Source organism: Nelusetta ayraudi, unplaced genomic scaffold (assembly GCF_046127955.1).
Source record: "Nelusetta ayraudi isolate G7.1 ecotype Tasmania unplaced genomic scaffold, CSIRO-AGI_Nayr_v1 ptg000005l, whole genome shotgun sequence".
Lineage (NCBI taxonomy): Eukaryota > Metazoa > Chordata > Actinopteri > Tetraodontiformes > Monacanthidae > Nelusetta > Nelusetta ayraudi.
In genome coordinates this window covers 8,163,022-8,446,935 of record NW_027466055.1, presented here as the reverse complement: position 1 = coordinate 8,446,935, position 283,914 = coordinate 8,163,022, and the positions used below count along the sequence as shown (strand labels likewise).

At 45.2% G+C, this 283,914-nt stretch overlaps 12 protein-coding genes and 2 long non-coding RNA genes across 32 annotated transcripts; 11 read left to right on the top strand and 3 right to left on the bottom strand.

Annotated features, from left to right (window-relative positions):
• Positions 1-58,056: 58,056 nt before the first annotated feature.
• On the top strand, positions 58,057-60,784 carry hs3st1 (heparan sulfate (glucosamine) 3-O-sulfotransferase 1). Of its 2 annotated transcripts, none has more exons than XM_076012294.1 (2): positions 58,057-58,076; positions 59,032-60,784. In XM_076012294.1, exon 2 carries the CDS (start codon positions 59,180-59,182, stop codon positions 60,104-60,106), a length of 927 nt encoding a protein of 308 aa, XP_075868409.1. In that variant the 5' UTR covers positions 58,057-58,076; positions 59,032-59,179; the 3' UTR covers positions 60,107-60,784. The 2 variants fall into 2 exon arrangements, with proteins under 2 accessions (XP_075868409.1, XP_075868399.1); XM_076012284.1 differs by lacking the exon at positions 58,057-58,076 and adding an exon at positions 58,623-58,896.
• Positions 60,785-82,176: 21,392 nt separating this feature from the next.
• On the top strand, positions 82,177-91,873 carry clnk (cytokine dependent hematopoietic cell linker). Of its 7 annotated transcripts, none has more exons than XM_076012264.1 (17): positions 82,177-82,408; positions 84,289-84,329; positions 85,312-85,465; positions 86,523-86,575; positions 86,686-86,731; positions 89,134-89,184; positions 89,257-89,291; positions 89,417-89,430; positions 89,504-89,596; positions 89,743-89,776; positions 90,311-90,335; positions 90,411-90,495; positions 90,592-90,608; positions 90,977-91,047; positions 91,139-91,216; positions 91,295-91,450; positions 91,531-91,873. In XM_076012264.1, exons 2-17 carry the CDS (start codon positions 84,327-84,329, stop codon positions 91,681-91,683), a joined length of 1,068 nt encoding a protein of 355 aa, XP_075868379.1. In that variant the 5' UTR covers positions 82,177-82,408; positions 84,289-84,326; the 3' UTR covers positions 91,684-91,873. The 7 variants fall into 7 exon arrangements, with proteins under 7 accessions (XP_075868379.1, XP_075868387.1, XP_075868351.1 ...); XM_076012272.1 differs by adding an exon at positions 84,393-84,458 and having other exon boundaries at positions 86,683-86,731; positions 89,134-89,291; XM_076012255.1 differs by having other exon boundaries at positions 82,178-82,408; positions 86,683-86,731; positions 89,420-89,430.
• A 957-nt stretch (positions 91,874-92,830) lies between these two features.
• znf518b (zinc finger protein 518B) lies at positions 92,831-97,647 on the bottom strand. The gene is made up of 2 exons (XM_076012208.1): positions 97,425-97,647; positions 92,831-97,109 (listed from the first exon to the last, which is right to left on the bottom strand). The coding sequence occupies exon 2, from the start codon at positions 97,007-97,009 to the stop codon at positions 94,625-94,627; it is 2,385 nt and encodes a 794-aa protein (XP_075868323.1). The 5' UTR covers positions 97,010-97,109; positions 97,425-97,647; the 3' UTR covers positions 92,831-94,624.
• A 576-nt stretch (positions 97,648-98,223) lies between these two features.
• On the top strand, positions 98,224-105,005 carry gsr (glutathione reductase). Of its 3 annotated transcripts, XM_076012177.1 has the most exons (13): positions 98,224-98,450; positions 98,963-99,134; positions 99,735-99,761; positions 99,875-99,963; positions 100,681-100,750; positions 100,873-101,020; positions 101,135-101,189; positions 101,281-101,380; positions 101,484-101,738; positions 102,227-102,338; positions 102,509-102,640; positions 103,228-103,361; positions 103,507-105,005. In XM_076012177.1, exons 1-13 carry the CDS (start codon positions 98,389-98,391, stop codon positions 103,654-103,656), a joined length of 1,506 nt encoding a protein of 501 aa, XP_075868292.1. In that variant the 5' UTR covers positions 98,224-98,388; the 3' UTR covers positions 103,657-105,005. The 3 variants fall into 3 exon arrangements, with proteins under 3 accessions (XP_075868292.1, XP_075868309.1, XP_075868301.1); XM_076012194.1 differs by lacking the exon at positions 98,224-98,450 and having other exon boundaries at positions 98,850-99,134; XM_076012186.1 differs by lacking the exon at positions 98,224-98,450 and having other exon boundaries at positions 98,988-99,126.
• Positions 105,006-106,720: 1,715 nt separating this feature from the next.
• On the top strand, positions 106,721-114,413 carry slc30a9 (solute carrier family 30 member 9). 3 transcript variants are annotated; one of them, XM_076012149.1, is made up of 18 exons: positions 106,723-106,958; positions 107,396-107,545; positions 107,637-107,816; positions 108,029-108,076; positions 108,204-108,303; positions 108,588-108,680; positions 108,781-108,863; positions 109,025-109,083; positions 110,017-110,084; positions 110,706-110,864; positions 111,309-111,444; positions 111,530-111,569; positions 111,659-111,730; positions 112,003-112,110; positions 112,777-112,942; positions 113,169-113,298; positions 113,494-113,607; positions 113,723-114,413. In XM_076012149.1, the coding sequence occupies exons 2-18, from the start codon at positions 107,437-107,439 to the stop codon at positions 113,765-113,767; spliced, it is 1,710 nt and encodes a 569-aa protein (XP_075868264.1). In that variant the 5' UTR covers positions 106,723-106,958; positions 107,396-107,436; the 3' UTR covers positions 113,768-114,413. The 3 variants fall into 3 exon arrangements, with proteins under 3 accessions (XP_075868281.1, XP_075868264.1, XP_075868271.1); XM_076012166.1 differs by lacking the exon at positions 108,029-108,076 and having other exon boundaries at positions 106,721-106,958; XM_076012156.1 differs by having other exon boundaries at positions 106,723-107,545.
• Positions 114,414-115,481: 1,068 nt separating this feature from the next.
• Positions 115,482-117,439, top strand: LOC142902073 (uncharacterized). 2 transcript variants are annotated; one of them, XR_012929041.1, is made up of 3 exons: positions 115,482-115,598; positions 116,177-116,295; positions 116,412-117,439. It is a non-coding gene; the product is annotated as an uncharacterized LOC142902073 (long non-coding RNA). The 2 variants fall into 2 exon arrangements; XR_012929042.1 differs by having other exon boundaries at positions 116,407-117,439.
• Positions 117,440-118,269: 830 nt separating this feature from the next.
• Positions 118,270-121,433, bottom strand: grxcr1a (glutaredoxin and cysteine rich domain containing 1 a). The gene is made up of 4 exons (XM_076046875.1): positions 120,893-121,433; positions 119,219-119,458; positions 119,061-119,126; positions 118,270-118,512 (listed from the first exon to the last, which is right to left on the bottom strand). The coding sequence occupies exons 1-4, from the start codon at positions 121,286-121,288 to the stop codon at positions 118,333-118,335; spliced, it is 882 nt and encodes a 293-aa protein (XP_075902990.1). The 5' UTR covers positions 121,289-121,433; the 3' UTR covers positions 118,270-118,332.
• A 1,678-nt stretch (positions 121,434-123,111) lies between these two features.
• On the top strand, positions 123,112-124,790 carry LOC142877471 (uncharacterized). Its single transcript, XR_012923849.1, has 2 exons — positions 123,112-123,598; positions 123,797-124,790. It is a non-coding gene; the product is annotated as an uncharacterized LOC142877471 (long non-coding RNA).
• A 2,305-nt stretch (positions 124,791-127,095) lies between these two features.
• Positions 127,096-216,952, top strand: atp8a1 (ATPase phospholipid transporting 8A1). 5 transcript variants are annotated; one of them, XM_076012094.1, is made up of 37 exons: positions 127,096-127,697; positions 139,982-140,096; positions 143,985-144,084; positions 145,410-145,508; positions 149,950-149,995; positions 150,491-150,531; positions 152,051-152,124; positions 154,781-154,850; positions 154,933-155,060; positions 155,530-155,641; positions 155,794-155,959; positions 158,878-159,005; positions 159,579-159,656; positions 160,148-160,236; positions 163,194-163,238; positions 166,372-166,444; positions 169,569-169,674; positions 170,925-171,007; positions 171,791-171,840; positions 172,675-172,744; positions 173,319-173,403; positions 174,236-174,375; positions 176,336-176,474; positions 179,925-179,989; positions 184,237-184,409; positions 185,726-185,909; positions 188,091-188,201; positions 192,760-192,834; positions 194,413-194,535; positions 199,067-199,145; positions 200,853-200,914; positions 201,080-201,136; positions 201,697-201,804; positions 209,241-209,329; positions 209,731-209,823; positions 211,728-211,819; positions 214,166-216,952. In XM_076012094.1, exons 1-37 carry the CDS (start codon positions 127,649-127,651, stop codon positions 214,261-214,263), a joined length of 3,495 nt encoding a protein of 1,164 aa, XP_075868209.1. In that variant the 5' UTR covers positions 127,096-127,648; the 3' UTR covers positions 214,264-216,952. The 5 variants fall into 5 exon arrangements, with proteins under 5 accessions (XP_075868209.1, XP_075868204.1, XP_075868218.1 ...); XM_076012089.1 differs by lacking the exon at positions 152,051-152,124 and adding an exon at positions 152,911-152,984 and having other exon boundaries at positions 127,097-127,697; XM_076012103.1 differs by lacking the exons at positions 152,051-152,124; positions 163,194-163,238 and adding an exon at positions 152,911-152,984 and having other exon boundaries at positions 127,097-127,697.
• A 1,076-nt stretch (positions 216,953-218,028) lies between these two features.
• Positions 218,029-221,912, bottom strand: shisa3 (shisa family member 3). The gene is made up of 2 exons (XM_076012132.1): positions 221,269-221,912; positions 218,029-219,595 (listed from the first exon to the last, which is right to left on the bottom strand). The coding sequence occupies exons 1-2, from the start codon at positions 221,537-221,539 to the stop codon at positions 219,027-219,029; spliced, it is 840 nt and encodes a 279-aa protein (XP_075868247.1). The 5' UTR covers positions 221,540-221,912; the 3' UTR covers positions 218,029-219,026.
• A 1,595-nt stretch (positions 221,913-223,507) lies between these two features.
• bend4 (BEN domain containing 4) lies at positions 223,508-231,923 on the top strand. The gene is made up of 6 exons (XM_076012076.1): positions 223,508-224,349; positions 227,475-228,083; positions 228,193-228,284; positions 228,366-228,392; positions 228,494-228,734; positions 229,588-231,923. Exons 1-6 carry the CDS (start codon positions 223,827-223,829, stop codon positions 229,818-229,820), a joined length of 1,725 nt encoding a protein of 574 aa, XP_075868191.1. The 5' UTR covers positions 223,508-223,826; the 3' UTR covers positions 229,821-231,923.
• A 23-nt stretch (positions 231,924-231,946) lies between these two features.
• rab11fip5b (RAB11 family interacting protein 5b (class I)) lies at positions 231,947-243,202 on the top strand. Of its 2 annotated transcripts, XM_076012056.1 has the most exons (6): positions 231,947-232,893; positions 235,499-236,019; positions 236,365-236,974; positions 237,606-240,017; positions 241,060-241,195; positions 241,747-243,202. In XM_076012056.1, the coding sequence occupies exons 1-6, from the start codon at positions 232,514-232,516 to the stop codon at positions 242,005-242,007; spliced, it is 4,320 nt and encodes a 1,439-aa protein (XP_075868171.1). In that variant the 5' UTR covers positions 231,947-232,513; the 3' UTR covers positions 242,008-243,202. The 2 variants fall into 2 exon arrangements, with proteins under 2 accessions (XP_075868171.1, XP_075868180.1); XM_076012065.1 differs by lacking the exon at positions 237,606-240,017.
• A 744-nt stretch (positions 243,203-243,946) lies between these two features.
• On the top strand, positions 243,947-253,903 carry sfxn5b (sideroflexin 5b). The gene is made up of 14 exons (XM_076012043.1): positions 243,947-244,129; positions 247,764-247,832; positions 248,299-248,376; positions 248,453-248,479; positions 248,580-248,634; positions 248,760-248,785; positions 248,954-249,007; positions 249,212-249,268; positions 249,932-249,997; positions 250,178-250,268; positions 250,598-250,713; positions 250,915-251,000; positions 251,765-251,882; positions 252,616-253,903. Exons 1-14 carry the CDS (start codon positions 244,073-244,075, stop codon positions 252,691-252,693), a joined length of 978 nt encoding a protein of 325 aa, XP_075868158.1. The 5' UTR covers positions 243,947-244,072; the 3' UTR covers positions 252,694-253,903.
• Positions 253,904-254,670: 767 nt separating this feature from the next.
• smyd5 (SMYD family member 5) lies at positions 254,671-261,388 on the top strand. 2 transcript variants are annotated; one of them, XR_012923842.1, is made up of 13 exons: positions 254,671-254,817; positions 255,289-255,397; positions 255,635-255,774; positions 255,898-256,019; positions 256,125-256,194; positions 256,582-256,686; positions 256,853-256,915; positions 258,131-258,201; positions 258,310-258,416; positions 258,624-258,680; positions 258,766-258,881; positions 260,472-260,542; positions 260,811-260,850. XR_012923842.1 is itself a non-coding variant. In XM_076012025.1 (13 exons), the coding sequence occupies exons 1-13, from the start codon at positions 254,725-254,727 to the stop codon at positions 260,965-260,967; spliced, it is 1,260 nt and encodes a 419-aa protein (XP_075868140.1). In that variant the 5' UTR covers positions 254,671-254,724; the 3' UTR covers positions 260,968-261,388. The 2 variants fall into 2 exon arrangements, 1 of the variants encoding a protein (XP_075868140.1); XM_076012025.1 differs by having other exon boundaries at positions 258,766-258,860; positions 260,811-261,388.
• The last annotated feature ends 22,526 nt before the right edge of the window (positions 261,389-283,914 follow it).

Below are 283,914 nucleotides of genomic sequence, written 5' to 3'. Positions count from 1 at the left end.
CCCCCGGGCTACACTTTTATGATAAAGGATTAACGTTGAAAAATTAAAGACGTTGCAACTTTCTTTCTTCAAGCCATAATCCTAAGAGATTAACAAAACAAAACCTAAACACAGCCTTAAGGCATCCTTTTTTTTTTTTTACACTTACAATATAGTGTTGTTGCTGCCCTATACAATAGCTGCTCATTGTACTTACGTTCTTTTTCTTCTTCTTGACATCGCTGCAGTCACATCTTTAACTTTGGCCATGGTCTAAAACTGCAAGACAAAAGAAAACGAAACAGGATAACTGATGACGCATAAAATCTCAGTTTTTAACATAACATAAGACTACAACAGCGTCCACGTCCGCTGGTGGACATGTATGACCTTTGACTGTTCTATTAAAATGCTTTAAATTTCTTTACTTGGATACATTTGTGTGACAGTTAAATCATTCGTGGGTAAAAAAAATTGAAAAGGTTAATTTAGAATTACATTTTTTTTTTTTTAAATGTTATTGACCAAAGAATTACTGAATTCGATTATATGCATTGCTTGGTGAAAAGAAATCAAGGGTATAGTTGCTTGATGTGACTGTTGAGAGGGCTGATGGCTGAGTTCCTGCAAAATTAGAAGAAATGAGATGTGCCGGGATTGTGTGTCATGGCTGAATGTCTTATGAGGGGGAAACTTGAGCAAAAATGACAGAAGAAGCCCAACATTGCTCAGTGTTGCAGTTGCACTATAAGCTTGTGAGGAATAAAACAGCTTTTCACAGCGACTCTCAGAATAGATAATTAGACGGAGAGTTCACCGCCCTCCTCACAGTAACCAAATAGAATCATGTTTAGAATTCATAAAATTTTTATTTTAGCTCTTGCAAGCTACACAATTGCATCTGATTTACTGTCCATGCTACTGGTCATTATAAATATTTAAAGGCACATTAGGTCTTTCTCCCCCGAAAGCCCAACGAGATGAATCACTGTGAACACTCGTCCAACAACAACAACCATTCACGGGTTCAGCCTTCTCAGATCCACCAAAAACAAAACAAAATAAAAATGAAGTAAAATACTAAAAATGATAAAATATTTTCCCAAAACTAAAATTAGACCCTGGTTCCTATGGTGGAAATGCACAACGTTCCTGAACAGGTCCCTCGGTGACGTTAATGCAGTGGGAAAGCTCCTTAACATTCCCTGCATGGAAATAAAGAATTGGTGACCAGTACAAAGAGGAGACAAGCAGCGATACACGGCGCAGATGTCTGGAATCCTTAATTCTGTTGACTAGTTGGGCGGCAATGGGGTGGCGGGTGGGGGTAGGACATGGACTGTATGCAGAGCAGGTTCAGCATGAGAAATTGAGCACTTTGTAGCCACTACATTTGATTCCTGCGGGACACGTTGGCAATCAGCGGCTAACACCGCAAACCCCGTCGAAAAATCAATCTTGATTTGTCCAAGACGTGTCCTCTATGTTTTAAGTAGCGGCCTGACCCAAGCGGCTGCTGGGGGTCAAAATTGTGCAAGCAACATCCCAACAATTTGGTTTCTTTTCTCGTCTTTGCGAAATAAACCGATTCAGTTCCCAGGACTCAAGCCTAAGTGGCCATAGCGCACAAGGGTGGCGCGGCAAAGATTTATTCAAGGACAACAATGTACAACATTTCAATGAGAATCAGGGTATTTAATAACACAGGGCCCCGATGTGCCCTGTGATTTTATGTCACTTCTATTACTGGATAAGGGAGGCTATGCTTGGATCATACGTATGAGGAGCAGTAGGCTGGAATGAAATGAAAGCACGGCTGCTTCCGGTTCAACGAAAAAGACTGAACAGGTACAATGCAGTTGCATTTCTTTCCATTACTCAGACCAATTCTCAACACTGCCATTATGTTAATTCAAATGAGAACACATTTTGCACACCAAGTACCAAGAGAGAGTCCTGAATGATAACTTTATAGTTACCACGTCTGCATGGTGTTGTCTGTTTGTTCTGTTTGTTAGACTTTGAAACTAAGATCATTAGAAAATCTGAAGAAGAAATGATTTTGCCTTCATTGAGAACCACTTATCCATCATACAAACGATAATGCAAGAAGCACAGCTGCAGTTTCAAAAAGAAACCAACTTTGTCTACTTAATACAAGTTCACAGCGAGCTATTGTGGCACAGTTTAATCAGGCATCAAGGTTATGGTGTGCGTTTGGTCAATGTGTGATAAAATGCAGCCCATCCTGTCTTTACCGCACTGTGGAAATCAATCACCGACTAGTAAGTGCACAGCCGATAAGCACACTAACGCAGTAATAAGCTGTAGGCCAAAGCTACAAATTTAAAGAAGGCGTAGCTTTGCTGCTACTGACTTACTTAAGAGTCACTGAAGCAGCTAAATGTATAAATCAGTGGGAGTATTACTGACACTGGTGAGAGGTGGCAGGAGAAATACGTCTTTTCAGATCAGCAGAAGTTGGGTCTGCCATCTCCAATGAAAACGAGCAGCGACAACTTCAGTCGTAAATTAAAGCCGGTAAATAAATCAGCCCGTGTTTGCGTCGCGAGTCGCTTTCTGCCGGAACACGACACCTGATCTCGCATTTGCATAAATATGAGTCAACTTGTCACAGTTAGCGGTCATCAGATGACACACTGTTTAGCCGCCTTTAGAGCAGATTATGCATCAATTATGGTTGTCCAAAGCAAAAGGGCAGCCCCTGTGTTATCATTAAAAACGGCGAAAAGAGCAATCCACCTGTGAGGCAGCCGGCTGATAAATAATGGGGCCTGGAGAGGCATTTTAAAGTCGCTCGCAGCCTTCCCTCCATACAAATCAGGCGAGGCAGACAAACGACCGCAGCATCGCAGCCGCCGCTCGCCGGTGATTAACAGCCCTCGCGGTTCGGGGGCGAAGTCGACGCCGCCGTGTTGAACTCTCGCTTGCCACGTCTCATTATCTGCAGCCGGCTAATGGAAGGAGGAGACAAATAATTCATCTGCCCCGGTGGTGACATGGAGCATAACAGGTCTCCGCAGGAGGGTGGAGGGGTGGATGGGGTGGTGGTGCGGGGCTGAACAGCTTGTCAGTCAGAGGGCGGGGGAGCGAGGGGACACTCAGTAACAAGCGCTGCCAGGTCAAACCGACGCTGCTGATGAAGTGCGTCTCACCGGCCGGCTTGAGGCGAAGCGCAAACAGAGAAAGAAATACATGCAGAGAAAAACCTGATTAAAAGAAAAACATCTTGAGTCAAGATTCAAGATTACAGAACTTTATTCGTCACATGCTCATGCCGGATGTGCAGTGAAGGGTAAAAGAGGCAATGCTTACCACAGATCGTGCAAACAGAAAAAAACATTTACAGTTAAGAAAGATAGAGCAGTGCACTGCGTGCAACCAAATTTTTGGTTGTGATATGTCTTTTTGAAACCGTTTCCTTGAAAATCGTTCAAGACCTTAACGCACCAGAAGAGGTGAAGTGCATGTGATTTATTTCAGTTATCGTCATGGAAAATGCCCGTAGTGAACAATAAAAAAAAGTACAACGCCTCTCGAGGCAGAAAGAGAATTTTTGGAAACTGAAAGGGACTTGACCAGACCAATGTGGACCAGCTGAACCAGCAGTGATTTTTCTATTGATGCAACATTGCAGTGCAGGACCCAGAGAACCTGACAGTTATATTCATGACATTTTAAAAGCCCACCCCGCTCCACAACCAGCTACAAACACTTTTGATTGGAGCTTCTCAGAATGGATGCGCGAGACAGACTTCTCACCAATGTCGCTTCATTACAGGGACCTTATGACGACTGCAATCGCACTTACAAATGAAGGACGCAGATATGACTGAGTCAGACTGAGTCAATCCATTGCTCGTATAATGACGAGAAAAATAACGCTGATTCTCCCGTGTCCTTTCACGAGAGCAGACGTGTCAGTGCGGCGCAGAGCAACCACAGCCGAGTGTCTGTGCTGCGTGCGAGGAAAGACTGCGGACTCAAGAAAGCGGGATGCACATGCTGTCCCGATAAAGCGCTTGTTTGTTTGTTTTTTTGGTTTTCACCCACAGACAGTGAATCTCCCCACCTGTAAAATGAGCTTAAGTGAACAACATTTATTTTTTTCCCAGGGACAGAAAAACAATCGCTTCCTAAACCCGGCTGATTTTCTTTGAGTGTGTGTCTACGTCTGCGTGCCCTGTTGTCTGCAATTCACACTGGCTTTGCACGTCCACTCTTGAATATTTATGCTCATGCATCGGCTAAACCGGAGCTGCGCGGCAAACTCAATTTGCGAAATTGGTTCTACTTGAAGGTTGGTGATTTATGGGCAATCTTATGTTGTGTAAACCTACGGTTCCAACAATTCATTTGAAAAAAAAAAAGAAAAAAAAAGAAAGAGGAGCCGTTTCATTGTTTCCCTGCTGTCTTTAGGCCGTCTGCGGATAATGAAGCCTCGCCCGCTCTGCAGCAGATTGAGCCGCAAAAGCATAGAACTGGGAGGTAGAACACAGAAAACAGACGAGCATAAATAATCAGGCCTCGCCGCCGTCCAAATGGGTTTGGTGTTGGAAATTGCAGCAAATGAAACTGGTGGGGAGCGGTGAAATTAAGGCGCGGGAAGGTCCAGAATTCATCAGCCAACCTCGCAAAACTGAGGGGAATTAACAGAAAGTGCGGCTCTGCCCTGAAATAACCCAGTTTATGACAAATTCATGACCTCGGCTCCAGCAAGGGAACTCTGTCACACAAGATGGACCTGCAGCTCAACACACGCTTAAAGTTCTAGTCCATGCAAATATTATATGACAGGGAACCTGCGGTCCAGTAACTCAACCATTATTCCAGGACCTTTGCTTCAGGTCATTTGTGTTATGTTGGTAGTTCTGATTTAAGATTTATAAAGGTTTTTTTTTAACGTCTTGCAAACAGCATCTTCAAAAACTGGCACAAGCTCCTCAATGTTGCTGATCCTTGTGTTGACTTCTGCCTCGCTATCTTCAACTAAACGCATTCGGCCCACAAAAGGTGTCTATAACTGCGTTTCCATTACATTTCTTTTCGCAAAATAAAAGCTAAATACTTCTAAAATTTACAATTGCAATTTGCAGGGAGATTTTACGAGAATTACTGTTGCTCTTGTTTGTTTACATTTGTTTGCTGTAAAGAATGGTTGTTGTATTTTTCTCTTTGATTACTTGTAAAAAAAAAAATTCTATCTCCTCCTCCATCCAAACATTTTCACTTGAAGTGAACTAGTCACGTGACCCCGTACGTCACGTCCAGTGACGTGTAAATGCAAAAAAGTGTTTTTGTCTGAAAAATCACCTCATGAGAGAGTAAAAACCTTTTAGCCCTATTTGAGAGGTTTTTCAAAGTTTATGTGTCCCCATTACAGCACACACACAAACACACTCTTGTGTTTGTGTGTGTGTGTGTATGTGTGTATGTGTGCAAAATATGCGTAAATATTTACGCAGAAAACGATTTAAGAAGGGAAATAGCAAAACATTGCTAAAAACCAACATCTCTGGCTTTCACGCGACCCCAGATTAGATCAATAAGAATGAATTAAACCAACCATTGACATTACTGCTTACAAAGTGCATTTGCTCGCTGCCTATGTTTCCCAACTCGGCTACACACACTCCTCTGACCCACTTTTCCTCCTTTATTTTTGACGAGGTGGTGTGCGCCACGCTGGGAATTATGTGGGCTCTTGTCTCTCATTCAAAATATTTCTCAACTCCTTTTAGATTTGCGTGTTCCTTTTAAGGGAGAGCACATTCTGCTTCTACACGAGCAAACTCTAAAGGGCACAGTAGGAGGCCTGTTAAGTCTTACAAGTGGATAATCAGGGGAACCTCAGCACACGCACGTGCACGCACGTGCACGCACGCACGCACAGCTGCACAACTGAAAGATAAAAAATTAAAAGCAGAGCAACAAGCACAGTTATTTGGATTTGGGACAGAAGCTCTGAGACAGAGGGGTTTGAAAACCTGAGGGACGCAGACGCACGGGTTATCATGTCCTGCCTGTTGTGCCGCCGCCGCACGCTCCGTTAGCCGTCATGCTAATTAAATTGCGCGAAAGTCTCACCATCGCGCCAGATGAGAGGCATTCACACAATTCAGAATGCTTTATCGTCCCCCTGGGTCTGGATCAGATCTGAAAAAAAATTATTAATGACTGCGGAGGTCTGTCCTTATATAAAGACACATCTGCTGCTGCAGGGGATAAGAATAGACGTGGAGGGTGGCGGAGCGTGGGAGCCTGCACAGTGGAAGCACAGGGGAGACGCTGTGGGCGAAAACAAGGTAATTTCCACACGTAGCTCCGAGAGAAGAGAAACTAGTGGTGGTAAACTATTGCAGAAGCACTTTGTTGTCACTAAGTTGTGAATGTGCAGCTACGCAGCTCAATGTCCACAGATAATGTCAGGCTGACACCCTTCGATGCTAAAGACAAAATAAAATCCTAAATTATAATTCACAGCAAAACCAAACAGTACAGCGGAAATACCAACAGGCGCATCTGCTCAATTGTAAGATTATTATTACATCCATCACTTGAGGTTGTCCACAAAGCAGCGATGACTGATGGCTCATTTCCTCCTTTCCGTTTGTTCGGCAAACACGGTGGCAGCCAGTGATGAAACGATATCTCATGGAGCCACTTTAAAAGGCCACGTAAACACCTTCAGCAAATCATCTTCAGCGTTATTAAATCAATATCATTTCTGGACATGCTGGGAGTTTATCCTGCCCTGTGCTGCACTGCTGTCCAGCGGACAGCAAAATGATGCAATACCTATCAACAGGCAGTGTGAATCTACGGCCACCATAGTTCGGTTTAATTCCTCAGATTTGTTTGACTTACGCTCCGTTCATCCGCAATAATGATAAATACGTCCACGTGGCGAGCGCGCTCGTGTATTGTGAACCTGGTCACAATCAGCTTGCACGTCTGTGAAGTGGAAGTAGGGAGAACTCACGGTGGGTGGGGGGGAATGGGATTTGTTCCACATGACTGGAACAGTTCAGACGGTATCATCTGCATCACACATTTTTGCCCACAATCAGGGTGTGTCTGACCAGTTTGGGTCTGTCTTTGAGTGAACGAATGGAAATAATGAGCGAGGCTCACTGTTCACATTCACTCCTGTCCCTTGTTTTGGATGTCAATGGCTGGTAAGAATTCCTATAAACTGAAAATGTGTTACTGCATAAAAAAAAAACAAAACACTTTTATAACGACAAATGAAGAATGACAAACTGTTCATGTTGTCTGTCTCCAGAGTGAGCCAAACTCCACTTGGATGTGAAAAAGAAAACCATGGAGCACCGATAAAAGCATTTTTGTTCCACACTCAGTCACATTGCCATCCCAACTAATTGCATATTGCATGTTTTACTCATTTCGTGTGTCACCACTTTGTACCAGGAATTAAAAACTAATTTCTACCTCAAAATTGAAACGTAATTGAAAAGTTATGTCAAAAAAAAAAATCAGCTTGAGCATTGGGCAGCAGCAGCAGCAGCAGCAGCAGCAGCAGCAGCAGCAGCAGGACTCTGTTGTCATCTGCCAAATCAAATCAAAGTGCTGAGGAACAGTTGACGGCTCATGAGACCTGTTGGTGTTAATCTGGTTTCACAGCATCCCAGATCAAAATCAAAGGCTGCTTTCACGTCTGGATTGACTGGAAACACCCGTTGGCTCCTCTGGCTTTCGGCTCACAGGCAGCCAACAACAACAACAACAACTGCGCTCTGATGTAGCACAAAAGTACCGAACCAAAATTTGCAGACAGAAAATTTGTCTCATCTCGGTTCCATTCGACCCTCGGAGCTTTTTGTGTTTGCAGCAAAGAGCCCGACCAACCTGGCAACCACACCGGTAAGCATTGATACAAGGTGCCTGGCAAGATGTTCTCAAATTGCTTTGGCTCCCAGATAAATATTTGTCTACAATTCACTCTCCTCAGCTTATATTAATGACATCTTGTACTATTACGTTCAGCTTTTTTGTAGATCCCTTTCTTCTGTCACTATCCTAGCTCCGTTACTATGACAGCATCGATTGAGTGCTCGTTATGCTCCAGCGGCTAGTCATACGACAACGCTAGGGTCACGCCTGCCTTAAGAAGTGACAAAAACAAGCACCTCCCCAACTAACTTCAACCGAACAGATGTTTATTTGCCACGTCTATTTGTTTTCCTTGAGACAAAGGAGGAGTTCAGACAATCTGTCTTGGTTCGGTTAATGAACACACATAATTCAAAGTGACATGGGGAAAATTCAAATCACTTTTTAATTATTTCCTCACCCACTTTGTTAACACCTGCACTGATCCACCCTGGTAGCCACCCTTGGGCTACTTGGGATGAAGCATGGTTTGCTGTTGGCACCACGGGTGTCTTCACATTTTACAAATGATCTTCAGATGGTTTTGCCGGGGTTGAAACAAAGAACATTGAACAATAATGACCAAAGAACTCTGATCAATGTCAATCGTCCGTCTGTGGTTTGGACAACACGGATAACTGAAACGAACATCCATCGACAAGTCTTCACCAGACAAGTGAAGAAGACGCGAGTGTCTGACAGAAGCTTGATTCAAAGGCGTGCGTGTGACCTGATGGAGTGCTCGGTGACAGGAGGGCAACACTGCTCACAGCGCCAGCCTGTGAACTGTACTTATAGATTCTGAGACCGCCGCAGGGCCGAGGTGGGTAATTGGATGATTTTTTTTTTCTCCCCCCCCCCCAGATCTGTGTCCTGCAGGGCCAGACCAAGGCCACAGTAGAGAAACGATCACATTGTGGCCTTAATGAAGGATACGTCACAGCTTAAGGTGGCACGCGCCGGCGTCGCTGTCGACCCGTCAGCTCTCGCAAGGAAATTTAATCTGAGTCTATCCTGAATATTTATTGGTGCAAATAAAAGTGAGACATGGGTTTATCTGTCAGCATGCTGCCAGACTGTAAAAAAATTGGGTCGCACCCTCCTGGCAAAGAAATCAGATTTGATTTGTGATCAGTAGAGGATTTTGTTGCCTCGGGGCGGCATTAGACTGCAAACATAAGTGAATTTGGCAGTTTTTCAGAGGCTGTCAAGCCGCTGTCAAATAACTACCCTGAGAGCCTGTGAGAGAGGGAGGAAGGTTTTTTGTTTCTTTCTTTAAAAAAAACAAAAAAACACAGAGTTTGCTCAGCGGCATCTGGGCCCAAAATTGAGGATGCCAAAGAGAGGAGCAGCAATAAACAGACTTTGGAATTCAAGAGATGGGAAATGGAAATGATCCATTAATGCAGATCAGAAGGATTCTTTCAGATAGTAACGCAACAACAGTGCGCTGTTCATTACAGTCTCAGAGCACCGTCATAACTTCACATTGAAATTCTGACATCATTTGCAGCGGGTGAATGCATTTTCATACAAATACAAACGGGCCAACGCGTGGAACACCCAGTTGGACTATTGGATTATTAGAGGCACTTCAAAAAAACAACAACAGACAATGACGCTGATTGTTATGGTCGCTCATAAATGGTGCTAAATTGGGAGGGCGTGCACAATGGGTGGTTATGACTTAAGAATTCAGCAATGCAGCTCAAGTTGATTGCCTCAACTGGCCTCAGAGACGTTGTTTAATTGCTGCGCGGCACTAAGCTTTTAAACACGAATTACCGCCTGACGGTCGTCTGACGGCTGCGCGTTTTGTCCGTGCGGCGGCGGCGGCGAGATTACAGTTTTACGGCCGCGCAAATCTGATGTGTTCACGGACCTGCATTAGTCTTGGCGAAATAACGATTTAACAACCTCCTAAATCTCACCGTCGAGACATGTAGAGGAATAATAAGAGGCCTTAACGTGTATTGTGTAGATGGGCTGTGAGTTCAGGCTGTTAGATAAAATGAATGATCATGGAAAAAAGAGCGCAGGGCTGCCGCAGTGTCAACACGCTGAGGGTCTGATTTACTAAGAACACGGTAGCGCGTGCAAAATCGATTGCCCACGCAAACATATTGCTCGCGCTATTAGTTTGCATGACTCATCGAGTCAACGCTGGTCAGTGCTGTGTCTGGACTGACGATAGCTATCAATGACATGAGGGCCTTAAACTTAACTTAAAGAATGCACTTGGGCAATCCAACTACCAAAAGGCTCCTGACAAGTGGCTTTGAATCAGATCGCTCGTCTGCAACCAGGTCAGCATTTGTTGTCCTGTATGTGGTCGGTGTCTTTTGCGCAAAGTTAATACCAGTCTTTCAAAAGTGCTAAATAGTGATGCAAAAAAAACCAAACTAAAAACACTGCAATCAGTTTCTGCTTCGGTAAATCACATTTTGCGCTGCGCAATTTATTTGCATCATCTAAGGCCAATATTTTGCTCAAGTATCTGCAAATTTATCCAGCCAAATATAGTGAATGTAGTTTTTCCATGCGCCAACTGCAAATCAGGCAGTGAGACTGCAGCAAAGGAAATGTACATCCACTTCCAATTCAAACTGTCCGTTGAGAAGACACTTTTCGCATGGCTCAACATTTTCTCCATAACCTGCAGATTAGTTCTGTCCATGGGGCTTTTTTTTTCTTTCATGTAATCTGCTTTGAAGGAGAAAAGAGGTGAGACAAAGTGCCACCGCTGCATTGTCTCTGTAGAGACCAGGGGTCTTGTGGCCTTTTGTCTTGTGAAAATAAAAAACTGCTGAGGTGAGTTAATGAGAAGTGTCTTCCCGGAGGTCCAGGACCGTCCGGACTTTCAAGGACTGGACACTGCGTGAGGCCGTCATTTATATGGACCTCTAGCTTTCAGGTTTTTGGGACTAGCCATCATAAAGCATATCCAACAAGATGACATGAGACAAATGTGTGGCGATCCTTCTTTGACCTAGAACCTTCTGCATGGTCAATAATAGCATGTAGCTAGCACTCCGTCCTGCAACTATCATCTTGTGGAAGGGATTCTTGGGATGGACACTGACATACGATATGACATATGGATTGCAAAGGACTTTTTTTGCCTTTTTTAAGTGATCTCTATTATTGTAGTAGTATGTATTAGTTTGCAGAAGTGCTTGGTTTTAAATGGTTGGTGGACCCTGACTACCTCTTTCCTTCATTTAAAAGAAGCAGCTAGGTGGAGGTAAATAGACTGTAATTAAACACTGCAGCACTTTTTTGGATGGTTAGCAATGTGATGCTGATCCCCTGAGAGTTTTGCCAAGAGGCAGACTGGTTTGATTGTAACAAAGGTAGTGAGTAGGTAGAGTGTTTTCCGTCCTTCCTGGCAGAAGCAATTACATAAAGAGGTGATGTTCACATGGTCAGTCGTGTTTACATCTTAAAGGCCCAGCCATGCCTCAGACCATCAATTTACCACTGACCCTAACGGTGCACATGTGCTGGAGTCAGCAAGTGAGACAGATGGAAGAGAGAGAGAGTGTGTGTGTGTGTGTCGGAGGGGCGGAGGGGTGTCAACTAACCTGTGTTTTGGGATTTGATGGTTGAAAGGACCGCTGGCGTCAATCAGTCAGGAGGGAAGTTAACAGAGGCATGAACTGCGGGAGTAATAGACTGGAAGATTGCGAGCAGCTGAGAACGCATGTGTGTCCAGCAGAGACCTCCAGAATGAAACCCAAACGCAGGCAGACTGGGACTGCATGGCTTCACATTCGCATCGTCCAATTTTATGTCCATGTCTCTGACTGTAGAGACTTTTTTTTCAAAGCAATGGGACTTTGGGCTTCCTTCATTATAATGTGCTGTGCTTGTCTTGGCCCCAGCTCCCCTGTAAGAGCAGGACAAGCCATGATAGCATCTGTTTATTTGTGTATCTGCCGAATATGCATATCATTCTGTTTTTTGTCCCTGGGGCCAGATGGTGCTTCAGTTTAACTGTCCATGGTTCATCATATACAGTATCTGCCATATTTTCTGTTTTATTTATGTTTTTACAGTTGCTCTGCCACGAGATTGAAAACGGCACCGTGGCATCACTCTATATGTGGTGCGGTACTTTGTCTGTTGAGCTTTTTTGTTGTTGTTGTTCTTTCTTCACACTTTGTCTCAGAATTATTTTCTTGCAAAACAGCAAAAGGAGACAGCCGGTTAGTTTCACCTTTTGTTTTCCTTATTTGATTCAATCTTAGTATTTTATCAACCAAAAGATAAAAAACTAAAAACAAGAAGACAGAATGACATATCACAGCGCTGCTTGGCATTTTGAACTAACATGTTTCAAGTTTGGATTTTCGAGTCACAGGCCAGTGTTGGCAGTGGCAGCGTGTTTATCAGGGGGAGACAGCAGCACAAAAACCTTCAACTCGGGACTCCCAACAAAAGTCGGTCAAAATGACCTCGAAGACCCACTACAATCTCAAATAAAAAAAAATGGTGTGCGAATCACGAGTCTGGCTTTATCGGACGAAATTGTGTTGTCAAAAATTTTAAAAGAAAAAATCTTTGCGGGTAGTGAAGAGGAGAGGAAACGAGGCGGAGTAGCAGCCGTGTTAAGATGATCTTGAAGGGAGAGACACTATTAGCCGCGCTGAAATGCTTCTGATAGATTCCCTCACGAGCCGCCACTTCTCATCTCGGCAAGTGCAGGTGCAAGCGCGCATGAGTGGGAGCGCTCGCTCAGCTGGCGCGGCTGACCCTTACACACACAGACACACACACCTTGGCCGTGCAAGGTAGTTATTCACTGCTAATGGAAGTGGATAAAAACCACCACGCTGCTATATGCTACGCGGAGGTTGAACTACTTCAGTCCTTGGTTTGTAGTTGCATGTTTTTGCAATTTATGATGCCTCTAAAAAAAATAAAAAAAATAAAAAATAAAAAACACAGCTGTCCTACACTGTTGTTCAGGTCAGGAGGTCTGGATTAATGTGCGGGTCCAAGGCCGTCCTGATGGAATACAGGACTAAAGATCCGAGTCTCACTCGGCCGTCGGTCGGCTCCCACAGTGTCCTCCATCCTAGACACCTGATCTATGGATCCTCACTGATGGCACAGTCCACTGAAGGACTTCATAAATCACACAACATTTGGCTCAAAGGCAAAAAGTTTGTTTCTCTTATCTTATCTACCCTTGTTAACAAAAGAAAATACGAATATAACATTTCAATATATCCTCAGTTTGTCAGGCCTTTGAGCATCAAGTTATTTAAGGATTTGAAATGCTTTAAAGCTTGCAATCTTATTTTTATCTGTTTGGGGGGGGGGGATCATCCTGCAAGATTGCACACATTTATAACCAGTGGGCTCAAAGTCAATTATCACCACAAGAATGAAACATCTGAGCTCGCCGCACCACCAGCGTTCGCTGCATCCAAAGAGGTCTCCCTCCTTTGTCTGTGGGTTGGCTTTACAGGTCGAAGGAAGCATCGCATGGAAAAACACAGCGTCATCTTGCCTCAGGTTCATTTCTCTCTCCACTGTTTAAATTAGCTTCATTTTGCACTATTTACTGTTTATATTCTCTCCACTACACTATTTAGCTGTGACATTCTGTCCATTTGCACTATTTGATTACTTGTTTTATTTTAAGACTGATATATTTTAACTATTGTAAGTAGTAGGCCCCATTTTTATGGATGTGTCCAAATTTCATTGTGTACAACAATACCAATAAAGGTGTTTGTGAATGTGATTTGTAAACATCAAGCAGAGGGAGGTGGGTTATCGACAGAGCGGGATATAATTATTTTGCCTTTTATGAATAGTCGTATTCAAGGTCATGCGGACACAAGTTGCGAACCACCTGGTGCAGACTGAACTACCCTGCGCCGCCTTTTAACAATCTTCCCAACAGGTGGGGCGAGCTGTGGGTGTCGCCCGTTGGCCGTCATTCCTGATGGGACACGACAATCTTTGGCTGTCTCGTGCGAGAGAACCTGGAGGCGAAAACCCCGTCATTACGGACTGGCAGCATCTGCTCCGCTGGACGCCATTTGTCTCTCTCGCGCTAGCCCCGAACTGCCAGGGCGCGAGGAATGAAGTCCCCGCCCCCGCCCCCGCCCCGACGGGCCCTTTTGTCTCTGCTCGACTTCGTCTATTTCCTCGTCTATTCAAACTGCCATCTGCTAAATTGTTTACTCCGTGCTTGGCCGCCGCGCGGATCACGACCTCCGTTCCAGAATCCCACCTGAGTTCCATACACATCGTGTGAATTTTTTTTTTTTTTTTTTTTCTCGCTGTGTTGGATGGAGCGAAAAGAAGAGGCGCTCCTCGTTGCGTCACATGGTGCATTTAAAAAGCCTGCGAGCAGATGCTCTGGGCTGGCTGATTAAATAATGGCTGATATTCTGAGCCAGTGCTGCCGCTCTCCCATGAAAGAGGAAGCCCAGACAGTCACAAAAAAAAAAAAGTCTGTCTCTCTGAGTCTAGGCTTGGATATGATGTTGGATATGGAGAACAAATAAATCAAGTCAATAAAAAACAGTAAGGGTTTGATGTTCTGAATATATATAAGACTAACACATGTTTTATTGGCCAGTGTACACAGTCATGTTTGCTTTCATAACTTTTTTAACAAGTCGTTTCTATCCGCTTCTTTCTAATTATTCGAGCTGTGTCATTCATGCTGTTCTCGTTTCTCCAAAAGATACACGGAAAAATTGCGACTATTGGGATTAAAATGAAAATGGTTGGGGAAAAACAAAATATGGAGCGTTGATGCATTTAATAACATCGGTAGTTAATTTACACTCACACAATGGCCAGGGATACTCCTTATTATTTTCAGTCTACTGCTGAGGCTAATAGGGACACTGTACACATACACCATCTGTCGATCTAAAGTAGCACACAGTCAGATTGACGCATATTTCGTCAAGTCATCCGACATTTAGCGTTGCCTATGCCAAAAACATTGTGTCAAGTCAAGTTGAGAAAATCGTGCACTCACAAGAATGTGCAACGACGAGATTGCATGTGTTAACAATAAAAGCCCCGCTGGTGGCTGGTGGCTGGTGGCTGGTGGCGAGTGCGAGACATTGAAAGCTCGGCGGCACAAAGTGAAGCAGGAGTCACATCACAGGCGCTAACACTCAGCTTAAGCGATTTCAAAAGCCGCTCCGTCTGGGTCTCTCAGCAACGGAGCTTTCTGGCGAAGTAGAAGTCTCATTATTGGCACCATTATGTGGCATCAAAGCCAGGCGACATTTCTTGAGGAAATTATTACCATTTAGAAAACTGGCTCCGGTGACTAAGCCGCGGTCCGTCTCCGACTGAGGGGAGAACAAGGCGGAGTGACAAACTCAATTAATCGCAGCTGCGCTCGCTCCACTCCGGCTTTCTACCTGGATGCTCATTATCGCCGGCTCCTTGATGTATGAAATGGAAACGGCGCACTTAGTGTTTTGGCTTTCGACAAAGGCTTGTCGATTGTTTAGCCGTTCGTCATTGTCGACTGATTCGTTCCGCCGTGTTTGGCTCGTTGTTTCCTCTCTTTAACTTCCACTTTTCACGTCCAAGCTATGAGATGAGGAATGAAGTGAAAATTTTCAAGTTCAACTGCCTGTTTCAGAGCAAGACAATCAAAAAAGTAAAATCTTGCCGTGCAAGGCTTCTGGAAATGAAATTAAGCAAAAGTCGATTAAATTAAGGAAGGAAATTGAATGTTATTTTTTTGCAAGGGCCAGGCATGTATTATTTAAAACAGGAATGAGCTGAGAATGAAAATAATTAATGGCCAAAATGGAAAATAGAAAAAAAAAAAAGTCAAAACCTATGTTACCTTTTAAGTATATTTTTGGTTTATTATCTCATCATCGCGCTCTTCTTCTGTCTGCAGCGCAACTGTGAATCCCAGATGTTGTTCCACAGCTGCACATCTGCTGGTGTGCAGACGGAGAGGGCAACACACACACACACACACACACACACACACACACACACACACACACACACACACACACACACACACACACACACACACACACACACACACACACACACACACCAGGGGGAAAAATGCATTGCATTGCTGTCATCTGGCGCTCTATGAATAATCTACATGTGCTGCTGTTTTACGAAATGACAAACCCTGGAGATTCCCTGGCTGCACCTCAAAGTCCCCGGGCCCGGTTTTTAATATCTGCAATGTTCCTACAAGCAGCTTCAAACAGTGGAGGAACTTGTTCCGCTTCATCTGCAGCGACTGCATGAACAAGTCATCCTTTTAAGATCAGTGGAAATTAGTTCTATGTTGTGGCAACACAACTGAAAAGCTTTGAAAGTCAAATAACATAAATTAATAAAAATGTGCAAATTGAAAATTAGGAGAAAGGGTAATGAATGTAATGAAACAATTTTTTGAGTAGAAAAAGTTGTTTTCTTTTTCATTCAAAAACAAATCCCACGTGAGCCGTCCTGCACAGCTGAGTTTAGTTTTTATTTCCCGTTTGAGGTTTGAGGACAACCGCCGCACAGTTCAGCTGGTGCAGATGTGGACTGGAGGGAGGGGAAAATTTTCTTTTGTTTCTTTGCTCGTTTGTCTTCCCATTGCACTTTCCTAAAATGCATTCTGCAATCAGCAAAAACAGCGATGTTTGCACATCAGCCTTTGGGAAACTTCTGCCAGTCAACTGCTGACGCCTTCAAAGGTGTTTCTGCACATCAAAACCAAACGCCACTCCAAAACATACAATCTCAATCATATAGCACAGCGGATCCTTCCGCCTAATCCCCAGCCACCCCTGCCTCTAATCCTCCCCGCCGCCCTCCCTCCTCGGACGCCAGGTTGGCGTGTTGAGCGAGGCTGCAACACGAGAAGGTCGTCTTCGTCGTTTTTTTCACGTGCATTGCGCCCGCAGCAGCGGACGGCGCGGCACCTTGTCTGAGCCGTGTCGCCGGCTCGTATCTCTCAACTCTGGCCCTGAATAATTAAAAGCACTTAGCGCTCCTGTGTCAGCGGAGACTGTTCACACGTCCGACCTGCCTGATGAAGCCCAGAGATGACGCCACAAGAAAGCCCTCGCATTCATTGAGAAATCTCTCTTCATGCTGTAACATTTAACAGCCTGGTTAATTTTTTAAGTTTTTTGTGAACACTTTGGCAGAAGGAGACAGTGGGGAGTTCTGTGCCAGCAGATTTTTCTTTTTTTTTTTCTTTTTTTTCTTTTTGCACTCTCATCCTGTTCCAAACGGTTGTCTGCATGTTTGTCAGTAACGCTGGGCTAATCCCGACAGGCAGGCCGAGTCGGAATCGGTTCCTCTCATCTCCATCTGTGCGCAAAGGCCAAACGGTCAGCTGAGCAGCTTTGCAGAAGGGAGGAGTGAGAGGGGGCAGAGGAGGAGGAGGAGGAGCTGCGTCTCTCTCTCAGTCAACTCCCACATCGCGGCGGCGCTTCTGCTGCGCGACCATCATGTGATGGAGTGGAGAGCGTTTTGCGTGCCTCCAGCTGGGACACAAGATGCAAAGGAAGGAACCAAAGTGGGGCGAGACGAATACTGAAGCAGCATCTGAAATGAACTCTGTGACTCACGAGCCAAGTGGACTGCTAGATTAAATAAATAAATAAATCTACCAGCCAAGCATACTTTTATCAGGCCACAATAGTAAATTGCTTTTTTGTGTTACATAGATTTCATTGATATAAAGTATTGTGTTGAATACAAACTTAAAGAAGAGGAGCAAAGTTGAAGCAGCACCACCTCCCCCCAGTTCTATGTACCACTGGTAGAAATCTTTACCCAGCAGTGCCGCCGATCAGCTTTGCAATTCACCCGGACCTACCTGACCCTGCGCTGAAGTGCACAATCAGTGCACCAGACGGGCGAAAGACGCGTCAGTTCAAAACATTCGCTCACCGTCGTTCATCACAAACTGTTTTTGTTTGTGGGAGAAAGAGGAACGCTTATTTATGTCGGAGTGGAACATTCCTGCTGGGGTCGCTCACCCATGGCGTCATTTCACAAACACTCTCGTCTGCCTCCCAAACAACCAGCCGCGTCCAAGCAGCCAGCAAACAAACCCTAGAGCCATTAAAGTTGGTGGTGCAGGGTCGTCGTCTGTCTCCAAACACGGAGCCGAGCCGCTACTGACAAACCTCTGCCAATGCTCGGACGTGCAGAAGGCCACTTGGAGGGCGAGGAATTGCTGCACACAATCTCATGGAAAATACCTGAAACCGACCCTTTTTCTAAACCATTTCCAAACAAAGTCGTCACCAAAAATGTTACCGGAAAACGACTGGAAACACTGCAGTACATATGCCAGGCCTTGTGTGGCGCTGTGAGTTTAGTTCACGCTGTGCTTATGGGAGGAGTCGCTCACCAACATACAGTAGCACTACGAAGATGGCGGAGAACGCACAGGAAAAGACGGTGAGGACAAATGACATAAGAAAAACACAAAGAGGTTTGCAAATCACTTTTGTTGTGTTTACTTTCACTCGGCACACAATCCACCATCAATCCAAGAACACTGTATGTTACGATGCAACTATTGTTTGATGTTGGATGTATTGAAGGGAAAAGAGAAGTTTTTTGGGTGATCATCTTTTTTAGCGTCTTGTGGCATTTTTAAACTTTTTGACAAATGAACCATTTTCAAAAATATGCGGTTTTCGGGCTCTGAAAACGCCGGCTTCATCTAAACACAAAGCCAAAAGGTTAAAGAATTTTTATTCAGCCAGGACACACTTAGGTTCCCAATATAATCCAGAATCCACTCCTGCTTCAGTTGGCTGGTTTTAAGGTACTCTTAAAAACTCTTCACAGAAACTTCAACATGTTTCGTTTCTTGCTGCAGAAGAAATTTCTTTCTTTCTTTTCTTTTTTTCTATCACGTTGTGAAACACGCTGCACATCATAAATGGTTGTGTGTCATGAAACGTTCCTGCCGTCGGGAGTCAGAAGTCGGCAGTCAGGTCATTTAATCAGCGGCTGAAGTTTTGCTCATCACAGCCGCCAACGGCTTCAAATCAACCTTTGAGCCGCGTTTATTTAGAGTGGATGAGGACCGTGTTTGGTTTTTATTTTTCGGTCCGGTTTTGATTCATGACTGAGCCCGTCTCTGGATAAGCCCAACTGCGTTTTAATTAAGAACCGCCACTAAACGGAGTGAAACACGAGGCTCGGCATCCAGCGTGTGCTGCTCGCATCAAACTGGGTTCAAAGACTCAATTATGCCCACCCCCCCAAAAAACGAAATTAAACTTTTAGTGGACATGTACAGCATGTTTTTAAATGAGACTGTGCCGTATCGTACGAACAAGAAGTTCAAGACAAGGTAATCACAGTCAAACTCTTCCAAAAGCAGCATGGCCTATAACATAAGGCACCTTCCCTAAATAAAACTGTTGCAGTTGCAATATTTATGCTAACAAGCCCAGCAGCCCCTGTTATTCTGTGCTCAGACTTTCTCTTTGTTTCCTGAACAATTAAGTCCGTCCCCAGAGCTCTCACCGTTTTTCACCTAAAACCACTCTGATTGATTTTTTTTTCAGATTCCAGCCACCAGAAAAAGAATCACTCTGCAGGTTTTCAGACGGACGTATGAGACTTCAGCCCTGAGATCTCAGCAATCCAGCAGCCTCGCAAGGTTGAGTGAGAGAAGGGAAGCATCAGCAAAATCTGAGACGTACACGGCCAAACGACAGGCAACATTTATAAACCTCTGCTTGAAAGTTTAGCAGAACCCCCCTTTTCCCCTGCCCCCCTCTTCCTTCCTCTCAGATTTGCGACCTTGAGCGTGACTGAGAAAAGATGCAACTGTGAGCTCAGGGAACGTGAGGCGAAGTGAAGGAAATGTGCCACTGAAAGTGAAAGCTCCTTGAGACTAATTAAATTATTAGGAGCCAGAACTGCGACTTTAGGGTGGATTAGCTGTTGAATTACTGTACTTGGACGATTTTTAACATTTACTTTTGAAAAGTCAACGTCTGCCTAAACCCGGAAGAACAATTATCGCCCTGTTCAAAGCCTGCACTAGTTCCTGTGTTGTAGAGAGAGAGATTCTTGTGTGAAGGACACAGTGTCACCTGCAATTTCCTTGTCTGACTGTTACTGATTAAAACCATGAGTGCGCAAACCAGTCATGTCACTTTGAACGCAGCCTAATTCCTTTGGATCCATCTGTTGCATCCATCTGGTAAAAAGCTCACAGAACGTGTTGGTACAGCGGGAGGAAATGCCTAAAAGGTAATGGGGTAAACCTGTCTATCATACTCGGCAAGCAGACCAATCACATATGTCGCAGTTAGTTCGGCCGAGAGGTCGAGACCCACTACTGATTGGAGGGGCAACATCGGTGATGACCAAACCAAACAGCTCTCAGTTGTAATTTAGATGTGAAAAATGAAAAATGAGAATTCTGTTTAGGACTGGGGAAAAAACAGCAGCATCCACAGCATCTCCTCGATGGTCATGGATAGATCACAACCTAACCTCTCTTGTGCTTCCCACATCTGTGCTTGGGAAGGCACGAGGCTGACCAGTGACGGAACCAAGCGTTGCCTCCTGGATGTTGTGCGTCTGTACTTCTTGACAGACATGTACCGACATGCTGGGATTCCTGGCCAGACGTCTTTCACTGCCTGCATCAGTAATCGCAATGTGGGCCGTACATGGATTTTAATCCGCGATGCTAAACCCCAGAATGCCTGCATTGCCTGTAAACATCACTTCAAGGAGCCTCAAGTTTGACACTTTCAGGTTGTTGTTGTTGTTTTTTTTTTTAATTCAACCGCAGAAAGAGGGGGATTTTCCTCGCTCTCGCCACAAATCTAAATCCACAAAGCTGTTTGTGCACAGATTATGGGTAATTGGCACTTCAAACAAAATGCATTTCATGATCTTGCTTTTATTTCCATGATTGGTGGTTTCATTTTATCTCAAGCTGGTTGATGATTCTCTTCCCACAACACGAGCGACTTCTGTCGTCGTTCATCACGCGTGATGAAGTTTGCTGACCTTTTTCAACCTTTGTCTTATGAATATGTCAGACTTGTAGATGAGGAGTGAAAACAAACATACACAGGTGCTGCAGACTGGGAGGAGGTGACATTTCCCAGGGATGCATTAAGACGTAACATGACGATGATCCGTCACATCAGGGCGTCGCTGCAGCAGGGCAATTAAAAAAATCCCACTAACGAGGCAACACGTCCTTAGTGTCAACCTACCGAGCTGTGTATCTCCATGTGTCTAAACACATCACCACGAACCTGAAAGTTCCTGATTTGGAAATTAATTTGACGCTTTGTTCTCCGGGTTCAAAGTAATTCTGCACCCTCTGCGGCCGCGCACAGAATCCTGACAGCGGCGCTAAGCAGCTCATTATCTGGCGAGGAAGCTGACAAACACGAATTGAATCACTCACAAGTCATTTTGCGTCATTACACATTCAGATTGGACTCTGGCGGCCAGGCAGGAGTCAGGGTCCGCGCAGAGGCCATTTAATCAGCTTACAGAGTTTTTGCTCATCGCGTTCACCAAACTCAAATCAGCCTTGGAGGTTTTTGTATTCCAGGAGGTCAGAGGCTGTGTTGGTTTTTTGGTTTTTTGTTTGTTTTTTGGCTGAGTATTTTGTACTTTGAACAATGACAGAGGAGATTTTTCTATCCAGCAGTTTGTTTTGGTCTGATTCTGACCCGAGGTGATGCTACATAAACACAACACAGTGCGGACTCGCACAGCACTGGTTCTGCCTCAGGCTGAGTGAGAATGTTGCAGACCGAAAAAGTCCCGACATCGGACCCGTACCAGTGTTCACCTCCAGCGGGACATACTGTACAATCATGGCCAGTGGCAGCAGTAGCAAAGTGGCTGTGTCATCACAACAGGCAGGTCATGAAACCGTGGTGCGGCGGTTAGCACTCACAGCAAGAAGGTTGTGGGTTCTATTCCCAAGAGCCTGGGGTATACCCTGTGTGGGGTGAACATTCCTCGTCTTCACATTTTGAAGTGTTTTGCTTACATTGCTTTCAATTTTTACAAATAAAATACGCAAGATTGAGCTTAAAGCTGGTTGCCACACAGCAAGAAGGTCACGGGTTCGACTCCATCCCCGGGTCTTTCTGTGCCTCCCTGTGACTGCGCTGAACAACATCAAGAACGAATGGATTAACTGGAGGAATAGAAGAGCTAAGCAGCTCTCTGCAGCAAGGAAACAGCAACATAGTGAGCTGCGTCATTGTGGCTACCACAGATAATGACAGACTGTGTCGTCTCATAACACCACTGACAAGAGAGAAGGGTGTTAAGAGTCCCCGCCCCCAGAAAAAAAAAATCCATCTGAAATGGCAAGAGAGAGCCAAGAAATTGTTTAAAAATGTTGTAGACAGTTGTACTTTTAATGCAAAGATAATGAAAAGTAATGTAGCATTTCATAATTGTTGGACAGTGAAAAACTAACAACAAGAGGACCAAGATTGGTGGAATAACAATATGGCATTTTGTAATACTTTTAAAAGTTTGAGGGAACAATTGACAGTCAGTTTTTTTTAGTTACAGCCTCACTAACATCCCCCAAATCATTTTTCCCTATTTATCATTTTACCAATTACTGTCCATTGTGACAAAAAAATTTAAATTGAGGATTGTGGTTTGTTTTCCCCGATAACCAACAAAGAAAGGTTATTGACAGATTAAAGACAAACAAACAAACTTATAAAAAGACATTTTCATTTCACCAAAGGTGAGCGAACTGCATGTTTCCGGTACGTCTGGTTCCAAGAGGCAGCAGATAAACATCAAGTGTAGCGCAGTCAGGCGTCAGACTGTCTGTTGAGGTTCCCTGCAGCTAATCAGTTCAGCAAGTGTGTCTCGGAAGCCGGAAGAAAAGGCGGCTGCAAAGGAGCAGATTAAAGGCTGGGGAAGGCTTCACACGGAGACGTGAACCTTATCGCCAATCTGTCATTTTCACCAATATATCCTCTGTGGCCTCATTTGTGATATTCCTGGATTTGCTCGAGCCAGGCTTTAAAATCATTTCCAACCCCGGACTCAGGTCAGCATTCAGTGCAGGGTGCAGACGATTCAGGCCGTTTCAAAGAGCATGAGCCGTCATCCACAAGCGTCTGATTATTCCATTTTATATCGAGCTGCTGCAGGCACCACGGTGTAACCATCACATCATGGAACCATTGAATTGTTCACAGAGCCGTGTGTGAATTGGAGCGTTCAGACAAGCAACTCGTGGAGCCGGCCACCCACTGCGAGAGGGAACGACAGCAGGATGAGAACAACGGTTGGCCGCAAACAAACCCTCGTCCAAACACTCCTGAATTGTGTCACACCAGCCAGGAAATTCAACTCAATCTCTCTCAGCTCGCTTTTGCAACTTGACCGTCCCCATCCGCCCTCTGCACTCGCTGGAATGACCCGATGCCGTCGTCTTTCCCGTGGGCCCCAGAAACAGGGAGAGTCGATACATAATTGCATTGTGCAGTCGCAGAAATAACAGCTAATTGCATGTTGCACAAGTGTTTGATTCGGCAATTTTCCACCCGGGGAATGCATCATGTTCTGTGAGCCCAGAAACGGCATGAAAACAGAGACACGCGTTTCAATTTTAATTGGCCACAGCTGTGCATTAACCACTCGCTGCTCTGCCAACACCTACAGCGATGATAATAGACACGTGGCTAAAGTTAGCGCTGACATGACGTCCCCTGTTACATCCACTCTGTATTTTTTTCCCCCTCTTCTTTTGGATGCTTTAGTACAGTATAGCAGATGTGGAAGGTTAACAACAGGAGCAGCGGCTGATTACTGAGACTTGCAGAAGTCGGCTTTAACCAACAGCAAACTTTTCAACACAAAGTGCACAACAGAGATGGTGCTGACAAAACAGGAAGACAAAAAAGATAATGATAATCTTTTCTCAAGCGATAGAGATGGGAGTAATCCAAGTGAGATTAAAAGCTCTGACACTAACATTTTGAAGTTGATCCATCCAAGTAACACGATCACCAAGAAATTCAGTGAATTTAGTCAATTATTTGGCGCTCAATTTAAGACGGATTCCAGAAATTCGTGCTCAATGACTCGAAAGAGGGGAGGAAAACAAAATCACATCAGTTTCTTTCTGTGTGTACAGTTAAACGTGACAGCATAGGCCACGCAGGGGGCAAAAACAGCAGCGGCTTTGTGAGTCTCATTGGCCTGGTTGGGAACATGGGCGTCGCTGATAAGGACGGCGTTGAAAGGCCTCTCCCGCCAGGCTGCACGCAGCATTTTCTGAAGCTCGCATAGAAACACACACAAACGAAACACACACACTGGGCCAGACTGCCCACAGCTTCTGAGAATTCTCCTCAACATAAAAAAAACAAAAAAAAAACAACTGAAGTGCTTAATCGACCAGTGTCAAGATGATTACTGTCAACGGGGAAGGTTCTCTAATCCCTAAATCACACTTCTAAAAACTCTAAACAGGAATTTAAGGCGAAAACAGGAAAGCATGCTGCACACAGTTCAAGCACAAAACCCTGAACAAATAAAGCCAAAATGGCTGCCACAAACAAGTTTGTCCTTGGAAGAGTCCTTAAACAAATTGAAGATTCCACTTCCAGTAATGCTGTGAGTGCCCCCTGTTCCATTTCCTGAAAACAAAAATAAACCCCAAGGTCAACGTGAGCTTGAGAGCATTTTGAAAGCCTTAAAAAAAAAAGATGAAATATGAAAAAAAAAAAAGAAAAAAAAAAAAGAGTTACATCCTGTCTCAAAGAAAAAGTGTCAATTTGACATGTTCACCCAAAAACTTGGCTGAAGTGCTGCATTTAATTTTTTTCCCCTCAGGGGTGGGATTAGAACGTAACCGCATATCAGCTTTTAAACTTTTTTTAACGCAAGTTTAATCTCTGTGATTTACTGGAGACATTTTTTTGAAAGTACTGCTGTCACTGCAAAATGACATGAGTGTGACTTTTCATGTCCATCTCTTCTTAAAAGGGAAAAACATGTTTTGACAGATAAGTGCCCCAAAAGCACTGCTAGTGTGAAGTTTAAAATACCTGGGGAAAGCTTATCAAGGGCATTTTCTTTTCTTTTTTTTTTACAACTGGTTTTTCATATTCAGCGTCTTTTTTTTGAGTTGCAGCCTCTTACAAACTTATTATACTTTTTGAACATGGCAAATAACAGAGAGTTGTTCTTGATTCTAGCAGCACCTACAGGTGAACAATATACCTTTGGCTTTTGTGAAAAGCTGATTACGAGCTGCAATCAGAGTCGTGCTGCTGAATATTATTTTTGGTGGAAAAAATGACTGCCTCCTTGTGGCAAGTAGGCATTAATTGGCATTAGCACCCCCTATTGGCAAACACTATACCTGCAGCTGACTCAAGGACGTTCTACCATGTAACACCATTAATATCGATGGAGATGCGAAACTAAAAAAACAGACAGCTAACATTTGACTTCATTAACACTGGTTTTGCAATTACTTGCAAAACATCACCACGTTTCACTTCAGGACTCACCACACTAGATCAAAACAACAGAAGGAGCAAGGGTGCCAGAAAACGTGTCGCTTTCAGACATTAATTTACTGCTCATTTCTGAGGTCCAGAGAGACGCAGCTAATGTTTTCGCTGAGAAACGGGAGTAATGACTCTTCACAAGGCATGTAGAATTCTGCCAGCGTCCTGAGATCGATCGGAGAGTCTTCCCAAAACCACTTTGAGTAATACAATTTTTACACCCCGAAATAAATGATGTTTTCCTCAAGAGAAGCACGAACCAACACTGGGAATTATTGGAAAATACCATCTGACCCCCTGTCTGGTCAATAGCGGCTGAGGTAGATAAGACCAGACGGCGGCTGCTGAAACAACACTATAGGAAGCCGTTAACGAGGGAAAGCATCAACACTCTAGCAACGCCGATCGAATCCGCAGTCGTTATTTCCCTTTGTGTGTGAGGAATTACTTCCCATTGTCTGCTGCCCATTCGCGTCGCCGCTGCCTCGCATGAAAAACAAAGTTTGACTCGTGCTGGAGTTTCAAAGGAAAAACAGGGCAGAAATCTGCTGGTTTGACGGGGGAAACAAGTCTCGTCACCCAACACAACAGGACCCCTGACACAAGCCTTTGAATAGTTGCAGAATGATGTCTTTCAATTTGTTTTTTCTAACATTGCTTAAGCGCTCAGTCCATAAAGCACCGACTGTTCAGATATAGATTTTCAGCCAAAGGCAAGAAAATAGAAATGTAACCTTAGCTGTGTTGACTAGAAGGTGCCAACCAAGAAACAAGAGGGAAGTTCAAAGTGCGTCTGCTGAGCTTTATCTTTTTAAATTAATTAGATCATGCCAGGCATCTCCTGGAGAGGTGACAATGAACTTTTCAAAATTCAAGTAGCCAGCTTGGCTACGCCAAAGAGTTTCCGCTGGGCTCTCTCCGTCCTAGGTTTAGACGGACAGTTATTTACAGGTGATCAGACAGAAAGACATAACAACCAGTCCTGACAGCAAACAAATGTAAACATACAAAAGAAAATGTAATTCTCGAGAATTATGGCTTATGCGCTTCACACCATTCAATGGAAACAACTGCAAATCGCAATTGTATTTTGTGGAAAGTTTTAGAAATATTGCTTTTATTTTGTGAGAAACTGTAATGGAAACGCAGCTATTGATATGGGTGAAAATTACTGTACACTGACAGGAAATGTAAGCTATGAACTTTGTTAGCTTTTACCCAATTCTTTTTTTTTTTGACAGTTTCAAAGCCTTTAGTGCCAGAGTTTTGCACTTGCGCTAATGACAGAAGCAGAGTCGACTCTGGCAAAACCACATCAGGACTCCTGATAAAAGTCTTTAAAAAGTTGCAGGAAGATGATCTCTTTTGATTTACTTCTGTGCCCTCCCTGCAGCGTCTCCAGGTCATAGATTGACAGATTTTTAGCCAAAGGCACGAGGAGAGAAGTTCAATTAGCAAACTCGGCTCCAGTGGCTGCAAGGTGACTATTGAGCAACTATTGAAGCTGGGAAAGGTTTCAGGCTTAAAGCACACAAATTTCTCATCGTGAGCTTGCACCATGTCCCCCGATCTCCCCGAGAAGTTTTGAAAAAATAGAGTTTCTGAAATTCCTGACAACACTATTCTCCAAACGGCCCAAACTTTCAGGGAGAGAGAAAAAAAACAACCAAACAAACAAAGCGGGAGAGCAGCTTCAGACCTTTCCATCTCTGAACTTTTCCCTCTGTTTGGACTTGTCAAATTTACAACAGCAGCAGTCTCCTGGAGATTGTGGAACCTGTCCACAAGGACAAAGAAGCTACATCTTCTACCATCTTTCTTCTCGAAACACACTTTCAGAGGTTTTCACGCCTCCAGTGGCCGAGGGCAGAGCTCAAGCTGGAACTTCAAAAACGGAAGCGCAGCCACACTAATGAAACTGGCCAAGCAAACATGTCACGCTGGCAGGAGCGCATCGTGACTCCTCACATTAGTCTTCAAAAAGCTACAGAAAGATCTCTTTTGGTCGGTTTTCTGAAACATTGCTCCTGTTTCGCCACAGCACCCGCTGTTCAGGCACTGTCATGGATTTTTGAGCCAAAGGCAGTAGAAGAGAAATTCAATTAGAAAACTTGGCTCGGCTGTCTGGAAGGTGATTATTGAGCGAACACAAGCCGAGGTCTTCGAGGGCACCTTGAGAACCGTCTTGCCCACCTCGGCCTCAACTTCCTTGTGTTGGGAGCGTAATAGCACTGTGTCCGCGCTATTTAATGGTTTCCAGTCTGCCGCCACGATGATACAGGATACAAGGCAGTGCCAGAGGTGCTTCCATTAGTCGAAAACTGTGGTTAAAAGCTGCAGCCGGCGAGAATCACTTTAGTTGAAGAGGATAGACGCTCTCTTTTTATGCCGTGCCTTGACCCCCGCATTGAATGGGACAATGAATAGAAAGAAAGAAAAATTGTATATGTATATACACAGAGGTAAATTTTATAAATTGTTTACCATCAAATCATAGACAGATAAGAAAAAAGTGAGTAGCATACACAGTTAATTATTTTGGTCAGATCTCTGGAGAGGTTCTGTTTGGTAATGGACCCTTGGATCCATTAATTCTGATTTCATTTACAGACACGCCCGGTAAGCAATAGGGACACTCTGCAGAGATGGTACACTTTGGAAGCAGTGTGAGCCCAAAATGCACGTTTTATTGTGCTGCACATGCAGCAAATGAGAGGAAGCCAAGCGCTGCACAGGATAGGTGTTCACTTGTCCAACATCCTATGGTGGACGAAAGCCAGCAGGAAAAAAATAACACACTGAGAGGCCAATCGGCGGGTCGCCGGTCAGTGCGACGCTGAAATGTGGAATAATAAAGATATGAGCACAATAAAGTCAGAAAATTCTGACTACAGGACAGCAAAACATAATAAAGTGCGATTCTCAGAAGTGCAGTCTGTTTTTTTTTAATTACATTTTAATTTGTCTTTGTAATTGTTCTTCAGTGATGTGCTGCTTTTTTTTATTGATACATCTTATTTTTTCTGTTGGATTTCAGCAAAGAACTGTCCGCAGTAATCTGGCAACTACCCCGCTTGACAGTGTGACTCTCCCAAAAACACCATTTCAGAGGCTTTCAGCATCCATCTGCCTCACTGGTGAGAAAGCAACAAAAATCACATGCACAAACTGGACCCGACTCGGCACCAACGGCAACATTTTGGAAAGATGGTTCTTAATAAAACTGGATTAAAAAACCCAGTAATCTGTAAAAAGAAAGAAAAACAGCCAATTTAAGGTCATGTGACTGTAGAATCAGGGAATATGTTGCTAACCCTGCTTACTTATCTTTAATATCAATATATAATAAATATCAGTATTTGCACAACATGCAGCTGTGCAAATATGTGATGCACCGATTTCAAAAACTATCTCCCCCAAAAGCGACTAGCTATGTTGCAGCCAGTGTTGCCAGGTGTATGATAATTCCCATATCTGTACAATAGTTTGGCCCCTTGTGAACAATGTATGATCAACAATGCAGAGCATACGACAATTTGAACATTCGTGAATTTGGCCGTTTTTTTCTTAAATCTGAATGTGACAGGTTTCCCTGCTGTTCTGAACAACCATCGCGATTGGCTGAATATTTTGCAGCAGCCACTTAACGAGACGCTCACAGGTGTTTAAGGCCCGACGTTGATTTCCTTCAAAGTGCCATCATTTTGATCCCCTGGTGCGATAATCCTATTAATTTCCCCAGCTGGCAACCATGGTTGCAGCAGAAGTGACTTCTCCCAGGTAATCAGAGGACAAATGCAACAACCAATCACTAAAGCCGTGGCATGGGGCGGTTGCACGCGTGCCCCTTGCTCGCCGCATGGGAGGTCGCGACTCGGCACTCCATTACGACGCCAGTATTTTGAATTGCGAAGGGCGAAGGAATGGGCTGCCCACGCACGCAACAACGCACGGCCACAAAGCCCGGCCGCGTTCCTCTGAGCGAGAATCAGGAGGAGGACGCGGCTGATGGGGAAAAGCTCGCCGTCACCTCGGCCTAATGAATACTGCCAGACCCGCCGGCGGAACAAAACGCATCCGCCGCAGCTTTAATAGTCCCCGCTCTTTCTCCGCCAAAAAAGCGACTTAACGGCGCACATTCATTCTGCACTTCAAAAAATGAGGAGGAGGGGGTGGGGGGGCTGCTTTTCGGAGGGGAGGTGCCGCATTCCGGCATTATCGCGAGGATCAAACGAAACCTTTGAGTTACGACGAAATTATCAAGCGAGACGCTACGCCGCTTCGACCGCGAGGATCTCAGAGACGATGAAAAATGTCTGAGGAGAAATAAAGGGGGTGCCCCCCCCCCCCCCCGCCCCCCCCGTCCCCCCAACCCCCTCCGCCAGTGTGATCTTGTCTTCAAATCATTAGTGGGTGGAGGGCGGCGCTGATCACAGCCGTTCCTCCGAGCTGTGCAGCGTGCTCCCCTTTATCCCCTCTCCTCGCCCGCACATTGTTTTTCACCCGGCGACCATCTGCTAATGAGGAGAGGCGGCCGCCGCGCAGGGCGAGCGCCTTCTGACACCTTTTCATGTTAACAGGTCAACTCCGGGGAGACATGAAGATATCATTTATTCCTTGATTAATTAACCTCATAGCATCTACAGTAGGCAGTTGATTGTGCCTCATATTCAAATGGTGCTGATAGACCATTAAAAAGAAAGGGGGTGGGGGTGGAGGGTCTTTCAGGCTGAGGTCGAAGACCCGAGGCTTTGATGGTTTAGCTTGTTTAGCATTAAGTGATGGACATAAAATCACAAGAAAACAACATTCGGTCGGAAAAAAAAGTCAAGGCTGACCCGTCGGCCTTGGTTAAAAGTTTGTAGGGTGCATCAAACCGCCTTGTGGTCCATTTGATGGACGGCACTGCGTCTTGTATTTCAGCAATTTTACAGCAAAATATAAATAAAAATCACAGGTGCAGAAAATATGACTGCATAGATGCAGAAAGGTGTCTTTTGAGCAGAGCTCAAGTGTGCAAATTCCCAATGGGAAAAAATACCTGCAAATGAACTGTTAAGTCTGTCGAGTTATGCAGCGCAGCAGAAACATACCAGTTCCTGTTTAAATACATGACATTTAGTATGCGCTGTAATATTCAGTGCAAACAGTGAGCCTGAGGCCCAGAAAAGGGGTTAATATCGCCGTGGTTTGCTCTTGTTCTCTCATAATTTTATAAATCTGTAATAACTACCTTTAAAGGTCGCTGCTTCTTAAAAAGTCAGAACACGGGAAAGGTTTTTCCAGCACGAAAATGGGAACATGGAGGAGCTCTTGCTGCACGAGATGATGAAAATGACGGCAGGATTGTTTTTGTTTTTTTAACAGGACTGGCCATTTTCAAAAGAGTTGAAATGACAGTAATTACTGGAATTGTCCCTCTGCAATTTTTAAGGGGTAACAATAAAGCGACATCAATTGGCACAAAGAACAGGACTCGTAAAAACAGGAAAGAATGACTTTAATGGGGAGGATCCGCTTTGGAATAGAATGCTTGAGGCCTAAAAACCTAAAAAATAAAAAGATTTCAGCATTAAGTTTTTGGTTAATTTGACACCAAACACAACACATACATACAACACATCCTGAAATTGAATACAAGCAGAAATTGCACCGACATGCACAGATGCGCACTGGGTTTTCGGGGCATGAGTTTTGCGCGCATCCAAAAAGTTACTTGGTCTCCCTCCACTCGTTTAACGCAATGTCACCAGGCGGCAGCTCGTCTTTCACCGACGCGCAACGCCGCCGCGCACTCAGACAGATGGTGGCCTCCCCGAAGTCGCAGCGCAGAGAAACTGCAGCTTGTCCACAACCTGTTTAGCCGCGTCTCCATGGAGCGGCAAATGAGTATGCAAAAATTCCTCATGCGGAACTGTGACACATTTATTGTGTTTACTCTGCGCGGCCACCGCTCCCCCGTGACGCGCTGATGAACGACACACTGAGCCGACAGAATTGAAATGTGTTTATTTTTTTGCACCTGTGATTGTTTTGAGGTTTTAACTTACAGTTTTATTGCCCCGTTGTCAGAAGAAAAAGTACTGCGTTTTAATGAGCGCATTCTTTTCTGTTTATGTAAATGTTTGGGGGCAATCTCGCATTTAAATAATTTGCATGTAGCAGTGGGACACGCTAGGAGAGTTCTGCCACGCTATTAAAAATAAATTTGTCGGAGGACGGAGGAAAAAAAAAAAAGAAAAACAAGGCTCATCAAAAGGATCTTTTGAAACTTGTACCCACCTCGCTGCAATGCTTTGAATAATTAAATGCATATCAAGCACAAGCCACATCTCTATTGTGCTCCGGCTCGGAACAGATCACAAGGGTTTCTCTCGTTTGCGACATCTTTTTCTCGAGAAGGTCTTCACTTTCATCAGGAGCGTTCGCAAGTCCAGACATTCGTCACAGCAGAAAAAGGACAAAACTGTCCTCGGCCGCCAACAAATCTCCAAATAAAATGGTTTGAGTGAAGTAGCGCAAACAAAAAGGGAAACTCCCCACTAAATAGATTTGCAACAACTGAAGAAAGCAAGGCTACAGGGAAGCCACCTCAGGGTTGTCGTGGCCTTTGACCAACAGCGATCACAGGAAGGAGAATCAACCGATGAGGCAGTTCTGTTGATATGAGTCGAGGATTGATGCATGTTTTTTGTTTTTAAAGTCAAGTCAACAAAATGATTGATCAATATTCTGGAATATTGTTCTTGTAATCTTCATCACTGCACGCTTTCGCCAACACTGAACCCTGCCCAGATGTTCTGACCTGCTGGTTCAGCTGGAAGGTCTTTGCAAATATTCATTCCCCTGGCCACCTTGTTCAGTTCATAACACCGGCTCACAATTGTTTCATGCTGGCAGAAACGGCTTGGTGTATTATTGCCCAAACAATTGGTCTGTGAATGTCAATAAAGGTTTATTTTTTTGTTTGCTCAACGAGTCAAATTCTCATTCCAACATTTGTCACTGGGCAGAAGCAACGGACTGCCGATGAACAAATAAAAATCAAGTCCAACTCCTAAAAATTTCAGCTTCAGACGAGTCTAGTCAGTCAGCGTTCAGCCCTCGTGATCACTGAGGCTCTCGCTGCGCAGCTGCATTATTACCTTGAATACTTTTCCCTTCAAAGACGCACGCTTGGCTTTCACGTCTGTAAAGAGTCGAGCGTTCCTCTCTGCAGTACTAATATTTTTCAGCTTAGTGGAAAAAAAAATATGTGCGCTCGCTGCCGTTCGGTGGGACTCAAAGTGCAAATGTTTGGTTTTGAATTGACTGATGTCTCCGTCTTTGTGGCTGCTGAGAGATTGTTTTGTTGCTCCTGCGTGGAAACGGTCTAAACACAAAGCAAAGCCGCAACATTCTCTAAACAGTTTTACAGCACTATCATCTGCACGCACATGGACAGAAGTGGTGGATTTTTTTTTTTTTTTTTTTTTTTTTGCAAGGATGGCTCAACCAGCTTCTTTATTTCCATGGTGGGCCAAAAAAATGTCTTTGCATCATCTCACACAACATTTCTATGCATTAAAGCAACAAAAGATTGTCACAGTTTTACACAAACCTGTGAACACCAGGGCCAGTTTTCTATTTTTGTCTTGAGTCAAACAGTAGCTTTGTGAACAACAATCCAACATCGGGGACGTCAGTAGCGCGTCCACAATCCGCAATTAATGTGCGAGCGATAATAAACAGAGCGCCATAAACTCTCCGCATTGAAAAAAGCTTTTATGCGGCGTGTGATTAAAGACTGGGATTCCCCCCCCCCGCGCTAGAAACGACCACACAGCCAGAACGGTGAGCGCCGCAGCCTTTCCAGGTCCGCTCCGCTCCCCACATCGCTTTTTGAGAGGCGTCGCGTCCAGACAAACAGCCAGCAATTATTGCTGCGCTGTAAAAAGTTTATTGCCTTAACGTGTCCTTAAGCACAGAGAAATGCGGTGAGGCTCGTAAAAGATAAAATTAAATTAAATACGTATAAAAAAACACGCTCCTGCTCACAATAGAGGGACCATTCTGCGTCGACGCACTGTAAACAAAACTATTATGACGCCAATGCGGCATTTATAAAGCGACCCGATTTAAAAGGTGCACCACTTATCTGCCGCGAGCACCAATTCAGGTCTATCAAAGGTGCACGTCGCGTGATAATGACGCGGGGTGAACATGAGAGAGGGGCCAGTCCTTCCCATCCGTCACAATCTGGTCTTGACAGAATCTTGTTTGCTTGATATTGGGCAGACAACACCGATCGGCGGGAGTGTAAAGTGTGTTTAGTGAACAAACCTATTGCACTGGTCCCCGCACTGGAAACCTGGCGGTGAACCCCAGAGAGACGCTCACAAATCAGGAACCAATTAGACCGAAAAAGTTCATTTTGTTTCTTTGTTGACAGATTTACTCTTATTTTCTTTTGTTCAGAGAAGTAAAGACGTAAAGACGGACCTATCAGAGCCCGTCAAGTCGGCCGCACATCCGAGACCAACAAATTGAAACGGTGGATGAAAGCCGGGACCATCTAAGGCGGCCAGCTGTTAAATGACGCGTCAGCAGCCAACTGTCAAGCGGATAACATCTTTACGTCTTTACTTGTAAAGAGTAAATCATGACCCAATAAACTGCGCTGCTGGTACAAACCAGGGAAGTACGAGTACCGCACAGAATTTTATGTCATTTTTACGTTCACGACCCCGCATTAGAAATGGGAAGAAAGGGAAGAAACTGAGATGTGGCAAACTCATTATGTCGCTAGTGACGGGATACTTTACTCTTGAACAACGAAAAGCAAGACAGCAAACTGGGGCAAGTAAGTAAAGGTCAGGGTCGATCCGGCAACGCTTCATGTAAAAGATAAGCAGCAGCAGCCAAGACTCAAAATGACAACAAAAGACACCAGCTTCAGACAGGCAGACTTGACTTGTCCTCTTCAGGTGAAGTATTGCTGTTTTCAGTTATAAAGATAGTGTGAATATGCCCTTTGAAAATATATTCTCTTCCAATAGTAGGGTATCTGCACACTATCACATACGGACTGAAGGTGGTGGGGGCGGGGGAGGTTGTGGTGGTGGTGGCGGCGTACTGGTACAGCTCCAGTTCACGTGTGAGGCTGCGATCTCTCGGTTGCAGTCGCCGGGAACAGCAAAGGATAAAAACCACGACCGTCTCCCGCACGTGCGCCGTGATTCTGCGTGATCGTCGAACGCGCGTTCTATTTCAACCTGAATCGTCCCGACTCGGCTCAGCGCGCTCCGTCTTGCGTTTTCCGCGCATTTTAATTCGCTCTCGTCGTTCCTCCTCCCCTGCGCGACACCCATATAACGCCACCCGCTGCGCCATTATGCAGCCTCTCCTGCTTTTAGCCGACGACGCATCTTAAACGAGCGGCTAATGTCTCTCGCTGAAAGCTCGCTGGTAAATTGCAGCCGAGGCAACCTGAGGCAACGTTGGATGCGTAATTTGTTCCTCCTCTCCAAGTGCCCTCAGAATGGGTAGGGGGAAAACAACAGAACAAAAAGCACAGCTGCACGCACAATTTCACCCGGCTGGTCTAACGACTGTGGCCTCTGCGCGGAGGCCAGTTCCCATTCCACAGGTGCGACATCCTGCTTTGACTGCGGTGGAGTTGCAGCGTTGGCCTGGACGCACGAGCGACAGTGCAATTTGCAAGAACGGCCGCCCGCTTCGTTTTTTTTCGCCACCGATTTGCACAGCCGGAGCGGCAGAACTGCGGAAATGGCCGCTCTCGAGCGAGCGAGGGCAGCGAACGGGGCGGACGGTGGGAGTCGGCGGTAATGGTGTTGACGGCGACGGCGAGGAGGTGACGGCGAGGAGGTGACGGCGAGGGTAATTACAGGCTGCGCCGGCGAGCGGCGGCAGGCCCAGAGCGAGAGGCGAAGCTGTGTCCGCGCCCGCGGATCTGGTGGGAGTGACCGGGAAAAGTTTGGGGGGGGGAGGAGGGTAAAAAAAAAAATAAGAGGGATTTGGCACAAACGACCAAAAAAAAACAACAACTCCCTTCTGATGCCGTCCTACACGAGTCGTTCATCTAGGACAGTGGTCCCCAACCACCGGGCCGTGGGTCATTTGGTACCGGGCCGCACAGAAAGAGTAATTAACTTCTGTTAAATTAATCCCGTTTCATTCATTATCTGAGTGAACAATTTTATTTTGAAAAATTACCGGATTCTCTCCGCTACGTCCATCTATCGCTCAACTCTTGATGCATGTCAAGGCGCTTGTCTCGGTCATCTGATACGTTACCGCGAGATTAAACCCACAAGCTAGCAAGCTAGCGAGTGAGCAACATGAGAATCTCCTCCACCCCCCACCCCCGTCAACGCTCGCCCGTGGGGACCACTGATCTAGGAGACCTGCCGGGCATCCAGCCTCGACCCCCTGGTGCCCCGCTGGAGGCGACCGCTTCCCCAAAATCCCTGGATGGCGCCCTCCCTCCCCCATCCGAGCCGTGATTACTGGGCTGGGCCTCGGCCAGCACTCTCCCCCACCACACACACGCCTCCCCAGGAGAGACAGAATGAGAAATCTGCACCGCCACCCACCTGTGCAAGGCAGAGATAGAGGATGGGAGCAAACGAGCGCAGCACACTGGATGCTGCCATCTGCTTGGGAAAAAAAAAGGAAGAAAAAAAAAACATCACAGGGACTTTTTTTTTCTCTTCATAATCTGCTGCGACTCCCCCAACCCCCAACCTGAGAAAAGAGGGAGGCCTTCTTTTTTTCTCCACAACCCTCCTCCTGCGGTGCGCTCTAATCTCTCAGCCGGGGTGAACAGCCGCGCCTCGTAGGGGGACATACGGGCCGAGTGAAGAAGAGCAGTTGTCAAGCCCCATGAGCAGCGGCGGCGCCGATGAGGCCGCCGAAGTGTGAACTAGGGCTCGAGGATTGCAAAATCAGGGCTTTTCCACAGGCTTAGAAGCATGAAGGGCTTTTTCATAAGAAGTTTTACTCAGGTTGTCTTTCTTTGAAAAAAAAAAAAAAAAAAAAACTGACACATTTTTGACAGACTTTAAAGGTTAAGTGTGTAATATTTGGATATTTTTCAAAGAAACAGCAACATCAAGGGGCTACATATTAGGCTGCAGCGCTCACTTTCAGTCTCCCACTCCCTAGCTTGCCAGTGACTACGGTGGCTTGCTTACACAAACCTGGAAACCTCATCTTCTTCTTCGTTGGTTTATTTGAAGACGTGAACGTTCAACCTAAATACGAAAGGCACTGTAAGGCACGCTGGACTGTCCACACCGGGCTTCCGTGGAAATATGGCGGAGCAAGACCATTCCTCTATGTATATTCTCATATATAGATTAGAACTGAGCTGTTCTGTTCAGGGTAAAAATACAAACAAAAACAAATTGCTTTTATTGTACTGCAAGTACTTTTATTACTCTATTTATTGGCAGTATATTAAGTTTTTACCATCTAAAAATCATAAATCAGGCCAAATATTACACAGCGGACCTTTAAAACAAGTGTGACAGTATCGGAATAATTATCACTTCTTCCTTAAGGTTATTTAAATATTTATGCTCTCAGTCGTAGCGGCAGCCGTACAAAGCACAGACTGTAAATTATTAAGGCCGTTACACACTGGGGACAGGTTTTTCCTACGAATAATTGGCACAACACACATGTGTGTGTCCTTTTTACACGGAATGCAAATGTTTTACACAGAGAGAGGGGTAAGTAATATTCTTTTCCCCTCAGCTTTGGCCCAGCAACTGAATGCATCAACCAATCACGCCGACACAGCGCCCAAGAGGGACCTTCTCGCCACCACCTGCGCCTCAAGCCACCCTGTCCAAGTTTGATAAGGGACACGAACATTGCAAGGACAAACTGGCAAAGGACGATATGTGGTGAAGCATTGCCAAACAACGCCTCTTGTTAAGTCTTCGTTAGCCGGCCGCTGGACAATCAAATCAAATTTACAACCTCCTGCAAAAACACCTTTCTTTAGCTTCCTGCAAGAAGCTAAAGGAGTATCCAGGAGTATTCAAGTCCGTGTAACAACAGGGATACTCCTGGATACTCGTGGATACTCCTGAATATCTGGGCTGTATCCAGGAGTTTACAGGAATATTACGGCCCGGATACATGGCTTTTCATGCAGTGTTGCTCGCAGAGCATCGCTGCACTATGCACGTATTCAGAGGTGTGGCGTACGAATGCCCTTTGTGACGTCACAAAGAGCCACACGTCTGAGCACACAGTTGCTGAAATGTGCGAAGCAAAGCTTTGAATTTTGGCCCTGCTGGGGAGTGAACGAAACAAGCCGATGGTCAGGTTTGGATTTCGCATAACACAGGACGTTTAACGTAAGAAGAACGAGAAAAGTTGATCAAGCGGATTATGTATGTGCGGCTGCAGTGGGTGAACATTGATTCGGGGAGGAATCAATCCTGGGCAGTTACCTAATTCCCTGCATGTCACTGCTGTTTTCCGAGGCGATTCACTCTGTGGCTCCAGACTGTGTTTAACCGGAGCGGCCGATCGAACGCATCTCATTCAGCACACGTGAAGTGGCCTCCTGCCGCCGAGCAGGATCGATACGGAGAAGTGTTACATCCAATCAAGCGCTGATTACTTTCTCAATGGTGATTGTGGCAGGGGCCTTAAATGTCATGTAGCTTTTGCAAAGTGTGTTTGTTGGGATTTTGAAGGATCACTGGGCGCAAACTGACCTTTATTTCCCCCGAAAGCTCCGTCGCCATTACGGAGACGGATGAGGCCTGGTGTCACAGCCCGCAGCCGCTCGTTTTGTTCAGATTAGCGCAATTAGTGCGGCGTCGCTCCATTTAAATCTCGTTACGTCCGCGAGCGTGGCGGCGTCTTAATCTCGATTTTGCTTTCGCATCGCAAGCGGCGCCGGGTCCGCCCGGCCCGGCCCGCTCCGCGCGGCGCAGCTCGAGATGTGAAGGTCAACCGTGATTTGAGCTTTTCCTACACGTCGATAAAAGAAGGCCGACAACAATTACCGCCGCTGGCCTGTAACGGCGACACGCCCCCACCGCCTCCACTGTTGTTTTCCTTTAATTTACTGACGGCGGACAAGGGGAGGTTGAGGGCACGTCAGAACATTCCTCCCGAGGTGTCGTAATCAGAGAGCTGTAGCTCGCAGCTCTAAAAGTCCACCGACAGGAACAGTGATGTAATGCCGTTTTGCTGTTAAATTACGGGGCCCATTTCTCTACAGCGACATGCCGTGTGCACGTAGGAGTGCAGGGGATCAATTATTTTGGATTAGCTGATTAAAAAAAGCTGAATTGCTTTAAAAAAAAAAAAAAAAAACTAAAACAAAACCTGTCTAGAATACCAGATGGAATGTTTCTTAATATGCCCATATTTCATGTGTCCACCCGCAAAAACAAAGGCACTGAAAGCATTTGGAGTGGGGGAAGCCTGATTTAGAACGATTTATCACATTCACAACAGACCAATCACATTTATTGTTAGTGTACATATGTACCATTCTTAAGTTCTTGCCATTAGGGAGCAAAAGTGAAGCATGTTGTCCCCTGAGAGAAAGGTTTTTTGATGTTTTTCTTGGGAGATATTGCGGTCCACTCCACTCTTTGCAGCAGCAGCAAGGTCCGTTTACTTCACTAAATCCCCACTCTTTAATTTCACATTTTTTCGTATAACTGATAGTCTCCGTTTACTGTTCATCGTTGTGTTTGGTATTATCGAACACTGAACGAGCGCAAACTGCGAAATGAACAAGTCCCAGCCACCACCTTGAACATCCGTAATCCATCCGTTTCAAATCACGATTTTGATTTGAAAATGATTCATTGCTCAGCCTTTCAATGAAGCCAACCTGCAACCGTCAGCAGCAGGTTGGCAAGGTGGACAAACTAAGGTGGTTGAAATCTGAATCGATGCAGCAGATGCAAAAGATATCTCTTCCCCTCTCTCTCCTTGTATCTCTAAATGCCTAAACTGCAGTGGCCCGGGCACTCTGGACCTGGGCCGTGTCCAGTGGAAGGGCCGACAGTGAATCACTGCGCGGTTATTGGTGGCTGCGGCTCTAGAGGTATTGCGGGTCATCCACTAATCATGCAATTTAAACCCTGCCCCCAGGTCATAGTGGGGAGGTCGACAGCTTGCTTGGCAGCTCCGCCACCTTCAGTGTGTGTGTGTGCGTGTGCGTGTGCGTGTGCGTGTGTGTGTGTGTGTGTGTGTGTGTGTGTGTGCGTGTGCGTGTGTGTGTGCCAGCGGGGTCAGGAGTGTCCTCACCCTCTCAAACAGCCACTCTAGCACGAAATATGAGCAAATGGTTCCTGGCTGCAGGCGCTGCTCTGCTGGATGGGCTCTTTGAAAGCACCTTCAACACATCTTGTGTCAAACGGGCCGGAAACGATGCAGTGTCTCTTCTGCGTCGCGCACATTTACATTTAATGTAATTTTTCTCCCTTTGTTTTGGTTGGGGGTTTTGTTCGTACTCAATCAATCTACATCCAGTTCACAAGCAACCAGAACAGTGAAGGCAAATTAGGTTTCTTGAGCGCAGGAAGAAATAAAAACAAAAAAAAAAAGCTTTTTCATTGTGTTTTTTTTTTCCATCTCTGCAACCTGAATATTTCTATTTAATTTATTTTCTTCATTACTCCACCTAGCGCTTCAATAGTCAACAAATCTACAAAGACAAAGTACCTTTTCTCTCACAGGGGGATCTACGTGGCAGCGTTTTTTTTCATTGCTCCAAAACATCTTCCACGCTAACACAGAGAAACACAAAGTAAGTTCTTGATTTTTGTTTCATCTCGTGCTGCTGCGTTCTTGTCTGCGGAACAAATACAGAAAAAACAAAAGAGAAAAAAACAAAACAAAATGTTGCACGCCTACATACCGGTTTCCCTCCAAAATTGTTTGTTGAAAGAAAAATTATGTTGTGAAAGGGACAAAAAGAAACCCAAACACCTCAAACCAGAATATACATTTGTTTGAAAATTAGGGAATAGAGTTTATGAATTTTACATTTTACATATATTTTCTAACTCGATATTCTTCCAAATGTGCATAATGATGCTTCAGAGCAAACTCTACTTTTCCCTCAACCTACTACTTGCACCTGTCACCTTGAGCGCACTACATTTTATTCCCTTTCACGCGACACTGAGCTGTTTGTGCGTTTCAAACTGAACATTAATTGAAATGAGCCTGTCAAAGAGACCAGTTTGAATGCGGATGCCATCTCCCACAAATGACTTGACAAAGGTGTCAATTAAACGTATTTGAAAGATTTGCTATGTTTATGTAAACAGATTTATTTTTCTTTCTTTTTTTTAATTAACCTCGAGAAATTTCAATAAAGCGAAAAGCGCCATGAAGATTTGCAGTAATGAGCTACAAAATTGGCTTCCGAGCTCTTTACGGTTTGTCATTCAGCCTTTCACACTGACATTTTCTCTCCCGCAAATGTTTTTACTCCTAACAAGCTGTTGACACACATAAATTCCTGGTGCCATGCTCTGAGAGCATAGCTGCTGGCAGCAGATCGGGCTCCTTCTCTCTCCTTCGGACCGAGCAGAATTTAAGGAAACGGCTGCTTCCTGGCACGCTGGGACCCCTAACAGTTGGAAAGGTCCAGTGATTTATAGCCAGTGGCCAGTACACACACAGGGAATATGAGCTGCCTGGCTCGCTGCCTTAAGCCCCTGATAAGATTCAGCGTTTATCAAAGTGAGGTCATGTTGCTCCAACGTGCTTTGACTGCCATCGAGAAGCAGCCGAGATTTACAAAAAGCTCAAGGATGACTTTTTTCTTCAGACTGAACACTTTTGCTGAGCAACATGCACACGTACAGTTGTCCGTGTCACTTGGTTTTTGGTTGGGTTTTTTTCCCCACCAGACACCAGCACCAAGCTGGCAAGTGACTTCATGTTCTGCCCATCGCTCAGCATCTGGTGCTGTGCAAAAGCAAAGATGTGAGACTAAAACAAAACCACAGACGGCTTTGGTACAATCACCCAGCTTGTCGTTCAACAGAAAAAAGACAAATGTGTTTTTTGTATTCCAAAAAAAATAAAATTTTCCAAATTACAACTCTCAATGTGATTGCTTGTACCTGTAACTGAACCCACAAGTTCCAGTCATTCAGTTTAAGTCCTTGAAAAGGGAGACGGGTCAAAAAAAGAGAAATCACTCACAGCTGTTCCATGGATCATAGGACTGGCTGTGCCCAAACCCACTACCTAATACTGGGAAACAGTGTGAACTGGACCTTACAAACAGCTAGACGAGCCCTTTAGTTCCCCTCACCGATGTGTCTTTCCAAAACCTCTTCGTATTCCTGTAATTCTGCCACCAATTCTCAACACAGCTGGTGTAAGACTTCAACCCAACACTGCAGTGGTTTGCACTCAGAGCAAGAAGGTTTTGGGGTTTGATTCCCTCCCAGGGCCTTTTAATTTGTGGCAGAGGTTTCCTCCAGGTTCTCGGGTCCCTCAGTTCAAAGACACGAGGTGGCAACTCCGAACTGTCTGCAGGAGTTGGAGTGTGAACGGTTGTTTGTCGCTCTTAGTGGCCTTGCAGCGTACCGGCCACTGGTGCGGGGCTCAACCCAACTTCGCCCCAAGACAACCGGGAGAGACTCCCTGACAGCCCTGTGACCCTGAGAGCAGGAGAAGCTGCGATAGAAAATGTATGACCGGAAATAAATCAAACCAAGCTAAGCCCTCGCTCAAATCAAGCAGCCCTGTCACATACGCTGCTGCTGTTTAGAAGTCAGGTATGGACCTTGCGCTAGGAGAGTGATATCACCAGGCCCTGCAATCCTTAATTGAAACCACAAGCTTCCATCCCATTACACCCTACAGCTTGGGGTTGCCAGGTCAGGGTATAAGAAAAGCTCCCTTGCGTAATTTATGGTGCTTTTACCTCAGATAATCCATACATATAAGCTGCGGGGCTATGAAGCCTCAGACCTCCTACCCATCTGCAGCCAATTTGGCCCCTTTGCACAATGATCTCTAAATCATACATTGCGCCCAGACCTTGCTGACTGGACTATAGACGAGGCACAGGAGTCCGCTTTCATTTGGATTCCCTCGGCATAGCCCGGCCCGTAGATTTAAAGGGAATAAAAGAGGCCAGGGGCATTAACTACCTGAACCGCTGATCCTCCATAAAAGCCGACACCCTGTGCTTTTTCCTCCCACGGCGGTAAATTGCTGCAGTACGTGACCCGCACCAACAGATCAATGGAACTTCTTTGCGATTTAACAAGAACAGATGTTGGTGGGCCTGCGTGCCATTGCCCTGCCTGCATTTTTAAGACAACAACAATGTGAGCGTCTGTGTGTGTTGCCCGCAGCAACCACGGGGGCACCGGCGCTGCCTCCGGAACCTGCCACGTTGTCTGGCACGTCGGCCGCGTCGCCCTGGACATATCATCTACGGCGGCGTTTCAATTATCGAGAGAAGCACAGCGTTGGGGAAAGGCAGTTGGAATCGGGTGGTACTGAAGATCGGGAGAGATGATTGGTGCGAGAGTAAAGGGAGCCCTGTCGAATGTATTCCAGCTGTGTTTACACATTTATCTGGGAGTGATGTTTAAAGTAGAAAACCACAACCAACTGAGGAATTCTGCACAACATTTCTCAAGGTCTATATGGCTTGGCTGTGGCACGCTATATTTTTCAAGGGTGGGCACGGACTGCTCTGAATGCGAGGTTGACAGATATTGCCCTTCGATGAGAGCAGATGTTACGGTGCTGGTCCGTAAGCCTTGTAAATCGCAAAGACAGTTGATTTCTCTTAGCTCAACAGTTTTGATTTTGTTTTGATTAGTTATTTGTCAACAGCAGAGCTCGGCCTTCTATCAGGTTCCCGCTGTGTGTTGCGTTGAAACTGTGACACTAATGGCGACGATCTGTACAATGACAGAACTTGTATGAAAGATGCCCTGGCTCAATTCTAAATAATGGAAGTAGATGGTATATCATAAATTATCATAATAACAAGGTGGCCGTCCTCTTGAAATTGCACGTATACACTTACAGTTCTCAGACACTGAGATGAAACCAGTCATTTCAAGGTCTGAGATTTTAAAAAAAACAAAACTATTTGGACCAACCTTGTCATTAAAAATAGTTTTAAAACTCCTTTACCTCATTATAACGTCCTTCTCATCCTCTTCATGTTGGAACCTTGAATACACATCTCATCCACATGTTTCGCAGTCTTGTTTGCCGCTGTCTGTCAAAAGGAGTTCAGCGCACATTGGAAAGCAGTAACAGCAGCAACCAAAGCGGCAACCACATTGAGATGAGATGTTTCTGACAATTGTAAAACCTAAATATGCATTAAAATCCACAGCGCTGCGTTAAAAAAAATAAAAAACTTTTTTTTCACCAACTTCTACTGCATGGAGTCTTATATAAAACAGACCCCAGTTGCATTTTGTTTGTAAAATCCCTCACAAGGTTGAAATGTAATACCACAAAACCTAAAATTCAGCCACCACTCGGCCCAAGGATTTGGAAGAGGTTCCACAGGGGTAGATCAGTAATTCAATTAGACTCCAGGAAACGCACACTGCATCCTTCACATAGGGACTCCTGGATGTCTTCCATTTATTCTTCTCCACTTTATTAGATCCAGTTGTTGCAAATTAGATTTTTTTTTTTTTTTTTGCTGGACGGACGTCTGCGCTGGGAATGCTAAAAGCGCGTCCTCCTCGCACCAGTGACCCGACTGGAGGCAGCATTGGACCTTGGCCCCTGCGTCGTGGCTGGCAACGCAGCACAATCATTCTCTTTTTTTCACTAGAAGTTGGTGCGTAAACACCGGCGAGGGATGTGAGACAGAGGAATGGGTTCACTAAACCTCGTCTGACAGCGTTATTATTGCCAGTGCTAACGGTGGAGGGCCCTCTGTAAACAGCTTTCTACTCCCAGATGCCAATAAATCCCGAGCCATTACAGCGTTGCGTTTCTGCCGACGTTCACGTGCACACTGACGCTCCCGCGCACAGACGCCTGCACTTTGCATACGCGGCGTACACGAACGCGCGCAGACGCGCGCGCTCCCACTGTACAAACAAAGCAGGGGTATCTGCTTCTGTTGCTAGGATACCGGTTCTTCTGGCTCCCGAGTAAATCAGGGTGACTGGTGGCACAGACAGCTGTGAAAAATTAACACAAGCTGTGTGCAACAAAGTGAAATTGACTTCCAATGTGATGTACAAAGAGGCCGAATTCTTTCAGTTGGTTTCAATGCGGTGGCAGGGTTTCAGTATTAAGAAACATTGGAACAGGTTTTTCCTCTACATTTTCTGTCTCTTTACACAAAAAATGTGACCTCGTACTCGACTTCAAAAAACATCTTTCGTACGCAGGCTCGAAAACCGGATCTGGTAAAGAAGTCCACACAAATGACAGGCAACTACCGCAATATCAGCCTTCCCAACACCTCCCACCCGCTTCCACCAGCCACTGGCACAGCACCGGAGCACCAGATCGCTCAGGCTGATCCCACCCACAACCAAGACAGAATGCCACAGGAGGTTCTTACCTCAATCCCAACAGCGCATCACTTTAATCAGAGCTGACTTTTCATTCTTCTTGCACTCTGAATCACACACTTAATCGTATTGCACAGTCTAGTTTTGCTCGTGTGCGTACAAACTCTTTTATTTTATGACAAGCTGGTTTCGTTTTTGGCAAGATCGTTTTATGTTGTCGTTCAGTAAGATGGCACTGTGAATTTGTAAATACTGATGATCTCTCCACTCTTTACTGTTGCCTAGAGCCTTTAGTCGAGCTTCCTATCGGCAGTCTCAGTCCTCTACAGTTTACTTTTGCTTTTTACTTGAACAGAGTGCAGTCGTGCGAGCAATTTCCCCTGGGGATCAATAAAGTATTCTGATTCGCATTGTAATTTTCTGAATTAGCCATAAGGCAACGCCAGCCGTCATGGGACCAACACACGATGATTGTCTTGTGCCTCTTTTGTTTTGTCTGTCTTTGGTTCCAAAACTTTAGAACTGTTCTCACACTTATTTTGACACCAACAGCCATGTTTTTGACACGCCAACTGAAATTAAAGCAGCGCTCACAGGAATTTAGTCGCTGCCTTCTTGCACAACAGTCAAAACTGTACGATAACATACCTCTCCACTAGATCGACGTAAATAACAAAACAGCAATTTCAGGAGAAAAATAACTCAAAACGACCTGATTGGATGTCACAATTTGATCCCTTAAGTCCAATTTCATTTGGTCAAGAATTTATGGATAGGTCAGCAGAATGCTGAGACAAAAGACCCAAAGGTACAGAAGCTGCTGATATCTGATTTCCATTGTACTGTGTGTGCACAGTATATTATTGCAAACTATTCATGGCTTATGTTTGGGGGTCACAAACTATCACCTCGCGTGTATTTACTGTTGCTGTAACAGCGTCCGCCACCGCCTCAGACATAGACAGAACTTTAACCCTCATCACACACTGCGGCGCTTTAGATTGCAAATGTCCCCACGGGTCAGCGTGAACACAGGAAGTGATTAAACGGACTAATGATTACTGGTAGAAGCAGCCATTAACAAGTGTAAACTAATCTTCGGTCACCGAGGGGGGTCACCGGCGCGACGCACTGAGCAGATTCACGTCAGTGCGCCGCCGGTGACCTTTGGCCCCTCCCCACCCAACCCACAGCTTCATCACAGGGCCGCTATTGAGCAATTATGGCCATTGATTTCCTCTTTCTTCATGGCGCGCACACACTGTGTGACAGCTGGCTCAACCGCACGGCCTCCAAGGACATTCTAACTGCTGACCCTGGGAGCCGCCGTGCTATTTGCTTGAAGTTGTCGTCAATCTAACGCCAGTCCCACCCCCGACGTCGCCACCACCGCGGGGTTTAGCCCGAGACTTTTGTTTGATCCGAGATTTTTAATAGGAAATGTCGTCTCCTGGCCCACATGCCAATTTATCTTTGGTCTAGGAATAAAATTAATTTGCCGAGTTGGCAAGTGAGTCTGGCTCGCCTGACGTTGACTTCTCTGTCTTGCCACCGTTGTTTGCGGTAACATGGAGCAATTAAGTGATTTTCACTCCCGGTGCAGGCGTTTCTGAAAAGATAAAGCTCATTTCCAGTGTTGTGTAACATTTCATGACATTTAAAATAGCTTGTCAAACTCCCATTCTAATGTTGCATATTGCATATCCAATATAGTGTGCGGGCAAATTTATATATCTACAGTATATTTATTTTCTCTCTGTCCGTCTGTCATACATACATACATACATACATACGTACATACATATATAGATTATATTGATGTATATATACATCATTTATAAATAGCTGATGTCCCTTTTCCTCCACTTTCACCTGGTTTGTTTATTAAATAAAATATTAAAAACACATATTTATATGTGTTTACATATATACGCAAACACACATGTATTTACTTAACTTCAGAGTGCTTCAGGTTAACAAGCTATTTCGTGAATTGATGAAATAGATAAAACTGTGTTTCAAGACCTTCACATCACGATTGACTGACTGGTCGGAATTTTGAAATTTTAATGGAGTCGCGGTTTTCTCTGGTGACATGTTCCAAAATTTCAACACACCTCCATCGTATTACATCACACGACAAGACATAAAGACATAAATTATGCAGAGAGGCTTTGCTTCCAGCTGGACTCTTTGCTGACAGAGTGCTGACAGAGATGATTGGCAATTTTAGGCTCTAATTCATCTCTGCAGGGCCTGCAGGGGAGGCTTCTTGATCAGAAACAGCCTTTTGTTTCATTCAAGCAAAAAAAAAAAAGAAAGAAAAAGAGAAAAAAATGACAACAAGGTCCCGAGCAAAGCAGTTCACTGGCACGTCACACAAACAGGATTGATGCAATGTAGCTAGCAGCCACAAGGTTGCCAGGAGTGAAGGGGGAGGGGAAAAAAGTTACACACACAGTTACTTTAGCTTCATGTTCATACTGGTTCTGCTGATGAAACTACATTCGTTTTTCAGATGACTTCTGAAGCAGAGCCTAGTATCTAACCTAAGTTAATGGAAGAATTCCATCCGAGTTAAAAAGAAAACCACAAATACAAACATGCTATTAAGTGTGCACAGTTCTGATAGAGATATTGACTTTAGTTTCAGAGAGAATACAACTCCTCCTAGTTATTAATAAACTAAGGCCTGGCAATCAGTCAGTTCTATGTGAGTGACACGGAAGTGATTACACACTTGCAACAAGACACATTTTATTTTCCCCTCATTTCCAGGCATATTTGATGATGTTTGGACAGTCAGACTTAGACACTGCCACGCCTTCTCTTTTCATATGCGTGTCACAAACTTTGCTGTCGACATCATTACTGGGAGAAAACGTGGGGTCAGCCAGCTGCCTCAGAACCCAGAGCCATGGCTTCACACATATCGCAACTTATATATAGCAACTTACAGTCACACCATCTTGGTTTGGTTGAGGCTCCAAACAGACAATAATAGGCAGTCTGACACCAAGAGATGTGTGAAAACCATTCGCTATTACTGCAAAATGCAACACTTGCGCCAGGGCATGGTGACTGGCGCATTGCTTTGAAGAAGGTGATGGCTACAGCCTGATTTATTATACCTCTGCATCAGTTCAGCACAGACCATGGCCTTCTCCTTTATGAGCATTTGTACTAGTGCGATAGTTTGTGTCTGTGTTGCACGTGGGTGGATTTGCCAAACCTGCTCACACATGGGGAGATATAGACAAAACAAGAAGAACAACAATGTTGGGAAGTCAACGTGCTGCTCAATTAGCTGAATTAAGCCTTTGACTTGACACCAGCACATCAACTAAACTAGGACATTCCACGTTTCACACATCCTGCAGTACAGAGACCTGTTCAACAACCACACAAAGTCAAATATTTCACATTTAACACTCAACAAGACGATGGAATGGGAACCTATTGACCAGGACCCGGCTTTGGTGACAGAAAAAGGCACAACAGAAGTTGATGCACAATATATGCTTTGCACACAATTAGAATTTGTGTGTGCTAGCATGCAATCAAGGTATGCAAAGATTACACTGCATTATAGCCTTTTCTTTAGGTGAACTGCCGGTCATGCTCTGAATTCAAAAGCAGAAGCAATTTCATCTCCGCAAACACAAGCTAATCACAGATATAGCATTGACAATGATATGTTGGAAGCCCTTTTGGAGCAACAGCATGCAACTGGTGCGACACTACTCTCTATTGTGGTACAAAAGAATGCTAATAGGTTGTGGACCTGAGCTGGAGTGAACTTGGGCCTGTCTGAAGATATGGCTGAGGCCCAGACCCTTAGGAATCTGGGCGCAAAACTAAGTTCCTACTAGCACTAGGCGGTCTTCTGGAACCAACATAACGGGGCCAACCCGTGAGTGTGGAAGTTTGCCATGTTGTGCAAGTTGAGCCAGACTTGACTTCAGCCTGAGGTTGGATGGGAAATTCTGCTTTGATCTTGTGATCTGATAACATGTATGAACACCTGGTTAGATAATGAATGAAAAGTGTGTTGTGGCTTGATTAATAAATAATGACAAAAGTCAAAGAAGTCATCCATCGGCCCCAATCCAATAAACAGCAACAGGCAAATGCACGCTGGGCAAATGATCGCAAAAGAGCTAAACTTTTCTAGAATAGGAAGAATTTCACAACACCTTTTCCTTTGAAATTCAGACTGACTTTGAGTTTGCCAGTGGGCGTGCGTGCACACATCAGACGCCCGGCAATTTTGGATGCATTTGTGATAAGAATCAAGATAGCGCAACATGAACGCGCAGACTTGAATTGCATGGCAAAATGTGACAGTGAAATATGACAACCCACTGCGTCTGAACTGAGCTGCAATTTTACATTACTCTGGCTTATCTCCACTAATAAATAAATAAATGAAAATCTATAAAAAAATAATAATAATAAAAAAAAAAAAAACTCAATCCATGCATAATTTGTGTCCAATGTTGATCTCAAATAAAAAAAAATAATAATATTGTTCAACTTTCTGTTAACTGGAGCTGGATAGTAAAACCCACAACAACGGCAAAGTCAGTTTAAGGACGTTTTTTTTTTTTTTTTTTTGTTAAACCAAACAAGCAGTACCTGAGTGGACGTGCCAATTATTGAATAGCATTTCAACTTCAACAGTTACCAACCGGGGGGTTGGATAATCAATCAGTAAGCATTGTTAACATTTATCTCAAGAAACAGCGAAAACGTTACACAATGATCGAAACAACAATTTGCGTCAAAGCTGGCAAAGACAATAACCGAAGACTCAATCAACGCAATCAACAGCGCAAGCTAGCAGCAAGCGATTAGCATTTTAATAACTTTTAATAACCTTTTAATCTTTAGCCCACTTGTATGGAGCGTGTCGCGGCACCAACAGCTGCCTGGCAGCGCCAGCCTGCAGCTCGGTCACACACAAAAACACATTTACATTTTAAATGACGGTGAAAATCTGGCGGAAAGATTTCAAACAATACGACAGCAGCTAACAGCAAGGCGTTCAGCTACAACTAATCAGCCACAACAGATAACAAGAGAGATAAAGTGACAAAGAAATAGTGGGAGAAACAGTGATTTTATAAAACCAAAATATCTTACCGTGTTGATGAAGCTGTGACAGTTTGGAGAAGTTCAGTCGTCAAGAGGAAATAAATCAGTGACAGGTGACTTTGGGCGTCCCGAGGGGGGGATGTGTGCAGGAAAGTGACAACTGGCAACCTAAAGTGACTGAAGGGACAATTGATATCGTCCAGGACAAAGTTAATCGCCATTTGTTGGAACGTTAGATACATGGACCAATAAACGATCCCTCCCCTCCAGGCTAATCACTTTTTGCTTTGTAACTTGAGCTTCTTCATAGCCATTCAAAGGGAACAAAATGCGAAAACCTCATCTAACCCATCCTGATAATTAAAACGTAGTTATTTCTTTCTTAAACTCACTAAATATCCTTCCTAAAACATCAGGGGTGGGCTGATTCGGCAGGGACGGCTTTCAGTGCCCCAGCTACAGTTAGTGTTCAATTACACCAGTGAACAAATAAAGACAACGTGTTTTGTTTGGCATTTACGTGTGTTTTAAAACCACGGTTGCTTTATTCAGTCTGTGGGCTGGGACAACTTCAGTCAGCATTTTTCTCTCGGCTGCTTTTTGATTTGGCTGTTTTTCCAAGATTTCCAACCACAGTATCAAACATTAACACGCACATATCCGGAAGAGTCTTCCAAACTAAACTCAACTCTTTGAGGGGAATTCCTGGTTATTATGACAGGACCTACACATGAATATGGTTTCCAGGAAAGACAAAGGGAAGGAAGAGGTAAATTAACAAAGACGCAAGACAAAGATAATGGTGACAACTACAGTTGCAAAGGTCTGACCTAACTGATTAAAGAACAATAGTGTTAGAGAAAGAGAAAGATGCTTTTATATTTTTATCTCATGATATGCTTATAATTGCTGCAAATAAAATGTAATAACCACAGCCTTGAAGCCAACATTAACCACAGCTTTGAAGCCGACATTCCACAGGAGAAAAACAAAGCAGGCCGGATGGAAGACTTGGGTGCAAGGCTGCGAGGGAGTCAAGGAACAGCTTGGCCGCACTTGGCTTGGGAGGCCAATTGTACCAAGTCTTCATCGTGATGATGTAAAGAGAAACGTGGGAGAAGAAGACGGTGTAGCAAAACCGGATACAGCCGGTACTTGTTTCGGCCAAGCTCAGCTCTACAGCAGAAACCACATTTTTTGACACTAACGTGTGCCTCATCATCCAACCTAGACTAACCCAACCCATGTAACTAGGAACCGCCCTAATGGTAATAAAAAGAGGCTTGCAGCCGGAGGCACTTCAGAGTGGGGTAGATGGACTGTAACTGATGTTGCCCTCCGTCACTGCTCTCCTCGCGAGAAAGATATACTTGACTCCTGTGTGTTTCTTTTATACTTTGTAGGTTTGAACCTGACAAATGGCAACACCGATGTCACTCATAAGTGAGCCAGCATCAGAGAGGAAGAAAGCCAAAGGACAAAGGATGACGTCTTTGAAGGAAAACACAATTTAAATCGAGAAAGAGGAGCTTGAACATGTTTCAAGATTTGTAGTAGATTCGTGGTGAGCCCAGACCTGTTAGGTTTGTATTCACAAGGAACGGCATCAATAATTCACCATCCGATATAGCAAGAGAAACACATCTGAATAATGTTTTCCTTTTGCCAGGCTAATTTGCGCAAAACTGGCTTTTCCTACATAAAATTCAACAATTAAAGAAAGATCAACAGCGCAGTTGGGTTGACGTACCTGTATTTTAAACTCATGCACCACCTCTTGCACGCCGTTGTTTTCAGTGTTTAACACACTGTAACTGACGGCGGCTGTTACTGCTCCTGGCGGTGCCGTTGTTGTTGTTGTTGTCGTTGGAGCTAATTTATGCAAATTAAGCCTGAAAGAAAGAAAGCATTCATCACATGCTCCTACAATCTGTTTTTTTTTTCCCCTTTTCTTTTTTTTAAATGTTTTGTTTTATGAGACCATCTAAATGCGTTTAGTAGCCAATCATGTTTGCAGCCTAACGTCTGACTCTGGGGTCCAACATCTGCTCTGCATTTTCAGTTGACAGGCCGGCACATGCTGTCAAGTATTTACACTGAAATCCTAGACACCTGTAAAATACATTTCCCAGATGCCTAACATTATAGAGTGACCTATACTCAAAGGTCTGTTCAAATATGTTTTGCCAGTGTTTTGTCACTCTGCAGTCTCACGACACATGGCGCTTCAAAAAGCACATTTTTTTCCACCTGTGCCTTATACATCGTATGAATACAATCCCATGAACAGTCATTGACTAATCTTAATAGCTTTGTCCACATTCAAATTACATGCATGCTGTCAGGAAATGTCAAGTGCATAACAAGCTAAGAGCGGGCGATAATGTAACCGTTAAGCTAAATGTAATGGCACCTTATCCAATCAGGGGCCAGGAGCTGAAATGTCACCGCACACAACATGACCAATTAACAGCATCAGTCGTACAAGAAAGCCGAGTTGCTGAGATCACAATACAAAGTCATACAACGAAAAACAACAAATGATGTGATGTCATCTGATATCCGCTACTGTTTTGGAGATAAAGTTCTATGAACAACTGTATAGAAAGAGTTATATTTATATAATGTGGCCAGATATGTGTAGACTTCTAAATACATTCTGTGTATGGAAATAAAACATGTCTCAAAATGATTACGCTATTTTAGCAACTTTTTCTGAAAGACTACTCTAATTGAGTTACATCAGGCAAGATTCAAGTACGTATCTTTAGCTGTAATGTTCTCCCAGGCCACAGACTTTTGTGTTTTGTGTTTGAATGCAGCAGACTATTGCACAGCAAAAAATACATTCCCTGCCCTGAAAATAAACTGTTAAAAGAAATAAACTCTTTGAATTTCCTTCTCTCTGTGGCATGAATGGGGAGATTGCAAAATATGTTTCACACCAAATAAGCACTAATCCTGCTTATTCATATACTTGAAAAGTTGCTTTCAAATGGAAGAAAAGCTGCCTTAGTTCAGACTTTGAACATGGACCTTGGTCTGACGAGAAGAGGGAGGAAAGGGAGGGAGAGAAAAAAAAAACCCTGAGAGGTTTCATAAAGGACGTGAGCAATTCCATCTGAGCAATCCAGTGTCCACTTGGAAAAACAGAGATAATGGCTTCTTGCTGTGTTGGGGGATATTGTAAGTATGCCTTTTTCACAGGTTTCTCCCAGTAATTCGTCCGAGTTGTGGATCTTTGAGTGGGGGAACTAAGTATCTGTGTCTGGGACTTGTCAAACCAGCATCACATCATGGGATGATCAAAAAAAAAAACCCGTGGCATGGGGGGGAGAGAAAAGGAGGGAGAATGGTGGTAGGTGGGGGAGGGGGCTCTCCTCAGAAATGAGCGATGGGTAGAGATGAGGTTTGTCTGCCGGAGGCTGCAGAGAAAAGGCTGGGAGGGAGAGGAGTGAAGGGAGCTGGAAGCAGGGTTAATCCCACACTGTCATTATCCTCACTTCTTAGCCACAGTCTGCAAGCTCCCCCCCCCCCCCCCCAATAATGAAGGCCATTTTCAAGGATTTGCAGGTGGCACCGGCACCAAATTCTGCAGTAATTACTGATAGGGAGAGATTCCTCTTACCTTTTAGCCTTTATTGTTGGCTATATAAATAGCAACCCGTCCTCTCTTTTTGCGCCTGTGTCTCTGCAGAGAGCTCAGCCCTCTACAGCTCCTGAGTGATAATGATGTTTACTGTAACAGAACAACTGCCTCGTCCCCGTGTTGGCGAACCAACGTCGACAAACAAAAGAGGATTATTTGTTTTTTCGCCTCATTTCGCAAACGTGTTTGTTTAACTGCTCAATGTTTTGCCCGAGGAGCCACGAAAATGGGACAGGCACTTTTATCCGATAGATAAATCTCAGCGGCTCCGCAGAGATCTCCATACGAGCGCTTTTAATGTTTCAGCCTCATTGAAACAACGCAACACAGTGCCAGGTGCGGTGAAGGGAAAGAGGAGGGAGAAAGAAAACACTGGGAAAAGAGCTGACTGTGTTTGAAAGACAGCGTTAATGTTGAGCATTTCTGCAAAATGAAAGGCTGAAAGAGGGAAGAAAAAAAAGTGTGTTCAGTTGCAAGCCAATGTCCACCAGCAGGGGAGCCCGTATGAGTCATTTTAGACACGCTCCCATTTCCCGTACAGCAACGTTGATGCTCTGCCATGATCTTACGTCGACATGCATGTCCTGGCATGACCATCTACCCCATAACTCTCCCACCTCCAGAGGAGCAGATAGTGGCAAAACCTGTGGCTTGATGACGTAAAGTGACGAAAAAGAATGCATCAGTATGTAATCATCAAATATTTGCTGTTGTTTTGCTGATTCTGTCTGTTGATCAACGGGATTGGTTAACAAAAAAAAGGACAGTTTGTGCTTGTGTGCGACCGCTGTGGCAGCTCAAGGGGATTAACTCCTCTCAACACGTTCATTTCATTCATCTGTATTGTTTTGTTTAAACAATTTCTTTGCGATGCATCTGGAAACTTTGCCACAATAACAGCACTCCAATGATGGACGATCAAACTACCCTCATCAAACATCGGAGGACAAACTTCTGCAGTGTCGGGACTTGATAAATGACGACAATAATAAACAAACCTCATTCATTACCCTTTCTCTTTCATCTGCTTCTCAGTTTGGTACGAGAAGATTCCAGAGCAGGTCCAGATTGTTTCTTGCAAACCTGCTGTTGAGTCATCTGCGATACGTAACTCACATAAATCAAGTAAGAAATGACGTTTAACTTCTTCTGTGCAAAATATGCATTTTGTTTCAACGACAAAAATTGTGCGAGTCCAGTCAAAACTGAGATCAGCTCAAACGAACACAACAATTTTCCTCGATAAATGCACTGAAATTTAAATTTAAGCACAAGTGTCTGCAATTTAGCAATTACAATAATTTGTATGATATTTCACCAACACTGTGTGTTGAGTCAGCATGTTCAATATCCACAAAACAGAGGAATAAAAGTTGATCAAATCCATTGAATGCAAGAACCAACCAACTGCCTGGGGGTAATACTGAAGAGAAAGTGTGTTTTTCACAAGTGGCCAGTATCTAACAAGGATGACATGTATGTGCACGTGCGCACACACACACACACACACACACACACACACACACACACGGACTCACGCACGCGCGCACACAATTTACGTGCAGGTTTGGTACTGTGGCAGGAAACCAGAACAGCTGGAGGCCCATTCAGACGCTGTGTAAACATGTAAATCCCTGACAGAACGAACCTGGCTGGGACTCAAACCCAGAAACCTTACTGGTCTCACACTTTATCTAACCAAAGAACCATATGGTCCAGAATAGATTTCCTGGCAAATAAATTGGGCATTGCGGAAAGCAATCCTACAGAAGGTGGCTCTCCTGGTCACCTCCGAAAAACTGATGAGAAAATGGGTAAAAACAGGAGAAATAGATGAAAAACAGCCTCATTGACATGCAAAACAGCCCAACTTTATGCTGACAGTCTCAGAAGCTGCAGGAGGAGCTGAGCTCCACCTCAAGAAAAGACAGTCGGGGACAGCTGACAGTCTTGCGCAAGCGGCTTTGCTGCTGCAGAAACGGCTGCGTTGTTCAGAGGATGTCTTCGGGAGAACGTGTTGGAGTCGTGGCATGAAAGATTATATGAGGAAAATAAACAGGCCTGTGCAAAACACACATTTTTCCAGGATTTGTTTTATTTTCCCAAGACAGATTGCTGTCAGAGCAGTGACACACACATACACACACACTATATTTACCCAAAACAATCTGTTAGCACATTTGGGATGCCTTGAGCCTGCCAGCTCCGAATGAAACCTGTTTTTTTTTTGTTTTTTAAAGCCATGCACAGTGGCTATAAGCACAAAGGAAAATGTTTAGTTGTTACTATGAGATGTACTGACTTCAATTAAAGGTAAACATGACTTTCTGCTTCGAAAAAACAAAGAAAATAATTTAATATTCATTTTTTCCGTTGTATCGTAAAAAGTCTGTATTCTAATGAAGGAAGAGGCTGTTGTTTTCATCCTGTTTGAAGCTGTGCGTCTGGGGGGAAGTCACTGAGGTGACACCGAGGGGAATTTATGGTCTGTGAATATGTACCATTGTGATGTTAATTTGGTCGGACGCTTCTGATGATCCTCAAAGCGGGATTAAATTCTATGAGCCGGCTGCACAACTCCGCTGAATTCACACTTCTCCCGGTGACAAGTCGACAGAGTGAGTGCGGGGATTACCAAAAAACTGCATTCGAGAATCTTTGTTGGTGGAACTCTCGGCCCAATTGGCACGCACTCGCGGCGTGGCAAATAAGTGGACTAAAGTAGAGCACATGCATTTCTATTGCCCTGCAGGAAGAACAGATTGGGCCAATTGCTGCCGATGCTACCAAACGGTCGCTTCCAGCGAATGTGATGGCGTCCGCCGAAATCACCAACACAGCAGAAAATTCCCACCCCCATTACTCCCCCCCAACATGGATGAACCCGTTCCAGTCGCAAATCCTTTAAGCCTGCCGAGCTTTAAGCCGAACGTCAGTGCTGAAAACAGGTTCCCCCCACGCCGCCAAATCCAGCAGTGTTCGGTTGAACATTCATAGACTCCTGCCACAATTTTCCTGACATGGTGTGTCATCACCAAGAAGCAACAGAAGCTGCGGAGGTTGCGGGTCTGATAGTGAGTGGTGATGTGCCACTTACTCATCATCAGACACAAACTTTCGCACACTGACCAGGGTACAGTCGGGGGTGAGTCATGGGACATAGCGAGATGCACCGATTTGACCCGTACCGCCGTTCCTTTGTTTGGCTCGGAGGAATATTTTCAGATCCGGGAAGATTATCGGCGCGTACCGAGAAGGGAATGCTGCTCAACAGGTGGCGAGATTGCGCAATCCAGCCGGACTTGATAACTTCCCACAGTAGCCCCGTCCGTCCGCTGGCGGCGCGCAACAAAAGGGGGAGGGAAGAATGGCCGGCGATGAATGAGGGGTCTGTCTCTGTCAATGATTTCTCCTGAAAGAGAAACGTGAAGAGAGGACTCCTGGAGGCTTCGGTGAAAAGCCTTTTTCTGGCCGATCATGCAGAGACGCTGGCTCTCTGTGGGGCTACAAACAAGCCCGGACTGGCTAATCGGGAGCACCGGGAGAATTCCTGGTCACAGCGACAATGTGGATAATAGCAAGTGAAAAAAGGGGGGGGGGGGGTTTGAAACTGAAACATTGAGAATTTAAAATAAGCGAAAGTCAGACGACCTAAGAGGGTAAATGTGTTAAAGTGAGCAGCGTTTCCATTAAAACCATTTCGCGGTTTGAAATTGAGTGTCAAATGAAGACGATAAGATGACTAAGGCAAGATGTTAGCAGGTGGATGAAAGAAAATGCGAGCTTGCCTTCAAAATGTATCAAATCAACAAAGAATGACACATATTGCACATCATTTTCACTGACATTGAAGGACGTAAAACCAATATCTGCCGTTATTAGCTCTGTTAGCTCCATTAGCCACACAACACCTTTGTTTTTTGCGTAAAAGCACAAAGATACCAGCTACACATTATAAAATATTGTCAGTACAACATAAAGACTTTTTTTTTTTAATGGTGTAATTCAAGACTTCAATTCAACATCATTAAAGTTTAATCTTATTCAACAGTTTAATTCTGGACTTCCTTGATTGTCCTGACCTGACATCCCAACTTAACCTGGGGGTGAGTCAAGATTTCAGGACACTTTTAGGACCACTTTCAGGGACACCTCATCACTTTTGAGGTTTTTGAATTTCCACATGGCATTTTCAAACATTTTCAAACCGGCAGTCTGTTTCAGAGTTGCCTAAAAAAAAAACTAAAAAAAAAACGGGTGGGGTGGTGGTGGGGTGACAGCGCTCCGCATCGCTCCCTCTGCTAGTGTGAGAGTCGAACCCTCATCACTCGGCCGCTTCACTGCTCCCGATGCGACCGTGACAACACAGTCGACGAGGTGAGTCACGGGTGAGAGGGGCTGGTGGTGGGTGGGTAGGTTGCTCAAGGCGGAATGTGTGGGCGTGGCTCCCGCTCTGACCAGCTGACAGTCGAGAGAAGCGGGACTACAGTCAGTCAGCCAGTCCGCCTCCGGTAGCGCAGCGCGGAGCACGCACCGCGGAGACGCCGATTCCCGACCGGAGGCGCGTGCAAGCCCGTCGGCAGAGCCACGGAGAAGGAGACGAAAACCGTCCGGGGAGCAGCTCGGACGAAAGACATGCAACCTTTGTCGAGAGGGATATTATAATCTCTCTCTCTCTCTCTCTCTTTTTTTTTTTTTTTTTTTTTTTTTTCCAAACAAGAAAGGTAAGAGCACCACATCGCTGCGGGATGGGACAAGAGCAAGACACCCGAGACATTCCAAAGACTGGAGCTGGGAAGCTGCGCTCCTCCTGCGCACTCGCTCCGGTCTCACAGTTTATTTTTCACAGTGCCTTTTCTTTCATTATTATTATTATTATTATTATTATTATTATTATTATTAATAAAAAAAAATAAAATTAAAAAAAATTACGCATCTCCTGCATTGTGGCACGCGCGAAAGTGAGAATTTTCCGCGTTCCGGCGTTGCATCGCGTGTGTCGACCAGAGAGCAGTTGCAGTTGTGCAGATTCTAACGACTGAAAGTGTAATTAAATGCATGTCCGTAAGTTTTCTTTCAAGAAACTTTTTCTGCCATATACATTTGTTTTTGTTTTTTTTAATCCCTGCGTTGTGGAGCATGCAACTGTTAGGTTCAGCAAATAAAACGGAGAGCAGAACTTGATTGTTCATGACAGGTGATGACAAGTGATGACAGGTGATGACAGGTGACTCCCCAGCTAAAAACCTGCAATCACTAAAGATTACAAGAACGGATTGTGCCGGATCGTAGCAGGTGTCCTTCTAATTACCGCTGTTTTGTTCCTCCGCAGTCGCTGAGGAGCGTTGCCGAATAAAGAAGAGACGCCTCTTGTTTTTGCCTTTCCTGGACCGTCACCTTCCCGCCACTGCTCTTTCGATGTGGGATACAGCTCCTGCGACTCCGCCAGGCTGAAATCCTCCAGGGTCAGGACCTTCCTCATGGCGGCCTTGCTCCTCGGGCTGCTGCTCTTGGCCATGCAGTCTCCCCCCCTCCCCTCCAGGCCCACGGTGGAACGGGGATCTCCGCCGCCTCCTCCTCCCACCGCCGCCGCCGCCGCCGACAACAGCACCGCCGGCCACCCCAACGGGACCCTGCAGCAGCTCCCGCAGATCCTGATCATCGGCGTTCGCAAGGGAGGCACCCGGGCTCTGATCGAGATGCTCAGCCTGCACAGTTCGGTGGCCGCCGCCCAGAACGAGGTGCACTTCTTCGACTGGGAGAGCCACTTCCAGAGGGGGCTGCCCTGGTACCTCAGCCAGATGCCCTACGCCCTCCCCGGGCAGCTGACGGTGGAGAAGACGCCGGCCTACTTCACCTCCGGCAAGGTCCCCAAGCGCGTGCGCCAGATGAGCCCCGACGTCAAGCTGCTGCTCATCCTGCGAGACCCCACGGAGCGCGTGCTGTCGGACTACACGCAGGTCTTCTACAACCGGCTGCAGAAGCACAAACACTACCAGCCCATCGAGTCGGTGCTGGTGAAGGACGGCGAGGTCAACGTGGCGTACAAGGCCCTCAACCGCAGCCTCTACCACATGCACATGCAGAACTGGCTGAGGTACTTCCCGCTGGGCAGCATCCACATCGTGGACGGGGACGAGTTGATCCGGGACCCCTTCCCCGAGATGAAGAAGGTGGAGAAGTTCCTCAAGCTGGAGCCGCAGATCAACGCCTCCAATTTTTACTTCAACAAAACCAAGGGATTCTACTGCTTGAGGGACCACGGGCGGGAACGCTGTTTGCACGACTCCAAGGGCCGGGCCCACCCCCACGTGGCCCCGGCCATCCTGCAGAAGCTCTACCAGTACTTCCACGAGCCCAACAGGAAGTTCTTTGAGCTCGTGGGTCGAACGTTCAACTGGAAATGACTGCGGCCCACGGGAAGTCCTTCTTCTCTAACACTGTAGCTGAAGAGACAAAAAGCTCATGTAAGTTCAAACTAAATCTATTTTTGTACCAGTGCGTTTGTTACAGGGAGAGAGACGACGATGAGGATGTTGAGGATGTTGATGACGAGCCAAATATCAGTGCAGACTGCAGTTCATGACACGCTCTGTTGTTTATTTCTTTTTCACTCACTGCTGATCACCTCCCCTGAGTGGAGCCAGATTACTTTTTCTTTTTTCTTCTCTTTTTTACAACCTCAAGAGCGACATGCAGACAGTGTCAGCTAATGTGTCACATAAAGATAAGCACCAGGCTGTCAAATGTTGTCATGTTTTTCTTTTTTATGTTCCACTTCATGCATTATGAGATCAATATCTCACCCACATTTAAAGCTCTGAAGGACTTTTACCTGCTGCTATGATTTTTCTCAGTCACTTTCAGGCTTCAGCCGCACTGAATATCTACTTGTCCTCATTTTATTTGGTCACTCGAATGCTTTTGTTGTTGTTGTTGTTTTGTTTTGTTTTTTTATCATTTTGTAAGGCTCAGTTCTATAATGTTCTACTCGTTTCTTTATTTTTTTTTTGTGTATTGTAAATATTTTTTTGTTCCCACAAAGTTGAAGAATTAATACCATAATAAAGGTTTTATTTTTAGCATGTCTGATGTTTTCCTTTTGTTTTTTTTCTCTGCAATGTACCTGTGACTAAATTTGAACCGTGACGGTGTTGCTCAGCGCGGAGGTGCAAGACTTGCAAACGGTCATTGCTTTTGGTTTTTTTTTGCACTGCAAAGCAGACGTGTTTGAATATTTCCACCGAGTCACTGGTTCAGCCGTCACTGTCTTCAGTTTCCTGTGTGGTTTGTAGTCCAACTGCTGCAGCAAACGGTGCAAGACAGCCTTGCACAGGGTCGGAGGATTTCACAGCGACTCTATTTGCCAGGGTGAGAGACTGAGGTCTAGCTTTATTAGCTGCGATAAGAGGATTTGAGAGTGGCCAGATAGGTAAACGCAGATTGGAGCACTATCAGACACATGTGGAAGGAAAACACTCGTTATGCCCAAGGGTGCAATCTTCTCCCTGAGCTTTTCATAGAGCCAGGGGATTATTTGTTCAAATCTTATTGCTACTTTGCAAAGAAAAAAAAAAAAACAGCATAGCGTCTAAAAGACACTAAGCTCCAAAGAACCTACAGAGGCTGTTACACATTTGAATGTGGACCAGATTCACGCAGAGGGATGGCGGGGGGCCTTACATGGCCTCTGCAAGACAGGAGTTTTAACCTCGCTGCCGCAAAAGCAGCGCCGCATACCTGATTAATTTGTGTTTTCTTTGGAGAGATGCCGCCTCCTTATCTCTCTCTGGCCGTGTTTTCACAGATAGTGTTGAGTAAGACCGTCAACACCTATCAGCAGTGCAGGTTTGGCTGCAGACGTCAGGGAAAGATCAGCGTTGCAGGGCGAGGCGAAGCGTGGCACAAGTTTGTCCATCTCCACCGGGGGGGTAATCACACTTGCGTCACTTGCTTTGTGCAGCAGTAACGTTGGGGCCAGCCGTGTTTCAGGAATTTACTCTTGAAGGCTTTGGAGGCCCGAGTTCCCCAGATGGTCGTTGTGGGCAGTCACATCTGGAGGGGCTGAGGAGGAAACGCAGGTTTCGATGGGTCAGAGTGAGGCGTCGCAGCGAAACGTGTGACCTTTGAACCTGGACCAGAACAGGATTCACTCACCCGAATTTTCCTTTATCAATGTTTTCCATACACATGAGGAAATACCTTCTTTATTTTTATTTTTTTATCTTGGCTTGCACTGCTTTTCAGAAAGATTGTGCAACAAAAAAAATCAGCCCTTCCCGGTGTGACATCAGGCCACTGACATTGCCTCAAATTTAGTTGCGACACCAACTGCCAGGTGTTGGCTGCGACTTCTGAGACCACCTTTCTTATGTGTCCTTCAAACATTTAGAAGGGCCAACAAAGCATCAGTTGTAGCAGGAGGCTCCTTTAGGAGGCTAAATGTAGAGTTCTCCAAAGACCTATTGAGTTTTTAGAATAATTCGCAATGTCAGGCACCTCTGAAAATGGTGGAGTATAGGACCTTTAAGAGAGCAGCTGCGCTCCAAACTAGCATTAAAGTAACTTTCCTGGTCCAGTTCTCGGGAAATAGAGAAGCAGAGCTCGTGTTTATCTCCTAAACATCTTTGTTCAGTTTCTCCTAAGCCCTTCGCTCCGCTCTGCTCGCACCCTTCCCATCACTCGAGGAGCATCTATTAAGAGTTCATAAACGCCTCATTAGCCCAGTCAGCTGCGTGGCCCTCTAAAGTTTTACAGTCCCAGATTTCCCTCCGCATCAGCCAATTAATCTCAGCCACATAATTAATTTGCCTGCTCGCCCCACATGCAGCCGCAGCCACCACCTCTTCGCTGCTGCTGCTTCCTCCTCAGCTGCTCTCCTGCTTGTGTTTTTTTGTTTTAGTCATCCTGTCGCTTCTCTCCATTGCATCCCCAATTCTTCACACTATAGCAGACCTGCTACCCCCACCCCTCAAGACACAATCAGCCACTGTTTTTAAGGCTGATGTGATCCATTGGAGCACGGACGCCGGCTCTGCAGCTCGCTTTAATTGGAATAGATTGTTGGTCTGCTCAATATGTGAAGCCCAGCAGAAATAACACATGCACCCACTCAATGAATGACTCCTGTTTCCCATGCAAACAGAGGGGCAGCAGGGATGCATGCGCACACATCCCCAGTCTGCTCGTTAGCCAATGTCTGAGCCGCATCCAAATTTCCTCGAGTCATACATCACAGTTGCCCACTGCCATGTTTGATTGTTTGGTTGTTTTACAACAGTTACCACTGTTTTTGAATGTAAAAGTTTAGGAGGGTAAAGATTTTTTTTTTTAATCCTTCTGGAATTTTATTTTCATGTGAATCCTGCAGAGCGAATGACTAATCTCAGTGCTTAGATTAAAAGGGTTCTCATTTGCATGTAATCATTTTTCAAACCTTAAAAACGTTCTCATGTGCTAATAGGCTGTTATAAGTATTCGAATGCGTGCGCAGAGAGCACCAGAGGTGCGTAATCTTTTCTAAATCTTCCAATGAAGACACGCAGGAGAACTAAAGAATCTCTTCAATGGTGCAGCAAACAAAAGTTCACATTCAAAGAGGAGAATTTGTTTAACGATATCAACAAACGTCTACAGAAAGTTCATTCAGATTCAAAACAATTCAACAATGGTGTAGTCACCGGGCATGAACAGCATGAATTTTCATTTTCAAAAGCAGTAAAAAGAAAAAAAGGTGTGAGAATTCTGTTGGTTTTTTTTTCATCACAGGTTCACATGCCATTGGAAGCTGTTTGACACAAAAAAAACGAATAATTTACCAAATTAAATATTTGAAGAAAATGGAAGAAACTGAAAAAAGAAGATGTGGCGTCTGCATTTTTTTTTTTTAACTCTCTTTCAAGATGGCTCTACGCGCAATGTCGGGCAGATCACCGGCTGATCATTTCAGATGAGACTGACGCGCTCCAGCCTCTATTCAGCGCCGATAGCGGCGATGAACTCCACATCTCTAAGACGCGGCTGACCTTGGGAGCAGGTAAATGGGAATATTCTCAAACACTGGCAGCCGCCACTTATCTGCAGCCCTGACAAGCATCTGTGATTAAAACCAATCTGTGCAATCTGACGCTCCTTCGGAGCAATTGCTCCTGTCAATTTAAGTCAACGCCTTAAAGTCGATAGGTGGAATCGAAAGAGGCTTTCATGCATGTTTTTTTTTTTTTTTCTTAACTTCAAAGCTAATCTCAAAGACTTTCCACTCTGAATAAAAGTGGGCCGGATAATGAGCAATCGTCCTTTTTTTCCTTCCTAGTTTAGGTCGGAAAGAATAACAGTCTCGCCCAGGGAGGCATCATGCAGCACTGTGCAGCTGCAGCACAACCTTATCTGCACACTGAGTGCTCAGGTAATTGTCTCCCAGCAGTGTTTTGTGTCCATGCCCTGTTTATTGGACAGAGGAGTTCTTTCACCGTCTGCCACTTGCTGCGGCTGTCAAAGCTGTCCGTTCGCAGCTCGCCGAGATGACTGATTAACCTCGCAAGAAGAGGAAAATCAGGTTTTCATTCAAGACTCTCGACGAATTCAGTGATTTTATTAGGGGAAATAAAATGCATATGCTTAAAGCTGGGGACTGTTTTCTTTGATTTCATACTGAAGAGGTGAATGCTTCGGGAACTGTCCATTAGTGCGGCGTCCCATTAGTCTGGCAAATTGCCCATTGGTCCGACCTCCCATTACGGTTAGGGTTAGGGTTATGGGAGGTCGGACCAATGGGCAATTTGCCAGACTAATGGGAGGTCGGACCAATGTTCCCAATGCTTCCAGGGTCCTGTGTTCCCCCAAACTAGCATGATGGCATGACAGGGGTTCTATGTTGGTGGGTCCAGTGGTTCTACGGTTGGATTTTCCATCATTATGTAAATCTGTCCAACATTCACCTACACTTAGACATGGACCTAACTAATGATGCCAGCTGGAATCCAATATTCAGGAAAGCTAATGTGTTTTGAGATTAGCTCAATCTGAGTAAAAATTCAGACATAACATAAAATGGTAGACATACACAGAGATCCAGAAGGTGTTTCTGAGCCATGAAGGTTTCTGCGCGTCAGATTGGTTTCTTCAGACATCTCTCAATGCTCAAGGTTTTCCTTGAATTAAATTTAAGATCCGTTCGACCTTCCCTCCGCACCCCCCTCCCCCCCCACACCACCCCCCGCTTCATCCATCTGCGCTCGGACAGTCTCGGCCAAACACTTCTTTCGTCAAACCCCTTACGATAAGCTCGAGGAAAAGATAAAAAAAAAAGAAAAAAGCAAAACAAAACTAAAGGCCTGTCATCCGTCACCTGTCAGGAGCGGTGAGAGATTCCTGGACGCTGCTCGTTTCCCTCCCCCACATCTGCATAAGCAGAAAATGTCACAGCAAATAAATCGAATCACCCAGATTAAATACCTTCGGCACACGACTCAAAGTTATGATTCTCTCCCGAGCCATCACGCAAATCATCAATCCCCCTCCCGCTCCCCCCGGCTCTTATTGCGTCCACGAGCCTTCTCATTTTGCAGGTTGACAGCGGAGCAGATAACGCTTTGAGATATTGGGGCCTCGTCTCCAAATGAGCCGCCTCCCCAGCCCTGTTTGCCCTATGAGGGCGGCGTGAAATGTGAATGTGCATATTATTAGCGAAAAGTCTAAGCCGAGGGAGGGTGTCCGTGATGTATGTGCGCAAAAACCCATGTCGCTGTTGTGCAAGCCTTGTTATCACCGCTTCCCTGGTGCCGGGCTCCTCTGGCGGCGGGATAAACCTTCGTGGCCAGTGACGACTCCCACCGCTAGCAGACACCTCTGCATGTGTGAAGCATGACTGGTGTCCTCAGATAGCTCGCACTCCCTCGGCGAGCACGTGTGCCGAGCTTCGTGCATGACAGACACATGCTGGGTCCGTGAGCACTGGCGTGGGCAGAGATGATAATTTTTCCCAGAAAAAGAGGACATTAAAAAGAGTCGAGAAAAAACAACTTTAGGACAAGTGAAGCGAAGTGACCATTTTTATTTTACTTATAATACTTTGTGCTACAAAGACAAAAATAAAGGCAGATGTGTTCTACGGAATCAGGCAACAATGTGTCTTCCTCTTTGATTTGTGCTCTTGTGAAATAACACGTGAAGGAACTCTCAGGTGTCGGGTAAAAACTCACGAGCTAAAGTCCGCTAGCTATCGACCTCTCCCACATACTCATGGTTGCTAACACAGGGTTGGAAGTGGCTTAGCGAAAGGTCGGTTTCATTAATCAGATGACAAATTAAGCACTCGTGACAAGTCGCCAATAAATCTATTCCATCTTATCTAAACTGAGCTTAAGTTAATTTAAAAGCAATGACCTTATTTGCTGTAACTGCTGGCTGATGTCTGTGATGACTTGGCGCTTCCACACGTGAAACTCTGCACCTCTGCCATGCAGGCGCTCTTAAGCGTGCAAGCGTGTTTGCTTGTCCTTCCATAGGGAACACTGGACCGTATGGATTTCGATCCTCTTGCAGGGTCTTTGCTTATTAGGCTCCAGACTCAGATGCTTCCTCGGGTACTTGAACCTGCAGATTAACTCTAAATGAGTTCCGTTTGGAGGATTGTTTGTTTCATTTGCAAATGACGTCACCGCTGAGTTTACTCAACCGCCACTTGATGCGCAAGTTCTGCTGCACTATTTCCAAAGCTTTGGAGAATGCATCGGCGCTCGAGTCCGAAAGACATAACAAAACTCTTCAGGCGCCAAAAAAATATTTGCCTTTCTACTTGCTGCACATGGTTTGAATTAAAGCTACATAACATGGTTTCACGTTACGACAGATTTTTCTTTTTCTTTTGTTGTTGTTGTTGTTGTTGACCAGCTGCATATTGAAAACACATGTGGCCTTATAGTCAGCTAAATATACTCCAGTTCCAGGTCATTGGAAAACTAAATACACATTAATGATGTTCTGATGAAAGTGTTCTTGAGGGAGGTCGAAGGAGACGGAGCAGAGTGGCGGGGACGGCACAAGACAGACAGGCCAGGAATATCACACACACACACAAACACACACACACACACACACACACACACACACACACACACACTGCCAAAAATGTGTTCCCACCGAACCACAGAATCCAAGAAAAACAACTATAACAGACATAAAAATACCGCAGTGACTTGAAAATCACCTCTTGCCTGGGTGTTTTTCAGGCTTTCTATTGTGGCCTTTTTAAAATGGCTCAAAAAATCGCACTAAAAACTATTTGGTGTGCCAAAGTGTCTTTCTGAACCCTCAACTTTCCTGCTTTTAAATTTGAAGACGCTTTTGAGATGCCGGGGAAAGTGAAGTGAAATTCTTTGTAAACAAATGCTAATTTATCTTGACATCTGGCATAGTTTAAATTCTCTGGTAAGGGAAAAAAAAAGCCCCTTCTCCAAGTCAAACCACTATTTTAAATTTTTTTTTCCTCCCAAAAAAAGCTCCTCAAATCCCCAAATGTCAACCAGAGAAAATAGGAAACAGGTGGTATGTGTGCACACCGTGTTAAAAACAAAATTACATTCAATCAGCGTGCACAGAGGGGAGCATTTCCATTTGCCTTGTGCCAACTTCTGCAAATAAGGAGACCAAAATCAATTGGTTGTCTCGTGATTGACCAAATCCCTTTACCCGTGAGTCCTGGAAGCCAATGATCTACACGGCTGATGTATTGCACCGAACCTGCACAATGATAATGCAATCTTTCCTCTAATTGAAACACGCCCATTTGTCCCCTTTCATTTGGCCGAGTGCTTTTTGTTTTCCTTTTAAGGTGAACACCTGAAGACTCAATGATTCCCTTTCTTGCTGCATTTTGAATCTGTGTTGTTCATTTTTTTTTATGTTGGTAAAAATAATATCAGGTCCATTTTTAGCTCTAAAAATGTATTGGTACTGTCATACTCCAAGTAGTGATGTGTAACAATTAAATGGCGCAAAGTGCGAAATGTTCAGACAAGAGTTGCTCGAATCAACGCTCGTACCAAAACGTGGGCAAATCACGGAAAAGCACAGAGCAAAGCAAACATTGGCAAGATAATTGGAAGTACTGTTATCAAAGGTTTTGAAAACTTTCTTCTTTCTACTTTTGTTCTTTTTCTTCAGACTTGTTTGGGCAGCAACAAAGTGTTTTGTCCACCTTTGAGATAAACAAGAGAACATTCAAGTCTCCTGAGACTTTATTAGGTTTATTTTGGGCACTTTGCCGTCAGACTGCTTTTCCCCACGACCGTCTGAAGCCATTAAACCTGCCCTCTGTGTGTAAACACTGGCGGCCAAAGCTGCGTAGCTCACATTTACCCGGTATCCTTGCACATGTCCAGAGCAAGTGCACATATAAAGTAAATAATAAACGTGTGACATTGAGAACTCTGTGCTGCTCTTAGCTTGAGGCCCAACTCTCAGATTTTGAAGCTCCTTGATGGTGCCCGACATGCAGTTTGCCAGAGAAAAAAAAGAGAGAGAGAGAGAGAGAGAGAGAGAGAGAGAGAGAGAGAGAAAGAAACCTAACCAGAGGAGTTTAATCGGACGCTCTTGAGCAGATGACCTTCGTCACGGGACACAAAAGGCGGCGTGTCAACAAGCGCCGACGCAACCTCTCTTTTCTTTTCGGGCGAGTGGAAGCAAACGCGGCATCTGTGGATCTTCCACATCACAGGATCTCTTTATCTCATACATTCCCTGTGAAGTCGCAGGAGGAACACGCGGCAGCTGAAATCTCAACTCTCCGTCCTTCACTCTTCCAGATCAAAACACACTGAGGAAGCCGCAACGTCTCTCGCACATCTGTCGATGGTTTTTTGGGGTTTTTTTTTCAGTTTTTCTCTCCTTTTTCTTTTTCTCGGCCGCTCGCCTGCCTTCTGTCTCCCAAAACTGAGGAGCAAGCGTGAGTCTGCGAACGTCCCCGAGGGAAGGAGGGAGAGAAGGAGGGGCGGCTGAGAGAGACATTGATCCGCTTGTGTAACACGGTGCAGTTTGCCCCAGGTTAATGAAATTCCATCAGCTTTTCCACCCTTTGGGTCAATAGCTGCCTCAGGAGTCTCTAAAGACACTGTTGTCTCCCAACCTTTAGCCTTCGGTCAGAATTCATCTTCATGCCGGCAACTGTTAGAGGGACGGCAGAATCAGATTGTGACAGGGGCGAGTCGGGACACCTGAAGAGAGAGGACTGCCACAGAGAAATGACGCAGCAGGCAGAGTCCTTTGCCCTGCTGTGTGGCAGCCGCGAGAGTCCTGCACTTCACTGGCGGGGTCGACTTTTCAGATTGATTTGATGATCAGAACCGGTTAAATTTTATTTATCAGTGCTGACATCTATTCCTGTTTCTGCTCTGACACCTGGGTGGTGATAAATCAAAAGTAATAAAGGTTGCATATAGTGAAAATTTCAACTTTGCCAGTGTTTTTTTTCCTTCGCGATAATATCTGCTTCCAAAATCTAATTTTGCTTTACTTTTCAGTCACTTTGTGCTAAAACCATTGACCGTATGTAGAAATGTACAGTGATTCCACTTTCAAAAAGGAGGCCACCACAGAGGCACCAGAAATCAGCCTTCAATCATTTTTCCAGCAGGCAGCCCCAAAGTGGTTGCAAAATGACTAAAAATGACGGAATTACAGAGATTAGCACTGCATTTGCACACTGGTTCAAATTTGTGTCTGAATAGCTGGTAAAATAAATAAATAAATCAGTAAATAGGCCCTTGGTGGGGGGGGGGGAGTGCTTAAAGTTGCGGGCCGCGGCGACAGTTCACTGGCCAAGCATCACTGCCTTACCAGCAGGTTGGCTGGTGAAGGTTTAACAAAGCTTTTAAATCTGCTGTCATGGTCATAATGTCATGATCTAGAGAGTTGTTATAAATAATGAATAATACGAGGATGAAAAATAATGACCTGCCTCTCTCTTCTGGATCTAGATTTATTAATTAATTTATTCATTTTTTTAAATTCTGTTCACACTGACTTGAATTGTCTTTATATTAGTATATACATTAAAAAAAAAAAAAAACAACAACAACAACAACAACAGAAAAAACAGCCCCTGCTATAGAAACTCAGTGGCTGGATTTCACTGTTGTTGTGGAAATACAACAAGGCTTCCGGAAGCTGCTGACAGTGACATGAATCACCTCTCCGCTCTGCGAGTCTTTCATCACTGCTCCCTCTGCTGGCGCCTTAGGTCAGCTCGGTCAACACAACAAAGACGATGATAAAGTCTCTGCTCCCATAGTGCTGAATAAATATGTCCGAGGTATTTAACGCTTATGGGCCATATGCCTTCAATTGAATGACTGCTGGTAATGTTCCTTTGTAGAACCTTTCCTTAAAAAGCTTTCAAAGACACAAGCTGTGGAAAATATTGTCTTCAGCCATCTTTATTTTGACTTTGAAGAGCCTAAAAAAATAACAATGGAGTAAAGTTTTTGATGTTCTTAAGAAGCACTTTTCACCGGTTCGGGGAGGCAGAGGAAGATTTTTTTTGTGTCAGTCAGCAGGATTTAGTTCGACAGCCTCCGTTTTGAAGGTGGTTCCCAGAGTTCAACTCAGGCGTCAATAAGCCTCCTTTGCATATCACCCTGGCAACTGCCTTTTTATCATCGGGCCACTGTTCAGAATTTCCTTAATAGTAGTTTCATTCTGAAGCCAAACAGTTGGTATGGAAATGCGGCTCCTCCCTACTTTGACGAAACGAGGCTCTCGGCAGAAAGGGTTCTGTTTCTGAGTCAAAAACAAGGCTGGAATTAACATATCAAGGAGCCGAGGAGGGAAGACAAGATATTCTAAACATGTTCCCAGCGGACAGCTGACAGTACATGTTCCCCCTTAGCGCAGAGTGGACTCTCCCTTCAAAGGAAACCACGGATTTCTGCAATATTTATTGTATCAGTTTCAGCAAATTAAAACACTTCATTAATTGTCCCCTGGATCCACACACGTCCGTGTGATGTCTTCACCATGTACCACAGCGTTTCTCAAAACTCTATTAAAAAAACATAACCGCAGTCAAGCGGGGAAAAGATAATTCTCTCCACCGAGGAAATTCATCTTTTTTTCTTTTATTGTTGTAATAACAAATAGCTTAACGGAAACTGCAAGATTTTCAGCTCTGCTGGTTTCAGGAACGGAGGTATGGACGATTTGTTGAGGACTTTTTTTATCTGACTGAAAATGTTTTCAGCTTCTCGGAGTGGCTGAGTTGAGTGACCCGTCAGACCTCTCAGAAATCCAGTCCAATTTTTTTGAGTTTCTCCTCGGTTCAGTTTGAATTCACTCTTTTTCTTTCAATCGATACTTTATAAGAATCTGTCTTATAAAGTGAGACAGAACATTTAGAAAGTATATAAGACAGTGTATTTACCTATTTCAGAAGAAACAAACGCAGATGAGCTGCACTGCTGCTGCTGCTGCTGCTGTGTGATAGCACTGTGATGGGAATTGTTGGGGCCTGGGGGGCCCGGGGGGGGGGGGGGGGGGGGGGTACATTAGCAGCTGTCTGGCGTCTGGGAGGGTGACGGGGGGGGGGGGGGAGTGGTAGCGGGGAGGCTTAATGTCCGTCTACTTCTATTTCCCTCTTAATTTCACACACTGTTGAGTCAGCCTATTGACTGGCCGCTTACGTGGTGATACTGGCCGTCCACCAGCGCTGCAGAGGCGTCAGTGCATGTAACCGCCCCCCCCCCCCCTCTCACACGCACACCTTTCTCTGCTCCACTCCACCACGCCAAGCCTCCTCCACTTATTTAATAAGCTGATGCAGGTTCCCATTCTCACCCTTATTCGAGCCTGTGTCTAACCTGCTTCTTTCGACAGTGTGTGCGCTTGTGTGGGATGCACTTATCGGCTTGTGCGTTCCCGCAGGACTGGATGCACGCCACGGAGAGAGTAGTTGGACATGCACTTGGAAGGCTCTTAGCACCTTTGTACCCAGCGTGTGCTCGACCGGCCGCCTGCTATCCTCTTTTTTCTTCATCAAAGTGCCTTTAAAAAGAAAAGGGAAAAGTGTGCCCTCAGTGTTTGGCACTGTTGTCCTAGGGCAGCGAGAAGAAGACTTTATTAGAACCTTGACGTGGCATTGAAAGTGAAACGAGCCCAGTCTGAGCCAAGATCCACTGGAATGAACCGCAGGTCAAACTGGGCAGACAGAACAGGGGGATTGAGACTAAGCTGAGGCTGAACGACTGAAAGGAAGCCGAAGTGAGACAATCCAGCACAGACTGAACTGATCAGATGTGACAGACTGTGCAGCCGTGAGCTGATGACGAGCAGGTGGGCCTGATTGCAGAGGCCGGGCAGGTGTGGATCTTTGCAGAAGGCAGCGTACAGCGCGGTCCCACGGTGCAAGGGGCGGGGCCAGGAAACAGGTGAGTATAGACAGTCAGGGAACGAATGACTGGCTGGTGAACAAGTCATAAACTGAAGAATCACGGAAAGATGTCCATCAGTGCCCAGTGGTTTTAGAATGGATTTAGTCTAGAACACTGAAACAATTGATGACAATACAGCTATTTTATGACTTACTTACTATCAATATCATTTCTTCAAGTTTGGTGGGCCGGATTAAAAAGCCGCATATGGCCCCCGAGTCATAGTTTGCCCATCCTGGTCTAGACCCATCCAACATTGTTTGAATGAATCTTGGTTTAAATCTACCTGTCTGTCTAACAACACTCTCAATGAACTCTTCAATAACATTTTAAATGTCTCAGTACGAATCTATATTCACATATTCACCACTATATATATATATATATATATATACTTATATTTCCACTGAGCAACACGAGAGGAGTCCACAAAGAGCGATGCAGTAAGCTGTCAAAATTATTTCAGTCTTTCAATCTGCAAAACTACACACACACACACACACACACACACACGCAAAATGATCCACAGGTGCACAACAATTCTCAAGGAACTGCAGCTGCGATGAAACGGCGCGGGCGAGTCTGATCAGGTGTGCCCACAGTTGATCTGCGCCACTGAGACGGTTCTTTCCACGGTCACGGAGATAACAGAGAAGGTGCGTATCTCCCAGCCGTAATCTGGCTGCCGTCCCCTCCGTCCACACTCCTTATCAGCGGCGGCGGCCGGCGCCGCAGCCGTTTGGTTCGCAGGGGTGCAAATGACGCTACATCGGTCGGCAGGCGAGATAAGGCGCCCGCCGATGATGTGTGCGCCGCCTTAACTGATTCTGACAGGCGGCCTCTGGTCGGCGGAGTCGATTCGGTTCGGGTGTCAGGGGGAGGGGCGAGGAAAATGTTGTTGTTTTCTTTCCCGCAGACCCCCGCCAAGAGATGTCGTGTGAAAATCAGACGGAGACGCTGCATTTTTTTTCAAATTCTCTTTTCAGGCGGGTCTGTGTGGAATCTATTTACAATCTCGCCGAGATTGGAGACGTGAGCGTGCCCCGCGGCAGCGTAACACACCCCGCAGGCGCGACCTGCAGGGGCCGCACCGGCTCCTTCTTCTCCAGGAGCGAAAGGCCGCGTCTGCTCCGCTCGTTTGTTATTCAGCGAACCGCGTCTCCGGAGGAATGGATTTACTGGCGTGTCCTCTGCAGAAGGAATGAAGGTCGACCCCTGCTTTTGGAGACGCCACTTGCGAGGCAGCAAACGGCTGAGTCGAGACGACGACGACGTCGACGACGACAACAACAACAACAACAACAACAACAACAACAACAACAACAACAACAACAACAACCAAATAAAAACAGATAACAATAATAAGCGCACAAGCCGAGGAACACTGACTGGTACCCGTTTGGAATTCCAGTGATGAGGAGAGATGAAAAGACGAGCGGGGGGGGGGATTAGGGAGGCAGAGCCGTGCTCCTGTGGTTCTCACTCTCTGTGGAAACAAACACCCGTCGCTGCAACCTTCTGCCTTTTTTTTTTTTTTTTTTGGAAGGCAAATTTGACGCCTTTGACCCTCTTCCCCCCCCCCCCCTTGCAGAATATATGTGTGAGGTCTGGCTGTCGGAGCAGAGGCTCGGCATGTTTGGTTGGAAACACCTGGCTTCACCTGGCATCATCACGTACGCTACGCACGACACCGGCTGTGTGCTGTTAAAACGTGAGAGGGAGGCGATGGAGGGAGGGTTCAATCTTCAAGAAGAAGCTTATCGGAAGCTTGGCGGTCAGTGGGTTTCAATAGATAAACTGTTAAAAGGTCAGTAACTTAAGAGTCAAAATCTTGAGAATTATTATTGTTCCATATATCATTCAGTCCATTCATGCAACAAAAAGATTGATTCCATTCAGCAGGATTTCCAGGGTTTCCAAAAAGCCACCGTACTACTAGAAAGTTCACGCAAACATTTCTTTTCTTGTTCTTACTAAATAAATGTACACATGAATGCACAGCTGCATACTGTAGGGGTCCAAAAATCCAAATCAGTCCCCATCTGGTTGCCTCGTGCTCTGCTGCTTAATGGCGAAGGCGGCAAAAGTCACGCTTGCCTCGACACCAGTGCCTCTCGTCCTTCTAAAACGAGCACGACGACAACAGCTGCGCAATTAGCTTGTTGCGTGCGTTGAGGTGCGCGTCTTCAGCAAGTTGACTGGCTGAGCCACAGCACCAGGAACACCGCAACCAGTTAACAACATTAATTAACTCGTTCACACATGCAGCCAACATCAGGAAAGGGTGCGTGTATGCTACATGTTCAAGTGAGTCGAGAATAGCACAAGCAGTGAGTCCGAAGTGTCGGCGTTCGCATCCTGGCAAATTAACAATGTGTCTCTGGAAATTCAGCTGATAAGTTGAATAAGTGAAAACTTAACATGATGCTTTATTCGACAATGTTGTGTTTTTTTTCTCGCCCGACATTTTCCATTAATTAACTTACTATAAGTGTACTCAGTGCATTTCTGATGAAGGTCTTGTAAAAGATGAACTCGCCAATACTGACTCCTCTGTTATAGTTCTTGATTTTCACATCACATATTAATTTCCTGTATCATGTCAGTCAACAGATTCTCATTAAGGTGAATCCAGGCAGTCATCCTGTAGTTATGTTGCCATTTCACTCCGTGGTGCTTAATGCCGAAGCTGCACTCTCAGAAAATCTCACACCTTTTTTCTTCAACATAATTCTACACTTTTTTTTTTTCAGCAGCAATTTCCCCCAACAGGGTGGAGACAAGAATGAAAAACTACAGGTGCCCTCACAATCCCGGAGGAGACATAAACAAAACCGTTCTTCTAAAAAGGTGATTCTTTCATTGACTAGCCAAAATATTTCCCAGCAGAAATGAGCGAGCTCGTCGATTTCTCAGTTTGATGTAATAATTTCACCACCTTGCGCCGAGCGGTGCCTGGTGTGCAGGGCGAGGCTGCCAGGAAAACAGAACAGGCTGACTGGAAAAGCTCTTCAGGCTGTCTTGTAGATAGACCTTGATTTTGTAACCATTATTTTTATGATGATTGATGGACAGTTGCTGTACTTTTTTTCTCTCCGGTGTACAGCTTAATGGTTGAGGAATCGTCCAATGCGGAAAAACTCATGCAGTTTTTAGCATATACCAAGGTGACGGTCCAAAGGTTTAAATTCAAGTCTTGAAATTATTAACTTATTGCCATGATTTAAATATGGAATATTCACACATATTAGATGGTTCAACACAGGTAATGCATTGTTTCCAACATAAATAATTCTTTACTGTCTATCAATAGCATACAGAGTCCTAATAATATGTTGAAAATTTAAATTACATTGATTTTTTTAAGATATATTTGTAAATTCATTTGCGTTAAATGACTTCTGAAGGAAGGTCAGAGTTGACCAAGGAAAGTCCAACGATTGCATGGACAGTAAGTCAGAGCCTAAAGGTGGCTCAGCAGTTTTTGACCTCCAAATGTCAAAATTACAAGCAGCCGTGAGACGCTGCCGCCAACCCCAAACGTCGACCCTCCGTTGTAATAAAACCACGCGGAGAACATTCGTTCTGCCAGCGGCTCTGATGAATGCCTGCTCCTCACCGCGGCGCTGACTCTCGGCTCAGGAGAGGCTCTCGCGGCGACTGTCGCGCTCCAGCCGGGATCACACGCTCATAGTCATCACAAGGTCAATTAACCTCCATTCCACCGCGCCATCATCTCCCTTACACCAATTGAACACCCTGAGCCGGGGCATAAAACACTGGGAATTCAGCGGCTGATATGAATGGAGCAGCTGTCGAGCCTCAGGCACCCGCGGCAATGAGGATGAAATAGGCTCCGCCTGTCCGCAGTTAACGCCGGCGGGACGGCGGCATGATTTACAGCCGCGCCGGCAGCAGGCCGCAGCCGGGGCACCGACCTGAGCCTCCAGCCCGCTGAACCGTCTCTGTCTGCCGTCCCATCAGACTGGGACGCACCTGACCAGACTGGAGGATGCTGGGAAAATGCGGAGCCCCCCCCGCCCCCTCGTGGTTGCGGTAATTACACGGCAGCAACATCCATTATTGCTGCTTCCACTGGTGCTCTTCGTTTGTTTGGTTTGTTTCGATGCCTTGCTCACATCATGGCACTTGTTTGCGATGTGTTCATCTGTAAGAGTGCAGTAGTCAAGCACTGTTTTATCCCCCCCCAAAAAAAAAATCCAACAAAAAAAATACCTCAGTAGTCAATGACTGTCATTTCACTGGAGCGTGAAAGTAATAGGACCACTCTCGTTTGCGCAAAATGTCCCGAAGCTGTAACTCATCTCAGCTGTTTACACTGTTCGGTCCTAGAAAACAAACATATATGCGGGTTGCTGTTAATTGCCAGTGGGGAAAAAAAATTGATTGATGCGCTTGTTGTTTTTGCGGACTGCCGGGCTGACGATGGAGCATTTAAAGAGGAGGAGACTGTAAGTGAACCATCAACTGTATGATTACAGAGCAACACAAACTACCTAGGCAGCCTCAGTCGCATGTATGGAGCCACAATTCATTAATCTCAGGCTTGATTTTTGCTATTTTTTCACGTTAATGTTCACAGGTTAATGTGGTTGCATGTTTGTGTTCTCTTTTTAAACAAACTGCCTGAACTCAATATCTGTAGCTGAAAAAGGTCACAAGCTGCTTCTACTCTTAATCCACTTCCGAGTTAAATTACAGTTAAATGTTTAGCGTGATGGCAAAACAGTTATCATATATCATATATCATATGTCATACGCCACACATTGTATGTTTACCAAAGTTGAAAACATGAGTTGTTTAAAGTCAGTCAAGTTGTAAAATATGGAGTTCCGGATGTGTTTATACTCGGACCTCTCCCATTCTCCAACGTGTTTGTGTACGTGCATTTCATTTCACCGCTATGTTAGCCTAAAAAGGTCAGCAAGTTTCGATGACACCACCAAATAGAAATTCCAACGTGTTTACTGACCGGGGGTATTTATATCAGCCTCTTTTTAAAAAAAAAAAGAAAAAAAAAAAGATAAAGGTCAACGGAAATGAAATTTTTTTTCGTCCTGACTACGTGAGATGCTGCCGGCTTGCTGCTGATTTGAATGCGTCTCCTGGGTGTGGTGAAACGCCGCCCCCGAGCCTCGTAACGACCAACATGCTCATTAACCCCGGCTCCTCTCGCTCACGCAGGCGCGCATCTCTCTCAGAATCCACGCCGCAGCAGGGGCAAACGACTGGGATAAATAAGAAATAATCATGGAACCGCTCTGGCTGCGAGTTGACCTGAATCTGGCGCCGTTCGTCGGCCCCCTTTGCCGGCACCGTAATGAATGGAGCGGCGTCTACGGAGGGAAGAGCGAGTGAGTGAGAGGCCGGCGGTACAATGGCAACGTTGCTCAGAGAGGAGAGGCGAAGATGCAGCTCTTTCGTAGGCGGGTTCAAACGGACGCTCTGATGCATCCACCCACAGTCTATATTTGATGCGCCGTCGCAGCAAGGGATATTTGTAACTTTTTCATTTTTACAAACCTATGAATAAAACAGTGAGTAAGCGGGCCCCGCTTTTTTGACTGCGTTGCAAAAAAAAATAACACGCCCGCCTCATCCTCACACATTCGGCGCTGGCTTAGTTTCCATTCAGCGAACATGAAAGAGATGGGTGAAGGCGACCAGATGAAAGCAACAAAGAAAGTACAAATCGTTGAGGAAAAACACGACCAGGCAGGCCTGCACGCGACTCCCAGGGATCGCATATGGGATTGAGATTATAGGACCGAGTGTCTGCTCTGCACTGCTCTGCTCTGCTGATCATGGCCCTGTAAAAAAAAAAAAAAAAGGGGAGGGTGGGTGGAGTTTAAGTCTGACTGAACTCGATTCTTCAAATGCACCACTAACATTTGGAAGCTTTTAATCTAATGACATGGAACAAATCAGGCTTGGCATTGCCAATTAATTCACAAGAAATGTTTGCCAGTCACCCACAAATGGTACAAGAGGCGAAGCTAGATGGCAGAAAATATCACAGAGGCCTTTGGTTTGATGTGCTGAGGGCACCCTGAGCTTCGAGTGCTGGTTTTTGTTCTTCAGTTGAGGTGAAAAAGCCATCCAGTTTTCAAAAACCTGCCACTACTCCGGCTTTGAAACCGAGCTCATTAGGGGCCGCTTGGCTCGTAGTTTCAGTAATTCTTTTCTTTTTCTCTGTCTTCTGCTGTGGTTTAGATGGGCAGCTTGCAGCAGCCGCAACCAAAAATGATTGGTTGTAGATCACTTAGTTGAGAAGACTCCACATAGGAGCTTTTCAAGTACAAATCCCAGCTCTTCTGTATCTCAGCAAACACAAGTCGTATAAATCTGGCTAAATGGTTTGACTGATGATGTTGTGTGTTTTTGCAAACTTCTTGTTGTCAATCTTTTAATCCAAGATCATGATGCAGAGTGGCAGCATCAGATCAGGTAATGTTTCAGTCATCCGTTCACTGCCATCTTTACCTCTGGGCCACTGCTGCTCTCCATACATCCATCATCTCCTGACCTTCAGCACGTTTCCCCGACAGCTGCTCGGGCATGCATGGAGGGTGACGAACATCACCTAAGCCGCCCCGTCTAAACCGCGCATATTGGTCCAGTATTAAGCGTCCCTGGCGTCTGCAGATTTCCATCTCTGCTCCCCGGCTTTAATTATTCACGCTGCGGAATCACACTCTCACCGCAGGGATCGCCAGACTGGCCCGTCCGCTCTCGCTCCCCCTTTATAAGATGTTATCTGTCCGGCTGTATGACACTATCTCCTTCCCGAGCCATAGATTAGCACAGACGACTGCGGGGCTCACAAAGCAGTCATCTGAAAGTCTGCAACAGAAGCAACTAAGGTGTTACCTGCGTGAAATCTCAAAAGTTTAGTATGAGAAGTTTTTTTTTATTTCAAAAAAAGAAAGGTAGAACCGGAGAAAAATAAATAAATAAAGGTGTTAGCCATAGCCAGGAGTATGAGGCTGGGCTTGGCAGGACTTTTACTGGTCTCTCATTCCCTTTTTGCCATCAACCGTAGTGTGGTGCCAGTGCTCAGACTGGTGCTGGTGCCAGTTCACAGTTGGTTCAAATTGCAAATCAGCCAAGAACCGCTTTGCTTTTCCAAAGCCGGGGCTGTTTGGAGAGCCGTGTTATTATGTCTCCGTGCATGTCTCCGCTTTACCAGAACACACCAGTGCCATCTGTCCCAGAAACCACAACAACAACGACAGGTAGAGTTCAGGTGGTTTAACCTGTTGCTCCAGGCCGTGGGAGGCTTCACTTCACTTTCACTCAAAACACACTTTATCGAGTTTTTTAGGTTGTATCGTAGACTTCCTGTGAGGACGTCAAACAGTAGCCCAATTAATAAAGATTTTCCTCAACTTTCTCCTTATCCTCCAAATCACAAGTTCAGCATTGTTACTTCTCCAACAGTAGCATGTGGCTTCCTGTTTAAAATGACCAAGCATCACCGGGGGTGGTTGCTGTAGTAAGATAATGGAGCTGTTTCATTCAGAATAAAATTAGCAAAAAGTTTCTTTACGAAGCACAAATAATCAGAGTTGACCAAAGTGCTTTGCAAGAGAGTAAATAATACTGAATTAAATAAAAAAGTGACCGAATGACCTCTGCACTGCAAACACAATTCAAGAATAAATGAATGTTGCAGTCAAACAATTCTATCCCCCTGAACACTCAAAATAACATGTTCACCTTCGCTATACCCATAATCCACTTCTGTGCCCCTCACCTCCCCTGGCACGGACAGAAGATCTTATTTCTCGGTGACAGGTCCAGCTCAGAGGACGGCTGAATTTTTTTTGGAGGGGGGGCATTGGAAGGTTTGACTGAGGGTGGGTGGGGGCGACGACAGGATGAGCTGTCACGCTGACGGGCCTCGGTGGGCCCCTGTGGGTCCGTCATTGCGGGCCAAGGTGTGGAGATGATCGGGAGAGGAGGAGGATGGGCTCGGCATTCACCGCTCAGGAGATAAGCATCAGTGAGAATATGAGAGGCTAGATGCTAATCGCTCAGGAAGTCATGCTACACCGTGGCGGAAAGAAACCACAGGAGAGAGGCTGACCTTGTGCTCGGCATTTTTTTTTTTGTTTTCTTTTTCAGAGGAGGCCACCAAGACTGTCACTGGAACTATTGGCCCCATCAAACGTCAATTCACAATTTAAGCCATCGCCGTTTCAGAACCTAGCGCCCGAGTCGAGTAATTTGATTCCATGTTTTTTCGAAACTTTTAGATGGCCAAGATAACCTGAAACAAATTAGCAGAAATTAGGGTAAAAGTAGCTCATGGACACACACACACACACACACACACACACACACACACACACACACACACACACAAACAAACAAAACGATGTAGCGCAAAAGTATGTACAAGGACATCAGATTTATGGGTAGCCGCTGAAAATAAAAGTGTTTCAATATATTACGGCAGTATTACGTTAATGAGCCCAACGTGAGCACTAACAATCCCTGCAATTAAAAGAAGCAGCTCGCCAGAAGAGGACAAAAATACAGCAACCCAGATTAGACTGACCGCATCTTGGGAATACACTGTTAACATGCGAAACTTGTGCCATCACTGCTGTAACATTCAGCACTAGTGGGGGGATTTCAAGTATTAAACCATCAGTGCGCAATGATCTGATCTGCATGTCCAGCTCCTGTCACCGAGCTCCACTTTAAGGGTCATATTAGTGGAGTTGAGGCTGGAACCTCGGCATGATTTAAAAATATTTCTGCCTCATTAGAGCCGTTACGTAACCACTATTATTAGCCCTAGTCCATGCCTCCAGTTGTCTGAATTTGTATGCGGGGTGCAGCCGTGGCGCCGGATGCCCACCTCCATGCGGATGAGAGCACGCAATTAGCGGTTTTTGGATGCGATTTAATTGGCTTTAGAGTTGTCATTAAACATTCATGCGGTGGGATGAAAACATTTCGCCGACGCTCACTGTCACTTTGAAAGGTTAAGCTTTAGGTTGTCACGAATTAGAATCCGGGGTGCACCTTCGTGTTTGATAGAAACACCGGGCTGGATTATGATTTAATGAAAAGAGTAAATGTCAGCGCCGCTTCCTCTCGCACTTTGCCGAGCAGGTGTGGAAATGTCACAGGGTTCCCGCTTAAAATTAAGACGAAATAGCGTCGGCATGGGCAGAATAGTTTGAACTGAGTCCAACCTCTGAGAGGTGATCCCGGTCTGCTATCAAGTGAACTCTCTATATTTCTGAACTGAACCACAAGTCGGGGTTGAGGGCAGTAGACGGAATGCATGTACTAATAGATTATTTAACACAGTATTTGATAATACTTACTAGTCATTCATACGTGCCGTCCATGTCTGCTTAGCACCAACACCAAATAAAATAAGGGACGATGATTGATGAATGATGGTGATTTGGGGGGGGGGGACTTTATTGTCTGCTCACCCGAACTGTATAACCAATAACCACACAACATTAGTGGTCACAAGACTTTTCTTTACAATCTCTGGCTTGTTGGGTTTAGCCCTTGTAATTCGGACCAGAAACCAGTTGGCTCATCATAGAAGCAGCTTTTCTATAATGAATCACTGGATTTGCTTGAATAAATGAATTGTTGTGGATGGGGTTCACTTCTGTAATAAACTTGATAGCAGCCTGAGACCACCTCTCCGAGGCGGACCAGAGTGCAGATGTTTAGTCTCGGCCGGGTCAAACAAACCGCACCCAGAGAGTAAACGCTCCAAGGTTCGGTTTAACCGTATTGTTCAAGGTCCGAAGTTGTCGTCAGAACAGAACCTTGTTAGCACAAGGTTGTGTGATTGATGGCAGCTTTGGTTAGGCGGCAGCGAGGTTGAGTTTTAGATCATAAATAAAAACAGAAGCCACAGGATGGTGGAGGGAAGAAAAAAAAAAAAAAGACCTTTGCACCAAAACCACAAAACAATGCTTCTGCATGTCACACTCGGGCTGTTGCGTGTAGTCCTGTTAAGAGAAGCACCAAGATCAAACCCTCCCCAAAGAGAAGCTGCTGTCATTGTGTCTGAAGGCCTCCAGTTATAGGCCAGTTTTCACCACACAGGAAGTTGCTCAGGGCTCCTCGTCTCCATCGCTCAGCCTCGACACAGCACAGGGGGTCTTTGAACGCTGAGGAGGAAAGGAAAAACGCACACTATATATATCCCACGCTTGCAAAATTGTTCCGTTCGAAACTGCTGGATGGCCACAGATGCCTGTGTGCAAGTCTTCTGAAAAGTAAGTAGGCGATCCGGCGAACGGTTCTTGACAAAAACCTTTATTTTGAAAGACAAATATCAGATTTTTGACCAGCCGTTACAGAACACGGGACAATTAGTTCACTAGGTGAACAATATGGTGCTTCAGTTTTGTACCGAACAAAAACAAATTGATTTTGAGTGGAACTATGGAGGACATAACAATAAAAGAAAATACCTCTCAAGAATCAAAGCAACAAGTTTTTTTCTTGTATGACGTGGTAACACACATTTTACTTCACTCAACGACAAAAATGAAGAAATTGTAAAGGAATAGTCAAACAAAATAGGCATGAGCAGAGTCACTTTGACAATGTGTTTAAAAATAGCCCAATAAATGTCCTGACAGTCACCAGTGCATTCAACACCATATATTTTTTCAATGACACCAACATAAATATGTGTTGTATTTTTCGGTTTGGTGACTTGCGATGTGCTTTCCCCTTGAAAAGCAGAAAGCGGGGTCACAAAAAAATCCTCGGGTGGGCAGCCCGGCTCCACTCGCCACAAATCCTCTGCTCCCAATTTCTACGGGTCAGACGTTTATTTTCCAGACGAAGAGCTCAGCGGCGAGTTGCGAGCGCCACGGCTGTAATCTCCTCCCTCTCTTCCACACGTCTAGTCCGTGGCCGCTTCACGTGGCCCAGTAAGCTTTGAAAAGTAGACAGGCGGCCCCGCTGTGCGTTGGGCCACAGTGCCGAATCCAATTCTGACTTTGTGTCTCTAGTTTTTCTTTTTTCTTTTTTTTGGTTGGCCTGATGTCTGCTAAATTTCAGAGTTTATTGCGAATGTCTTCACTTCTCTTTCAGCTCGGTTTGCTGAGCGCTTCCTGTGTCTTTCACGGTGACAGATATGACAGGAGATAAAAAATTTAAAAAAAGGCTGTTGTTGCGCAGAAGGGAAGTTAAACCAGCAAGTGTTTACAATGCATCACTATCGGTCGAGTGCAAAACCAACAAGTGGGAGAATATTAAAAATAAGCAATCATGGTTAGAAAGGTAACTAGGTTGCACTGATGACCATATTGTGGACGACATCAGTATGCTGTTCAATCTGCATGTTTTCAAAGCCAAGGATTAAAATAGAAACAAACATTTTGGAGCATCTCAAATGTTTTCGCAAATATTTTTTAACATATGTCAAGGTCGCTGTGTCTTTGTGCATTTTTAAGTTTTATTTTAAGGGGTTAAATGTATTTTGCTGTGATGAATATGCAAAGGTTCTGAGGATTAAATTTGCTTGGTTGGTGGCAGCACATCAAATGACAATTAGTGCTAATGTCATCAGCCTAAAATTATGTGGGGAAAAAAACCTCACAAATCAGAAAGGGCTGATTTCTAGATTGTTATATTCCAAAAAGGCAAACAAGCAAATAAATCACCGCCATATTTCTCATTGTTGAGGTTTTTTTTACTGACACAGATAATCATTATGAAGATGAAGAAGAAGACCTTTATTGATCCCACGATGGGGAAATTTGCATAATTACAGCAACAATCAAAAAAGAAAAAAGAAATTGGCTACAGTGCAAAAGGTAAAGAATTATATTAACTGAAGATATAGACAAAAATAAAATATTTGTTAGTATGTACAGAAAAGAAGCGAGATAAAAAAGCAAGATATTTACATGTAATGAAACATTAAAAAAGTGATATTGGCAAAGTATGACAATCCTCAGCAACAACAAGGGCACACAGTCCGATCCGCCTCAGCCAAGGTGCATATAGAGCCTCCATCCCTTGCGTGTTCAGCAGTAAAGGAAGAAAACGCCCAAGGATAAAAGTGTGGCGCAAGGCCACGTTCTTCAGCCGAAACACCAACCTAATGATGTTTTTCATTTTTATTTCACTCCCTCGTTAGCTGCGGAGCGGGGCGACGGCCATGAGTCTGCGGTGATAATGGTGAGTTATTGCATTGCCTACCCACACTGTTGTCCCCTGATGGTTCCACATGAATGTTCCCAGGAGGAACTTTAGGAGTTGGCCGTCCCCTGTGTAATTGCCTTTCAGCAGTGCAGAAATGAGGAAAAAGTGAGTCTGCTTGTCTGCTTGCACGTTGTTACTGCCCAGTCGGGAGAAAAAAAAAACTGCACAACTGTCCGGCATCAAGCCCCACATTTGAACATGTGCTGTTTAAGGCTGAATTAGTTATTTTACGGGTAAAGTGGCGCTACATGTCTTTGTTTGTTAAAAATGTCTAAAAGCAAGGCAAGTCAAGAAAAATAAGACTGATAATATTCATTTTCGATCATAAATTTTGTTTTTGCTCAGTTTCATGTTGTCAACATAGCATTTGGTTGCACATTTTTTTTCATGTTGTGTTCTATTATTGGGCGTACGCACACTACACATCACATCTCGATGCACTGTTACATTATGAGGTTTCTTCTTTTCGTCTTCTTCTTTTCGTCTTCTTCTTTTCGTCTTCTTCTTTTTCTATTGTCATCGTGTCAAAATAGTGTGGCTTTACAGTAATGGTTTGAGCTTGAGATGTGGCTCACATTGCCCAGCAAACGGACTGCTGTCAGAGGGCCAGTTGACATGTTGATCGCAAGAAAAAGTTCCTTTTTCGAAAGTTTGACCCCCTGACAATACTTAACATGTTTGGCAAGATTAGGGCGCCACACAACAAATGCAATGCACTCAATCTAATAACAAAAAAAAGCATCCCAGAGGAGCATAGCACGTATGTGAGTGATTCATCTCAACCCTGGCATTTTGAAAAGTAAATCTCTCTCTGTGACAGACTCCGGCTTGTCACAGTAGCATCCTGTGCCTAGTGGTGTTCAACATTCACATGTAATAACAGAATGTCTTTTGGACACGTCATTCAGCTCGCAGTGCTGAGACACACACCGCGTTACAACTCAAGTCTGTACTGCAGGATCGCAGGTGGGTAACTAGAAACCAAGATCTAAAATGGGCTAACCACAGCGACGTCAGCGAGTCTGAGTACGACGTGGTGGACGACCAAGAAGAATTGCTTGACGTTCACATACTTCCTGCCAGACCCATGTACGATGACACGGAGTATGCAGGTAGGCCATTTACGATTTTTACTCGCTATGTTATTGACATTTTCCGTTTTGATTCAAACACAAGTCTGAATTTAGTTGTATTTTAGAACTGCACATGCTTCATTTTGTTTTTGTGGTTCAGTTTTCAGATTTGTGAAGATACTTGTAATCATTATGGATCATTATCAATCCAACACGAAACCTTTAGGAACCTGCATATTTTACACTCAGTTTACAGACTCGTGAGAAAGAGCTTCTCTCACTTCCTGCTAAAAGATACGCTTGGTTTTTAACCATTTACAAATTTAGAGGGCAGCCACAAAAGCTTGGTTGAAAAAACAGCAGGTGTGACATGCAAAGTTTCGCTGTGGCTTCGATTTATCTGATTACCCTCGGGTGACAAAAAAACTCAAAAAATAAGAGTTTGGCAAGTTGAGACAAAGACGGCTTTGCGTTCCAGCACAGGGAGAAAAAATAAAAACAGGGTCTGGTGAACATAATTAGAATGATGCTGGATGAAGTGCAGAAAGAAAAAAGAAAAAAAATGCAGCCCCATGGCAAGCTGTGGTGTGAGAATGAAAGCGGAGTCGATCTGAGCGAGAGTCAGGGGTGTGGGGGGACTCATGCTGAGTGAGCATGATCTGCCAGTGGGTCTCCAGGGCCATCTGTTGGCTGAGTCAGACTGCGGGAGATTACAATTATCCAGGAGCCGGCGGGGGAGACGGGCCAGCGTGTGGCGTGGGGCGGACTCCCTTTACTCCCCCCACGCTCGGACGTGGCCCGCAGCCAGCCGCCAGCCTCACAGCTGCACGTCTACGACTTTATTCCAGGCGAGGCCTTTAAATGTGTTCACACTCGGAGTGTTGCTCGCCTGTAATCAATACAGTCTGCCGCCGCCGCCGCCGCCACCACCGCCACCGCTACCACCGCCACCGCTGCTGACTTTATCAGAATGGCACAAACTCAAAGAGTGTTTTAAACTGACAACTCACTGCGGCCAAGCGAGCGGAGCAGAGCCCGCGCCATTAGCCGGCGCTGATCAGACGGCGGGGGGATAACGACTTCTGTCGCTTTCAAGACAGGGACATTTTGGAGTCGTCGCCGGTTCGGGGCCTTTCATCGCCGCCCATCGTAAGCCCTCTCTGCTCCTCTCGCGCGCTCTTCTCAAACGATTGTGGCCGAGCGTCGGCGTCGTGGTGAGCAGACCTGACGTGTTCTGTTTTGTTCTCCGCCTCCAGCAGGAACACTGCGCCACCGTCATGAGAAGACCAAGTCCAATGACTCAAGGTAAGAGAAGAAATTCTCCTTTGTTTGATCCTGTATTGGGAGGTACAGCTGTGTCCTAGTGGTGTTGACTCTTGTCAACGTGTAGGTACTTTCCAGGAAGTCTTTCCAGTTTGTGAAATTTGGCTTAATCTATAGATTTAGATTTATTTATAATTATCGTTACTATTATGATTTTTGTTTGTTTGTTTGTTTGTTTTTTGTTGTTTGTTTTTTGTTAAGCACTGTGGGTTGCATATCTTGTGTATGAACAGTGCTGTATAAATAAAGTTTATTATTATTATTATTATTATTATTATTATTATTATTATTATTATTATTAATATTATTAATTTATGATTTTTATATTGGTAAAAGCTAAACAGAGTGTCCATAATACATTAATAAATCTCTATAGTCACAGTGCAATAAAAGTAATTTGGTTTTCCTACCCATCTGGGGTGGATGGGTGACACGGTGGAAAAGCGCTGCCGCCTCACAGCAAGAAGGTTGTGGGTTCGATTCTGGGCCAGGAAGCTTTCTGTGTGGAGTTTGCATGTTCTTCCTGTGTCTGCGTGGGTTCTCTCCAGGTTCTCCAGCTTCCCCCCACAGTCCAAAAACATGCATGTGAGGTGAATTGGAAACTCTAAATGGGCCGTGTGTGTGTGTGTGTGTGTGTGTGTGTGTGTGTGTGTGTGCGTGAGACTGGTTGTTGGACTTTGTTTGTCTCTTTGTGGCCCTGCGATGAACTGGCGACTTGTCCAGGGTGTCACCCTGCGTTCGCCCTACGACAGGTGGGAGAGGCTCCAGCAGACCCCTGCAACCCTGAGTCACAGGGGTCTGAAGCGGGTATTAAAAATGGATGAAAAGATGGTTTTCCTACCCTTAGAACAGTTCTCAAATACAGTGGTCCCCTGTTTATCGCGGGGGATACATTCTAAAAATAACCCTCAATAGACGAAATCCGCAAAGTAATCAGCTTTATTTTTTACAATTATTATACATGTTTTAAGCCGTAAAACCCCTAACCACACACTTTTATCAGACAGGCATTAACATTTTCTCACACTTCTCTCTTATTTAAATGCTCTCGAAGTTCCAACTTTCGCGATTTAAAAAAATAAGTACAATATTAGTCAATGAAACCAAAGATCAAATCCTGTTTTCAAGCCCAGACATCTTTAACAAATTTAATTTCAATGATCAATCTACGAGGTTTGACACATAAGAAATTATTACCAGTAACTCGCGCGTATTTCACAGTTCCTGTGACGGTGAATACGCCAGGACAAACATGAACAATTATGTAAATCTGGCTAGCCGAACGCATTCTGTACTGCACAGGAGACACTGCACGGAGGAGATTGATTGACGATGGTGTAGTAAAGTACAGTCCCTCAGCCAATCAGGACGCCGAACACAATGCGCGTTCATACTGTACGCTGTAAAAAAAAAAAAGCATGCAAAATTACATCTAAAAGAAATCCGTGAAACAGCGAGACCGCAAAAGGTGAACCGCGTTATAGTGAGGGACCACTGTATATAAGAACAAGGGTCTTGCTCCTAGTTTTCTGTCATCTTGGCCACCACTTTTTAAGGAAGCCCGTCTGACAGTGTGTCCTTACATATCCAACTACCTTAACAATTTTACACACTGCACCTTCAATATCAAGAAGCTGACAAAAACACATTCACAGGAATGAAGAATGGTTGTTTAAATTGAGACATGCTGTAAATAACTGCAGCAATGAGCAGCCCTTGGAAACCACAGAAGATGAAGAAGCAGCAGAAGCGACTTTGAGCGTGCAAAACCATAATTAGGTTCACTTTGATACTGCGCCGGCAGCAGCTCTATGAGAGCTTGTTGACATTTTAGGATTAATAGGTCTAAATTCTTTTCTCAAAAAAAGATATCGTCATTTCTCTCCAAACTGGTGAACCTTTGCACCAATAGGGAGCTTTGAGCGGTAGATAAAAATAAGTGCGATTGGGGTTTTCCAGCATTAGTCCAGCCACCTTTTAAGGTCTGGCCTTAACTTGCTGGAGTCACCCACTGCATGTGCAACAAAGCCCTCTGTGACTCACAGTGGGCCCTCTGACATGAGTGGCAGATGCACTTCAACTTTGCTGCCGTCAAACAGCAAAATCTAATATACTTTGTGTTGGAGGTTGGTTTGAACTTTCAGGTTGACACAGAAATAAAGAAAAAGTCATTCCTTAATGCTTCCTGGTCTTAATCACAACTAAAAGAAAGGTGTTTGGACCCGTAGACCTACGGAAAACATCTTAGTGGAAGCGGGAACATTTCAGAGCTTAAATCTTGGTGATCCAGCTGCTGCACCAAAACACAACATCGGTGAATGTGTGATACAAATAACTTTCCTTTTTTTTGTTTACATTCTGCATCTTTCATCTTGTAAACACAGGCCCTGCCATTAACAGAGAGCTGAAACCAGGCAGAGGGAAGGCCAGATTCGGTAAGACAACCTCGATAAATGAAACCACCCATTCTGACCCACACAGTGACGCCTACATATCAACTCCCGCAGACAAAAGGTCTCTACCTCCGCTGCCTGGAGGACAGGTAAAACCATTCGGCACATTGTTATATCCTGGTGGCTCATACTACTGTTGTTGTTGTTGTTGTTGTTGTTGTTGTATATAGCTGACTTAAGAATGATCACTTTTCTCTCTTTCTCTCTGCTGTAGCAGCACGATCAAAGGTAACCACGTGAGCAAGTTATACAATGTTGTGTTCAAATTGTGTGTGACTGTACCTACAACAACGTGTCGCAGTTATGTTCCAACGAGGAGTTCTCCAAGAATCCCAAACTTCACTCAGGGACAAGCGGATCGGCGGCCTGCACCTGACGACAACTCAGGGAGAAGGTGAGTTTCTTCGACGTCACCAAGTGCTGGCCGATTTCCGGTGTTTTGGACGGTTCGTGTAGCGGCAGCTCCCTCTGCTGGTTCAATGTAATAGCGCCAGAAAGAGCGAGAGACACGGTCGTAAATAATGTCTTCTTCTATTGCAGAGAACAGCGTTTGAAGAACACAGGGGGTTTATCAGTAAGTCATGCAGGGAGTAAATTATCACACGTCCATTTGAGTAAAAGGCCTTTTGTCTTATTTGATCTCTATTGACTTTTTAAGACAAGCATAAAAACCTCAGCAGCACTCTCTGAATCATGAAAATGTATGGAAAACTTTATGAAATTTATGAAAAAATGATGAAATATTTCAGCTTTAGCGTCCCATATTAATATATTCTAACAAAAGTAGCACCCTATTTTTTTTATTTATTTATTTATTTTTTTTAATGTGAGCCAAAAACTCACAGTTCTGGCTCTTTGTGACGTCACAAAGTATTGATTCTCCACTCATGTTTATGTCAACAGTACACACAGCAGGAGCAGCCTTGTTTTTCCCCCACATTCCCCTACATTGAACACAGGGTTAAATATGTTGCTTCCTGGAGAGTTGTTTTTGAGATAATCAATAATGTGAGAAATAGTATGGGACCTTTAACATTCCCTTTTCCTACACATTGGCTGCTGTTCCTACTGTTTGCCATGCTGTTTATGACCATCATTTCTTTTCTAGGGTGATTTCAGCTCACACTTAAAAGGTATGACTTAAAACTAAATATAGACATCGCATGAAATTGTTTTAATTGCTCAAGTAACAAAGGTCTGTTTTAAAGGTCCCCACAGCACTGACAGGGCTTCAGCCTCACAATTCCGTCAGATGGAGCCTTTGGAGTGCGATACCAGCAATACAGAAAAAAGGTATGCTTTCCAACGACTCTATAAGATAATAATTACACCCAATCATTTTTGTGTGTAACAGTGTTACTAATGTGATGCCCTAATTTCTTTAACCAGGCCCAAACAATGGATGGGTAAGTAATGTGACAGTTAGATTCCTTCGGGGGCTTTTAACTTATTACAGACTGTCAGCTGAGATCTGTAAATGCCTTGCTTAATTCTACAAAGTCATTACTTTATTTGTATTGGTTTGAATGGTTTATATTTACTGTTTGTGTTGTATTATTAATTGTATGAATGTTGCAATGTTTTGCAATTCCTGTTACACTAGGCTCCCGTGTTCTATCCAGGTAGTGACTCACCTGGCTAAATACAGGAGATATAAATCAAACTGTCACGGGCCTTGGGGTTGTGTGGGTCATTTTAGTATCTGAGAGTTGAGTTGTAGGCAGCTGAACTTCGAGCATGGACTGAAGACACACTCATTGATTTCTACAAACAGAACCAACCTGGCCTTTGCCTCAAGCTTCAGAAAATCAGCGTGGCCATATTCCAGAACCAACTCCAGACCAGGTAGGCTTGATGCTCTCGATGCTCTTGCTGCTAAAAATAAGGCCTTGCAGTGTCTGTTTGACTGAGCTCTGACACACTCTGACACTCGCAGAGGCACTGTGAGGAAGAGTGGTACGTCGGGAGCTGTAACCGCACGGACGCAGAGCACGCCTTGCACCTGGTCAACAAGGTAAAACAAAGACTCTTTAACGGTAAGGGAAATAACTCCAGCGTGACTGATGCAGCCTTCGTGCACGGGCCACGACAGGACGGGGCCTTCCTGGTACGGGACTGCTCCATCGACAACGACAGCGAACCTCTGGTCTTGGTGGTGTACAACGAGAAGAAGGTTTACAACGTTAAGATTCGTTTTATCAAGGACACCGGCAAATACGCCCTGGGGATGCAACAGACCTCGAATAACGTAAGGGTCGTCGACTCAAGACGAGCACCCTGGTCGGTAAACGCTTCACACTGCCACTCACGACCTGTCCTGCTCCTCAGATGTTTGACACGGTGATAGACATCATCAAGTACCACTCCATCTTCCCCATCATACTGGTCAGTGGGAGAACAGTAACAGGGAGCAGAAACCCAGAAACCTGTCTGCTGACGTGCCCAGTGACCAGAATGGATGTCCAGCAACTGTTGCAGTGACACAGATGATCTGCTGAATCAACCATGATGCCTTTTGTCAATGTGAAACATACAACAAACAACATTGTTGAGAACTATAATTATGCTGTAACCTTTGGTTCTTCATGTTGCCATTGTTTAATGGCACGTAGACCGAAACGAATTCATTAAAAAAAATTTGGTTTAGTTATGATAACACTTAAAAAATAAATAAAGATTAAAAAAAAAATCATTGACTGCTTTTCTACTCTCTTCACCTTCACTCATTCCTCAAAAAATACACTACCAGTCAAAGTTTGGACACAACCTATGAATTTAATTTCTTTTCTTTCATTCGGATGACTATTGACATTGCAGTTTCTCACTGAAGGCATCAAAACTACATATGAACACACATGGAATTAGGTAGGAAACAATACAAGTGTAAAAAAAATAACTCAAACGCACAGCATGTCGGATGACGCTTCTGAGGAAGACTGGAGTCACAGTCGAAACTGTCAAAGCAGGTACCATCTCTATGTATTTAATTTGTCTGAACAAAAGAAATCAAGAGTAAATCAAACACGTTTTGTATTTAAATTCTTCAAACAAACAAAAAAAGCCAGCTTTCTTAAAAAGCATATTTGGAGTTATTTGACGTGTTTTTCTTTGCTGCACTGTTACATATATCTTGCTCATGTAGTTGATGTCTTCAGTATCTATCTGCAATGTAGAAAGTACTAAAGATAAAGAAAAATACATTGCATCAGATAGTGTGTCCAAACTTTTGACTGGTAGTGTGTATACAGTATGTGTGTGAAGGACCTCAGCCGTCCAGGCCATCGTACTGCATGAAGATTAAGTTCTTCTGTTCTCAAGTAGCCTTTTGGATGAGAGGTGACCAAGATGCCCAAACCAGTCCAGTGGCCTTGACTTCATCTTAGTACTACAGAATAGATACACATTTTTGAAAATGAAACAGTGGCTCCACAAAGGCCTCTGTTCAAAAATACAAAACAGAAAAATGTTGACAAATAAAGCTGCCGTGGGAACACACGGGATAAAATTGCAACGCACTGCAATACATTTATCAGCAGTTACCTGATCAACTGAGTCATGTTAGTCACATCTCTCACCAACAAAACGTTGCTGTTAGTTGTTTATGGCAATTCAAAAAAGTATCACGCAATACGAATATTTGCTTTCTTTTAATCTTTTCAGTAATACAAGTGTTGTTGTTTTTTTTTTTAAATAAAACAAAAAATGATCAAAGTACAAAAAAATGAGTACAAAGGGGAAAAAAAAAACAGGGTCACATCCATCCATCCATCCATGTTCTGTCACCACTGACCCTGCACTGCGGGTCGTGGTGGTGCTGGAGCTGAAGTCTCCTCCAGCTGTCTTGCAGTGAAGGCAGGTTACACCCTGGACAAGTCACTAGTTTATCGCAGGGCCACAAAGAGAAACAAACAACCGGGAGACAATTTAGACTGGAGGCAAACATACCTTGTTAAAACTAGCTGTACAAAACAAAGACAGCTCGCTGTATTTGGAGGGTAAAGCGCAACACTGACTTAAGGGGAGGCTGTGTGTAGCTGTCATCACGGTGCATATTTACATAAGTACATAACTATTTACACATAAAGTCTGCAGAAACCTTTCTTTTTGTAGGTCTGGCGACTCTCACATCAGAGCAAAGATAAAAAGTGATAATGATAATAATAATACACATTTAAAAATAATGTTTCAACAACTGTCGAAAGTATATAGGACGTTTGTGTGTGTTTTTTTTTTTTTTTTTAACAAACATCTACATCTGTACATTAAGACTCAAATAATGACCATGTATGTGCACGCTAATGAGCTAAAAAAAAAAAAAAAAAAAGAAAAAGAAAAAGAAAGAAAAGGAAAAGAACTACAGCACTGTCACCATTTTTTTAAGGGCTGTTCTGCGCAACACTATGGATTCAAACTTTTGTCAACACGAAAATGCAGAACATGAAATGCAGAGACCAAACGTCTGTAGATTGATTTTGTAAGGAATAATTCTTCTTAGCGATGCCAACATTTTAAATACATTAAATATCCAAATAAGGAGGAGAAACTCTCCACTAACGGACTTTTCATACTTATTTGCATGAAAGAGACGATGCATTTAGTAACCTTGGAATCTCTAGAAGAAGGAATTTAGGTATTCCCATCAAAGAGGGACTTTCCTCATTAAAAATGTCTAGAAGAAAAAAAACCCACAAACACAAGGACCTGTTAAATATCAACCACAGGTGTAAAAAAAAAAAAATACAATAAAAACACAATAAAATACCAAGATCCTTGAATTTTACCTGCAGCAGAACTATACTGTTTGGGTAAGTTGGGAACTAAGCCAATGACCACCATGTGAGTGCGACCATGCATGTGACCACACATGGCCGAGGATTTGTGACATCTGTATGAGTAAACAGTACGAGAACACAACATTCTGGTGAGAAGTCCTGGCTCCACGAAACACAGGGCATCCAACGCCGACACCTCCGGCATCCAACCGCACGCTCGTTGACAGTATGTGCCAAGGAGCAGACACTGTCCAGGAACAGCTGTTACACAAATGGTGTCTTTGTCTGAAGCTGTCAGTAATCTCGACCTTGAATGACATTTGCGAGAGGGTTCAGAACAGCTGAACCCAAATTCAAATAGAAAACGGCTACAGACGTAATCGAACATGAATCAGCTACTCTGACATTTCTAAGAAAACGGTTGCATGCACTTGTGCCTCAGCACTGAGCAGGGTACTAATCTCCCAACCAGAAACATTCATATACATTTGTGTATTCTCAACTGCAATCAGTTACAACAGGCGGTCCGTCTCCCAGGACTCGGAGCAGCCGACCTTGCATTGCACTTAGTGCTTCCCGCGTTTCTGTGAACGGCGTTTTTGCAAAAGAAAAGAAAGAAAGTAAAAAAAGACATTTTCTGTAAGTCAAAGTCATTGAGACACTCCGACCGTGCACCCCTTCACCTCGTACTTCTGTCCCATCACTTTGCTCAGCCTCATTTTTAATATTTGGCACTTGGGAACCGGTTCAGAGGTTCCCGTGTGAGCGGCGGCATCTGCTCCTGCTCCGTGAGCCGAGGCCCGTGGCTTTGGATGATTGAGCACCACCACAGGCTGGTTGGGGCCTGGTCGTTTCACCATTTGGCCTATACTTAGAGGCATAAGGTGGAGGACGGCGTATTTTGTGAGGCTGTCCATACAAACCTGTTGCTTAGGTTTGGATGCCTGGAGCGCCTGTCCCTTTTTGTATTTTTTCCACATCCCAACCTGAACCCTTTTTAGAGAGACAGTCAGGAACTTTGAGGAAATGTTGATATCATTTCTATCATTTTCTTCTACCTTCCAGATAGGCTCTGCTGTTGCAGAAGAAATGACATTTGAAGCAGTGCTGGAAATACACTTGGCATCTTTTAAAGGGTTTGAATCAGGAGTCGGAGCACACTTGTTATTGCCTGTTGCACCAAGGTCATCTTTTTCTGTCTTGACACAGCTGTGGTTGGGAGGAGGATCATACTGTGTGGCTTTATGAGAGTCCTCGATTTTTACAGATTCACAGGTCCCGTCTGTTGACAGAAGGCCCAGGTCTGCAGTTTCAGGTTTGGAGTCCACCTCAGCAGAGTCCTCTGGCAGTGGCATTTCTTTTCCCTGCCCTCCGCTGTCGCTCGACGCGACATGATCTTCTGTAGTAGACGCAGGGCTTTCACTTTTATCCATCACAATCCCGCGTAGAGCCATGACCAGCGGCTGGATAGGGCCTTGGACATCTCCCGGCTGCTGACTTAATGAAAACACTGAGGAGATGACTGGAAAACTCTTTATGTCTTTTGCGACCAGCTCTCTTGCTCTCTCATCAGATTTTACTTCTCGCTTCTGAGTCGACTTCTTGGGTATTGCGCAATTCGAAAGCACGGACATTTGAAAGGACGGAGGCCCCCTGGGTAATAAAAACCTTTGATTGAGAGTGTTGTCCCTGTGAAGCAAAACCGGTGAAGTTCTCCTTTGGCCAGGTGCAGGTGGGCGGATACTCGAAGACGTGCCGTTGCCCTTGAGGTGACTGTCGCGCGATTCCAATCGAACATGTATATCTCGTGGAACACTTTTGATGTCACTTGGCCTTCTCGGCAGCAGGGTCCTCGCCTGCTCTTGAAGCGAGTTCCTCCTCTCCTCTACTGCGCCCTGAGAAACACAGGTATCCAGGCTCTGCCGTGGTTGGCCATCAGTTGATACCACTACAACGCTGGATGTAGAAGTACCTTGGCTCGCAGTTTCTCTTTGTGAAACTTTGATCCCGCTGTTTCTTCGGAGTGGACTGAGGCTTCTGGGAAGCTTACTGGGTGGAACATTTGGACGGTCCAAGTTGATCGTACCTGGACTGCTTCTTTTTAGTCCAACCTTATTGTTGTTTGTTTGGTTCGGTTGGTGTCTGACTGGAAGAACAGCAGGAGGACGTTCCACACTCCGAGTGCTGGCCTCGTTCAGTGTCCTGTTAATTGCACGTGTTCCAAAACTCAAAGACATGTTTGCAGAAGGTAACGCGGATGGCGATTGCTTTTCTTGTGTAGTGTTATACGATGCGGTAGTCCTCGTGTCTTTTATGACACTCTCATTCTCCTCTTTGGAGATGAGCCTCAGCTTTAGCTCCTTCATCCCATTGACAGTTTTCACCTCGACAAGCTCGACCGAACAGCCGGCAGGAATTGAAACTTCATTTGGAAGAGAGACAGTCAAAGCCCTGTTGTGGTGAACATGTCCATTCAAAGGAGGAAAAAGCGCTGCATTGCTGTTTGCAACATGTGATGCATTTGCATCCAGCGTCTTATCCTTGTGGTTATCTTTACACAGCTGCAAACTTGAACTTGAGGTCGGCACAGTCACTCGAACAACCGGTCGGAGTGGTAATGGGTCAGCAGTAGATAAAGATGGAACGGCACTGGAGACGGGAACTTGTGGCATTTTCGCCATCAAACCAGGCTTCACATTTCCAGATTTGCCTCCATTTTCATGCAAGCGGTCGATGTGTTTCACCAAGCACAGCCTCCTCATGTAGCCCTGCCCACAGTAAGGACAACTGAATGGATACTTTCGAGCAGGTTGCTTCATGTGCATGTTCACCTCTGCCTCTCTGAGCGAGACGCGGTTGCGATAGAAACTCGTCCCCGTGTGCTCATCAAGGTGCTTTTTAAACCCGCCGGCGTTCAGGGGGTTGTAGCTAGGTTTCTCACAGTGCACCACATTGGGTATGGCCAGCACGCCATCAAAAGGCAAGCGCCCACCGTTCACAGCCGAGGGCATCCACTGATAGCTGACAGGTTTCATGTTGAGCAAGTAGGGCCCAAAAATTCCAAGATGTTATTTACGCAGTGGAGTTGTCATCCATTTCTCCCTGGAGCCCACCATTCAGTGGTCTGTCTTCCCCCTGTGATTAGTACATAAGAGAAGTCACTGTCAGTGTCTAAGTGCAATCAATAAACACAGAGCCCCCGCCCCCCACCCATTCATCAAACACTGAGCTCAAGAGTAATATCAGCGTTACGTTTCTCCGTTTAAAGGTTTACACGCAAAATTAAATGCACGACAACGGCAAACAACATCATGTATAGCAGCGCGAGTTAAAATGCTTTGGCGTTGTCCCGAAAGGTTTCCCTCTTGGCACAAGGAAAAAGGCCCCGCCGTACTACAGCACGTCGTTCACGAATACAACGGTCCGTTTTCACCACGGGCTCACAATTACCTCGTCGGGATTCCGGAGAATCAAATGACGGCCGTCGACGTAGTCCCAGAGGTTTATATCTTTATATGCAATTACAGCGATACTAGAGTATAATATCGCGACAAACACAGCGTCCGTGATTTAGCTCGGCGTTAGCCATTTGCAGCTAAGTTGAACAACACCGGAAACAGGAAGTAGTTTTATTCAAAATAAGAGCATGAGTAGGGGAAAAAAAAAAAAAAAACCTGCTAATGCTATTTTAACATTTACAAAATTGTATTACATTTTTGTTTCTAAGTGCCCAGCCGTAGCTTATCTTAATACTATATCTATAAACACATGTTCATTAAAAAAAAAAAAACATCAGCAAAGCACAGAAATGCTTTTGCTCGTTGATGGAAACTGGAAATTTGCTTGTTTTAAGTTCTTGCATTTTCAGTAACTCGGTTGTAAATATTGATTTATTAATGTCGGCCGTATAGTATATGTTATATGCTGTACAATAGACATCCTCAGAAGAAATTCAACAATATTTATTTTAAAGCTAAAGCAGGTGACAACTAGTTTTTGATCGGGAGTCTTCTTTTTGTTGTTGTTGTTTTAACTTGACAGCTACCTTAGTGCTAATGCTTTTTTTTTTTTTTTTTTCTAAGCAATGTTTACCTGGTTTTGTAGCTGAATCTACTTCATATTAGAAAAAATGTTCAGGGGGAAAAAAACAGGGGCGCTGTCAATCGGTGCTAAACCGAGTTGACTCACTGACACAGGAAGTGATTTAGCTCTCGCATTGTGTATTTTTGCTTGATCGCTGGTACACAGCCTGTGACACTGAAGAGACCTAGCGCACCGTAGGCTGTCAGTAGCCCAGGAATAAACATCCGCACGCTGTGGACGACTCCGGGGTAGAATGCACCCAAATCCATAAAAAAAAAGTATTTAAAAAAAAAAAAAAAAAAAAGTATTTAAAAAAAAAAAAAAAATCAACATGCCGTTTTTAAGGATCTGCAGGTTTTTCTCTAAAGGGTCGCAGTCTCTTGCTTTACATAGGTGAGTCCACGACCACCTGAGGTCGAGTTCAAAACTATTATAATCTGTTCGATTCTTTACGTCTCCAAGTCGATTCTAAATCCAAAAGCTTCGATTCTCTGGACTTGTGCGCCCTACAGTTACACATATTAAGAATATACATATGTATATATTTTCCGCAGAGTTAGCTCTGATCTATATCTGTTATTGTAGCTGTCACGCTGTAAGCCCACGCGGGGCTATGCTGCGACTATTGTGCAACCAGTTCCTGGGATTTGCACCATTGTTGAGATTCATAATGACACAGCAGCGGCGGCGATTCGCTCGGCCCTCCCATCCATCGTGTGTGTGTGTGTGTGTGTGTGTGTGTGTGTGTGTGTGTGTGTGTGTGTGTGTGTGTGTGTGTGTGTGTGTGTGTGTGTTGCGCGCCGCAGCGGCTTCCTGGTTATGGCACTCTGTATCCACTGGACCCGGACGCGAGCATTCTGTTGGGTTCACCGCTGCACACGACAACTTTCCGCTTCTTTTCCCAGACACACACTCATCCGCCGGACCATGGCTTCGGACCCGACGGCGTCGGACGCGACCCGGTTCGACTATCTGGTGATCGGCGGCGGCTCGGGTGGTTTGGCCAGCGCTCGGAGGGCGTCGGAGCTCGGCGCGTCGACCGCCGTGATCGAGAGTCACAAACTCGGAGGTACCTGCGTGAGTAAGAACCTCAAATGACACCGTTATCTCTGGCGGCCACGCTCTGTTTTTCAGTTCGTTCAGCTACTGGATCCAAACTTTGTGCAGAGCACTGACATGCTGGGGCTAAAAACCATAGTAAAACTGCCAGGCTTAATGTAAACAATCGTTTTGTGGACTGTGATATGTCTATATTATCCATTTTTAAAATTATAGTCCTTAATAATAAAGTTTTTATTTTATTTTATTAAGGACTATATATTTTTTTTATTATTAAGTCCTTAATAATTTTAAAATTATAATCCTTAATAATGAAGAATTTCCATACATTTCAGTTTTTTAGAAAAGAGAACTGCCTAATTTCAACGGCTGTCTCTATTGCAAAAATGGGATGACTGTTCCTCATTTGGTCGCAATCGCTGAAAAAAGCCATTTTCACACTTCTGTCAAGAAGCAGACCATCTGATCTGTGCGCAGAGCTAATAGGTCAAAGTATATATTTAAAACAATGGTCAAAGCTTTGCTTCATACTGTACTCCTACACAGTAGCAGTCCTACATTATGTTCTGACTTCTCCTCATAAAATGAAATCATTTACTTCTGAATGATGTCTTGCAGGTCAATGTTGGCTGTGTGCCAAAGAAGGTACACTTTTCTCTATTTCTAATGTCTTGGCTTGCCCTTGAACAATCTTCTACTTTGCATCAGTCATCCACTGGTCGTCAAATCCTGTTTTCACCTTGCTTTCTTTTGTGAAGGTTATGTGGAATGCCGCAGTGCACGCTGAGTATCTCCACGACCACAGCGACTACGGTTTTGACGTTGAAAATGTTCGTTTCAGCTGGGAGTAAGTTGCGCCACCACACCATTGTTCAGTCTGTCTTCACCTGTCTGTGCGCACGCAGTGACAAGTTTCTAAACCTGTCGTTCCTGGAACAGATTAGTATCCGTTTCGTCGTACAGTTTCTCTGTCTTTGTCTTTTGTTTGTTCATTTGGGGGTCATTTCCTTGTAATGGTTCATGGGATATTTCTAGAAGGATTATATTTTAAGAACCTCCCACCTCATTAGGGGAGTGGCCGTCAGCTGTCTGCAACCTGAGACAGAGGTGGGAGGAACACTTACACACCACAGGCCTGAGCCGTCACTGAGACTGCTTTAGTTGCTTTACATAAGCAGTCTGAATGAAGGCCCAGTGTATTTTTACAGTACAATTGCTCACTTTGTCCTCGGGATGAGCTCTTTGTGATGTCACAGAAGAGAAGGTACAATACCTCTCCCAGGTTTGTTGCCACAGCCCTAATCAGGTGTTGGCTTTGCCCTCTGAGTCTAACCTGTTGATATCCCCATTCAGATGTGGACGGTCTAGCAAAGTATCAGTTTCAAGCAGTTTTATTTGCAGGAAATTGTCAACAGAGGGCTAAATATGTTAAATCTGCATTTTTCTGGTGATTAATGAAGGCTCATGTAAAAAATAAAAAAAAAAGGGATTGTTTGAGTGATGTGTGTTCGTAAAGAAAGGAACACAGTTTCTACTTTGATTTGATCACGTTCTTTGTCTGCAGAACTCTCAAGTCCAAGAGAGACGCTTACGTGAGCCACCTCAACCGCATTTATCGCAACAATCTTGACAAAGTAAGTGTCCACAATTGTTTCAACACTTTCAGTTTTTATCCTAATTAGCGGCTGATTTCCATAATGTGTTTGTCATATTTTGTTGCGATAATTAATTGCACGTTATCCACTCCTCGTATCAGGCTAAAATCCAAAGCATTCAAGGTCATGCCAGGTTTACCAGCGACACTGAACCGACCGTGGAGGTCAACGGAAAAAAGTACACAGCGCCTCACATCCTCATTGCTACTGGAGGGCAGCCTTCAGTGATGAGTGACAATGAGGTTCCAGGTAAATCCAACTGACGCCAATCTCTGTCATGATCACCAGCTTTGTTTCGTAATGTGATGGCTTTTTTTTCTTAATCTGTAAAGTTATTATCATTATTTTTCTTTCTCATTTCAGGTGCTAGCCTGGGTATTACCAGTGATGGCTTTTTTGAGCTGGATTCTCTGCCTAAGTCAGTTGGTTTATGTAATCTGCCTTGTGTTTGAATAGTTTTTTCTTTAAGTTGCTGTGAACAATTAAAGGTTTGTTGGTTTTCCCTACAGACGCACTGTAGTGGTGGGTGCAGGTTACATTGCAGTAGAAATGGCAGGGATCCTGTCCACGCTGGGTTCCAAAACATCCCTCGTCATCCGCCAGACTGGAGTAAGAATCATATTGATCTTGTATGTGAAACACTTGTTTCAAGTGTTAAACCACAAACTGATGGTGAGGCCGTGGCGTGTCCCTTTCACACTGTCTCTTGCAGGTTCTTCGGAATTTCGACAGCTTCATCAGCGCAAACTGCACCAAAGAGCTGCTGAACTCTGGCATTGACATGTGGAAGAACTCTCAGGTCAAGTCCGTGTGTAAAACGGACAAGGGCCTGGAGGTGACTGTCGTCACCAGGGACCCAGAGAAGAAGAATGACGAGGAGAAGGTCAGGACCATCCAGGAAGTAGACTGCCTCCTATGGGCCATCGGCAGGAAGCCCAACACCTCTGGACTGAACATCGGCGAGCTGGTAACAGTCTGTTTTGTTTTTTACTCCTTCAGTTGGAGTAATCTAGTGCAAAGACTCGACAACAGTCTCTAAACAGTCAATGGGAAGTTTGGTGATACCCTGAACTGGTCAAGGTCTTGACATGTGAACTGTTTGGTCAGTGCAGAGAGGAAATAAAGCATTGAACTGGCCCTCAAAATAGATAAATGAGATTTAAAGGACAATGTCAAAATAATTAATTCAGGCTTTTATTTTTTTTAATCGTGTACCTTATGATGTTTTGCTCTAGTCATTTTTATCATCCTATTGAACATAATGACCAAATTTTCTTAGTGAATCCGTGGGTTTCCGGCCAAGGAATTTTTGTTTCTGAGACTTTGCTGTCACTTAAGTCATTGTTGTTTTTTGAAAGAAGCCCAGAGAATCCCTTTTTTCTTCTCCAGACTGCCCTGGCCTTTTCAAGAAGTCATTCATAAACATGCAGTAAGGGCTATCTCTGTGACCCACAGGCTGTTGACACAGATGAAAGAGGCCATATCGTAGTGGACGAGTTCCAGAACACCAACCAAGCGGGGATTTACGCTGTCGGAGATGTTTGTGGCAGGGCCCTTCTCACACCTGGTACAAACTCACTTACCGTTTTTGGAGTTCTGTCAAAAACAACAGAAAGTTAGTTAGTTAACATACAACCACAGCAGGAGTGTGAACAAAATGATAGAAGTTGTGTTTCTCTTTTTTGTCCTTTCTTGCTATTTGCACCAAGTAATTGCAATCTTTGTGTACTGTGGCAGTTGCCATCGCTGCAGGCAGGAAGTTGGCACACAGGCTGTTTGAGGGCAAGAAGGACTCCAAGTTGGACTATTCATCCATCCCCACAGTGGTGTTCAGCCATCCACCCATTGGGACGGTGGGCCTCACAGAGGGTGAGCCTTAGTTCACACAGTCTGAACTTTCATTTGATTAAATTTTCCACTGTCTCATTACTGCTGCATAGAAATGATGTGAGGATGTTGATTATACCGTGATTTGCTCTGGCTTAAAGAGTTAAATGGTAGTTGTGATCCAGTCTCCTTCATCCAAATCAAATGCACTTTCTTCTGACTTGTAAAAGGATGCAGCAGCTGCACTAATAAAGTGGACTGTTGTATGCAGCAGGCAAACAATTGGAACATATGACTATGTCACATTAATGTGCCTCGAGCCTGATGCTGCTATATCCATTAAAGCAGCAGGCAGCACAGAGTGACTCAGAATGAACACTTTGTTTATATGTGATCTAAACACATGGCCTGATGGCTGCCTGTGTGACGTACCTTCTGCTCCTCTCTCAGGGGATTGTGGGACAGGAAAAAAAATCCATAGTGTATAAGGATATCCTGGTACTTTAAAGAAACTACGTGCCATGTACTATTTCATTTGACATACATAGTTGCTGGCATAGTTGATGCTAAATACATTATAGCACAGTGCACAAGAATCCAAGTTACATAAACCTGTGCCTTCTTCACAGAGGAGGCCAACAAATCTTGGGGAAAGGAGAACGTGAAGATCTACAAGACTTCTTTCACTCCGATGTACCACTCCATCACCACCAGGAAGAGCCTGTGCATCATGAAGCTGGTGTGTGTCGGCAAGGAGGAGAAGGTAAGTCGGCTCTGCGTTCTCAAGACTGCGGCGATGGCCGTGATCGGATCGCAGCCCAACAAAACAAAAATTCTGCGTGCAGGTTTTGTTTTCTTGCCATTCCAGCAGCTGAATACTCAGCCCTGCGTCTGCGTCTGTCCTGCAGGTGGTGGGCCTGCACATGCAGGGCCTGGGCTCCGACGAAATGCTGCAGGGCTTTGCCGTCGCAGTCAAAATGGGCGCTACCAAAGCAGACTTTGACAGGACCATTGCCATTCATCCGACTTCATCTGAGGAGTTTGTCACAATGCGCTAATGCAAACGCAGCCGCCACCCCGACTCACCTCTTTATAACTATGCGCTTATTTCCATCTTTTTTTGATATCAGATATTGATATATTTTTTTGGTGCCCCTCCCCGTTTTGAGTGCAGCACTGCCAGTCCCGGTCTTATGTGTATAATGTCTGACATTCTGTAATGTATGTGTACACGTTTAAATATAAGCAAATTTAGCTGCATCAGAGCATTGTCACGTCTAGTGGAAGAGGAAGTGCAGTAAAAGCAATTTTTTGCTCCAAGGTAAAACATACTACCATGTCTGGCTTACACTGAACTACTGGCTAGCCCTGTGAACGCCTTCAATTTTGAAAAAACAAGGCAACTGTGCAAAATGGTGGTTGACTTTGTCAACCCCTTATTTAGTGACTCGAATTCATCACTGTGGCAAAAACTGCGACAGTTACCATTTGTTTTTTGTTTTTTTTGGTGGGTCTCCCTACATTTCCGCTGTGACATCCAAAAAAAACAAAAAAATGCAGCTTCCTGCAGCGATATAGGTTGAGAAGCCTGTACACAGCTGTACAGTTTTGTCGCAGTGCCACATTTACCGTGAATGAATTGTTTGTCCCTTCCGCTCATGACATCTGCCCTTGTTCACGTTGAGGCTGCAGGGCCTAGTTCAATACCTGTTCACCCTCACCACAGTTCAAATTCCTGCACCACTCCTTGCTACTATTGTTCCCTAAAGCCTTTTTTTTCTACACCAAATATTAAAATCTGTCAACACAGGCACTCCTAGCCGGTGCTTTTCACTCGTGGAAACACTCAGACAGGATTAACCAGGGAACGGTAGTTTTCTACAGAACATAATTCCGCTTGATAAAAATCAGTGACAGCTAACACATTGAGGAACACTATGCAGTTTGATCCACCTTGTAAACTTTTTTTTTTTATATCGTTCATAAATGAAAGGAACACACATATGTGACTGAGACAAAGAGATAATTCATCCTGTTCAGAATATTTTTGATATTTCCTTGAAGTTGAAAAGTGATGTGTTATTCTAAGTGGCCTTATGTGCACAGTGTTTCCATTTTCTTCTGACTTGTGGCCAGACCTTCTCAAACTGTGCTGCGGGGTCTTAACATTAAACAGATAAATTAGATTCTATTTCAGTGATTTAGGAAAGGAAGTGACTGATCTGCAGGTGCTATTGTGATTCCATTGATAGTCACAACATTCCTCTCCTGGAGTATTTTAATGTCTGTCATTTGTGAGAGAAGTAGCATAAATGCTGCTGTATGTAAAGGTACCTTTATACAGCCAATGCCAGACTGTACTATCTCAACCGTACTGTTCTAATAAAAATTGTTTTTCTTTTCTTAATGTTCGGGATTCCATGATTTCCTGTTTTTGTGTCACAGTGGTAACACCGAGCTATTGCTAATTTAGGGGTATTTACATTTTCTAAAGTCATGTCTACTGTAATGATGATATAGTATTAAGCAACAATGTCAAATTAAAGATCTCATTGTGCATTTCCCCGATCTGGGTGAAATAGGACATGCTGTATTTGCGTCAGAGGAGAAAAGAACTGCCTCACCCATTCTGTCTTTAAAAGAAAAGGACAAATAAACAAAGGGCAACGCCCTCCACAGGCAGCCACCTTAACTGCCATTATGCGTTGTTGGTTTGGTTCCTTTATCTAATCTCCTGCTACCAAACCGCGTGTTCGTTTAATGAAGAAAAGAGACAAGTAGAATATGAACAAGTTTTAGTAAAAAGAAGAACAAGACATTTGTTACAGAGATCTGATGAAGAGATCTCTGGAGTCGAGTCCTGGCCGTCGCCGGAGTCAGACTGACTTCTTTCTCCCAAGAAAGTCCTTAAATGCAAAGAAAAACAATCTGACTCCTGATTTGAATGTCTTCTCAAGTGTCGTCCTCTGATTGGCTGTCCATTCTTCCTCCTTCAGTTGCTGGGTGTTAATGTCATTGTTTGTGAATGTCCATCCTTCCTTCCAGTGTGACCTCTTGAAACCATTTTGCGACAAGACGAGCCCAGGCCACAAGTTCCCATCCTTGTGACTGGATGGGTCGCAAACTTTATGAGGGTCGCAAAGGCACTTCCTTCAGCTGACCCCTCTCTGGTCACCCCAGGAGACTTAATGAGTTACACAGTCTTTGCTCACAAGGTTTTCAACACCCCCAGGGCACTGATCATGATCATCAAATATACACCAAAGCACTACATAAGTAACATAGTAACATTCAACACATTTATACATTCAAGTCAATGTAATAATTCCAACATATAAATGTAATGCTACAAATATAATAGCACAATATACAATGATGCATGATGTTAAATGTCTGATTACAACAGCGTCTACTACAACTCTATCAGCTCCTCCTGGCAAGAATAAACTCTCATAGCCATTTAACTCTCTGATTTGTTTATTCTTGCTGTGACTTGTAAATTATTTTTAATACAAATTATTTGAGCAAAGAGATAACACATTAATTTTTATCCCATTTTACTATGTTTATTTTTACAATTTATAAATCGCTGCATTTCTTACAGTGTTGACTGATACATGCTGTTTAAAAAAAAAAAAAAAAAAAAGAGTAATACTTATGATTGCTAGGACTTTTACCAACAGAAATAGCAGTAGTTGTATCATTACTGGGGAATAAAGGAACGCAATAAATAAATACATACATACAGTATGTATGCAGTCAAGTGGCCTAGTTTTGGAATTTTGTCAGATCTGATTTGGGAAGACATCCTTGGTTTTCTGAAATTTGTTTTGTGCTTGAATTTAAGAATGTATCAACAAGTTCGGGTCATTGTGTTAGGTTTTTATTGAGTTTTATCTACTAGTAGCGTCAACCTAATTTATATTCTTTCCTGTACCGTTGGACCCACATTCTCGGCTGTGTAAATCCGATCTTTCACGTCATAAATACTGTAAAAATTGATGACTCATTAATGGGGGGCGGGGGGGTCCGGGGGAAGCACCGTCACATTTGTCATAGGTCACGTGTCAATGTGTATATACGCCATACAGTGAACATTTATTTATTAGGATGGCGAAGACACAACTCGCCCGAGTCTGTTGTTGATTGGTTAGCAGTAATATTTTTAGCCCGGCCTGACCAATCGAATTTCGTGTATGTAAAACAACCAACGACGGAAATTGCGCGAGGAAAGGCTTCCCCATCCTGCGAACAAAAAACACCACTGTCCACTGAAGGTCCACAGTGGTAGTTCATTTAATTTTGCTATAGGATCTTAAGATGGATACAGAAAATGCAGAGAGAAATTCACTGTGAAAAGGTATTGACCTTTTTGTATTATATTGAGTACACGTAATTGTCATTTGTGCTGACATACGAGTTTGTCGTCAAAGGGCAGAGAGCCACTTGTTACCGACAGTATCGACGTTAGCCTCCTGCTAGCTGGCTAAGTAGCTAAGGCGAGCTAAGTTTGTAGCTCCGCAGACACTGTGTTTGGAGGCGCTGTGGCAGCATTTTCACCACTTGCTAAGGAATAAACCGGCGAGCGAGGTGGTTCGAATGACGTGTGAGTGGGACGCGTTGCGCATTTACATCGTTTGCGGCAATGTCAGCGTTGCTCCTCTGTGATAGTGAAACTGTTGAGTGGGGAGGCGGCGTTTGTGGCGTTGATCCGTCGGGATTGAGTTAGCTCAGGACAAGCTGGGACGGCTAATGCACAAACAGTGACCGGCTCTGTCCGTGACTTCCGCCGCGCAGAAACTTCTTGTGATTGAGCGTCGAGCCCCGCTACAGCGAGGATGTTCCACTGTCTGGCCGGCAGACCGTGGCATGTCCTCTGCAGGGTCTCCTTGCCGCACAAGGCGCCCTTATCACAACGGTCCCCGAGGATCCCGCAGCTGTGTCACGGTGAGTCTCGAAATGTCATCAACAACGGTGGGCAAGAGCGGCGACACCTCCTCGTCCTAAGGGATCCATTGTCACCCGTTGTGTTTCACAGGATGGCAGAGTGGAAGCATACACAGCTGGTGGATCGGCCTACCAGAGTGTCGTGTCGCCTCTTCGGGGCTGGGTAAGGTGCAGTACTACTCTACCTCCGGAAACAATAAAGATGTTCCTCCGCAATCACCATCGGGTGGTCCTCCAACGGCTGAACAGGTCTTATCTGCCGCCACTAAAGGTACCGCACCTCCAGCAGGCAATGCAAGCTAAAGATCTGTTTTTTAAGATATATGTGAATGATGTCACTCATCGGAAGGATTGAGTCTCATTTGCCAAAACAAAAAAAACAAAAACGTTTGTCTTGTCCATCGAAGTGCTTGCAGTTGGTTCAGGGTTTGAAATCTCATGAGAATCATGGTATTTACTGATGAAATGTATTTACCACGGTAGGGTCAACACAGCAGGGTCTGACGAAGGCTGAGACCATTCAAGTTAAAGGTGATGAATGTTTGCACATACCTCACATCACAGTGATTGATTATTATGTGGCTGAGTCGGGATAGAGGGACTTCTTATTTTATTTATTTATTTATTTTTACAAAATTGTCCTGTATTTTCTTTTCAGTTAGAGCAGTGCTAAAGAAAAGGGAATATGGAGCCAAGTACACCCAGAACAACTTCATCACTGCAGTCAGAGCCATGAATGAGTTCTGCCTTAAACCAAGGTGACCTTTCCACTGTATTCTTCAATGTTATGCCTCATTTATTCACTTTTCGACCAGTTTAAATAACAAACTGTGGCATTAACAAATGTGTCTAAAAGTTAATCTGTTCAGTTTCACTGTGCTCAGTAGTAGTTGAGCTGCCTGCAAACAAACCAAACCACAAATTCCCCTGTTTTAATGAGTAACCGTGCATTTGTCATTAGCTGATGCCAGGCAGCCTGTCATCAGTTACCATGGGGTCACACTGACCTGTGTCCTTGCCCCTCTCCCAAATGTGTTTCTAGTGATCTGGAACAGCTTCGGAAGATCAGGAGACGGAGCCCCCACGATGACACGGAAGCCTTTACCGTCTTTCTGCGGTCAGACGTGGAAGCAAAGTTAGTTGTATTCCTTACAAATCAAGACTTAAAAGATAAACCAATGGCTGCTGGTGTTTTGATCTCTCCCCCAAATTTTCTCCCTGTGTGTGACTTTCAGAGCGCTTGATGTTTGGGGAAGTCAAGAAGCTCTGGCCCGTGAAAAGAACCTCCGGAGCGAGGTGGAGAGAGAGTACCAAGAGAGTAGGTCTATACTATGTAAACTGTGCAATACATTTTAAGGGAAAGTTCACTCAAAATTTGCACTTTTTATAAAACATGCAACTTGTCTCAAACTTTTGAACTTTGCTATTTGCGTGTATGCTGATTCTTTTGTATGTTTGCTCACATTTTCATCCCTGCAGATATTTTCCGAAATCAACAGTTATTGAAGGAATACAAAGATTTCTGGGGAAACACAAAGGTGAGGACAGATTGCATGTTTGTGCATATTGATGTCTCCTTTGCAGTTGTTGAACGGCATCACCTTTACCATTTGTGTGTCCACATGTGTCCAATTCTTAGGGAAACCATATCTCACAAAGTCCATGAAGGATAAGCCTAACAATTATCTCAAACAATAGCTGAAACTGATGGACGATATCTCTTTTATTACTGAATTTGGCTGTCAGTAGTATAGCACAATTACTACACTCACATTATCAGCTCGTGTCTGACTATCATTCAGGATTTTTTTTTTTTTGTCCAGAACTAAACTGAGACAACGCAGTTTTAAGTTGTCACAGAGTTGTCGTCACCATGGTTGCATCTTGTGTCCAAAAGTGGTTACCCATGTGTGCTGTACTGCTTTTTGTTAATGACCATCAGAAGTAATTGCTCTCTGGACTGGCTTTTGATCAGAAATATTTGCTTGAATCGGCAGACAGATTTTGAGTATCTGCTCTTTAGTATCAGTTCATGTCTTTAGAGAGGGTTTTTTCTCTCTTATATACATTCAATTGTAGATCACAACCCAAAAACTCCTCCTGTTGCCATGAACTGAACTGACTCAGGCTGCTCGTGGCTGTAACAGAGGTCACTGCTTCTATGCTTCTGTATGACCGTGTCATTATGTATTGTCATTCACTTCGCCCCCTCACACTGGAGGGTTTTTCAATGGCCCTACTGTTGTATACCTTTCTGGTATGTCATGGCATATTCAATACTTTGCTGAGCAACACGGCAGGAAATTTCTAACTGTATTCATAATTTGTCAAAGGCTTTTTCCTCCGTTGCTTTGATTTACCATAAAGACAACAACACAATTGTATTACTCTTTAAATGTTACTGCATACCTTCCAACCACTATATGACTTTTGAAATATGTTGTTTTGTTCTGTTTTTCTTTTCCCCAAAGCCTCGATCGGGCCAGAGAGCAACATTTCTGCAAGGCCCTGGCAAGGTGGTCATGGTCGCTATTTGCATGTAAGTTTTCCAACCCAAATTCAGAGTCTTCCTTCTGAATGCCATTAAGGCTTTGTGCACTCAGTGACTCCGCTGGGCTGCCAAACACTGTCACACAGTGGGAGATATCGGATTAAAGTCTGTTCTCAGCAGGGTTACTATGTACGGCGCCCAGGCGAGCGTTTGGAAAATGTGTCGGAAACGTCTGAAGCAGCTCGCTGTGGAGAAGCGATGCCTTCTGATGTGCTTCTAGAATAAATGATGTCTTTGCGAGAAGATTTGGATTGGGCCCTGTATGGCAGCCCGTCTCACATGAGACATTTCAGCCTATTGAATTAGTGTGACTCTGTTAGCGGACATGTGCTGGCGGTCACATGAGCAGCAAAACGTTTGTCTTAACTACTTATGCCACTTGGAATGCTCAGTTAGTCAGGGGTCCTCGACCAATTATCAGATCTTTGTGTTTTATTTAGCCTTCTGTTTACAGCCTTCTGCAGAAAATGCTTGCTTTCAACTGGCCTGATTACCAGAACTTTTTTTTTGTTACAACATAAACACGTCTGTATTAAATTTTAAACATTAAAACGGGTCAATCTCAGACTGCCTGCTCATGTACTTTCACTTTTTCATATTTGTCTGCAGCAATGGGCTGAACTTCTTCTTCAAACTCCTGGCATGGGTCTACACTGGATCAGCCAGCATGTTCTCCGAGGCCATCCACTCTCTGGCAGACACCTGCAACCAGGCCCTGCTCGCCCTGGGGATTAGCCAGTCGGTCCGCAACCCTGATGCTGGGCACCCGTAAGTAAACTTTACACATATTCTTTATGATGTCATAAAGGGCACTGATACCTTTCCAATTTTGGTGACATCTACAGTCAGTTGTTGGCTCTGCCTTCACAGACCTTTTTTTTTTGTCTCCTCGCAAACCTGCAGAAGCTCCAACAAAGCAGCAGAGATACAAAACTCAGTATTCTTGTAGACGGATGTAAACAGTGGCCTGTTTTGAGGAGTTCTGTAGTCTTGTCAAGTTTTCACCCAATGCTGCTTCACTGCAGTCTTGCAATAAAATGGATGGTTAATATGAGACCTTTAAAGTTAAATATTTGTCATTTTCACTTTTCCATTTAAGCAGAAGTGGGATCACAACCTACGTGTAGTTGAATTCTCGAAGTGTCTTATTTTATTTGTCAACTTAGGCTTCATATTGAATCGTGTTTTTTTTCCTCCTCCTCTCTCTCCAAGGTACGGCTTCTCCAACATGCGCTACATCGCCTCCCTCATCAGCGGAGTGGGCATTTTCATGATGGGAGCCGGCCTCTCCTGGTACCATGGCATCATGGGATTACTGCACCCACAACCCATTGAATCTTTGTTATGGGTGAGCGTTTGTTTTGACAGCTGCTTGTGAATGATACCAAATAAATGGCATCAATGACTAATTACATGATACTACCACATTACAGGCCTACTGTATCCTCGCAGGCTCTCTGGTTTCTGAAGGAGGTAGGTGATGGAAATAAAGTGAGGCTCTCGTTTGTAATGGTGATTGTTTGTCGAACAGTTTGGACTTTAACTGTGTCTTTCTCTCTTAGCTACATTACTCGTTGCCATCAATGAGATAAAGAAGAGCGCCCGCCAGAATGGACTTTCTTTTTATGAATACGGTCAGTTCAGTTCAACCTTTTGTGTTTCATAATTAAGAATTCTTATAAGCACCTATTACCTGAGGGTGAAATAAGTGATTGCATTTCTAAGACAACAAGAAAAGTCAAGTTTAATGCAGATGAACAAACTCAACTCGGGGTTATTCACCTGTTCTCTAATGCACTAATGCACCACTGAGGCCTCTTAATGTGCTGAGATTGTGAAAATTTAGGACAAATTTATTTTGCTCTCTGTCATAGTAAAGCAAATTGCTCCCCTGTGTCGTGTGCAGTTATGCAGAGTCGAGACCCGAGCACCAACGTGGTGCTGCTGGAGGACGCCGCCGCCGTGCTGGGAGTCATCATGGCTGCTAGCTGCATGGGCCTCACCTCACTCACCGGTAAGTCACCCTCGCTTCCTGCTTGACACAACTCAAGCAAACGTGATCTCAGAGTTGGGGCCCATAGCCTCTGCTACACCTGTCGTCATATCACCTGGAATAGTGTTAATGTGCTGCACAGTGTGCACCCTGCGACTCTATCATGGTTGAGACGTGAATGAATGAAAAGTTAATATAATATGTGAGAATGCAGATATGTTGACAGCAGCAGTTATTCGCCGCTGTAAATACGTCATGATATAAACGTTTGGATCTCCGCCTTTAAGAAATAAACCATAAAGGAGAAAAAAATATTGTTTAGAAAGCCTGAATTGAACCAATAAGGACATTTGCATTTCAACAAACCATATTATTACCATTTTCACAGCTTTATTTTCCTTCCAGGACTGTGGTGGAGCTGTTTGCTACTGTCAATTATTCAGAAACTGCTTATATATCCCTCTGTTTACAGTCTCCTGCAGGGTCGTAGGAGGCCATGCATTTATTATTGCTCTCCTGCTATCTGTTCTGTGATTTATTGCTCCCTTTTTGATATGCCAAATGACTCTCGGGTTGTTTTTACCTCTTGTTATTTGCACCTTGAACTCTAATAGCTGACATTTTCTACAATGATCTCCACTGTGCCGACACCCTTTAACCCCCTGCTCTGCGCCACCTGTGTTCCAGGTAACCCGTACTACGACAGCTTGGGTTCCCTGGGCGTTGGCACGTTGCTGGGCGCCGTCTCCGCCTTCCTCATCTACACCAACACAGAGGCCCTGCTGGGACGCTCCATCCAGGCCGAGAGGGTCCAGAAGCTGACGGAGTTCCTGGAGAACGACCCTGCCGTGAGGTCAGCGAACCAGCCGACGTTTCACAAATCAGACCTGGCTGTAGTCCCTCAGAGGCTGCTGATTGGTCCGGTAGTTTATCTGGTTGCGTTTCAAGTGAAGCTGCGTAATTTCCCAGTTGAAATCTCATGAATCCACCTGCCTCCTGAAGTTAAATGTGTCTTTCTTTATCTAAAATTCACTGTTATATTCAACTTTTTTTTTTTTATCTTGTGTGTTTCTTAACAGGGCCATCCATGACGTGAAGGCCACTGACATTGGACTAAGTAAAGTCCGCTTCAAAGCGGAAGTCGACTTTGACGGCCGAGTGGTGACACGGTCGTATCTGGAGAAACAAGACATTGACCAAATCCTAAATGTAAGTTGTCTTGTGCGACATTCTCTACTTTTCATTTCCTGCATCTGCAGAAAGACTGTGAGCATCTTTTGCAAGAGAATTTGGATGTAAACTCTTCTGTATTTTCCATGTTGGACCATAGATCTGTTGTACTTGCTGAAATTGTCTCTTTTCTAGCAGCTTTAAGGCTTCTGTCTTTTCCTTTTCTTCCTGCAGGACATTCAGCTGGTGAAGACCCCCGAGGAGCTGGAAAACTTCATGCTTAAACACGGAGAGAACATCATTGACACCTTGGGGGCCGAGGTGGACCGCCTGGAGAAAGAACTCAAGGTAATAAAACCATCACTCTCCATTTCCAGTTTAGGATATTTTTCTAAAATCAGTCTGAACAGCAAACTCATGTCTCAGATTTCCTTGTAACTGTGTCCTCCTCTTCTTCTTGCAGCAACGCAACCCGGAGGTTCGCCACGTAGACTTGGAAATACTATAGTCACAACCATGGCATTGCTGAGACAGAACCTGAGACTCTACCAGTAAAAAAAAAAAAAAAAGGATCAACGGGCCGAGCCTACCTCTGCAAGCTGCCCCCTCCTCCCCACCCAGACCACAACATAACCAGCCTCAGTCTGCTGTACGATAGTCCTCCACAGTGTAGAAGGACCACATCTGTGGAAATGACAGAACTTCATTTAACCTCACCTGTGCTGAACTGAGATCCACTTCCAAACTCCAAACCTTGTGTTGCTGGCATTATACTAAAGACTCTGTAGTGTCCTTGAACTTTCAGGGACAGTTTGTCCCCGTGCTGCAGTTCATTCACAGACCTGAGGCCCGAGAGTTTGGCTTCACGATTACCGGCTGAGTCATTATACAGTCACAAAAAACTCTGTGTCATTTTTGGTGTTTTTCCCGACCAAAGGTCTACATTACACCCGGACATCTATTTAAAATAAAAAATAAAAAACTAGAGAAAACTTATTTAACTGCTAGATAAAGTTTTTGTTTACTTTTTAATGCAAAAAAAAAAAATGCTGTAGGTGGGTGTTGCTATTATTATAAAGATAATTTATAGTGAGCTATAGAGATTTTATTGTAATTGCTAAAGAAAAAAAAGAAATGCAAATTGGCAGACAGAACACTTGAATATTTCAAAAAAGTAATCATGACCAGATAATGTTGATTTTAAAAAAACAAAATCAGTTCAGTTTATTGTTTTGTTTTGTTTTGTCCAAACTTCCAGGGTCCTTATTTGAGGTTTAGCAGACAGGTGATTGTACTGGACGGCGACAAAGTCATGACTCCCATTCACCCAGTGTAAACAGGTGAAGGCCCACCCAGGGGGAGGACATGACCTTGTTCAGTGTGTGTGTGTGTGTGTGTGTGTGTACCAACAACAACAACAACAAACTGCATCTATGCCCTCTATGATACAGACAATTTTTTCACCTTTCATCCGTTTCCTGTCACAGCTGCATCACGATGCATTTGCCCCGATAAAGAATCCTGCTTGTGGAGGTGGGCAAGAGACATTTCATTAAGTTGGGGGTGCGGTCTACAGGGGGAGCAGGATGTATTATTTGAAGGTGTTAATAGTGTAATATTTTCCCTTTGATTATAACCGTGTTGGCACTGCTGAAGGAGTTGGGATAAAAATGTAAGTAATTTATTAAATTATATTGCTTTCCTCCTCTCTCTCTTGTGTAATTCCACGTCAAAAAACTCTTTAAAGTAGCCACAACACATCTTCACTTTTCATACTACCTGCGTGACACCACAAAGGGCTGGTTTCCAGAATGCAATGTGTTAGCACTTTGAGCCCTGAAGCAAGAAAGATGAGTTTCTCCAGTTTTGGGGAATTGACAGGGAGAGAAAAATGTTGTGGGCACAGAACACTTTAGTAAAGGTGGGTTTTTTTTGTTTTTTTTTACTCTGGACCTTTGAAAGGCTGCATGAACTTGGCAGAATGTCTCGGGTGGTGAAGGAGCAGCAAGGACAACTGCACTGGTTCTCACTTCAGTGCATCCAAGCGCAAAACGTTCACCCGACCTTTTGGTGCCAGTGGTGTTTTTATGGAGACTGTTCGTTTGGTTCGGGTGGAATGTGAGCCGAGGTCCATTAGATGGTGCAGTTGTAGGCAAAAGAAGGAGGGGGGGGGGGGGGGGCGCTCGCCTGCACGCTGACGTCAATAAAAATAGTCATTTCAAACCCAGTCTGCGCACTCACCGACCATTCAAAACATTACGCACGGCACCGCGGCTGGAACTGAACCCCACAACCAGCTCGACCGAACCGGACCCGGAGCCGAGGCGGGACAGCCGCAGGTTTTTTTTTTAATTTTTTTTTAAATTATATATATGTATATATATAATTATTGTTATTATTTCACGCATCACCGTAAGAATGTCTTTACATTTGTGAGTGTTGCGCGCGTATCGCCGCACATTGTCATCGCGTCGCTTTACCGTACACAAACCAATCTGTCCTCAGAGAGGCGGCGAAACAACAACAACAAACCTTGCGCGTTTGGTTAGGTAAAAAAAAAACCCAATAACAACAACAACAACAACAACAACAAAACATCGTTTGGCTGGTGTGGATGTGCAGGGCGCGTGCGTCGAGACGCGTCTGGCGCCAAACGCCTGCGCTCGCACACTGCCGCCTCGACCACGCACCTCTCGCTGTTATTAGTTTTTTCCTATTCGGGGGGGGGGGGGAAAGCGCAAAAGGTTGCGCTTGTTTTGCGATCTGGATCTCGCTCGATTGATTTATTTATTTATCATTTATTTATTTATTTATTTATTTCCCACCTCCCCACCCCCCTGTCCCCGATATGTTCATTTCTGGTCGCTCTCGGATGGGGGCGCACTAATCCTACACATTTCGGGGGTCTCTCGTCCAGCCTCCCCTCCATCATCACCACCTCCACCACCAGCAGTAGCGGCAGCAGCAGCAGCAGCAGAATCCTGCAAAATCCCAGAGCCCATCACTCCTCGGCGCGGAAGTGGATGAAACACACGGGTAGGACTGCCTTCTTGCGCGCCGTCTCGCTTCGGGTTGCCTGTTTTCTCTTGTCTATCCCCCCCCCCCCCCCCCCCCCCCTTTGCCAAATAATCTGTCCGTCTTTTCCAGCGCAGGTGCAAGAGAGCAGCTTCTGGAAGTGTGAAGGAGGAGAAGGAGGAAGAGGAGGAGGAGCAGGAGCAGGAGGGGGGGGAAGAAAGTCGCCATGGCGGAACCATCGGCGCCCCCTGCTCTGCGCTTTTAGCCTCTTTACAGTGCTGCCTTGTCTAATCATGTTCAAGCAGCATTGTACAGGGCTATGACAGCGCAGAGAGCTGAGCTGCTCGGCCCGCTGCGTCTCTCTTGACCCCCTTGGACGGCGGCCAGTGCATGACATCATCCGTTCCCGAAAAAGGAGCACAGCGGCACCGAGGACCCACTGTGTGGTTGGTTTGTTGTTGTAGCCCAACCGCATAAATGGTCTCCTCGATTTTGGATATTTTGTTGTTGTTGTTGTTTTTTTTTTTGACCATCGAGCTTTAGAGGGCGTTCGCTTTTGTTTTGCCGCTCGAGGTGAAACGCGGAGTCTCTCTCTCTCTCTCTCTCTGTGTGTGTGTGTGTGTGTGTGTGTGTGTGTGTGTGTGTGTGTGTGTGTGTGTGTGTGTGTGTGTGTGTGTGTGTGTGTGTGCAGACCAGATACATTATTTAGGCAATTAAAAAGCATTGTGCTGTTTGCCGCTCTGTGTTATTCAGGTTCAGTCCAATCCAGCACCATGAGCTGATTCCTTGGTCTATAGGACATTTACAATAGTGAAAAAAAAAAAAAAAAGAAGAAGCCCGGCCATCTGATAAAGTTGCGTAAACTGGAACGTATACGGTTTGTTCTTATCCATGCAGCAGAGCTTCAAAAAACTGAGTTCAAACAGTTGTGTGGCATTTGAAACCTCATGGCCTACAAATACGTATGTGTATTTGAACGTCTCTTTAAGATGCATGATGATCTAACATCTTCATTTTCTCAATGTCATTTTACAAATCTCTTTTTTTTGTATGTCAAGCTGGGAAATTTGGTGACTGAAAATGATCTAAATTGCCAGTTGTTATCAAAAATATTCACATTCAACTGACTGTTCAGTATGTTCTGTCATTAAAGAGTTAAAATCTATTTGTCTCCTGACTTTTTAAAAAGAAAAATCTATTTCCAATAAACGCTGTTGTGTCATGGCTGCTCCGACAGTGCCTAAAATGAATTCAGAATTATTATTATATTATTATTATATTATGAATCCTGCTATAAATCATCCCTATACAGGTTATGGGATCATGCCTATTTGGTAAATCATTTGTTTAAAGGTCTGTGTTATGTAAAATTGTGTTGCTACAATAATGCGTCTATCGCGGCAGTGAACTCCCCAGAAAACTATGGGACTACAATCCATACTTGGTTATTACTTTGCTGCAAATCCATTTTTTCCTGATGTTTTAGCAGGAAACTTAACCACAGCATTTGCAGGAGGTTATTAAACAAAGGGCTAAATGTGCCGCTCTGTGGTTCAAATGTGGGAACTTTATGTGCGCTCGGTGTCTCGGACCAGTTTCATGGCCTCCGCTGGATGCAAATTGAACCCTTGACTTCCCCTGCTTGGGCCCGAGTCTTTGTTTATCCTTCACCCTGTCTGATATGGGATTAGCATTTGGAACATTGTTAATGGAAGAGCCTGCTCACTAATTAAATAACAAGCTTACATCTACAGGAGGTGAAACCCATTGACGTGATCGCAGACTCAGACAGGTCCACTGGGGAGAATTTTGCAATAAACTGAAAATAACCTATGCGTCTATTTGCATCTAAAGACAATTGACACTGTTGCCCAGACACCCCGACTTACTTCACGGTGACAGCACAAAAACACACAACGACAGATACCCAAATGTGCTATTTTATTAAAAATTCATTTTATCCCCTAAAACAATGGCCATGGAAGATGAGTGCTGCTGTGTTGAGGCTCCTATTGGTCCAGACTCGGCGAGAGAGGTAGGGCTAGGCACTTAACACCCTCACTTGGTGCAGCTCACACAAGGCTGCAGGCCGTTCTCGTTGCAGGAAGTGCACTTGAGGGCTTTGAAGGAATCCGTGAAGCAGTTGCGGAACACGGACATCTTGCTGCCATGGCACATCGGGCACGGAATGAAGGCGTAGCCTCCACAGGTCTGGCACAACTGAGGGTGCTGGACCCTCTGGAAAGATCGAAAGTTGGATTGTTGAACCCTTTCTCAAACTTGCATTGAAATGACTGCTGAGTTCAGACCTCTAAAATGTCACACGTCTTGCAAAGTTCCATTCTAAAGCATTTTCAGACAGTATTAGCATTCTTTAAGTTATTTCCACCTAGTTTCCCCTTCAAGAAATAAGGTTAGAGTCTATCCTCTACATTTACTTAAAATTTTAGGAACTCTGTTTACTCTGTAAATATGTATTTGGTAGGAGCCAGGTGTTGGCTCCTTGTTCTTTTGCCCTTCCAAACGTGTGGAAGGTCCAAATTTTGCTTATTTCATTTAATTGATCAAAATTACTCCAGCGGATTTGGGGCATGAAAATCATTAAGATTCCATATATTTTCTTGTGTTATATTTGTACTTTCATGATTGTTTTTTTTCTATTTTTTTTTTTTTTTTTTTTACTAAATCTTGATTTATTGAAACACCACTTCATTGTGATTAGTCCCTAAACATTGTTTGTTTACGTGCTATTCTTTTAAAGTATAGTTTCCAAGCTCAACACTGACCTCTATTTTTATCAGAAGATCTTGAAGCTCTCCGGACTCGTTCATGCATAGGATTTTCTCAGCACCCTTAGAAGGAGATTTGGTGCAACGTTTTAAACTTGAATGGTGTGGATTTGTGAAATGCAAACCACAGATGTAACTCTTGAGCAGTGACTTACCCCGAGGTAGTGTCCGTCAATGAACACCACTGGTAAACAGGGGGGCTCTCCAACACGTCTGCACCGCTCCTCCAGTTCCTTTCCGTACTCACAGTCCAGGGCAATGTTCTTTTCCAGGAACTTCACCCTGTGGTTCTGGAAGATTTTCCGGACCAGTTCGCAGCGCTCAAAGGTGGTTCTCACCACGCGGAAGCTGGTGGTGTAGATGACTATCCGGCCAAATTCAAGAGATAACTCCACCTGAGAGGAAGTAAACCGGTGATCAAGGTTTTCCTTTTATTTGTTTTATATGTTTCAGATATGCAGATAAACAGCATCAGTCCGTGCGTTTACATGGCACGAGAGAAATTGGAATTATTGCCTTAGTCCGATTATGATCGGAGAACTCACGTGCATGTAAACACCTTAGTCAGATTATGATTGGAGTTTGAGAACTCCGATTGGAATCAGAGAACTCCGATTGAGTAGTGAAATATCAGAGCGTTGGCTACTCATGTTGTAGCTAATGGCATGAATCCAGAACATGCTGAACTAAAGATGAATGACGTCCATTCAGAGGTTGTTCCCATGTGCTGAAACTGAACCCAATTTTAGTGACAAAGGCAGTGAATACAATTCTTTGTTCTTCTTAAAAGGAAATATTATCTACTTCTTGTCAAACGGCTCACATTGTTGCATCCATCATGTGGCCAATGCAATGTTCCCATTACCTAAGTGATTCAGTGCATTTTTATTTAATGTCTACACAAAAATTAGTTTCCACCATTTCGGATGTAATGGAATGACTTCTTCTGATGTGAGATATTTTGTGATGACACTTGGGAAAAGCCAGCATGTTTCTGCTCCTGTCAGAAAAAGGCCTGTCCTTGACAAGCACTGGAACTGCACTGTCAAAGAAAGATAATCTCTCTTAATCATGATGAGCTTTATCTGGCTGTCAGTGACCTGGTTTGTTCACCTCTTGTGACCCCACAGAAAAATAATGCTCTCAAATGTTGGACTTCGGGGACCACGGTTCACCTCAGAGCACGTCTCCTTCTTCCGCAAAGGGAACAGATACTCGAAAGCAAAGTGCAGAGAATTCATTAACCTGATTAGTCTCTGTCCAAACACTTAACGAAATGCATCATTAATCTTTAATTGCTGTGCGACCTTGTCCTCTATTGTGAGCTTCTGGCCCAGACGAGCTCCTACCTGTAACTAGACTTAAGGGGTGCATGGACGTCACCTGTACTGTGACTGTAACTGTGAATACACTCGGTTGATTGGTTTAAAGGTCCAATATTTTTCTTTCTAGACTCCAGTGCAGCAGCCCTGCACTAATTATGATCTGAAAAACCATATGGATTGAAAGGAAAATGTTAGACATTAAGCTCACTGGCTGTTGAAATCAATGTTTTCCTGGTAATATTGACACTGTGTCGGACCTTCCGCATGTTTGGAAGGAGACTGAAACAAGGTTGTTTGTCAGACGCTGGAGGCGACACCTGGCTGGGCTTACGAACCAGGTGGAGGTATCCATGTCCCTTGTGATGACACAAAGGGCTGATTTCACAATACCTAATTTACTAGCATGGGTTTTCTAAAGCAAGGGCGGGTAAAGAGGGTGAAAAAAATCTCAACAGGTTTAAAAAATTTCAACAATCACCATGTCACTGTGTCAGGTGTACTTACACTCTTCAAACCAGGCAGGCTTTCAAACAGGGTCTGTCCAGCGCTGACCTTGTGCTTGACCCCTCTGATGGTCCCGTTCTTGCTGAGTATGTTCACCCTTTTGGTGGTGAAGGTCCAGTCCTTGGTGGCCCCTGCGTACAGGAGCAGATCGTCAGGCTCGCCCTCGCTGTCATCCAGCTCAGAGCCCAGGGGACCGAGCCCATGTCCCTGAGGGTCTCCGCTGGTGGACGGGGTGCTGGCCCGCTCGGCGTCCGAGCTGCTGGTGCAGTCTGAATCCACGGAGTCCGAGGCCCCCTCATCTTTGAACATCTCCTTCAGCACCCGGCCGCTGCTGCCCGAGGCCACGCGGAAGCGGACGCGCTTCTGCGGCTTCTCTGTCGGCGCGGTCGCCTCCATCGCCAGCCACCCGCCGCCACGTTACATGGTCCGCAGCTCAGCACTGTGGCCTCTTTGCCTCTCATCCAGGAGGCAGACGTGCGGCGCAGGCAGACGTTTTGTCCTCCGTGGATTACGACCACGTCTAATCCTCGCAGTTTGAACACATCTAAAAACAACTGAGAGCCCGTAAGCTGCCTTACAGTCGGACTCACACCGAGGTAAATAATGCATGTCTTCCTGCCATGGCAACCTCGCGGAGCTGGTCTCAAGTAAAACGATAGCCGCACTTGAATTATGCATCGCACTTTACGCAGTTTTCACTAAAGCTTTGACAGAGGACTTTTAATGGTCTGAATTCATTTGCCTTTAATCGGACAAGCAAGATGACAGGGTGGAGAACAAACATCCCAGGATCAGTGGCAATATTCCCAGAGACTGTATCACTTCCACTTTCCCATTTTACCCATTAAAAGCAAATGATTTTAGTTCCAGTCGATGAAAAATACATGCATACTTTTTAATAGTTTAGACTTAGTGTCACTGCACAAAAGACTACAATACTACACCAAGATTCTTCTTCTTTCTGTTCCCTTTCAGTTCATTTTCGTTTTCGTTGAAATAAATAAATCGACTTTGTTTCTGGGCAAAATGCATGTCTAGCACCAAGTGGTTATGTGAGCACTCTTGAAGGTCCCAAGTTGAATAATATTCCTTATTGAAGACTGTAAACAGAGGGTTAAATACACTGAAATACACTGATCTACAGAGGGATTTGCTTTGTCCCATTGACCATGTTCCGCCCAAAGTGAGAGTGCAGGTGTTCCCTGGTGTGGTCCTCGCGCAGCAGAGGATAGCATTTGGCGTATCACGGTGACACACAACAGCAGCGGGTCCCTGCAGAGACGGCCGCTTTTTGTGTGTCACAGGTGATGAAGCGGCTCCCGGGAGACGAGACACGTCAGCTGATAGCAGTGACAGCACCACTCTGTTTGAGTGCTGCAACTTGGTCCCGGAGGGTGAAAACGGGAGGCTACACACACACACACACACACACACACACACACACACACGTCATCACCTGTTTGTGTCACACGGTGCTGATCGTTAGAGAACATTGGGGAGGAGTCAAACTATGTCTGACTAATACTCAGTGACACACACACACACACACACACACACACACACACACACACACACACACAGGGTCTTGTCTTTATTGATCCACAATGGCCCCAAACTGTCTCCTAATTACCTTTAACCATGTGTGTACAGCCAACACTGCTATATTTTTATTGTTTTCTGCTTCATTACAGCGACTCTAGCCCAGGTGAACCAGTGGTACAGAGACTAGTGGTCTCATCCCACAATGATAGGGTTGCTTTTTCAATTCCTGAAGCTGAATTAGTGCTCATGAATATTATGGGATGTTATTATTAGGCCACTAAATTCCTATCGTTAGCCTGTGTTCTGTGAAGTCATGATGTGTTACGAAAAATAATTGTATTTTATGCACATATCTGGTCAAAATGAATATTGTTTTCATCATAATGAAGAAGACTGGAAATATAATGTACTGTATAATTATTTAGTACTAGTATTTTATTGTTAACACTGGTTCTTCTATATTATTATGGTATCTGGGTGCTGGCTGGATTATGGGTCCCACATTTCGCAGTCATTGTCTGGATAAAGCTGCTTATGTTCCTCTGCCTGCCAACATACTGTCCTTATAATTGGAATAAATCTGTCACCAGGCTTTACATATCATTTTCATTTTAATTAGTTTTTTTTTTTTTTTCCATGCCCATGTGGAGCAGCAGCTTCTCCATCGCCATTTCCACCCCACAACAGAAGAATTTCTCTTTAAATGTCGTCACCCTACTGGAAAAAGAACATTTCTCGCAGATGCGCCGACAGAGAGTGAACAGTGAAAGATGAAAATGAAGATAAACAAAACACCTGCGAGGAAACACCAAATCGTGTTGTTCACACTTCTGAGAAGACACCACATGACAGGCTTATCAGAGCTTCATTGGAACCCACCCAGAGTCGCCCGCAGCCATTTTATCTTCCTTCAGCACATTTAGACATGAGATGAGTGAGAGGGTGACGTTGTGTTGAACCCTTGCTCAGTTCAGTTTAGCTTCCTTCATCAGCAGAGCTAATGCAGTCCCTCCACCACTTGCTATTGGAAAAAAAAAATCCATTTGAAAGATGAATACTTCAACTCTGTTTTAATTTCCCTGCTGTTTGTCGGCTTTGCTGCCAAATGGTGCCGGCGTTGATGGATGATTTTAATTTTTTTTTACTCCAGAGAGAGAGAAACAGGTAGATTCATAGATTTCCCGCTTTGATTTTTTATCATCATTACTTGACTGAGTCAATTTTTATTTTTTATTTATTTTTTTTTTAATCTAAAAAACAAACAGAGGGTAAAAATGACATCTTATGCTTAAAAACATGTTTTTTTTTTTTTTGTCATGTTGTGTTTTGGTACATGATCACTTTGTGACCTTTTGTGACCAGGGATGAAAGGAACCAGTGGCCTCGTCATTCAGTGGGGATTGTCTTACGTCACCCTCCTCGCTGCAGATCAATGTCCACAGGAGGGCAGAGCACAGTTCAATTACCGTCAAGCCTAAATGTCGCTGCATGAGATCAATGCATTGAACGGATGGTGCAGCTGCACGTTAGGTGGTGGCATCCACTACCTCGGCCTTTCCGACTGGCTGCTGATAAAAACCTGTGGCATCCGAAAGAAATTAGCCTGGTTATTGATCCTGACGCTCGCTGCTTTGGCGGGATGACACAAAAACTGTCACATTTGCCAAACTAATTCAGCCTCATTTTGGCTAATTACATGTTAATCTGTCAAGCCTGAGTGCACTCATGTGCTCACTGAACATGTCAGTCTTGTGTAAGTTTATGTTCACTGGCTTTAAGTGGCTCTTGTGCATGCAAAAACACTGTAAATGTTAACGCTACATATATTAGAGAACAGAGGGAAAATGACATTTACATTTACTGTGGATGATTGGACCATATCCAGGAAATTAATATTGTACTGAGCAGCCGCAGGAAATGTAACTTTAACCATTTCAGCCCATATGGAAATTCTTTGATATATATAAATATATAATGTATATAATCATTTTTTGTACTATTCAAATGTTTTTTTTTTACGAGGGCTGATTTGCTCGTGATTAAACATATAACAACTATATCATACAAATTATTTGATCAGGATTGAATCAAGTCTTTTTTTCCAATTTGTTTTTCACAGCGCAGTCACCAGCATGTCCTACATACACAAGCGTGAAAGGCAGCAAGTTGGAAAAGAAGAATATTTAATACATGCTAATTAAATCTTAGGACTAAAATAACAATCCAAACGTTCCCAATGCACAACTATTACGGAAGTTTTTGTTCTTGCTGGATCTTATTTGCATCTGAATGACAGGCTGCAATCTGCCGTTATTACATTACAACAGGACAATAAAGACCAAATGTGTCCAAGGAAGCTATTAACAAAATCTTTTAAGGTCACCATGACTAAAGACTAAAAACATCAATAAAAAATAATCAGGTCATTTGCCACAGATAGAGATTAAAAATATGGGTTGGAAATAAGAATGGTATATGTTTGTACTGGATGTTCAATAAAATGGAAACCTGGAGCGCACACACACACACACACACACACACACACACACACACACACACACACACACACACACACAAAACACTCAGGCGCACACACACCATCGAAAGAGGCAGGCTTCTTGTCGTTGTTGCCTAGCAACCGTAGGAGCTAGATCCAAATCCCCATAGTGGCAAGCTGATGTTAAATTAGGCGGAGTGGGGGAAAGAAAAGAAATCTTAAAGAGAGACGTGTCTCTTGCAGGCACAGGAGGAGGCGTTTGTGCTCAGGTGTCTTTTGTTTTTATTTTGGGATTTTGGTAGATTTTGCTGAACACATAGAATAATCTCTTCATCTTTCTTCTTGGGGACTGGCTATTGGCTTTTTGCTTTTGGCTATGTTTGTTCAGGACCTAAATGGCCAAAGCGATGCAAGCACAAGCTTGACAGCTGTGCATTTTTTATATGCTAGCATCCACGGCACTTCCTCTCTGTTCACTGTAGCTGAATCATATTTCATCTTAACAGCAAAAATATTTCTTTGTGGAATGTGGCAGCCGGCAGGAAAAGCCTTGCAGCTCTTCAAACTGAGAGCATAATAAAACATTTATGTATGGTGAAGACGCTGCTATCAGTAATTCTGGAACCTCTGTCAAAGACCCAGGCTTGTTTTCAGCAACACGGCTGTGCAAACACTCTTCCCATGCGGTAAACACAGCACTGGCTTGTGTTGCGTCTGTAACACTGCAGTTCTCCCAGGCAACTGCAGTGGTGCTGCTGCTGCACAAATGCCTGCTCCTGCATGTGTGATTTGCATTTCAACTGCAGTGGGAAACGGGAAGGCAAGATTGGCTTGCTGCATGTGCTGCAAAGATGCTCAGGGTGCCGCTTTCCCTCTCATGCTTGCATATTTAATGCTGTTTTCATTACCCTCAACTTGCCTAACTGATGGTTCCTGTTAGAGCGGACTAATGACGGGAGTGACTGACGGTAAGCAGGAGTAAGTCACCCTGGATTAGATCATCTGCTGAGCTTCTCTGCAGACATAATCACATAATAGCTCTCAAAGTGATTCATCGTGTTTTGTTACAACTCCTTAATTACGTTGTGATGGTTGCTGGTAGACATTCAGGTATGTGTGTAGGGGTTTGGTTTAAGTGGATTCAGCTGTAATGTGAAAACAGAAACATTTGTATAAACACTGGTTTCCCCCTTGGGTCAGATGCTATGCGATTTCCAGCAGAATAATCAAATAAAACATTTTCTTGCAGCAATTTTTGCTGCCAATATCTCTAAGCCATTGAACAGTATCTCATTGATCAGCAGTCTGCAATCAGCATATGATGGACAGACAACCAATAAATTCCAAAAGATTAAAGTGAAACTAGTTAATCCCCTCAATGCACATAAACTATGCAATTTTATCCAAGACATTCTTTTTTTCCTTCATGGCTGATGGAAAATGTCTGTTTCCTACAGATGAAATATTATCCCTCCTATTGATCTTCTCTTCCTGTTGCCCATAACTTGCAGGAGGGGTTTAAAAATACACATCTTGTTGACATTTTTGCAGTACACCGCAGTTCACAACTAGACACCACATAGAGAGTTAAACAACAGTGAGTACAATGCAAATATGATTAATCAAGAATTTTTGCATCCTTGCAAAGTCACTTTATTTTATATGTAATATGTATAATACATATGGTAACATATTGTTGTGCATTTGTGTAAACTGCAAAACATTGTAATATAAAAGACAGTGACATTAAGGATGAAAACATTCCTAATGAGTCATTCGTTCTTCACTGGTGTAAATCAGTGGTGTTTTGGGAGTTCTTTAGAGAATAAAGGCAGTATTTTGCTGACGCCACAATAGCCCTCGCTACATTTCTAACGTCATTTATGATTAAAATAAATAGATAAATAAAAATAAGGCAACTCCCACCCAGTGTAACATGTACTATGCGCCTTTAGTCTGGGATGGACAACTCCCGCAGTGGTGGCGGGGGGTTGCGGTGAGAACAACAGCCAGCATATTCGTCACCCACTTTTCAAAGCGTGTCGTTCTCGTGAAATAATCGACTTCAAAATACTTTAAAGTGAAACCTATTCAATTATTAATGATATCGAAAGTTACACTTTCCGATAAAAACAAAAATAAAAGTGAAATACGACGCTGTCGTGCAAGTTAATATAATTCACCACACCCCTCCCGCCGTACGTGACTTGGTTCGGTCCATACCGTGAAGCCGTTCCGTCCCCCTCGCGTCAGTTCATGGTGAGACTGTGCTCTCCCGTTAGACTGGGAGGGGGAGGCGGCTGCTGTCGGCTCTGTAATCCGCCGATGTGAAGCAGGATGCTGGGGGAGTCCATGGAGTCGTGAGCCGTGGCTTAAGGTTCACCCACCGCCAGGAAACGAATGTTAGCCGCACTACGTCGCCCGTGTCTTGCCGTTTAGTAATTACAAAAAAGAAAAAGAAAAAAAAAAGGGGGGGGGGGGGGGGGAAGACGTGTAGTGCTGGGCTCCGCACGAGAGGGATTCCCTCCCTGTTTTCCTTTCTTTTATATAAAAAATACAAACAATTATCAATTGCGGCCGAGGTTCGATTCAAAGCCGTTTTTATGACGTCTGAATATCCGTAACGGTTGACGAGACGCAGCCGCACAGGCACCGGGAGCACGAGTCGTAAGCTGCGGCCGCTTGACAGGTGCCGTGCCCCGCCGCAGCGTGGAGAGATGCCGCCCGTCCGGAGAACCATGTCCGATCTTCGTAGCCGCTCGGAGGGTACGTGAAGACGTTTTTCCAATTCATTGTGCGCTCCCTGTTTACCACCGCTCCCTTTTGTGTGAGAGAAATGTTGGTGAATTACGCCGCCCACGTCTGATATCGTTGATGTTGCTTTCAAGGCCAGGAGGTAGCTTTGGGAAATTAAGTAGACAGTACAGTGCCCCAACTTGCTAGCAAGAGATCGCTGTGATTTCCAGTGATCTAAACAAGGGTTAATGTAAAACAGAGACCTCGAGAGTCCTCCCCCCCCCAAAAAAAAGACATTCGTCTGCATTTGAAATTTAAACTTTCCCCGTTTCACGCTAATGCAATTAATGCAGCAAAAGTTATCCCACAGGAGAAAATGCACTGACTCATAGGGGCAGGATAGAGAATGGAGGGGTTTCCCACGGAAATGCTGAATGGAATGTTTCCACGAATCTTGCGAAAACGAAACTAGTGCTGTCCAGACAGCGATGTCCTGCACACTGTAGAGGTAAAACGTCATGCCAGTAGGGGAATAAAGTGAGTGGAGGGCTAATGCACAGTGACAAGTCACACCACAAGTCTCACGGTGTAGTGCAAATGGGACCTGCAGTCCCAGTATTGTGGTCCATGATAATGATGAGAATACAGCCATTGTAATTTGTGTGGGACCCCTCCTCACACTCCCCCCCCCCACCTCCCCTACTTCATCACTGCACCAGTAACTTTCCACTGCACCTCGGTCTAGCGCGTGCCAGGCTAAAGGGATGCACCTTACTTAAGTGATTTAAGATGCCCATCATGGGGATCTTTTCAGTCCCGGGTTCCCAAAGGCTACTTATCCGTACCTTGGGTGTGGAGCTAGTGCTTGTGTGGCGAGTGGAGGAGGACACATACGGGCATTACGGCTGTCCACTGATGGCCCAGAGGTCTGCAGGGTTTTCTTTATGAAGTCTTTAAATTCCTCCTGTCACTTATTCATCCCTGTCCCTGACCTATGATCTGCCCGCACTGGGGCATAATGTATCTGCGGGGATCAATTACAAAGAGTGTTGCTGTTATTTATGGCGCTTGCTGCAGTTTATGTTTCTCTTGTCATGACTTAATTTGATCCAAGTTATTTATTTATCTTTTTGTCAACTGAAGACAAGCTATCCCGCCTGTTTTATTGCCAAGGATCTTTACTTTCGGTTGGGGCTATTGATAAATTGCATATGAAGCATTGTTTTTACGAAAGGAATGCAGTTGATTTGTGTGAAATGCTGTGTGTTTGTTTATTGTTGAAGCTTTTCTTGATACGGGACCTCTGTCTGAGTAGCCGTGACAGTGGGAAATCCATTTTTAAAGAGACATGCGACTCGCTTTAAAAATTCAGTATTTTCTTGAACATGAAGGATGGGAGGGAAGATGCAGCAGAGGAGCAGAAATGTAAGATAACCAGGGGACTGAGTGATCTGGCAACAGAAGTTAAATAAACCGTTGCTGTCCCAGTGTCCCAGACCAAACCCAAACTGCATTACAGTCCTCAAAGATCTTTTGGGTTGCGCGTGTCTCATCCAGAATGACTCAGTTAATAATTCATAGTGAATTATTACCATCACCCTTGTCACACAGCACAGCCCAGCCCAGCCAGGGGTAAGCATTCAGCTGGTAGAATCCATTTGCTGGTTTGTGCACATTTAGCACAGATTCACAAATAATTCAGTTTTTTGCGTAATTTACCATGATGCTGAAGTCTGCTCATCCATCGCTACACTTATATGCTGTGGGGTGTGAACTGTAGGGCAAAAAAAAAAAAAACCTGATCCAAAGTATATTGAGGAAAACCCTCACAAGTGTGCTATTCAAAACGCTGCTGGAACTGTTGAATTTCCCCTGAAGCGTGGCCTTGTTATTGCAAGAATGGTAACAGCACGTATCTTCCCACACAATCATCTCACAGCGTCTCATTGTGCGAGGCCGTTTGTTTTTCCGGCTCTTGTGTTTAAATGCCACTTTTTTTTTCTTTTTTTTTTTTTTTACAAAACAATCTCTCGACATTGACGCGTGAGTCATTTAACTGCATCAAAAGATTCCACCCAAGACTGATACATCGTGCAGTCGCCGTAATCATAAAGGCAAACAGTGAATTATGCAGCAGCTATTGTTGTCATACTCCGCCCACTGCACACCACCTTCTCAAGAAACAAAGAGGAAAAGGTTGCACCAGGCACCCTCTGCTTCAGTGACAGATAAAACGGGACTATCGTGTATTTATTTACAAGTAGCTTACTGGTTGATTGGATTTGATCACCTCTGTTGTCGCTGTGCCAGGCAAGTCACCTGACGCTAATGCTTCAACGTCAACATTTGCGCCATTACCGTCTCCATTTCTACTTTGGTTTCTTTTTTGTTTCCGCTCACCTGGTCGTGCGTCTGTTCTGCGGCGTAGGCTTGCTTTTTACGAGAGCTTAAGCACCGTCCCCACCCTTCAGTTTTATTTTTTTTAATCACCACAGTGCATCAGGCAGGCTTCCATCTAGAAAGGGCAGCCCTCTGCTGCCAGACTTACAACCTAATCCATCAGCTGCCCGTCCGTCAGCTCCCCGTGCGGCACGCTTGCCAGGTCTCACCCACCCCGTGCCGCTCCGCTTCTTGTCACTCTCCTGGGCTGAGCTGTGGAAACATCGGTGCCAGTCAGTGTCTGCATGTGTGTTTCCAAAATAACCTTATCTAGGCCGCCCAGTGACGTCAGCAGGCCGCCACCCCGTCTCATGTGTGACACAAAGTTGACAGACGAGGCACCTTTATGGACATTGATTTCTCAAATGCACATTTCCATGGTCGCCAGGAAAGTGCTTAAACACCTAGATGGCAGGGCTGATTGACAAAAGCTTTGCCAGCTAAGTCGAGGCAGATGACGGCAAACATCCTGTTTGCGGTTTTAGCGCGCCTGCTCATCTCCATACTGACCAAAATCCCTTCTTACGAGGGAATTTGGAGGTGAAGAAGAGGCAGGTACGCTGCGCATGTGAATCTGTCACAGCAAAATCGCACGATAGCTTTAGGTTCCCGTTTCACTGCTCCCCTGATGTGTGAGAATGAGGAACTTGTGAATTTCTGTATCTAGTTCATATGCTTCCGCAGCTAACCGGATACCGGTGATGGGTTTTTCTTTGGGGCGATAGACATCGAAAAAGGGGCCGCATGCGTTGTGAAGTGATCGAGACTTGCCTGGTGGATGACAGGCTGATAATAATGTGGCACAAAAGCCCAGCACAACACTAAATCCCTAGTGCAGGGCTGCTGGAGTGTCACAAAAAGTCCCCCCGGGCCTCTCTCCTCTCTCTTGGCCTTTCTGCGTGCCGGCATGGGACATCTCCTTCGCTCTCTTTTCCACTTAATGTGCTGCCTCCGCCACTAACCTGCAGCTACTCTAATATGTGCTTCTTCTAATACCCGGTTCAGTACCTCAGCGATTCTCCACTGTCATTCAGGCCGAGTGGATGTGACTGGCCACTTTGGAGATGAAGGGAGATGTTAAAATGTTCACGTAACAAAGAGTCCACACAGAAATGAATGCGGAGACAAAGAACCAGTTTTTGATGTTTGCATGGTCTCATATTCACTTGAGACAAAGACCGACAGTCGGTGAGTGAGTGAAAAACAGAAACTGCACTCACTGTTAGGGGGGGTTGGTGGCAACGACAACATGTAAACTAACATGTGAAAGTGGACTTCAATCAATAAATGAATGTGTTTCGAGACAGTAAATGCAATTTGAGTAACTAAAAACTAATTGCATATCTCCGTCTCAGGAGTAGTTCAAGAGTCCTTGAACTGTCACTTTCCTAGAATTGATTAAGTCCTCCATAATTGCGTGTTGGCAGTTGAGCACGAGAGCATGCTCAAATCAAACTTTATTTACGAGCCCCAAAAGCTGTGTTGCAAATGAGCTCACAGGGACATAAATCTTCCACGGTCTCCGAACCAGTCTTACATGGTAAATTCCTTTTCTCAAAAGTCAAATAATTCATGAAAGCCACCGAACACTGACTCACGAGACACTGAAAAAGATTGTATTTTTTTCCCCCTTCAATCTTTTTCCTGTCAATCGACGTCTTAGTCAGGGTCTGGTGTGTCTGTGATGCAGATGCACACATGCATGAACAGCATGGTAATGCGGCATGCCTGCACGTGCCAGGAGAAGACAAGGTCAGATAGAAAGGTGTCAGCAGGCACTCCACAGGGAACCAGCCCTATCAATGGCTGGGAATATTAAACTCATGCTGTACACGACCCGAAAGATCTCACCGCATCGCATGACCTGTCGCAGCTTTAAACCCGTGTAGTCCCCACTGTTGCTCACGTAGAGGATTCCATCATTTATTGCCCTATTTCCTGCCCTAGGATTTTGCATTGCGCCTCTGTGAAACACTTTTTCTTTTGCCTATTTCCTGTGAGCAGGTGGGCCATGGTGATGTAGATGTTGTATAGAAAAGTCGTCAAATGCCATGAATGAAAGTCTTCATTCAGCCACATTTCAACTGCTCACAGTCCAGTAATATTTTACACGTTTACGGTGCTAACTTTATTGTTTGGTTGGGCCCTCCTTAATAAATACATTGTCCTTTTTAATGTCAATGATGTTGTGCTCTTTAACAGGGGTGGAATTGATCCTCCTTTGAAATATAGCCGAGATTCCTCCGTTGATAGCTGTGGACTAAATGATAACGTTGTACACGTAGTACTTTTGTGGCGACGTGTGATAAAGGTGCATGTTGTGTCTCTCTAGCAATGTTACCTCAGGTCAATGAGCACTGAAATAAATGGGATGGATTAATCGTCATTGCTCAGCCATTTGGAAATTGCAGCTATTTTTAGCGAGAACCTGACAAAAAAAAAAAATGGTACTGTCACCCATATCAGCTGTAAGTGCTGGACTTACTGACTTACTGATTACTGATGTTAGGGATCATTCATAATGTATTATGTAATGTATATATATGATCCCTGACATCGGTAAGTTCAGTAAGTTCAGACTGAAATGTTTTCTTGCTGATGCAAAATAGCCATATGCTTCTCAGTGGAGCAAATAAAAATTTCCAAATTGGTGACAGGAAAATACATTCCCCACGTGCCAAGCGTTGGGCTAGTTGTCGGTTGCAACCCTATTAACGATATGTTGAATAATTCTTTGACGATTCTAGCGTGAGTTCTTCTGACAGTTATCTTGGCCAACCTGTTAATGCACCACTTTTTGGCAATGCAACAGTGTAAAAAAAAAAGAAAGAACATGCGGTCGTGATTGTTGTCAAACTACTGTGAACACTGTAAGCGGCCTACGCCAAAACACATAGCCGCCAGCATGTTTTTAGAACCTTCAGCAGTCCAAACAGTTCATTGCAACGAATAAAAGGAATATCCTTTTGGATATCCTCGTTGTGGGATGGTCTCTCAAGAGAAAACAGTGAATCAGTGGCTTTGGAGTGTGTTTGTTTGGGAATCACAAAAGTTGATAAAAAAAAAAAAGACAGAAAATACTACCCATTTTTCAGATAAGATCAGTCAGAAATGACTCTTTCTTACTAGGTGTTATGGTCTGAAATTTAGAATTCCGGCCAGGACAAGGCCTGTACTTTCTTAGAAATGATCAGAAAACGTTCAAGTCCACCGCGCGCTGTTCGTGTTGTGTCTTACAGACCGGGAGCATCCTTGAAAAGACTTTAAGACCCGGTGATTTCCTGCTCGCAGACGTTTGAATTCCCACCATATGCTCCTCCCTTAAACCATTCATGAAGTCGCGGCGCACAGTGGCCAGGCTTCTGCTCCCGCACCGCCCTCGCTAAGCTCAGCCCAGCCCTGTGATGTCACAGCGAGCCCCAGCTGCCCGTGTTGTTCCAGGACTGTTTGTCCCACTGTAGCCCTCCTGAGCCTATGGGGAGCCAGACGGAGGAGGATTATTTCCGCAGCTGCCCTGCTGTGACTGTGACTGCTGGTTAGAGCATTGTGATCTGATAAGCAAAAACTTATGGACGTTGCTCTCACTGAGACAGGAGGGAGTATCCATATCCCCCCTACAGATGAACCTCCCAATACCCATTGACAATGGCTCGCGATAGCGTTGGCGCGGGTGGACTTCTATGAAAAGACTGCCGCTGCTCCGTCTGCTTAAATATTTATCCGTGGTAAATTAATCATGCTCAGATCTTCTTTGGTGGTGCTGAGCAGCTACAAAGCACATTAAGCTCACTGAGCTGTGAGAGTGAGGACTCCCGAGGGATTTGGAAGAAATGTGACCCTGATCAATATGTTGAATAGCCCCGGGGTCGGAATGGAAAGTGTGGCACGGCGACGCGTACCTGCTTGCGTGTCTGACTTTGTCTTTTGCTGCCGGAGCCGAGTGACTCCTTTGCTCAAAGCCCTCGACTGTGGTTTGGCTGCCGCTCGTTTGTTTGATTTGGCTCAGTGGCCCAAAGACACATCCCTGCCCTCACCGTGGTATTATTTGATTGATCGCGTGGAAACCCAGTTGTGGCCGGGTCACGTGCCTCCCTCATCACGCCATCGACCAGGGTGTAGGTCTCACCGCCTCATTACCACACCGCACAGCATTGTTTTTTTTTTTCCCGTATCCCCAGTGATCAGCTCGGCTTTCACAAATTCGCTCTCAGGTGTGCAACAGTGATAGCTGAGAGCATATTTTTTCAAATTTGATACGCTAATCGATATTTTTGGTGTTGACATTGCAATATCGATGTCAGTACACTATTTGGTTTGTAATTCTTTCAATTAAAAAAAAGTGGAAAATCACAAGACACAGGTTAATATATTTGTTACCAAAAATGACAAACGGTTAAAGAAATTGTTTGTGTGTCACTACTTTGAACAGGTAAAAGCCTGGCAAAATCCGCCAGCATAACGTTACAAACCTCACGTGCTGTTGGGTGCGTAGCCCTGAAGTGCGCAAAGAGGTTGCTGGCGATCTTCCTGTGCGACACTGTCTTGTCGCATAAATCATACCGTGCACTGTTTTTATCAATTGGCGAAAAATAGGACCACAACAACACTCCTGTTGCCTCCTACTGCTGTATGCTGCGTTCCTCGTGTGTGTGCGCGACTGCCAAGTGTGCGCACTGCGCAGCCGCAGTGGTCTTTGGTGCGTTCCAGCAGTCGGAAGTAAGTCGTCGCGGCTGTGGTAAAAAACAAACACAAATATAAATATTTCCTTAAAATTATCGCTACAAAATGATTAGCGATTGATACATCAATAAGAATATGGATATGCACATCACTAGTATTCAAGTGCAATTTGATTGTGGGCACACTGGTGCATGCTAGCTTTTGTCGCCTCTTTAGAACACAGTCAGTGCGTGACATAACGAGAATGGTGAGAATAAGACGTAGCGGCTAAAAATATCTTAACAACGGTTGATCCTCTTATTTTGAAAACAGGGATTAGCGCCCATGCTCTTGGTGACAATAAACCACGGCCACGTTTTAGGAATTTATCTGTAAGAGAAATAGGTCAGCTGAGGCATGTGACGGTATTTGTTTTGTTATTTCATATTTAGCCCTTGGGTGTCCTGATGTGTGGGCGGTGTATATATATTTTTTTGACTGTCAGCCTGTTATTGACCCTGTCGTGGCAGCCATCAGAGGTTTTTAATCTTCCTGGTGTTGACAGTCATGGCGGCAATAATTTCTACTCCCACTGCTTATGCCTGACCTGAGCTCATACTTAACCATCGAGGATATAAATCTGCAGGGGATGGTGTGGTCTTAACTCTTTTCATATATATCTATCATTCAATCTCCAAACACTTTAATATGTGAATACTCGATGAGAGAAACTCCCGTTTTAAAATCCAGGCTAAATTAGACCTTGCTTAAAATATCGCAGTGTTAGATTTAGTTGGCGAGTTTGGAATGGCTGTGATTCAAGTGACGACAGAAGTGGAAGTGAAGAGGCCACCAGACTGGACGCGACCAGACCAGTTTCGTTGTGTTCCTCTCACCCAGCAGACAGTAACAAGACAGAACAGGAAAGACCGGTAAGCCCTGGCCACTGCCGGGCCATGCCGGTCCAGCTTTCTTCTCACTGGGCACCCCCTTCAAAGTCCGTACTCCCTTGTGACTATTATTCCACCCCTCTGTCATTTGGCTGACATGGGCAACAATCCTGACACCTGGCCTGCCTCCAAACTCATTACGACACTTGATGGCATTGATCCTTCCTCCTGGGGCTTCCCCTCCAGAGTCGTGTGAGCTTTATTTGGCTTTTTGTTACCCTTCCCTATATTTTTTTTTCCCCCATCCCTGGCATCTTCAGTTTGTCCACCCAGGCGCTATTGTAGGAGTAAATACCGTCGTCCCCGCTTCCTTATTGTTATGTGTGTAACCCAGATTAAGAATCGTATTAACACTGGGAGTTTGCCCCGTTTTTTCCCCATTCTTGCTCCCTTTTATTCCAGTCCAGTGACACGCCTGCAGTTAATAAAATTAGTGCTGAGAAAATGCTCGGGGTCCACCTGGGAATAGTAACGGCAGCTTCAACTGGGACATCTGGGCTAATGGCTCAGCACAATGCACACACAGGGTGGTAATACAGCCCTTCTTTTCTTTTCTTTTCTTTTCTTTCTTTTTTTTTTTAAACTTGGACTTTTCAATGCGGGAACCCTCACCTCTCACCCACAGACACTTGGATAACCTCCCAGGATTAGCCTTGTTTGTTTCCTTTCATTCTTTCGGAGAAGATTCTTTTGGTTCTTTTGTTGTGTCAGCTGTAGCGATTTTCAAACTGCGCTAACAGGCGCCACTACTGTACTGGTGACTCTCAAGAAATGGCACCAACAATGAGCACTTTCTCCCCAGCTACCTTAGGTTAAGCTGACCACTCCCAGTTTTATTTTTGCTCCTCCAATCCAATTATAATATTCCACACGAGGCTTTTAATTGGATCGGGTGTGTGAGAATAGCAGCATCTTTGAAACGGACAGTGAGGAAACGGCTCTCTGAACTCTGTGATCGTCTTCTATTTTTCCTTAGTCTTCATCATGCAGCTAGTACTGATAAAAGGACAAGTTTGTATTACAGATACTGGAATTTATTGCTGCTCTTCAGGTATATAGAGTCATTTAATTTTTTTCTTCAGACTTTTACATGTAAAATCTCTCTTGGTTAGTAATAATGGCAAGAGAAAAAAAATGACAAATGGGAACTTAAGACACAGACTACAAATTATTGTCAAATACACTGGCATTATCAACGTACATATACACTACTAGTCAAACGTTTGGACACGCCCTATGAATTTAATGTCTTTTCTTTCATTCTCATCACTATTGACATTGCAGTTTCTCACTGAAGGCATCAAAACTACGTATGAGCAGACATGGAATTATGTAGCAAACGATAAAAGTGTAAAATACCGCAAACACGTTTCGTATTTAAATTCTTCAAAATAGCCACCTTTAATAAAAAGCATGTTAAGAGTTCTTTAACGTGTTTTTTCTTTGCTGCATGATTACATATATCTTGCTCATATGTTTGATGTCTTCATCTATCTGCAGTGTAGAAAAGTAAAGTAAAATAAAGTAAAAAAAAAAAAAAAAATGCATGAGAAGGTGCATCCAAACTTTTGAGTGGTCGTGTACACACATGACATGATTTTTTTCCTTATGTTGTCTGCAGCTTCTACCTAAACTTTGTCAACAAAGGTGGCAAGCAGAACAAACACAGCGCCGCCATCTGCAGCAGCACCAGCTGCAACTGGTGCATTGCAGCACCTGGCCAGCCCCAGCATGCAGCCTTCTCCTGCTGCGAGCACTCATCCACAGTACAGCGACACCACATCAGTCAGGGCTGTTGGACTCTGTGGCCGCCTGTTTCACACGCACCCCACCCTGCAGCCACTGTGGCCAGGAGTGTTTTTTCTTACTGATTGCAGACCGTAAATATTCGAGCACTTTGGACCTTAAGGGATTGGACCGGGTCATAACGAATAGATGGTAGCGTGCAATTTAACTGGAGGTTTGGTTTCATTTTGAAATGGTAATCTCTGTTTGAGTACAGAGATTAAGTGTGCCAGTTTAATGTGTTTGGTGCATTATGCTGCCAAAAGCACAAATACACAGAAAGCTGCTTCAGTAACTTGACAAAAACAATGAGAAGAATTGAAAATGATGTTGCTATGGTAACGTCATTTGTCTTTGTAAGAATTTTGAACTGCGCAGCCTCAACAGGTCCATCCACTGGAGGTTCAAGTTAATGGTAATAATTATTGATTCTAAGCAACACAATGATTTACACGGTTAAAAAAAAATATGTATTACACACAAGTTGCAAAACCACATTTGATACATTCATCTGAACTCAAAAACGTTTTTTTTTTAAGGAGTGAACTTTGAAATATAAACTGCATTGAACGTGTCAATTTAGAGTGTCCCAGAAATGTCACGAAAACACATTTTGATGGATAATATTTGGCCTATCGCGTGACAGTGTACTTGATAGATGACAGGAAACATAAAAAAGAAGGAATGGTAGTGACATGCAGCAAAGGCCCCTGACAGAAGTGAAACCCGTGGCGCTGCAATTCAAGGCAGCCATCTTGACCCCGAGGCCATTGGGCTTCCCCAGGAGAATGAAAAAAACTGACTTTAGTCTCAATCGCTGTTTTTTTTTTTTTTTTTGTATCCGTTCTGCTGTTTTTTTGGGGATTGTTGTTGATTCTTCCTGCTGTCGGGTGCTACGTGCGTGCTGTGAAAAAAGGCTCCACCCATCCCGGTTGCAAGACTGTGACTTTGGGCCGTGTGCTTTTAATACCCACAGCCGGGTGCCGTTACTTACTTCAGACCTCGATTCCTGGCAAGATCACACACGGCGAACTCTTGACTGCTAAGCCACTTTTAATTTAACATCAGAGGCTCTAATGGCATGCAAACATCTACTCAAGGCGGAGCTTTTGCTCGCCACCGAGCTGAAGTGGGATCAATGCATTATTTTTTTTTGACTTGCAAAGAGAATAATCTCTCGTTAAATCCTTTATCATTCACCGTTTAACACAAAATGCAACTGTCCAGCTCCAATGATCTCCATGGAATCATCCGTTGGCTGCACTGAATTTGGACACTGTGCATCCATCGGGTGCTGACAGTCACAGCCGTGCGGTTCAAAAGTTTCCCAGGTTGACGCGAGGCGCCTCTCTTCAACCTGCCGTTGCTCCCTTGATCCACACATCCCCTCGCCACCACGCTAATCCAATAAATCACCTATGGCGATCTGACGTCTTGCATAACGTAGTAGCGTAGCCGGGAGTGCCAACTCCATGTTTTCCCCCGGTGACTAAATGACTGCAGGGGGCATGGGTGGGGGGTGCGGGGGTGCGGGGGTGCAGTTATTTTTAGCCCAAAAGCACATGCTAGGGAAGGAAGCTACGCATCAGGAGATGATGTGGCGTAGCAGGAAGGTATCCCGGGTGCTTCCCAGTGTCGAGCCCGGTCGATCAGATTAGGAAAACATGTCATTTCGAGATTCATGTTTGAATGCAGCGTGAGGTTGAAGGAGGAGAAAACTGTGTCAGCTTTTCTCCTCCTTTGTTCTCGCTTCCCAACTTGGCCCAGGAGGAAATAGTGCGGGCAGATAAGGGAGGAGGGGGGAGGTAGGACGCAACTGTGGCGTATCTGGTTACACCACCGCATGACACAGTATTTTGTCGTCGGTTTTATTGTCCGCCTCCTTCGCTCGGGTCCCCCCCCCCCCTCCGTCTTTCCTTCTTTCCATTTTTAAACCCGGAGGTTAAGCTGCAGTTGTTGGAAGCTATGCCACGCATGCCCTCTGCAGCAGCGAGCCACTACGGCAGCACGCAGGCACCAGCGGATCACCCGCGCCGGATCACGTGCATGCAACTTGAGAGTATGGAAATAGTGTTGACTAAAGAGATTTACAGTAGTGCTGTCTTGGTAGTGCCGAGGGCACTTACCTAGACGTATCACTTAAAGCACGAGGATGGGGAAATGTGAACCTCTGGGAACCCTCGGGTCTCGCTTTACTCAAACATTTGATTTTGCACCCCGTCTGCCCTCACAGAGGCTGGAAAGTCTGCCCTTCAGTGTCTATGTGCTTTTATTACAAATTTCAGTTTGTCTCTTTGTGTTTTAAAAACCAACGCAGATGCTGAACTGAGTAGAAACTCTTACTTTGCGTCTCCTGTCGTTTATAATTTTGGCGTAATTCAATGGGCGTAAAAAGGAAAACGTATTACAAATATGTTACACGTGCTGCAGTGGGAATGTGGAAATAAAGGAAGCACTAAACCTTTGTCTCTTTCGATGCAGGATACGAGAAGACAGAGGACACTTCAGAAAAGACGTCCTTGGCTGATCAGGAAGATGCTCGACTGATTTACCTCAACCAGCCCCAGTTCACAAAGTTTTGCAGCAATCGAGTCAGGTAAGGACAATTTTTTTCAGCAACTGGCTGTTGTCGACCACCACACCGTTAATTGGTTCACATTTCGAAGGTTCATTTTTTGAGTTTTGAGACCTGAATATAAACATTTCAATCACAGATTTCTTTGCTTTGCCTTCAACACTATGTTTATCTCCCGATGATGGCGCTCTCACTTTTTTCTTCCGTCGCCGATGAACAGTGTTTCCTCTGTCTGGGTTGACGTGCAGCTGCTTAGCCTCTGCTATCTGTGAGAAGATGGCTTCACTCCAGTTTCCACTCCGTCGACCTCTTTTGCTATTTCGCCGGCTGACTGTTTCAAGTAAATCCTGACAGTCTTCAAAACTAATTTTAGCGACAAATAAAAAAAAAAAAAAAAAAAAAAAAAGAATCCTCCTGCATCCTCTCAGGGATGTTGCCGTTAATGTGAGTCGCTGTTATTTTGCGTTGATGGCGAGCCAGAGGCCGACGTCGCTGCTTCGCCTGTAACCTCGCATTAACCCTCCGCGTCTGAAAATGTGACTGCGTACAGCCAGAGGAGAATTTCCCTCGTTCTAAGAGGTTGCTGGGTGCAAACCGTTTCGCGAAGCTCTTGCCTGCGAGAGGAAAATTGAGGGACGCGTCGCAGTAAATAGGCGGTAAAACTGTGCACGCTGCGCCGGTTTTGATCCGAGGAATGAGTGGGGTCGTGCCTCAGCTGCGCGGCGTTCTGTCTGAAAGATTTGCATTAGCGCCGTTAGCCAGGTCCAGATATTTCATGCTGGCCTGTTTGAAGCCTTGGAAGAGTGCAGTGCGTTAAGCATTAAAGGTCAGGCTTGTTGGGTCAGGCCACCCTCTGTCAAGGAATATTACTGTTAGCATTCCTGCTGCATGAGCAATTTGAGATATGTATGTTCTTCCACCGACTGACACAGTCGCAGGCTGAACAGTTTCAATGAGACGAGAAGCGGCGGCGCGTGAGGTTCGGCTTTTTGTTCCGACTGCGTCATCGAGAGATCCCAAAATAATAGTAACAATAATAATAACAATAATAATCATAATGATAAAGATTATAATAATAAAAATAAATAAATACTACTGCTACTACTGCTACTACTACTACTACTACTACTACTACTACTACTAATAATCATCATCATTATCATCATCATCATAAATAAGTAAGGAAATAAATAAATAAATAATCAATGCTGGTATTTAGATGCTATTTCATTACACACATTTGAAATTCAGGCAGTTCATAATTTATTAGTCTGACAGATTGATTGTTTTTTTTATTTCAATTTGCCAAAATAAGTATTCATTATATTTTACAAACGGCTCGTTTTGCATCCAAAAAGCGCAGTATGACATTCAGGTCTCTTCCAGTGAAACCTGATGTGTATCGCATATAGATATTAAAATAGAACATATTGGAAGTATTATATATTTATATTACTCATTCAAGCCACAAATTGTGATAATGTGTCTTGTACTATACTATGCTGTACTTACGTGCACACAGTAGTCACCACTAAGACCATGAAGACTAAAAGGTTTTACATGATTATTGTTCCCAGCGTTTTCTTAGTTAACTAGCTGGGTTGCGTCAATATTTAATAATGGAGTGACATGAAATGGTGATGTGCCCTGAGGAAAATAGCAGTTGTAACCTTGTCACTTAACTGCGTCAACTTATATTCAGTATGTTGGATAGGGAGAGCAAACGGCTATAGAGATGAGACAACCGGTTAAATGCGCAGAGCACACCTTCAGTAAAGTGCGTAGTTGGTTGCGTGCTCAGCTAACTTGTCAACATCAAATAAAGTAGTTTGGACGTTGACGATGACGATGTTCAGTTTTTCTTTGTCTTGTAATGCTTTTCAGAAACACAATATGCAGATGAGTCACGATCATCGTCCGGTGTAGCAACAGAAGGCTTTGAACGGAGACAGTGTGTGTTTTGATCACTCCTCAAACCAGTTCTTCCACTGACACCGACTGCGTCCACGCTTTGAATGCAGCTGTGTTTGCAAGCAAACTGGCTTTGCAGGAAACCACCGGCGTGGTCATCCGTGACGCCAACTCGCAACCCTTGCAGAAATATCCTCGGACGGCCAAGAGTTTGCGGCTTGAAGTCGAGAGCGTGCCGCCTGAATTGGTTTGACCTCTCCTGTGGGTGAACGCTGGTAACACCTCATGGCTCAGCTGATCGCACCGTGGTGCAACGCGACCCCCGCGACTTTTGGCAAACGTCCCGCAACAACAGAAAGTGAGCGTACTGGCCCGAGAGGAAGATGCTTATCGTACGCACTCCCCGACTTACTACTCAGTCTTACCCTCCAGTTAACATAACATCACACAGCACACAGTCGTTTTGTCTGTTTGCTCAACGTTGCCAAACGCGCTGCACATCCTGGTATTTGTGTGTATCAGCTCGGTTGTTGACTCACTGTGCGAGAACAGGAGTCTCTTTTCAGCCCTCCTTCCCCAGCCACACTCTCCCTTCGGTTTCTGCCCCCCAGACCGAGTTTTGACGTAGACAGTCGCATTTTTACGCCGTCTGAATCAATATGATTAACTGGTGGATGCTGGTAAAACAAACAGGGCCTGTAAAATAAAGCCAGATTGCCTTTATTGGCCCTAATCAGCATCTTGACACTCCGGCAGAGGGTTTTCATCCCAGCAGTGTTTAACTTGATGGGTGCACTTATGGGATGGCAGTGTGTGGAATTAATGCTTGTTTAGCAGCGTTGTTTTTATTTACTGGGTCATAAAACACGTTGAATCACTGGAGACAGTGGACCTTGTTGATGGTCATCATCATTTTACCGACTCGGCGATTCATCAGCGCTCCGCTGTGTGCCTGCTATTCAGTCGTACTGCTGCTGGGATAATGGCTCACTCTTCTTCTTCGCTCGCCTTCACTTCTCCGCTCATTCTAACCGCGCTTTTGCCAGTTAAAGGTATAACGTCTTATTTTTTTTTTTTAGAATCATACGTCAGAACTACATTCATAACAATACGCATAAACATACAACATTCAATAGTGGTCTGAGCAAGAAGAGAAGATTCAAATAAAGAAAAAAAGTAAGGAGAGAAAAAGAAAAAAGTAAAAAAAAGAAAAAAATATCAATTATATAAAATGATAATGATAAAAATAATAATAATAAAAAAAAATCAAAAAAAATCAACAACTTATTGGCAAATGAAAATATGTGGGTCCTTGTATTTGTTCACAAGTATTTCTTATTGCCGGTTCGTTCACTTTGGAGCCTTCCAAGCCAGTATTTCTACTGTTTAATTTCACTTAGACCCTGAGGCAGGTAATTTGTTCGGGGTTGCCACGTGTCCATCAAAGTGTTGTCATTTCCTTTTAATTTGGCACTTGGTCTCTCCATAGGAAAAACTCTAGCGTCTTATTTTTAAAGGTACTCCAACGCTGGCCTATTCAGACAGAACCTCCGATTCCCATCAAGGGTGCACGGCGAGTGGAAAATACTTCACATCCGCTTGTCAAATGTGATTTGACAGAAGCGAAACAATGACGTGGCCATTGTCAGAGTTGTTTTCGTGTGAGTTAAAGAACTGGTCCAACGGTCTTAACCAACCACCGTCAGCACAGCAACCTCAATGTAGCCCCCCCTTCTAATTCTAAATGGACAGTAAACCTTGTGTCGGTCAGTCCTGCACAGAAACACTGATACCACACGAGGCTGTGACTGGAGCTGTGGGCCAGTGTGAGATTCTGACAGTTCGCTTAGCTCAAGCAGAAATTTCACAGACAGCTTCGTGGTGGAACGATTACAGCTCTGAAAATGTGCCATGTTGCGATGTCTTTTAGTTCCCCCATTGAACGCACTTGCAACGATCTAACCCTTTTGTTTTTCTCTGTGTCCCCTTTTTCTTCAGCACGGCCAAATATAATGTCCTCACATTCCTGCCCCGCTTCCTATACTCGCAGTTCAGGAGAGCAGCCAATGCTTTCTTCCTCTTCATTGCACTCCTGCAGGTAAGTTCCAGCGCGTTCTGCAGTATAAATAGACTCTTCCTCAAAATAAAAAGGGGAACCAGAGACACTGCTCATCCCAGTTTTAACCGTTACTCTGTCCCCCTCTGTTGTGTGTGAGTTTTTGTTTAGCTGGACTCAGATTGACATGGTCATCCTTGTAATTTGATCAATTTGCAAACCCAATTTCAAAAGATAGATCAGTGAATAAATTGTTTGATTCGTGTACTGATGTACTGTATGTATAAATTTAAAAAAAGTTCAAATATTTGCATCATTTTCAAACTCAGTGCTGCAGATTTCTGCACTGACAAGCTAACCATGTCCATCTCCAGCATTGGGATGTAATCAATAGACCTAAATAGCTCTACTGAAACGCGTCCAAGGTTGCAAAAAAAGAAGATGGATGAAATGGAAAACTGGCCCTTTATCTCTGCTGAATGTTCACTCGCCTGCAAATATCCTAACCCAGATCCCAGAACATTAGTGTTGTTGTGACTGGTTCGTACTTGCAAAACAAAGATTTCCCTGCAGCTCGGGAAGACTGTATGGATGTAGGTCATTTAAATCGGGTATTGACACTTGAAACATTAGCTAGCAACCGTCAGACAGTCCAGGTCTTTGTTTGTGATGTTCAAAGCCTCGCGGAAAAAGATGAAACGGGAGGAGAAGGACGGCCGCTGGGATCCATTCTTTACCCATATGTGCACCGGCAGACTCGCCTTCATTATTGAGCAGTTGTAGGATGGTAAAGGCCTCTACCCAGTGACCTTGTGGCCGCTACTTTGAAAACCAGCCAGTGTGAATCTTCATTACCTGCCCTGTCGATGCTGCGACCTTGAATAAAACATCTATGCAGATGAGGCAGGCGAGAGATCTTTTTCATCGCTCCCTCTTAGCTGTTGGCGCTCTCCTACAGCTGTTACTGTGGTGCTTGCTTATTAGTTTTAAATGAAAAATTAATTTATTCATTTTGAATTAATTTTAAAACGCAGAAATAATGTCATTCATTTGGTAATGACAGCATTGTGATGGAACTTCAAAAAAATATTTTGTGGCCCACGTGCTAAGATCCTGCTAAGATCATGTTAATTTTATACAAACAAAAACAATAGTAGTCAAATCAGTGTTTTGTGTCACAAGTCAATAGTGACATAATATTGACAGAACCTCTCACGCACAGTATTTTCTCTTGATGTTACTACTGTCTTATTTTCAGACTTTTTTTTTTTTTTCCTATGTTTTTTATGTTTTTTTTGTCCGGTAATAATTTACTTTGGAAGCCAAAACTTGACTGAGAAAATTTCCCATCTTTGTATCTTTCCTAGCAAATCCCTGATGTGTCTCCCACTGGTCGCTGGACCACTCTGGTGCCGCTTCTCTTCATCCTGGTGGTGGCCGCCGTCAAGGAGTTCATTGAAGATCTGGTAGGACAACGATTTCTCCATCGATTTCTCAACCTGTGATAAAGTTGACCGTCTTGTGATTTGTAAGCATACAGAGTATGCTTTTAAATGTAGTTTTTTTAGGGAGGATATTTTAGTTTAATAAAACGTTAATATGTTCAAGCAGCCTGACAAAGTTGGAAGAAAAAAACAAAACAAAATAGATTATGAAACTTTTCACTTACTGCAAAAAACACAGATCTGTCAAACATAATGTTGATGCATAGATAAGGACGGTCTTTCAGCCAAAACGAAAACATGAGGAAAAAAATCCATAAAAGTTAAAAAAAAAAATCATCAGAATTCCAATAAGTTAACAGTTTTTTGTGAAATAGATACAATACAATTTATTTCTTGAAAAAAAAGCAACTTCCATCACAGAGCCAACAGCCAATCAGACGGTGGTGTTCCGATAGTTCAGTCTGAGGCCACAGCTGCGTGTGCTGAGTCTATAGTGCGCGCTCAGTCAATTAACCCAGATACAAGATGCACAAAGGAGGTTGGATCCAGCAAAACAAAACAAACCGTCGGCCCTCAAGCAAGTGAAGCGCAGATGAGCAGATGTGCTAAAACACATGATTATTTATTTCCAACATTGAATTTCTGCAAACTTGAAGGCTCCAAATTGTTTGCTTTGCATATCCAGTAAGTATCCACCCCAGTCTGTCTGAGCAAACTGAGGGAATGTTGCATTCCACTGTATTGCAGTGACCCTGCAATGCGATCCTCCATTCAGGTCCCAGTGGACGGTCACTATGAGCTTCCATCTCGTGCCAAAGGGACCAGCGCAGCATTTTTTCTCTTGGCCTGTCATGTAGTGCAGGCGGTGGTGGTGGTGTGGGGCGGGGGGGACGCAAAACAAACCATGGGAACAGAGCGGCGATGGCTCCGTTCTTATTGCTGAAGGTCACCTGCACACACGTCTGTTCCGTGCACTGTTCTGTCCCTCACGAGTTGACCTGACAGGATGACATCGACCCCGAACTTCATGAATCATGCACTATAGAAAGCACAGCGTGCCGCACAGATTGTGCCTTGGTGCTCACTGTCTCTGCGGCAGTCGACTCAAGGTCTCTTTGTTCGGAGTTGGTGCAATGTGTTTGGCGGCTGGAGTTAAAACTTTAGTCCAGTAAATGACAAACTACAAAGTGTCTCAGCGTATAGCATGGTGCACCTCTTCACAGTAACTGAAGTGTTCGGAGTGAAAAGAGTCGTTGCTGATACAAATAATGATATAACCAAGAATAAAATAAAGTCAATAAAAACTGTTGACGATCTGTGCCGCTCAGCCTTGTCCACTGCTTATCAGTCTTACACCCACATTTTTATTTTATTTCATTCTTTTTTTACCCTCTACTCCAAGCCCTGGACACTGGAACCCAAGAAAGCCCCAGTACGTTTAGCCCTCTGTTGACAGCATCCAGCTAAAAGTGATGCCTTGTTGGACCTTTCACAAGTGAGACAAAAACAAGGCGGTCACTCAGGGCAAAGCCAGCACCTTACTGGCAGTGTTGTCGCTAAACTGGAGGGCATACCAGCGCCCCTTGTGACATCACAAGCGTCTGATATCCATGCCAATGTGTTTCAGCACACAACCTTCGTCCTCTACCTTCCATCCACTTTGTTCTCTCTGCTTTGAAAGCAATATTGTTTAAAGACAGCACTTCCACTTTTCTTAGCGTCCATCCAGTCAATGAAAGAAAAAGTATGGAAGGTTAAAAACAAAGCGGTGGAGAGCACAACCACCCCGACGGGGTCCGTGCTACGAAATAAGATTAGATGACAGCCCTCTCTCCAAGGATGATGAATGGGCTTCGGCGGAGGTCCCGACAGCCAAACTTTTCCCGGGCATAGGTGAGCTTTTAAAAGGCAGGAGCGGATGCGATGTGATGTAATGCGGCCGCGGCTGGTATTCATTAGACGCCACAGCATCTTGAAGGGACGTTGTGGCAAATTTGATTCTGTGTAGGCCTGAAATAGAAAATGGGACAGAAAAAGGAGGAAGGCGAGGTGTGCCACTCCCGCCAGACGGAAAGACAGACTTCAAAGAGGAGATGGGGACAGAAAGAGTCTTCAGAACAGATTTAGCGCGGCTTTAAAGTCATCGATTTTGAGGAATTTAAAGAAATGTTATTGCGTCTTGCACGGGGCCCCTGTGAAATCCTGCTTGCCCCCAAAAGTTTGCTCTAATCTAGTGCATCAGCCACTCCCCTGGAATACCATCCAAATGTTCCTCTTGGCCCTGAAAAAAGAATTTCAGTCAATTGTCAATTCCAAACGCAAGCATTACTGCAGATTCTGTTTTTACTGGTCAACCCCACAATTCCATCCACTATTCTGTCATTGGACCCCATTTGTATTGTGTACATACACGGCAGGGAGTCCAGATTTCTTTTTTGCACAATACACAAATATACAGCATGCAGATATTTTTATTTCACAACTTGGCAGCGTTTGAATTCGATCCCGCTGCCTCTCCCACCATGTTCTCCAAGCAGCAGGGACAATTGCACAACAACTTCTCCAACACGGAGGAGTTGCAGCGGTCAATCTCCACGCTGCAGAAGCTTTTTTTTTTTTTTTTTTTATCCCACCGGGCCGCTGGCCAACTATCGCCCCCCCGTTCCCCACCCACCACCACCCTGAGTGAAACCACCGCCGCCACTCTGTCCTCGGCCTAACCACACACTCACTGCGAGCCGCGCGCAGAGACGCAGACGGATTCATCAGCGCTAAAGGAGGAATTGATCGGGAACACTCGTCCGTATTAGAGAGAAGAAAACGCTCCTCCCTGCTGGTAAACAACACGCAGTCGTCACGCAGGCTGCTGACGCGACGCCTCGGCTCTGGTGTCGCGAGCTGGAGACTGTTTACTGGTCCAGAAATCTGGCCCACGCCTCTCCTACAGTCAGGCTTCTTGTTTACGCAATTTGCTCGACCCGCAGCCGCTGCATGGGCCACGTTTCCAACTCTGAAGCTCTGAAAATGTGCAGCCACGTTATATTCAAATTCATAATATTGTATAATGGTTTTTTTTTTAATATTATGTTAGAATACCAATTCTTGAAATTAAGCAAGGTCTCAGCAAGGAGTTGAGTGGATACAAATCCCTCTTGCTGATTCAGCACAGATACTTTTTTTTTTTTTTTTGAATGAAAAGAACTTGTCATCACAAAATAAACCAATGTGACACAATACAAGGAGCTGAGTTCACATTTGATGGGAAGTTTTGGGTTGAGGAGGAAGAACTACCGCTGCTGCAGCCGTTTGTGAGGACATTACTTTCTCCTCAGTCACAGTAAAGTTGGAGAGAATCACGTTGGGGTGCCATTGGTGATAAGGCGTATCTATGTTACTGTTTGTATTTATTCTTTTTTTCAAACTTTGTTTACTGGGTTTTTCCAGAAGAATACTTAGCATCAACTAAAATGTATAATATATATATATGTATGTATATATATATATATATATATATATATATATATATATATATATATATATTTGAATAGCTATATGAAAAACCTGAAAAAAGAACAGTAACACAGGAAACATAACCTGAAGCAACACACATAAGAGAAAAAAACACACAATGATAAAATAAATAAATAATAATAAAAAAAGAAAACAACCAAACATCAGTCAGCTAACTAGACTGTTAAAAAGAGAAAGAAAACCAATGAGAGTCAATAGGAAAGGAAACACCCAATGCCATGACCAGCTCAGGAGACCAACAGCTATTTCAGCCGGGAGCAAATTGGATGTTTGTATTTTTTAACAAATTGAAAAAATGGTCCCCATATTTTGCTAAATTTGTTAGAGGATCCTTGCAGCATAAGACTGAGCTTCTCCAGTTTGAGAAAGTGGAAAATATCCCTCTTCCAGCGGGCATGAGTAGGAGGCTCAGATGACTTCCAATTTAACAATATCAGTCTCCTAGCCCTGTTTTTATTTTTATATCTAGGGCAATATACAGATACAAAACACTCACAAAGAGTTGTGCAGGTTACCATTCCTTCCTAAATTATTTTGTATTATTTTGAACTCATTGATAGTATAATGCAAATGCACTAGCGGCTGAGATTCTGAAGCTGCTCCCGCATGGAATAAAATTAAATCACCTCTGTTGTCTGCTATGATTTTTCCTCTCATCAGGTATCCGCCAAAATTGGTGGAGATGGAATTGAAAAAAAAAAAAAAAAAAAAAAAACGAGACCACATGGTCAAGCAGCTGTTGTGAGGCTTTTGATATTATCGCGTGGTTGGCATTCAGCCTGCTGTCTCCTGATGTTTTACTTTCATTCACCGCTAATTCATCACCTGGTTAAAAAAAGAAAGATGCCTTTTTAGAGCCAGACCATTGTTTGTTTGATGTTAAAATGGAGATGGTAATAATGTTCTTAATGATTTTTTTTCGTCCTTACAGAAACGTCACAATGCCGACGGTGTTGTCAACAAGAAGGAATGTCAAGGTACATAAAGCCACGACTTCACTCGTGATAATGGCATGAAACAGTTCTTGTAATGTCCAGTAGGGATGTGACCAAGTCTCGTCAATACACGATATTGACTGCTTCGGCGTCACTGTGGACGTAAAAATTATGCAAATTCTAGAGATTGTTCTGATGTCGGGAAAATCAAGTCGTCTTCATCGTGATTACATTCCGAAATGCAGCAAGTTGCTGTTGTGTGATTGGCTGATTAGCGACTTTTGTTAACAAGCGATTGAACATTTTACCTAAAAAGTGGCTGTTCAGAATTTCACGCCTTATGCACATATTTGAAATTTTCAAAGTCTATTGTTATTATTATTATTATTATTCTTTAAGTAAATATTGTCACTGGTATGTATATATGTTCACTGTCACATGAGCCAAGACAAGTCGTCGAGCATGTTTGTCATGTTTTTTCCCCCTTCTCTTTGCTTCCTGTCTTTCACTTCCTGTTCCTCTCGTCACTCACCGCAGTGCTGAGGAACGGCGCCTGGGAAATCGTGCACTGGGAGAAGGTATGGACTCGCAGCAGGCCGCTAATGGGGAGAGTCTTTCAGGAGGCTAAGCCTCCTCCCTCCTTGATGACCGTCCACCATTCTGCATTTTTCTATTTACATCTCCCGTCTCTGCTGTTGTCAGCTGGAGGAAAGATCTCACACACAATCAGAGGCGTGCTGTGCGCCGTCTGTGACCTCTCCAAGTCTGCAGCCGCTAATTAACCCAGCGTTTCCATGTGGACGGTCATTAAGGAGGCGATGCTGGAGGAAAAAAAAGAAAGAGAGAGCTTCCTCTCTCGGCTCGTAATGAAACAATTTCATTAGCGTGGCAGCATCCAGCGCTTGCTTCATCAAGCAGAGGGGTGTGGGGAAATAAAACGCTCTGCAGTTTGGACACGACGCTGGCCAGAGGATGATGGCTCACACGGCCTCGTCCATTAGGGAGGACGTTTGGCAAAACAGGAGAGAACTTTCTCATCAAAATGCTGTTATTTCCCATCATCACAGCGCTAGTTGTGTAGTTCATAGGGGAAGGCTGGGTGGGTGTGGGCATCAGCAGATGTTATCAAAACAAGCCCATTTAGAATGTGATGGAAGATGAAGCAAAGCAGAATGTACAGTATGTTGTATGATTTCAAGACGGCCTAATGAGGTTTAGGGATTATGGACGGTTGGACGAAACCCTTATTTTTTCTTAACCGGACGTTTTGCATCATTGTGAGCTGACTCAGAGTTTCTGTAGCTGAGAGACTTCCCTGAAAACGTCTCTCATTAATGCACTCGTTCCCAGCACTGTGCTCCTTTTTGGGTTGGGGAGAGCTCTCCCATTCCAAACAATCAGAAATATTAAAACTCGACCCGTGAATAATTGATGGTTCTACATCGTCGTCCTGAAACGGGCTAAGCCGTTGCTTCTTTTAACTGGCTGTATAATAAGAGCTTGTATCACACTGCAGTGTGTTATTGTCTTTCCTTTCAAGTCTTTAATAATATTTAACACGTACATTCCTCTCTTTGTGTTTAATCATGTTTTTTTTTTATGTTACAAAGGAAAATGTCTTTGGGCCCTTTAACCCCATGATTATTTGAACTTTGATTGTGATATTGATCATTATTATTATTGTTATAGGCTGCTTAAATTTTGACAGTTGCTTTGAGTTATAAAATAAGGGTTTAAAGCTAAAAGAAAATAAATAAATATGGGTCAGTAAATATATGAGCAAATGAGCCCAAAAGAAGCTTTAACCACTTTGGGCTTCAACATACACCAGGGCCAACGTTAAAGCAAATCAGTTTGCAATTTGGGGGAATCCATAAATATTACAGTATAGCCAGACCAGTGTTATTGGAAATGAGACATCAGCTGAGTGCCGTCTCATCAGGAAACTTCAGTATTCAGCTCACTGTCTCTCTGCTTTAATGTCCTCTCAACTTTCTTTCCCAGCAGCTGTTCCACCTCTAGAATGCAACTGTGCTTCTGCTCCCGCAGACGCTGTTTCACAGGCTGTGCACGACAGTAATGAGTTTATTTTCACAGGTTGAGGTGGGCGATATAATTAGAGTAAATGGCAGCGATTTCGTTCCCGCGGATGCTGTCATTTTATCGTCCAGGTACAGGAGTCACAACCTGCTGCCAGACTTGTGGGAGCTTCTCTCCCCTTTTTCCTCCCTGTAATTTGCTCCCAAATCGCTCCCCAAAGAAGTGATGGTCTGATTGATTGGGCTGCTAAAGACAAAGCTGACAAAATATCTGAAATTCAGAATCTTCTGACTTTGGCTGAATAATGGCAAAACTCCAGGTCGGGGAATTTAAAAGTTGAGGTGTTGAAAATGATCCGTCACTTCTTCGGGTGGGGCAGTGGAAATGTGATTTTTGGGCTAGAGCTGATGAGCCATTTCAACCTACCTACCTCCTTCACCTGTTCAGAAAGCCATTTAGAAGTGTTGCACATATGCAGCAGCTCGACGTTTTTTGAGTTTAAGCAACATTCTATGGAGATTTTTTTTAAAGAAATTAGCACTGAACCAAAAACAGGCCTTTTTTCTAAACAAATATTCTCTTTAGATATTTTTTAAAAAACAAAACATGACATTTTTTTGTCATCTCAACTGACTAGCTTTTGCTGAATGACTGTCTGAACAGTGGAACAGATGCCCTCTGATCACACGGGACCGATCATGTTGCTCTTCTCATCTCCCTAAGACTGAATCCGTTGTCTCTCTGCCCTTACCTCTTCTTTTTATCCTCTCATCCCTCCTTTTTTTTTTTTTTTAACCAAACCGAATCTCATTTTCTCCTCTCCTGCCCCTCTCCCAACCCAACCCTCCTTCCCTGTGTGACCAACTGCCACACGTTCTCTCTCTCGCCCCCTGCTGGTGTGTGGTTGGTAAAATCAGGTGGCTGTTGGCGAAGTAGTCAGAGCTGCAAATGGGGATCACCTCCCGGCTGACCTCGTCATACTGTCCTCCAGGTCAGGAAACCAGCAGTGTTGCCAACAAAACAGCGGTGGGAGAGACGGGAGGCTGTGTGTACTGACATAAATTAGATTTATTTTCTTTATTTTGTCCCCTCACTTGAGGAAAAGAACAGGCCTGTGATTGCTGTGAGATACATTCATGTTTTACATTGTACAGTCGATGTACAATTGACCCCTTTCATTGTTTGTAGTTCACATCAATAAGAGTCAATAGGAAAACAAAAACCAACATGCCTTCTTTAAGAGTCCTGAATATATTTCTGAATATATTTCTCATGATGTTGCCCTTGCATGGCTTGTAAGGCCACAGTGGCCAGTTGCATGCATGCAGACAGTCATTTCCAAGATGGAAAAGCATCTTGGAGTTCCACAGCGTGCTACAGCGATTACTCATAGTATATTTCTCAGTCTTTTTAAAGAAGCCAAAATGACATGCGTATATGTGCATCAAGTGTTTAATTGGTTGAACCGTGCATAAGTTTTTACATCCATGCTTAAGTAACCACGGACACTGCACTTTTCGTCCAACTTTTCTCCTCTTGAGTTATTGACTTATTTTAGTCATTATTTGTTGCTAGAATTTTTAATCCCAGCAACAAGTAAAGCAAGATTTTTTTTTTAATGTTTATATAGGACAGATACACAGAAAATAGTGCACTAAAGGAAGTTAGAATCCAACCAGAAAGACAGAGTGGGTACATGGACACAAACTGAGTTAATTAGCCACTTAATTTTTTTTGTGTGTGGAATTTTCCTCCTGTCGAAGTGTTAAAATTCCTCCCAGCAGACTCGTTAAAAGATTCCAAACTCCTCCTCGCTCTAGTGTCCGGTCCTTTCTTTGATTCAACTCTGCGCTCTGTGCACTTGGACCGGTGGTCGATGTGAATGAATCACTCTATTAGAAGACTATTGAATCGTGGAAGCAGCTCACCTTAAGGACCAGCATGCCTTAACTCTGTCCCTGTGCCCAGAGTCTGTCACAGACCCATTTGTCCGTGCTGATTGTTGTGCCCTGCATGCCTGCTCGTCCATGTCACCCCACTCTGTCTGTCTCCGCCCTCCTTCCTCAAGTATTTAGGGAACTAACAAAGACTTCATGTGTTCTTCAACATATTTTAGTGCAAATTGATTGCCTGACTGTGTTGATTCACACAGCTACAGCTAGAACCTTTTATTTGTATACATTTTTCTCTAAATATAATAGAAATAATTCCTCTTTTAATTAAATATTAAATGTAATCATTCATATATAAGGCACATTTTTAGGGTGGAGGGTTAGGGCCATAAGAGGAAAAGAAATTAAGATCGAATTTTTTTCAAGTTTCCAATTCGAGAATAAAGTTGAAATTTCAAGATTCAGGTCAACATTTCGAGAACAAAATCAAAATTTTGCAATTAATGTTAACATGAAGTAAGTCAAAATGTCAAGAATAAAGTCAAAAGGCTCTGCGTGCAAGTCTTGTGGAGTACTTGGGTGAACATAGTGAGATACACCAGTTTTTGGGAGTTTACTTTTAACTGTGGGTAACTGGGTTAATCCAGCATTTTTTACGTTGACTTTTTTCACGTAATTTTCACTTGTAAATTTCAACTTGAAACACGAAATGAAAACTTAAATAGAAATCTCCCTCCTGTAATATGTTTTTTCTCTTCTTATGGCCCTAATCCTCCTTTGCACATTTTAGACTTTTGTAGATCAACATTATGACTATATTTAACACTAGACAGCCAAGATGAGTTGTTCTTCCTGCATCTACTCCAAGAGTTTTTATCGTTTCCCTCCACAACAGTGAACCACAGGGAATGTGCTACATCGAAACATCAAACTTGGATGGCGAAACAAACCTAAAAATCAGACAGGTGATTATCACGCTTTTCGCACGAGTGCATGATTCAGTGTCCTTTGTAATATGAGGCGGTAACATTGCTCCGCACTGTACAGGGTCTGCAGGTGACTGCAGACTTGAAAGACATCGACAGCCTGATGCGTCTCTCCGGCAGGATGGAGTGCGAGAGTCCAAACCGCCACCTGTATGAGTTTGTGGGGAACATCCGCCTGGAACGACACAGGTGGGCGTGCTCACAGAAGGTGTCTCTGCTAATAAATGGATATTTTCATTTGTGTTTGTTTTTGACGTCTGAATTACATGTACGTTTCTTCCCCCTCAAAGTTTTAATAAGCCTTTTCAATTAGAAGAACTAGTGCCAGTGCCATATTAATCATATTCACACAACTGGATGGCAGAGCTACTTGCTAATTGTGGATGTGCTCTCTGGTGGGGAAAATGAAAACACAGCCGCAAGGAAGTTATCCAAAGCACAACCTCACAACAAAGCGGATGAAAAGTCACATGCAATTTTGGCTACTTTAGTCCCCCTGACTTTGGAACCTGGATATTCAAACTATCTTGCAAGAACGTGTCAGTCACTATTGACAGTAAAAAGGGGAACCACATTGACGGGGATCTTGTCAGACCTTGTCCTCTCTTTTTGGAGAGTTGTGAGGAGAACCCTAATTCAGTGATGGTTCCTACAACAGCACCATCCCACTGGGACCAGACCAGATCCTGCTGAGAGGAGCCCAACTGAGGAACACTCAGTGGGTGCACGGCGTGGTGGTCTACACCGGACACGACACCAAGCTCATGCAGGTACAACCTATTTGATTGTTCTTTGGGTCTGCTGCTCTACATGCTGAAGGTGGTGTAGTTGTGACAGCTTCTGACATGAGCTGGCAGTGAGTTCCAGGACCTTTATTTATTTTATTTATTTTTATACAACCTTGTCGTCACTTGTTGCCCAGAATTCCACTCGGCCTCCGCTTAAGCTGTCCAACGTGGAGCGCATCACCAACTTTCAGATCCTGGTGCTGTTTGGCTGCCTGCTGGCCATCTCGCTGGTCTGCTCCATCGGCCAAACCATCTGGAAGTACCAGTACGGCAATGACGCCTGGTACATGGACCTCAACTGTAAGAGCCCCAGCGGCGCTCGCTGAACCACTTATTCCACATATTTTGTCTCACTTGTTCATATCAGCTTACTCCTTTCGTCATTTTACTTTACGTCCCTAAAACTGCTGGTATGTGTTGTGCTGTTTTTTTTTTTATTTTTATACTTTTAATTTTTGTTTTTTTTTTGTTACGTTGCCTGAGTTAAACTATGTCGTGCACTACAAGTGAAATATGTGGCAATGCGGGAATTAGTCAATTCCCTGTTAACTAAGACGAGACAGCTGTGACATGCATATAGATGTGTTGTGAATAAGTTTGAATGAAGAGAAAAAAATGGTTGAATATCACTGCGCTGCTGTACTTTTTTGTTTCCTTTCTAACGTTCTGTTTGATTTTTTGTTGTTTTCTTTGTTTCTTTGTTGTCGTTTTTTTTCTTTTTTTTTTAACAGCTCCAGGTAACAACCATTTAAAAGCCTTGGCCATCCGTGAATGACTCTCCCTTACTAACCCCTTACTGAAGCTCTGCCTTTGCTAAGCAAATGAAGCCCCCTATCCTCGCCCCCTATTCGGTTGCCCTACTTTGTATGGGCCCATGCCACGGACAAGCACAAACCAGCGATTCCAACAATAGGTTTTTCCCCTCCAGCTCTCTTATACCTCCGTCTAGTTATTTTCAGTGCCTGATGCAAACAGTGTCTCACTTTCCTCCATTTTCTTTTTCTTTTTGCGTGCCTCGTTAAGCGCTTTGCATTTCCCGAGTTGTTGGATCCTCGTCGCATTGACTTTTAAATTCATTACAACATAACAAATGCCATCGCTTACGTGATGGCTTAATGGGGGGGGGGTAGTCGTCACTCAGGATGTTTTTGTAGTGGGAGGCTTTCTACGTGTTTATTGCCGGAGCCCAACATGTGGTTCAACCCACGGGGCACGGGTTGACATTTTCTAAATGTCTCTGCCGCCTTCTGTACTTGTCCGCATTCCTCGACGAGACATGGAGGGGAGGGGGCGGCGGCGGTGGAAACCTCTCTAAGCCTCCACACGTGTGCTCAAGCTATGCTGGAAACTGGCATAATTTGAGGTTGCTATCACAGACACTGACAACTTAAAAAAAAAAAATAGTGATCTTTCTTCAGTCAGCATGTGTCGTCTGTGCGATGAAGCTCCGACTCTGGAATGCAAAGTGCTCAACGCGACACAACGGCCATGAATCTGTACCTTGAAAGGCCAATAGGACAAGTTGTTGCCCTGGTCGACTCAATGCCTGCACTACGACTTACACTGTTCCTTCCTGCCGCCGAGCATTGACTTCTATTGGTTCGCAAGGCATCCAATATTGTCCTCGCCGCCACTAAGCCCATCCACTAGCCTAACCGACTGACGAGGGGAGTGTAAGTCATAAGGCAGGCTGTCCATCTTGAGACTGATTGTACTTTCCATGAGGAGCGGTTGAGACTCTGTCCAGTGCATATTGTCACACCTGTGAGAAAAGAGAGAGGTGAGGCGACTGTCAAATCCCAAGAAAACAACCCGCCGGTCACATCATTATATCGTCTTCAATATTTTGCTCCAAAATTCTTATTGGACCATAATGCGTTGCAGGCTGCTGATGCAAAGTGAATCCCGATTCCCGAATTAGGCTTAAATTGAGACAGTTCATGCATTCTGGCAACATCAAATCAAGTAAACGCTGATTTATTACGCGTTGGTGCTGCGGTTGACTAAGTTAGCGAGGCCTCGTCATTGAATTTATGCTGACGGTCTTGGTCGAGGAACTGCTGACGCACAAACTCGATGCACCACTGCATTTCGCATCACGTCAAGGAGGTCTGGTTCTCTCACTCCGCCAAGACAATCACAAATCCCTGTTCACGCCGCAATAGAAGCGCATTTACACTGTGACAAATGGCTGCATAACAAGTGCCGCTGCGCTTGTCATGTGACTTGTGAATGTCCTGGTTTGCTGTGGTCTGTTCTTTTTTTTTTATTATTGACTCTGTCCTGATGCATCACAAAACTCACGTGGAAGCAGAAATCTTGCATAACACCAATTAACCATCTGGCTTTTTAGAGATTTTAATTTGAAAAAAAAAAAAAAAAAAGACTTACTGCGACCATGATTAACATCCCAAACTTGCTGACATAATTCACCCCCTTTCTTTTCCACTCTTTGCTGGTTGAGAATGTGCTATGGACTGAATTCTCCCTCCTTTGTCTTGAGAGCATCCGGTGCGTTTGTCTTCCTCCCCACTTCTGAAAAACAAAGTGTTCCCTCCTCCTTGTGTCGTCGCACCTGTAGCAGTAGCTCCATCCATCCATTTCCATCCATTGGGTTTTTGCCAATCTTTTTTTTTTGTCACGGGGAGCTATCAGCCTCATTGCCGAGGTCACGGCTTTGGGTTGAGGAAGGTAACATTTGCACCTCCGGCGAGCTGAGGAAAGGTAAATCACATCCCTCCTGTCTTCATGTTTGGTGTCAGCTGGGGGTCACATTTTATCATTGCCGTTTGTCTGGGTGCCTTTTTTCTGTTTGTTTGTTTGTTTGGAGGGGGCGGGATCAGCATCATTTCGCATTAGTGCTTTGTGGAATCCATTGCCTGGATCATGCTGGATGCCAAGGCTGCTGCAGTGACATCAATAACATTTTTTGAGAGACTCTCGGTCCCCATTTTGTTCCTCTGAATCTTTTGGGACATTAAATTGGAGCTACTGTGGTGGAAGAGGATGAGGTTGGGTGGAAGAAATGGTTAATTCCAGCTAATGCACAACGTTATTCCAAGACTGTCTCTCGGATTGGAATAATGTCGGGCGTTAGCTGGGAGTAGCTTTGGGCTTTTTTTTTTCTTTTTTTTTTCTTGAATCAGCTGGCGAGTGTGAGGCAGCGCTGACAGCTCTCTCGTGTTGCTTTCCTTTACCTGAAACTCATCTTGTGATAGATGGTGGGGCGGCTAACTTTGGCCTCAACTTCCTCACCTTCATCATCCTGTTCAACAACCTGATCCCCATCAGCCTTCTGGTCACACTGGAGGTTATCAAGTTCATTCAGGCCTTCTTCATCAACTGGGTGAGTGGCAGCTAAAGTCTGCACTGTCGTGTGGCCCAAGTCCACTGTGCACTGTTCTGTTGCAAAATGTGTGTGGGGGGGGGAAATGCTTCAAAGCTAGATATTTTTGGAGCAATGCTTTGATTATTGCAGGCACAGTTCTACACATCCATAAGTTCCCTTTAGCTCTAGATTATTTGAGGTTTGTGGGGGTTTTTTTTCACTGTGCGAAGCAAACACATCTGAGTCCAGACTTGCATAAAACATTAAATGAACATGTAGAACATTGCACTCATATCTGCTGGAAACTAGGTCAACTTTGCTAAATACTTCAGCTGTGGATTCACTTTGTTTCTTTTGCCTGAAGTTATTCTTCATTAAATTTTAAAGAAGATTTTTTTTTTAGCATCACTGTGGGCTGCTCTGTGTTGCCTTCTTCTCCAACAGCCTGACTTGGTTCAGTCTTATATATTTATGTAAAGTTTAAGAAATACTTGCTTGTATTGTTACCAAGTAATGGTAACACTACAACACTACTATTTCTTGGTTTCTTGGTATTTCTTTGGTTAAGCTGTCTTTGTTTTTTGCCTTTAGGACACGGATATGCTCTACGAGCCCACAAACACACCTGCCATGGCTCGCACCTCCAATCTTAACGAAGAATTGGGCCAGGTAAGCTAATCGGATGAAACTTTATATTGCGATTTGCTTTACATATTCAGCTGGCAAATGATCCCCAAGAAAAATATTTATAAAAGAGGAGTCTGAGCTCTGAAGGTGTTTGGATGATGCTTATGTCAATCACATCCAAACCCACCCATTAGATATGTTTAGCAGTATAACAGTTTAGCCTGGTACCTTTAGCTCCTATTGAGGTGAAGGATGAAATTAGATTTTTTCCAAACAAGGGTATGCCAACTAAACAACCAAGAGCCACATCTGAATCTTTCTTGTACCTCCCTCCTCTTTTTCTCCGTATTGGTTTTCAAATCCAATCACGCTTAAGGCCGATTGAAAACGCTTCACTTTGGGAGAGCGAAAGAAAAATTTCAGAATTTAAACTAGAAAATGTAGCCGCTGCGCAAGGTTACAGTTCAAGATCCTTCCAGCGGAATTAAAAGCCACCCAGCAATTAAGTGAATCTCCTTGTTCTCCTCATACAGGTGAAATACATTTTCTCCGACAAGACGGGGACCCTGACCTGCAACGTGATGCAGTTTAAGAAGTGCACCATTGCTGGTGTCGCCTACGGGTACTTTACACTTTCCTTTTTTTTTATTTCTCCCCCTCCTCCTCCTCCTCTCTTCCCACCGCCTCCCCTGCATCCCTTCAGCCTCTCCCCTCCCTCGCACCCATCGTAAAGTGCCGAAAGTGCATCACGGTACATCTGGTGTTTCTCCTCCCTCGCCTTCTCATTAACAGCTGCGCCAGAGCTCCTCTCAACATACACTATAAATAAGATAAGGATAGAGGTTTGCAGGCAAAGGCACTTTATTTTCTCCTTTGCAACCTTGCCATCATCATTTTTCATGTCAGAGGAAAAATTTGGAAAACTGACTCCATAAATTTATTATTTCCTTCCTTCCAGTAGATTAAAAAATATTGCAGGCTTGTAAACAAGGTGATTTAGACTAAATCTACCCTCCTCATAAACCTTTCCCCCAGCAATGGGAAGGTCTTCGCTTTAAAAATGTTCATTTTCAGTATTCCATTAATTCAGTGTGATATTAATTCCCACCCCAGTTATGTTTCATTATATCGCACCGTGAGTGCAAAACTGAGTAGAACCAGAACCAAGGCAAATGAAGGTGTGACATTTCCTTTTGCTTTTTATCAGTGTGATTGATGAACCCGAAAATGAGCAACAAAACAGTATCAGCATCGTTTATCGTTAAGATAGCAATTTCTAATCGCCAATCCCTGTGTCACAAATGTGAACTCTGGTTTAATATTAATAGTTATGCTGATAATGTGACGATAAAAGAGTCATGTTTTTATGACACGGTGGGGGTAGTGGGTGGCGCAGTCAGGGACAGACACCCATCTTTCCTGCATGTTGCCTACAGACTCTTCCTCATCGGCCCATCTAGAGATGTGAACCATTGAGTCCATGAAACAAGAACTCCCTCTTACGCAGCCGATAAATATGGATGAGTTAAAAAAAAAAAAAAAAAGTTATATGAGGAAAAGCTTTTTTGGATGATGCTGAATAAACAGTGGTAATGGTAATAGTGGTCTGCACACCAGTGAAAGCACCTAAAATTGTGTTGCTGATTCACACCTCTTGATTTTTGATTTAATATTTCCTCTTCAGGTATGAAGGAGGAAGGAAGCGTCAGTGGTTCATTTCTTTGCTCTTTTCATTTAGACAAGAACAAAGGAAAGTCAAAAAGCAAAACAGCAGTTAGAAATGCAACTGCACAGTGCAATTATTAAACCTCATTAGTGGTTGTTTTACAGGACAAAAGATCAGCTGCATTAGGGGTTTGTGTCGTTTGTGGTCTTTGTAGATCTGACAGAATCCTTCATCACCAGAGCGTTGTTGGCCGCGCTGGGTTCATGACACATCGCACATCAACCCTAATCAGTATTCAAGGGCGGCTTAATAATTCAGAAGCTGCTGCTCCAGATAAACTATGTCATCAAGACGGTGATTGTGGGTTTCCTCCGCTGCTCTTTTACTTTGGCTGTATGTCCTGTAGACATACATACGGAGATACGAGAGTGAGAGGATATTTCTTTTTTTTTGTTGGCACTCCTCCTACACGCACATTACGGTCCGGCGACGCTGCTGCCCGCTTGTATCCGCAGCACAAATTAAGAGCTGCTGTAATTAATAAAGCCAAGCCCAGGGGTGTAGACATTAATTAATTCCACTGGGTGGGATTTAAATCTCAAGGAGAGATTCTGTTTAGGTTAGAGAGGCTCCCTCCGTCCTCCCACGCCTGATTCATTGGCTGCAGGACCAGATGATTTCTTACAAGCAGCTACTTTCAAGAAAAAATAGATGTTTCTCTCCTCCGATGTCGGATACACGCACATTTGAATTGAATTCTTCATTTTTGCATAAAAAAAGCACAGATACTGTAAATAAAATAAGAAAAATAATACAAGCCTAATACTCAAAGAAAACAAATATCCAGAAACTTGAATATGCTCAAAAAGAAGTACTAATACACATGTGTAAATACATAAAAAAAAAAGGCAGAACTGACCCAACAGGCACGTTGTTGACTTCTGCGCGTGCTCAACGTGTGAATGGTGCTGCATTACAATCAGAAGCGGTGGCGATCAGTGGAGCCTGTCGTGACCCCCCTGCCCCCCAACACTGCAGTCAGCCTGCCGGAACAGAGGCGTCAGCGTATTTCAGCCTAGTACGACCTCTCGGACCGCGCGTGCTGGTTTAACACTCTTCACGGCGGCGTCGATACGCTTCCCGGGGAAAGGTGTTTGCAGAGTAGTTTGTCCCGACACAAGCAGCGCGTATAGAAGGGCAAATTTGTAGTTGGAGAAAACCACAAATGCACAGAAGTGCCTTTTTAAAACGAATTTAATGATATCTGCTTTTATCTGCAGAGTGACAGAGTGACGGTGCAGCAATATAACGACGTCACTTAATGTTAGAACGCAATGGAGTCTGAAAACACTTGAGAGCTTTTACACATGTTAATTTGATTTAGTCTGAAGTGCACATTTGCATGAGGAATGTCTAAAGGCCCCAACACAGCCAGACACATGAAGAAAAAAATGCAATTATGTTCAAATGAGAAGGAATTGCAAGATGACTTTTCTCTGCTAGTGCAAATTCAAAATAGAAAAAAAAGAGTAGTAGCTGTCCAGCTGTTGGTTTATAATAGTACATATTTTATGTACTATTGTGGAGAGACAGACTTGACAGTTATTGTTGTTGTTGTTGTGGTAGATGGACATGATTTTGGTTATGATCAGCAAATTTTGTTGTTTGTAGAGTAGAATAAAACCCAACTAACCAACCGTCTGCTGTCAGATTTCACTGTAAGTCAGATTGATTAGCGACCTTGCGTCATGCTAACCACCCAGCACCCCGGCTGTCTTTCTACCCGGCTTCTAACCCGTGTCATTCTTAACAAACAGACAAACCAACAGTCCCATCCACTAACCACTCCAGCACCTTTGCACTCGATATGAACAGTAGAGCCAGAGTAAACCGGACAATCTCTTTCCCTGCAGCCACACCGCTGAGGCTGAGGAGGGTAGTTTTGCAGAGGACGACTGGTAAGACGACTGGTGTGAAGTAGCTACTTGCAGTCTTGGCTTCCTGTGATGTATCAGTGCTGCCTTGCCTTGTGGAAACTGTGTGACTCGAAACCTCGGTGTGTGTGTGTTTGTTGTTGTGTTTTCCTTCTTGCTTCCTTTCTTCCTACCTTTCTTTCTTTCTCTCTTTCTTTCTTTCTTTCTTTCTCACCCCTCTCTTTCTTCGAGACGTGTTGTACCTCTATGTGTACCTGTCAGTGTAAAGGAAACAGTGCTAACCAGTGTTTTTACCATCGATGTTGCCGATTGAATTCAAGCGGATTTCTTCCTACTGCTGGCGCTTGTCGTCGTTGCTGCTGCACCTGAAAGCGTTTGTGTTCTATTTGTGTGTTGAGGCTGAAGCTTTCGCGGCACATTCCACACATTGGACCGACTTTGGAGGTGTTTGCTACACTCCCACTGACTGTATCTCTTTCTCTTTCTCAAACACACACACACACACACACACACACACACACACACACACACACACACAAACGCACTCGCTAACACAGTCCTAGTTCTGCGATTCCCTGTGCCCCAGTGTTGAGTAACAGTCTGCAGCATGGGCGTGTCTCATCCCTTTTTGCATGGGGGATTAGAGCCTGTGTGTTAATATATAATGTGCTGAAATGTTGAGTCTTGCCGCTTTAGAAGAGGTTGTCGGCTCCTCTGAATGCATGTCTCCCTCACCGCTACACCCAAATTTACAGCTTTCTTCTTCATCTTTATTTATTTTATTTTTGGGGGGGAAAATAGGTCAGAGTTACAGTTTCATTCTCTGGTGAGACCCAGTAGAGGTTTGCTCCCATGTCGCTGTAGGTCAGTTGCAGATGCATCCGTCTCCATCCGCCTCATGGTCAGCGTGTTGCTTCAGATTTGATCAGCAACGAGTCCCGGCTTATTGACTGTGAACAGCCAGCAACCTTGTTCCCATAGTGACAGGACCCTGAGCGCTGGCAGATAATCGATAAGTGACCCACCCTGCCCCACCCAACCCTGCGCTGCAGAAATTTCATCAGCGACGTGATGCGTTGCAGAGACAGGAAGAAGCTTTGTGCAAGATGTCAGAAACAGAAATTTTATATTTGGTTAGATTTTGGCCAAATGATGATGAATGGCGCAACTGAAATATAATTAAAACATCTCAAATGCTTGTCAGTCCGTCAATCAATGCATATGGCCACTGCCAGATGTTAATGATAAACACACCATCTCTGCAGTATAATAATACTGAGGACTGAATGTGTTTTGCACCTTTTTAGAACTAAAGTTACCAAAGTCAGTTTTTTAAAAAAAGGGAGCAACATTGTGTTGCCAGGACAAAAAAAATAATTTGGAACGGTTTAAAAAAACTGAAGCTGGCCACTTAAAAAGCATCTGTTTTCCATATCCCCCTCTGACAAATTTGACAGCGGACTCTAAGTGTGATAAGTGCTGGCCCGCTCCTCTGCAGCTCCCAGTGTGAGCGTGGCGGAGCTATCGACTGCTCCGAGAAACTCCTCCATTCCCTCTGCACAGAGTGTCTTTAACTCCCTGAGCGCCGTTTACAGCAGACGGGGCTATTGCCGGTCGGGGGGGACTTGGCTTGGACGGCGAATCCTGCAGCAGCAGAGAGAGTTCCGGCCACTAATGGCGGCATCGGCTACGTTTCTGTTAAGGTCCAGCGGAGCAGACGGAGCTGCCGGTCACCTGATCCATGGACCTCCTTCTGTCTCAGGAGGGCGAACCGATGCCTGCTGACACGGCCCCACTGTGGCCCCAGAGCTGCATGTTGATCCACAACGTTGAGCTGAGGGCTAAAAAAAATTATATATATACATGTATTCTTTATCATCATTTATAAAATGGCCTCCTCCACAATCCAAAATCTAGTATTTCCAACTTTTTTTTGCCTCCCTAATGGACTGGCCAATATTAAATTATTGCGCTCCTTGCCAGCAACAGAGAGCACTGCCGGTCTGCATGAGAGTCTAATTAAATTTCCAGTAATTCATTAGGCCTTGGCTTTGATCGCTCTCTGAATAATACGGCCTGTTTCGGCTGCCAGAAGGAGTGGAGCCCCGTCTGCTGCCGCGGCTGTAGGCGCTTCCTCTTGCATTGTTTTTCTCCTGCAGCAAAGGGAAATGCCATTTATCACCTCAGCGGTGACTGATGAGGGTGAAAGATGCGGAGAAAGAAAGGATAAAGTAAATGAGTGTGTTTGTGCGCCGTGAAAAGACGGAGTCCCGTTGCAGGACGTTGTTGTTTTCTTTCCCATCCAAAGGATGCTGTGTTGTTGATGCTGCTGCTGCTACTGCTGCTGCTGCCGCTGCTGCTACTGCTGCTGCTGCTGCTACATGGTCAGAATACAAAACAGCGGCACTGTAAATGATATTCAGCCGCTCCGGTTGAGGCGCAGCTCGGGTTCCGTCTGCACTGCTGCTAATACTTTTCAGTGGGAATGTCAATAATGTTTGCGCTACCTGCGTCTGTGCCAGCGGCGAAGGGAGAAATTGGATTTTGGGTGGGCCGGTGCAAAATTGGATGGGCCGTCTCTCACTTGGAAAAGGGCTTTTCAATTTAATTTGTCTTGAATTTATGGAACAAAAGAAAATATTGTCTACATACGAGGCAGTTTTTTTTCCTTTGGGGATCAAACCCTTGCAACGTGTTACAAACTACTTGATAACAGTAGTCAGTGGCCTAACCTTTACAAATCAAAATATTAGATGTTGTCTTTGTTTGTTGTTGTTTTTATTGTGTGTTGACCGGTTTGTTCCTTTTCCTCATTGAGAAAACAAAAAACAAAGCCTGTCTGGCACGCAGTGCTGCTTATTTCCTCAGAGAGACAGAGGTGATAAAAAATGTGTTTTTTTTGCAGTTTGATCTGCTCAGTCACATTTGCATTTGTAGGACCGTTAAACATGGAACAGCAGTGATTTTTTTTTTTAAGAATCCACCTTGTGGATTGATGATGTTGAAATTAGCACTGATTGGCCCGGAGTGATTTGATGCTCTTCACTCGACATCTTCTGTCTGGCCACCCAGGCCTCGGGCGTCCCATTGTTTTTGACTTGTCTGTCTTCTTCTCCTTCTTTTTCTTTCTTTTCTCTCTTTCTTTCGTTCTTTCCAGGCACAGCACGCACTCCTCGGACGAGGCCGGCTTTAATGACCCGAGTTTACTGGAAAACCTCCAGAATAATCACGTAAGTAATGTCAGCTTTTCCCCCTGCTTGGCTGCTCTTAAGGACAAAATTAAGAGGGATTAAGAATCTACTCGCGTGAGATTGTGTAACGTCTTCCGTGCCACCCTCGGTGGAGCGTTGTCACGTGGGGCCACGTGCGCCGGCCCCTGCACTGTGTCTCATGAATTTTAGAAGAGGCACTAATGTTTGATGGCAGCCGTCATTATTGCGGCCATTAAATCTGGATTAGCACATCGTGTTGTGACAGACGAACCGACTGCTTAATATCAGTTTGATTAAAAATCCCACTGAAGGGTGGATTGCAGTTTTTTTTATACAACCTCATAAATGCAGAGAAGCAAACAATGTAATTAGCTCATTCAAATAAGACGAGGTCACACGGCTCTTACATCCACCGCCGTTTGCTCTGCTGCCGGCGCCATCAATTTGAATGTTGATATAGGTTAGATATATTCGGCAACATTAGCACCCCGACCACCTGTTCTAATGAAACGGGCCGAAAGTGGGATTGATCAACTGTTTGAGGAGCCCGGCTGCAGAGCAGCGTGGGAGAGGCGCAATGTCACATCTAATTACGCACAGCAGCACCACCGAGGAAGACTCGTAATCCCGCCGCCGCCGCCGCGCCTTCTCCGTTCTGACAGCAGAGTCTCTGCACGCTCGGAGTTTGTCTGAGGTCTGCTTCACTTTCACCACCGATCTCGTGTCTCGTGGCCTTCCCCTGGTCTGGGTGCTGTGACCTATGGACAATTTATAATTTCCAATTGGCATGTTTTCGGACTGCCCCACCAAACAATGCACGCAAGCAACTTTTTTTGGAATGCGGATGAAAGTTGTACTTAGAGTCGAGGCTTCTCGAGTTCATCATTCCAACTGCCAACACCTGCTGTTTAGCTGCTAAATCAATATTGGGGGACCATTTACTCATCTTATCAAAACCTCCAAGAGAAATGTGAAAGTGGTTACCACAAACAGCATCAGGCTTAGTTAATAAACTGGCCAACTTACATTTCATTCTTTTCTGGTCTGAGAGTAGAAACACTTAGTTTGTTTTTCTCACAGTGGTGCCCTTCTTGCCTTGTTCGGCACAAGGTTTTTCATTCTGAATCGATTTGCTAATTACCTTCCGTTTGTACTCTCAATTCATTATTGGAAAGCTCCCTTGACCTCCAGGCCTTCCTTAATGCTTTACATCACTGTCTGAAGCCCTCATGGGTCACTTTGCATTATTCGGACAGCATCATGACAATAACAAAAACAAAAAAATCAGTTGGGGGAGGGAGGGTTAGCGTCGCCAAGCGCAGCGATCGAAATTCCTGACCTTCGGACAGAAGGTACTGCAGGAAGAAAGATTTTTATTTTTTTTTAAACGGTGGAAGGATTAATGAAAGAGAACAGCGGTGAACGCTTTGCTGAACAGCAGAACATGAAGAAGGTGTGGGACCAAATCATCCACTTTGACAAGCAATCTTTACGGCGCCGGTTGCCAGGCAGCGGATCTCAAGGCTCTTCGTTCTGGCTGCTGGTTGTTCGCGTTCTGACTGCAGACGGAGCGCTGCAGGGTCTGAGTGGAATGGCGGTCTGGCCTTGGTCGTATTGTTCCACAGTGGGGGTGCCTTTGCCGGGTTTGCATGAGGGGATGACGTCTTTCGGAATGACGTCTCCAGTCTGAACCCCCCAGGGAACCAATAGGGCTCCATTCATGTCAATTTAGTTGATCACTCGATGAAAATTTCAATTTTATTTACGAAATTTCGTCCTTTGTACGTCAACTTTATTCTCCAAATTTTGGCTTCAATCTCGAAATTTTAACTTTATTCTTGAATTGGAAGCTTGAAAAAAAAAATTAATTCTATCTTAATTTTTTTCTCTTCTTGTGGCCCTAATCTTCTTCTGTTTGTATCCAGTTCTTATAATACATCCGTGCTCCAAGCCATCCATGTGTGAAAGCATCCATACACAGCCTTCCTCTTCTCCTCATTTGCTCCAGGCCCTCACTAGTCGCTACCGTGGCCCACTAGAGGAAAGAGAAGGAATTAATGCAATAACAACCAGGCTCGTTTGCCTGCTGTGGTGTCTTTTGGAGGTACCTGTCAGGCCACGGCAGATTAGCATTCTGCTGGGATGCAGCGCAGCCGTCTCGCAGCCACCTGGACTCTAGTAGACTCTCTTTTTGTTTTTTGTTTGTTTTTTTTCATGTGAGAGGACCTTTAATCTCCCTCTTCCTCCCCACCGTTCGTTTGCTCCTTTGTTCCTCGTTAGGAGACCTTTCATCAGAGAGGCCATAGCCTGGAATGAGAGCAAATTTAATAATAACGCTGTGTGTGTGTGTGTGTTTGAAGAGAAAGGAGAAGATCAAACGCCGGTGATTAATAGTCTGATGTAAGTGGAGTCACGTACTTGCTCTGCTGTAGGTTCTCCATTAAACCGTCCTTGAAAGTTTGTTATCATTTTTTTTCTTTTCTTGTAGCTGTTTGTAATGTTGCTGGAAAAAAATAGCTCGTCCCAGTGTGGATGTTAATGTTACGAGCCATTATTTTGCTGCGTGACTCAGGCCGGTGCAGCCCTGAGGCAGCCGATATCTCTGGCCGACTGATCTGAAGGCCGCCACTGCTGCTGCTGCCGCCACCGCTTCAGTCACGGACCCAAACAGACGCCCGTCCCGAGTTTACCTCTCGGCTAGTTAGTCATGCGTTTCCCCTCATTAACGTACGCTGCCCCCCTCTGCGATAGGGTTAGGCCTTTTTATTCATGAATTAAAGGCGGGTGTGGATTACACGCTGACGCGTGAGTAAACGTGTGTCAGCGGCTGCCCGGCTGGCTTTTCACCGGCAGTCATTCAGCCTGATGCAAACCGGCGCCGGCGAACTACACGTGCGCTGAAGTATTGAAAGGCGTTGAGATGCTTTTATTTTCCACCCGGTGATATTTCAGGGGGCGTTCTCCCTCCCCTGAGTCCTGGACTTGCTGTCCTCCCTCGGTGCCTCTGCCCACTTGTTTTTTTTGTTGGGGGGGGGCCTCGGTTATGTTGTGACATGTATTATGCACAAACGTTTCCAGTCAAAGTGCTCTCTCTCTCTCTCTCTCGCTCTCTCTCTCTCTCTCTGTCCACCGCTTCCTGCAGCCCACGGCTGCTGTCATCCAGGAGTTCATGACCATGATGGCTATCTGTCACACCGCGGTCCCTGAGTGCGCAGAAGGAAAAATCACCTACCAGGCCGCGTCCCCAGGTACATCACACACTCACTTGCCAGCAGAGACGGTCATACATAGTGTGCATGGTGTTTATTACAATATTTCAGGAAATTCCACAATGGCTTTAATTGAGTTTATCAGGATGAATAACGATAAACCCTCATATTTGCATTCAGCAGCTCAAAATTGTCACGTCAGAAGACCCGCCTGCTTCTAACTAATGGAGTCAGTGATGCAGTCAAAATTAGCTCTGGCTTTCTTTGGGACAGTTCGGTGCTCTTAAGCCCCATGATTTATATTTGAGGAGAAAAGTTAATTTTCCATGCAGGGTTCTCTCTCTTTCTCTCTCCCTTTTTCTCTCTCCCCTTTCCTCTCTCTCTCCTCGTCTCGGGCGACAGAGCCCATCACCGCCGCTTCCAGGTAGCAGTATTTCATAAAGACGTTTGCGTTAGCGCCAGACAGGGAAGGAGGTAGCGAGCAGGGGCATCGTATTAGAAACCAAAATATCCTGTTGAGAGGAAAATGCGCTCTTATCTTGACCCTTCATCCTGGGTCTGTTCCATTTGCGGCGGCAATGAGAAACCAGCTGAAACCGAAAAGGTGGGAGGGAGTTTGTGGGGGGCCAGAAATCCCTTTGCCCAGCCGTGATATCTTTGAAAATAATGACTCTCAAAGGAGCAGACAATTGCTGCCACGGGCCGCTCCCTTCATTTCCTGTTACTTCCATGGAGAACCAGCGACACTCTGATAATTGCAGCTCGGCGGCGAGGGCGCCGACTGCCGACTTTCTTCAATCCGAGAGGCGGAAAGAACCACGCTCTTGTGCAAATGTGCGCTGTTTAGCTTTTGTAATAATATTCTAACATTTAGTATGTATGTTGCGTGCTGCTGCGCCTTTCTGCATCGCTTCCAGTCAGTTAAAAGGTTAGTGAAGCTAGGAGGTTTTTCTCACCCTGCAGCATCCTGAAGTAACATTTAGCATCAAGCCCGGCTCCTACACACACACACACACACACACACACACACACACACACACACACACACACACACACACACACACGCTTTCACTTCTGGCACTGTGAAATGTATGAATGATCAGATGTAAAGTGGGGGAAATGTGAAAACACAGGCAATACAGGGTTGAATTTCAGTGTTAGGATAAACTAGAATAGAATAGAATAAAACTATTGATCCCCTGAGGGGGAAAATTACTGCAAAGATGTCCGTTTTCCCAGCATCTCTTTAATAATTGTCTTCCACGCTTGGGCCTCTGCTTGTCTTCCAGACGAAGGAGCTCTGGTGAGAGCGGCACGGAACCTTGGTTTCGTCTTCTCTGGACGAACCCCCGACAGCGTCATCGTGGAGGCGGTAAGCAATCCACAGTAGCGAGGAATCGATGCGATTAATGTTTCATTTAGGTGGTCCAGCATGACCTCCGGCAAACAAATAAACAAACTGTGATTTGTCAATACACGCTACAGATGTTGTGAATGATAGAGGAAGCATAAAAATTGGGATTTTTCTCTCATTTAATGAGAATGAAAAGTGCACTTAGACTCGACTAAGATTGATCGATGTACCCTGGCGATTATTCCGCTGATCTGCTCCACAACAGACCGTAAACCCCTGGAAGGGTGCACACTCATATAGAGCCATTACTGCCTTATTTAATCAGTATTAAAAGCTGCAGAACATCCTGATAATTGGCTGTGCTAATGTGCTGAGCACATGCAGCCTCTTCTCGCTCCTCCTGTTGTCCCCCTCTAATTGGCTAACCTCAACGTTGCGCTCAGAAAGGCCAAAACCATCGTCCTTATTATTTTTTCCTCTCCCTGCGCTAAGAAGACGTTGCCGGTCCCCCCCCCCCATTTCTTTATTACATCTGTAATCCTTTTAACCTTTGCGAGGCCTTCTCAAGCTCTCAGCGTCTCTTTAATCACGCCACCCTTCGCCGCTGCCTCCTCTACACTTAAGGAAGTTAATTGAATTCGGGCCTCGTTATTGTTCCTCCTGTCGGCCCGGCGCGGGAAACTGATAAACACGTTACGATCGCAATTAGCGGCTGATGGGCGTACAGCGGCGGCGTTGACATCTCCTGCTTAAGATAAGACGCTTGACGTGTGTTGACGTGTTGCGTCTCTTTCGATGCAGCTCGGCAAAGAGGAGAAGTACGAGCTGCTCCACGTGCTGGAGTTCACCAGGTAAACTTGCTTTCAGTCGTTCTCTGTTGTTTTTCACTCCAGTGTAGTGCACGCAAGTGGAGCGAACGGTCGCATGATGTTTTTGTTATCACAAATTAATAGTACAGTACAACATGCATCACATTACAACACACCCATACTGCATCTATTCACACCAGCACAAGTACACAACACAAATAATAAACAGACGCTCCTCTGTTTCTTTCCGTCCATAATCTGTTCATCCAAAATGTCACCACCTCAAGATTCTGAATCACTCCATCACTTTCCCAGCACCGAATGATCATTTTTCATAACAGATCACAGGTCTCTTGGTTGTGATGACATTTCTCATGAACACCATCAACAGATACTTTGATCTAATTATGACTTCTGAGTTAAAATTATGAATGTAATTAAGTAATATTGCAAATTCATTTTTACCTATCTGTGCTTTGAAACAGCGATATGTGGCTCCGTACCCAAACCCAAAACAGCAGGGGGCAACATATCCGACTCTCTGGAGAATTGTAGACTGTACGGTTAATTACGCAGATCTCGGATGAGTAATAAATATCAGATATGTTTACTATGAAATCTTGCATTTTTTTCGCCCGCCAAATTTGCCGTATTTAACAGTGTGTCCTGGGTGTGACATCTGCTCGCACCACTTTGTACTTCTCAGCCCCAGCAGGTGAACACTAGCTGTAAAAAAAAAAAAAGAAAAGAGGGGGGCTGTGGGGGTGATAATTTGCTGCAACACCTCGTTGTGTGTCATTTCCCTCTCTCTCTCTCTCTCTCTCACCCTCTCTCTGTCTCCTCACCCCACCCCCTGCGCCATCTCCCGCCACACAGCGCCAGGAAGAGGATGTCAGTCATCATGCGCACCCCATCTGGGAAGGTCCGCCTCTACTGCAAGGGAGCCGTGAGTGTCTGACTGTCTGTCCGTCTGTCTCCATGGCAACGCCCGTGACAGCCCGTCACCGCCGGTGGCAACGAAAACACGGGAGTGTTGAAAGCCGCTGCCTCTCGCCTCTTGTCAGGGAATCTTTATGGCGGCCAGCAGCACAAAGCCACGTTTCACACGCGGCTGTCAGAGGAGTGGGAGCCTCGGGAAAACACGTCTCCCAGCTACATTCACAGCTGAATGTGAATGTAGAAGTCCACATGATGGTGTTCATGATGGATTAGTTAAAAAAAAAAAAAAAAAAATAGAAAATACATCTTGGAATTTTAATGAAATTGTCACGTTGTTGTCCTGAGGTGATGATTGGGTTGGGTTTTTTTCTATTAGACAACACTGCCTGGAGAAATCATCAATAGACAATTGATATTGAGTTTGTCTCATTCTGAATAGAAATGCACCACAATGTCTTTCTTCTCTCCCCTAAAAGCCAGAATCTTTTTCTCTTTCTCTGTGCGCCATTAACCGCTGTGTGTGTGTGTGTGTGTGTGTGTGTGTGTGTGTGTGTGTGTGTGTGTGTGTGTGTGTGTGTCAGGACACGGTGATCTATGACCGTCTGGCCGACAGCTCCCGCTACAAAGAGATCACGTTGAAGCACCTGGAGCAGTTTGCCACCGAGGGTGAGTGGGCAAACAGCGCCATCCTCTGGACAATAGGGAAACTGTTTTTCCTTACACCTTCACGCCTGCTGTCGCTGCCTCATCGTCGACTGTCGACTGCAGGAGATAAATAATTTTTCTTTTTCCGTCATGACATTTGAAATTATTGAAACTTGATAATCCCGGTGTGAGGAAGCTGAAGGAGCAGCAGCAGTCTGGAGGAATGAAGCTAAGGGGTGGGGGGGGATCATCTTGGGCCGTTTTGCTCTGTGGTAACACTGCCCCCTTGTGACACCAAACAGAAATTATGATGTTGTTGATACTGCTGATTGCATTTTTATCATATCATTTGATTTGTGACATATTTATGCTAGTTGTGTCACACCTAGCAGCACAATTAGCGTTGCAGTTTGAAATGTAGGTTTATTAAATACATAATCTGAACATCTGGAAGGATTGGCAACAATGTGGTGTAAAATTTAGAAATCAGACCAATAATAAATAAAAGCTCCAATATGAAAACGCAGCCTACTTGCTGTCCTCTTAAAAAAAAAAAAAAGTATGAAAACACACACATTTGTAGAAATTAGCCAAATACCACAACACCACAAACACCTCTTCTACCACTGCCCAGCCAGGGGCTGGCACCGCCCTCTGAGACCACCTTGTTTCCGTCCCCTTCCAAACACGTGAAAGATCCAGCAAACTAGTGGTCTTAGCAGGCAGCTACAGCTTTTGCTGGAGGCTGTAAACAGAGGGTTACTGTAGTTATATATGTTAGTGATGGGTTTTTAGATAACTAGCCTATCTCTGTGTTAGGGTAACATTGACTCCTGGTGTTTTCCTCCCGCAGGCCTGCGCACCCTTTGCTTTGCAGTGGCCGATGTGAGCGAGTCGTCCTACCAGCAGTGGCTGGAGATCCAGCGCAGAGCCTCTACCTCACTGCAGAACAGAGCCCTGAAGCTGGAGGAGAGCTACGAACTCATAGAGAAGGTGACGTGTGTGTGCGTGCGTCTATATGTGTGTGTGTGTGGGTTGTCGCCACTTTTGAAAGCCATGAATACCTGCTATGTTCAGCGCAGTTTGAATTACAATGAGCTCTGGAAAGGAAAAGGAATGTTTTTTTTTCCCTGCCTAGGTGGTGGATTTACTTGAAGTCCAGTGGCTCAAACGTACACTGTATTTCTTGATGGACTTCTGTGTACTCCAGACTGGGCACAGGCTCAACTCTATAATTAATAGGGAAAGTGTAATCAGACCTTGAAATGGAAAGCAGAGAGAAATTTAGGTCCCTCTCCATTCCCCTCCCGCCCCCCCTCTAACCGGCAGGTAGAATTTGTTTCCTGTGAGTGGGTCCGCGTGGAAGTGCTAGTCAAACACAGGAAGCCACAGTCGTAAATCAAGCCCTTGGCACGCTCTTCACGGCAGCTCAAAACAAATGGAGGCAATCAATCTGGAAATAAACATAAAAGCTCTGCGAGAGGAGGATTTAATGGGCAGAGTGGGCCGCCGGCGCTGCCAGGGTGTGAGGGCTCATTGCTGCTGGGGCCCACCCGGGTTCAGATGCGGGTGCAGCAGCGCCACATGGGGGTGCTGCTGCAGCGGCGTCGCAGCAAGACACACAATAAAATTGCATGAAGTTGCTTGTTTTTTGAACGCTTACTGCTCATTGGTGTTATCTTTTTTTCATTGAGTCTATTTTAAAGGCGCAGTGTATTTAGCGTATGGATTTTTTTTGTTGTTGAAATTTTAAATTACGTAATGCTTTGGAAGAGCAGCAGTCCAAGTCATAATGATTCATTGATGTAATCCCTCCCAGAAGTGTTCTATTATAAAATGACTTTCACAGCTTCCTTACAGCAAAAAAAGAAAAAAACTACACACAGAATTCTGAAATTATTATTTCAAGACTTTTATGTTTTAGCTCAGCAAGTTGGGGTCTGAAATATTCAGCAACATCATCTGGAGAGCTTTCTGGAATCTGTCATGAATTAATGTTTCAGCTGTTCACTCAGTGACTGTGTTTTTATTAATTTAAATAATAATTTCACATATAACTTGCGTGCACATCATTTATTTCCTCGACAAACGTGCGATAAATGCCATTGCTACGGCAACATGAAGCTGCAAATGACATTTATGTCCACAAACGATGGCCAGTTGACTGGCAGCAGGCCGAATCCTGCGGCGTCCCTCGGTGGGCCGGTCCCACCCAGGCTTTGGCGTCTGAAATCCTGATCCAAGTGCTTCTCGTATCGTAATCCACAACGAGGGCCTTAAAAACCAACCGCTGGAACAATTGAACAATCCACATCAAATGAGGGCTTGTCCAATAAAGGCCCACTCGCGCCCCTCCAGGCTTGCTTTTCCACCCTGTGTGGTTCCGAGCCGAGCGCGCGGACCCTACAGATGCACAGGCAAAACCGGAGGGGGCTCGGGGTCACAATATCAAGAGTTTGTCCCTGCTTTTCCTCCACCGCTGGCTCCCGGCTCCCCTCCACCCCTGGGGCTTGTCAAATATTTGACCCTGTTTTGGCCCAGATTGAGGCGCAAAGAACCTCCCCGAGTTTTCCTGGAGGAAAAACACTGAGCGTATTGTGCGGCCTTGCTTGTGCAGGAGAGGTGGGTGTCTGCAGATGTGCATGCACATGCACGGGTGCATTAGCAAATCTGACCCCCCCCCCCCCCCCCCCCCCCCACACACACACACACACACACACACACACACACACACACCCTGATTCAAAGGAGAAAAAAAAAGCTCTTTGTGGTTTTTGTACGTGATAAACAAGAGCAGCTGATGAGGGGGAAATCACGGCCGGCCGAGTGACACAATCCCGGCGCACATGTTTTTCTGACACTTGACGTTCTAAAGGCCTCGCCGCCACAGCTCTGATCGCCGCTGACTGGCTCCTTTTTCCTCCCGTCTGCTTTTGCTCACGTCGGGCTGCAGAACCTGCAGCTGCTGGGCGCCACGGCCATCGAGGACAAGCTGCAGGACAAGGTGCCGGAGACCATCGAGACCCTGATGAAAGCCGACATCAAGATATGGATCCTGACGGGGGACAAACAGGAGACGGCTATTAATATCGGTAAGTGGGGCAAGCGTGGTGCAGGTTTATCACGGCAGGGACTCAGTCAACAGAAATCTTTTATTTATTATCTTTCCTTTCACAGTGGAGATTAAACGTTGCCGTGACCTGTTGCTTTAAATGTGCGTCTTTGAAAGTCCCATATAATGTAAAATTTAATGCAATTTTTTCCTAACAATAATTTGTCTCTACTTTGTCTCCTTGAGCTCCAAATTAGAGGTATCAATAATTTCCCTCGCTCCACTTCGCAGTATGTCCATGCTAAAAGACACAACTGCAACTGTGTGCCTATTGTGATTTTACTAAGGACACATCCAGAAGGGTTTTGCTTTCTACCTTTGAGACGGCCTTGTTCCGTATGCTCTAAAAGATATTTCTTGTTCCCTCTGCTTCCAGACATGGAAGGGAAGCATGTTTTTGCTGCAGGCTGTTAACAGAGCGCTAAAGATGAGTTATTTGAGATAATTAATCATGCATTTAAATCAAGCAGAGCCCCCAAACAAAGGTTTTGCCTCCCTGTCGTCACCCCGTTCTCCTGCCGCCATTAATATTCCTCATCACGACGTGGCGCAGTTTGTGCACACGGTCCCAAACCCGAGTGGAAAGTCACTGGGCGTGGCCTGGAGCAGGTAGTGCCGTCAGCAGCTCCGAGGCCATCCCTCACCCTGCAGAGAGACGGGCCACCCGGCCGCCTCAATGCTCCTCTGTCACACGTATCTCGCCCGCTCATCTGTCGCCGGGCACTACGTGATATACGAGCGCGCCGCCCGTACGTGAAATTAAAAAACATGCGTGTGTACACAAAGGAGGCAGCTCCCGTGTGTCTGGCTCCGGTTGCCGCTCCCGGAGGCGTTTTAGCTCTGCAGATGTTATCAGGAAGGTGAACTGCTCACGCCGGCCCGGCCCGCCACTTTTATTTCTGTCTCTCAGAATCCACCGTGAAACTACAGCTCTCGCATGTTACCGAATACTCGAACGGGATTGACTTTTAATACAGCACAGGGGTAGTTTTTAATATTTTTTTTTTTTTACAGCCGAGAAAATATATGAGGTGTGTACGATATAAAAGATTTTTAAAGGTGCCTTCAGTTGTGGCTGTACCTACCACTTGAGACTCAACTGAATCAGCCCTTTGTGCCCACCGGCATGCCCAGATGTGAGGCAACTCTGCAGAAATGCTCACTGGAAGTTTTTTTTTTTTTTTTTTCACGTCTCCTGCCTGTAAATACGACGGCTTACTGTCGAGCTTGTTTTATGCAGTTTGACTGCTCTGTGCACATTTTTACCTTTCTGCAAATCTCACAGTGTGGCCCGAAACAAATCACAGCCGCAGCCTTCTGGCTGTCAAGGTTGAGAAGTTTGGCTCTAATTAATACGGAACTGACCCTCAGTAATGAAATGTTGTTCTGGTGGTGATTCCATCGCTTTCAGCCTCCTGTTGACGGGAGCGTAGATACTCCAGGTGTTTGAGACGGATCAGAGCCAGAGTTTCAGTTCAGTTGAAGGGGAAGCTGTTCCTGCTTGTTGATTAGATAGAGCTGGAGTAGCTCAAAGAAGAAGGGGAGAATTAGAGACATCAGAGAATAAAACACAGCCATGCATCTGGAAACACGAGGAATGCAACAACATTTTTGCTGTTTTTCCGGTAGGATTATACCTTGATAACGCGTCCTGAGTGTGATATTCGAGTTTGAACTTGACTGTAAGAGAGGAAAAAGTGTGTGTTTTTTTTTTTAGTGCATTTCAACTTTCCTTTACACAAGGAAACTAAAATGCATCAACAAACTGGAGCATCCACAGTCCACAAGCTCAAATTCACTTACTCTCTATTCTCTTTAACCACAAGCTTCTCTCCAAAACGCCACACCTGTAGTTCTCTCTGCCGCAATATAATAATAACCAGCGCTCTTGCATTGAAGACCTGTAGTTTGAATCCATCATGTCTACAGCAACATATCAAAAAGTTGATGGAAATCTTACGCCTCACTTGATCCACGCCCAAACCCACATTGTTCCTGTCCAGATCCTCTCGATTCATTTTTTTTCTCAAGGTTTTTGAGGTGCAATCTGTGATATCTGCCCTTTTACAACTTCGCATTGCATTTGGGATCCCTGGGATTCGAGTCTCCTTCTTGACCCCCCCACCCCCTCCTCAACCCCCCCGCCCCCCATCACCGTGTCCTGTGGGAGCAGTGTTTAGTTCCGCCTGGGATGGAGAGAGGCCAGGAATTTCGCTCTCTCTGGTGAAATAGAAAAGGGCAGATTGACTGCAGTCAAATGAGCTGAAGGTAAACACATTAAGCGGAAGGCCTGTTGCAGGAACTGACACTGAGGGAGGTGGGGGGGGCGGCAAAGCTGTGTTGAAATGGAGGGCGGGGTGGGGGTGCTTTTTCTTCCCCCCACACATTGGCCAATTTTTTGACGTTTACACCTTTGCGCTTAAGAAAACAATCTGCCAGACCCCAGACCCTCGACCCTGTTTGGTTTTGACTCAGGAGGTGAAACCTTCTCATTTCCTCATGCAAAGCCCCCCCGCCTCCTTGTGTGTGTGCGTGTGCGTGCGGCGCACCCTCCTGTGTTTCAACATTGGACTGCGCGTCTTCGTGTGCGCGCGGACTCAGATTTTTTAATATCAAGCTTCAGAAAATACCACCCGCGCGCTCTGGAGACGCGGCCGCCGCGGTCGCAACTTTTGAAAGGGAGCCCGAATCTTTTTTCCAGACGGGAGCAAAGTGTCGAAGGCCACAAGTATTTGTGCGGTCGCGCCGCAGATGGCAAGCCTTTTTCATGCCGCCGTGGTTTCCCCGGGACGACGGCTTTCTCTCTCGATTCCTGAAACACTTCGCCCGTAGCCGGGAGGGCCCCCCCCCCCCCCCTCCTCCTCCACCACCACCACCACCACCTTGCCGGTGACCCTGAGCATCTGTCCTGGGCCAAGAGCTGACGAGGGGCGGCGGGGGAGGAGGGGTACTCTCCCCAGAGGGCCGTGTTGGGTAACTCGGGGTTGTAACTGCCTGTTAAAACAGGAAACTGACAAACCCTTGTAAACCAAACTCATTAGTCATGTCCCGAGACGGCGGCTCTGAGCTGTGGCGTTTTAATTTTGGTGTCCTTTGAAAAACGCCTTGGAACTTCATACTGTAAGGTCACTCAGTGCTCCCCCCCCCACCTCTAGACCCCTGCTGCCCCCCCCCACCCCCCCACACGTCTCTCTTTACATTCCTTCTGTTTGATCCGCGTCTGCAAATGCGTTTCGGCTGTAAAGTCAGGAGAGTTGTCAAAACTAAGCAACCGCTTGAAGTTCGTATGCGGAGGGAGTCTAATGCATGTCAAGTGTTTTCTGACCCGCTTTCACTCCTCATTTCCAGCCTTTTGACGCCCAGTGAGTTCAAACAAGAAGCGTATATGTATCGCCTTTTAATTTCCCCCTCTCGGTTTTCCTCCTCGCAGGACATTCCTGCAAACTGCTGACCAAGAACATGGGCATGCTTGTGATCAACGAGGACACACTTGACGTGAGTATTACAAAAAAAAAAAATAAATAATCCTCCTCGCCAGTTATCGGACGGTGTTGATCGAAACACTTGGCGCAACTTTTGCCGTTACTTCTCTCCAAATGTCAGAAAACAAGGGTACGTGCGTCGTCACTCTATTAAAGTTTGGCTCTCATTCTAATTCACGCTCTTTCTCGTCTTTCACGTCCGCGTCAGTAACCCTACCCCTGACTTGTGCACACATGCTTAAACAATTAAGGAATACTGTATTCCGCCTCTTGTGTGTTGCAAATGCTTCTTATAATCCTTTAAGAAAAACAAGCCCCAATCCTTGTGTACGATAATGCCCTAAACTGATTAGCAAATCCCCGCCTCCGCGCACAATGAGTCGGCCTTAAACATGTTTAAGGCACCCAGCAGAGAAGTCTGTTGACCCCCCCGGCAGGAGATCCTTGTCTGTTGTTCCGCGGATTGAAAAGGCCAAGTTGCCTGCACGTCTTGCGGGAGCAGAGAGGAGAGGAGAGGAGAGTCGGGCAACGTCCCCAAATGGAGACGCAGCCAGGCTCAGGTTTTGTTGGTCGGGACGAGGGGCGGGAGGGGCTGCTGAGAGGCATGCAAACAGGGGAAGCAGCAGGGGGGCCGGGTCGGGGGTGTCTGTGGGCGATGACGGACGGCCTTCAGTCTGTCAGCCGGTCATTGAGCGTGATATACGACGTCGAGGTAGGAATCGAGGCACTCGGCGTGTTCATAAAAGCGCTCGGACCGGCGCTTTGAAATGTCAGCTCCGATCCTCGTGTGCTTGAGCAGATGCTTACACAAGGCACTTTGTCAAAACACGAAGGCAGGAGCCTCCGCACCGTGCCTGCCGAGGAGACGCAGGGAGCGGAGCCCAGAGAGCAGCGCCGCTAATTCCCAGGGAGCCTTGTGCCGAGAAAAGAGAATAATTGAGGCGTGCTGTTCCTCCGCTGCTCGTGTTTAGAGACGCTTATCAAACGGGGTGGGGGGGGGGAGAGAACAAAGTTCTGGGACTTTGTCCGCACTGAACCGAGCCGTGAGCCGAGGTTCCCAACCGTGCTGCTCGGTGGTAGTTTGGCCATCTGAGCCGACCTGTCTCCAAGTCGGTGCGTTTAATCATGTAGACTGCCGACGGCGCTAATTAGGATTTAATTCCTTAATCTTTATTAAGATGGATGGGTTTGTTATTCTCACTTTTTGCAGAAGGGAGGTTAATTTGCTGTATGGTGATTAAAAAAAATAGATTAAAAGACCCCCGGTGGCAAATTGGATTAAAAATAAATATAATTGATGAACTCAATGCGTTAACTGATGCCTGTGGAATAAAAGACAGAAAAATGTAAAAGAAAAAAAAATTCAGATGTTAAACGTTTGGATTATTACTCTCATCAGCTGCCACTCATGTTTACGACAGAAACAGAGAAAAAGTTCTGTGAAACTGGACCACATACTGTCTGGACAGCCTGAGCAACAACTAGCCCAACACATAGGCTGCACATAGGTGTCACATGATGCACATGATGCAATCACTGTTTGTTGTAGAAGTGTTTAATTGCACTCGTAGTTGAACTAGATGATGACTTTGCACTTTGAGTATGAAAGCAAATTACGAGCACCCTTCTATCACTGTGGTATATTTGTATTCTTTGCAAATAATCATGTCCAATCAGCGCTGGGCCAATTACAAAGAAAAACAAAACAAAACAAAACAAAAAAGCCACATCCTGTCTTTGAAGTCCTTGAACCTGCAGCTCTTCCACAGTTAATCCTTCACCGTCCTTTGGTTTAGATGTATGTCACCGAATGATCAGCGCTGCACGTCTAATTAAGGGCCAGCGACCGCGGCCGTTTCCTTCTTTGGGCCTGAAACTAATGAAGAAATCACTTCAAACCCTCGTGTCCAGATTCCACAGTGCGAGTGTCACATCCTGCTGGCCGTGCCACTCTAGTGGATGTATATCAACAATGGAGCCCAGTCTCGCCACGGGAAGCTCTCCAGTGTTTCTGAATGGGACGCTGCACGCACATTCCCAGGACCAGAACACGAGCCAGTCGCATAAGCTAAACTGCTCACAACAGCCATAGCAAAGAGGCTTTAGGAGGAGCCATACAGCATTAGCGGCGAAATTCCTCCCGCTGGAGGTTGCGGAGGAAATGGCTGCCCCACTTGAGGAAATGGCAAACTTTGCCCATCGTGATGAATTGATGGCCCATGAGCACTTTTTTTTTTTCTACGCTCGACGGCTTGTGCGAAAGGCGCACGTGTGCTCACGCCGAGACGTCGTCCCAAATCACCCCGTTAAAATGAGATGGCGAGGCTTTTCTCCTGAGCCCTGTGGGTGCCACAAGGCCCGGACACACACACACACACACACACACACACACACACACACAGGCGCTCGATGCGCTCCTCACCATCTTGTGCTGTTTTACACAGCCCATCAGGGATGGTTAAATCCAGGCAGCTGCTCCCTGCCTGTATCCTCTGGCCTGGGTTCCCCTCCCGCGTTAATCCATCATCTCCTTCTGTGCGCGTCTCTCCCTCTCTCCCTCTCGCGCTGTGTGAAACGTAAAGCGCCTCTCTCCAAATATTTTCCCTCAAGCTGAGGTTTCAGAGTTTTGTTATGCCAAGCGAACGTTGCTCCGGTCCCAGCGGGACAATGCGACTCGCTCTGACACGTCTGACCTCGGGCCACCGGGCCTCGGACCCCCCCCCCTCGCCTCTGCAGCCGCCACCGCCGGCAGCCACGAGTAATGCTTGCAGCTGTTTGTGCATCTGCTTGTTGTATTAAATTTTCCAAATGCTCATTAAATGCTTTTTGTGTCGGTTGTTCGCTTTTCGTTTTTTTGCCATTGCATCCCTTGAATGCCGATGTTGCAGTTCAGCCTAAAATGCCTCGGTGATGAATAAATCACAGTCGGTCGACCGTTTAAAAGGCAAAGCAAACTCCTCTCTCTGTCTCTCTCTGCAAACTCTTCTCCAGCCCATGGGGCCGAGTTTTTTCATACAGCCATTTGTTTCACATTCTGGTGAACCTTGACAAGTCCCTTCATTTAATGTGTCTCAGATTCCATTTCATAACACGCCATGAAACTAAATAAACATTGATTATGTTGAGGTAAAACATTCTACAGACCTGTTTCTAAACAAACTGACAATGTTCTTAAATGATTACCTCTGACTGTTGTACACGTTTGATATGCTGCGCTAGCTGCTGCGTTTTGGTTTTCATAATTAAACTTGAACGTGAATGTTCCTTGTGTGCCATTTGAAAAAAAAATAAATAAAAAAAATAAATATATATATGTATATATATATATATATATATAAAAAACTCTAATAATTTAACACACCTCATCCATTCTGCAGAAAATGGCCACATACTGAAGCAGTTTTTATTTCCTGATGCGTTAAACATCTGCGGGGAAGACGGGTGAGGGGTGGAAGCGGACGGTGATCTCACCGCTGGGTTTCTCGCAGCCCACATGTCCGCGTACAAGGACAGTTAATCCCCTTGTCAGTCTCACATTGATGCTTTCTTTCTCATCGTCACTCGTCATTATTGCTGCATAAACTGTGCAAGCGAGGCCGAGTCCGCTCGTCGCCAAACCCGTCGTGTGTTATCGCCGCTTAGCCAGAGCCGGAGCGCGGTAAGCCTGGAAAACATAATAAATATCGAAAACACGGGCGGCAGCTGCGGCGCAGCAGTTTGGGATTACCAGGAAGAGCTGACAGATCCGTCTCATTTATTCCAGACTGATGTGGATTACGGACTAAGTGGGCATTTAGAGTGCAAGTCAGAAAACATGGTGTGGGCTCAAAATTGTTGTGTCTTCTGCAATGTGTCTTCTCGTTTTTTTTTTTTTTTCTACAATAAACTTGTGCATTGTCTTTGATTTTCATAGGAAAAAAAATTAGTCTATATTTCATAAGCACGATAGTCTGCATTCTGCTGCTTTTATTTCGTGTTCAGATTTGTGTAGTTCCGTCAATGCGGCCACAATGGTAAATCTGTTGATTAACTGGAGCTTAAACTAGAAAATAAATCACTAATGAGACTCAATATCTCGTCGTTTACATCAGTGGTCTCAACCAGCGAGGGTGAAAGAGCAGCGGGAATAAAAAGTTGACGTCACCTCGTAACGGCGCACATCTCCTTTATCAACTCTACCAACACGAGGCCTGAGGTCATCGTGACAAATGGCACCAATTAAAGTCATTAAACATGCACATTGTGTTTTCCATCACGCAGAGAACAAGGGAGACGCTCAGCCACCACTGCGGAATGCTGGGTGATGCCCTCTACAAGGAGAACGACTTTGCTCTCATCATCGACGGCAAGACTCTGAAGTACGCCCTCACGTTCGGAGTGCGACAGTACTTCCTGGACCTCGCCCTGTCCTGTAAAGCTGTCATATGCTGCAGGTGAGATTTATCTTTTGACGTGGAAAAGGTTAAATCTGAGATGAGATGGAAAAAAAAATAAGAATTGCGGCTATGGAAAAGAAAGATGTTTTGGATAAGACTTTGTCTGTGCACGTCAAAATAAGCACTGGTAAGCTTGAGGCCATGATACTATGATGTGTCTGTGAGGAGCAAATGTTACTGTAAGATAATAATCTTAATAATAATACTGTAGCCATTTGTGTTGGACAAAGCTACATAGTGCTTAAAAATCATAAAACCTTGGGTAAAACAGAAAACTTGGAATAATTATTGTAATAAAGAGTAAAGAGTAATAAACTTAAAATAATAAACAACAATTCAGAGCAATAAAGTCTACATCACTTTAAAATACAAAAGGATAAATTAGGGATGAAATAACAACAAAAATGAACAATCATCGTTTTTTTTGGATTAAAAATGTACAATGCATTTTATATATTATTTGATATTTTTCAGAACAGACTGAGCATGACAAGAGCAAACATTTTCTCCCCCAATTATTTTTTCTTTTAATTCTCTCAACGACTGCAGTCAGTCAAGTCGGGCTGCAGCAACCAACCAGTCATCTTCCTCCAGCTCGTTCACTAGCGAGACAATAAACATGACAAGGAATTATGCCTTTGCAAATGCCGTACAGTACTTTTATGGCAGTAGTTTAAAAGGTGTGTTTGTTGTAAATTTCAGTGGCAACTTTGAACCTCGCTGAAGTCCACTGTCGACCTTCCCAGACTGCATAAATAATAGGAAGTACTTAAGTACTCAAGAAGCCACGATGGGGTCTTGGCCCCCGAAGTCGGCACCGTGTTTTCAGAACAACAGCAAACCTTATGACTCAGTACATTACATCAAATTTTCTATTTATTTTTCCCCCCTTTGACCACAACCTGCCTTTGCTTCGTGCACACGTCGGGGGCACCGAGAGACACCGGGAGATGAATGAGGCCTCTTAAACCGTGGAGAACATAAACATTAACAGTTTCACAACCTAAAACAGACACACGTTTTATGACATCATCCCTGGAGAGTCGCTCCGCTCTGCACCGCCCGCCAAAGGCCTCAGCGGCGTGACGAGGAAGTGCGAGCTGCTGTCAGTAAAACATGTGGAGTTGGCCACAAGTCGCACGGAGAAAGAGACCTGAAAGTGTCTCAATCAGCGAGATGGGATCACGAGAAACACAAAAAAACACAGCCTTCACTGCAGGTCGAACTAGCCAAATATTATCGAGGCTAGGTAAAGCAAAATCCAATTTCAGTTCACTGAAATAGCTCCCCCTGTGGTGCTTGTTCCCCCTCAGAGTTTCTCCTCTCCAGAAGTCGGAGGTGGTGGAGATGGTGAAGAAACAGGTGAAGGTCATCACGCTGGCCATCGGTGATGGAGCCAATGACGTTGGGATGATCCAAACAGCCCACGTGGGTGTGGGGATCTCTGGCAACGAGGGCCTGCAGGCGGCAAATTCGTCCGACTACTCCATCGCCCAGGTGAGCAGGATGGCGAGGCAAAAAAACAAAACAAAAAAAAAAACATGTTTATTTAAGTACTTTGTTACCTCATCAGCAGGCATGAAACGGCGTCTTCGGTTTCACGGCGCTATGGTGACAAAAGCGTCTTTATCTTGTTGTGAACATACAATGGTTTCAAATGAGAGGCCCTCAGGGCAAAAGGCTGCTGATGCAGATCCAGCAGTCAAGTGGAAGTGGCAGGGCAGCGTTTTGTCAAAGCGGAGGAAGAAGCAGGTGAGAAAGTCTGTCAAAACTGCACAGTGTGAGTTTTAAATCTGACACGTGGAAGCGTTTTGGCCTCTGCGTGTTAAAAAAGAAAAATGTGCAAGAAGAAAATGGGCACGGACAGGCAATAAACTGCGTGAAGACGCTGCCAGACTCAAACTAATAGACACCTGCTGCACGCACTTTTCTTTTGCACATGTTGTAAAATTCATAGCTCAACCACTGTTTAATTTTTCATTTCGCTTCAATAACAATAATTATATTTTTTTATAATCTTATCGTAAATCTTAAATATTGTACCCTGAACATGTTATCCGGCTATACCAAGTTGTTTTATCGTGGTAATGTTCTCCCTCTTTATGAGCAGTCTAGTTCGTGCAACTCTTATGTTTTAAAGCCAAATGTATCCTTGCTTTAAACGCTAAAGCCCAGAGACAATAACTTACTGCATGTGAAGGTCCCTCCAATTAGAAATCAGTATTGTATCACAATCTAAAAAAAAAAACCCAAACACTTGAAAACATGCACCATACATTAAATTGAAATGACACATGTTTTAGAATTACTCATTCAAGTGCGCATTTACACTTTCAAAAAATTAGCAAAATATCTTCCCCGCTGTTGCGTCTTCAATTGTTTAGACTTTTGTCAGCGATATCCCGAGACATTGTTCTCAGCCACAATAGGTCACATGTCTGCCAGCGCATTAGTCCATACACAAGTGAAGTAGAACCACCTGTAAAAGGGCCACCTGTTGACACTCAACCCTTAACCAAATCATTCAGAAATGGATCCTGGAAAAATGGCACCTAAGTACATACTTCTCGCTGTTGCGCCGGTTTTTTGGTTTTCTTTTATGAAACACACATGGACATGTGATCGCCACGAGCAAGCCCAGTCCTTGAGTTCCCGCCGTGGCGGCTCCGTTTCTTCGCCACTCAGTACATCATGTTTCTATTACAGCCACAGGGCTCGTACAGTTGGTTTTGGGAAACCAATAGTGGGCGGAAAACACAGTGCGCTCTCTGTGCTCCAGTTTGCGTTTTGGCCTTCAAGAGACTCGGCCCGGCTTAAGTGCTCCTCCAATTGGCATCGCATGCAGAAGTGCATGTCTCCCTAAGACAGGTGGCCCCTTGTAATCCGTTTAGTTTGTGTCCTGCCATTACGTTAAATTGCGCCTCCAGACTTCAAGTGGTGTTTTGGATGTGTTGGCATCACAGTACATTAACTGTAATTTGGAGAGCCCAGTCTGAAATCAATACCTGGAAGTCGTGCCTCTTGTTTTTTCTTTTTTTTTTTTTTTTCTTTCTTCCTCCCTTGACTTGTATTAATGCCCTGGAATTTCAGAAGAGCTCCTGACTGCTGCTGTTGATTAGCAGCCTGTTTCCAAGATTGAAGTACTTGAAAGTCAGAATTATCTTTGTGCGGAGCGGAGGGGGAGTGAGGGGTGGGCGCGTAGGCTGAGCCACCTCTGCACTCCATCAGTCATCGGCTCGGGACTGTGTGAACTGATGTTGGATCCAACTATTCATGGGGTCAGACAAATAGAGGGGCCGCTACTGTGCTGTCACTTCACCAAAGAATACCATGGTGATGCTGAAAGACAAGGCGGCCTGGAGACCTGCAAATAAACAAAATTGTGTTAGCCCAGAGATATACGTGCGATTCTGCCTCTGCCAACCTCTAATGTTGTTTCTCGGACTCTTTGTCTGATGCCAGAATGGGGGGGTTGGGGGAGCGGGTCTCTTACTCAGTTTCGTGAGAGCCAACAGCCTGGAAAAATGTTGGAATGCGTTGTGAGAGTGCTACTCAAGGCTGCCGCCCCTCAATCTTCAAGAGCCTGCCGTAGCTGCAGGAGAAGTTTCACACATGTTCGTCAACTCATTTGCTAATGAGCCCCATTGTTTTCCCTCTATGTGCGTCCGTCCCACGCAGTTCAAATACCTGAAGAATCTGCTGCTGGTCCACGGAGCCTGGAACTACAACCGTGTGGCCAAGTGCATCCTCTACTGCTTCTACAAGAACATTGTCCTCTACATCATTGAAGTAAGTCTTCCACGGAGGCTCTAGCACTCAAAGTAGTGCATTGGTCAAGGTCTAAATGTAAAACCGAAGGAATCCTCAACATGTCATCCCATGAGGGTAAAAACATACTGTAGTTCCGTTACCAGTCATCAACTTACATATTCTGATAGTTATCTCCTTGTTATATTTTGTTTACGTACTTCTTGAGAATAATCTTCAAATATTATAATCTGTAACTGCATTTATAAGCACAAATTTAATACTTTGCGTTGCTGTAGTCTGTAACTGGAAGTTCTGCTACACTTTCAAAGTCATGTAAGATTTAGAAAACTGCCAACAGAAGGGAAATGACACAGGAAAATTGACATGTTATATGATATGTATGTAAGTCTATGGAGCTCTTGACTGGTTAAACACATGTCGAAAGTCACTCTTCGGCCGGCGGGAACTAAGAGCCTTAAAAACCATGTGATTTGAACGAGTCCTCGAGCTTTAATTTAGAGCATCAACCACCGCACGACCTCTTATGGAAATTCGACCACTTTTAAATTTCTCCCCTGCTCGTCCCCATGCTTGACCCCTGACACCCAATTTCACCCTAATTCCAGTTTATGTACCGTGGAAAATCAGTCGACTACCCATTACATTCCTACATGTCTCCGTCTGCCGTACTCTGACTGGAGGTGAGAGACAACTGTCAGCCTCCGTCCAGGCGCTCACTCCATCCATTTAAATCACAAATACACCAGAGAAGTTGCATATTCCATAACGTCATGAGGCAATCATTCCTGTATTTTTTCACTCTGCTCTACATTTGAACTTTTAAATGACACGTTAACGCCGCACTGCATCCAAACAAGGTCAGGATTCTTCTCAGCCTCTTTTTCTTCCAATTTGTGAAACTTCACCTCTTTGATATATACCGGGTCCCCTTTCAAGGCAGAGCCTGCAGCTGGGACACTACATCTGAGGCTCTGACTGCAGGCCAAGCGTCTTTCTAGCACATCTTTTGTTGCTCTTTGAAAAAAATATCTCCCCTCCCCCTCGCGCTGCACTCCTTCAAGGGATTTAAGCAGATAATGGCACATTTCTGCACCCTCGGCTTCGTCAATATTTCAAATGACCCTGTTTTGTTAGACGCTGACATCTAACACACAAGTAACCCCGGGTTATACATAAAAGCTGCATATGTCGTACTAATAGGTTTAGTTTTGTGTCCGCTTGTTTCCCTTTGACTTGCGGGCTCGGCCCAGCTTGAGAATCGTGGATGCTGACAGGAATTTGAACTTTTTTAGTGTGTGGCTCCATTGTGTGATACAGTGTGTGTCACAATCTGAATACCAGGACTTTGGTGGGGGGGTTGTGTCAAAGCCCCCTTTGGTCCACCTCTTTTTTTTTTCCACCGGGTCTCTGGCCTTTGAAGGAGATGTAGAGTTGGACGGTATTCGGACTGTCTATTGTTGCAGACGTGGATGTGATCTCAGCTTATTCTGGAGTAGCCAGAATAGATGCATTATGATCCAGAATTTTCTCCACATAAATATGACTGAGGACTTAAGAGTGCCTCTGCAGGGGAGGATTGACTGATAGCCTCAACTGTTGAAGTGTTCTTTTTGGTCTTCCCAAATCTGTACATAACAGTCAGAATGTTGTTTCCCAACATTCAGAAAACAGCCAAGCATTGTCAAGCATGTCTGTGTATGTCGTTAAAAGTCAGTAATAATTACTTCAGTATTATTCAAACATTGTTTCCCTGTTCCTAATAAAAGTCTAAATAACCTCTTAACTCCTTTATTGGTGCGATTATATTTTACAATATTCTGCTAAGATAAGTATTATGCCGAGCATGTTTAGCCACAGTTCAAGCTAAAACTCCTGTCCAAAGGAAGCCGTAGGAATGGAAGCTCCATTCAAATGGCCGATCCAGCTGGCCCTTCATGTTTGATTGACACCTTGCCAGGGTGCTACAGAGGAGGCTGACGGACAAGTGGCATTTATGAGGCAATTACATGAAAGCTCATTCAGGGCGGCTCAGTGTAGTGGCTTGGAGTAGAGCAAAGCTCGCCGACCGCCGACCGCCCGCTGAATGAAGCCACGGAGGCCGTGTCTGGCATTGTGAGACGGCCAGCGTTTGTAGGTCCACATATTTCCAGCATATTTATTAGCTCTGTCTTGACGAAAGCCCCCTTATTCCTCACTCGCTTTGTGCATGAATTCTATTCGCGATTCTTTAGCGCCTAGCTCAGGCGTTTTAGGATTTGCATCGTTTTGGGCAAATGTCATTTCGCCCCGCACCCTGGAATCAATGATTTTTGATTCGCTGATAAATATGCAAGAAGTCCTCTTTTCTTGCTGCCCAAGCCCCCTTTTCTCAGCCCTGGCTCCCCTCCATTACTGTTTTTCATGATGTGCAGCCGGGGACAGAGGCCAGCCACACCCCTTCACTGAGTGGCACTCAATGAGGAGAAGAAAAGGGGGAGAAAAAAATCCTGCCTGGTACTTCCCCTAATGAGCAAATCAATGCATCTGTCCCTCAAGGGATGCAAGAATGAGAGAGAATCTATTGGGACCCCGAGGACCAGGCCAAAGCCCTCACACAGAAGCAGTTACCACAATCTATGAATAGAAGCCTTTTTACCTTAGCACAACAATATATCAGCCGAGAGCCTGTCATTGGGCAGAACTGTAATTAATTCAGCAGTTTGACCTGCCCACTAGCCTCTCATTACCATGGCTTGGACCGGGGCTAATGGCTAAACCTGCACACAGCTCGAAGCAAACATGTCTTTTCCTCAGAACCGACGTCCAAAAACAGTCGAGACAGGCCTAGAACTTATAATTCCGTTGGATTCGGAGTAGCGTGGTTCACCGTGAGGCGAACACAAATGTGAGGCCTCCCCAACCCCACCCCCACCCCAACCACCAGCACCACCATCCCCCTTGTAAAAGAAACAACATCATGGTAGAGTGCACCTGATGGTGTGAAGGGCGGGCTCAGCGCTGGGAGGGTGTAGATTGGGCTGGTGAGAGGGAGAGAATGAGAATGGATGGGGTGGGGTTGGTGGGGGTGCACACATAAACACAGGCTTAAATCTATAGGCACATGGCCCCCAGCCCTGCCTACGCCCCAGCCGGAGAATGAAGAGGGTGAGTGGTGGAGCCACAGACATTTGTTTTCATGCATACCCTTGTGCGCTTAAATGGGAATGGGCCTAGTGGCAGATTGGAACTGGTCGTGTAGAGAGTGGCAGCCCTCAAATGGGCTTTTGTCCCAATCTGAGAATTTGTAGCAGTTCATGCCTTCATAATGAAGTTAAATGAAGCGGGGAAATTCTTGGTTGTCCGTGGCCGCAACACAGCACCTCTGATGTTCCCCTGACAGACTCACGCACATAAACTAAGACGTGTCAAAGTCGAAAAGCGTGAGAAACCATTTCCTCGGGTGCTGCTGTAGCCGGATTGGCAACATGTAAGAAAAAAAATCTTGATCTCCGAAGAACATGCGTTATAAAGTACCTGCATGTATAGCAATTTAAAATCCTTTGGTTGGGTGCTGATCTTGGCATTATTACTTTTCACAGATAAGTACGTCTAATCAAGATGTGCCGATAACCTTCATCTCCACTTAACATATGGTTTTAGTTACCTCTGTCTCCATTTCTTGAGTATATCAGAGTCTCCATCACTCAGTCTCCCAAAGCCCTGAATCTGCCCCCATCAACCTAACTACCCTCATCTGTCACCCACTTGTCCTCAGTTAGATCAAGGATGAAAACACCACTCTTGATGTATGTTTGCAGGTAATCCGGTAATAAATCTAGTCTGCAGTTCGCCTCAAGGAGGTGCTCTCTGGAGGACAAGACTTTCCCACTGTCACTCATTTGTTCCTGACGTGGTCTTTCGTGGCCTCTTTCCTTTCCTGAGTTTGAAACCCACCAAATTAAGACTTATGGCATGTTAATCACAGCGCAGGCACTTCAAACAAACCACTTCAGGGTCAATTCCGTCTCTTGTTTTGATTTTGTTTGTGATTCACTTAATGATTGTTTTGCAGTGTCAAAATGACTTTTATCATCCACTTTAATTTACAATTTCTAGAGTAGATGTGAACTGCCGATATCGTACCTTTTACAAACCACCATGTTCCCCCTCTCTCCCCAGTCTCATTAGATGTGTCATTAGATGATGAATAATGCAGTGTGACTTGGAAATGCTTTGTTAGTCCAGGGACCCAGTGAAACCATTTCAAATCTGATAATGGCAACCACTGACCCTGCCACTATCACTAATGGGAACCATACCCACTGAAACAGAAGAGCACCGACATTTAAAGTTTCCATCATCTACTTTGAGTGAAGCCTGCAGTATCGGATTCGCAATTAAATACCTTGCTGATTAAAATGTAAACGTTTGAAAACGCTAAACCAAAGTCATTTTTTTGTCTGCCCGTGATAAATAAAACCCCCTAAGTGTAAACTGTGTTATGAAACCGTGATTATAGCCAACTGTTGCTCATTGCACTGTGCGCTTGTGATTGCTAATCTCGCTCCCTCTCTGTGTGTTACCATATCTCTTCTAGATCTGGTTTGCATTTGTCAATGGCTTCTCAGGCCAGATCCTGTTTGAACGCTGGTGCATCGGCTTGTACAACGTGGTAAGTCTTAATAAAAATTGACTCTCAAGAGACTCAGCTTAACTTGTTTACCCTCTTGCTCTCTGACACGGGCCTGATTTGTGGGGTGCCCCAAAACTGATCCCTTTATTGGCCAACCATGTCAGCAACATCTTGAAAACTTCCTCCTTTATTTATGACCACTTGTCAACTCCATATTCCCTCTGTGCCTTAAACTATGTACGGAATACGAAAGAACAACACCGCTGCTTAGCCTATAGAGTGTTGTTGGAAGCAGTCAGATGCATTTGAATGATAAAAAGAACAGGAAGAATAGCACAGCAACGACGCTAGCCTAGCTGTTGATGTTTGGGATTCCCACCGGGCTGTATAATCGGACCACTCCTAATGAACTCATATTTCATAACTGTCAAGAATTAAGGAGAGGTAAAAAAAAAAAAAATCATCTGCACCTCTGATCTCAATTCCACGCCATTAGCCCCTCAAGGAAATTATGTGTAATTTAATACTGGACTTTAAAAGCTAAACTAAATTTGGCAAACAAAGGGAAAGTGAGATAAGCGCGAAGGGGAAGTTCATCACGGTCTTGATCTGTTTCAAATAGAAGCAACTCGTGAGTTAGTGCAATGTTGCCAAGTGAGAGTGCGCAAAAACTAAACATCGCAATAAAAAAAATGGTGTTGGAAACACCTAAACTTTGAAAAACCTCTCAAATACCGCTGAAAGGTTTTGACTCTCGCATGAGTTGGCTTTTCCGACGTATCGATATAGAGGTATAACACAAAAGTGTCATGGAAACACTTTTTTTTTTTCCGCATTTACGCATTTAGAAATATCGCTTTTATTTTGCGAAAAACCGTACTGGAAACGCAGCTACTGTCTCCAGCCTGCGTCCATTTGACAATAAACCACCGTCACCTGCCGTCAGTATTGTACTGGATGGCGGGAAGAGGGCTTAGTTTCTCACATAATCCAAAAAAACTGGGGGGAATTCCTGCCACTCAGTGGGAGTCTGTCTGAGGCAGTGGGGCAAATCCGCCCCTAAATGGAGATCTTCCTGGGCCTGGCTGTGAATAAGAAAGGAGCCCAGTGGAGCATGTCCTGTGGCCCACTGGTCCCACAAAGTGACGCCTGAAGACTCCCACTCCAGATGGGCCCAGAGGGAACTCACACCAGCTGACCTGTGGAGCCCCCGCAGCCACACAATGGCATCACCTCGCCTTCTCTCAGCAGCTGCAGCAGAAAACATTACAGCACCGCTTCGAAATGACTTAGCCGAGAAAGGCTCTAATACCTGCTTCTTAGTCGAGAGCGCCGCAGATGGTCGTGGCTGCTGAGTTTTGCATATGAACAGAGTGACAATTTAAACAAAAATAAAGGGGGAAAATACTTTCATGATAAGTGATCTTCAACGGCGAATAGAGTTGGGCAAAAAGCAAAACCAAACAAATGAAGATAATTATATTTTTTAATTTGCAAAGTGCTTTCAGTAACTTTTAATTAGGTTTGAAGGGCCGTCACATCAGTGCAGCATGAACAGTTCATTAGAAGTAGAATGTTTACATCAGTGCTGATGTGTCTCTGTGTTTCTTTCCTCAGATCTTTACGGCTCTGCCCCCCCTCACTCTGGGGATATTTGAGCGATCGTGTAGGAAAGAAAACATGCTGAAATATCCCGAACTCTACAAAACATCCCAGAACGCAATGGGTTTCAATACCAAGGTAACTGGTTTTCATTTTCAGTTTTTTCATTTTGCAAACATTTCATGTTTATCCAGTTCAACTTTTGATCATTTGTCGATTTAAAAAATAACATACATTACTTTTACTACTCTTCATTTTATTTGTAGTTGTCATCTTTTAACAGTTAACCACCCTTTATGTTACAAAACATTCTCTGTTAAAAAAAAGTTTACTTGTTTCCAGTCATATTCCTAACACTCTGTGGCGTACGGCCAGACTTGAATGCGTCTGAATGACTTCCAGACAACTGAACTGTCACCGGCAACCCTCGCATTTGTTAATTTTCCATTGAGTCATTTGTATTTTTTTTTTTTTTTTTGCTTTTTGCTCGATCGCACACATGCAGAGACCAGACGCAGCAGCTCTTACGTCCAATTAACGTCACATTCATGACACAAGTTGTTTCCGTCACTGTTGTCCCAGACCAGCCATCCCCGCCGCCAGTGACCCAGCAGCTTGCAGCCACCGGGTCTCCGGTCTGATCCCGCTTTGGCCCGGCTTGACCTGCCCTCTTTGCTTTACTGGGGGGCTGCCCATTAACTTCCCAACTTCCTCGCAATAAAGACGTCTCCCTCTTTCTCCGTGCCGGGGCCGCAGCTCCGGACCCTCCTCACAGGCGTGGTGACCCGGTTAGCATTGCATGGTGCCGGATTAAAGACTGATTGGCCATGGTGGTCGGGGGCAGCCGAGGTCAGACGGGTTTCTGGGGATGTGGCGGAAAGAAGCGCCGACGTCGTCTTAGTGCGTGACGGGTGTTTTTTTTTCCCTGCAATTTGTTGCGGAAAATTTGACAATTTGTTTAAGCGGGGATGTTGTTGTCAGAACAAGGCTGTCAACCAGTTGCAGGACCACACTGACTGTTGGACTCTGAACAGGTTTTGCGTCTTTGGATGCCTTTTGGATGAAACTATTGAGCTCAAAGTTCAAACATATATATCATATTTCTTTTATCTGTGCTAAACAATGTGAGAACATTGTAAAATCATATTATTATAATAACATAGAGATGGGAGGGGTGCGTTTGCTCCTCAATTATATACTATGACATGTGCCTTGGAATATTTTTATTTTTCCATTTTCTTTGGCCATTCTACAGATTCTAATAATGTCCCAATGACAAATGGAGAGAAAATCCAAACCATAGTTTGAACCCCACTGTCAAACCATTTTTTTGGTTTGTTTTTTACAGTGTGAAAGAATGTAATGGAAGCTTATTAGAGGTTCCCATTACAGCCTATTCCTGAGCCATTATCGCAAAATTACAAGAAAAGCATTTGACACTGTGAACACACATGTGATTAATGAACACACTGCGGGGTCATTAGGTGCGTTACTGTCAGGGATATCCATTACTTTCATGGCCGGGGCCTGTCAATTCCAGAGGAGCTGCAGAAATAGAGAGTGTTCGGTGGGCCAAACGGAGAAGCTACCGGCAAGAATGATTCCACCCCAGTCGTTGCCTGAAGATAGGCAACGCTAATGATGATGATGTGATTTGGTCTTAGCGCCGTTAATTGCACAGTGTATTGGAAGGAGGTTTTTATTTCCAACCGCCGACCTGATTGAGCTGCGTTTTACGTGTTTTTATTTTCTTTTTACTGGTTCTCTAACGTTCTAATTAACGAGCCAAGAAGAGTCTCACAAACATGCGTCTGATGCAAGTTAAACTCTTTTTTTTTAACGGTTATTTATTTATTTTTGGCCCCCTTGCTTCCAACACCCATAAACCATGACTCGGCCCCGGTCAGCGGCTTGTTTTTGCTGGCCTGTCCTCCTCCAACCGCCCGCCCACCCCCCCCGATATATTTTCCTTGTAGCTGGCCTGAGGCGAGGCAGGGCGAGAAAATCCAGCAGGAATTTGGCCTTTGGAAGCCTGTCTTTCTGCACGCCCGGCTCTCTCTTTTGTACACAACCGATACTGTCTTTGTGAATCAAAGCTGTTTGTGTTGAAGTGCGAGGAGGGGAGGGGCCGCGGCCGTTAGGAAGAGGAGGGGGGGCTAGTTTTACACAGGTCACTTTTTGACTCACTCTAGTTAACTAGGCGCCGCCACCTGTGGCACCTCGGTGGCTCTCCTCTTTTTAACTTGAGGGGGGGGGGGGGGGCGAATGAAAAGAAGGGGACGCTGGCACTGGAAATATTTGGCCCACTATTAATTGCTGGCATTAATACTCACCCCCCCACCATCCTACCCCCACACCCCTTTCCTGGCAATTAGCACTTTTGACAAAGATTGGAATCTTTACAGGACAGAGCGCGCTTTCATCAGGCCGAGACCCCTCGCAGTGCGGCTGGAGACCAGCGAGGGGAAGAGAAAGCGGGCGGGGGAGGGGGAAAGGAAGGACCCCCCGCTGTGACAAATGATTATGAACATTTATTGATTCCATTAGCATTCATCATTTGGCGTAAAGGGGAAAACCGGAGGCAGAGGGAGGGGCTTGTTTGCACCCAGCAGAAGCGTCCTGCGAGGAGCCGACGGAGAGCCGAGCCGGTCGGCGGGGAGCTGATTGGCGTAAACATGCTATTGTAGCGTCGCCGATGATTTGAGCCCACGTTTGGCCGCCGGGTGTAGAGGAGTTGGGGGAGGGGCGGCCATCGGTCACCCAGCGGAGAGGGCTGTGTGTACAGAGGGCAGGGTGATGTAATCCCGGGCTGGTTTGGGGGAGGGGTGGCGGCCAGGCGACTTTGTTTAGACGCTGGAGGAGGTGAGCAGGTCGTGGCACTGAGGTCAAGGTCTATTATGCAGACTGGAGGTGTTTCCCTTTCACTCTCCCCCCACACCGTCTCACTCTTTTCCCTCCTGGGTCTTCTCTTTGCACCTTTTCATTACAGAATATTTAGAGTAACTCTCCGACGTCCAGGAAGTGCCGATTTATCCCGAACCGGCTTAACTTTACCGTTCAGACTGACCGCTTTTCTTTTGACTCATCTGCGTTCCAAGGCCTCAGTGCAGCAGGCGTGCTGAGATGGCCCTCTTATGTTCTTGGAAAAATAGAATCTCCAAAGCATGAAGATTATATTGATTGAAAAGAAAAAAAGAAACAAGGACATAGAAGTATTTATAGGCTAACAGGGAACAAATGTTGATCAAAACAAGATCAATCAACAAACCTGTGTGTCATTCAGCACAAACAAGAATCAAATTAAAGTGCACTCTCTATTTTTTTGTTCTTTAGGAGGGCAACATCTAAATCTTACTGGTCATCGCGACTAGGACAAGAACTTGCTCAGTGCAGGAGGAGTCCCACGAAAACCTTTTCTACATTTGTTTCCATTTCAATTTCAAGCGGATGCGAACATGTCACGTTTTCCTGTCGTACATCCGGTGCGTGAAAGCTTTTATTTTGCACTGACAGCTTTACAACCCCGAGGTTTCCGTGCCCGGTTCCCGGATTTGCCAGTTTAGGAGGGAAAAAAAATACCAGGGATTAAAATGAAACCTTCGTGTGTTTTCTCTTCCAGCCATTTTATTGTCCTGGGTTTGTCAAATTTTCATCTCTTGGAATTAACGCTGCCCTCCGCGTTATTATAGGGATTTAAAAAAAAAAAAAAAGAGTTGGGCAACCGACTGCAAATATTTTTCTTCTTGGCAGAATGAATTTCACGGCTGTTTCGTGCTACATCCCTCCCGTCGGTGTTGTGCTTGGCGCCGGCGTGGCGTAGCGTAAATTTGCAGCGAGGTGGTTCCTGCAGTGGGAGTATTGATTTAAAAGGCTCATCCAAAGACACACACGCGCAGAGTTGCGGTCCGCGGCGCGATTTTCCGGGGCCCGGCCGTGAAAACACTTTTAAAACCTCCGTCGGGCCCATCAGTCGCTCCCCCGCCGTGTGTTTCTAGGCCGACTTCTGCTTGTTTAAATCCCCGTGCCATTTATTTTGTGCGCCGCTCAAAGCCCTCACTTGAAAGGGGCCAAAAAACCTAATGAAATATAATAAGAGGGAAGCCCTGGCAGCGCTGGCAGCTTGTATATTAGCGTGGCATGAATGTTCTTTTCAGCGAGGCGAAAAGAGTCGTAAGTTTTCGTCTTTATGTTTACTTTAATGGGGAGCGATTGGTTTTTTAGGAGAGGAGATAGAATTTAAGACTCGTCCTCTTGCCTTTCACCACTCACACGCTGGCACACACACACACACACACACACTCGGCAGCCTCTCTCTCCCTCTCTCTCTCTCTAGCATAACACACACACAGAGGATATACAGCGTGTCTGTCAGCGGGGTGGCCATTCAGCTGGGAGGCCCTGACAAAACCGCCACTTAGCCTAGCGCTGGGCGGGCACAAAAGGCCGGGGTCAAGGGTCACTTGGAAGGCTGGAGCGCCCCCACCCCAACCCCCCTCCTTGGAGCTCTTCCCCCTTCTTTTTCTCTCCCCCCTCACCTCTCCACACCGTCTTCAACTCTCTCATCTTGGAACCTCTTGCCGCCTCCGTCCTTCCCCCCTCCCCCTCTCCTCCTCCTACTCCTCCGTCTTCGCCTCGCCCCTATTTAATTTTTTTCTTTTTTTTTTTGCAGGTCTTCTGGGCCCATTGTCTGAACGGCCTCTTCCACTCCGTCATCCTCTTCTGGTTCCCCCTCAAAGCCTTCCAGCATGGTAAGTAGCTCCCAGAGACTCCGGCTGGCGACTCTCGGAGAGGCGGGGGGGGGGGGGGGGGGGAATGAAGAGGGACGATAGTCAAACGCACATACTTTGTCTTAATTAGTTCTCTTTCTCTTCAAAAAACCGTGCGCTCATGAATTGCAAACATGTGTGCTGCGCGGCCAGGAGCGGCGAGCGCAGCGCTAAGCAGCCCCCCGGTCTCATGCACGCGCAAGAAAAATCCCCCCAAAAAAACAATAAAATACCCAACCTGTCGAAATGTCTCTGCGCTCACTTATCAGCTGCTTTTTCTGCAAACGCGCAAATGTTGGAATTAAAGGCGGAACCTTTCATTCCAAAAGAAAACATTAGTGTTGCTGCGAGCCAAAGTAATTACCGTTCACAATGATTTCATTTATTTATTTGCAGGCCAGTTGTTCATGTTTGCGCGCACTAAGATGCAAAGGTTTCTGTCTTTGTGTGTGTGTGTGTGTGTGTGTGTGTGTGTGTGTGTGTGTGTGTGTGTGTGTGTGTGTGTGTGTGTGCGAGAGAGAGAATAGGGATCTTTGAGGCGGTAAGTCTCGGCTGGCCAGAGCCGAGGACCACACAGGCTCGGCCTCGCTCTCCAAACAAAGGCGCCGAGCCCCCTCAGTCTGACTGACAGGCTGTCAGCGGAGCCTCGGCAGCCCAGCGGAACACGTGATCAGCCGGAAGTGAAAGGGGGGAGAGGAAAAAAAAAACGGAGCTCCCCGGGCTTTATTTCTTCTATAGTCGATTACACGTCTCGGCCCCAGTCGCTGCCCAAACTCATGTCAGCGCCTCCGTCGGCCGCGTCCGTCACGACTGCGATCGGGACGTGATTTATTTACTTGGGAAGGGAAGACGGTCCGCGGAAAGCGATCTGAGATCAGCGCGTTCCGGGCCTCTTGCGGCTCCAAATAAACCAGGATTAATTGAGGAAATAAGCATTTTGCGCCAGTCATCAGAAAACGGCTCTGCTGTTCCTCGCGCTGAAGCCAGACGGTTAACCTGAGACGCCGGTCGGAACGCTTCCTAAAAATTTCATCTGCTCGCTCGGCCCGTCGGAGGCTTCCCATTGTTGTGAGGCTCACAGGATCCTGCTGCCGCATGCGGCAGTGCTGAGCTAAACTCCTGGCAAAACTAGCTGAGGGTCAAAACATAAAACATATTTTCCCACCGAGTGAAGCTGCCAGTGCGAAAATACCATCCGCTCATGATATAAGTGAATCTGTTTGGCAGCAGCCGCCTCCTGACTTCATCACAACAAAGAATCCAAATTGCTAGAATGAAGTCGGACTGAACGTTTCTTTCCGTTAGAAGGTCGGCGAGACGAACAAAAAATTTCAGCGCTGATGGAAACCAGCAGGACATCGGCAACATTTTCTGACTTTTGAGCCGCAGTCGGTACCTGTGCTGCTCAGACTCTGCTGACGCAACTTCATGTCGGAACATTTTTTTGTTGCCCGACAGCTGAAATGTGCCGTCCCGGCTCCCCCTTCAAAAGGAGCGACGGGGTCTCGCTCTTTATCTGATTCTCTGACACCAAAGTTCGCGGCCGGATGCGCCGGAGGTGATAACGAATGTGCTGTCCGCTTGTTTACCCCCTCGGAGCAGCTAATGGAATTTTGTCTGAAACCCAAGAGGTGAAAAAACGCCTCGGCGTCGGCGCTAAAAGCCTGTGATGTCGCTTACCCTTCGCAGATACGGTATTTGGGAACGGAAGGACTCCAGACTATCTGCTCCTGGGCAACATGGTTTACACAGTGAGTGACTCACCAGCTCGACACCTTCTGCCTTGTGTCTGCGCGAGGTGTCGTTGAATTATGAAGCCTGCCTTTTTGTCTCTTCGGATCTTGTTAGAATAATTTGACGGGATTCGAGTTGAGACAGACTCCTCGTTTCAGTGTTTTTCTTTCTCCTCTTGACAGTTTGTGGTCATCACAGTTTGCCTGAAAGCCGGCCTGGAGACGTCGTCCTGGACGATGGTGAGCTGACGCGTCTCTTTCCAACCTTCGATTATGGCTTTGACTTTAATTTCTTTCATTTTCGATTGTTATGAAATGCCCTATGGGTTTTTGTTACCGCTAACCTTGCCAACTAGGCCCAAAGGAAATAACCTAATAAGATCCCATGTTGCATAAGATTTCCTTTTCCAGTGTTTTCTTACAGCGATTTGCGCCTCTAGCCTGTTTGTGAACTCCTCTCTAGTGAGGAAACTTCCTCCGTTTTCTTGGCTTTTCAGAAACTCTGATAAACCACAGAGTTCTAGAAATCAACCCTTTGTTATGTCACAAAGAGAGCTGATATCTCCACTGTGTTGGCTAAATAATAAACTGCTACTGCTACTGACAAACATTGGGGAAGGTCCAACAAAGGATCAGCGTTCACAAGAGGCTTTAAACCGCAGGAGGGCGAAACATGTTGTTTTCTGGAGATATGGGAGCAAAAACAAAATCCATCCTGTATGAAGAGGAGCTAAACGAGGAGCAGACTTGTGTCCCTTTCGTTTCACTGATCACTGATCGCTGCCCTTCTGTCCGTACAGTTCAGCCACATCGCCATCTGGGGCAGCATCGGCCTCTGGGTGGTGTTTTTCATCATCTACTCCTCCCTATGGCCCCTCATTCCTCTGGCTCCCGACATGTCAGGAGAGGTAAACACATACACACACACACACACATGCCCTCCTAATGTCCCACAGCAACAACTTCCTCCACTACAAAAGAAACTTTTGCTTATAATTGCCGGGTACCTGACGGGAGCGCCGGTGCCCCGTGATCCGTCTTCCTGCTGCGGACGCCGGTGGGAACCCTCTCCCAGTCGGACTTGACACACGGGGGGCTTTGTAAGCGGAGCCAGAGGGATGTAAACTGTCAGACCTCTGGCTTGTGTTGTGTAACGACTTAATTGGGGGCAATTAGGCCGGTGTTTGCGTTACATCAGCTTCGCCGGGCTCTGAGCCTCTGCAGGTGAAGCCGTCAAAAAGTGAAACCGCCCTAAGCCTGATTTATGCTTCGCCGCCGAAGTCCCAGTTGCTGTTCTTGCGCTCCGGCCTCACCTGCCCCTCGTCACAAGTGTGATGACGCAGAGCCCAGCAACTGCAACCGCTCGGTGTGGACTGATATTTGGAGACTGTGTCGTCTTCAGAGCCTCTTGATGCTATCTGGCTCGTCCAGTGTGTAGCTGCGTTTCTATCACCCCTAGAATTGCGCGAAAACCTAAATATTGCAATGAAAAACTGGTAATGCAAACACCTAAACTTCCAAACACCTCTTAAATTTCGCTAAAAGGTTTTTGCGCTCTGATGAGGTGGTTTATCAGACGTATCGATATAGAGGTATATCGCAAAAGTGTCATGGAAACACTTTTTTTGCATTTCCACGTCACAGGACGTATTTGTGATTTAAAAAATTAATCGTTTGACAGCCCTAGTCATCAGTTTTATCTGATCACATGATATTTATATATATATTTACAGTGTATTACATATATTTTGACATATTAACATGAAACTGAACCTTATTGTATGGCCATTGGTTACACTTTTGGGGAGTTTTGGCACAAACAAAAGCGTCCTTAACAGACAAAAACAATGTTCAAACAGAAATCACAAAGGCTGTTTTGCTTCCTCGCTCTCTCTCTCTCTCTCTCTCTCTCTCACACACACACACACACACATGACCAGTGTGTCCGCCGCACGCTGCTTTCATCTGCGCCCTGCAGCACTGGGCCGCAGACAGTCGCCGTGTCCTGTGGGCAGCCGGTAACCCGATGCGACTCGGGGATGCCAGCGCACCATCAAACGGGGACTCAGCATCTCCCTGAAACCCGAGACGGCATCACAGACACGCGTTTCCCCTCCAAGACCCGCTGGCCTCTGAAAGGGCTTCTCTGAAAACCCTGCCGAGCCTCCGTGACGGATGCCTGAGTTGTCCCGCGGTCTCCTCGCGAGGTGCCGCGCTGCCACCATCTCTGCTAGTCCGTTTTTTTACGGAGAGAAAAAAGTGGGGGAAAAAAGAAGCCCAGGAACTTGCCCGAGGGCCAGAACGTAACAGAGTCCAGAGCTGCAGCCCACTCACCGCCTTTAACAAGATACGCTAAGCAGCGCTCGGCTTCCTGGGAAGGCATCTATCATTGTCAGGCTAAAGAAAAAAAATATGTATTTTTTTCTTTTGCTGGCACGATGGACGGGACAGGTGCGGGATCGAGGACGAGCTGAAAGAGGCTGAAAGAGGCGGTGTGCCTTTCAGAGTCAAACTAATCTTGTTCGCACCTCGTCCGTCTGACACAGATATCAAAAGACGTTTTCAGATTGTTCGTCCGCCCGCCCTCAACCCTCTCGGCCTCAACTGTCTCGGCCTCACCCCGGTAGACGCCCTGTGCTCGGAGCCCCATGGCTTCTCCCCCAGTACAGTTGATCCTCTCTCCCCCCTTTTAAGCTTTTCACACCCAGCATTGACATTTTTTCCCTCAGTTTCTCCAGGGGAGCTGAAGCAATCAGCATTGGAGTTTTGTGTTTTTTTTTCTCTCTTTTGCCCGTCTGCAAGGGTGCATCACATTCCTCTGCAGTTTCACCGGTGATAAACAAAGTTGCGGTGGCGCGTTTGACAGAAAACAGGCTCCCTGGACGAGTAGTCAAAGGCAAAGGAGCAGAAAGGGAAAGAATTTGTTCAATTCAAATCTTTTCTGTTTTCAGGTGTTTTTGTGGTTTGTGTTTTGCGGCAGCCAAAACAAACACTTTTCTGTTTGTGCTGTCAGAAATTATGAAAGTGAAACATTTGTTGCTCAGAAGCCACAAATTTATAACATCACACCAGTTAATCCTCACACCTAATTCATCTTTGTGGACATTCTGCACCACGTCAGTGGCTAGATTTGGACAAAACGGTTCCAAATTTATACATATACATAAAAAAAAAACTCTGCTTAACCACAAACTTATTCAAGGAAAGACGTAAAAGTAGACGGTAGAACCTTTTTTTTTTAACTTTTTTTTTTTTTTTTTGGTGGGAAGGATTTGGGAAGTGGAGGCTCATGTTTTAAACAAGCAGGATTTACAAGTTGGCTTCCGAAGTTTCTCCTTAAACCAATTACACTCCTCACGTGTGAGTTACTGTTGTTCAAGACCTGGCTCATTCTTTTACTATATCAAAGAGGTAGGGGGAAAAAAATCCCCAACTCTTCTAGCTCTTAAAAAGAAACCGGTGAAGGCCAATTATTGACTCATGTTTATCATCACTGCTGTTGACTTTCCTCCCCGCTGGGGAGCTCTGTGGAATCTTAATGCTGGTGTGCTGGGAGGTTCGGTTGAACTCCTGTGCCCAGTCCTGCTCGTCCTCCCCTCAGCTAATGATTGATAAGTGCTGCAAAAGTACAGATCAACGCCTTTAACTTTGCTGCACACACATTCTAAATCAGATGCCTTTATAAAGGCTTTCTTATAGTGTTTTTCACGTCTTGTTGTCTGGTCAAGATGGTTTGGCAGATTTAATACTGCACAGATTCATAGCTGAGCAAAGTCCGATTCTCCTGCTTTGCTACTCCATTTATATTGGTGCACAGAGCAGCCCTCTGACTTTCAGGAAGTGGCCGTTTGAGCATTAGCATCTCTGGGATGCCGTACAGCTGGCTGACGCTCATGAAGGTGGTGTCTTTTTTTCCTCTGTCTTGTTTGCTGAATTCGCGGCACACTTTAGGCCCGTGGGGTAAGTGGCGCAGTTGAGGATTACCTCAATTTACATTGGCCTTTACAAAGGCTGGTTTTATATCAGGTCGGGCGGCTCAGACTGTTTACACTCTCAGGCATAATTAGCCTGGTGCCAGAATCTCCTGAAAATGACGGTAGAATCACGCCATGGCTTTTTTTTTTTTTTTTTTTTTTTGGAATTATTATTTATTTATTTTCTGTCCCTGCATGTTTTACCAGGTAGCGAGACGAACACAACCGCAGTCTGGCCTTCTGAGCAGCGTCCTCTGCTGTCGTTGGCTGCCACGCTAATGGATGTTTCTCTCTCCCCCGAATCTGATTCTCTGTTCAGACGGCCAGCAGTCTGTGTTTGTTTTCGCCTTCGCTGTTATTGTCAGTTGGGAGGCTGTAAAAAGCCAGTGAGACGGTGATTACATAGGGGAGAACAACATTCAGCTGTCTAAACTTTTTTCCCCCCCGTTTAATGAATTTTTAAAGAGAGTGTGCAGCTTGGAGATAAAAATAACGCTGGAGATTTAAATGATAACATGCTTGTAGAGACACTAGCGGGATTATTTAGAAAACTGCAACACAGGTGAAATGGGTACGTGTGACCGCGCTTGGAGAAAATGGAGGTCAGTTTTCAGTCAGTAACTTGGGCACTTCATGGACAGGAAAATAGCCTTTCTGTTGGAGTTGTCGCACTTGGCTGAGTCGCCTTTCAGCATCAATTTTAAGACGACATCTCACGTCTGCGCCGCTATACTGCTCTCTACTGCAACAGCTGGAAAAAAAAAACCCTGCACCCTGACCTTAAACATATAGCACTGAGTAAGAATGAGCTGTGGAGACGAGTCGCTGCTCAGTAATTGTGTGTCTGCCTGCAGTTGTCTTCCTTGTGTGTGTGTGTGTGTGTGTGTGTGTGTGTGTGTGTGTGTGTGTGTGTGTGTGTGTGTGTGTGGCCAGCAATGGGGGTTGTTGCCTTGTGAAAACAGCCCCCCCCCCCCGCCAGCGGACACTACTGTCTGTCCAGCCAGACAAGTTTATTAGTTTGCCCTGGAAATACGGGCCGGCTCCCCGGACCTCTCTCACCCCGTCCGGCTCCCGTGGGTCCCCCCTGGAATGGCCACGTCCACTGGCACGCACCCGCCAAGCCGTCCCAGATGCCCGAAGACAAACATTTGTTGATTTTGAGCGTCTTGATTGCTTTTGGACTGCGGCACTCCGACAACAGATTGAACGCAGCCCGTTTTAGTTTCTTTCTCTCTGTCTCTCGCTTCCTATCTGTCGCTGCTGCGGCTACCGGTACGAGGCGCTTTGCCCCGGGGTCATTTCAAGTATTACCGAATTATGATAAACCCGAAACTCGAGCCCTTAAACAAACGCAATTTGCGGTACACGCAGATATGAAATACTGTTTATGCGTTGGGCTTTTTTAAAGGCCCAAACGGTTTATTTTTCAAGCGTTCTCAACTTTGATTGAATACGCTGCAAATTTGTCCCCGGTTTATTTTCCGAGGGCCGTCCAGACGGCTAAACTGCCCCATTAGAATGCGCCAAACACCGGATGCAAAGGAAAATAATTAAACCGACATGCAACAACAAGTATGTGCGCACACACACACACACACACACACACACACACACACACACACACACACACACACACACACACAAGAAAAGAAAAAAACACTAAACGTTTCCACCAGGGCTGCATGAATTCCAAAAAATTGTCGTGGAGAAAGAAAGAAAAAAATCTTTCGCTTTGCAGCAATTTTCCCTCTTCTCCTGCATTTTCAGCCCTCGGGCGACACAGAGGGCCTCTATTCACCCGTGTCCCTTCAAAAACTGTAAGAAAAATACGTTTTCTTTTTTTATTTTCATTAGGAATTTCCTCGCTCCCGCTCAATGTTTTGTCAGACATCAAAAACAATTTGCAGGTAATGGCGAACAGATTAGCTCATTTGAGCAAACCTGGACACGTTGAGAGTTTCCACGCTGGTGCGCGTGCGTGTCTTAAAGGCCCCGGCCGTGTCGCGTTACAGGAAGAGCACTGTGGAAGGGGCCCGGGCAGTTTAGACAAGTGGCACATTACAATGCAAGGAGTGCGAGTTTTGCACTTTGACACGCAATGACAGATGGCTTCAGTGCAGCGAGCCAAAACAAACAATGTCCGCACACGCAGGAAAAACACGAGAGGTCTCGGCCCCGCCGAGGTGAGCCGCTGATGATACACTCCAAAAACAACCACCCCTCTCAGCCACCGTTTTGTCATTTTTCAAAAAGCCAAGAAGAAAAAAAAATGAAATTGTCCCAGCAGCGTCTGCCGGAAGCGGTCGTGTTAAGTCGATTTAAATTTTGCCTCTGAACTTGAAAAACCATCGAAGACTGCTTCTTTCAGCACGGTGAACCAGGCGAGGCCAGTCCGGGGTCACGTCCGTCTCAATTGCAAATTTACTTGGCTCTTAAACTCGGCACATACTGCACTGAAAAAACAAACAAAAAAAAAAAACATTGGGAATCCAGAGGCTGCCAGCTGTAAGTCAGAAAATATACATATGCTTGATTGTGAACTCTTAATAATCCAACCTTGGAATAATGCCAGAAACACTTAGAGCAAAAATGTCATAAGTGCTTCCGTCCGCGATGACAGACACAGCGGTGACATTTGTCGGTCGGTGTCACTGCGGTCAAGCCAACCAACCAGCAGTTCGACAAAAGCGGTCGAGCCAGAAAGCATTCGATTTCCGCTCTCCCTGTTTACGCCAGGTATTACGGTAATCGTTGAGGTCTTAGAGTCAATACATACAGTCATGGCTTGACCGCAGTTTGGTTTCGGCGTTTATACGGCTATGGCGGTTTCAAACCTATCCACCCTGAGGAGCGTTTTCGAAAATGTGCGGTTTCTGTTTGTGCGGTTTCAGTAAAAAAAAAAAAAAAAAAAAAAAAACACGGACACAAAAAAACAAAAACAAAAACAAAACAAACGCCGGCTTCGTTTGTTTTGGCCGAACCGACAAAGTATTTCTGCGTTTTCCAAGAAACCCGGCTTCGTGTAAACTGGGTCTAAGCGTTGCCTTCGTCCCTGCTAACTGCTCATTTGCATTTGAAAAGTCCGACCCATCAATGCAAAAGCTGCAGCTAACGCCTCCTGTCTGCACTCATTTATCTGCTAATCATCCCTGCGCGAGAAATAAAGCTCCACAGTCATGCGAGTGAGTCTACTCGCCCGAGCTAACACTCTTACAATGACAATGCTGCCGCCGGCATGCTAATGGTAACTAGTCAAATGTTTATTTGCGACGGTGAGGTTTGCTCTGGTTGTTGGCATGCTAATTTAGCATTACATAGTTGACAATTAAATTCTAATTGAGTGAGATTTAATGGGACGACTCAGGCTAATGTGAGCATTAAATTAGCATACATGGAAAAGTGGAGGCTTTGATTGAAGTAAGGCATTGGTCACATGCACAGGAACTAACATCCATAAGTCTGTCAACTGATTGTTATTTTTCAACCAATATTTTATATTTGACTCAGTAACCACGAAGCAGACAAAAAAAAAAAAAACATGTCGATTTTTTTTTTCTTAATTGTGAATTAAGAGGAAAAATACCAGAAGCCCAAGAGAAGATGGAACAATTCAAATGTAATTGATGGAATTTTGTTTATTGTTTTTTTTGGGGGGGGCGGGGGGGCTGGAAATCTTTCTTGCAGTCACTGACAAACGCACTCAAACTCATTTGCATTTTCTCTCATTGGAATCTAACAGACGTGTAATTTCAAAGCCTATCAAACATTCGGCAGCCTTCAGTGGGAAGCAGCTGTAAAGCTTTTGCTCCCGATTGACGTTCGACAAGAGCTCTTGTAAAGTGCCAGACTCTGATCACCTCTCAGGCCCCCCTTCATCGACGCCCCGACCGTCGCATTGTGCCCTTTTAAAAGCCCCTTGGATCGTGTTGCCAGCGTCGGCTGCCGTGCACTGACAGGAGCTCTCGGCGCGGCAAACACTTTGCGTGGCGTCGCCCTGCGTGTGAAACGGACACCGCCGTCCGGGCCGCCTCCTCAACGCCCAGCAGGTAGGAAGAGGCGGAGGAGGACCAAACAAAAACGGCGGTGTCGCTTTAGTCGCGGAGGATTAACCTCCCGTGTTTTTTGAGGAAGTCATCCGGTCTCATCTTCCCCGTTTCATTCCCACAATCCCCCTGTTTGTTTTGGGTGGCCTTTGTCATTCGTGTGTTTCTCAGTAATGAGAGAGCGACGGCAGCTATTTATCAGCCGTTTCTCCTTTTGAAGAAGACGCTGTTCTCTTTTTTCCCCCCATCTGAGCTGTTTTGTGAAACTCTATTGTCTATACTAAGTGTATGTCTGTGTGTGTGTGTGTGTGTGTGTGTGTGTGACAGGCGGAAATGATGTTCAGCTCGGGCGTCTTCTGGATGGGCCTGGTCTTCATCCCGATCACCTCGCTGGTGTTTGACGTGGCCTACAAAGTGTGAGTCTCCGCTGTGCTCTCCCCCGCCCATCATCACTCCCCAGCGCACGTCTGATACAGGAAATGCCTCCAGGATCTCTCGTATCTTCTCGCGGAATTCCTGCCTGAGCCTCCGTATGGAGCGTTCAAAGGGAAGACCAAAAGCTTATAGATTCCCCCACCACCACCACCCCAAATGCTCCATCGGGAGTATTCTTTGCTCCAGGGGTGGGGTGGTGATGGTGGTGGTTTAGGGGGCGGGGGGCTCTGGCTGACATCAGCCAGCGCCGAGATCCGGGGCGTCAGGGCCAATTTCCGAAGCTCCAAGTTGAGGGTCACGTTTTTTTGGGGGAGGTTGTGTTTTTCGACGTTAACCCTTCTCAAAGGTTCCTGCCACGTTGACGCAAGTGTTGTTTTTGCAGGGTGAAGAGGGTGTGCTTCAAGACTCTGGTGGACGAGGTGCAGGAGCTGGAGGCTTTGTCCAAAGACCCGGGAGCGGTGGTGCACGGAAAGAGGTACAGAGGCCCACTCATCCATCCACCAGCTAGTTTGGATTAAAGGAATCCAATAACCTCATTAAAATTACAGCTGCACGGTGGAAACCTTGACATGGTTGAGCGGCAAGAACAAAAAGTTTTGCCCAAGAATTGAGCAAAAGAAAACTGTGTGACGTCACGTCCTCCTTATCTTGTTTGTCTGTTACGAGCACACAGAAGGTTTAACTTTATTGTTTTTTTTTTTAAGATGCAACTGTCAGTTACGGTTCAGCAGGAGTTTACATGACTTCACTCTAAGCAGTTGCCTTGTTTATCGTTCCCGCAGTCGTCATGGTGGCATGTGGGCTCCGCCGTCTCACACAGATAAAAGAGCGAACGCTGCGTTGTTTTTACATCGAGTTGTTCTCGACGTTTCCAGTGATGGGCGCGTGCGAAGGTGGAGCGGCGTCTTTCTCCCGGACGTTAAAGCGCCTCGCTGCATCTAATTATTATCACATGGCTGTAAACACCCAGGACTATTTTGTCCTGATCTTGGCTGTAGTTGAATACTACACCAATTAGAAAAGAAAAAAAAAACTCCTTAAAATGCCTCCAGACCACCTCACAGAGAGAATCATCTGGGGAGAACGAGTAAAAAGACTCCCAAATCCCCCACAATTTCACGGATGATTCCGCTGCCAAGCGCGTTCCTGCGTGGAATCGACGAAAGCTTAAAATTGCCGCGCAATTGCAGAGGTCCCACTGTAATGTAAAGCAATCACGTCGAAAAGGCTACATGTCCGCCCCCCGCCCTTTCCTACATGTGTGTGTGCTTCCCCCTCCTGCAAAACAGTGAAAGTCTCGCTCTGGACCAACAGGGCTCCGATATTAAAGCCATTTATAACCGAGCCGAGGGTGTATTAGTCCAAGCAGGTCAGCCGGACTCTGCGGGCTCTGAGGCCTGCAGCAGTCATCAGCAGCCAGGGAGGAGATCAGTGTGAGATCTCCTGCTGACTGAAAGTGATCCCTCCACCGCTGCACACACACACACACACACACACACACACACACACACACACCTGGACAGAAACAAACATCACGTAGCCCCCACCCCCCGACCCCCTCCTCCCTCCATTCCTCCACCCCTTCCCTTTGCCGTGCACATAAAGACATTCTTGTGTGTCCAGATACGTTTGAACAGAAATGGCATGCGGCCAACATACCGTCTCGTATACTTCGCCCGCGCACACGCAAGAGTTTAAAGGCCCGGCCGCGTAACATGGCCGAGGGTCTGCTGGCGTGCAACACGAGAGGAAGAACACGTGTGTTTTCGGCAAAATAAAGACGCTGAGAGTAAATCACTCGCAGTTTAGAGGCCTTTTACATTCAGATACTTTTCAATCTTTTGCTTGTATGGACGCGGCCCTTAACGTATCACATGTGCAGCGGCTCAGAACGTGGATGTTGTAGTCGGTGTTTATCGCAGCTGGTGAAAGGAAGATGTAAGATCAAGTAGAACATCAGAAAAGAAAGATTAATATTGTTTGCAGCGTGTTTTATGACCATTAGAACCCATTAGATGTTCGACAAACTTGGTAGGTATTGGTTGAATTTCAAAACTGAAATTCCACCTTTAAATGGAGGAATTTACTGATGATGCACTCGGCTCCGAGCTTCCGACACAGTGCGGTTGTCAGCCGGCTTTCGCTCAGTACCTTGCAGCAGCGGTTTGCAGGGGTTTGCAGGTCCGTACTCTCTGTCGGCGCCCCTGACCTGGACTTGATGCTCGACTCATTAAACCTTCCTGCTGCGCCCAGCGAGCCGCTAACTGCCATCTTTTCTCTTCTCTTCTCTTCTCTTCTCTTCTCTTCTCTTCTCTTCTCTTCTCTTCTCTTCTCTTCTCTTCTCTTCTCTTCTCTCTCTCTCCCTGCCTGTGTGCTCAGCTTGACAGAGAGAGCCCAGCTCCTGAAGAACGTCTTCAAGAAGAGCACCGTCAACCTCTACCGCTCCGAGTCCATGCAGCAGAACCTGCTCCGTAAGAGACGCCCCTTTGTCTTCTGTGTGTCCGTCTGTCTCGCGTGTCCTCCTCTCCCCTCCACTGGCCGGTGGACTTCCACTTAATCCGCAGTGGATTTATCTTCTCCCAAATGTTCTCCCCGCTCCGGTGGAGGGGGGAGGGTGGGAAGTACGGGGCGCCATGATTCCTCCGTCCTGACACATGCGCATCTGTTAAACACCTCCAGGGGATCCCGTCCTCCGTCACCAGGGGAGTTCACCAACATTTAGCTCGTCCTGCGCCTCGTCATAAATAACCCGCGGCGGCCGCATTCAGGAAACGCCGCGCACCGCTTAACCGAGACCCCGGGAGTCTCCGCCGGCACAGCGCGCTCCGTAAATCACGCCCCGAAAGACGTGCGGCTACGAGCTGCGAGATGAGGGATTTTCAGTGTGACGCGAGTCCCGAGACGTGATTGCAGTCCGTCCGTAGCGCAGCGTATCGGATCGCACTCCTGTTTTTTTTCCATGGAGGGAATTTGGAACGAGGCAAGAATGTTTTGCGGCCAATTTTCTTGATTCTTTTGCGCGTGATTTAAGGAAAATTACATCAAAGAGTTGTTATTTGAACAGCACAGTTCTTGGCAGTGTTGCAGTTTGAGATATTTTTCTTGTTTGAGCAACAGTCGGGTGACAAATACTGGTGCTTTTTTAAAATAAAAAACAACTAATTATTAATGCTTAATGTGTTTACTGCGATAAAAGAAAATCAGCCACTGTTTAACATACACATTTATAAAAACATTTATAAAAAAATCTCTCTGAAAACAGCAAATGTCGTCTTGAAACGTCCTGAAAGTGTTTTTGTGACCAACATAAAATACTGGCAAAATAATTGCACAAAGTCCTGAAACATATGTATATGTATGTGTGTGTGTTTACTCTTGGCCAGCTGATGGCTTATCAAACGATTCTTGTTGCTGCAGCTGCTGGCGCTCGCAGCCATGCTGTGAAGCCCAGTTACCTGAGAAACACACGGCGATGAAAAAGATTAAAAATAACAATAAAAAAAAACAAAAAGCCCAAGGGCCTTCAGCACCGACGCGAAGGCACGAAGCCGCAGAAAAATTGAAATACTTTAAGCGAAGCGTCTCGGAATTGTTCATAACTTGATTACCCGTGCGTGCGCGTTCCAACTTTCCATCAGCACCTGAAGGTTGTGGGACGAGCCGGCGTTCCAGCAAAGCGTCTGGCAGCCGCAGCCGTAATTCTTCCTGCGGTGTGGCCTGAAATATCACGTGCAGGCCGGATTAGAACAAGCAGGCGGCGAAGGCCGTTAAACGAGGGGGAAGGGAGACAAAAACAAGAGTTGCTTTCATGTGAACAGCAGAATGCAGGTGTTCCAAAAACTCCCTCTCCCTCTTTGTTTTTTTTTGTTTTGGTTTGGTTTGATTTTCATTCTGCTCTCTTTTCATTTTCTCTCTTGTGTTTCTGTGTTTTCTGTCTGATCAGTTTGTTTTTTTTGTTTGTCTCATAGGTGGGGATGAGACCGTTGTTCTGTGATACCTTTTCTTTTTTTCCTCCTTCTCCATCATCTTCTTTTTTTTTTTTTTTAAATATCATGACTCAAACCTCGACCCTGCCCGACCTGTAGCCCCGCCCACCCCACCCGGTTAAAGCGCCGCCCCTCTCCTCCGTCCTGCTGCGCCGACTTCCTCGCCCTCCCTCCCTCTCACGTGTTGCTGAACTTGAAGCTTCAGGTCGAGCGATGAAACGATGAAAATGATGAAAATGTTTCACTGTTATCCCCCCCTTCCCGCTCCCCCCGCCCTCCTCACAATGCGCTCATCTCAGGGGGGTCCTTTGAACTTCCCCGCTGGCCTCCGGGTACTGAGCGGGTCATTTAACGCCGGAAGGTGAGTCAGGGGTCAAAGGTCAGAACGAGACACCCCGTAGGCAGGTTTTAGGAGGTAGATCACAGAGCTGCTGTCAGACTGCTGGCTAGAAGTTGTTGAACCAGCTGGGATCGTTGTTGGTGGTATTTTTTTAAAACATCATTATTAGTGCGTGATTGTTTTTCGAGGCAGTGGTGCCGCCACTTGGGAAACGTGCTCGTTAGCTGTTAGCTAATCGACTGAGAGGGTCACCTGCAAAGCAGCACGGCAAAATGCACCACTCGTGTTGGGTCGTCAGGGCTCCTGAATCTCAGTCAGACCATATTTCCCAAGGTGTCGACCACATTGCTTTAGATTCCCATGAATAGTTAATATCGTGATTCAGTTCCTTCGGTTAGTCACTTTTTGTCCCCCCCCCCCCTTTGCGATCGCTACATGTTACTCCCCGAATCTCTGTGAATTTGACTTTGACTCCTCCCATCTCCACCCAGACGGCTACGCCTTTTCCCAAGACGAGAACGGGGTGGTGTCCCAGTCCGAGGTCATCCGAGCTTACGACACCACCAAGCAGAGGACCCACGAGTGGTGAGCCGCCGGCCAATCAGGAGCTCCCGCAGCCGCCGCCAACCTCTGCCCGGCGACATTTTAGGAGCTTAACGGGACGGAAGATGAGGAGTTTGAACGAGTGCCTCCAGCATCGGCTGGAACTCTGGACCCTGGGTGGGAAGGTGTGGGAGTGGGGGGGGTGGGTTGACGAAAAAAGAATAAAATAAAAGGGACAGACGGAGAGCGACGGCGAGTTTTCAAAGGGAGCAAAAACAAAGCAAGGTGTCGGCTGTCGGCCGCGGTTGTGTCTCCAACAGATACGACGAGCGGTCGGCGTTCCTCAAGCCCCCCCTTTGTTCCCGCTCAGCTTGTCGGGGTTCCCCCATCCTCCCCCCCCCTCTCCCCCCATCCACTTCCCCCTCCCCCCCCCACCGACACCGACTCATTTAGAATCGAAGCCGACCGCCGTAGAGGTTCAAAACACTTGACGATGACAACGATTCCCTCCTTTTCTCTCTCTCCCAAGAGAGGACGTGATTGCCAAAGAGCAGTCGTGTATACAATCTACCACGTTACTAGTGAATTGGGATGGTGTGAAAACCAAATGCGACTGCACTCCAGCACTAAACGGACCACCTCCGAGCAGACGTTTGTAATATTTATTTATTTTTCGCCCCCTTCTTTTGCACTGGACGACGCATCTGTTGTGCGACACTTGCCTCTGCCCCGGTTTGTTTTGGTGTACACGTTTTTTTTTTTTCTTCCTGTTTTTGTAGATATCTTCTTTGCTTTCCTTTCTTCAGCTGCAAGTGGTCACCTCCTGTCTAGCGCCCCGACCCCAACAGGAAGTGTCGCCCCTGTCCGACCGCTGCGCTCCTTCTCCTCACTCCCGTCTCGACGAATCACAAAGGTGCCTACGTTAAAACCTTTCCCACGCAGAAAAAAAAAGACAAAAAGTAGTTCAGCGCGCCAGCTTAGACCCTCTGCACCGCAAACACACCTGCTAAAGATACAAAAACACGGACTCTCCCACCCCCAACTCCCTGCCCCGGTACCGTGTCGACCCTGCCGAGTGCCTTGCGGCACTCAGATCAGTTCCCGCGGACGCCTGCGGGAGGCGCTCCGGCGGTCTTCTTGAAGGTTGCAGCGACGATGGTGTTTCCCTAACGACGGAGCTGCGTCTCCGTCTGACATAAGTGCCATTAGCTGAAGGGGGAGAGCGAAACGTTAGCCAGGAAGGCTCCTCGACAAAAATCCAAGCTCCCCTTGTCCCGATAGTTATTTTGTGGATTTGTATTTTTATATTGAAGACGTTTGACTTTTGCATCGACCGGCTTTGTAACGAACTGTCTGTAAACCATTCTGTTCCTTCTTCTTCTTCTTCGTCTTCTTCTTCTTCTTCTTCTTCTTCTTCCTCTTCTACTACTGATGAAACTGGCGAGGCAGGATAGGGTCCGACGAGGAGAAGTCAGCTTTTCTTAAGTGTCTTGTTCTTATTAATATTAATGTTGTTACGGCTTGATTTTATTTATATTTGACTAGTTCACGTATGTGTGTGTGTGTGTGTGTGTGTGTGTGTGTGTGTGTGTGTGTGTGTGTGTGTGTGTGTGTGTGTGTGTGTGTGTTTGCTTTCTTCTCCCCATGGGAGATCAGATTTCTGATGTGTGTGTGTGAGAGAGTGAGAGAGATTGTCAGTTTATTGCCTGCATGTGCATGTGAGTGTATGAGTGTGAGTCACGTCTACTGTGGAAAAGTCTGTACTGTACGCACTGCATGTCTGTGTCCCCCGTGTGAGATGCTGTGTGTGTGTGTGTGTGTGTGTGTGTGTGTGTGTGTGTGTGTGTGTGTGTGTGTGTGTGTGTGTGTGTGTGTGTGTGTGTGTGTGTGTGTGTGTGAATGAAGCGAAGCTTGCTCCAGTTGTCCGTATGCACGACTCCAGGTATATCTACAGTGAACTACTGTGTGCTGATGCATGGCCCTTGTAGGAGAGTGTGTGCGGGTGTGTATGTGTGAGTCTGTATGTGTGTGTGTGTGTGCCGGCCAGACTCTGCCGGCCGCGTGCGAGTGTGTGATGCTCGGCTCGCTTCGACAGGAGATGTTGCACTAAGCACTCGATGTACCTTTTTTCTGGTGGTTTCACACTCTGATTTATCTTCAGTGTAAAACGATTGTTTCCTCATGCGACGCACCTCTCGGCTTTGCGACAGGGAAAAAAAAAAAACATATACCCTTTCCCGTCTCCCTCGGGTTGGTTTAGATTTTTTTTTTTTTTTTTTTTTTTTTCCTTCTCGCTTCAAGCCGGTTCACATCTCGTCGGGAGTTTCTTTCTCAAAGCGCTGAATGTGGATGTCGTTGTCGTTGTCGTCGCCGTCGTGGAAAAAGGCTCCGAACTGTTGCTTTTCTTTTCTCCGGGAAAAACATTAATCACACGTCGCCGTCTGTGAACGTCGTGGGCTGCATGAATGGATAAACACAACGCTAAAATGTAAAACTGTGCTACTTTGATTCAAGTGTTGACCACTTTGGCAAGACCAGTAACAACAACAACAACAACAACAACAACAAAAAAAGGAATATTTGCACCTTTTAACTTTTACTTTTTCGATACTCGTTTCTTCTTCTGCGTCATTTTGTTCGATGATTGTTCTGCATGTTGGGACTGCAAAACTTCTAAGTGTTGTCTTTTACTGCCATGAAGGACTACAGAAATAAACTTCACAGTCATGGAGGAACATTTGTCCTGTGCTCTTTGTGTCTTTGCAACGCCGCCGCAGGACGGCGAACCGGGCCTAACGCAGCCTAAACAGGAAGAGGCGGTGGCGGTGCGAGGCGGATGCCGGACAAACAAGACGATGATGAGGAGGTCTGGAAATGTTATGATTGGAGGGGTTTGTTTTCCAGCTCCTGGACATAATTTGCGATATCAACAAGAGTTCAAACGCTGTAAATCCAACGTCCGGCCTCCTCGAGTCCGGCTGAGAAACTCGCACGCCAAGGACGCCTTCAAGGCCCTGCAGTTTAGCTGGGAAAAGAAAGCGCTCTTTACGTTGGCCTCAATGTTTCTCGAGAACAACTGAGACAGGTGTGAATTTAGTGCTTTTAATTTGTCTTTCGTCCTCTGGTTTTCTCACCCAGAAGACCCAGATGAGAGATATTTAATACGGCCTGGATCCATGTGCGGAGAGGCTCTTTAAATTTTTATGACAAGCGTGAGCCGTCCGGATGAGAAATAATCAGGATTCCTGCCTTTGCCAAGTTCTGGGAAGAAACAAAAAAGTGGATCTCCCCCCCTCCTCCTCCTCCCAAAACCTGGCAAAGACATTGAAGATAAAAGCAAGACTTAGGACATGTCATAAAATCTGTGTTCACAACTCGTATTTTTCTTTTATTAGCAGAGCGCTGCATGTGAACACGAAATACTGCAAACTCAATAAGAAAGAAAACCTGACCTGGAAAAAAAAGACCTGAGTGGAACCAGCGGGATCCCGGGATCTATCAGCTGGACGCAGCAGCATGCGGGCTGCGTTCCGCCCGGCAACAGCACGTCTCTTTGTGCAGCTCCGCTGCCGTACCTGCCGCTGCAACCGAAAACCTCTGCTGCTTCGCTGAGTTGTTTTTAACACTGTGACCATGGCACGCTCGTTGAACACTGACAATGACGGATCTCAACGCTGAATTCCTGCTGTGAAGTCTGGCGCAGGAGTGAGCGACAGGTAGGCCGGCCGCAGCGCCGGCGAGGCCGCTCCGGTTTCCTCTTCCTCTTACTGATGGCGACGCTCCTTTCACAGATCCTGCCCTTTTTTCCTTCCCCCTTTTTGTTTTATATTCACACTCAAATGTCGGAAGAATGTAATATCAAAGGCCCCTTATGGCTCCAGGCTGGCGTAGTCTCGCTTGATTTATTATCTCAATGGCTTCTAATCTCCAGGAAACTGCATATTTAGCCCTCTGTTTGCAGCCTCCTGCTAAAACCATGTAATCTTTTTTTCCCCCTTATGGCTAAAACAGATGCTTTGTCAGAACTTCCACGTTTTGGTATCTGTATGGGAACTGAGCCCTTTGTGACATCACAGGGGGGCCACTTTACAGAATGACATCCATGGTGAGTTCACTGACGGTCCAGAGACACATTATTGTTAGAAAACGCGATTTTGCACGATATGGTAATTTTTTCAAGATGACTGTAGCTATTTTTAAAGACAGTTTTAAGGCAGTAGAACCTTGGCGGACTGAAATACTAGCAGCATTAAGTTTGCATGTTTTGGGGCCTTTAAAGCGCTTTAACGTCACGAGCCAGAAGTCTGAAGGGTGAAAGCTGCTGAACTGCCATATAGATATAGAAAAAAAAAACCCAACTCTCAGTTACACAGATGACTGTCAGAAAAGTTTGATTTTCACCAGTTTCATTTTTCACATGCATCAGTGCGACAAACATTATCGAGACAACATTTTATTCGCTGGTAAAATAAAGGAATCCAGACGACAGCTTGGAAAAGTTCACACCGTTCCCCCTCCGCCCCCCTCTCTCCTTCATCTCGGCCGCGAGGTCTCAGAGGATTGTCACATACACAACCCCCCCGCCCCCGCCGGTCCTGCGTGAGGTCCGTTCCCGCTCAAAGTGCACAGTATTCCGAGCTGTTCTGCCTCCGCCGAGTCCCGAGATGCGTGAGGGGGGGGAAATAAGACGCCTGGAGGCCCCGAGGACCCTCGGCCAGCTGTGCTGCAGTCCGTCCGTCCTTCCACATCATCCACCGTGTCAAAATGGTGTAATCCCTCTATTCCCACCCCGCCCTCCCCTCCACTGTGTCAGCTCTGTCCGAAGTCGGCGAAGCCCTTGGCGGCCGTGAAGGCGTCGGGCTGCAGGGGGAAGAAGTACTGCTGGGGCAGCAGGAAGCCGCCGCCGCCGTTGCTCTGGGGCGGCTGGTGGAGCTGCAGCTGGGCGTGGTGGGAGGGGTGCTGCAAGCCCCCGGACATGGGCGCCGCCGGGGGGGACGTGTAGGGGGGCGGAGGAAGAGTCTGAGGGGCCTGGGTGGGAGTGGAGGCCGAGGAGGAGATGGCGGCCGACACCAGGTGCTGCTGCGGCTGCTGCTGACCCCCCAGCGAGAACCTCCGCATGGAGCTGCCTCCGCCGGCCGAGCTGGAGCTGGTGGTGGCCGTGCTGGACTGGCGCGACGGGGCCCGCAGGCTGGGCGGGGCGGCGGTGAGGATCATGGGGATGGTCTCACCCTGGCAGCTGCGCAGGGAGAAGCGGATGGGCTGCTGGGTGGGCTGCTTGGGCCGCAGGCAGGTGCAGCAGTAGACGGCCACCAGGGAGCCCACCACCACGAAGGCCACGAAGATGCTGCCCACCATCAGGAAGGGCACGTAGACCGGCTCTGGAGCGCAAGGAGGAGGAGGAGACGGGGTGAGGATGAGTCGGCAGCTTGTTCACTGGGTCTCAATCTAAGAATTCTCATTCACTGTTTTTGTTTCTTTAACAGAAAACAGAAAAATCAAATTTTTCTCAAAAGAAGGTTGTCGACTTAGAAAGTTTTGGAATGAGGCTAAAACAAGGTGGTTGCAGAGGGCAGGAGGGGTGTGTGGTGCCTATACTAGGTATCAGTGCACTTTGTGACATCCCCCCTCAAAACATTGTGTTTTGCACTTCCTGACAAGTGGTGGAAGAAGTAAAAGTTGGAATTTTCTCGCTTCTGGTGACGTTAGTAAAAAAAACAAAACTCTGAACCCCTTTACTAGTATCACAAGAACTTTTTTCTTTTAAACTTCCATAGAAACAATTAAATTCTGCAAAAAAAAAAAAGTCAAAACCCCACAGTGAGTTTCAGGTTCAGCAAAACACTTTTACTATTTATTGAGCTACAATAAAGAATCCATTATGAAGCTTTTCCAATGAACACGTCATTATGTTTGAATGTGCGTGCGGCTGGCGTGTTTTTTTTTTGTTTTGTTTTTTTTGTTACACCGTTGTGTTGTTATTAACAAATCTTAATCAACGCATTCCTGCTTGGAAACACAACCAGTTCAGGTTACTGATAAAGGCCCTGCACTCACCGGGAGAAAGGAGAAGAGAAAAAAAATCAGCCAGTGTTTATTTATTTTGAGGGGGAGGAGGAGGGGAGGAGGAAATTGCAAGCTTACAGTCGATTCAATGGAGGTTTCACGGCTGATATGTTGGGGAAATTTAAAGAAAACTGATTTAGGGAAGACTTAAAGCGAACTATTGTGACAGCTCTCACTGCTCACTGTTACTGCACGGAGCACTTTGAGTCTGTTAAATGTTTATGGAAGCCAACGGGAGGAGGAGGCGTGGGGCTGGGGGGTGAACGGTCCTGGGCCCCATAATGTTGCGATTACTTTGGTTGGCAGCTGGGAGCTTTAGCTTTGGCACCACAAGCTAGCGTGTTTGTGTGTGAAAGCTTTTGGTTTATGCTTTTTAAGAAGCTGCAGGTTTTAGAATAAACAATCAAAAGGGGAGCTGTAAAAAAATAAAAAGAGAGAGAGAGAGAGAGAGAGAGAGAGAGAGAGAGAGAAGTGACGTTTTCCTTCAGGCTTTAGATGCTGTTGGCAGTGTGCAGCGCAGACCAGGTGCAAGCTGGACGCAAACACATGAGGAAAATTATCCAGAACGAATTCCAGATTAAAGGCATTTACGGGAAAATAGCATGAAAAGACATCTTAAAAAAAAAAAAAATGATAAAAGGCCCTTTGCATTTAAATGCAGGCCTAACATTCAGATCAGGCTTTGAGTGTTTGCACCAGTGATTCCACAAGCAGGAGTTTAGACAGCAGCTTGTTTGCTCGTAAATCAACTAAAACAACTGCAGCTTTAAAATCTGTCCTGCCCTGGTGTAGCAGGTTAAGAGGTCACTATAGTAACCAAACTGAATAAACCAGGAATTTGTGAAGATTGTGTAATTCATCTCGTATTCCGCCTTTTTTTTTTTTTAAATGCCTTATTTCTCGGTCTTGGTCCAACTTTAATTGGCGGATGTCCCGAGCATTCTAGATCTCCTCCAAGTCCTGCTGTGACGCGGACACACAAACTTACGCGCTGCGAACTCGGTGTTTTCCACCTCCCGGTCGTTGGTGCAGCTGCCCTGGTCGAGGCGCGCGTCCACGGCGGCGCAGCAGTAGCGCAGCGCGCACGAGCCGCAGCACACGGTGGCCTCCGTGGTGTCAAAATCCTCGGGACACTGGAAGCCATCGTGGTAGTTCCCGTTGGAGTCGAGCCAGCCGTGGCAGTACTCGCCCTGCGCGTCCGAGATGCGCAGGTTCCAGGTGAGGTATCCGAGCAGCAGGCAGCTCAGCAGACGCACCATCCCGGCGAGCCGCAGCGCTCCACGCCGGACGGCGTCCCCGGAGTGCGTGCGTCACTCACTCACTGCTGCTCGCTCTTCATGTGGGACGGCTCAGACGCGCACATTCGCGGGCTTCATTGATTAAAAAAAAAAAAAAACAACAACAACAACAACCTGCAAAGTAAAGTTGCGCGCCGTCCAAACCCAGTCTAGGTGTGCCAAGCGCGTGAAAGAATCCCAGTACAAATTATTATTCTGAAAGTTATTTTTGACGTATCTCTTCCCCAACACGTCTCATCCATCCAGCTGCGGTGAAGCGATCCTCCACCGGCTCCTCTGCTCATCCCTGGCCGGCTGGTGCGAGTTAGTGCAGCCTCCTCGGCGCAGCCTCGCCGCTTTTTGTGGCTGAGGGTTCCCTCCGCGCTGACGTACGTGCGCGCTCACGAGGGGGAGGCGTCGATGCCACCCTAAACAACGCGCACAGCTGATCTTAATCTGTGGGGTGACTGTGAGACCGCAGGACTTGATTTGTACGGGGATTTATTTTCCTGACGAACTAAATCCAAATATTTTTTAAGGACATGTTAGATTTTCCAGCGCCAGTTGGTACTTCTAGTCAATGGATTTTATTTTAATCAAATTCAGAAGCTTTGCTTCCACTGGCAACTTTAATACAGTGTAAAACTCTTCTCTCAATAATATCAGTCTTTCTATGACATCTAAATGATGTATTTGAAACCCAGGAATGGACAGAAATGGGGATGATTTCGATGATTTTTCCTCATTTTGGCAAATACAATTAAATACACTGGTGTGATGCATCAATTATTTAATACTTCTTTTGCATCAACTTGCAGACTCTTTCCCAGTAAGTATCAGTGTATAAACTGCAAATCAGATTTGAAATCTATAGAAGTAAATACTGCTGTGACGTAAACACCCAGTATGCAAGATTTGGTCCAGCGTCTATATCCAGAAAGCTCACTGCAAAACAATTTGACTATCGATCTTGTTTCCTAAAGTCCCATCAGATGTCACGTCTTCCTTACACCAGCCGTGATGTCATGGTAAAACCCCGAGAAAGAGCAGAGCCAAGTTCTGCTGGTGCTGGCGATACATGCACAGGCCTTGATGTAAGTAGACCTGGTCTTCATTTACATATAAATGCTTGTTTGCAGTTGGAAGGCATCCGTCTCAGGCCCCGACTCTGCAAAATCTCAAACATACAACATGTATTTTCTATTCCACTTTCTGCCAAGATGTGCCGCAACATTTGATCTTCTAATATTACAGCTGCAGGATTTAACTGTCCACACACAGTGACCGAGTTCAAGTCCCTCACCAGTAAGGGTTTCCTTTACTTATTCGTATATTAAGCAGCTGATGATACTGATTTGATGGGCATAACTGCAGTTTAGATGCCATTTATGCATCTAAATGCAGAATCAAAAACATCAACAACACCGCCTCTACATATTCCTCACATATCACTAAGAAAGAAAAAACCAACAAACAAACAAACAAACAAACAAACAAAAACCACATCTGATGGGCCTTCAATTATGAAACAATTTGTTATTTTCCATCTGCCCCTAAAATGTCCTTACTTTGGTGATGTGGCGCCCCCATGTGGTGATACAAACTTGCACAGGCAGTCGCAACAACAAACTGCAGGACGTCAAACAGGGAATCCGGACCAAGGACAGAGTGCAAAGTTGGGGGGGGGAATCATAAAAAGATCATATAAATAAAAAAACAAACTGTTGTTCTAGTGCTAGACTTGAAACACACTGTTTTGTATTTCATAATAAAAAATAAACTTGGTATGCCTGGCATACTAATCATTGCTAGGATTGGTTCTCTGAGACGTCATTAAATGTGCTTTTTAAGATGGTTCCTAGTCACATTTAAAAAAACAAAAAAAAAAACAAAAAACAAAAAACATTGACTGACTTCCTCTGACTCCCAATTAAGGCGGTTCCACTGGAGGCTGCCAACAAGTCCCGCCTCAGTCTCCCCCCACCGCCACCCCCCCAACCGGAAGAGTGTCAGTGTCTGGCCCCCCCGACTGGGGATTGGAAAGGCAGCGTGTCAGTAAATATGAGCCCAGCCTTCATCACACAGTGCACGGGGGGCAGCCGAGCCAGACAGTGGCGACAGTGACGAATCGGACCCCCCCGCCCCCCTCTCCACTACCACCCCACCATCCACCCATCCATCCATCTAACCCCAGTCATCGCAACAGCGTCCCCACAATACCGAGCCGGAACCGTCGGCGACACCTGCTAGCGCAGCACAGCCAGCGGGGATGGAGGGAGAGCCGCAGCCCGCCGACGAGGGGCCCTGCGCCCCGAAGATGTGCCGCCAGCAGCGGGCTCCGTGCGCCTCCATCAAGACCTTCCCGTCCAAACGCTTCGAGGGCAGGTCGCGCTTCGACCGGTCCGCCGTGGTGGAGGTGCCGGTGCTCGGCGACGGGCATCACTTCACCTTCCATCCCGAGCAGCCGCATCACTTCCAGCCGCATCATCCTCAGCAACAGCAGCAGCGTCTGCAGCAGCAGCAGCAGCAGCAGCAGCAGCAGCAGCAGCTTCACCAAAGCAGCGTCACCATCAGCAGCAGCAGCAGCAGCCAGCAGCAGCAACAGCATCGTTTCCCAGCATGTGAAGCCAGGCCCAGCAGCAGGATCCCGACATCCACCTCGGCGGCGGCTTCGGCGGTGGCGTCAGCAGCGTCTTCCCGCTTGCAGCAGCAGCAGCAGCAGCAGCGACGCACAGGCAGCGGCAGAGTGGAGCCCCGCTTCTCCCCAGACTGCACCTACGGGATCAGCTCAGGTGGGCGACTCAAACTTGTGCAGAGTGAGTGATGGAAGTGTCAGGGTGGCATGCACGTCTTTGGAAGAGGAAGTATTTATCCTGCCTTTGTAGATTTTTTTTTGATTTTTTTTTCAAATTTATTTTTATTCTCGTGGATTCTGCCTCAAAAAGAGGTAAGTAACACACAAAAAGCATGTGTCAGAAAAACAGAGCATCGCTTTTTGTCTGCTGTGCATCACTTGCACTCTGTCATTTTCCAGTTCCTCCCCTAATGGTTCCTCTTTTTGTCGTCCCCTCTTATTGATTTGCTGCTGTAATATGAGAAGGCATGATTGAATCAACTGTGTGCACGTCCTTAAAAAAAAAAATCACCAGGTAATTGTGTGTGTGTGTGTGTGTGTGTGTGTGTGTGTGTGTGTGTGTGTGTGTGTGTGTGTGTGTGTGTGTGTGTGTGTGTGTGTGTGTGATTTCAGCATCTGCTGGCCGCTCTCACAACCTTCCAGCTGTAACACATTGTTCCCCCCCCCCCCCCCCCCCCCCCTCAGCTGTTGTTCATTACTTGGCCTGCAGGATGAGGGAGAACTGTGTTGCCCCTGTCGAGGGAGGGCGGCGGCTCCCTGGGAACCGACTGCATGCGAGATGAAAGCTGTGATCTCGCCCGTTGACAAAATTGAAGATCATCCATCTCCTCCTCTAATCAGATATTAATCTCTCCATCGCGGCTTGCCATCAGAGGCTCCATTCGCTGCTGGTTATTGCTGCCTGGCGGCGGCGCAACCGTGTGTTTAATGGGCGCTCGGGTTGCACAGTGGTCCCGTATAGAAACGCTCACATGAGGATTTATGTCATGTGCGTGCGGTGTTTCATGTTCAGCCTGGGAAAACAGACGTGTCGTGTGGTTACGTCTTGGACTTGGAGGACACCTGGATGGTTCGCCTCCGCCCTGCTCTTATCGCCTCCTTGTGAATTGACTTCTGACACTTTGCTGCTATATTTGCAGCTGCTTGCGTTTAACCCTTCGGTCTGTCCGGCCTACTCTCAGGTTTGAGGCCCACGTCTCAAAAAATGACGTTTCATCGATTGCATCCCACTCTGCTGTGCACACAGCCCGGGATTAAAAGTCCCTCATCTGATATATTTTCACATCTTTGCCCTCTGTTTATAGCCTCCCCATAGGGAGTTCAGCCTCTTGCTGAAGCTGATGCTTTGTTGGAACTTCCACATGTATGGAAGGGGACGGAATCAAGAGTTGTCTGAGCGGGAAGAATCAACACCTGGCTGGGACAGGTATCTGTGTCAGGTGTCAGAACCCTGTGTGACATCACAAAGGGAGATTTTTGTTGATGATTTTTTTTTTTTTTTGATGTGACACATACTTTCTTAAAAGGGGAGGAAGCAAAAATGGGAAAAGAATGGACTTCTGTCATTCCTGCGAGTTCCCTGACAGCGGGGAAACACAGCTTATTGTCTGAAAGGAAAGTGCATTATATGGGAGCTTTAACAGCTGAAACACCAACAAACATAAAGAAATGAACAAATCTCACAAGACAGATGCATTTTCAGACACAGTGAATTTTTGATAGTTGTGGGACACAAACCAGTTCAGGACAAACTGTATCATCCATCCCCAGATGCTGCACATTCTCGAAGACATATTAACTGTTTTTCCTCTGCATGACCTGACATCCCTCCCAGGGTGAAAACATGAAATAGTGAAATAATTAAAAAAATAATAATAATATTTGTGTTGTTTTTCTCATCAGAGAAGCCGGAACTGCAATCACTTCGGCTCACACTAACACAGATTGCACTGTGAAAACCGTTTCCCCCGAAGAGTTGTGATTAAAACAAATGGGTCTCATAAATTTGCCTCTGCAGAGCGTGTTGTTTGTAATGAAATTTTACGGGGCCTCTCAGCTCTCGTTGCCACGGGGCTGCGGGGTGTGCAGGGCTGGCAGCGAAGGGTTGTTGGGCGAGGGCGGGGGGGGGACGATATCAGACACATCTCGATGGGTAAACACAGGCAGCGCAAATATGAATCTGTGCAACAAACGTGTGGCAGACTGACTGACGGATGCGTGTGAGCAAATGGCATCGCGGCGACGGCTCGGTGCTACTCACTCTGCCCGTCTTGTGCGTTTCTGTGCACGTGGACAGTGCACGGAGAGGAGCGTGTGCGATCACCTTACGGAGACGTGCCCAGACTGCCAGAGAAGCGGCCCAGCGGGCCCCTGTTTCCGGGCAAAAGATCGGCGCTGATTTCCTCTGCAAGTTTGAAATCCTTTGGCTTTGCCATTTATTGACGTCTGAATAAATCTGCATAATTAAGCTGATCATTCCAGAAAGGGGCCCCGGCCACGAAGGAAAGATAACTGCAACAAAAGGGCACGTTTAAAAAGAGCCATCGGCTAAGGCTGGCCATGGCATTGAAGGTGCAGTGTATGATAATTATACACTTACACAAACATATTTATGAGTAGCATGTTAAGCTTTTCCCAATAAGTCATCCTCAATCCCAAACTATCTCTATTTTACAGTAATTACACTGTAATTACTGTGTAATAGAGGTAGTTTGGTTTTTTTTCCTGTTTTGTTTTTTTTATTAGTTTGTGAGTGTCCTCTTTTCAAAATGTTTCAAATACATTAGTCATCCGTTAGTTTTAGAGGGAGGCAGGCAGGGATCAAAAGAAGAGGGGGGCGGTGGGCGATACTGAATAAGTGCAGTCGCTACAGTGTTCTTTTGTCGGGTCAGGGTCACCACAAAATAAATGTCCCGCTGAACTTTCCTTCGGTGGATGGTTGTACTCTGACACACTTGCCTTGTGCACTGTGCAAGTATCCTTCACTGGATCAGTTGGTTCCTGTTCTGCTACTGCGGCCGCAACACTCTTTCTGTTCTCCCCTCCTCACCCCAGCACGTTATCAGCTTTCAGCTCTCAGCTCAGCTTAGTCTCCACCTGAAAATGTGCCAGGCAGGGAGCCGTGCACGGCTCTTGTCCTCTCCATTCTCTGTTTCTCTCACTAGACAGTTAAAATTCTTATTTAAATGTGCTGAGATTATTTTTCTGCCTCTCGTTTCTCTTTTTTGACTTGGTAAGTAACAACAAAGCCTCTCACTTTTACAATATTTCTTCTGTCTGCAGAGAACCGTCTCATCCTCGACGCCTTCGCCCAGCAGTGCAGCAGAGTCCTCAGCCTCCTGAACAACGGACGCCTCCTGGAGCCGTCCTCCTCCACTCCCTCCTTCACCTCCGGCATCAAGCTGGAGGACGGACCGGTGGAGGTCCAGGGTCTTCACTGCTCCTCCCTGGTCAAGTCCAGACCCGAGGAGAGTTCCTCCAGCACGGACCAGGACGACGAGGCCCAGCGGGGCACCTCCAACCACCACCAGACCTCCGCTGTCCTCCGCATCTTCACCGACTCCCTCCAGAACTACCTGCTCTCGGGGCCACAGCAGCAGCAGCAGCAGCAGCAGCAGCAGCAGCAGCAGCAGCGTCGCCACCCGGAGGATGAACACTGTTCTGCAGCAGAGCCGGGCTCTGGCGTTTCTCCATCCAGACACAACCTGGGCGGCTGGGGCTCGCCAACCCCGTCGGACTCGTACGGCCACCCCTCATCCACGCTGCCTGAGGAAGAGGAGGAGGAGGATGAGGAGGAGAACTGCTGCCCTCGCTGCCTGGAGCTGGAGCAGGAGGTGCTGTCCCTGCAGCAGGAGAACGAGGAGCTCCGTAGCAAGCTGGAGAACATCCCAGGTACCACATACCTCTCTAAGTCATGAATGATCTGATCGGTTTAGAAACTAATAATTTCTACCAGTATCTTGCTACTTGATTGGTCACATGACCATGTGTTACCGCGCAGTTCCCTGTCAAAACGTGCTCGACTACTTCAAGACTGTTCTCGACTTTCACAACCAGCTGGTCCAGCCGATGACGGAGGAGCAGTTCGTAGAGGTGAGGAAGCCTCATCACTTCTCACAGCTGTTTCAAACTGCCTGCTAAATGGCGATTAAAACCCAAACTCCTCTCCTGCAGGAAGAAGAGCGGCAAACCGTCTTCGAGGTCTGTCTTTTAACACTGAAACTCTGCTAATTCTAAAAGGACGTCACCTTAGACCACGTGCGGTGTTTGTGACTGGTGTTGCCGCCGTCTCCGCTCTGCAGGGCAGCAAGCAGCTCCTGGAGAACTATCCGCTCTTCATCTCCAACAAGCAGTGGGACGAGGCCGTCAACTCCTCCAAGAAGGACGGCCGGCGGCTGCTGCGCTACCTGATCCGCTACGTCTTCACCACGGACGAGCTCAAGTTCTCCTGCGGTTTGGGCAAGCGGAAGCGATCGGTCCACTCAGGAGACCCGGGGCTGGAGAGACGACCGCTCAACCCCATCAAAGTCACCTGCCTCAGAGGTAACGATTGGAGTGAAGGTGCTCATACTTGATAGGACAAAAAAAAAAAAGCTTGTTGAAATATGTTTTGACTTTCATTTTGTATTAAGACCTCATCGTTTCTAACATAAAAAACATAGTTTTTAAAGTTCCTATTTGGTGACAAAATTCACTTGATCAATGTTCTTTGACAGTGCCATGTGTATCCATCCTCTCAGTGAGCTCCTACGCATTAAGAAAATTCCCATCTCCTTTATTCTGAGTGTGCGGTAAAACACAGTCCTTCAAATTGGCCCTCGATGATGTCATAGAGGGCTATGATACCTCACTGATGCCTCTTCTAGGTTTGTGACCACGCCCTCTGACTGGCGTTTGTGCCAAACCTTGGTTTTATCCCCCTGCAAACATTTGAAAGGTCCAATCTAGGGGGATACTTGTGCCGTTTTTTTGCAGGAGGTTCTAAACACATGGTTAAATATACTGTATTCTGGAGAGTTTTTAGGATAGAGTCGAAGCAAATGATTTTAGAAATGCAACTGACTTCATTGTTTTTCATTTCATTGTATTTCTTGGCTGCGACCCCTTCAGGGGATACAAGAATACATTTAATTTCACTTATCACAATTTTATAAATTATTTTAGAAAGCATTTAGAAAACTTAAGCTCCATGTTGATAGCTTGCCCAGTCTGGAGTTCAACCTGCATTTGACAAGGTAAAATACATAAGAGTGTTTTGGCTTTAGTTTGCATACATAAGGTAAACTGATAGCATCACTGTCCAAACTCATCCTGACCTCAACGCAATTGAAGTTATTTCTTTAAAACAAACAATCGGGCTTGTCTGGCTGATCCACTCACATGTTCCTCCTGCCAGAGTTCATCCGGATGCACTGTGCCTCAAACCCGGACTGGTGGATGCCGTCGGAGGAGCAGATCAACAAGGTGTTCAGCGACGCCGTGGGTCACGCCCGCCAGGGCCGAGCGGTCGGCACCTTCCTGGGCAGCAGCGGCAGCAGCACCAGCAGCCTCTACCTGGACGGCTTCGACGGCCAGCTGTCGCAGGACGAGCTCTATCTGAAAAGCTGCCAGAACGGCCACTCGGACTGAGTCTGACCGAGGGCAAAACGGACCAAATGCCAGAAATGTAGCCGATACAGCCACATATCAGAACCACGCTGGCCCGCTGAGGTCGCTCTAACATTCCAAAAGTTGATGAAACTGGCACTTTGAACCAGCTCCTTCCGTCGCTTCACCTCCCCCACGCCACTTTTCGGCTTCCAGCCTCGTTTATTCAAACATTTGGCCTTTAACAGAAATGATTTGACACACAGTTTAAGTCTTCCATGAATTACTTTCCCCAGATTTTGTTTCAGTTCTGTTCGGAATTGTTTGGCTCGAGTTCTGCTCCCCTTTTATCTCAACTGTAGCACTGTGTCGTATGATAACTATCCCGCTGATGTTTCCCAGAAGTCGGTGATGCACAGCGCCACCAGTGGAAGCAGAGCTTTAGTCTGTGTATTTCCTTGTGGTCGTTGGCTGAAGCGTCGTTCCTTTCTACAGGAGTGCCTCTAACAATATGCTGGTACTTGTCGTCGTGGAGCTGCATCCAATTTCATTTCTTCATTTGAACCACTTCTCAAGTTTAGTTTTGTTTTTTTTTTTGCCTTTTATGAAAACATGAAATTCATAAAATTATTTTCTTCCTCGTGCACTCAAATGCAACTTCTCTTTGCTTTATTGTTGTTTCCAAAAAAAATAAGGAATTAGCTATTAAAATGCAATCTCCTTTATATTAATTTATACAATCAGTTTTAATTTAGTGACAGAGGTGTTTTGTTTTTTAAACAAGATAATCTGATCTTTAGTTTAGTCTGCAACCCACAGCCGTCACTGTACTGTGGACACGCAATCTTGGAAATTATTGACAAGGTCCACCTATAAAAAAAACAGCAACATTTCTTAGCCTGAATTACTCTTCGAAGTTCAGCACTTTTGCACTTTGCTGTATCTCGCTGTGGCAAAAGCTGCGCGACACTCAAGAGCCTGTAACCTAAATGGAAACCTTCTTCACTCTTCATCCATGTCTCATCTTTCTGCATTCCTTGATTCGAGCTTCTCAACGGCCTCTGGTTGAATGTACCAGATTTTACCATCTCAGTTTGCCTTGTCGATGGCTTGCTGTGTAAATGTGTAATATACTGTATATAAAGTACAGTATTGTGTGAGGTGTTCCTAAGAAAAACGAAAATCTCTGTCTGTCAAAGCCAAGCGGAAAAGTGCCACAGAAGCCTGAAACACTTGGATTCTGTCGTCGTGTTGCCGTCCTGAGTGTGAGCATTTATCAGTATTTAATCCTTTATCCCAAAAGTGGCTGTTCTCAACACTGTGACGCATCTGTATGACTTTTTGTACCAAACAAAAATCTTTTGTTGTTTTTTATCTATAATAATAAATAAAGCACTATCTATCTATCTATCTATCTATCTATCTATCTATCTATCTATCTATCTATCGTCTTTAATCTTTTTCTGCAGCCTACATAGTCTCCACCGGGTGGGGATTTGTGCAGGAAAGCTTTTGCAGCAACTGCTCATCAGGGTCCAGCGGTCGTCTCTTCTATTTATTGATGCATATAGCGCAAAACGCACGACAAGAGACATGTCACAGTTGATCACTGTGGCAATTCAGTTTGACCTCCATGTGAGAAAGGGGTGTGACTCTAGTCTGGTAACCAAAGTTCAGCAGTGATCTTGCACGACTTAACTGGACCTCAAGTTTGCCATTGTCAAAATTGGCTGCAAGTAACTAAAAATGAATAAATGTTGTCTGCGCTGATAAGTATTTGTATTTACATAAAGAACAGGGAGTCTTGAAAGTAGCGTCGCCCAGAAGGTGGATCTGCTCATTGTTTGGTGTTTTTTTTTTTTTTTTTTACCCTGTCACAACAGCTGGGGTGAGAAACATGGAGATCAAAGGCGTGCAATATGCTTTCCTACCACTAGATGCTGAAAAATCTTTCACCCGAGTCCTTTAAGGCTGGGCTTAGGCAGATAGCAACTCCCTTCAAAAAAAAAAAAAAAAAATAAATAAAAAATCTCTCTCTCTCTTTGTTAGGAACATCGCAATCAAAGACCAATTGTGATTTCATTTTCTTTATTGTTGGTTTCCATCCGGATGAATTTTAAACCAACTTATAGCAGCGAGCCACGCCCCCCCCCCCCCCCCCCCCCCCCCCCCCCAGCCGAGCCTTCAGTGCCGCTCGTCTTCTTTTCTGCAGCGTCATGTGCGGAGAGACTCTGCTGCTGGAATCTGCTCACATGTCTGACCGCCCCTGAGCTGCTGCTGGTGCTGCAGCGTCTGCGCGTCTCAGTCGGACTTTTCGGTGGGGCACTTCCTCTTTAATTCTGCGGCACTGCACGGCTCACGCTGCTGCTGCTGCTGCTGGTGGTGCTGCTGCTGCACCGCACCGCACTGGTGCGTCCTGGAGGAGGAGGTGTTGGTGCGCCGCTGCGGTCACACGGTGAAGATGCAACCCGCACCGGTCATCGCGCAGTGGCAGCCTGGCACGCCGATCATCCGCCGTTGACTTGCTTTGATGAATCGATGCGGAGCTGCCCGCTGGTCCCGCAGTCCGAACGCTGACCTCGGGTAAACACCTCCCCACAGGCCGCCCTCCTTCATCCCGGCGGCTGGTTCCGGAGAGTCCGCAAGCAAGAGGCGTTTCCTGCTACTGTCTGCACCGTCGCACAAAGACGATGAGCGGAGTCCAGGAGTGAAAGCCTCACCTGCGGCGCTCCAAGATGATGTCCCTCATAGACCTGGACGACGAGCAGCGGTGGGTGCCCACGCACGTCAATGTCACCGTGCTACGCGCCAGAGGGCTGCGCACCAAGGGCAAGCACGGCAGCCGCTACCTGTACACCATCGTCCAGGTGGGCAAGGAGAAGTACACCACCGGGCTGGTGGAGAAGGCCGACGTGCCGGAGTGGAACGAGGAGTGCTGCTTCGAGCTGCTGCCGGGCATCCTGGAGGAAGGCGGCAGGGGCTCCTACCCGCCGGGCAGCGGGGACCTGGTGCTGACCGTCATGCACCGGGTGCTGATCGGACTGGACGTGTTCCTCGGGCAGGCCGTCATCCCGCTGGATAAGATATTCCAGGAGGGCATGTGTCCCCGAGATGAGTAGGTTCCATGTTTCTTTTGTCTACCATGGAGATTGCTTAAGTGTAACCAACAATGTGTCAGCAAGAATTTCTCCAAGAAACGTTTAAATAGAATATTCAATTCTGCTGCCACACTGCAGCTGGACTGCTAAGATTTGAGATCTTTTGCATCCTTCTTGCCAAGCTCCTCTCTAAAGAATATTCTGTAGTCTTGTGAGATCAGTCAGCTTTTGTTTTAGTAGTGACAGCTGAGAAGAACAGCAAGAAGTAACTGCTGCAAAGTGCTCTCGAAAGCCACTAAAGGAGATAGAGAGGACTTAGAGGCAGTGACACATAGTGCAGTAGTGGCAATTCTTTTTTGTTTTAGCAAAACTAGATGGCTTTTTCTGATTTTGACCATTGAAGTTTAGCACTAAAGACCTTTCCAAATGGAGATATTAGTCACTTTTTGTCCGGTGTCACACCCCACACCAACCACTGCTGCATAGCTGGGGTAGAAAAAAAAAAATCTGATACTAACTTTAAATGAGATAGAATTTTTGTGTGTGTGTTTTTTTTAAAAGAACTGATTGTCAACATTTTCCTGAGGTCTCTTTCCCAGATCTTTATCAAAATAAGTCCACTGGATTTATCTCCATCTCCCCACCAGGTCAATCTCAGCAGTCAGCAATAATGTACTGTATGTTGTTAGTAGAAAAAAGCCTATTTGAACAAAGTAAGTGTGGTGTGTATGCTGTCCCAGGAAGCCACTAAATCTTCAACTATGGGTGCAAAGAAGCTCATTAAATACATCCGATGATGTCTGCTACTTGTAGTCCGAGGGGAACTCCCACAATGCACTGCATATCGACAAGATGGAATCCATTGTGAGGAAGGTGATGGTTGTGTGATGGAGTCTGCTCTCTGAGGTCTTGAGCCCTGACTGAATTTATTATTTAATGGTTGCAAGAACAAATAAACCAAGCGTTAAAAGAGCCAACAGGGCACTTTGGTTGGTACACCAAAACTATTTTACAAGCAGAGAGCAGAAAGTTCCTTTCTATAGTTTGGAAAACATGGGTGCCAAACATACTGTGAATCCATATTTTATCATGTGCAGACCACCTCTTGGACTTTGTAGTCTCTCTGTTTTTGTGAGATTCCTTCATTTCTTCAAAAGCAATGTTTAAGGCATTACTTTAATATGACACGCTCCATATGCATCACTAAGTTTTTAGAGCAGGCATTGAGAGACAAGATGAGTTGGCATAAGTTGGTTGTTCTATGTAACTAGAAATTACATAGAGGCTGTTAGTACAAATGAATCTGTGTCTAATTTGCTGTTGAACTGTGAGTTTTTCTCATGACTGAGAAACTGCTTTTAAATTGTTGTTTTCTTTAGAGTTTGGATCTGAATCAAGTCTAATTTGCCACTGTTATGAACAGTTGAAGACCTCATCTGTGTTGCAGGTGATGCACCAGGGTCACATGCTCGACAGGTTCTAACATTAGCAGTGCAGAGCAGTGCAGAGCAAAGCAATATAACACGTGTCCTTTGCAGCTCCACAGATCCTCCAAATTTGTGGTTTTGGTTTTGGCTCGACCACACTTTCTCTTGTGCACTCAAATCCTGGGATGTAGGAGCAAAAAAGGGATTTCATTGGTTCATAAAGTAATACCCACATCTTTATACAGCTCAAGCACACGGCGGGATAGAGTTTAGGCTGTGATTTCCAGCTCTAAAGCTTATGAAACATTCGGTTTCTCAAAGTTTCTCTCCAGTCCCTCCTAGCGGATATTTTTTCAGATTATGTAACATATGGAGAGCACTGACTAGAGGAAACCATGCTCCTCTTGTCTGGGACGTAAACACACAGCTACAGACTTGTGTTTCGAACACCAGACGGTAATAATTTCATCTAAACTGCAGTACAAACAAGCATTTTGATTGGAAAAGAGTCTTTCCATTAGTAGTGGTAAGGGATTGTAACCACACTGAGACTTCTAACTTGACAAATCACTCTGCTTTGCAGGTGTTCAACTCACTAATTCACACCAAATGCCACTGGCACTGCCTGTGAAGCAGACTTGTTTGTGCATCTGGGGGTTTCAAGTAATTTGGAAAACACGAGTCAGTGTGCGGCGTCGAGTTGTGTTGCTCACTGTGTTTACAGCGTCTGGCATGTTGCTGGAAGACGTGATTGGCAGCTGTACAGCAGATCAAACAAATTTTAGATTGATTTCAACAAAACAGCGGGGAAAAGTCTACAGTTGTTAAGTTGTACTTTCTGGCTATGATAACAAGTGCTGTAGTGGGGCTACATTGGGTCACATTCAAATTAAATGGAAACACTACTTTTCGTTTCAGGACCAAGTTTAACCATCAGCTCCTAAAAAGTATGTTTTGTCCATTTCTGAGAAATATTTGTCTAATAAACAAATCATAATTTTTTTATTAATGTCAAACAGGCCAAAGTTTGTAGATTTTTCCTAAATAACATTATTAAACATTAGGTCATTCCGTCAAATCATTGGCTGCAGGCCAAATACCAAAGCACTTCTTCTGGTATTGCCTAATCGCACCAGTGACTTATGACTCAGACTTTGTCCATTTGTCGACCTTCACATTTGCTCTGTGTCTCCAGATGGTTCAAGCTGAACTCTAAGTTGGGGAGAAAAGAGAAGGAACGTGGTGGACTGCAAGTGACGGTGCAGTTCACTCGCAACAACATGACAGCCAGCATGTTCGACCTCACCATCAAGGACAAGCCTCGCTCAGTGTTTGGCAAGCTCAAGGATCGCGTGACGGGCCGGAAGAGGGGGGACATGGAGTCTTCCTCGGCTATCGTGCCGGGGCGCTATGCTGCCCTCTCAGGGTCCACGGGGCAGCCGTTCGGGGAGGAGGGTGGAGAGCCTTTGGAACCTCCCGACACTGAGACGATGGAGAAGAAGAGCAAGATGAAAGATTTCTTTAAAGGCAGGCTGCGCAAATCGTCTGATACCCAGTCGTGTTCTTCGCTGGGTTCAGACAGCAGCATGTTTTCCATCCCTGGGGATAAGCCACCACCCAGTCTGGATCTGCTCTCAGACCCTCCCAGCTCTCCCGTCTACAGTAGCAAAGTGAGGATGGACACTCACTATGGCGAGGCAGATTTAGCAAAGAAAGGTGAGGTTTGCACTCTTGTTGCTGTCAAAAGAGTCAGTCCTCTTTGTGGCACTAAAGACAGTCAAATCTAAAAATCGACCTAAATGTAAAGGGTATATTGAAGACAAGTGTTTGAGGATAAATAAGGGTTGGTTTACTCAGTTAAAGATCATCCATCATTCCAGTATTTTGCCACATAGTATACTTGAAATTAATTGGTTCTGAAAATGTGTCCATGATAAAATCACAATGATTTATTGTCTCCAAAATATATTAAATAGTATAAAGACTAGTCTGACCAACGGATCAGGATCTTGGTATTGCTGTATTTACAAAAATAGACTATTTTCATTTTTATCCCAACAGTGCTCACCAGCCAGCACACCACAAAGGTTCTCAAACACAAGCGGGCCTTCAGCGACGAGGCAAGTAAGATCACAACAGCCTACTCTCGCCCAAACCCAGCACTGGAGTCCCTGAAGGGTCAGAGCATGACCCAGTCCAAGTCTTCCCTGTGCATCAATGGTAGCCATGTGTACGACTCGGAGCCTTCTTCTCCAAAGAGCTCCGTGGCCCACCCATCCAAGATGGACCTGCTGGAGAAGTGCTCCCCACTCTCGCGCTCCTTGCAGAACCTCACGAGGAAAAGTGAGGACAAAGGTTCCTTCACCGAGGGACGACGCTGGTCCTTTGACAAGTCAAAGAAAGAGGACAAGGAGAAAGACAAGGAAGTCCAGGACTTGTCTTCGTCAGTTTCGCAAACCCAATCAGAGGGTCAGGCTGGGCAGGTGGCACCAGGGGTGTCCTCCTCCTCTGACTCGCCACCTGACAAAGGGAAGAAACTAAGAAAGACAATATTCTCTGGAGGGAGGAGTGATTCTCTCCCGGCTAAGTCAGATCTTAACCAGGCTTCTTCATCATCTGAGGGGAGGCTGAGAGGCTGGTTTGGTTCTGGTGATTCCCAGAACAAACCGAGGTGAGTTTTTCGGTAGGTTTGTCTTGGCTTCTCATTGTTGGGGATCCTTTTGTCTAAGCCAGACAGCAGGAGAAATTGGGAGGTCTGTATTCAGCTGGGCGTCCTGCAATCCTTGTTTGATATGCCGCTTGCTAATTTGCTAAAATATTGTGTTTCGTTTCACAACCACACTGCTTTGTTATCCCATGCTGCATTCACCATGAACAGCACGTTTCAATTTTCTTTCCAAGTTTGATTTTCTTTATTGGAAATGCAACATCACTGTGTGGTAGAAAAATGCCCTTGCAAGGAGGATGTGTTGAAAATCACTCGTTTGATTGTATGAGTTTCTTCAACGGAATTGCCGCTGGCACAGGTCTCAAATGGCTGCATATTTTTGCTGATTTTTTTTTTACTTGCTTCACTTTTGTTTTTGATTGAGTTTGCGTCTCCTTTTTCATATTTCTTTAATTTAAAGAGTCTGTTGTCCACAAATGTGAGTTCAGAATACCAGGTGACAGAAATGCCCCACTTTGTTGTTGAATATTAGCTTGTCTTCTTTCTGTTTTTACTAGAAAAAAAGATTCCCCATTTGGCAAACAGTGGCAAACGTTAACTAAGCTAAGCTGTTGTGCCCTATTTTCTTCTACAGGCTGGAAGTTTCTCCTAAGGTAGAAAGCAGCTCAGATGTATCCCATCCTGTCCCTCCTTGCTCTCCTGTTCCCCTTCCTAGCTCTTCTGCCTCACCATCAGCTCACGACACATCGGACAACTGCAATCACGCCAACCCCTTTATTTCCTCTCCCTCACCCTCCTCGACTCCCACTTCCTCTTTAAACCCTTTACCCCATCACATGCAATGCAATCCCTTTATTGAGGAGCTCATAGCTGAAGAGCTGCAGAGGTCTCCCATAGAACCCTGCCCTTCCTCAGGCTCCTCTCCCTTTAATTATACTCCCTTGCCCTCTAAGTCCTGCACACTCAGCCCTGTTTACCACACTGGTTCTTCAAATGTGGCTTCAATAGCACGGGAGCGACCTAGGCCAGTAGCTAGGCAGATATCTCTCCCGGCTTTGCTACCCAGGGCAGCAACTCATAGCTCCCCTAAAGACTCTGTGCCTCGCTCCATGTCAGAGACAGATGACTGGGAAGACTCGTTTGACGCCTTCGCCTCCATCAGATTCAACTCGCCGAAATGTCATCGTCCTCAGAGAGAACAGAAAATGAGTCTGAATTCATGTTATGGACAGAGATGCCCAACTGCACAAAAGCTTTGTAAAGAAGATCCTCCACCTTTGCCTCCGAGGAGAGTTGTAAGAACCCCGGGGAATGATGTTTTCTCAGATGGCTGGCTTCACAGAGGTCAAGAACTCGCTGTTCATAAAGAAGCCTACCTGCTCTCACAGACAGGTGTGGCTTCGCTGCAACATGGAAGAGAAGTAGAAAGGAACAACATAGCTTGGGGTCCTCACACAAGAAACAAGGCCTCTGACTCCCAGCTCTACGCAAACATGAATTCTTCTGGATTTCTGTCAGAGGAAACTTTAAAAAAGTTCAGATATGAACCTCTGGAAGATGTAGCAGACTGCTGGGGAGGAATGCTCTTTGAGCAAGACCTATACGGACGTGTGTGCAGAGGAAACTTTAAACAACCCACAGCAAACTTTAACTTTTCGCTAAATGCAGAAAACAGGCCCACAAGTAAGTTAACGCCTACAAACCCAGGACCTAAATTTTTACTTGACAACCATCTGTCTGTTGCAGATCTTTTGGATTTGCCAGTCAGTCCCTCAAAACCGAATGTTTCAACCACACAAACAGAAGATCATAAGTCTGCTTCACCTGAGCCCATGTGTGTTCAAAATGCCTCACTCCCACCAACCCCAGGAGATTTACGTTTAAACACAAGTACTTCAGACTTTAGTTTCATTGATTCGGATGGTTCCTCCCAGTCTGAAGCAGTCGATACCCTTCAAAGTATTGAAAGTTTGAGTGTGACTCTTCCGAAGTCATCAGAAGATTTACGCATGGGTTCTTACCACGCACAGACGCCTCAGGGTATCTTCACATTGAAGGACACCTACATACCAGAAACAAACTCTTCTTTTGAGATAACCGCCTCATCCAACAAACTCACCCCGGCTTTCCAGGACAACGGCCAAAACTGTCCACGTGAGCCAAACGATGGTATGTTGCACTTGAACCGTCGAGAAACAGACTGTTTGCCCACCCAAACTCCCAACCCAATGTGTCTCGAATCCAGTGGAATTGTGAAATGTCCTGTTGATTTTAACAACACTCAGAAAACCACTCAGAAGGAGTTTGATGACAATGGAAACCCACAAGGTAAAATATGCACCTATAATCAGACTGGGTCATTTTCTGGCGTGGTCAGTGCCCGTCTCAGACCGAAAGGAGTGCGAAGCAACACCGGCAGTCCGAACAACCAAAGCAAGAGTGGTGAGAGAGAGTTTGAACAGCTCTTGTCACTCGTCCAAAACATTTCAGGTGCTAGTGAAGGACCGCTGTCGTACCAACCTACCAAATCTGCTCTGTATACCCTGATGATTTCAAACCAACCGACAGATTTACACGAAAGCAGCCTCAACAAAAGTCAAACGCTTCGGGACGAGTCCAACGTGAAAGCAGATGTATGCTCACCTGACAATCCATTGCCTTTTATCTCAGAAAAAAGTAAGTTGGTACAAACATCGGTAATCACTTTTGAGGACCTTCATGCAAAAGTAGCTCCAAACTTTAAACCTGCTTCAAAGATGGAACCATCTTTTAGAGCGCCTGAACTGTCCTCGTGTTCCGTCAGTTGTGCACCCCCCGACTCCGCTAGTGCGCACGCTTCGCAACAGACTTCCCTTCCTTGTAACCCCTCCGTAAATCACTCAAGTGCGGGGCCCAGTGACGGGGCCAGCACTACTCTTGCAGTGGCCCCCTGCACCACCACCACCTCCATCATCTCCAACACTGACCTGCCCCTGGTCGATGCACAGCACTCACTTTTGCCAGAGAAGACACAGCCAGCTAGCAACCTGCCCCATCAGGAGAGCAGGTGAGAATGACGAGTAGGTTGATTTAAAAAAAAAAAGAGAGAGAGAGAAATTTGTGGTGGACTTAAATGACCTACTTACACACATTAAAAACGGCACCAATTATGTTCTTTTTTTCTTTGTTGTTTGCTTTGTCTGCTGCTGTTGGCCTGGCTTGGTTATTGATGAATGCACTGATGCTTGAGATTTTTGCTTTTGGGATGTTTCAAGTTCTGCACTGTTCTTGGCTTTGCCTCAATTTTACGTTACCCATCTCATTTTTTTTTTTTTTACTGCATTTTTAGTACTCTGATCTGCCTCTACATTAAGGTACTTTAGATTAGATCGATTCTGAAAACCAGGTGTTCTAAACAAAATCTATGTTAATTTTCTTAGAAGAACAAGACAATGGAACTAGAAGATAGAAAGAAAGTTTTTTTTCAAATACAAACTGACAATTCACAGTTATTATTCAAGGGTCCAATGATTGACAGTTTCCCGAAAAGACAAATCATTTATTTCCTGAGATAATTTTCTGAGATATTTTGTACATACTTCGACATGCCAGAGTAGAATTTTTCACCAAGCTGCTGTCTTTATTTCACATTTCAATGTGAACTTTTCATTTATTGTTTGTGCAGCAGGTAAACCCTGGTCATTGCTCCTGCCTCTTTCTACCTGCAAGAGCACTGATTGGTTCAGTTATATTATGACTGAAGATATTGGAGCATTTCAAGATGGATCTGAGAAAACTTGAGACTTGAAATTTCAGTGATTGATTTACCTTGCAAGGTTAAAGCCGTGTCCCCAGATGAAGCTGCTATTATTCAAATATTCTGTCAAAACATTCACTTTCCTTCCTTCTTAAGTTCAAGCCATCCCCTCTTGCCATTAAGATGACCTCAGTTTCTTGTACAAATCAATCTGCTCCAGGTTTGGATGTGTTTCAATGTGTTGAATGTGGACGAGTGTGTGAAAAGTTCTCTTTTAACTGCCGATGAACACTGCATAATGTGCATGACTGCTTTGAGTGAACATACTAGTGCTAAACTCTTGGCTCCGCAGACCTCATCCAGTGAAGCCTTTAACCTCTAGCCAGCCAGAGAAGAAAGAGGGTCGTTCGGTGCTGGAGAAGCTAAAGTCAACCATCAACCCTGGACGCATGGCAAGCCAGGCTGCAGCAGAAACTGAGAAGAATCAGGTCTCCCTCTCTTGAACCTCATAAAGTCTTGCCATCTCTGTATTGGTTGATAAGAATCATAGTTTTTAAACATTTAGTAGTCGTGTCTTTATTATTTTTCATTTGCAGATTTGGCTCGATTACATTATATAATAGGTCTCACTTAACTGCTTAACTGCTGCATCAAAACATGGAGTTGCTACATCTGCTAGCTCCCTGTTATTCTGAGGTTGCATTTAACACTGCAGAGACAAATGCTGATCCAGTGACTTTTCTTCAGTCTGACCTAATTTTCTGGCCTAGATCAGAGTTTTCATCTGCATGTTGCTCTGCTTCTATAACACTTTTGTCTCTAGGAGCCCCGAGGAGTGGAAGATAAGAGTGAATTATTTTTCTGTGAAAGAAATTATCTAATAAATGCAAGTCCATGTCTTCACAGTATGCGGTTATCACCTCAAAATGCACAATAGGTCCCTTTCTAAAAACAAAGTCTTCCCACTGAAGGACATATTGACATACAGTGTTTCACCTGGTATTTTTACATCCTCACTGTTCATTTCCCTCTGCCGCAGGAGGAGATTGCAAAACGCTCGGCACAGTACCAGCACCTGACAAACATGGAGCTGATCTCCCTGCTGCTGCAGCAGGAGATGGACACGCAGAAGCAGCAGGTGGCCTACGAGCAGCAGCAGACACAGCTGAGGAAGTGTGAGGCCGAGCTGAAAAAGGTCAAGCTGCAGGTTCGGGACCTGGAGGACTACATCGACAATCTTTTACTGCGGATCATGGAGCAGACGCCCACCTTGCTCCAAGTGCGCCAAAGGCACAAGTGATAACAGTCAACGGTGTGTTGCACATGGTTTGCATTAAAGCAACACTGTTGTTTTTCTTCCTAAAATTATAGTGTCAACATCATTCTTGTGATTCATTGACTTTTAATGGAGAGATACGGCACCCCCCTTGCTGGCCTTTATAGGACTGTATAAATTCAGCTGTCTGCCCAGGAGGAACAAGAACCAGCATGTTCTGTCCCTTGATTGGATAGTCTTTCTGGCCTTGTCTGGTTTTGTCCTCTTTGGTTTCTTTGGCACCTGCTGCCATTGTGTGTGTAACGGCCAGTGAGCAGGGAACGAAAGAGGAAGCAAGAAAGTAAAGGAGAGACACTAGCCAAGCTTGGCTGCTGGGCAGGCAACCAGAGTTATACAGACCAGTAGCACACTAGCTGAGGGCATTGTTTTTATGGTATATAGATTACCATTGTCCCAGTTATACCTATAAAAATAAGTTGTTTTTTACATTATTAGTTCAAAAAGAAAAAAAACAGAACAGTGTTGCTGTAATGCAGTATTTCTGTGCATAAGTAAAGGGATACAGACAGCTGAACAAATCTTCCAGGTCGTCTCACTGCTGATTACTGCCTTGTTGATGTAGACGCGATAGTTACCCAACATGCATGCAGGTTCCTGTTCCAGTATGGCACGAACAAAAAAGTACAGCACATCACTTTATGAAAAAGAGCTTCTATTAAAGTGAATGCAAAATGTTATTTTATGCACTATTAAGGGAGTCATCTAACGTTGCTGTTGCTTTAAATTTCAATTATAGGAGCCACTTTGCTCAGCTTCCACACTTGCATTGAGTAAAACATTGTGCAGGCATCAGGAAATCCCTGCTAGTAGATTTAATGTCACAATGCCAGGCATTACAACAGGATAATACAAATAAATAATGCGCTGTGAAGGTAATCATTTTTAGTCACGCAGAGTTTATGTTATGTAAGTCATTTATATTATATGATAAATAAATAATGTATTATTTAATTTTTTTATGTCTGTTTATGCAACTTTTGATGAAATGGCACCAATTAATTGTAGAAGTCACACCATATAAATGCAGTAATGAAGTCAATGCAGTAGTAACTTAGAATAATTACTTTACGATGACGCCATTCTCACATGTCACTGTAGCCACTTGCAATGCTTTCCAAGACCGCAGTACTGTACTGTTCTGAAATAAATTGCACATTAGTGTTAAGCTGTTTTTTTTTTTTCTTTTATGTATTCTTACTTGTAGAGCCTGGTTCTCCCCACAGGAGTGCGCTGTTTGTTGCATGTAGTCTAAGATGAGATCTGTTGGTTCAGCACAAAAACCATTCTGACCTTGCAATTACTATGAGATTTTAGGTTGTTTAATTTCTGTAGCTAATAACAGTCTAGTAATCTCTATTCTAAGGTGTTTTTGTATACAAATTACTCTTCCTCTTATTCTTCAAAACAGTTATGTGATGTGAAAAGCAAAGAAATCAAACCTGATGGGATGCACCTTGGAAGTATTCAGCAAAAGCGATTTCACAGTTGCCCAGTTTGAAATGTTCCCGTTTCCACTTAGGTTAGTGCAACAGTGACGTGTCCTTGCTATTAGATTCCCCATTGTTTCTGGGAACTTGTGGGTCCAAAACAAGAGGACTTTGAACTTGTAGAAATTTCTAATCATGGCGAGATCCAAACAAAGGAAAATGATCCAGTTGGGTGAGAAAAGATAAGACCACACCTCTGCACATGATGGTGATGGTGGTGGTGGTGGTGGTGGTGTTGAAGTGGACGGACCGGGACTCCCTATCGACCGCACCATCAACTGTTATCTCAGCCAAGATCAATGCGAACGCTTATGCAACATTCCCCCACCTGATCGATTAATCGGGATGTGTAGTCATGCGCGTCAACCTTGCCAGCGTCGAGTCAAGTGCTGGGACTCCACTTCCCGGCAGCCCCCGCAGCGGCTCTCCGCCTGCCTCCGCGATCACTCTCACTAGTTGGCCGCTCGGCGCTGCGTGTAGTTCAGTCCACTTGGAAATCTGCTCATGATTCACTTCATTAATAAATAAACAGTTGGGGTGTCATGGCGGAATCTGCAGCGTGTCCCGCTTTCCGGCTCGGGAGACCGCGTTACGACCAGGTAGGCTCGGATTTTTCATCATGCATCAGTGACACTTGGCGTGTTTTTCTCACGCACTCGGTGTGTGTGTGTGTGTGTGTGTGTGTGTGTGTGTGTGGGGGGGGGGGGGGCATCCTCCGCCCCGCTCCCCCTCCGTGCCGGATCGTCCGGATGCTGCCACTTTTAATGACGGACAAAGTTGCTTTGATGAGCGATGACGACCCGATTCTTTTGTTTCGGAACCGGTGCAACTTTCAGCGGTTGGAGAACTTCACAGTGGGATGCGTTAATTCGGCCAAGGGTTACCGCGGATCCTGTCACAGTGTCTGTGTCAGCTGTGAGAGGTCACATGGAGACCTAAACGGTGGCAGTACTGTTATTACAATGGTTTTAATTTGAACACTTTAATTAATTAATTCATTATCATGTCATTATTATTATTTTTAATATATATATATTTTTAAAAAAAAATATTTTTTCTGTAACTTTTTTTTTTTTTTTTTTTTTACTATTATAGCTGCTTGTGATTCTCCTTTGTTTTTCTGCTATGACACTATTATAAAGGCACCTTGTTTTGACAAATGCACCCCGCCCCGCCTCCGTTTCAAACCATTTAATGCATCTTCAGGATGTCAATGAACTCTCCAGAAATCAGACTTCTCTCCACCCTTGTTTTTGTCTCCTCCCAGACAGGTGCAAGGTCCAAAAAGCAAGCAGTTTCAGCTAAACATGCTGTTTTTTCCTCCTCTTGGAGATCTATACTGTAATTAATTGTGCGAGGCCGCATCACTGGAGCGTGAGATGAAAATTAAAAATCTCAAAATAGGTGTAATGTTGGATCATTAACCCAAAGGCGTAGGCACTTAATGGTGTCATCAGTTTTGCGGTATCGCTCTGACAAGAATATCTTCATGTTGTAGATCATCTTATGGGGGGAAGAACATTGGAAGGTGAAACTGCAGTAAACGTCAGTTCACATCAGCAAGTTTCTGTTCCTTCCTCTCAGACTGTCGTGTTCTTGTTGTCCCCTTCCAAATATGTGGAAGGGCCAACAAAGCATCATAAAGGAAGATGATAAAGCCGAGTGTTTTAGCTGAAGGCTATGAACGCAGGGGTAAATATGCTGCTTTTTGTTATTTGTAAATGAAAACATCTGTTCCTGTAGTTTCATATTTTTGGTGCCGTGTTTTCCCTAATTTTTGATTCAGGAACTAAACCTCTTTTCTGCAGACTGTTGTTAATGCGCCTGGAGTCCAATTTAATTAGATGTCACTCCTTATCTGCAGATCATTAGTCCATTTTCCATCCTCAGAAATGAATTTGCATGCAGCGCTGGGAGATTATGTGACCTTCACGCCGTGTGGCCATGTGGTCACATTGTAACTGAACCACTGGTTAAACTTCCAAGGCTTCGTTTTCAGAGAAGCTGCAGTGTGTGGTGCTCCGTAGTGGATCATTAACTTCAGAATGTTGCGTTGGTGTGAAGTCCGTGTGCAGGTAGTGAAATAAGTCAACTGCTGTGAGCAACCTCAAATATGTTATCTAAAAAAAGCAAAAAACAAAAACCCAAACGTGTGAATAAAATAGCTGAACCTAACATTCCCGCTGCAGCTCCAGGCTCAGCGGTGGTCAGAGGTCATCGTTGGGCCTCTCAGGCCATGTTTGCAGTCAATGTATCAGGTTGGGAATTCATTCACACTTAGAACGGGCCTCTAAGTGATACAAAGATCTGCTGCAGCACTCAATGGGGTATTACTTCATTTTCATCGTTGAGGTAAAATAATTGACAACTTGAACATTGCAATGTGAGGCCAGTCTGGGCTCCAGTGGAAAAACCTCAGGATGCAAAACATAAAAAATACATAAAAGGTCTGCAAAAAAAAAAAAAAAAGCGTATTTAGCCCTGTGTCTCAGAGGGTGGAGCTAACAGCTGGCTCGAAGTGGTGAGAGTTGTGAGTGCCCTTTGTGACATCAAAAGAGGCTGATTTTTTTTTTTTGAAAGCATACATGATTGAAGAAAATGGATGGATGGATCTTCGGGATTCGGAAAGTGAATTGAACCACCTGAATCTGCAAAAGGCCAAAAAATCTCCAGCAAAATATTCAGAGGATGTGAAACAAACATCAGGATGGTGCAAAAATAACGGCAGGGATATAAAACAGTCGCGGCAACAAAACGCTGAAGGCACAGAACAACCACAAACGCCACTGCTGAGCCCTGCGGAGATGCATCAACGTGCAGAAGCAAAAGGAGGAAGAAGAAGAAGAAGAGGAAAAGCCACACAGATTGACCCCGGCTCCGCATTTCTATTCCTGACGTGTCGCACTTCTCCCCCGCTCCGGCATCTTCCCCTACTGAACCCTTTTTTTTTTCCTTCCTTTTTCCATCCTGTCGTCCTCCAAACCTGAGCTCGGCGTCGGGGTCGGCGAAGGCGATGTAACACTTTCGCTTCCTTGCGTCAAAACGAGGCCAGTCCTTGAGTGAGCGCGCAGCCGTCTGCGCCTTGTTGCCGTCTCTCCAGGGAGCCCAGACTCATGCATAATTAAAGCTGCTCCTCACGTGCATCCCGTCTCCTCCTGCCCCGACGCTTACGAAACGGCGCTGCGGCACATACGGCCTGTCGGAGGAGGAAGAAGAGGAGGAGGAAGGGGTGGAGACGGGGAGCGAATCGCAGAAATGTCACAGATGTAGCAGGTTTTCACTTCAGGAGGAAGACACGTCGCCTCCTTGTCAGTTCTCTCCCGTCTGACTGCTAAGCAGATCATTAAAATGTGGACATGTTGGTTCCACTGTGTGTGTGTTTTCCCCCCCTCCAGGCATTCATAACTGATAAATGTCTCTGAAGGGGGAATGTGAGTGAAGTTGCCATGCTTGGTTTTTTTTTTCCCCCTCTATGCCCATCTGCTTTGCCAAAGAGTCTTTTGGCTCAAAGTGCTGCTGGGCCCTTTTCACATGGTTGGCACACAAACACGCACACAAAAACACACACACACAAACACACACACACACACGCACACACACATGCTCACACGTCTATTGGCATGCTGCTGGGGACGGTTAACACAATGGAAGGAGAGAGGGAGTGCTTGACCGGCAGCTCTACCAGGGGAGAGAGAGTGAGAGGGGGAGGGAGAGAGAGAGAGAGAGAGAGAGAGAGAGAGAGTGCGAGAGAGAGAGAGGGAGTGAGAGAGAGAGAGAGTGCGAGAGAGGGAGTGAGAGAGAGAGAGAGAGAGATGGAGAGAGAGAGGGAGAGAGAGATGGAGAGAGAGAGAGGGAGTGAGAGAGAGAGAGAGAGAGAGATGGAGAGAGAGAGAGAGGGAGAGATGGAGAGAGAGAGGGAGAGAGAGATGGAGAGAGAGAGAGGGAGTGAGTGAGAGAGAGAGAGGGAGAGAGAGATGGAGTGAGTGAGGGAGGGAGAGAGAGTGCAAGGGTATTTAAATGAAATCTTTTTTTATCATTATTAAAAAAAAAAAACTTTTTTTTGGAAAGTTTCAGTGAGTCATAAAATAAATGCTTTTACGAATTTATACACATTTGACATCAATGTTGTGCTGAATGATGAAATGCAATGTACATAATAGAAGATGCCACTGTGCTGAAGGCTGATGATTGAAAACACGTCGAGTGAGTTGTAAATACGTGGTCTTTTTGCAGGGTTGCTTCCTCGGCCGTCTGAGACACTTCGTTGACATCATCGACCCCAGCACCCTGTTTGTGTCCGAGGTAAACCCCTCCCACTGCGACACTGTGCGCGCGTGTCGCTCAGAGATGCGCGGACCCTGAAGGTTGTTTGTGTTGCTGCGCACGTGCGAGCGCATAACTTCACATGGTCGAATTCCAGTTTGGCAAATATCATTTGATCATATCTAGTCCTGCTTTCCTAAACATCTACCAATGGATGGATTATTTTCAGCCAACAGTGCAAAAGTCAGAATTTTAATTTTAATCATTTAAAATATTTGATCAGCAAAGATTTTAACGGTTCCTTGAAGAAATGCGCTTATACCATTCATTTATTCATTCATTCATTCATTCATTCATTCTTTGTAACAAGTTGTCACAAAGACTGTTTCTAATTAATTTGTGTTTCTTTTCTAAAGATCCACGTACATTTTTCTTAAGATAATTAGAATGATTGTTTTTTATTTCATAAAAGACAATTTCTCCTCTCCACTCCACTTTCTTACAGACAGAGTTGAAAGCGAGCATCAAGCTGCTGGATGATTACAAAGATGGGAAGCTCCCACCCGGAGTCTCAGACCATCAGGTGAGTCCCCCCTGGTGACGGAGAGAACTGAGGTCATTTGGAAAAAGTCGCTAAAAGCGTTTCTCTGCCCGTGCAGCTGTGGAAAGCCCAGAAGATCAAGCAGGTAAGTGGTTGGCCGCGGCATTTCTGCCGGGGTTCTAATTACACCTGCAGCCTGTGGCCTCCTGACATCATGGGGATGATGTCACGCTCTGTGCACACAGGCCATCATTCACCCCGACACAGGAGAGAAGATCTTCATGCCATTTCGAATGTCAGGTACGAGCTCAGATGAAGATCTTTGCGGCTGAAAATTCCGCTTTTCTCTCAGTTTGATTTTTTATCCCCCCCCATCAGTCGTTCTGTCCTTTCTGCATTTAACCACCATCTCTTGGCTCGTGCAGGTTATGTACCATTTGGAACTCCGATTGTAAGTTTCATATGGAGATCATGCATCGTTCTTGCCACACATTTCACTGGGCTTTAGCCGGATGTGTAGACGTCCCTTTTTTTTTACACATTGTATTTGGGGGCGGATGAAATGAGACTTTGACTTATTTTGAGCCAAAATAAGTTCCTATTCCCTGGTCTCATTTAGGTCATCGGCCTCCTCCTCCCAAATCAGACAGTGGTGTCTACCATTATATGGCAGGTACAGTATGGCCACTCATTGTTAAACCATTGCATTTTTCTGTACATTGTGGCCTTACAGAGAGCAGATCTTGACATGAACAGAAAACTGGTTTCTGCCTTGTTCACACTCCCCGCCTCTCTCACTCCTACCCCCTCACACATCCTCTCCTCTGTTGCTATTTCTTCAACAATTTATTCCTTCCCCATTTCTTCTTCTCGGCAGTGGCTGAACCAGAGTCATAATGCCTGTGTGAATTACGCAAACCGCAATGCCACAAAGGTAAATGAGCTTCACACTGGGAAGATTTTTGCAGGCTTTGTTCGAGCTTTATTCAATCCACATCCAGACTGTTGTTTTGTTTTTTTCAGTTTAGTTTTTTTGGTTGATTTTGCAGAAATTGTATTTTTGGTTGGCTGGTACAAAATTTGATGGGCCGTCTTTTCCCAGGAAACGGAATTAATAGTAGAATAACTTGAAGGAGAAACAAACTGACAGACTGTGGAAATCTGCCCTTTCACTATTAGATTCTGCATGACAAGGACACTAGCAGCAGAACACTGCCGGTACAACTTGTTCCATTGGCAGAGCTCAGTTCAGGCTGTGCTCAACAGTGAAAAAGCAAAGGTTTCTATTGGCTTCCAGTTCCAATCGTTTTAATTAGATTAAACTCTCATAACAGGCAAACAGTAGATGAGTTTAGTATTCATTTCTTCTTTAAAAAAAAAAAAAAAAAAGTGCTGATGAAAATATATATTTGCTGAAACATGAATGAGCGAGACAGTTACTAGTGTGGATGGCACTGATCAGTCCAGGTCCATCACTGGCTGCACGCCCAGGTCAGCATTTATTTGGAAAACTCTGATAATGTGAAGTAAAATCAGAATGTTTTGTATTTGGGCTGACATGTTGAGTTTTCCATTATGAACTTTTCTCCCGGCTCAGCCGACGCCAACGTCCAAGTTTCTGCAGGGCTACGTCGGAGCTGTGACCAGCGCCGTGTCACTTGCAGTGAGTATGTTTGTCATTCAGCAACATCAGCGCGTTTTATTTCAACTTCACTCAATTTTCATTGCAACGTTTTCAGAAAAGGGAGCAGAGCTAGTACATTTAAGATGCTGTGTTTCCTTTTTTGGCCTTCACGCAGAAAAACGGAGGCTTTCTCAATAATTGAATGTGCCTTGCTTCTAGGTTGGGCTGAATCTGCTCATTCAGAAGGCCAACAAGCTGAGTCCTGCCACCAGAATGATAATACAGAGATTCGTCCCCTTCCCAGCTGTAGGTAGGTTTTCAAAGGAGTCAGTGTGATGGTGCTGTCTTTGGTAAATATTTATGCACTCAGAAATAAGGGCCCGTTTACACGAAGATAGGTTTATCTGAAAACGCAGCAATATTGAGTCGGTACGGCCTTGCGTTTACACAAAGCCACCATTTTCACTGAAACTGCACTTCTTTTTTTTTTCCGAAAAACTCTCCTCAGTCGTCTGTTTCAAAAAAATCTGCCCCTAAGTTGCCTGGAAATACACTCTTGTCTTCCATGGCAGATTTTCTCCTCTTTTTTTCTGTGAAGATGTATCAAATTGTAGAAGCCGCTTGTTTTTATTCTTAAAGCCACAGCAAACATCTGTAACGTGGGCTTGATGAGACACACGGAGCTGTCCGAGGGCATCGACGTGTTGGACGACGACGGGAATGTGGTGGGATCCTCCAAAATCGCTGCAAGACACGTGAGTAGCCTCCCACGTGTGGTTGCTAAGTGCTCTCACACCCGCCGCTGAAGTTTTTCATTTATAACTGTTGTTTTGAAAACATATTTATTTCATGCTCGGCTCCTGTAAAACTGACATCCGTCTGACCTGGTGACAGAGAAAGTGAAGTGAGACTTACTGCTGTGCTGGAGGTGAAGTGTGTGCACAATGTTTCCCCAGGCCATCACGGAGACGGCCTTCACACGCGTCATTCTGCCCATGCCCATCTTTGTGCTGCCCCCCATCATCATGTCCTACCTGGAGAGGTCAGTACAGAAATACGCTGGTGCCTGCAAGTGACAATGACTTCTACCAGCTGCGTTTCCATGACAGTTTGTTTTTTCGCAAAATAAAAGCGACATTTCTAAAATTTCGACAAAGTGCAATTGCGATTTGCAGGCGTTTCCATTGAATGGTGTGAAGCGCATAAGCCGTCGTTTGTTTGCTGTCAAGAATGGTTGCCATGAGGGACATATTTTGAATGAAATGTAAATTAAAGTGACGCTAGCCGGTCAGTCTAACAATCATGCAACTAGCAGCTTTACTAGAGTCCACAATGAAAATACAAGTTCTAGGTATAAGTTGTATGCAAAAATAACATGAAAAAAGTAACTTGAAATAATGAATATTGAAAATGGAATATTGTAGATTTATCGACACCCTTACAAAATAATGGCATCCTTCATTTTTTTTTTTAAGTCTTCCTTATTAAACACAAAGAACAAAACTCAATTTGTCAAAAATGACTTGGACTATTAAGCCAGGAAGTTGATAATGTGTTTTTACAGACTAATCAGTATCATTGTGTTTGCTGCACGACAGCAGAAAGCATCAAACCCTGATCACAGATTCAGGATGATTCTCTGAACCTGCTAAAAAAAAACAAAAAAAAACCCCCAACTGCTACCTCTCCAAATCCAAACACGTTTCCTCTGCCTCCAGCTCCAAAAATAACTCGCACCAGTCACCGGGGACGCGTCCACACACAAAGCTGACGTCTCCCCTTTTATCCCTCTCTCGACTGGCGCAGGCTGCAGTTCCTGCGGAGCAACCGCAGACTGATGCTGCCCATCCACAGCACCGTGTGCCTGGCCACCTTCGCCCTCTCGCTGCCTGTGGCCATCAGCCTCTTCCCCCAGATGTCTCAGGTACAGTGCGGCTTCGCTCCGGCTGACCTCCCAACGCTGCCGATTTGCACAGCAGATGGCGCGGGGAGCAGCTGGGAAAGATGAATCGCATTACTTATACACCAGTTACACAGCCTTTCCGCGCATGTGCTCACGTTGTGCCTTTTCGAAATTAGTCTTCTCTCCCGTGCCATTCAAATTTGTTTCTAGCCTGACATGGCCCATGTTACACACATATGCACACATTTTCAGAGCTCTAGTTGCAAACACAGGCATCGAGGGAGGAGCCTCACCTGATCAGCTATTCTAAAAAAAAAAAAACAACTTTATGCATGTGTTGTAGGGACCTTTCTCTGTGTGGAAGGAGACTAAAACAAGGTTGTTTCAGAGGGTAGAGCCAACATCTGGCTGGGGGTGGTCACTACCATGGGAGGGTGTCAGTATGACATCACAAAGGCTGAGCACTGAAGTAAAAGATAGACTTCTATTGCACTGCTTACAGATGCATTATTTTGGGTAGTTTGTGCCCTTTATGACAAATGACAGATTTACAGTGCAGCATTTTCAGCACACAAGTGCAGACAATAAAATGTATTTTTCAACTCCTAAGGTGTTCACTTACAGGATGGGAGACACAGACAATGCACGGACGCAGTGAATTTTAATATCAGTTTTAATATGGCACCTCTAATGACCTCACAGACAAGTCGAGATAAAATTTTATTTTCACTCTTTTCTACTTTTTTCCCTCCAGATTGAGGTTTCTCTCTTGGAGCCGGAGATCGCCATGGCAACAGGATGCAAGGTGGTGACCTACAACAAGGGCTTATGATTAATGTTGGTGGCATGAAAAAAGGAGCCAAAAGGACAGAGAGGAGTGTCCTGGAAATAGACTTCAGGTAGAAACCACAGGGGGCATCACAGCACAGCCTGTAGGATGTCATCCACTAATGCAGGGTATCTAAACCTTTTTCTAGATTATATACATTGACAGACACAAGTATCTACCGCGGACTACTGAGTCTTCAACATTATTTTGTTCCTGCTTTTAAGGGAACTATAAGACGGTGTTGCCGAAAAACAGTAATTATTAAATAACTACGAAATGTGAATCTTTGAAACTACTCATTTTATTTTCCTGTTTAACATGTATTTAAACATGTAAGACATTACTGTGTGGCATTCTCTCACAACTGACATCTGCTGCACTTGACCAAATGCCAAAGGTGTAGAAACACATGTCACGTAAACAAGCAATACAACTGGGAATACATCACTATAATAATCCCTTTTAACGTCATGCACCTTTTTAGTACAGGTTACATGTGGCATTGTTTTTACTGTAGTTGCAAACTGTGACGCTGATATTCATACCTAACACATAAAAACACAAAAATATCAGGCAGAATGTCTCAAAATAAGCTATTGAGAGTTTTTGTTAATGTGATTACCATGTTAAAATGAACATCATGTCAACAGTGAAGGTTTTTTTTAATGCCCCCTTGTGCTCAAACAAAGTAATACACTCGTAGTAATGCTTCAGCCTCAGAAGTGTTCTCATCAAGCACAGGTGATGTTGGCGCCAATGCAACGTTTTGTGCAAAACCGTCCAGTTAATTGTAATGTTCAACTGCTGCAGTGAGCCTGTTAAATCCTATGGTGCTGGTTTTTCTTGAAGGAATATGACAACACTGGATTTTGCAGTTGTGTTTGTGCAGAGATCCGTAGGCCAGATCAGTTTTGCATGCCAAGACTTTCGCCATAATTATGTGAAGCCACATGGTTCGTAGCGTTTTACTGATCTACTGACAGTTTCTTAACCACTGTTTTATGTTTGGTGATTCTTTGTACTTTATAAAGTAAAAACCCTTAAATATGACTGTAACTGATATGCATTATAACTTGTAATACCAGTATTTCAAATGTATTTCTAATAATTTGTACAGTCTCCTTATATGAAATGATTCAATGTTTACCAGTACGTGATACATTGAACTGTATCATCTGAAGACATTAACATATAATAAATACATTTTCCGTGATCAATGTTGTGAGGCCTTGGTAGGTATGTGAGTTATTGGTGTCTGTGGTTCAAATTCCGCCTTTGACCAAGCGGCAAGAGCGCGTCAGCAGCTCCCACATTGTGCGAGGACTTTGCTGTGTATTTACTGTAAGCTTAAACAGCAAAAAATAAATAGATTATTCAATATTTCTATTCACGTTTTCATCACAAAAACAAATAATGAATGAATGATTTATTTTTTCTTATTTTTTCAGTATATGAAATTATTTCAAGGTTCTCTATAAACTAACTAACTAATGAGATGGCTTATTCGATGCTTGCAGAAAAGAAAAAAAAAACATTTTAATTTGATATTTAAAAAAAATAAAATAATAATAATCAAAAAGCTGAAACCTGTTGTGACCTTGTTCCAGTTCCTGAGTCGCTTCTTCCTCTTTTTTTTGAAACGGCCACTTCGCCTGAGCTTTTTCGGCTGTGTTTTTACAATAACGCCGGTTCATGCACCATCGCTGATTGGCTCTTTTCCATTGCCTCTCATCCCTCTCCATAACCTCTAAACCAATCAGAAGCAAGTAGAGGCGGGTCTTTCGTAAACTCTCAACTACAACCATAACCGTCCCCCAAAGGCGTTTTCTCGTCATCATAAGTATGACATAACTATATGATTACTTTCGGGTTCCAAGAGACTCTCCAAGAGATTCCCCCCGACTGTTGTCACCGTTTGCATCAGTGAATGGGCGATACACTTCACAACTCCTCCACTAGAGGCCACTGCAGGCTACACCTACAGATAAACTCCGTCAGGGTCCGAGTTGAAAGGGGAAAGGCCGTCTGGGAAACATGGCGGCCCACCTGGATGACATGTTTTCCTTCTGCGTGGAACCCGGCAAAGTTTCCGCCAGCGTCGAAGTCCGTTTCATAGACAACATCAAGGTATTTTTTTTTTTTACACTATCTAGTTCCGATAGAGCTGTGGTTTAAGAGCTTGGAAGAAGCGAAGAAGAGGCAAGGCGGCGAAGAAGCGACATGCCGGCGTGTAGGCTCCCACAGCAGGAGCTGTGGCGAGGAAAGTGGATGGGTTGCACCAGCATCGCCAAAGCGTTTAAATGACAAGGACCGAGATGCTTTTTTTTTTTTTTTTTTTAGACGAAACGGGAGCAGGCAAGGCTAAAACCTGCAGCAAACGTGGAGCCGGTGACCGGGTTTGACAGCTAGCTGTCGTCAGCAGTCTGCAGCTAATGCAGTCCAGCATCAATCAGTGCTTTTGCTTTGAACCACGGCTATGTGTTATTTATTTATTTTTGCTTCATCTGGAAGCTTCTGAAGAGATGTGTGCTGCTCTGCAGGGACAAGATGAGCATGGATAAGAGATTCTGACAGTGGTGCGTTTGCTGTTTCTCTCAGGGTAAAGGTCTGTTTGCCAGAAGGAGCATCAGGAAAGGAGAAACAGTTTTCTTCGAGCGTCCTGTGGTTTCGGCCCAGTTCCTGTGGAATTCACTGTATAAATACAAAGGTAGGAGGATATCTTAGGTTTGGGATGTGCATATTTTGCTTAAAGACTGCTGCTTCTTGGTGTTATTTCACGCTAGTACTAAACATGAAGTAGTTATGTGTCTCGTCTCCCTATTATAGTTTATATTCAATAAGTGTTTTGCCTTTGACAGAAGGCTGACTTCAAGCAATACTCAAAACGCAGAGGTCTCCGGTGGCTTTTCTCTTTACCGCTTCTCCTTTAATTCGACGCCTATAGCCTGTGAGTACTGTCTGCGCGCTCTGGAGACTGCGGAGGAGAATGCCAGGAGACTCAGCGGCATCCCCGCCCTCAGCCTCCCACACCAGGAGCTGTGCCGAGTCCGACCAGAGCTGCACCAGGCCTGCCCGCAGTGCCAGGTCGGGAAGACGGTTGATTGGGAGCGGAAGCGTTTGGAAAAGTGTTCAGATTGATGAATGAATGAATGAGTATATATACTGAGCTCTACTGAGCTCATGATCGTCTCTGTCTCTCCCCCGCAGGTGATGTACTGCAGCAGTGAGTGCCGGCAGGCTGCAGCCGACCAGTATCACCGGGTTCTGTGTTTAGGTCAGTCTCAGGAAGATCCAGACCATCCCATCAACAAACTCAAAGATGCCTGGAGGTAAGATGTCATTTCGGCTCGATTCGGCCAGCGCTGGTAAATGTGCACCATGCTTACTTCTCAAAATATTTCAACTTAAATGAAGATTACATGTCTTCTCTGCAGAAGTATGCATTACCCCCCCGAGACCTCCAGTATTATGCTAATGGCCAAAATGGTGGCTTTAGTCAAGCAGGTGAGTTCAGCTTGGTAGTGACAGCCCAAGGCTCTGACGATGGGCAACATTGAACCTGGTGGCAAGTCGCAGTGCTTTGGTGCTGGCCTGAACCAAAGAAAATGAAGCTGAAAAAGTGAAACTCTGAAAATGCCACTTAGTTCTGAGAAAACCTCCACTTCTCCAACATCCACAGTATTTTCTTTAGCAGCAGCTTGGCTCACTTTTGCTGGCTTTTTGAGCGTTTGAAGGCACCGTGCAGCTGCCACGTCCTCGTTTTGCAGTAACTGAAAGGGAGCTCATTGGTTATAGAATGCTAAAAGTGAAAAAAACCTAAAAAAGTAGCACGTTGGCAAAGTAGTTTTGTGATGTTGTGTACATGAACTGTGTTTTCATCGTGTACTCCAGTCCAAAGACAAAGCACGCTGGCAGAAGCTGTTCTCGCACTTCTGCAGCCGGGCAGCCAATGAGGAGGAGGAGATCGCCCATAAGCTCCTGGGAGAACAGTTCAGAGTGAGTCTCCACCGTGTAGTTCAAGTGTGAAATGGAGCTGATGCAAACTAGTGCTCGCCACAGCTGTTCCAGTAGAACTCGCCAGCGTGACGATGTTGTTCCTCTTGGACTCAGGTTCTAATTCCTGCTGCGCTGTTTGTATCTGTCCACTGTCGTTTCCCTGCAGGGACAGTTGGCCCTGTTACACAACCTTTTCAAAGCAGCACTTTACGACGAGGATCTCAGTCGGGTAAGAGACACCCGCCTGCATCCCCCTTTAATGTATTGCAGTGTTTTTAAACAATACACTCGTTATTCTGTGCTTTAAGTATAAGTAGTTTAATGGAAGCAAGAGGAAATCTGCTCTGCTGTTTTATTGGCATTAGTTGAAATGACAGCTTGTCCACCAGATGGCAGCATTGGCTCAGTTCAAAAGTGTGGCCTTGTTGGAAGGAGGGAAAAGTCACAGTTTCGGCCGAATTAATGTAAAATCAAGTGTAAAAAAACATGAATTTTCACTCTATCCACAGGTATTCAACAAATCATTTATTATTTAAAGCAGTTTCTTTTTCAATATGAACACTTTTGCACCAGTCAGTTGGTATTTCAGTGACTTTTCAAAGCTGCAGCTGTTTTTCAGAAGATTACTTGATGGCAAGTTTTGGCTCAAGACATCTAGAAATTCCATTTAGGAGCAAATGTCTACACAGCACTTAAACAAAGTGATCTGCATACCCCCTCTCTGAGAAGCGCTGCTAAGGTCAAAGGTCGCAGACAATACACCCCTGTTATATTAAGCGTACTGTGCCGGGCGGCTCCTTGGCAAGGAGCTCTCATTTCCTATTGCCTTTGCTGGTTGCGTGGCAACCTCCCACTGATGGCAAGCATCCAGGAAGTCGCCGAGCGCACTTAAGCAAAAGTCACACACGCGTTGTAAACCGCTTCTAATGACTCCATCCTGGTGGATGATAGACAAGTTCCTACTGCTGGACAGATGCGTATTGTTAACCGGCCTCACTCTGCAGGATGCTAGGCTAACAGCCTGCGCGCTGCTACCGTGACCTGTGTCTTTTCTTTTCAGCAAATAATAAACCGTCCAAAAGGTTCTGATTGAAATGACAAAAAAAGACAAATAGTAGATGGTTTTACAATTAAAAGACCTTAACGCTAAAGATCTTTTTTTTTTTTTTTTTGCTCTGCCGAATTTTAATAGGAATAATATCCCCCGATTCTTCCTGTTTTATCTTAACTTTTTCAGAAATAGCTTTTTCAAAGGTTCACCTCTGATCAGCATCCACCACTCTGCACCTCTTCCAGTAAATCTAGAGAGTCGTTCTTCCGACAGTGAATTCATTCCAGCCGTAGAGATGCTGCATAGTGACCCTGACCTCGCCGTGATGGAGTCCATATGAAACATATACTCCTCTGGCAGGGATCGATAAGTAGAGATATGATTGTGTTGCAGTGGTTTGTGCCCGAGGGTTTCCTGTCCCTGTTCGCTCTGGTGGGAACCAACGGTCAAGGCATCGGTACGAGGTAAACTTTCTCCTCCTGGTCTTCAAAGTTTGATTATTTTTTTTTTAATTTTAATTTTTTAAATGGTCTGAGCTGTGGATGTCTGTCGTTGCCGTGTGTGGTTTCCAGTTCTCTGAGTCAGTGGGTGCACGCCTGCGACGCGCTCGAGCTTCCTGGCCAGCAGAGGGAGCATCTGGACTCGTTCATTGACCAACTGTACAAGGACGTCGACAAAGGTCAGCGCTTTATCTCGGCGGCGCAGCGTCGTCGCGAGCAAATTATTCCTGTCACCGCCGGGCTGATTTGCATGGGTCGCATTGTGCGAGCGAGCGTCCCTCATTGTGCGCGTTTGTCGCGCCGAAGCCAGACGCGCGCCACTTTAACCGTTACGTAAAAAACAGAAGAAGACAGGCGCAATGTATCCTGTGTGTTTGTCCTTGCAGAGACGGGAGACTTCCTGAACTGCGAGGGCTCGGGACTCTTTCTGCTCCAGAGCTCGTGTGAGTGCACGTGACGCCGCCGTCCCGGCCGCTTGTCGCCGCCAATCAGAGCCCGCCTTGACGTGTTGTTGTTCCGAACCCACAGGTAACCACAGCTGCACGCCCAACGCCGAGGTGTCCTTCCCGGACAACAACTTCCTGCTGCAGCTCGCCGCCCTCGGTGACATCAGCGCAGGAGAGGTCAGCTGACACGCCTGGGTTGTGAGTGATAAACAAGAGCGCAGTTGGAGGAGGAGGGGGGGGGGGGCGAGAGGGGGGAGGAGTCGACGGGACAGAACATCCCACTCGAGCCCCCCCCTTTTTTTTTTTTTTGGTTGCGCGCTCCCTTGTCAGGCGGCATTAGACGGCGGAGACTCGGAGGGTTGCAGTGGGTTCGTCAAGCTGTCACAAAGATTGAGAAGCCTCGCGTCCGCGCGGCACAGTAATGTCACAGCAGCTGCACTAGTTTCACTGCACAGCTCCGCTGCCAGTGCGCTTCTGAGGATGGGGGTGGGACGGTGGTCCACGGAGGGGAGGGCGGGGGGTCGCACAGAGTCCAGTGGATGTTCACTGGTGGAAAAATGGAAGCAGCCACAGATCAGGAAGTGATGGGCTGCCGGCCGCGGAGGAATGTGGGCAAATGCCACAACACAAGATGATGCAGCCGAGGGGGCGGCGGCGGCAATGCTTTTGGCCGTCCTGCGTTTCATTTCATTTAAAGATTGGGTCGTAGGAGCGAGGTGAATGTACACATAAAATGGAGTGGGGAAGGAGAAAGAGACGGGCGGGAGAGAAATAAAGTTTTTATTGGCTGAAGGTAAAAAAAAAAAAAAAAAAGATGTGAGAAAACGTCAGATTTATTCTTGAAGAAATAAAGTGTGCGTCCGATTGGTCGCTTGCTGGTTGGCTGGCTGGTTGGCTGGCTGGCTGGCTGGCTGGCTGGCTGGATGTGAGAGTGTTCAGGCATCCTGCGAGCTTCCAGCCTGCAGAGAGACAAACGTGACAAATGAAGTTACCCATCAGTCACTCTGCCTTCTGGCTATAAATTCACCGAGCTAGCTATAAAGTGACCAGCAAGTTAACGGGATTAGCACTTTCAAGGCCAAACTGTTAGCACGGTGGCGGCAGTGAGAGTGATCGGTTAGGACGTGGAGGAGGCGACCTTGGCCGGCAGAGGAAGTAGGAAGCGCCGCCAAAGTTCACTGCGGATCGGAACCCAACCTTTTATTTTTTAAAGTGATGCTTGGTGAAAGTCAGTTAAGGTTGTCACTTTATCCACTAGGGGATTCATTTGTGCTTGGTTCTTAAGTTTTGACTTTATTCCCAAAATGAGGGAACTTTACTATTGTTTTCAGTGAAGGTTGGTGAAAGTGGGGTTCTCACTTCATTAATCCCAGTGGATTTGTCTTTGTTTGGTCAGGAAGACTGTAAAGGTTGCCACTGTACTAAACCCAAGGAGAATTTACAGCATCTTTCAGTTGCACTTCATTCCCAATAGGGAACTTTGTTTGCTATTTTTCTTTAAAAATAAAGATAAATTATTTGAAATAATTCATTCCATTGTCTTGTAGTTTTGCAAAAAAAAAAAAAATCGAAATTGAAAATCGAGTTTTCAAAGAAAAAAAAAAAAAGGTATTTTATTTTTGTCCAGAATCACCCAGACTTACTGTAGAAGTGGGCTCATTCAGGTTTGTCGCAGCCACAGCGCCGACCACCGCATCGGTGCAAATCTCCTTAGCGACTCGGGATGAACTTCACTGTCACTGCACGTTCGTCGGGGTGACGTCGGCCGCTTCTTCTCTTGGATTTCAGGAGATCTGCATCAGCTACCTGGACTGCTGTCAGCGGAACCGCAGCCGTCACAGCAGGCACAAAATCCTTAGGTGAGCCATCGCTGATGCACTGAGTGAACCTCACGGTGTACATTCATATATTTATACACTGTACATATAAATTGGACGCGGGGTCGATGGAAAGCCTTCCAGGCAGTATTAAGCCGTAGTGATGAGCTGCTCTGCATCTGATCACCGCCACCGTGTTGACATTCATTGATCCGCATGACGTCAATCCCAGTAGGAGGAAATCAACTTCTTGTTGTTTTTTATGTAACGTGACATCTTCGTGTGTGTGTGTGTGCGCGCGTCCACCCAGGGAGAACTACCTGTTTGTCTGCTCCTGCCTGAAGTGCGCCTCTCAGTCGGACGAGCTCGACGTGACATCGGAGGAGGAGGAGGACGAGGAGGAGGAGGAGGAGGAGGAGGGCGAGACGGAGGGGGACGAGATGGAGGACGAGATGACGGATGTCTGATGAAAGACTCGGCCGCATTGTTCTCAACCTCTCTCCCACCCCCCCCACCCCCCGCGGCCGAGCGGAAGCCCGGAGGAATAATAATAAAAAAAAAAAAGCACTTCAAATGAGCCTCGCAAGGCTCCCCCCCCCCGAATATAGGACGGCGTGTGCGTTTTTAATATGCGTGTTGAACCAAAACAACCCGTCAGCGGTATGGCTAGGTAGAAGAGACTCTCCCCTCCCTTAACTACACACCGTAACGTGAATGACAGGTGTAGTGAAACGTTGCATTTCAGGTTGCGCGCCGCAGTTAACAGTACACCCAGGTTGTTGTTGTTTACATCCGTCATCAACTTTTTACTGTTAAAAAGCATCTGTATGGAAACATGGAGCTGAGCAAACAAATGTTGACAGTGCTGAGAATAAAAGGCAATACGCTGATTCATTTTACTTGAACATGACGTTGACGTGTCGCGTGCAGTTGTGTTGTGGGCGGCCCAGGTTCGATTCTTGCTCCAGGCGACTGAACCTTACCTTTAAAAAGAAAGTCCAATTTGTTTTTTATATATCTAGAGATACTTGTGTATAGCTCTACCCTCTACTTTGCAGCAGACAGGATAGCTCATTGTGTTAACCTGCTGCTTGTCGTGTGGGAGACCTGGGTTCACTTCCTGGTTGAGGCAACTGGTTGAGACTTTTTTTTTTTTTTTTACTCATCTACTCATGGTAAGACGTTCTCCTACCTCTGCAGTCCAGTGTCAAGACTGACTGTAATGTGGGAGACCCAGGTGCGATTCCTAAACCCTTCACAGTGAAGCAGACAGGACAGCTGACTGGTTTAGACTGCTGACTGTGGTGCGGGAGACCTGGGTTCACGTCCTGGTTGAGGCAACTGATATTTATCCAAGATTTTATCACCATCTATGTATGCTGGATGTACTTAAATACCTCTGCAGTCATCTGACAAGCGGAGTGCATAGCCCAGTGGAGTGAACCACTGACTGTCATGTGGGCGGCCCAGATTTGATTCCTGCCCCAGGCAACTTCCTGTGTGTTTGGGGCTCCTGTGGGACCCAAAGCAAAGTCAGTGTATAGTATCACTTTTTCCAGCAGCCAGGGTTCTTTGGGCTCTAAAAGTCCCTGTTTGTTTCTTCTACTTTCTTCTCATTTCATTATAAAGTCTCATAGAAAGTCCATGGGATTCATTGAACCCATGCACTTGGGTATCGCACCCCGTTGTTTTGTCCACTGAGCTACGCACCGTGCTTCACTTGGGGCTCCAAAGGTTATAGGTAACTCTGTTTAATCCTAACCCTGTTTCACTTAGGTCTATGCTGGTATCTAAGCAACCCCTGGTGTTATCATTAATCATGGGTCAGTCATGAAAAAATTTGAGTCATATTTGAATCTTTCACATTGTTGACCCTTGAACAAAAAACAAAAAAAACAAACAACCCCCCCCCCCCTCCTCTCCCGGCCGACAGTGTATAGTATATTTCCTCCCAATTTTCAGACATGTTGAAATACTGTATACTTGTTTATTGGTTTACTTTACAGAACCTCAAATGATAATTTTAATAAAAGCAAAAAATAGCCCCATCACAGCAGCTACCGAATGATATTCTGCAGTCAGACTGGTGGGATGAATGAATGAGCCATCCTGCAGGAGGCAGCGTCACTGGATTTCCTGCTCCGGTCCCACATGAATCAATAGTGCAAGAATCCCTGTAATCACAAATCCCAGTTTTTATCTTTCTCTGCGGCAAGGCAGACGAAAGGGAAATATCGAATGCGTCAACGCAATCCTCAGTGTGACACAAGGGGAGGACGATGGTCGCCCTCACTTCGGCAAACCACAGCCAGAAAGACTTTTCACTGCGTTGGCATAAACCAGTGAAAGCGGACGGCTGTACCATGGGGCTTCCCACAGCTCCTGCTCTTGCGATGTGAGATGCTGGTGTAATACTTGTTCAGCCATTGCATTTTATTCGCAAACTCAAATTGTCTTCCTCATGGGGAGTTTGGGCCTGAATTTTTTTTTTTTTTAATTTACTTTTTTTTTTACAGTTCCTATACTCAATAGCTTTTGCTTTTGCTTTTGCTTTGCAAATGCAGTAATAGAGGCCTGTTGCTGCATGTGAGTGGTTGAAAACCTCTGTTGCCAATGCCAGCCACTGAGTCACAGCTGCCAATGCCAGCAGACACTGAGTGAGAATTGTGTATAAGTGATGACGCCTTTAGAGTTGAAGCACAATGCCAACGCGTTTCCATTGTACCTTTCTCGGTGCACTCTCCTCTCTGGAAATAGCTGCACTTATACTCATTCTCCCTGGAACCAAAGAGAAACGTGAGGCAGGGGAATTGAAGACTGTACCCGGTCAAGGTAAAAAGAAAGAAAAAAGTAGACGCATGCGACCTGGCAGTGCGGCGGCAGGCTGGAACAACTCCCCCCTGACGTCATTGGACGTCTACTGAAGCTGAGCCAGAATGGCTGCGGGAGGAGCACCGTCACTTTGCCTTGAGCCGTCGCACCAAAGTTCAAGTTCCAAAGGCTTTTCATCCGGTGGAAGCAACAGAGTGAAGACAGCGGCCGGAGGCATGAGGGTGGATTCCTTTCAGGAGGTAGAGAGGATTAAAAAGGGGGAGGGGGCGATGGAGCAGAGGAGGGGCCTGCCAGACTAAAGACAACATGCCAAATGTTAGCTGAACTAGCTAACCTAGCTTCCACGTAGCCACCTGAAATCCTTTGGTTTGTTGTCCTGTATCAATCTGATCATGCGCTCAAAGAAAACACTTCTGAAGCCACTGCGGTTGCCCTGGTGTTTTAGTCTTGGAGTTTTGGTCAATGCACACAGGGGTGTGGCTAGCAGTTTTGGGCCTAAATCCTGTGCATAGCTTATTAATAATGGTATTCTCTCGGGGCCCCAAAGACTGCTGTTTTCCTCCTCAACGGCGCCCCTGCACGCACAACAAATCCAGATGTCAAGTCGGTGTATCCCACTCATTTTCTGCGGAAAAGGACCTGCACCGCTTACTGGATACGGGCACGTCGAGTCGATGGACCAGCCGCCTTGTGAAATGAAAATTTGCATAATCACTACTGCATCTCAACATTATGCAGTAGTAGTTCCACCCAACATTGCAAAAGAACAAAAAAAAAAACAAAACACTAAACATTGACCAAAGTGTCAAACATGTTTTGAGTGTTTATCTGTTTGAGTCAGTTGCTACGTTGGTAACAGCAGAAGCAGAAGCCTGAGTATTCCAGACTATCGCACAGCTCACACCGCATCTGTAAAGTGAACGCGTGATAGCTGATGTTGTTGGCTGCTTTTACTCTGAAAAATGTCTAATTATGCCCGGAAAACACAAGCATCAACATCAGCGAGCTCTTCACCACATTTAAAGTGGGCTGTGTGTTTTTCCAATAAGTCATTGTCAGTTCATTCTAGTTCATTTGAGGAGCCAGAATTGTGCCATTTAAAGGGTGGATGCACATAACCTTACCCAAATTAAAAAAAAACCAACAGCAAACAAAAAAACAACAACTTTAAAGGCATAGATGCTGACGCAGCATTTTTTTCTCAAATAATTAAAAATTGGAAAATCGGGGTTAGGGATGAGAATGAGGTAATTAACAAAGCAACCATGGACTGATTAAGTTGGAGAGACCACCCGAGGAACAAATTTTTTTTTAAGTTGAGCTGAGAAAAAGTTTGTTACCAGATAAGACAGACAAGCTAAAGTTATCCGGCCAAATAATGACCTGCCATAAATGGCAGTTATATAACTGAAGAAGTTCTCATTTTGCCAAACGAGTTAGGGATTAAAATGCAAAAAAAAAAAAGTAAAAGAAATAAAGTTTTTTGGTTTTGTGTTCATTTTGTGTAAATCTAAAATACTGGCTACAGTGAAAACTGAAACATGAACACAAACTACTCAAGGACGAATCATGGACTTTGATTTTGACTTTTGTGGGACTGTGGGACTCTTCATGACTTGACTGTCCATCACTTTGAGTGATACTTGAGGTTTTTCTGGCAGACTTGTGTTGATTTATCTCCGTAGGTCAAAGGTGCAGCACCATGTTGTGACTTCGGGTGCTAAAAGTTGTCCAACTTTGTCATGCGGAACGATCCCAGTGTGTGTGTAAACTACGAATTGGAGACAGTTTTCTTTTTCTCCCCCCTCTCTGGTACCCAAGTGAACGACTCTCGGTTAGAAACAGGTCCCCATATGGAAACAATCTCCCGCCTCCATTAACGCTGTTCAGGTTGGTTAGCCCAACGAACACCATGGCTACCTCGAGGGGGACACCGGGTGATGAATGACCGGCTCACGTGAAATCAGCCGAGCTGACGTCAGGAGCTTTTGGGCTTCACCTTCGAGCCCAAACGTCGCAAAAATAAACAGTGAAGAGAAATACTGTTCAAGGAGCACAAACGTGGCTGCTGAGTGACCCGCTGCTCTTGATCAACGGCTGACATCTCCACGTCTGCGCTTCAGTTCTGCTGGAATTATTTGTCCAGAGTGGACTTTTTTTTTTTTTCAGACAGTGAAAAGGTGCTCCACAAATCTGCTTCGCTTAGATCAACACTTCCAAATAGTCTGGAGGAACTGAGCCGCTGCTGAAAGCCCGTCGCCGGTCACCGCTCGTCTCAAGAGGAAATCTCATGATTAGTTCCTCAGAACAACTGAGGTTGGAAGTTGAAGGATTTTGTGTGAATTCTTCTTCCTGATGTGGCAGAGATTCATTGTGTTCCCCAATACTTGGATTTCTGTGCCTCTGTTCTTGTCTCACTATATTTAAGACCTCGGGGCCGTGTGTAATTTCTTCTTCTCCCCCCCCCCCTCTCTCTCCTCACCCGAACCATCTCGTTTGCGCCTCGGCTATTCAAAATAAACCATTGTTCTACATGTGAAAGAGGTCAGCTGTGATCCGCCGCGGCCGCCTGGATGAATTCCTCCTCTAAGGTCAGGCCACACATTCCCACCGAGACCAAACATGGTCTGACTCATGTAGTGCAAATGAGGCATTTGGAACACTTTGGCTATTCATCTTTATCTGGCGTTATCTCGTTGCACATCTCCCTCGTCGGACATCGGAGGCATCCGCGGCTGAAGAGGCTGAGGCTTCCTCTTTTGGCATTTCCCCCTCATGGGGATGCGAGAGGAGCAACAGCCATCCAATTATGTTCCACTTATTCTCGCCAGTCAGACTCAGGAGCGGGGTAATAAGATTGCATTGCTGGAAAAGACACTTCTCATTATTGAGAGCCGCACGCTCATCCGGTTGCCAGCTGAACTATTTACGATGGGAATCTGACATTAATAATAATAAAAAAATTTGTATGCTGAACATAAAGTGCATTTATGCATTGCTTTTATTGCTCGTTGATAGTCTGTCTGCAAACACCCCATCTCAAGGAGCGCATCCTTACATTTGGACAGCAGAAGGCATGGTCTGATTCCACAGATTGACCAAATGTCTTTTGTTTAAAAATAAGAATAATAAAAAAAAACAAAATCAGAAAAATTTCTCCCACCATCGTCTAACAATCTAACAGTTTCATACTTTGCAACTCACCGCTGCACATTTTATTGTTGCAATACTCACAGAACACTTTGGTGCAGGCCTTGGCTTTCACCTGTGGTTAATTCAGGAACTGGTCTCCAGCCTTTCTATGGTCTCCAACCAGTCTGCCCAATTCTGACTTCTGATGGATTTTCTGTCACACAACTGCTGCTTACTGGATATTTTTCCAGTTGTTCTTTTGTGAAATAACCAAATCAGTCCAAATTAAACCAGAAATTAAGCATTTACATTATGAGATGTGGGAAATCAGTTATCAAACAATGTGGAATAGACTCAATAATTCAACTTAAAGCAGCTTAAGTGCATGCACATGGTTTGTCAGTGTGTACGGCAGCACTGAGCCAACTAGTGCAGCTGCTTTGGTAGACTCACCACACAGGGCCCAGGTGTGCTGAGTCACTCATTAGGGCTCCTGCAGTCACTCATTCAGACACCTGTGGGAAGGAGGAGGAAGCCACGCCCACTGGGACCATCTTCTGCAAACCTGAGAGGTGCTTAGTGTAGAAAAGCCCAGCAGATCAGCAGTTTGTGAAGTGCTCAGACCAGCAGCACCAACCTTATTGTGACGGTTTAATATTTGGCTGCCCCTGGTGTGAATGTCAACTTTGTTTTAAAGTATATATAATGAGAATTATTGTTAGTTAATTAAACCTGATAAACTAAAATTATAGTATTAGAATAAAAACAAATTTGCTTCACATATATAAAAAATGCTCTTCCATATGAATGCCAGGAAACAACTGCTTCACACATTTTATTTTAATTCCGGTGGCACCATGTTGATTTTTTTTTTCTTTTTAAATTAACCTCAGCCAACAAATGAAGAATTAAAGAGAAGAAAAACGAGGACTCCTCAAACATTCAGCAAAATCACTGCGAAGCCGATGTTTGCTGGTGTCCCTTAACAAATGGAAATGGAAATGGAATAACCGCAGCGTCGCCAGTTATTGTGCTCCACTATTGATAAATTATCCAGCTATTCATCTCTAATTGGATAGTCGGTGTAAATTTAGCTTTACCATATTGATCGCTGCTGCGGGCCCCTGCTTTGTGGGCCCCGTGAGACCCGGGGCTTCCCATCAGCCTGTGATGAAAACGCCTGCAGGCCCGTTGGTTCCTCTCAGTAGTGGGAACCTCGCAGGACGCCGCCTGGACCCCATTCGTTATTTGCGTTCAAAAGAAAAACGGCCCGTCATCTGTGAATTTCACCGCAGAGTCCCAGATGACGCAGGCTGTGCGTGTGAAACCCGAGCCTCCGGCCTTTCAGCGCCGCGGCCGCAGACCCCCGGGAGTCGCCTCCACCAGTGACTTCATGAGCAGTGAATTTCTTCAGTGTCGGGCTTTGTCAAGTTTTCAGTTTGTCACCGTTTCCATTCACGCGTGTGAAAAGATCGGCCGAACAGGCCTCGCTCTGCCAGGGACCCTTCATCATGCATTCGGCAGATATTCTATAGACGTGCGTCTTCACAAACTGCATTTAGCCCTGTGGTTTACAGCCTGCTGCAGCAAAAAACAACAACAACCCAGATTTAGATTCTTGTTAAAACTGATGTCTAGTTGGACCGTCCACATCTTTAGAAAGGGACAAAAACAAGGAGGAGTCAGAGGGCGGAGTCAGTGCATGGCTGAGGGACATCGCTGAGGACTCATTTTCTGAACTGTCTATGAAAGAAAAAAAGAAAAATTGTGTGTGTTTTTTTTTTCCATTTGTTTTACACCATTGCATCATATCATTTTGGGAAAACAATGGCAAAGCAAATCCTGAATTATCCAGGAACCCTCAAAATGATCGTAAAAGGACAGTTAATTACTGTTATCGCGTTTATCTTTGCTTAAGACAGAATTGCATGATCTCAGCATCCTCACACGCTTTTCTTCTCATGTTTATAAAATGAAAATCTCAATTTATCACAAAAGCTCAAAAATATTCTCATTACAATTAAGTTATTACCACCTGAGGATACAATCTAATTACATAACATGTTGGCTGGGTAAAAAAATTGGCAAACAATAATCATCCAGCACCAGCTTCCTTCTTTCATCCAGTGTCTGTTCATGGAACTAAAAGGATAAAAAACACTTTGAAATTGGAGCGTTTTCACGGCGCAGATCACACGCTGCCGAGTGTCACAACTATTTTCAACTTCACAGATGACGCTTGCTTCAGAATCCCCCTCGAAGGCGTCCCGGCCCAGATGAATCACCACATCAGGTGCTTCTGTCTATACCATGACACGCTGAGCACTCCGGAAGCCCCTTCAGAAGGCCGTCATCGACTGAAGGGGAACGTTCAACTCAGAAAGTTCCATGATGGAGCGCAGAAAAAACTAAAAACTAAAAACTAAACAGGCCAAAGCCCACCAGAACAGAAAGTTGGACCCTAGAACAAGCTGGGAATGTGATTAAGGCCTGAACCGGGTCGGGGTCCAGCCGACAGATCCCTCACCCAACACCTTAATTCTCTCGCGGTTCCTCAGGAGACACTTGGCATTTTGTGAACATAAACCTGTTTAGTGTGACATGGGATGAAGGCCCCTGGAGTGACAGATGTTTCTCTTTAATGTGATTTAAAGCAATTTATTTATTTATTTATTTTAAAGGAACTCTGAGGAGCTGATGCTCAAGATCCTCCGGGCTGTTTTGTTTGAAATCGTGGGCTGGTATTTTTTTTTTTTTTTTTTTTCTGTCTCATGCAGAAAGGTGATGAAACGGAGAACTCCTCCTCTGGTGTTGGAGTTTTTTATTTTTTATTTTGTTTTATAATAACAGAAACCACAAGTTATGATAAAATGGTCTTGGGGTTTGGAATTGGATGCAGAAACCAAATATGTGATCTCTGATGCACCAGTCGATGTTTATGAGTTTCAAAAAGAAGAACATTAAAATACAACAACCCTTAAGAACTTAGAAGTTGCTCATAAACTTCAGACATTGTGGAGTTGACCATCAAAAAAGGACAAAAATAAAAATAAATGAAACATATATAAATGTGTCGAACATTCTGCGTGGGTTGTCTTCGCCTTTTTCCCACAGTCCAAAAACGCCCTGCTATGAACTGGCGACTTGTCCAGGGTGTCACCCTGCCTTCACCCTATGACAGCTGGGAGAGGCTCCAGTAGACCCCTGTGACCCTGAGTGAAAGTTGAAGAGGGTATTGAAAATGGATGAATGGATGGATGGATGGATATAATATGGAACATCACAAAATTGCTCATTGAAATTGTAAAATTCTGTTTCCCTGGGTAAAAATATTCAATTTTCTTATAGAACATATCCAGGCAAGGGGATTGTGAATACATGGGACACCCAGTGTGTCAATCTTGCCCCTCCCCAAACAACTGAAGCATTTCAAGGAGACCACCTGCGAAGCCGGCAAAGTTGGCAAAACTGCTAAGCCTGTTATTCAGCTCTTTATTGATCTTGTTACGTGGCACAAAGCCAAACTGAACAACTTTTTAAACGTCAGGTGATTTACCAAAATTGTGCCCATGTGGCGTCGACAGGAAATGTGTGACGTGCAGCGACCACCTGCTAGAAATAGTGTACATTGGTGAAGTGTACGGCACACAGTAGTGGGCAAAACATTCAAACAGAACCGATTTCGAGGAAAATAGAATGAAAAAAATGGAATTTGAGGAAAAACAAAAGAAGATTTTGACAGACATTTCAGTCGATGGTCCTTCATCTTCCCAGCAACTGCATCAACTTCGCCACCGCTGCCTCTGCAACAGTGCACTGCTTGTTCAACTGCAGAAAAAAAGGGACGTCTTGACGAGCGCAGAGGAAGAGAACGGAGGAACAAAGAGAGGCTTTCATGCCGTCGGCTCTGTGTTTGTGTGGTTCGTTGAAGAGTCTCGAGACACCAGAGGGAAATCCAACAGACCTTCAAAGGGACGGCGCAGTGGGGAGTGTTGGCACGCCGCTGGTTTGGACAGCTTGCATACCTTCTAACACAACCCCGTTTAACAGTCCGCCGCAAAGCAACAGAAGCTTCTACCGCCACGAGCAAAACGCAGACTGGGCGCCCTGCAGCAGGGAAGTCACACTCGAGGGTTTGCCGCACATTTAGAATCTGACAAGTGACATGTGAATTTTAACGATGTCCCCCCAGCCGGACCGGACACCATCGTAGCACTGAGACATCCGGTCTGACGTTGTTGTCCGACAAGTCGCTAACTCACAACCAACATGGTTGGCGTAGTTTACTTTTGGAGGTGAAATACGACAGCATTTCTTTTCTAGTTCTGCATTATTTTGCCTTTTTCTAGCAGTTGGATTCATCAGATTTTCTATTTCAAGAATTTTAACGGGATAAGGAGAAGAAGGAGCAGAAGGATTATTTCCAATACAAAACATACAATGAAACATTTTAAATGTTTTCAGCAACAATCTTATTTGTATAAATATATTTAAAAGGAAGTAATAAGTGTATATAAAAAAATGCAATGAATCCTCTGAACTTGACAAAAGAACAAAGGACAAAAGAGAAAATAATTACTGAGATCTGTTGCTGTTAAGTTGCTGGAGCAGCAAAAACAATAGTCTTGTTGTTTAGGTGGGGGCTATGAAATGTAACAACATAACGGTGCAGTGGAAGTCCAGGACCTAATCTGTTTTTCAGACCTTCTATTTTCTAAATGCAGCTACTTTCACGCATTTAGTTTGCTCGTCGGTGTCAAGCAATTTCTGATTCTCTCTCGTAACTGCTTGTAACTGATTTTATTGCATGCGTGATGCCGCATGAAAACAGAAGCGGCATGGAGGCTTTGCAGCAAACACTTTGCAGGCCTCTCGCTGTCGCTGCCGTCACCGACGGCTTATTACAATCGAGGGCGTAGAGGACCGCGGGCTGCGAAAACGAGGAAAGTTGCCAGAGTGTCTCAAATGACCACGGCGTTATATAACACACACACACGCACGCACCCACGCACACGCACCCACACACAGGAAGCCACTGAATTATAAATGCAGAAACAGGAAATTCCTCCCCCACCCGCTGTCACTCAGACTCTGACCTTGCACTAAATCAATTAGCAGCGCTGCAGGCAATCAGCGGACCCTCTCCGTGGAGATCCTGTGAATGCACGGCCTCAGTCCTGGTGGGCCTCCGGCTCGGCTCTGCGCGCCGCCGCTACCTGATGGGTGGCCGCCGCTCCCGTCCGTGCCAACAGGGCAGCCATTTCACGCTGTGCAAATCAAAGAACAGCGGGGGTGACATCATGTTTCCACGCAGGCCGGCCCAGAAGAGGCTCTTGTGCTGCTCCTGTGTGGTCAGGAAGGTCTCGCTCCACTCGATGACCACCCGGAGCAGGTCCCGCACTGTCCTCTGTTGTTTGTTCCCCTCTCTTGACTTATTTGGAGCAGCTTTAGGCAGACGGCAGGTTTGGCTTTCACCACGCGGCAAGTATGAGTCATCGCCGAGGCCTGAAAATGGTATTAAAGACAAAGTCTTAGTGAGTTTGATATTTCCCCTCCCCTGCTTTTCATCTGTGAAGAAGATTCAAAACAGGAGGTAATGGAAAGCAAGTACGAAAAAAAAAACAAAAAAAACAAAAGCCGTTATTAAATTGTGACTCAGTTCTTGTCTTTCTACAATTTAAACATAGTTTAATTTCCTCTTTTTTTTCACTCAATGCCAGTTCCCCCCCCCCCCCCCCATTCTTAATCACAATCAAAATGTTGAACCATTGTTCTGAATTTTTTTTCTAAATTTTTAAGTCAAATGCTGGGTAATTATATGAAATAAAGTAACTACTATTACGACTACTACTACTACTACTGCCAATATATTCTATTGCATTGAATGTTATATTTTTTCACTTGAAAAACAATACACATCGCCATTAGAAATGCATTTAGGACACTGGTGGACACTCATGTCAACTTCAGTTTAGTCAACTCCAGGTGATTTCATCGGTTTTCATGGCAAGTCTGTCGTTCCCATTCAGGTAACCTGATGCGACTGTCCAGACATTCGGTATTTAGCTGCAGAATCAATGCAGCATCTGTGTCCTTACACCCCCGAGACTGTGACACAGGCGATCCTGCCTCCGTCTTCCCAGCCGGTCGCTCCCCAGAGGGTGTACGAGTCCTGTCTCTATACAGTGCGAGTCATTGTTCCATAAAGATGCACGTGGCTCGTGTTACTGTGACGTATCAGCGGATGAAACTCTGATACCAAAGGACATCGCATTTGATGAGCCTACAGCCTTCACGCGGCTTTTTATACTTGTGGGTTACAAAGCAGAACTATCCATGGCGAGTTGTGATTTTCTTGGTTTAATGAGGTTTCATCAGGGCCCAGAACTGCTTCCCTCCCCTTTGTAGTTCCCTGTCTGCTGTGGGGAATCAGTCAGATTAAAAGTGTCTAGAAATTTTCCTCGGTCTCAAAGTAAAATGCAGAATTGTACTGTTTTACTCAACAATTGTTACTTTTAATTTATTTATTTCAAATATTTTTACTGTCTATAACAGAACATACTTTCTTTTTTACTTTCATATTTTTTTGTTTTGATTCTGCACAATTTTGTAGTTATTTAATTTAATTTTGTGAATTTAGAATTAAATTTTTTCATAAAACATATTATCATGTGTTATTTGTGTTTCTGATATTTAGCTTGTTTTTAAGAAAGTGTTTTTTGTAACTTGTAACATAAATTGTATATTTTTAGTTAAATATTTGTTTTCATCTGCTTGAACGCATTTCTGTTTTACTCTTTGCATTTCAATTTTCTATTTTAGGTTTACTTCCTACCAATGTACCGGATGACCTCACCAAACTCTAATGCTTTACACTTGTTCTCTGTTGTGTCGTCCGCTCCGTCTCCTCTGTCGGCCTCCGTTTTCCTTCCCTTCTGATCTTCACTCTTACTTCCTCTTTTCCCTCTTGCTTTAATCAGTTACATTTATTTCCGCCTCTAGCCTCCCGTATTGGAGACCTTTCACCTGCCTCACTGATCTCCTGTGTGCCAACCTGTTACTGATTAAATCTGTTTTAGTGTCTGCTCTTTAAGCTCACTCTTAGTTAGACTCAAGGCAAAAGGCTGCAGATAAAAGAAAATAAGCTTTTCAGGAAATCACTGTAAATATTACACAGGGAAAGAGTCTATTTTCAAAGGCAGCAGTTTTCCAGTCTTGTTCCTCTCAACAGCGTAATTAGATGATTTTCACCCAAAACTAATGAGTGTTACACAATTGTTTCAATTAGCTTCCACTGTTTCTCCACTTTATCTGCACTTCTGTGAAATCTTTGTTGTTTACCAAGTTGAAGGTGAAGTGAAAATCTGAGAAAACACAAAAGAATATTTGGTCTCAAACCCAACCGATTTAGAAAAAAAAAAAAAAAAAGAAAAATCTGGTGCCATCATCTGAATTCGAGCCCTTTCCAGGTAAACTTGGAAAAAAAAATATTGAAAAAAATAGTGTCCAAACTCAAATCATGAAAGCTGACCCGTGGAAACTTTTCATGGAATAATAAGGGACAATAAGCTCAGGCATTAAAATGAATTGGTTATGCTGAGCCATTCGTCCCACTTCCTGTGTGGGAACGTTTGGCTCTTAAAATAATGAGAAAACCTGATGCAGATGGTGTTAAATGAAACGTGATGAGCTCAGAGAGGAAAAAAAAGTGATTGGAAATAATAATTCTACATGGACAAAACTGGATGAGATCACAGTGTTGGAGAATTCACCCCGAGGGGAAACTTCGAGTGGAAAACATTCGGCTTTGCACAATCTCATCTGACAATGTTGACAAGGCATCCTAACCAGAACTAGGATGTCACCAAGGATGCATTTACACCACTGGTCTACATGCCCAGTTTCAATTTGTCACCTGTATTTGATCTGATGACCCATATCTGATATCTGCCTTGACACCTGCTTCAACTTTGCTTACACTGGGAACAACCTGCAGACGTAGATGCGATTTTGGCCGCCAACATGGGAAAGAAAATAAGCCACATTGCTCAACATCCAAGGTAAACATAATTTTGCAGCGGATGCGAGTATCATCCAGCTGCAGGCCAAGAGCTGTCCGCTGGAAAGGAATCAGTGAAGATCATAATTAAAGCTTTAGCACGAGCGCCATGGATGAAATGGCTATCATGTGTAATTTGTTGAATTTTCAGTGCACAATGCCAGAGAAAGCAGCAATTGAGCACGTAATTGGGTGGGATAGTCAATTGCTTGTGAACAAAAATAGCTAAGTAGCCAATCACATTGCAGCAACTCAGTGCACTCAGGCGTGGAGATGTGGGGAAGCTGGCCTGCAGGAATGCAAAGCGAGCAGGAGAATGGGGAAGGAAGGAGAGACTCTGAATATGGTGAACACGGTCGATGGATGTTGGATTTTCACTACACAATAAGCAGCTCTACGGATAATGGTACTTAAAGGAGAAAATATCCATTGAACAGCAGTTGACTGGAGGTTAATACTTTGTTGAAAGGCAACAGAATGGAGAGGCCACAGTATTTTGCTCAAACATTTTCAATGTCAAATTGTCAATTCAAATGCAAGTTCTCCTGGTTCGACCTGGAGGATCACACTTGCGATATTAACTTCCAGGTTCCCTGAGTCTGGTCTTGACAAGCTGCATGTTGAAAAACAGCCTCATGCAAGTTGGAAAATGAGTGAAGAAACAAAATGACGGGCTGAGAGTGAGGTAGCTACTCACTCGCTGCTAATAGTTACCTTGTTTGCAACGAGGGACATTCTGTAGCGGCTTTGATGAGCTTCCATTCAGTGAGTCAGAAGAAGGTGTGAAGGATTTATTTTTCTCACTGAGAGGCGATAACACCCGTTATTTTCTTATTTTTTCACAACTGTTAAGAATTTCCGATGAGGCACTTCTGAATTTGATGTTACCTGTTTCCACACCAGCATTTGGTCATATGCTTTTTTTCAAAGAAACACTGGTTTCATCATGACTTGAAAGCGGCGGTGTAATCCAGAGATATCGCTGCTTCTCTACGGTTCCACCTCAACTTGTCCATGATGAAATCTCCCGGAGCTCTTCTCAACTGCTGCTCCGCACATCAGAAGCGTTAAATTGTAGATTCACATGAAAAACAAAATGTGCAACGGCTGAACATCCAGTGTCCGAAAAATCTCGCCCGGCCCCGGTAATGAATTCCGTTCACGGGGCAGACAGAGTGGAGAAAAAGTCCGACCGCCACGTGGTCTGAGCGGGGGAAACAAAGACCAGAGTTGGCAGTGAACTTCAGCTTAATTATCAAGTACGAGCGCCCACAGATCCTGGGCCCCGTATTCGGGGACGTTATTTATTAAAGTAGGAGGCAATGACACCTACAGCAGATTGCCTTATTATTTATAATGCTCAGCGCCGGATGTGTGAGGTGGTTCACAATGGCAGCCTAGGAGAGCGCTTGCTGGAAAGAAAGTGGAGCTAAAACCATGATGCAGCCTCTCCGGTGCCCGAGGACATTTATTTAGCGGCTCTTTTCAACGTTTTAAAAGGTGACTTGGATGTATTAGTTATTGTATGCTCGTGAAAACTTGGGTTGCTTGTGAATTGCACATGCTCAAGGTTCTATTTTCTTTACTAAAGACTGATTACATTTATTTGCAATTCCACTGGCTTGCTGAGAAGTCTGCAGTCTCGCTTGCACGCCTTGAAAAGTTTGAAAATGGTATTAGGTGGAATAATTGTTTTTTGTAGCGCCCGAGACAGGTCTTCAGACTATTTTTACACGACCTCGACGCTCCTTGGTCTGGGTCTTGTCTTGGTCTCGGACATAACGATCTCCAGGGCATTTCCAAAACAAGGAAAACTGGTCCTGCTAATAATCATATTTGATTTATACATTTATCGTCAATCTTTTTCAAATACAACCAACAAGATGCATCTATTTTAGAAACAGGTTGAAACAACAGTGTATATTTAGTCTCAATTGCTTCATCTCCTCTCCTCTTGATCAGGTCTTTGTTGGTCTTGGTCTCAGTTATATCACTGGAATAATCATTCAGTGAGCTGGATGTTATTGGGGGAAAAAGCAAACGAAGATGAAGACAACAGAAGACAGTTGATGCTGAAGAGATTAGCATGGATGCTATAGTGGGGGTTGTTTTTGTTGCAGTGCGTTGCATTTTTACTTATAAAAACAAAGATTGATAAGGAAGATGTTTTTGTTTCAATTTTGTTTCAGTGGTGATACGCAGAAAAAAACAACAAAAGTTGGGAAGAGAGCAACACATTAAGTGGCAACACAGAACACCTGGAACACATGTTTGCCACAGTGGAACAGAAACACTGCACAGACGTGCTTTGAGAACAAGATCCCCCCAGCAGGTAGAGCCAAACTGAATCAGGGTAGCGACTTTTTGCCTCTGGGCCAAAAAATGGAGAATTACCGGCGGACGGCACCTGGTTCAAATTATGGAAAAATTAATAATCGCATATGGAAGCTGTCAAATAATCAACACGTTCTACATCCGTCACCCCCCTGAATTCCCCTCGGTAAACCCTTTCACGCCTCCTCTTGGGTCGCAAGACAAGCAGCTGATGCTCAATCGGTCGCCGCAGCAACACACAAGCGTGTTTATCTTGCAGAGGAGCGACGGCAACGACTTTGCAGACCAATTTCCACAGTCACGCCAACCGCGGTGTGAAACTGCGAGTGTAATTCCTTGAATACTGGGATGGAGGGGGGTTGAAGGGGAGCGCTTTATGGAAAAAATTGCTCATTTATTTCCTGGCTGTTGTCGAGCAGCCCGCCTTCACCGCGTGCCTAAGATTATTAAATGGAGACGCAGGCTAAAGGGAAGAGAGCGGCAGCGGCGTCAAAGAGCCGGGAAAAGGACACGGTGAAAAGCAGAGTCCGGAGCGGAAACGCTCGCTTTGCTTCTGCCTTTGACAAGCGAGGACCAAAGCCAGGAAATAAAAACTCAAGCACCTGTGTGAGATAACAACCGTCTTTCACTTGAGCAATCAGGCTGTTTTTGCTGAGCTGTTTGTTCTGGGGGGCTGCCGTGGGGAACAGCAGCGGTTTTGCCCTTTGACCTCTGCCTTCACCAGATTTGGCCGTCTAATTTGGTTAATAGTTTTCTCCACTCCCCCTTCCCCCTCCAATCCCCCCCTCCCCACCACCCCGGGGACACGTTTTGGTATGGACAACATCAGCCAGCGGGCTGTTCGGGTCAGGTCGGCCCTTTAAACCACGGTTCATTACAAGGACAGGCCAGGAAAATGCATCTCCATTTGTCACCTCCAGAGCGTCACCGCTATTATCGAGGCCGCATTGTTGAGCGGGACCTGCTCAGTTTTGGCTGTCAGCAAAGATTTAGGGCGCTCCATCCATCAGCTCGCGGCCCTTCTCCCGACCTAAAACATCCACATCACCAGAAATTAACTGTCTCCAGCCTGTCCATGAACGCACCAGAAGAGAGGGAAAAATCCATCCTTCACTTCCTTCGCCTGTCAGAAAGTGTGTGATGAAATAGCCAGATCTGGACTCCCCCACTGTGATGTCACAGAGGGCGCTGACACCTCTTCCAGGTGCTGCCTCCGCCCCCTGAGAGCACTTTGTTTTTGCAACCCCTCTAAACATCTGGGAGGCGCAAGCAAGCAACAGCTTCAGTGGGAAGCTGCTCTGTTGGACCAAGTCAAGATATAAAATCAAATTTCTTGTTAAATTACATTGTGAGTCAAAACTTCAAGGATTAGAGATTTATGGATGAACGTGTGTGAATGAAGATAATGAAACCTCCTTGGTCAGGGCTGGCTGGGTTGTCACTGTTTGACTGACCAGACAGCATTTCGGCAAACATATTCCTGCTAAGTCTCCTCCGGCTGAAAAAACACAAAAACAAACACTGGGCATTTGCGCAAACATTTAAAAAAATCTCTGCATTATTCATCTCTCTTCAACTGAATTGCACTAATTTCCCCAGCACAAAATGAATATTCATTCATTTGCAAACAAATTCTGGCAAGTGTTTCCGGCAGCGGAACAAACAATAATGCCAACTCCTTAAAGTAAAGCGCGGCGGCAGAACCAACTTCAAAGTGCTTGTGTGAAGCAGCCCAGCTTCCCACGAACATCTGCTGAGTCGACGTTAACAAGAACAACAAAAAAAGAAGAACGATGGAAGGAAGTGCGCATTGAGGAGATTCTCCTGGACGGGTGACAGAAGAAGACAAAATGGACAGTGATGAATGTACACTGTGCTGTACTCTAAGACTGTTTGTGTGTGTCAGTGTGTGCACAAGTTCACTGTTGATCCAGGTGCCATCTGATTATTTTTGGTCACCAGGAGTGTCAGGAAGCCAGTGACGGATGTTCCTGGATAACCTTCTCACCCCTCTAAAAACCTTCCACAGAGACTCGTCTCCCCTGCCGGCCACGAAAAAGAAGGAGGAGAAGCGCCGTAAATTTAACATCTGTCACGGCCGGAAACCTGATCCAGGCGCTGCTGCTGCTGCTGCTGCTGCTGCCGCTGCTGCTGCCGCTGCTGCTCCTCCAACCTCCTTCTAACTTTCCAACTAATTGCTGCGGCGACAACAGCTGAACCCTGAAGGCTGGCCGGAAGGAAAGAGATGTGGCTGGACACGTTCTTTTCCCCCTTCAAGACAGTTTGACGAGTGTGATTGTCCGTCTGGGACGGTCAGCTGACCTCAGTCTGGACAGGAAGAATCGTGGCGGGACATTTGTCCTGACTTTTGACACTTTGTCCGCGGTTTACAAGCTCAGACTCCCCATCAGCTCGCCGCCGTTCCTCTTCCTCACCAACCGCCCGTCACAAAAGCCCACCTGTTCTCTTTCTTTGGTCGACCACCCTCGCTGCTGAATGAACACATTGGCATAGTTGACTAAACATGGAGACCCGCTTGGCGCTGTGTACCTAATAAGGTTGCCGCTGAGTGTATTTCCGCACATGCACTGCTGCCGAGCTGGAGGTCTTGGTAGTTTTTCCACTATTCCGGTCGCCCCTGGTTGTTGTTGTTGGTTATTTGAAGCGTTTTAATCAGTCTGCCCATTCTGACCTCTGACCCCCAGCAGCGATGAGGCATTGTCGTGCACACAATTGTAACTGGCTGGAAATTGGCCAGCGCGGAACCTCACAAGTGGTCTTGACCTCATCTCGAGGGTTAAATGCACCCAGGTGACATAAACCAATACTTCTTTTATTGTCATAAACTCACTTTTTCTACCTAAACGGTTTTAAGTGCTACTTACAGTTTTTCAGTGTCAGTCCAGCACCAACCCAACATATTGCCTGTTTGCGTGTTTGGCGGACGTGCCCGTCTGCAACGCCGCGAGCACAATTAGATTTAAGTAAGCAGAAAGAAAGACAGAAACACAACCTTGCGCCCAGTGTGGATGAAATGCACCATCTGTTCTGGTGGGACGCAACGGAGAGGCCGTCTGTGCACGTGTCCGCCGGGTAGCCTGGCGTAGACTCGCTCTCTGGCTGTGAAACACCCGTCCCTGTTTGCGCGACAAACCGTAACGACAAATCAGGGACAATCCCGGGAGGCGGGCGAGGTAGATTTCTTCGCTCGCCGGACGTGACCCCTTGATTCGAGCCACACTTAAAGGCCTCTTCAGATTCTCCAGAAGGGACACAATGAAAGTCTGTGTCGACGAGGCGTTTTTGGCTTTTTCTTTGTTCCTCTTCTTTTTTTTTGCAGACTTTGTTTCATGTTTGTCCCGCAGTGACCCGTGTAGCCGCTACAGAAGGGAAGAAAGAGGAAGCGGAGGCGTCCCAGTGGGGCGGCGGTGGGCGGAGTTCACATGGAACAACCGCTCGTCTGTTTGCAGCCCGACGTTTTTCGCTGCCATCTTTGGGACCGTTTGAAGGTGTGTGGGGGGGAAAAAAGGAATAAAAGCCAGGAAACACAGGACACTGGACTCGTTAATGCTGGTCACAGCAACACCATGTCTCGTCTTAGGGTAACACCATCCAAGGAATTTGTGTCTGCTGGTATTTCGCACACCTCGGACATAACAACACCACAGAATGTTTTTTTTGCCTCCCATTTTTCCTTTTACCCGCTTCCCACAGCGAACGTCAGAGGATTGGCAGCTGTTATATAATTTGCATGTATCCTATTACCAACCTGTCACCACTGCACCAAGCTGAGTTGCATGTTTACAGGACTGTCCAGCTTCTGGGAAAAAAGGCTGGAACACGTTGCAGCGGTAGGATTGACAGGAAAACATACGACTGCCTGTCAAATCAGCTGGATGTTTATCTGGGCTCAAACTGATGTCTGATATCTGTGCAAACCTAAAATAAGAACAAAATCTATCGATCAACTGTGGTTCAATTTGTCTGCATCAAGCCAGTGTGTGAATTTGCTTGAGTTAAAAATTGAAGTAAATTGTTGACTCACTTCATTTGCCTGATTTTGACAATTAAACAACTTCATTTTTATCGTTTTGTTTTTTTTAATTGTAAAACATCACACTTGACATTACTCCATCCTCCCTTCTTCCATCGTCCTCTGTGTTCACTCGTTGTGTCTGCACTTGGAAACACTTCAACTTTGATTACCTTTACACTCTCACATTAAGCCAGAGAGGAAGCATCCGGCAGTCATGCGGGAGACACGTCATGGGTGCATGAAGCAAGAAAAATCTCCACACAAGCTGAATATTCATGTCAGTGAAAGGATTCCCGCAAGCGTCTCGTGGGCTCAGACCTATGGCCAGTGCTGGAACACACTCATGTTTGTGGGTCTTTCGCTACGAGCCCACACGGAAAGAATTTCCTCTCTGTTGATTTTGAAAGATGTTTTATTTGGAAAAAAATGGCCAGATTCTCTCCTGATCCCAACCTATGAGCTAGTTGCAGGGAACATAATAATAATACTGATGATAATATTCAAACTCTTCCAGTAAAAAAAAGCTCTTGTGTGGACAGAGATTAGCAAGGCATCAAATGGGACAGGCCACTTTGAAGCAGAGGGAAATGAGGCCACATATGTTTTGTCAGGCAGAAGTTGGAATCTTGGCAGCGCTAAACGTTAAACGGCTCCAACAAGATATTAACAAAGCGACTAATCATCATCACCATCATCATCATCGTCATTGTCATCGCTCAGTTTGACTGCTTTGACATAGAAAATCATAATGGGATGTAATAACCCACTAATTCCTCATTAGTAGTTGGGTCTGTGCTGATTGTCAGCTGATAGAAAATTAATGTAGCTCCGCCTGCAGCAGCAGGAGGTGGCAGCTGCCCGTCTCTCAAGTCAGAGAGCATCAGATCCCCACAGGAGGTTTGTGGGAAAATTCAGTCATCCTGGACTTACCAGCATTTTAATATTTCAAGGACAAAACTAGTAATCACATGCACTACACATAGTCTTGGTATTAATGTGCTTTTTTATTAGGTTCTTATGGATACGCCAAATTTTCATTTTGAGGGAATGTGCAAGACATGTATTTATATGTCACGCGCATGTTGATTATTGGTCCAAATTTTTATTTTTTTACTTTAACTGGGATGAGCAGCTCGTTCTGGTGTCCAAGAGAAATTTCCCCCCTGGCGGCCAAAGAACTGCTAACATATACAACATATTTGCTAACAACTCTGAAATCTTGTCCACATATGCAGTATGGATATTTAGGCCTGCATTAGTTTAGCTACTTCCACCCTTCATTCCCAGTAGGCAGCAGTGGGCTATAGCCACTACAGCCAGTGGGCTAAGTTGGCAGCAACAAATCTGACTGGTCCTCTTGAATGTGATGATGTCCAATCAGGTTCCAAGTTTTGCCCGTAGGCCTTTTCACTGCCATGTTACCAGGGCCAGCTCCGAGGATGTGCGCAGGACTGGACCCAGGCTGGGCAGTTACATACATATGGAACTCGCTGTTTTTGCATAATTGTAGAGTAACCTCAGCAGGTATTTCAGAAAGAGTGAGAGGATGATCTACATTTTTGTAAATTTTATTTCACATTGCTCTTGTAGCAATTCAGATCACGTTAGGCTCTTGTTTGGCAATAGGGTGTAAGAAAAAGAAGAAGAAGAAGAAGAAAAAGCCTCCATACACAATCCGCTGGGACGAAGTGTAAGAATTTAATAGTTTAGAAGAAAATAAACATTTCCTCTTTAATTTTCCACAAAGTGTTGATGGGGCATTTTCAGTCTGACATAAAAAAAATGGCAACGTTCATTGGAATTACAAATGGTGATGCACATTGCAAATATGTACTTTAGCAAATAGATCCCTGTGGCACTGAGTCGCTCTTTAAAGATTCATAAGGCATCCGCCCGCCTGAGCAACATCTCCCCACGCTGAAGTGCTCCAGCTCCCAACAGAGATGGAAATGTGTTGCTCAAAAAAAAAAATTCTCAATGTGCTCTAGTTAGCGAGTTAAAATTACAATCGCTGAGGCGTAAAAAGGCATTTTACAGTAACAGTCTTTTCAATCTGACAATAAAACATAAACTTAAAAGGACTGCGACTCCAGAACAAAAAAAATGGGGCCTTGAATTGCCGGTGGTGGTGGTGGTGGTGGTGGTGGTGGTGGTGACAGAAACATGAAGTTGCAGTGACGCAGAACGATGGCGAATGGCGGTAAAGATAACAGCAGCGGGCCCCTGAGAGGTCTTCATTCTGTCTTGGACGCGCAGCTGGATCATCCTCTTGGACCTCCGACGTGCTCTGCAGGGGCTCACATGCGCCGACGCCAGCGTGCCCACGCTGAGTTGGGCTTTGTGCGACATGGAGACTCTTTGTTATCTGCTCCTTGTCAGCTTTGTTTGCTTGGATCATCTGGAAACGACATTTTGTTGAGGCCACTTTCGAGACGCAGGAAGGGGTTCAGGCTGGCCGGCGCTGCGGCAAAACGAAATAAAAGGGGGGGGGGGGGGTCACTTTCTGAACCATTGAGTGAACAAATGGTGTGAAAGCTGAATTCGTAACACTGAAGAATCAATAACTGTCTGTTTCAAAACAGTGAGTCGCTTTGAAGGAAGGGACCGTTCAGCCGAGGCGGCGACCAAGATCAACCTCCCTGCAGAGGACAAGTGTGTTTTTAATTGTTTTTTCCTTGGCGTCATGATGCTAAAACCCAAAAACTTTTCAAGGGGCTGTAAACAAAAGGCTAAATATGCTAAATAAGTGTGTTTTTTTTTTTGGGGGGGGGGGGGGGGGGTAGTCAAATGCATGGGGCTGCTCCACCGGAGTCCCGGGCGATAAATAAAGATTGTTAATGGGCAGAATGCGGCGCCTTTGGCATTAACAACAACATTAACGTTTATTTGGGGGCCGTTTGGGGTAAAAAGGGCCAATTTCATGGCTCGACACCTAAAGCTAAGGACTTTGGTGGGAATCCACAAGAGGGGCCCGCCTGTCTCTCCGTATTTTATTTTCTAACCAATTATGGGAGGGCTGTC

Coding starts and splice junctions, on each gene's coding strand:
- atp8a1 (XM_076012094.1), top strand. CDS start 127,649: ATGCCGCCCGTCCGGAGAACCATGTCCGATCTTCGTAGCCGCTCGGAG. Junction 152,125..154,780: donor GCTGTCATTTTATCGTCCAG/GTACAGGAGTCA, acceptor CCTCCACAACAG/TGAACCACAGGGAATGTGCT. Junction 201,137..201,696: donor AGACGTCGTCCTGGACGATG/GTGAGCTGACGC, acceptor CTGTCCGTACAG/TTCAGCCACATCGCCATCTG.
- slc30a9 (XM_076012149.1), top strand. CDS start 107,437: ATGTTCCACTGTCTGGCCGGCAGACCGTGGCATGTCCTCTGCAGGGTC. Junction 111,570..111,658: donor CTCTCTGGTTTCTGAAGGAG/GTAGGTGATGGA, acceptor TTTCTCTCTTAG/CTACATTACTCGTTGCCATC. Junction 111,731..112,002: donor ACTTTCTTTTTATGAATACG/GTCAGTTCAGTT, acceptor TGTCGTGTGCAG/TTATGCAGAGTCGAGACCCG.
- bend4 (XM_076012076.1), top strand. CDS start 223,827: ATGGAGGGAGAGCCGCAGCCCGCCGACGAGGGGCCCTGCGCCCCGAAG. Junction 228,084..228,192: donor CAAGCTGGAGAACATCCCAG/GTACCACATACC, acceptor GTTACCGCGCAG/TTCCCTGTCAAAACGTGCTC. Junction 228,285..228,365: donor CGGAGGAGCAGTTCGTAGAG/GTGAGGAAGCCT, acceptor CCTCTCCTGCAG/GAAGAAGAGCGGCAAACCGT.
- sfxn5b (XM_076012043.1), top strand. CDS start 244,073: ATGGCGGAATCTGCAGCGTGTCCCGCTTTCCGGCTCGGGAGACCGCGT. Junction 247,833..248,298: donor GCACCCTGTTTGTGTCCGAG/GTAAACCCCTCC, acceptor ACTTTCTTACAG/ACAGAGTTGAAAGCGAGCAT. Junction 249,998..250,177: donor CCAGCGCCGTGTCACTTGCA/GTGAGTATGTTT, acceptor CCTTGCTTCTAG/GTTGGGCTGAATCTGCTCAT.
- grxcr1a (XM_076046875.1), bottom strand. CDS start 121,288: ATGGAGGCGACCGCGCCGACAGAGAAGCCGCAGAAGCGCGTCCGCTTC. Junction 119,459..120,892: donor GCCTGCCTGGTTTGAAGAGT/GTAAGTACACCT, acceptor ACTTCCTCTCAG/GTGGAGTTATCTCTTGAATT. Junction 119,127..119,218: donor TTGACGGACACTACCTCGGG/GTAAGTCACTGC, acceptor TCTCCTTCTAAG/GGTGCTGAGAAAATCCTATG.
- rab11fip5b (XM_076012056.1), top strand. CDS start 232,514: ATGATGTCCCTCATAGACCTGGACGACGAGCAGCGGTGGGTGCCCACG. Junction 232,894..235,498: donor GGCATGTGTCCCCGAGATGA/GTAGGTTCCATG, acceptor CTGTGTCTCCAG/ATGGTTCAAGCTGAACTCTA. Junction 236,020..236,364: donor GGCAGATTTAGCAAAGAAAG/GTGAGGTTTGCA, acceptor TTATCCCAACAG/TGCTCACCAGCCAGCACACC.
- clnk (XM_076012219.1), top strand. Junction 86,732..89,133: donor ACCAAGTCCAATGACTCAAG/GTAAGAGAAGAA, acceptor TTGTAAACACAG/GCCCTGCCATTAACAGAGAG. Junction 91,048..91,138: donor CAGAACCAACTCCAGACCAG/GTAGGCTTGATG, acceptor TGACACTCGCAG/AGGCACTGTGAGGAAGAGTG.
- smyd5 (XM_076012025.1), top strand. CDS start 254,725: ATGGCGGCCCACCTGGATGACATGTTTTCCTTCTGCGTGGAACCCGGC. Junction 256,687..256,852: donor TCCTGGGAGAACAGTTCAGA/GTGAGTCTCCAC, acceptor GTTTCCCTGCAG/GGACAGTTGGCCCTGTTACA. Junction 260,543..260,810: donor AGCAGGCACAAAATCCTTAG/GTGAGCCATCGC, acceptor GCGTCCACCCAG/GGAGAACTACCTGTTTGTCT.
- gsr (XM_076012194.1), top strand. CDS start 98,877: ATGGCACTCTGTATCCACTGGACCCGGACGCGAGCATTCTGTTGGGTT. Junction 99,135..99,734: donor ACAAACTCGGAGGTACCTGC/GTGAGTAAGAAC, acceptor GATGTCTTGCAG/GTCAATGTTGGCTGTGTGCC. Junction 101,021..101,134: donor GAGTGACAATGAGGTTCCAG/GTAAATCCAACT, acceptor TTCTCATTTCAG/GTGCTAGCCTGGGTATTACC.
- hs3st1 (XM_076012294.1), top strand. CDS start 59,180: ATGGCGGCCTTGCTCCTCGGGCTGCTGCTCTTGGCCATGCAGTCTCCC.
- shisa3 (XM_076012132.1), bottom strand. CDS start 221,539: ATGGTGCGTCTGCTGAGCTGCCTGCTGCTCGGATACCTCACCTGGAAC. Junction 219,596..221,268: donor AAACACCGAGTTCGCAGCGC/GTAAGTTTGTGT, acceptor CTTGCGCTCCAG/AGCCGGTCTACGTGCCCTTC.
- znf518b (XM_076012208.1), bottom strand. CDS start 97,009: ATGAAACCTGTCAGCTATCAGTGGATGCCCTCGGCTGTGAACGGTGGG.